Source organism: Lepisosteus oculatus, chromosome 6 (assembly GCF_040954835.1).
Source record: "Lepisosteus oculatus isolate fLepOcu1 chromosome 6, fLepOcu1.hap2, whole genome shotgun sequence".
Lineage (NCBI taxonomy): Eukaryota > Metazoa > Chordata > Actinopteri > Semionotiformes > Lepisosteidae > Lepisosteus > Lepisosteus oculatus.
Window position 1 is genome coordinate 57,676,663 of NC_090701.1, and position 238,013 is coordinate 57,914,675.

Below are 238,013 nucleotides of genomic sequence, written 5' to 3' on the forward strand. Positions count from 1 at the left end.
ATGCAAAGCCCACGAAGGCAGACTGAAGAGCGACACACTATAAGAAATCATGTGAGAGTGGAGTAACGGATGACACAGGTCGTTAAGAACTTGGGAAAGTCTGTCATGGTCATCTTTCATAGCATAGAATAGCGTGGTTTTAGATTAAGACACATCAAATCACATTTCAAACAGTGTAGGAATTTCGAACGAACTATAGTCTTGCCTCTATTATTCCACTTTACAGATGGTGATATAGCACTCCGTGGTTCAGTGCAGTCTGCTTCAAAAGGGCGGCCGCTGACTTGTGGACCCACAGTTAAAAGGAAGATAAAATCATCCGAAAATAGAACAACAGGAATCTTAATTGGATCAAGTGCCAGACCACGACAGTTCTGGCTGATTTCTGAAAACAACAAACTGAGAAACACACTTTCTCCACTTTAGGCAGGATTTCTGTTTGTTTCCTTTTCTAAGAAACGGAGTGCTGGAGACTTCCCTTTGAAATGTAATCAAATTCCTTAAGTTAACATGCAAAGAAACACACTGAGGTGACACAGCTTTTTCATTGCCCACAGGATAGATTTCAAATAGATGACCACAGAAGGCGTTTTACACAGACTTATACATGAACAAAAATATTGTATTCATATTTACATTTTATGTGTGTATATAGCAGAAATAATATTCAATTACCAATAATACTTGAAGATGAGTATCGGGTTTTACAAACCAGCAGCTGCGATTTCTACAGGTAAAGCCCAGAAGGTGCTCTATTTTACTGCACAGCCATAGCTGAAACAGAATATCCCTTTAATCACGAGCAATACAACCCAGAAACTGGGCCACTGCCGCTGCACTGATAGGAAGTTTCACACAAACAGAGGAAGTGGGGCTTTTATACAGAAGAGAAATTAGTGGCTGAACTCCTAGCCTTCAGCAGCTGATGCCCAGGCCAGATTAAACCTGGGAAAGACCTGGAGTTCCGATACTTCATTGTTACCCGTGAAGATTTAGCCTCAGACTTCAACAATTTTACAATTGGGATCAGCAATTTACACTGAACTGCTCAGAACTAGTAATGGGAAGGAATGTGTTTATGGGAGCTTTTTTCTTCTTCCTTTAATTTATGTCTTGCTTTAAAGATTTTTTTTTTGGAGAATAATGGTCACGTCAGTGTTTTGTCTGCACATTTTGAAAAGGTCAGGAAGCTAGGAAACAAATACGTTGCTTTCAATGAAGGGATATTAAGCATGTAATAAATCATCATCTATGAGTCTGGGATTGCTGAAAAATGTTGGGCATCGCATACAAGAAAAGCTTAACTACCCTGAAGAATGTGAAAGACTACGTTTTTCACTGATTTAATAGATTTTAATAAGTGAAAGGCTATCTGCTGTATCTATTTCTGAAATTGACATGGGTATTTGAATAGGTCTTGAAAATATCTAATACATTTAAAGAAATGCTTTTATTAGTCTTTCTGAATATTTGAATTACACCGTAGCACGCTACTGTACGTCCAAATGATCACATAGCTGCGCTAGGAGGAGCAAAATCTGTTCCCATCTCTTTTTTTGCCATTATACACAATATGTATATAGATTTTTTCCTATTTATCTTTATTAAACCCTGAATAATAGCTTATGCCAAGCAGGAAAACTAAAATGGCTTGTATCAATTAATACATTTTTTAAATTTATACAGTCATACACATACTTCACGTACTATGCCAGTAATGTTTGACATAACTATCTTAAGGAAATCCACCAATTTTCACATTTCTACTACTGAAATAATAGGTAATTTGAGTATTCTTCATTCCCATATAGGCTTCAATTCATACCTGTTGATTGCTGCGTGATTTTCTTTGTCATTAGAATACAACACAAATACACATAGTTACAAAAGTACAAATGCTCTGTTAAAAAATTACAGTTACACGGAAGAAGTATCTTCTTAGCCTGCACCAGCAGTGTTACAATATCTTGACTTGTGAGCGGTATCTCAAGAGGATAATCTGGACAGAACAGAATGAGTAATGAGATTCCCAAGCTGATATCCGATGTGAACAATCGCTCCCAGCAGCGCAGTTTCAGCCTCTTTTCCGCTACTTCAATACTGCTAACAAAATTGATTCCTTGCAAAACCCTGACATTATCTACATTATTAACACAAGGGGTGTTACTGTATATATGTGTTAAAATATAATAAATTTGCTGATTTTTCTACTTCCTTCAAGCAATTTCTTTAAGATGATTTTCAAGCCTTTCTTTCTCTTCTTAAATTCTGGCAATATATAAAAAATGTTACATTTATTTTAATAAAATATAGAATGTGAGGTCTATCTTTAACAATTAGAAGAATCTAATTGGACTTGGAAGTGGTATTTTATATACATATATCATCTCCAGCCCCGGAGTCAGACCCCTGTCCGCGAAGGGTATTAATATTAAAAACGGAATTCCCCCAGCCTTCCAACAAAGCAAATGCGTAACACATGCAACATGTATCGTTGATTTATAAACTCGAGTGACCCCTAGTGGACAATCCATACATCCCGGTGCGAAAAAGCAGCTACGTTTCTTCACGTTTCGTGACTTTTTCCTGTACAATACCAAAACAAATTCGGGACATATTAAGTTAATAAAATGTGTTTAAATTTTTTCTTATTGTCCAACATAAGTTATATACAATCTTAGTATTACATACAGGTATTTTCTGTAATATAGGTTAAAAAAGCAATGCTCAAATTAAGATTTGGCACAGTTCGCAAATCATTTTTTCAGCACGTTCTGTATTCCTGTCTAAACGCCTTTGTTTTATGTTTGCTAACCCAAGGTATCTTATGTTAAACTGCGTCAGACTGACACTTAAAAAGCACTTTGTAAGACCAAAACTCAAATACAAGCAAATGCAACAAGAATATTGAAGGGACGTTTATGAACGTTTTCCACAACTCGGTAAACGTCAAGAATATTCATGACATATTGAATAAATACGCTGAATATGCAGGTTGTTCTTTTTTTGTTAAAAACATTTTCTTCACACAGTTCCTAACCACGTGCATTGTACAGGGTGTCACATTTATATCTGGTACATTTATTATAGCTTATAATCATATTTATAATCATTTGTTTATTATATTTATCAGATCTAAGAAAATTCATAAACTTGGACATGTGGATTTTGAAAAGCCTAAACATTTTCCCCTGTTTATTCTTAATAAATGTGAAGAAGACCACAACTTCTATTAATTGTGTTAAATGACACATTGTAATCAACATGAATGGTATTGGACATCATTTTAAAATAAACTGTAATTCAGAAGAATTATACCTGTAACAAGGTGTATATAGTATAGTAAAACAAAACCCCCATGTTTGTACTTCAATGTAATTTAATACATTTGTGGTTTCCTTTAACAACCTAAGTTTAATTACACAAATAAATGTGTCAGATTTAAATGGGACACCCTGTATTTGTATTTCAGGCATGTTGAAATAAATACGTGAAAAGACAATGTTATATGTTATCCTTTTCCCCTAGAAATAATCACTGTAGTACAGTATTTTCCCTAACATATTACCACCATGCCAGTGTTTAAATTGTCAGTGATAAGAGATCACAGCAACAGTTTTCTGCAGAGCAGAACTGCATGCAGCTATTTACAGACAGGGATTATATGAACTGATAGAATTTTTTTCACAGTAATATAGCCTGTGTTGCAGGCTGTTTCTGACAGAAGTGCAAATATAGCTCTTATTCCATTGACAGCATGACTTTCAAAGTGTATGGTTCCTTTGGAAACTGTGTTTCACCCTTTCTCTCTTCAAGTGCTTAGCAGGTCTGAATGTCTACTTTTAGAAAATCAGGGGGGAAAAATATTGATATTTGTATTGTAGCGCTCTCGGGTTCATGTGGGTATGTGCCCTCTCCCTCGCCAACGCTGGGGACTCGAACCCGAGAGCGCTACATTGGTGTCAGAGTGGGATGGGATAGCCGTTCGCCGAGGATGGCAAAGTAAGCAGGGGAGAGCGTAAGGCATAAGGCCGACATTATAGCAGGGACCGCAGCCTCCGGGCTAACGGGAGATCTCCCTTTAGCTCAACTGGCTGGGTCCCTGTTGAGTGATGCCGGAGGCGCGGGTTCGAGTTCCCAGCGGTTAGGGGCCGACCTGAGGCGGCAGCGGCGAAGGCGCATACCCCCGTGAACCTGAGAGCGCTACAATATCATTTATTTTTGTTGTAATGTAGTTGTAACTGACTGCCCTTTAATACAAATACAGCAGAAATGACTGTTGGGAATGTTTTCAGCCTACAGAGTCCTCCTTTCACTTGGACTGCTAGCAAGCTGAGGGTTACATTGCCTGATGGATCACCCGAAAGTTAGAAATTATGGATGTGGCTTTCTCTGAACAGATAAAAGATAAAAGATTAGCTTGCTAGGGTATGTGAACAGTTTTAAAGAGAAGCCTGTCTCATTAATGCAATAATTTCCCAAGATATGACTCTACAAATCCAGTAATAAATCCAATTATTTCAGTCTGCTTTTCATGGAGAGTTATGGACTTGAATAAATTTGTGGTGAAAATAAAAACTATTTACTGTGCTTTCAAAAATAACTGGCTGATAAATACTGCCATTAAAAAAATGTAGTGACAAATCCAAATTTATTTGCCAGAAAACCTCACTTTGTGTTGAAATGGAGAGTGACTGCAATCAAATAAGATGTATATTTATTCATAATTAGAAAGCACTTTAATACTTTTAAGACAGAATCTGGCAAAAATAAGTCATGATTATAATCGCCATACTGTGCGAAGTAATAGTGAGGAACCCTTAAATTTGTCCCTCATTCGATACAATTCCCAGATACCTTTTATAACAACATATAGACAAATGTTGTTATCATTCCATTTATGTGACAACTTTCTCATCGGTGACTACAGTATACTTTTAAAGAGCCTCTTTCTTCTATTTGTAGATTTAGTAGCTGGGATTATTGTGAAGAGGAATGAAGAAATTGAGAAACAATTTTATTTCTTTCCGAAAACACATCTTATTGTTCCCATTTTCAGCATGAGATAAGTGGGTGGTAAGGATGTGCAGGGCTGAAACGCCTCTGCAACACCACCTGAAATAGCAGAACCGTGTCCACTGATATAATTAAAGGACTGGCATTTTGTTACAGGCTGTGAAAAACAAAATCAAATTAAAGACAAATATTCTTTTGCCGTTGGTCTTTTCATGATAATATTTGCTCTTGTCAAGATTATCCTTCCTTGTTTTTTCAAAGGCTGGGAAAGACATAGAAGGGGCCTGGACTTTGGACTTGAGTACTACTCCTACACCTCATTTCATAGCCGCCAGTAAAACACTAAATTCATTAAAGTGGATTACAGCTCCAAGTCAACACAATGGGTGTCTTGACAGGCAGTGGCAGTGCTTTACACCAGTGTTTCTCAACCTCTTTTACACCAGGAAACAGCTCCTTGGGGTTCTCCTCGTCTGAGGCTGAAGTTTAGATGGGGTGCACAGTAAGGATCCAATTTCATCAGCAACGGTACTTCAGGTCTCAGCAGAGACCCGTGCCAGTGGAGAAAAGCACAAGGCCCCGGCGCTCACCTGAGCTTCTGCTACTTGCCCTAGTATCACTTCCTCGCTTCCTGAACGAAGCTCTTACCAGAGCCGAGCATGCGGGCGGCTGGCGGTCTGGACCGGCTCCAGCTCAGCCAGTACCGCCCGGGTGCGACTCTCCCTGCCCTGTTCTTGCTTCGTCCCGCCCCGCCCTCCTCCGGGATGAAGAAATAAAGAATGAAAATGTGTGTTCGGGACTCTCGACAGTGTTCCCGGGCTGTTTGCTCAATCGGCTCGGTAAAACTAAAGAGCTCCGAGTGCAATTATACTGTATGACACTTCTCATGCGATAGGCGATTCAGTTTTTGTACCTTTACGGACAGTCACAGTTTCTTTTTATTTTTCATGTAACTAAAGTTTGAGTTTTTATTAAAATAATTATAGCTCAGGGATGCATGAATACTCCAAAGCAATTATTGCTTTACTGGCTTCTTTTTTCACGAACTTGCGTTCTGCAATGCAACTCTGCTTACACAACGGCTCCAGACAAGTTGACAAAATGACTACCACACGAGTGTGAAAGCCTCAGAAATATGCGAGTAACTGAATCATTCCTGCTTTCGTTTAGAAAACTTTTTAAATATCTTTATGCTTTTGCAGCCAATTCTGTTACAGGTCAAATTGTATATTTATTAATTTAAATTTTAAAATAACAGTTTTAACTTCAGTTATACTAAACATCTGTTGTCCTGTGTTACAGGATATGTCATTTGTTCAGTAAAAAAGGGGTTATCATATAACACGTTTCACAATCTTTGTGATCATCAAAAAGTGTCCCATGAAAAATTACGCAATTTCCTACTCTAGTCCTCAACGGCCAGAAGTATTTGACAAACCGGTTTATTTGAAACATATTGGAGGTTTGAAGACATCACATCTTTTTTAAAATTTAAAGCAACATTATTTGTTTTACTTAGTCAAATACAAAAGTTAATCTGAGACAGCAGTGTCAATATTGGGGACTATAGGGTCCAAAGACCACTGGTTGCCATGGAAACAATATTCAGGCTATATAACCACAGGTAATGTCTGAATTGCATTTGAACCCTAAGCACCTGCTTGACAATACATATTTTATTGCTAAGAAAGAACACATTGCAAAACAACCCCCACTCTGGTGTTTTTCTTACTATGTTACTTTCTGCAACCCTGATCATCACAGATGTTTTATGATTTATAGTTTATGACTTGCAAGACACAATTATGGTCAAATGTTGTTAAGGTACGAGAAAACACAGACAAGGGCAAGAACTCGGAATACACAGGGAAACACTATTTCAGGAACACCGTAAAATGCACGCTAGCCTTTAGCAGATGAAATAGAAACGTAAATATGATAAAATATTCTCGAACAAACTAGAGATCGACCTTGCATGTAATACCTATGAAAAAAGCCAATTTCAAGAAGTGATTTAAATCGGTTTTGCAATAAGATCCAGGAAAACTGAATCTTTTCATTTAATCTTATAGTACAATTTATCCCAGACGTTATATGTCATGGCCTTGTATGGCAGACATTTTGATTCCTGTAGTTACCTTTCCAGCGTAAACTGTTTCACATAAAGGTATTTGATTCCTACATCATTATGTTTTTTTTTAAATAAAACTCCCTCTCGTTTACTGTTATAAGTTTTTGTGATCTCGTGGCGTTTGAAATATTTTCAGCTAGCATTTTGTTAACTGACTTCCACCGTGTATTTATTTAATCTGCCGACGTTTTTATTGATGCTACAAGCAGTGTCTACACATACTGAACATGCATGGTAAGAAATCACACAGCCCTCCAGTCGCACACTTCGTATATCTCCAGATAAGAAAGCTTTCGTCTTTATGGTGGACTTGACGCTATCAAACCAGCTATGTCCCCTTCCTAGCGGTCTGAGACACACTGAAACGTGCGTGGGAGCTGTCGCTTTAAGGAGGACAGGAAGTGGCGGGGACTCCCAGAATGCACCGCGGAGCGCCAAGTGCAAACAGCGGTGTGTAAACAAGGTAAGAGTCTTTCTGCAGCGACATGTGTACATTTGATCGTATTTTACAGATGTGTGAAACTTGGACATATTACTTTGCGCTTTCTCTTGGTAATTCTTTGCCCTCGAGTTTGTTAATTGTGTACGGGTAGTTTGTCATTTTATTTGTCACCTCCTGCAGCGCGGTGGCGTGCGAGGAAAGGCAGTCGGACATTGGGGACGATAGGATATTTTAATGTAATTTGAGGTCCGAATCGCTTGATAGACCTGAAGATATTTACATTTTGGCGCATTCCCGAGTATTCAAGCATTCCTTCCGTGCTTTTATTTCACTTAAACGAAGAGCATTCTGTAATACAGCATGAGTGGGTCTTAACCTGCAGATTTGGCCATGAGCAGGTGATCTTACTGGTTGCACTGTACAACGTGACTGTGCTGTCGCAGGTCAGTAATTCGTGCGAACTGTTAAATCAAAGAAAATAGAAAGTAACCACGTATGTCGTTTCCCCTTCACAAATATAGACCCTTTATATTAAAGCGTGTCTGAGAGGAGGTCAGAGCCACTGGGCTATGAGGATAACTGAGTTTCACACCCTGAATATTTCCACTGTGTTCCCAGTATATGGAGAAATGTAATGATATGTAAACGTTAAAGTTTGTGAATAGCATTGCGTGGGAAAAACCCACTCGAGGAAGTGTGAGTGAGGCGGGGTGTAAATCCACTAAGAGGTTTAAAAGCCGGTGTTTGTTGTTTTTTTTCGGGTTTTACCGATAGGATCATTTAACCTGATCTACAGCATATCCTCTGGTACATCTGATGCGCTCGTTTTATGCTTCTCGACACGACAGTCGCTGCGCGTTGTTCATTTTCCAAACGCTGATCTGACGACTGTTTTAGACTACATGACTCCAGGCGAGCGTGTTGTCAGATTCGACGTCTGTCCGGGAAATAGTGTGACCCTGCTTTGTGCAGCTGGGCAGCCTGCACGTGGGGATGCAGCCGTTGCACTCGAACACAACGAACAGGACGGAGCTCGGAGTCGTGGGGTGACGATTAGGACTCTGAGCCGAAGGTTCGGGGTTCAGACCCCAAAGGGGCGACACTTTTAACAGGATACAGTGCCCAGAGCTCTATAGCAAGTCTGCTGTGTCTGGATGGAGGAGACCGGTAACACATATCAGTGTGCAGGAGGACAGCGTCGCCACCCGACCTGCTCTCTGCAGTTACGCAAGGCTCAAGCTGGTCAGTACCGGAGCCGGGTGCCTCCGTCGAAAGCAGATTGCTGCTGTAAATCGTGCAGGTGAAGTAGGCGGCGGCACTCTTCCCTGTAGAACAGAACTTCTGAACCAGTATCCCAGTAAGGCCCACCAGGGCGATGGGCATCTTTGGGATGAGATGGTGACTTGCTGAGCTACATAAGTAGTCATTCAAGATCCAGTGGCACTGTTCGTAAGAGTAGACCTGTGTTAGCCCTGGCGTTCTGTCACTGCTTTGCTTTTCGGCTTGTACAGTCTGCCCCACCTGCATTTCCCCCCTGGATTCATCCATCTGTCCATCTTCAAGACAGCGCTTATTCCAGGCAAGGGCTCCTGCAGAAAGCTCGGGGTGCGAGGCAGGGCGCCGCCCCAGACCAGCCGACCGTCTCTCGAACCCGGCCCGCATGGTTATGGAAGGCTGGAGGAAAACAGGTGCACCTGCTAGAAAGCAAGTAACATGCAGGCTCCGTAGAGAAGCTGGTAACCTGGTACCCAGGGGCTGTGAGGCCGGGCTAACTGCGCTGCAGTGATGAAGTTTCTCTCCTCTCCGCCTGGTCTGCGCTGCAGTGATGAAGTTTCTCTCCTCTCTGCCTGGTCTGCGCTGCAGTGATGAAGTTTCTCTCCTCTCCGCCTGGTCTGCGCTGCAGTGATGAAGTTTCTCTCCTCTCTGCCTGGTCTGCGCTGCAGTGATGAAGTTTCTCTCCTCTCCGCCTGGTCTGCGCTGCAGTGATGAAGTTTCTCTCCTCTCCGCCTGGTCTGCGCTGCAGTGGGGCCGCTGGTGCAGGACGGGTCCCATGCTGCAGCGCTGGGAGGAGCATGTCTTATCCTGCGTGTGCCGGGGGATTCGTTCGGGAGTTGCCGAGTCGGGAACAAGCCATCTAGCCCTGTTGTATACAGTGATGCCCTGATTTCTCTCAGGAAGCATTTGGACGAGGTCCTCAGAGGGACATACCCGTTACTACCAACCGTCTAGTCCCTAGACTGCAGTGGATCGCTTGGCCTCCTCTCCTCTGTAGCCTTTCTTATGTCCTTATGAAAAGCGCTATAAAAAAACGTTAAATAATAAAATGTATAAAAATAAAGAAACAAATATCTAATAATACTTTGATCACGGGCATGGCAAAAACTGAAAAATGGTGTCTGATTTGTTTTGACTTTTTTTGTATTTTGGGTTAGGGACACAGGTCCCAGTGTAATACTTAACTTCTTTAGAACTAAGAGCTACCCGATTCTGGTGCTGAATCCTCACACTCCCGTTGGATAGAGCCTCGGCTGAGGTGTTTGCTTGAAGACGGCCGCAAACCTTTAATGGTTAGATTGTTGAATGCAGTGCTTGGCTGGAAATCAGACCTGCTGGTGTGTGGGTCCCAGCGCGGGAGCGTTGCCTGCACACTGCTGTACCAATAGTCACCAGTAGATGGAGCTCGTTACACAGTGTTTCAGAAAAAAAGACTCCTCTTTGCTAAGGCTAGCGGCCTTGGTTCCCAAAGTGTGCCTGTATGTTCCTGCTCGTTATGAGCCGCTCTTCATCCAGTACCCGATTAAGGCCTGGAAACCAGATGATCAGAGTTTTTATCCTTTTAATTTCTGCATTAATTTAGTAAGATCTGAAATAAAATGACAACTGGACACAAATGAAGAATTCCAAGTGAAAAATTTAAGACCTCTTCTTAACCCTTGGCATATTGCCCATTTTAGGCAGTTTCTGTCAGTGTCCGATGCTGAGTCTCTGTTTCAGGCATTTAAAATATGTTTTGACTCCATAGCACTCCTCTCAGTAAGGTGCAATATGTCCCAAACTCTGCAGGTAAACTTCTATCTTATTCCAGTCCTTGGTAACATATCACTCCTGCACTCAAATCTCTACATTGGTCGCCTGTAAAGTCATGTATTCAATATAACAACTTGCTTCTGGCTTTCAGGGCTATAAACAGTCTGGGTCCATCTTTCATCTCTGAGCTCATCCTCCATGTTTACACCCCCTCCTGCAGACTGCGCTCAGCTGAGGCAGGTCCTCTGCTCACTGTCCCCAGGACGAAATCTCGGACTTTTTAATGACTGTGCCTTTTCTGTCACTGCTCCATCGTTATGGACTGCCCTCCCTCCGACTCTTCGAGAGGCAAATTCTTTGACCCTTTTCAAATCTAAACTTAAAAACCCACCTTTTTGTTAGGACCTATGTCGACTGTCTTACAGCTTGTCCTGTATGTTCTTGTTTCATTTTATTTGCTTTATCGCTCTTTACAGCATCCTTGGGTTTGGAAAGGCACTTTATAAATAAAAGCAAATGTAAGGATCTGGATCTGTAAGGATCAAGTGGCAAGCATTCCACAATATTGATACCTTGCCCTATATTTAGAATTTCAGAAAATTGTTATTAATTGATGCGGCTGACACCTTTATACGGAGGCATGGTGGCGCAGTGGTCAGCACTGCTGCCTCACAATGCTGGGGTCCTGGATTCAATTCCAGACTTGGACTGTCTGCGTGGAGTTTGCATGTTCTCCCCGTGTTTGTCTGGGCTTCCTCCAGGTGCTCTGGTTTCCTCCCACAGTCCAGAGACATGTTGGCGGGTTAATTGGCTTCTGGGAAAACTCTCCCTGGTGTGAGTGTGTGTGTGTGTCTGTCTGTGTTTGTGATGGACTGGTGTCCTGTCCAGAGCGTACCCTGCCTTGTGCCCGTTGCTTGCTGGGATAGACTCCATCTCCCCCTCAACCCTGAATTGGATGAAGTGGCTAGAAGATGGGTGGGTGGGCGACTGATCAACATCAGTCTCTGCTTTTACCCATCTGTACGATCAGGTGTTTTTGCCCGAGGGGTTGGCCGCAGGGCCCCGCCCGGGGCGTGCGCCCGCAGGAGCCCTGACCGCCGCCCCACGCCGCTGCCCTGCGCGAGCTGAGCTCGACTGCCTTAAGTGCTTTTCATGGCTTTGGAAAAAGGAAAAAAAACATTTAAATTCGGCTCAGATGCTCTTAATTAGATAGGAAAAGGTGGTATTCCTTACTGGTTTGCCTTGTATTTTCAAGTCTAACGATACCCTTAATGAAAGAGGGAAATGGAGTAGCCCGGCGCGATGCTTGAGACCGCAGGGGGGCGCCTGAAGGGGGGCGGGAGGCTTGAGCGCCTGGGTCCAGCCGGGCGGTGATCAGGTGATGAAAGGGGCAGTGTCGCCTGGCAGTGAGGTACCGGAGGAGGGTTTACTCGGCAGACTCCATAATTACCTTTTTCAATTACACCAGCGCGCTTGGCAGGTGGCCCTAGACCGAAGGATGTCTTTCAGACGGCCTTTGTTCGAGCTCTTACATCCTGTGCGCTGAGGAATGCGCCCTGCTGGTGCAGGCTTGTTGCTCGTGTTTTTTGAGATCATGTATGAGGCAGTGTCCTTCGTGTCTTTACTCGTCGGGCTTGTTAAATAAAAAAGGTCTGTCACCGGGAACGTCTTTGTATCTGATTGGATTTGCTTTCCAATTTATATTTATTGCACTTTATATAACGTAAAGGCTTTGCTTTAGTCCAAGTTTAAGCATTTAAACATGGCCATTTCTATGTATATTCAGAAATCCACATCTAGTTTTGTCCTGCCGCCTGGATTTTGTCTCTGCAGCTTATAGGAGGTGCTCTTCTGTCTTTGGGGATCCAGTTCAGCACCCCTCCGGTCCAGCGGTGACCCCATTTTCATGCTGTGTGTTTTTGGAACATGGTTGTTTTAGTCCGTTCTTCTTACAGTAAAGTGAAGCACTGATTTTATGTTGAAGGAACGAATACCCGTTTGTATATATTTGTAGAGACACGTATGTACTGTTTATACATACACAGAAAGGATTTTTGTTCATTTAACACACCAGTCATCTCACTGAAATGTCTGCTTTTGCCCTAATGAACTACAATTCCTCTGCGTTTTCAGTTAAGTTTATTCTGAGGAAGAACATCTTCTGTAAGTTAAAGAGGTTTTATGTAAGTTTCAGTTTAACCTTTATTCCACATCCGTATTTTTATTCCAGTATTTAATAAAAAGTTACCTTAACGTTTGAAGTACCTGTGAGCTAAGCTCCATGACTTGGAGCCCAGTAAACCCAAGAATGTTTTCAATGTAATATTTAAAAGCAGTTAAACAGTATAGAGGTGGTCGATACCTACAGTACACTTTAGATTCTGAACAGAATTATTATTCTGTTGGAGAGGCTGTGAATCCCCTTAGTTTTCTTTGCCTTTCAATATAATGTAGGGTTAGATTATTAGTTTTTTATAAACAAATATGGATGTTTCATTGTTTTAGTGAATTCCTGAATATAAAGGAACATATAAATTCCTCAATACATTGTAGAAACAGAAGTCAGCACACAAAGAGTACTGGCATATTAAATATATGCGGTAATGACATAATCACTGATGTACTGTTTCTCAGCCTTGTCAGATTGGTACGCTAGGACAACAGTACAAAAATACACCGTAAGGCCTGTACCTTAGCATTTCTCTAAAGACGTTAAACAATGCTTTTTTACTGCAGCCTTTCACTTATTGTCAGATTTTGAAGCTTTGACTAAACGCAGGAGGTTTTGTCAACTAGATCTCCAGGTTGAAGACGTTTGCGTAATGAGCTGCATCAGAATGCTGCAGTTGAACAGGTAAAGGTTTTTTCCTTGCTGAAAGGAAAAGAAAAGAGGCAACTTTTCTGCTTCGGCTTCTTCAGGTGTGAAGAAGGCTCTGTGGCCTGAAGCGTTGTGTCTCTTTTCCTTTCTGCATGGACTGAACCTATACCAGCTCCTTTGCAGGTCTCAGGGCTGTCCAGGTGAAGCACTCATGTCCCGTGTGCTCTTCCCTCTGCTCTCCAGCTGCAGACGCTGGAGTTTCCCGGTTCGAAACGGCGCTGGGAGGTGGCGCATTTAATCAAAGCCGAGAAGGAGGCTCCCCATACATAACACGTGCCCTTCTCTTCCAGGTTGTTGACAGAAGGTGAAAAGCTGGGCTTTTCATTCATCGTGTGTGAGTTCCTCCCTGTAGGCAAACACGAGAGCAATGTGCGGCGCAGGCCTGCCTGACAGGCTCTCGAGCCAACACTTGTCGCCGATGAAGACCCTGCTATAAGTATTTTGACAGTGACGAGCATTGCGGGGGTCAGGCCAGTTGCTTGTAAGCTGGTGGGAAGCGCAGGCTGCAGCTGGCTGGAGAGCCCACCTAATATGCAGCGGAAGCTCGATGCATTGCGCACTCGTTCTCGAGCTGAAAAGTGATCTCATGGGTTACAGTAACCCAAAGAGAAAGCGTCTGTTTTTGCCAGCCTCGGGCACTTTCTGCTTTTCCAGTTGCGTGATTAGACAGAAGGTGAACCGTAAGAACGTGTTTGCTGACATTTGATTCATTGGATGAAGTCATTAGTTTTTATTTCATGGAGAGGGTGGAAACAACCGAACAGTTACATCAGACACGCACTGTAACTGATCAAGACTTGACTGCAGTCTTCGGGAGACCATGATGTGTAGCTCAGGCCTAACAAACACTTCAGTCGATTAAAACACGGTCAAATTATCAACATTAGCAGTGAAGAACAAGTGATTTTATGTTTACTGCGTGTTTTTTTGCTTTACAGCAGCATATATTAGTCTGTTTCTCTGTTAAAAGCTGAGACGAATATAGCTCCAGGTGTACCACATTTATGCAGTGCATTGTATCAGATTGTGTTAATGATTAGAAAGTGATGATGTGAGGTATGTGGTGCACAGTACAACTTGTTCTGTACTTTAACTTGGCCTCAGGATGAGAATAAAGTGTATGGCTTCTGAAATTTCTCACCTGTTTCTTTCAAGAGGAGACCAAACTAAATTACACTCTGTTATAACTTCGGAATGACTGAGCACTTGTAGTATTATTACCTTTTACGTTGGTTTCTTTATTTTAGCACTAAATGTACTAATTGGGGATGGGATGGTGGTGCAGTGGTTAGCAATGCGCTGGGGCCCTGGGTTCAATTCACTGGGAGCTGTCTGTGTGGAGTTTGTATGTTCTCCCCATGTTTGCATCAGTTTGCTTCAGCTGCTCGAATTTCCTCCCACACTCCACAGAAGTACTGTTGGGTTAATTGGCTCCTGGGGAAAATTGGCCGTGGTGTAAGTGTCTGTGTGGGTTTGTATCTGTGCACTGTGATGGTCTGGTGTCCCTTCCAGGGTGTATCCTGCCTTGAACCCCTTGCTTGCCGGGGTAGGCTCCAGCGACCCTGAATCGGATGAAACGTCCTGTATCTGTACAGTACTCACACATGAATTATTCAAGACTCATATAGTTATTATACTGTACATATAATTATTATATAAAATAACTTGTGTGTAATTCAGTGCTTAAAATGTGAGCAAAGAGTTAATCATTCTTTGTAAATATACATGCCAGTACATAGTTCAGTTTCCTTGGTATGGAGGCATGCCCAGGGTGCGGACTTTTATCTTTTCCTTTAGAGCAGCTGCCATGAGCAAACAGACCTGTCGGTCTTCAGAGATTTCGGTTTCCCACCTATTATTGAGTCCAGATATATCTTGAAGCATCGTCATGTGTCGGGTTCTATGAATCCACTTTTTGTACTGTTCTAGACACTGTGTTCTTTAAAAGAAGTTTCCTGCCATCATCGCCTCTCTAATGCACATCAGATGATGTGATCCTGAATGTTACTGGGTGAATTGATGAAACATCTGCAATTTGTGTACTTCTCTTAACTAGTTCCATTACTGTTAGTATAATGGCTAATGGGTTAGAGCATCTGCTACAACTAAGATGTTTTTATGCAGTAAAAAAGGAGAAAAACTTAATCAATTTAAAGTGAGTTCTGTAATTTAGAACCGTTCTCTTGAAATACAACAGTAAATTATTATGTGCATACAGAAAGTGAACAATTAAACACTACTTTCATACTTTGATAAAATGTATTTGGGTAATTGACAAATGTGTTTTTAAACTCGTTACTATGATTGGAAGCTGTACAGTCTTTATAATCCATTTGTATTTATGATCATAAGATTAAAATGAATGATAAGCATACACAGTATACATTTTATTTTTTGGTTGTTCCATTCATACATTTGGTCATATTAGAACAAAAGCCTACTTTCTGTTGAACTAGGTTACCATAAGAACAATTAACACCAGAAGAAGCAATTACTTTAAGGAAGTTAGGTACCAGACTAGACAACATGGTTAAGTGACTTGGTCCACATTCCTACAACCCTTTGGATAAGGAAGTGCCTCCTGTGTAAGTTTTAAATGTACTTCCATTCTTTTTCCACTTGTGTCCTATGGATCACATTCCTTTGGTTATTCTGAGCGGTTCTCTGGGGTTGACTGTCAGTGCACTTGAGGGTTTTGAACACTTGAATCAAGTGATTCGCAATCTTTTCTGTTCAAGCCTAAAAAAGGATCTGTGCCATCCTATAAGTGCGGAACTTTCCCTTAAATCCTGGAATGTATGTAGTGTTCTCCACCTTCTCTGATTCCAGAGCACCATTGTCTTTTCTAGAACTTGGAGACCAAAAGTGTAAACAGTATTCCAAATTATACCTTTAAAGAACGTTATACAATTTTAGCATAATATCCTCTTTTTAAATTCTACACTGTCCGTATATGCTAACATTTTGTTAGCCTTTTAAGTGTTTAGAAGGTATAAACAGTGTGTCGACAAGAACACCCAGGTCTTTCTCATTTATATTTATATGTATTTATATCGTAACACTTTGGGGTTCACGTGGGCGCCCTCGCCTCTGCCGAATCAGGGACTCGAACCCGGGCCTCCGGCGTCACTCAGCAGGGACCCAGCCTCTTGAGCCAAAGGGAGATCTCCCCTCAGCCCGCCGGCTGCGGTCCCTGCTCTTCACAGGGAAGGGCGGTGACGTCACCGCGCTGGTGAGCCGGCTCTCGCAACCTGTAATGTCGGCCGCATGCGTTACACTGTGTTGTTTTGTGATGTGCAGGAAAAGCCCTGCCCTTGTCAACAGTTTCTGCCAGGTGTTTGTGAATTTTATCTTGAATATTTTTGTATTTCATTCCTGCTCCTACAGTGTTTCCCAGTCTCTCTAATTGGGTGTTATTTGCAAATTTTACTGGTTTACTAACCCAGCATTTACAGCATTTAATTTAATTGGGAAGGGCAGTGGCCCTACTGTAGATCCCTGTGGGTCTCCACTAATTACATCAGTGTGAGCATTCATGCCTTTTAATAAACGTATTGAGGACTGACAAACATTCACTTCTAATACATTTCCTGTGTAAACATCAGTATTTATTTATGTCTTTGAGTCAGTAACAGCATGAAGTCTGCAAGCTTTTGGAATGAACAAACTCTTTTTAATCATTTAAGATGATATGCTACAGCTGTGTTGCCTTCTTTCCTCTATTGCTAGGTGATCCAAACGTTTTTTTTTACATTTTTACTTCAGCATGTAAATGAGCTGTTCATTTCTGGAGATTGGATCTCCTCATGAACTCCTTCGTTGCATTGGATGTATGTCCTGGCTCATTATGTTGTTAGTCTTGGTATCTGCATTGTAATTGCACATAAAAAGGAGATTTTATCACTCATATTACAGAATTGCTTTCATTGATTGTATTATGAAACACCAACCCCACTTACATTTGTACCCATTTGTCCAATTTTTCTTAAGTTCTTAAGTACCTTTAGATAATATAAAATACATTTTTCCATAGCGAAATATTTTCAAACCTTTTAGAATAAAAAATGGAAACATCACAGATAGGTTGTCATAATCAACCTCACAAGATGATACCGTGGCCTTAGATGTGATTTTATTTTCAGCGATCTAAAATTAAGTGCCTCAGAAATGCATTCCTGGGCATTCAGTTTTAAACGTTTTCGCAGCGGGACTTGCAGGAGGGTGAACCCCCACCTTGACCCCCGTTTTTAGCTGTTTCTATTGTCATCCTTCCCTCTTGGAAATTCTTCTAAATCCACTGCGTCAAAACGGACACTTCAGCACCACAGCTCGACTCGGGGACACCTGGGTGCCTCCGAGATTCATGCTTTGGCCCCTTCTTGCCTTGTCACAGCAGCGTTGGTGCTGACACTGCCGTTCCCTGCCACTGTTAGCTAAGCGGAGAACCTGAAGTGACACTTGTGACCACTAGGTAGTAGGCGACTGTACTACAGACAGAGTTTGAAAAGAAAATCAGCTCTGCAAGGCGGAGAAATTGTTTTAAGCCGATTCCACCGTATTCCAAAATGAAGCTGAAACTCAGCGGAGGATTATTTTTAATGTCTCAGATTTCTAAACATACCATTAAAGTTTAGACATGTACTGTACATAAGCGATGAAGGTGTTATAGCTTAAATTCCTCTGCTCTCATGACATGTCGGTTCATGAATTTCGATTCTCTGAAGTTGGCTTTTTCCACAATATTGTCTGTTGATTGAGGAAAAGAAGCAGAGCATGAATGCAGATTTACGGGCAAAAATAAAAAGTTAAAAACAATACGTAAAGCACACAGTGCAATGTTCTTAACCTTGTTAACCCTGTTACAGTTTACATTTCTTTTCTGCAAACTACGTTATGTACCCTGATTGCTTCTAAAGGACTTTAGGATTCCCAGCAGCCAGTACTCTTCTTGGCAGGATACAGCTGGGCTGGATGTACAGTAAATGTTTAATGTTGCCTCAGGATTTAGTTAATTAATGGTTTATTTGTGTAAAACACCCATTTATCTCTTTGAAGAGAAAATGTGGGTAAAACCATTGATCCAAAAAATGTATTGAAGCTAAGCTTAATTATACCTCGTAAAAAACTGAGTTAAGATACTGTAGAATAAAAATTTTAAATTTTTATCTAAAATGATCACTTAACAGCTCATATATATAGTCCTGATACACAAAAGAAATACTACTCTGGTAAAATAAGTTGAATAAATATTTTATACAAATTTGTCAAACACGATCACAAAAATTGGGAAATAAATTTCAAAATTACACATTACTACCAATGTGGCAAGACGTGTTAAATGGCCTCCTCTCGTTTTTAACTGTTTTATGTTCTGATGTATCTCTTCTTTGGTCGAAGTATCGTTAAGGTTCTGAGGCTACATTGTTTTCGTGGAATGATGAACATCATTTTCTGATTGTTGTTTTATTAGTGCATTGTAATACTTGCATAACTTCCTTGGTGTGAAATTTGACACACTTTCCTACAGTATGTACCCAAGTGTTCCTCACGTGCTTCCTCACATGCTCCTGGACGGGACATAAAAGAATTTCTGTAAACACCCAGATCAATTTCACGCCTACAGTAGTTTCCTCTAGCTCAGAATCACCCATGATATATGGTGTATTTTCCTACTACCAGTGTGGATCACTTTGCTCTTATCAGTGTTAACTGTCGGTTACCAAGTCTCAGCCCAGTGCATGATTGTAAGTTATTTATTTGTTTCTTGTCCATCTTGTAAAGGACAGTGATTTCTGTTCCATCTGTTGAGGTTGAGGCCGAAGCAACAGAAAACAAGTCAAGTTTCAGCTTTGTTAGGCTTGCAGTCTCTATCATTTTGATATTCAAATGGGCGACACTTAAAACATCTGAAGCTCTTCTGTGCACATCTGTAATAATTGCTGCACAATGTTTACAACTGTATGGCTTTTTCCTCTCAAGCTCGAATGGGAAATTGCACTCCTGTGGAGTTGAGTTGCACAGTGGGACGACCAGTATGAATGTCCATGCCGTACAGTGTGTTATGAAGTTAAGCATTTCTCACCTTGGCAGCTGTTTCTTTGTCTGCATTGCTGTCCTTTGCCTTTAGAAAGGAACTGGCCATCAGTTGTTTCTTGGCTTTAATTCAGTCTTGGCAAAACAACCATTGCTTAAACATGAGAGGTTCCTGAGACCTGGAATTTTTCTCGAAGCACAACATGGATACAGTATCCTGACAGAAGCAAGCATTATACAGGCCCACAGGATGAAAGGAGAAGCTGATCTGCTTATTACATTGAAAAGAGGGAACTTCCTGTGCGCTACAGGAATAGTTTTGCCGTGCCTGCCTGTGTTGGAGGATGAGGAAAGAGAGCCCATGGTGCTCAGCAGAAGAAGGTGGTTGTGAAACGGGGGTGACGTGGGGGCGGTGGGGTGGGAGCCCCCTTGCAGTGCAGGACTTTTTTCCTTTGTCTGATGTGCAGTCCTCTTAAAACGGCTTCATACCCTCCAATAATCGGTGGGGAGCTCCCTTCACTCTTTTTACATGACCTCACTGTTCCTCGGCGGGGGTTGAGCCGAAGCCTCTCAAGGTGTTCGTGCTTTTTTAGCTGCAGGCTACAACTTTTCTTCCTGAGAGCTCGCGCTGGGATGCTGCCAGAGGTGTGAAGCCCGGCGCTGCGAGGCCCAGCCTCTCTCTGCCGGGCTGCGACATGTTGTGGCTGTCTTTGATGCGGGCTGGTGAGACCGGTTTGCGTTTGATCGAGGAACCGGTTTGTCCAGCCTCCTATGCCAACAAATTCAGGTATGATCCAAGGTCCCAGGGAATGTAAAAACCTGCCCAGCCAGTTAGATGAAAGGCATATTAGGTTATCCGTTGCACATTATATAGACGCTAGCAAGGGAGCAGAGCTGCCTAGTCAAGGAGGTGTTCTGTTCCAGCTGCCTCTCTGATGGCCAAAGGAGCTGTCTCCTTAAGTGGACAGAGAATCTTTTAGCTTGAGAGGAAGCGAACGCTTGAAGATTTCTGTGCAGTCCAGGGATGCTTATGTGAGATGGTGAGTGCAGTTCACTTTTTTGGGGGGGATTTCATCAGTTCTGCACTGTGAAAGTGTAGTGTTTTTAATATAACCCTTTGTTTATTTAATTTTTTTTCTAGCCTGATTTTATTTTATTTGTATTTTAAGAATCCACATCCACTTTAGCTTTTTTTCACGTTGTTTAAGAAAAACTGAATATTGGGGGGCATTGTTAAAAAAAACTTTTTCTTTAAAAAAAAATAGTGACTGATTAACCAGTGTTTGCCCGGTGGTACCAGCACTGGGAGAGAAAGGAATGAAGACATGCTTCATCACGCCCCTGACTCCTGTGAGTTCGTTTCCACCTGAAGCCTGTGTGGCTGTGAAACCTTAGCTCACTAACATCTAGAGCTATACACAATTTAAGAATATGGGTTTGTCTTTAAGTAATTGTAGTGTGACATACATTTTGGCTATAATGCATTCACCTGCAATAAATAAGCATGTGGCTGTCCTCTGCAAACTATTTTAATTGATATATCTGGAATACTTAATTTGGGAAGAACCCCCTGATAGTTCAGGTCGAAGATGCAGAGTTAGTGGAGTCGCCATGTGGTTGGGATCAGAAAACGACTTCATTGTGAAGCTCCGCAAAGACTTACTGTACATGTGCACTGCGCATGGCTTCTCTAACCACAGCGAGAGGGACAGACGTGCCACAGTGTCTTCCCACTCCATTTTCCTTGTCCAGTGTTCAGAGAAACAGTAGAAAACGGGATGCAGTGATTCTGTAAAAGAACTGAAGGAGAAATATGAGATATGCCAGGAATTTTTGGCTGACCTTCTACTCTCTTCCACTTGCAGAGTAGAGATTGTAGAGTGAGAGTCTCTGTTGTCCGTGGAAGATAAGACAGGGCTAATGAGGCTCAAGAGCCGAGGGGAGAGTTTTTACGCTGTGTAACGTTAATTCCTCTTTTGGATGCAGGGTTTTAATTGCAGTATCGCGTTGCAGGACTTGCACTGTAACTTCTGTACACTGTATAATTCTGTCATTTGTGGCTTTGCAGTAGTTTCCCACAGAGAGCTGATTGGCAATCTTCCAGAAACAAACTGCTTTGTGTTTTAATGACCTCAAGGAAAAAAGTTACCCTGTGAAAACGTAATGTATTTTCAGTTCCTTTCAAAACCTTATTTTTGTTTGAACTGTATTGGAGCAGTAACACATCACTGCAGAGCTCTTGTGTCGTGGGAGCTGAAGAGCAGTTGAAATGAAAACTGCTGTTTGTCTCGGTTCTGTACTGTGACCTGGCTTTTTGCTGCTGCTCTTATTCAAGTTTGATTTTGTTTGTTGTTTATACTCTTAGGAACATTGTGCTTTAGGAATGAAGTGATTGTCTTGAACAGAAACATTTGAAAATTTTGTCTTCAGATAATCATTTGAGGGCAAATAAAGTTCAGTTACAATTCAGTGGGATTTTCCAATTAGTGTGGATGGCTGTTAGGTCTGATTATTCTTTGGTTCACTGATATAAGTATTTTTTTAAATATTTATTTTTATGTATTTTATATTTTGTGTTTTGTGCTTGCTACTGAGCTTTAAGTTGTAGAGTTATGTTGTTTTTAAAACCTCTGCTTTTTTCCTGTATTTTTTATGACAGGCATCTCTGAAAACAGGTTTCAGCTAAATGGATTTGTATTGTGCTGCTGTGTATGAATTCTAATAAGCAGAAGTATAATAAGTTGTAACAGTTGCCTACCATCGTAAACTGGATTGATAAGTTAAAATGGTTATTTGCATTCATTTGTGGAACTGCTTCACTCAGTTTGGCACAACTATGTGCTTTTAAACAGTTGTTTAACGTGGAGGGCTTTTTCTTTTCCAGAACATAAGAGTAAGGTGTAATTTCCTAAAACTTGAATGTGGCACGTTTTAAGCCTTGCATTATTGAGTAAACCAGCAGCACAGCTTTAGATTCATTTCCTGTTTTTTTTTATTTTTGAAGCTTATGAGTTCTTGGCAAAATGTACATGTCCTGTGTTTTAAGCTTTAAAGGGATCGGGATTTTTGCTGAATGTCCTTAAAGGTTTGCTAAAACTGCAGCCTGGTGCTGAAAATCCTCTGTCCAAACACCCTTTAGGAGGGATTCTGACTTCGACTTGAGTCGATGATGGCACAGACGGTCACTTCGCACCACTGGCTCCGTAGTCAAGCACAGACACCGCGTGTCTGAGCCCTCGGCAGGGTTACTGCTGCAGCAAGAATGAAGCAACTGGGAATCGTTGGCTGTATTTGTAACTGGTCTTCCCTCAGGTTGCTCCACTTGCCCATTAAGCCATGAAGAAATAAGCTGCGATGCATCATCAGTGTGACAAACTAACCTGTCTCAAATGGGTCACTGCTCACCAGCTCACCGCTGTTTACAAAGCCAATGATAGAATAGTCACACAGCACCCGGCTTTAGTTATGACATTTTTTTAATTAAAAAAACATGATGAGAACAATTTGTTTTTTGTGCGGAAAAAAAGCTACGTTAAGCTATGCAAAGCTTTCTGGGGAGAGAAAGTGCTTGTTCCCCTCAGAAAACCGGTCTGCTTTCTGACTTTGCAAACGTTCAGCTTCAGTGAGATCATTACACAGAGCCTTTAGATAATAAACGTGTGTGGACGACAGGAATTTATTTGTTTAAATTTAACTGCATTAGAACTTTTTTTTTTGATTGGGTGAATCTGTGCCAGAGGAGTACTTTCTCACAGTTGTCCTTTATGGGTGTGACTGTTTAATTAACCTGAGATCCCTTTGCTCTACCAGTCTGACCGCTGAGGCAGCTTCAGTTTGACGTCACCCAGTCAGCACTGTGGTGTGCAGAGCAGATTGACTCTGTGGCTCAGGATCTGCGCCTGTAGCTGGACGGTTGCCTGTTCGAATCCCACGGCCGGCAGAGGAATCCTATTCCGCTGGGCCCCTGAGCAAGGCCCTCCACCCCAGCTGCTCCAGGGGTGCCGTATAAATGGCTGACCCTGCGCTCTGACCCCAAGCTTCTCTCTCCCTGTCTGTGTGTCTCATGTAGAGCAAGCCGGGGTGTGCGAAAAGACAAGTTCCTAATATAAGAAATTGTATACAGCCAATAAAGTGATCTTATCTTATAACTGACTGAAGTAATCAGAAGTAAGGAAGTGTTCTCTGATCATTTGTGCTCCGCAAGTGAAAATGAACTGCAGTTAGAATTGAACAGCTGCCCATTACCCCATGCCAAGATAAGCTGGTGGATTTTGGGGAGAGTTCAGAGCAGCGATGTCTTGAACACACTTATGCGTTTTCCAATCACATGTGGGTCTGCGTTTATTTTACCACACAGTTATTACATTTCCTGGTGTCCTGTTCCCTCAGGCCTAGCTCTCAGCCTCCGGGTCAGCGGTGCTGGGCTGGGCTGCTCGCAGGGGAGCTGGCGAGTTCCTGGCTGGTCATGTGAGAGCAGCGGAGATCCGGACAGCCAGAGAAGATGAACAACGCTGCCGGTGGGAGCCCGGGCTCGGGCCTGTCCTCCGAGTCTTCCTCCGACACCTTCAGTGAGCTGCTGGTCAGAATGAAAGACTGCCACGACAGCGAAGTCCAAGGTACCCTGCACCAGTGTGAGCCACATCTTGCACGGTTACTCAGCCTCATTATTCACCTGCTCTTAGCAAATGAGCATTTCTCAGCTGTCTTCACACCTTTTCAGGAAGTGCACTTATTAATCTCGCAGTATATCCGGATGTATATTTGTGAGATTTCCCTCCTGCATGTGTGCTTTGTTCACAGGGTGTGTGTGGGTGTGGTACTGTTAGCCATAAGGCAGAAATTTTTTGTAGCTATCTTAATGGCTGTATAAATATACAGTAGGCCTACTTTGTAATCTCTTCAAGCCATTCATCATGGAAAAGGGAAATTTTTGTCAATATATTTGGCAGGCTCTGATGTTAAAAGTTATAATTCATTACCATTTTAGACTACACAGGAAGAGGAAAGTTTCCGACAACTAAAGGCATTCCCTTGCGCTTGCTATGTTTCAACATATGTGCAGAAAGTGGAGTGCAGCACACAAGGAGAAGGGAAACTTGCGCAGAGCAGCTTCTATGTTGGGATCAGCAAAAACACAAACAGATTTATACAATGAATATTTTGTGCGTAGACCGCAAAATAGACTGTTTTCTCATAGAATTGTTCTTGAATTATTGTAACATAATCAACGCAGTATTTTACTGTTCCCCCCTTGTGCTAACTGGCTGATACCTAAGAGGTTACAAAAGAGAGGAGACCACTCAGCCCATCCAGTTCCTTTGTCTTTTTAAAGTTGCTGATTTATTCAGGTGGTTTCATCCACCAGTTTCTTGAAGGCAGCATGGATATCGGCTTCACGTGGTTTCCTCTGTTTAGTGTTTTAGGGACGATTCTGGAAAAAAATCCATTGGGACTTTTGATCCAAGGTCCCAGGTCCATGTTTGACTTTCTGATTTTATCAGTGCATTTGAGTATTTTGATCAGTTATGTCCCCTTGAACTCATCTCTATTCTAGACCTAAAACTCTCAATTAATTTAGCCTAGTTAGTGTAGGACATTTCTTTCAACACTGAAATGTATCTGGTTTCTCTGTTAGCATTAGCAGAGCAGCAGTGTCTTTCCTGTGTTTTGTTGACCTAAAGTGTACACAGTACTCTATATTTTGGCATAACATTCCTTGCTTTAAATTCTACACTTTTAACTGTATATCATAACATTATGTTTGGCTTTTTATTGCTTCTTCACAAGAGAAAGGTCTGTGTCAACATAAACATGTAAAGTTTTTCTTATAAGTACCCTCTTCAAAAGCACTATTCTAATATTTATACTATGTTTTTGATTAGTGTGTGTAAAGTTTTCCATTGAGAAAGTGTCTGTTAAATGTCTGCTAAAGTTTTGCCCCACTATTGTCTTGAAAGTGGAATAAGTAATTTAAAATGTGCACTTCTGAAGTACTTGCAAATCCTTCTCTTTTGATGTCATCTGTAAACTAGGCTACTTTTCTTACTCTAACAGAATCTGGACCATTGATCTAAAATAGGACAAACTGTGGTCCTAGTACAGGTCCATGTGGTACTCCACTTACCATTTCCCATTTCTCTATTTCCAATCCATTACCTTGAATGCCTGCTGCCTGCATTCATAAATAATTCTTTTTTTTTTCATTTTATATCATTTTATAAACCTACTGTTTCTAAATCCATGTGAACTGTCCTTTAGGTCTGCTTCTGCAACTCATAACTGGAGTTTGTTGTTTCAAATCCCTGTTGGGGGTCCATTAAAATGCCCACCTCTGTAAATGGGTGCAGATGTAAATTTCTTACGGTAAAAGTGTCAGTTACTTTAGTAATGGTATGGTACCCGTAACCTTGCAGTTAAGAGTGGGAAAACCTACTGGTTTACAATTTCTTGCTTTAGTTTTCTTACCCTTTTTCTGGATGGTAAATACAATGTTAGTTTTCTAGCCAGTGGGTATACCCCTGTGTTTCATCACTTTTGCTGACAGGTTTGAAAGTCCTGTACCATCTATCCAAGGCATTCTGCTCGAAAGAATAGTCATTTACACTGCTAGTACTTAAGAAACCTCATGTAGGAGTTGATTTGATTGTAGCACTGAGTGTGCTCGTGTTGTTCAATAGGTGGTGTTTAACAGGAAGCTTCAGATTTCTTATTGAGACAAGTGCTTTATTGGTTTTTATAAACATCTGTCTTAAGTCCTTTTATAAGCCCCTTTGTAAATGGAGGTTATGCACTAGAAAATAAATCTTTTCTGAGCTTGTATGTATCCAATATTTAACTTTTTTAAAGACTGGTATGCACTTTTTCCAGTTAATCTTTAATGGTTTTTCAATCGGTGGATATTATTAGCGTTGGTAATCAAAGAAAAGGATTTTTAGGAAGTTAGACCGAACACTGCCCTTTTGTTCCATCGTTCATCTTGGCACGCAGGTGATAGAGTTACAGGCAGCACAGAGTAGCCAACCTCCCCAGCCCAGGCTGTGCTCCCTGTGGTTCGTATTGCTGATGTTACAATTTCAAACTCTTTCATGAACAAAGTGCCTGTTCATACAGGAACAGCATTGTTTTGCAGCCTCATACCTTTGTGTGGGTGTGGAGCAGGATTAAAGTGCTCTTCATGGGGGTTTTAATTGCAGGTGCTTAATTGATTTGATGAAAGGCAAACCTTTTTTCTCTTATTCTGTTACCTTTCGGATCTGCCTGATAGGGCACAAATGTCTCACAGGTGCTGAGTATCCCTAGGATAAAAAGATTGCTTTTCTATCACTATCAAAAGGCATTTTGATAATGCACCAAAATCATCCTTTCATGTGATCTGACTCTTTTAATTTTGTTCCCTTCCAAACTCGAGTTATGCTCAATCAGGATCATTCTGTATGAAATCTGCAGTTGCAATACTAATCTTCAGTTAACTTTGTTTTTCTGAAATGTTTCTTGAATGTTAATTATGTTGGTTTTGTAATCACAATTACAACACAATTATTTATTACATATCAACCAATGTAGAAAAAGGCAGCTGAAAAGATCAGTTCTTTTGTGTATATCAAGATCTTCAAAAACATTAGATTAGACATGGTATGCATTTATTTTTGGCACATTTCTTATAATTGTCAATCTTGATGTTAAAAAAAGTTAAAACAGATCATAATGGACTTCCACATTACTGTTAATATGCATAACTCTGTGAACAATATGTATCAAAGGATTGTTAATATATTTGTTGTTCTGATGTCCATTTCCCCAAATTTCTGCATAATTAATATTTCTGCGTTTATCCAATTTAGGACTGCAAATTAAAATAAGCAAGCTGAAGAAGGAACGATGTTTGTAAGTACAATGTATTTGATTTTGTATCTAAACATTCATATTGCACATCACTATCATCTACGTTAAATATTTTAAGTAATAATTTTTAGATTTCTTGCACAGTGTTCAAGTCCCTGGTCTTACCATTGGACTCATCATTTATACCTGTTGTGACCTACTCTGTTTTAAAAAAGTAATATGACAGTGTTCATTAAGATATCTTTTTACTTTTCATGAAAGCTAACAGTGTTGATGTCAATGTAATTTTTCCATTTGTCATAAAAAAAGGTGAATAATTTCACCTGTCAGCCCTTTTTGCACAATGCCATTTACTCATTATAAATTTCCCCAGTTTGGGGAAAGACTTTAATTAAAAAAAACATGTTATCCATATCACTAAGGTAGTTTGTATATCAGTTTGAGATCATGGTAGGAAAATCAAAATAACATCATAGTTTTGGAATATAAAATAGTATGAATCTTGGTCAGGATTAAAAAAGAACAGTTACATTTTTGTAAATGATGTTGATGGTAAGCTGAATGCATTGACGAATGCATCTGTTGTGACATCTTCTTTAGCTTCCAAATAGCTTACTGTTTGCTGCAGTCATTACACAGGTACAGTATTTCATTGTATATAAAATAAGGTTATATAAGCTTGACTGTTCCCCACTGACCCTTCTTCAGCGCTGTAGGTTTAATGTTTCAGTGCCCATGTCCAGTCATACAATGGAGTCTTTCATGGTAGACCTTAGAAGAATAAGAGAGTAACACAGGTAATGACTGTGATAGCACTGAGTCACAGGCCCTCACTGTATTATGGTCTTGAGCCTCTGCACTCGGGGTGGTTTTCAAGTTTCTTTATTAAATCGTTAATATTTCCTGCTGAAAGCTTTGTGTTGAATTGTGTAGAATATGGTATTAATTATTCTGTTGATTTATCTTATTTGAACAGAATTAAACAGTTAGTTATTCAGGCACCACAATACCCTGTTTAAAAATAATTTAAGAGGTGTAATTTAAAATGTCACAGCTTTTGTGTACCAAGTCAAGGAAGGTAGTGGTAGTTTCTATAGACTGCGTTCAAAAGTACAAGATCAGTAACAGAAGAAAAAATGTCAACCATTGGGCCAGTATTCTCTAAAACCGGTGGATGAATGGAAGTGCTTTAGGAAAGAAGATTTCTATTCAATCAAATTAAAGTTTTATTTTTAATTTAGATTTTAGATTGTCTTCTATATAAATAAAAATAAAACAAATGGCAAAGAAATTTCGGCAAAGGTTAAAAGAGAAAGGCTTCTGACAGTGTAGCCCATTTGTTGAGACTACTAGCTAATTGATCTCGGGATCCAGGCATCTCTTGAAAGCAACCAGGGACTGGTTTCAGCAACATGCCTGGGTAGAGTGTTCCACACTCCCACAAAGCTCTGGCAAAGAAGTACTTCCTGTGCTCAGTTTTAAGAGAACCTCCATGTTTTTTCTACTTGTGTTCTATGGTATGCTTTTCAGTGTTCATTCTAACTTTATCACTGCCTTTGAAGTTGTTGAATGTTTAGATCAGACCCTTATTAGCCCTGAACAGAGAAGTGAACTACAAGTGGACCCACAGACACAGCACTCAGTTGCCACTGTCCACCTAGATTCCATATTTCTCATTCATCACAGCGCTTAATTGTGCTGTATTGCATGATCTGATCATACCTGCCCCAAGTATCAGCAAGCAACATCTTTGTCAGGACTGTTGTTCACTGTAAAAATGTGGTCAACCTTTAAGAACTCCTTGTTCTGGATTTTTTCTTTCTTCCACCCAAGTGAAGCTGTGTCTGCCAGTTCTGGTAGGAGAGATTCTTGTTTTGGGTGTTGTGTGCCTCACTGTCCCTCTCAACTCTAGAGATGCCCAAAGACTGGAAGAGTTCTATACCAAGAACCAGCAGCTCAGGGAGCAGCAGAAAGCACTCCAGGACAATGTGAAAGTGTTGGAGGACAGGTGTGTAGCTACACTGTATTTCTGTTTTTTGTGTGGGACAAAAACAAACGTGAGACATCTGGGTTTTGGCAGTAAGAGCAAACCAGTTATTTTCTTGTATTTGTCATGTCCTTGAAAAGAAGGGTATTCACTTGAAACTTGTGGTAAGTCTTCACTGGAAGTATTAGTTTTTTGTTCTGATTTTTGTATCATACTGTACTGCATAATTACATTAAATGACTTTTTAAACAGTTTGTTAATCCTTGCATTTTAATTTTATATTCTCGTTTATTGGAAAAGCGTATCCCGTTGGTAGAAATACATTGCATTTGAATTTCATATTTAAATGCTTGTGCGTTAAGCTGAGTTTGTTTTTACGAGAAGCATTACAGCCAAAATTATAAAGTAAAGTATACATAAAAATCTTAAATGACATGTTTCAGACTGAGAGCGGGATTGTGTGACAGATGTGCTGTAACCGAAGAGCACATGAAAAAGAAGCAGGTGGAATTTGAAAATGTCCGGCAGCAGAATCTCAGACTAATCACTGAGCTTAGTAAGTACTCAAGCCTTTGCACTCAATGAGCTGTTCATTGCAAAAAAAAGTTAAATGCTATGCTTTCTACGTTTTTCCTGCACCTTTAAATTGACCTTTGTGAGAAAATGTTTTCGTGTGTCCCTATAACCTGCCAGGATTGAAGAATTTGTTTAAATCCTGAAAGCCCCAGCCACATTTTTTTATGGCATAGCCTAGTGAAGCGAATTAAAAATGTTATCAGTGTCTGCATCCTTCAGAGGGTACCTCAGAGACAGAGAAGCAGATCCACAGAGAAACACAGGGCCTTTCTTTGCACACAGCACAATGAGCCTTTAGAGGGATGTAGGCTGATGAAGTCAAGCAGACAGCAGAATTAAGGTATTATCTCTTGGCTGGACTCAAGGGGAAATGGCTTGTTTTGCATTCTTACAAAAAAAAAAGTCAATGATGTCTTTGTTTTCTCCCTCCTGTGTCTTTCACAAGCAAATGTTAAATAAGAAGCTAGTTTTAACTTCCATGTGTTGTGCTGCATTCACAGAGTTTTATTTATCAAGGATTGGATTCTCCTCATGATCCAGCTGGCAAAGCTGTCCACAAAATACAGCTGAAACAATAATTTCAGCAAGAGTCTGTGTGTAGTCTGTTCATGTATAGATCTTTCTTTGCTTAAACATTTTAAAAGCTAGCGTAAGCTGAAGAGATGAACTCTAACATTAGTATACCTATGACCAAATACTATGTCATATTGACTAATATTGGTAGTTAATCATTTTAATTATAATATATACTATTGATAAAATATGTGTCAAAAATGAGTAAATTAGTGGGTGTCTTTTGTGCTATTTGAAGGTAACTTGGTATCCTACAACATTTACAATAACTCAATTTACATTAAAGTTCATTGCATCTGTGAGTGTCACAGCTGTTACTACGTGTACTGAGTTTCTTACAGTCTTACTGTAAATTAGCAGTTACAGTTCAAGTGGCTGTATTGTACAGGATGCTATAGTGGTTTTTGCCTGACATTGAAAAAGCATTATAATGAGAATGAGAAGAGAACAATGGAGTCATATCACAGTGGCCCTTAACACTAAACCAAGATGTTTTTTCTAAGAATGTTTTATTGTTAGTAGTAAGAAGTACCGGAATGATTGTTTGTGGTAATTTTAATGTTTCTGCTTTTTTGCAAAGTGAATGAAAGAAACAGTCTCCAAGATGAAAACAAGAAGCTTTCTCAACAGCTGGATCAGCTGAAGAAGACCGCGTAAGTCCGATCCTGCTCTTGGTGCTGTGAGCGCTCGTGTGGGCAGTGACGGAGCTAGGCCCTTTGTCGTGCCAGGGAGAAGATGCTGCAGGCCGCCGAGTCGGACCAGGAGGAGGGGGTTATCCCAGACTCGCCGGTCCCGCAGGTCTCGCAGTCCGTGGTGAACAGAATGAGGAGGAAGAGGGACAACAGGAGCTGTCGGTTCTCGGAGAAACCCTCCGAAGCCCGTAAGTCACCACCACCTGATGGTAAGCCTGTGTTGGTTTGCATGTTGATGAACAGTAGCATATGTAGTGTGTGCTGTGTGCAGGTGTGGGCGCTCCCCACATAGCTCACCGGGTACTGCACTACCACATCACTGATCCCCAGTGGCCCAGCACACCAGACCTGCTGGGCGGCATGGTGTGTCCGTAAGGAGGACTTTACCATCAACTAGTGAAGACAATGGACATATGGTCACAAAGGTGTTGTTGAAGGTGCAATTGTATTGATGCATAATAGTAGTTATAAAAAAATATGATACACGGTTGTTTCTGAATAACGTAAATAGATCAATGATCACAGTATATTGCAAGAAATTCATGTCTTGCCAAACCCCACAATAACTGTAAAAATACAACATTTTAAAATCTGCTCTGTTCTTCTCTAAAACATTTTCTTTGTCCCTTACTTGCTGAGAGCCTGCTGAGTTGCAACACATTGTATTGTGTGGTAAACTAGTCAGATCCAAGATTTAAGAAAATGTTTGTGGGACAGGATTTTAGGCACCCTGTGATAAACTGAAATCAAGAGCTATTACAACTTGTACGGTTGTTCAAACATACCGTGTACAGGCTATTGAAAGCCTAACACAAAAAGAATCAAGATAAAAGAAACATAAAAAACTCTTCAGAACGTAAAGTCGTATCTTTTAAAGCTGCTGCATTGACCCGTCATTCTAAATTTTCTTCTTGTTGCCCACAGGCTGAGAGAGGCAGATTAGCATGCCAGACAGTTTCTTGTGCTTAAAATCTGCATTTTTGACCTGGAGATAAAAGTTGCTGATCTGATTGATGTTTAGGCATTTTTCACAAGTTTTGAAACATGGCAGATAATGTTATGATTCAGCAAAACGAGGGATGTCAAGACACTTCTCTCTTTTTCTGATAAAAATAGAAACCTCATTGATAAAATATGAAGCTCCAAGAAAATAATTTAATTGGCTCCTTCCTGTGTTTGGCATTATTGCTGCCACACATATTTTCAGAAATATTTCAGAAAATCTAGGCTGAAAGAGAACTTTGAACTTCATTTTTGGAGAGTAGGAGGTCCATGGTTTGTAATTCCTAGTCATGTTCTATACCGCTTAATCCTTTATACAACTTCCTGGATATATGTGTGGGCATCAGGTACGGGCCAGGCAGTGGTCTTATTTTTTTAAGCACCTGTTAAACTTTTCAAATTACAAAACCGTACAGTTTCAGACACCTTTTCATACTTTGAGCACTTGATCAGCTTTGTATGACTGGTTTAATCATCGTGTGTTTGCACTTCTGTTCACGTTATAAATAAAAGTTGGTTTTGATTTTTTTTTTTTAGAGCACAAGCAATGCACGTCTGAACTAACTTTGCATGGTAAAGGTGTTTTGGTTCCAGAAACGTGCTCACTGGAGGAAGCACCAATTTCAAGTAAGGATTAACAGCTTCTAAATAAATAGATTTTTTCTGGAGAAATCCAGATTTGCTCAGACATAAAACTCAAGAAGGCAGCACGGTGGTGCAGTGGTTATATTGCTACTTGCAGTGCTGGGTCCCTGGGTTCGGTTCTGGGCCTGGGGTGTGCTGTCTGTGTGGAGTTTGTGTGTTCCCCCCCTGCCCCTCTTCACCTGGGTTTCCTCCAGGTCCTCTAGTGTCCTCCCACAGTCCAGATACATGATGGTGGGTTAATTGGCTTCTGGGAGAACTGGCCCTGATGTGTGTGCGGTTCTGTGTCTGTGCGTTCTCTGCCATGGACTGGCGTCCTGTCCAGGGTATATCCTGCCTTGTGCCTGTTGCTTGCCTGGTTAGGCTTCTATTCCCCTGCAACCCTGAATTGAATGAAACGGTTATAAGATGGTTATAAACGGAAGAAACAAGTCAGTCACAGGAACCCTGCAAACACAGGTTCATGTGTTCATCCAGCCATCGGTTCCTGGTGAGGGAGCATTGTTTGTCTTTATGATCTGGGTTATGAACATCAGAAGCACACAGGGATTTTCAGACTGTACCACCACTTAGAAAAATCATGACCTGTGAGACAGGTAAGAGAAAAGTCTTTCTGGGAAGCTTAATGAAAGCTTGTATCCCTGCCTAACTTTCAGAAAGCCGAGGAAGTTTTCCTGCTGAAGATCCCAGCGGGAAGTTAGCTGGTGTTGTTGCTGAAACACTTGGAACAGGAATTCCCGAGGAGTCAGTAAGTGGCTGAATTTGGTTTCTTCATGTCTTATACCCAACCAATATCACTTCTGCAAAGTGGATCCAAAGGCAGAGGCTGCACAGTCCTGATGATTCTGTATCTTTTGGGGTTTTTTTATAACTGGACTCAGTATTGCTAAACAAGCTTTGTCTTCATGAGCATGCTTCCATCTATAAAGGAAAGAAAAGGTTATTGTTCAGAATTAAAAAATACTGTGTGTTTGTAACACTCCTTGACTGTTTGCAGTGTTTTGCAAGAAGAAATACAAGAAACAATGTGCCACGTTTGTTTGTCTACATGTGTGGATCTACTTGAACCCTTTACCTGCTTGAGAACATGCGTTTGATGCAGCTTTCTGTTGTCATCAGCTGGGCCCGTCCAGTTATAGGAAACGGATGCGGGATATTTATGAACTTTTGTTCACACGAATTGTGATTGTGTTATTGTAGGAATCCCTCTGTGTTTTGGGGCCCTCTGTCAAAAGCAGTTCGGTGGCTGCTGAGAAACAAGAACACGCCTCTAGAAAACTTCAGTCTAATGAAGCTGTCCAAGCGAAGGACAGTCATCTGGGGTAAGGTGGATGCCTTATATATTATATAATACCTTATAATTTAATAGAGGTACTAGATGTGTACTACTTGTTTTTTTTTTTGTTTATCTTAATATGTTGTAACCAATTAAATTATTTGTGCAGTCATAGTAACAGAAGGGTTTGCTTCCTCTCTTTCCCAGATATGCGCATCCATCTCCAGATTCCGCACAAAACAGAGACTGGCTTCTGCGCCAGAGGAGCTCTCCAGTGTTTGGCAGCTCTGGGAGACTCGTTAAAAAACCGGACCTTGCGGACGAAAGATCCCCTTCTCTCTTGGGACAGCACGTGAAAGCCCCCCCCCTTGCGAGTCGACTGAAGGCGCTGAGCGAAGACATCCCTCGCATCGCACCTCTTAAAACTGGCCTTTCCACTGGCCTCTCTTTACAACACAGGGAAGAGCCTGGAGAAGCCGGAGGTGATAGACCAGTGTGTGTCAATGGCAAAGCAAGGGTTGCCAGCCCCTGTTCAGCGCTGGTAGAAAGCAGTCAGGACGTGGCCGCTTCAAAGCTGGAAAGCGGAGTGAAGAGGAGAAGTGAGGCAGGCAGTGCCTCCGACAGAAACAACAGTGCTGTCAGCAGCCGGGAGAATGTCGCAGACGACCCAACAGACAAGCCTCTCGACCTGTCCGATAGGCCACACAATGACCGATCACAGGGCCGGGAAAGGAAACCTACTCCCAAAGACAGGTTAAAACAGACCACTTTGTTTGACTTGCAGCAAGCATCCCAGAATTCCCTGCTGAAGCTGTACAATGGAAGGTCTGTCCCTTCTAAAGACTCCCGGGAGGACCCTTATCTACAAGAAGCCATAAGGAGATCAATCAGTAACAAAGACCAAGACAGGACGCCAGAGAAAAAAATCAACCCACACGTTTTCCGGATACCGGCAACTCCTCCTGGGAACAAGATGGACACAGAGCAGCTGCTTGATATCAAGGTATGCATCCTTCCTGCTGAGATTGTGAGGCAGCCATTTTCCCTCCAGATTTTGCATGAGCTTAACCCTATAGTGCAATAACTCAGTAGAAGTTAGTATCTACTTGTCTCATTGCTTATTGCAATTAAGTATTGCAAAAATAAACTGTTTATCCATGTAGAGTTAACTTCACTAGTGATCTTAACCCTAATTTGCAAAGACAAAGCAGTGTTCAACAAGAACAGTCTCATAAAAATACAACACTAAATACATTTGCGAATATCATTGTTGGAAATGTAGTATGTATAAGATATGTTTAAGAAGAGATAAGAAATCCCTTTAAGTACCCTGCATCAAGATGACCTTTAAACTTTATTTGAAACTTACATCCAGTTTCATTAGACCACTTACATGTTGTGCCAGAATAAGAACAGAAGACATGCCAACCAAGAGAAAGTAAAATCATATACTGTAGCACTTGTTGGTTCCATTTTGAAATTTACTTAGTGGAAATGGACTCATTTTGCAGTGCGAGAGTGCTCTCCAGTGTGCATTAGGTGGTGCTGTAGAAGCAGAGTAAGAATAAAAAATCTTTATTGCATTAGCATAGCGCTTATGTGCTTGGAACAGTTAGAAATGAAAGGGTGTGTGTTAAATGTGTGAAGTGTGTGCGAACACATGAAGTACTCTGTGCTGTTTTGCTTGCAGACCCCCGATGCCCAGGAGCCGATCAGAAAGAAGAGCAGAGTAGCCAGTAAAGACTGCGAGCAGACCTCCGTGCTGCAGCCCAACCCGTGTGCCGTCACAAAGAGGAGTCCCTCGGAGAGAGACGATGGTAACGGAGCTGAAACCTGCTGTCCGTCTTTTTACAACACGCATCCGGGAAAAAAAAAAGGTGTAGAGCAGCCTTCCATCACAGTAATGAAATCTCGAGCCTGCCGCCGTGCACGAATGCACGTGAACAACGAGTCGATGCTGCCGAGTATTTACAGCGCCATGGCCAGACTGCAGTGGAGAATAAGGGGGCAACGATTTACACTCATTCTGACTTTCCTGTGGTTTGGTGGAAAAAAAGAGCAAACATGAATCGTGTCTCAGCCTGACGAAGGAGAGCTGACGCCCTGTTTACAAAGGAACGCCTTTTTTTTTGGAATAGTGGAGCTCAGGTGAAATACGAGCAGGGGTTCGGACCTGGAGGTGGCCCTGTAGTCTCAGTTGCATTTACACACAGCCTGTGCGATTGGTGTCGTTGCAGCCCTCTGCTCCACAGGCTTATACAACCGGTGGACGGGGGTGTGAAGAGATTCATTCTTACCAATTGATTTGCTTAGCTCATACCCTTAATTCAGGGCTCCTCTTCATGAAATCAATAGCTAAAGTCTGGATTACGGTCTAGTTGGGATGCTTTCACCCTTCTGTCATAAGGTACCTATTTGTTTCTACTGAATCCCCCAAATGGGTATATGTGGATTTTTCAATTAGCTTGTGTTCGGTCACAAAGAACAATTGCTTCCATGCCACAGAAATGATATGAATATCCCTTTGTTGTTTTTTTTAAATAAGAAAGTTTCTGTCCATCTCCTCAAAGTTTCCAGTTGTTTTGTAAGAGGTAGAGTGTGCTGTCTTGAGCCTGGTCTTTGTGTCCTCTTTCTGAAGGCAAACCCCCTGCCACAGACATGACGTGGAGCCTGGATCCTGGAGCAGACCTCTCTCAGTACAAGACCGACAGCTGCTTAAACCCAGAGGTATTCTGCAGTTTTCTTCTGATGTCTCTCTCATATGAAACCTGGAGCAAATAAATGTTGCATCTCGGTTTTTGTTTTAAAGTGTTTCCACAGTCGTGGTTTATATTGCATCTGGGAACTGATATTTGTTGGCGATATAAGTTTTTCTCTAAATATTTTTCTATAGAGGAACAAGTAAGGGTTTATTCCATGCTGAAAAGAGTCACACATCTGAAGAAAGCCCCACAGCCAAAACGTTGTGTTTCTTGTCTTCTCTTTTCAGAAGGAAATAAACCTTTACTTGTTCCTCTGCAGCCTACGCATGCTGACACAGCTGCCTACTACTCCCATTGGTCTTTTTTACATTTTATTGTGTTAAAATATGGAATCATAATGTTTTTTACTCAGAGTTTCTGCCATTGATTGACAGAAAATATCAAAATGTCAAAGTGAAAACTAAATTCTACAGATCCCTCTTTTGTACTTGTAAATACAAAACAGAAAATAACTGATTACATGAGTAATTAAGTATTCACCCCCTTTAGGTCAGTATTTGGTAGAGGTGCGTTTGGCAGAAATTACAGCCATGTGTCTGCTTGAATAGTTTCTACCAGCTTTGCACATTTGGACACAGCAATTTGTGCTCATTCTACTTTGCAAAATTGCTCAACCTCCTGCAGGTTGAATGGGAACAGTTGGTGACCAGCAGTTTTCAACTACTACCACAGTAAAGTAGTAGAATTGAGATCAGGCTTTGACTGGGCCACTCCAGAACATTAACTTTTTTTTAACCACTCCAGTGTGGGTGTATGTTTGGGTCTTTGTTCTTCTGGAACATGAATCTTCTCCCAGGTCCCAAGTCTCTTGCAAACTGCAGCAGGTTTTCCTGCAGGGAAAAACTAAGGATGCTGCTGGAAACGTTATTAGTGGGGCCAGTAGGGGGCGCTCACCCTGCGGTCTGTGTGGGTCCTAAAGCCCCAGTTTAGTGACGGGGACACTATAAGGTAAAAAGGCCTTCGGATGAGACATAAAACAGAGGTCCTGACTCTCTGTGGTCATTGAGAATCCCAAGGCATTTCTCAAAAAGAGTAGGGGTGTAACCTCGGTGTCTTTGCCAAATTTCCCCATGGCCTTCTAGCAATCATGGCCTCCTAATAATCCCAATCTATGAATTGGCTTCATCACTCTGTTCTCCTCCCCACTGAGAGCTGCTGTGAGGTGAGCGTTCTGGTGCATCATCCAATTTGGGCTGCACATGACCTACTGGATAAAGAGCTTTCAGTGGAGTGTCCAGAGAAACACTACATAAGTTTAAGGAGTTGTAAAGACTTCTTAAGACATTCGGTTGCACCAGAGCCTGTTTGGGTTTATCTTAGTAAAGGGTGTGAATAATTATGCAGTCACTCATTTTTCTGTTTATAATTTATTTAAGAGGATCTGTAGAAATGCTTCATTTTTACATTCTGGCAAAAAATACAAAAAAACATTGTGATTGTATATTGTAACAGTTAAATGCCCGGGGGGGGAATACTTTTGATAGCCACTGTATGTGTATTTAAAAGATGTCTTGGACAGTTCATATTTTTCCGAGTTTCAGAGATTCTCCAACTGATTTCCACTACACTCGGTGCTTCAAGTCCGTGCAGAGAAATTGTTTAAGGTTTACTCTTGCTCCCCCTGCTGTCGCTTCTGTCATGGTGCGGATATTCTGAAAAGACCTTTACGGTACTTGTAGTTTACTTGTGTCTAAGTCTGATCAATGACGTGTAACTAGTGGTGAGAGAGTGGGAGTAACCATATCTTTATGCTTCTTAACTGTGATGTTGCAGGCACATTAATACTTTGTGGAGTTCGCAATTTCCCTTCTGTTTGTGTTTGTACATTTCTTATACCTCGAGTATATTGGCTGTCCTGCAAGGAGCTGGCCCACGTGAGCTGTGTACAGTTGTGTCTGCGTCTCCCTCTGCAGGCCGGGGATCAGGGGGCTGACGGAGACAGCGTGGACGCAGACTGCACTTTCGTCAGCAGCAGCGTGCTCCTGAGGGGGCTGAAACAAGACGAGGATGAGAGCGCCCATTCTGGTAATTGAGTGGGGCGGTGGTGCTGTTCACGGGCCCTTCACTGCAACGGGTACATGGGGCCTTGCAAAGGCGTTCCGAGTTGCAAAACGCCGCATACACGTTTTTTTAAACTTTGTGTTTTAGTCAAAAACGTGACTCATTCAGCTGAATTAAAGACAAATAAGCAAACACTGGAGATAAAAGCTGGAGTACGTTGCTTGCATAAGTATTCAGACCCATTAAATCACTATTTGGCAGAAACACTTTTGGCTATCATTACAGCCAGAAGTCTTCCTTGGTGTGTCTCTACCAGCTTTGAACCCCGGGTTGGTGCAATTTTCCGCCCCTTCTTCTTAACAGTTGGGTTTGCATCACTTGGCACTTGCTCCAATTTTGTGCCTTTTTTGACCACAAGACTTTCTGCCACAGGCTTGTAGTATTACTCAGTCGCTTTCTCATAAACCCCAAATGCAATCTGAGATGGGTTTGCCTCAGTCCCCTGCACTGCTCCTTTGCAGAGTGACTGGAATATTGCTGGCCCTTGGACAATTTCTCCCATCTCAGCCGCTGAGTTCTAACGCTTTCATCACTGCTGTTGGCCTCACAGTGGTGTCTCCAACCAGTATCGGCTGTTTCTGCCACACTGGTGCCCTGAAAGCTCAGTGTGCAAGATCACACTGTCTCATCTTGAGACTTGGGTTCACCATTGGGATTCTGAGACTAACTTTGATGAATCAGTGTAGCGGAAGCGCCTTTCCTCTTCACCCATAACAGTTTCTTGCTCCGTGCTCCTCTGCTCCTCAGATGGCCGGATTGTAGGATTCATGCCAAAACTTCAACTGCTGACAAATAGTATGCTGACGGTAGCCCCAAATGACTGTTGTTTATTCCAGCCCTCGAAGTCTGTTGTGCAATTTGTTGATGAAGGACTCCTTGAAATCTGCCATTAAATAATTAAGTGAGAACTCGGAAGAGTTAAAACGCGAAGGAAAAATGAACTAGTGCATTGCTCACCCTCGACAAAGTTGGTCAAACCTGGTTTCCCATAAGATCAGATCACTTTATTGGCCATATACAATTTCTTGCATTAGGAATTTGTCTTTCCACATACCCCAGCTTGCTCTCCATGAGACACACAGACAGGGAGAGAAGCTGGGGGTCAGAGCGCAGGGTCAGCCATTTATATGGCACCCCTGGAGCAGTTGGGGTTAAGGGCCTTGCTCAGGGGCCCAACGGAGTAGGATTCTTCTGCTGGCCGCAGGATACGAACCAGCAACCTCCCAGCCACAGGCTCAGATCCTGAGCCATGGTGCCACTGTTTCACCCCGTGTTCTTGGTCCCTTTCCTTATATGCAGTATCTGTGTTACTAATGGGTCTGTGTTAACAGTTTTCATTTGCTGTTGACAATTCTGTCTGCACGGCTTTCTACATTAACGAAGAACAAACATGATATTAAATGATGTTATGCTTCTTAACCGCTTGCTGGTACAGTATATACATGCATGTTTTTAAGAAGTTGTGTTGTTTTCAGAATTCAGCTGCTCTGATTGTAAATAAAACTAAAGCATGAGCATATCTCTCCTTCTTTAGCTTTCCTGTATAGTTCAGAAAAAAAATCAAAATACTGTTCCTCAGCTAAAAAAGCTTGAATGATGTGGCTCCTGGCTGTACCTGTAGACTAACTATGATTCTGATCATCACACAGAGATGAGGGATACTCAGACTACTGTTTTCTTGTATCTTATGTGTCTGTTTCTTTTATTCTGAAACAGAGAATCACATTTCACCAGTTTTCTGCTAAAAAGTTTATACGACTGTGCTGAAGGGAACAAATGTCAAGACACTTGCTTATGAAGATAAGCCGTTGGTTTTGTTGTTGCTTTGTTTCTTTTCTGGCTCTTATACAAATGCTTAGGGCAGTCAGAGTGAATCAGATGTAAAACTTCTCTTGCTTGTCACAGCTTTCAGTGACGACCTTGTCTGTGTGTCCACAGCGGGTGGTGGACAGCGAGGAAATGACAGCCTCGCAGAAATCTTTGACCGGACAGTCTATGGGGAGTACGAGTCCTGTCCGAGGGGCGACAGTCTGCAGCATGAAGGGGACCTCGAGGAAGGGGAGAAGTCTATCAACAGTAAGCCTTTTTTAGGCCTGTAAGGGGCTGGAAAGGGTTCAAGAATTAAGATAGTAGCTGAGGTAGATTCAGATGTGGACTATATGCTTTCTTGCACAACACTAATGTTAGACTGCACATGGTGGAAAGTGCATTTGTGATTTTGGAGTATTTTGCCTTTAGAAAGACATCCCACTGAAACTTTTCTACACAAGACTCAGCTGTAATATCTACTATGGAGATATGCATGTTGACAGTACTCTACAATAGTTCAGGTGGGTAGCTGCGTCAGCATGCGTAGGCTGCAAAGGAACAAGTAATAGGTTTATTCCATGCTGAAAAAAAGAAGAAAGAGAACACGTTTCGGCCGTGGAGCCTTCTTCAGGTGTCACACCTTCTTCTTTTTTTCAGCATGGAATAAACCTATTACTTGTTCCTTTGCAGTACTCTACAATGCCTAGGGTGATTCTATAGAACGGTAATGATTACTGCCAGTTAATGTAGCCAATATAAGAGGAATCAGGCCAGCTCCAATCCTTTCTAACTTTTATAGTGCTTTCTTCTTACCTTTTCCCAATAGCATCTGACGAAAAAAACAATATCCAGAGCCACACTTTTGTAGAACCTTGTTTAATAACCAAAGGAAGGTAAGACGTTGATTTAAAATAATGCTCATTATTTTACTGATGGTTGTGTCTATTTAATTACCTCTTGCGTTATTTTGTTAAAACTGTACATTGTGCTCTTTAGACATAGAGAATATTGTGCATTTACTGTACATCACTGTGTGTACCGTGAATAGAATACTGTGTACTTTGTGATCACTGTGATCCAGAGAGCGCAGCCATATACATTCCTGGGGTTCAAAGGAGTTAACTTCTTAAGAATCCAAACTGAAACACGAGCCAGAAGACAGACAGCGCTTCTGTATGGAAACGGCTGTGGGAGTCTGGAAAGAGCTGCCCAGCCATGCTGGTGAAACTGCTGCTCACGGAGGAAGCTTGATAAATAGCCTTGGTGGATCAGTGGGTGAGCTCCCCAGGATGACTTCCATGGCCCAGATGGGTAGTGTTTATCTTGTTGTGTGGCGATTGTGAAGGAGCCACGACAGTGTTCTGTAGCCTCACCAGAATGAAACCTTGCCCAAAATATTTCATCCTGAAATTATTGGCATGTACGAAATCGGGCGGTCTCTCACATTACATGAACCTACTGTGTACATCAGTCTAGGAACCTCAACGCACAGTGTAAAGATCCTTTGTTTCGTAAAGATAAACGGGAAGAATGTGGTGTAGAGAAAGGTATCGCGTCACACCTCTCCTCCGGTTCCTTAGAGCGAACACCACCCTGAACTTTCCTCATGTGGACGTGGTGCGCAGGAGAGAGGAGAGGAAGAAACTGCAAGGACACACGTGTAAGGAGTGTGAAATTGTGAGTAAAAAAACGAGCTTTTGAGCACCTTAAACGACTTTTCATTTTAAAAGGAAAGGAACTAAGTCCCTGGAAGGAGTTAGGATGCCTGTTACAGAAAGGACATCCGCCCCTCTGAACTCGAGACAGTGTAAAACTGGCAGGGGACCTGGTCTCTTGGCGTGGCAGAATGATCCGCAGTCTGGGGGGGGGGCGCTGTGTGGCCAGAATCGAACCCCAGCAGGGGCAGGGAGAGCTGCAGGTTTCGTGTGCCGTGTCTTCTGAAGCTAGAAGCACAAAGCCTTCCTATCTCAGTCATAGATCAGAATGAAAAACAAGCACTTTATTTTATCACGGATCCTCTGCCCGCTGTTTAAAACGCATCGAGTTCCTGCTCGATGACAATGAGAGATTGGCACTTGGGCCAGAGTCCGTGAAGAGTGTCAATGTGGTGTTTGCGGCCCTTCAGTATTACGCAGATCTGCCGGAAGAGGAGCGCAAGAAGAAGCTGTCGTCCTGCTCCAGGCACAGGTTCAGATACATCCCTCCAAGCACTCCGGAGAACTTCTGGGAGGTGGGCTTTCCCTCCACACAGACCTGCGTGGACAGAGGTGGGAGCCATCACTGTTCTTTGATAACCCTGGCACTGTTGTTTCTGCAGGTGTTTTCCCGGAGCCCGGAAACCATTCAGCTTTAATTCTCTATCGTTATGAAGCAGAGATTTCCTATTGTTTGGCCGCACTCAGTTTTGTAAGCTCACATTTCGATGCAAAGCTGTGCGAGCTGTGTACTGCGTAGTGGTCAGACGTTGCCTCTCATTTCCAGTAGGTGTTACATTTGTCCTATGCTGCCAGTTGGATTAAACGCAAAGAGCTTTTTTTTTGTTCTTCAGGGTACATCAAAGATGATATCGAACCACCCCAGCGTACGAGGAGGCGCCGACCTTATAACGCAATATTTTCACCTAAAGGCAAAGAACAAAAGACATAAAACCTGATTCTAAGGCTGCACAAGGAGAACAAGTAAAGGCCAGATTTTTTTAGGTGTAAAACATGATTATTGGGGAAAAAGGAGTGAAAAAAAAACTAAAGGTGCAGGAAAAATTGCAATTGCAGTCTAAATCTCAAGTTACTTCAGAATCGGAAATGCTGCAAAGACTAAACTTTGGCACTCGTATCGCAACTTTTCCCTAAGCTGGAAAGGCTACAAACCGAACAGAAGCTTGTAAGAAATGCCATCACTGACTAAACGTCAAGCTAAGCATATGCTCAATGGCGGTGAACTTGGAGAAGCTTATTCAAATGTCTTTTAACAACATACATTTTAGCTGCATCACAGTGCTCATAGGAACTTCATGATTGTGAAGTAGCAACTGTAATGTCTGTCATTATAAGGAGTGTACAGTGCTTTGTCTTTTTGTTTTCAGTCCTTTACGTACACATCTTCACTCAGACATATGGTACAATGAGTCTCTTGTCTGTAACGTGGAAATAGTGTTTAGCATCGCTCTGAATTCTTTGTGTAATACAGAAAGGGCTTACAATTTGTACAAAAACTTAGTTATCAAGCTCTGTTTTGTATCGCGTTTTGTATTAAACAAATGCCAGAAAGCATTTTAGACTTCAGAGGGCAGTGGCTGCTTGTGCAGGGACTGAGATGATGGGTCACTCAGATTCCCCTCTCTAGATTGCCTGTTCCTGCAGGATGCCAGACACTATGGTTTTGCTCACTTAAGTTTAATTTAGGCCTCCAGAGGTGACAGTCTCATGGGTGTAGTACACAAACATATTTATTTTAGAAGGTTTCTTCTTTATTTTTATCATTTGTTTTCTAGAGGCAGGCTTTTCAGCTGTATCTGCTGTTTCTCCTTCTAGCTGAGCTCTGTTACTTAACCAGAACCTTCAAACCTCACAGTAACACTCTGAACCAGGCTTCAGGTTGTTATCTGTGGATAATAATCAAGCCTGGTTTCAAGGCACCTGTTTAAGAGCTGTGAACTGGGGTGTATTGGAAACCAGCACCAAGGGGACATTCAGGACAAGGGAGTTAGAGGCCCTGACTTGAACCATATGCTGACCATTTAAAATTAAGTAAGGCTTAAGGCTGTAAGGAAAAATATCTATTTTTGCAGAAGTCCTGGTCAGTTATTTTTTTCTTCCATCTGTTCTTATGTGTGAAATCTGTAAATATTTCAGCTGTCCGTGTTTGTTTATTGTGTCTGTTTTGTAAAGTTTTTTCAAATTAATAAAAGATCGAAATGCCTTTGTCTGCGCCTTCCTTGTGTATAATTGGAGGGTTGCCTGTAAAGCAGGTTTGACCTGATTGAAAAAACAGAAAGGGCAGTTTCTCAAACTCTGAGACATCTGTGCTAAGACCTTTTAATATTTTAGATAATAATTAGGATGCTAAAATGTTTAACAGAAGATGACTTGAATTGATTTGTATTTATTGTAGTGTTGCAATTAAATAACAGACATGCTGTGTATATCTTAAAAAAGCCAAAACTAGTTGGCAAGAAAATAAATTATTTGCACAAGCTAGCATTTGTTGCTATAGTTCCAAGCCTTTAAAAACATTATTAATGGGTTATGTTTTGATGATATATTATAATTTTTGTAACACAAACTATAGGTAGTATACATGCACTAAAGTTACTAAAGTTACTTTCTTGTTATATATACTGCCATTTTATACATTTGATCCTGCATCTCAATCGATGTTTTGTTCTTCATTGTCAGAAAACTTCACTTCAACAGTATTTCAAGGTAATCTGGTAGCAAAATATTTCCTTTGTTTTCCACCAGAGGGCAATAGAGAGACGCACCATATATTTCAAAGTGAGGTCCGTTTTGTTTCCAGTTGACATTTTAAATTTAACATTTTCAAAGTGAGTTAATGCAATGATTGGAAGCAAAATATAGGAATGACAAATCCTAAAAACGAATGGTTTTATGTACAGGTCATTTATTAATGTGATGGGTGGCTGTCAACTGACTCGTATAAGTAAGTTGGTGCACTGTTTCGTACTTTCCCCACAGACTGCGAACTGAGCCTCACCCTGTAATCAAAGTGACTGCAGTCAGCAGAATATCATAATTCACAGTATATTAGGTACAAATAAACAGGAACTTTTGCTTCAGGGCTTCCCTGAGAAAAATTAAATGTATATTTTGGGTTTTTGGCAAAAAAAAAGAGAATCCCATAAAGTCAAATAAATCAATAGCTTCTAAGGGCTTCTAACACTATTTGTGTGGTTGTGGTTTGAATCCTCTGAGAAGAGGAATTAGAGGCCCCACTAGGATGAAGGACAGTGGCAGGCGATCTCTCTGGATCCTGTTCTTCATTGTCATATTCTCAAAAAAAAAACCTAAAAATGTACTGATGCTGCGAAAGATTCTGCTTTGAGGCTGCACAAGCTCACAAAAACTAGGTTATCAGCTGTTCACACATACTGCTAATTTATGCTGTGCATATTGAGCAAGGTCCTCAATATTTGGAACATGGTGAGTAAAGTGTTTTTATTCCCTGGCTCCTTGCCATGGGTGGAGATGGTGTGCACATAGCGAATTGTGAGTTTCCCAGCAAGAAATTCTCCAACTTGGGAAAGGATGAGGTTTGGCTTCCTGAGATGCGCTTGGAGCTGGGTCTCCGCTGACAGCTCCACCAGCCCTGCACCGCGTTCCTCTGCCTGTGTCCTGTCCCACTCCCTGACACCCCCTTCTCTCCTCGTCTCTCCTGGCTCCCCGTACTCTCTCTCCACACTCTGTTAGCACCTTTGAGTTTAAAGCTATTGAAACAAATCTCTTCCTTCTTAACTTATTATGATTCCCTACTGCTATCATCCTGTGATGAACTAGTTCTTCCCTTCTTCTGTCCCTTCCTCCTCCCCCCACCTCTACCTCAGTAATCTCACTAGGTGACTTCAGCTCCTCAGTAATTGGCTCCTTTCTCTTTCAGTTTCTCCCCCAGCTCACTCAGCTGGCCATCAGCTGGATCGTGCTTTCTCTCTCCCTCTCACCCTTCACCCCCTTCACTGTTTCCACCCATTCTCTCCCCCCCATGTCATCTTCCTCCACCAGCTCCCTCTCCAGTTTCTTCTGCCCTAAACTCTGCTTTCTTTCTTCTTTCACATAAACACTCGTTTCCGAGACGTAGCACAGACTGTCCTCGGCTCTGAGTCTCCGACTGCCTGTGTTCACTCCCTTCTCTCCCTGCCAGCTCCTCCCCACACAGTTTTCTACCTGTGATCCTCATGAGCTCTTCTCCACCTTCTCTTCCCTGCTCGGCAGTCATCCTGCTCCTGCCTCCTCCAATTCCACCTGTTGTCCCCACTTTTCTCTGCCAAAATCTCCAACATCCACAAGGTCTTTAACATGTCACCTCCTCCTGCAGCCATGACCCCCACCAGTTCTCTCTCTCCCCGTCTCCCTCTGTCACATTGGAGGCCACGACTGGAGTCCAGCTTCCCTCTATTTTTTATAGCTCGCTGTGTCAGGAAGGCTGGAAACAGTCATCCTGGTTTCTCCCCCCTTTCCACTGGTCAGCGTTACAGGAGCATAAAGGCACAAACTTTCAGCTTCAGAGACAGCTTCTTCCCGCAAGCTGTCTGATCACTGAACACCACTGACTGAACTCATCTACATCACTACGCACACTGATGGTTTTTTTTTTTCCCTCTTCTCACACTGCTTGTCTGACTTGGTTTTTTAGTTGTATGTTATGTAACTCGTTGCTGCTCCTGCTGCTGCTGCTGCTGGTGATTCTTTAATGTCTTTGTATTGGAGCATACATGCAAATAAGCGTTTCATTGCACTTGTGCATATGACAAATAAACTGAACTGAACATGACCCACAGACTCAAGACTCAAGACAGCCTGCTCAGGGGCCAGCAATCTTGCACTTGCATTAGTGCAACAAGTCCTCATTGAAGGATGTGGATGAGAGGTGAGAGGTCACAGTGTTTTCTAAACAGAAGAGTCTTGAGCAGGTGTTGAAAGGTGGCCAAGAGGTTCGAGGCTTTGCAAGCAGGAGACTGGAAAGGCACAGAATTTCTTCAAGAATGGAGAGAGTCAGTGAGGGTGCAGGGAGAGATCGGAGACTGCTGCTAGGCTGGAGCAGAGCGATCTGCACAAGGGTAAGTGACAGATAGTCTTTTGCATCGGATGTGCTCACAGCAATAGGCAATGTCATGAAAAGAGTGAGGAAGACAGACAAGCTGCAGAATTCTGGACAGGCTGAGCTGGATGAGATGATGTTGACTGGAAGCCCAGCTTCCTCAGGGAGAGTGAGTTAAAAGAGTTCACATGTTGGGACAGTTCTCTGTGGGGATGTTGTTCAAGAAGAAGCAGGAGGAGCATGCCAGACAAGAATATTCTGAGAGTATGAGGGGGAGGTCAAGAGTGGCACTGGGGTTCGTGGCAGAGGAGGAAAAGGTGAAAGGGTGGTAGTGGAGACTACGGGGAAAGATGGAGAGGTGCGTTGAGCAGAAGGAAGATGAAGGGGAAAAGGAGGAGCAGAGCAGACTTAGAGTGAGCTTAATGAGAGATGAGGGGGTATTCCAGAAGGAGACTTCTATGAAACATCTCCATTAACGTGAGGATCAGTGGGAGGGGAAAAGAGGAATATTTGAGTATCATCAGCACAAACATGATGGAAAAAAACGGTTCTGACTCCCATGAGGCGTGTTGTTAAAGACCGAGACCGGGAACACAATGAACTAAAAGCATGACAGAACTGGAACTGGGAGAGCCCGGGGGATAGGCAAGACTTGTGGCGTCCATCTTCCAATACTGAGCCAGGAACTGCAGAGACGCTAGGTTTTTAACCAAAAACCAGAGTGACGCAACAGGAAATCATAAAAACGAATCATAACAGAAAAGAGTAGGAGGTGGAACGTAACACATAGAATGAGAGGACAATAGACTGGAGAGGGTCAAACAGAATCTTTTTTATATAGTGCCTTTAAAAGTTGCTTTTAAAAGGGCTTTACAGTAGGAAAAAAACTCATGATATGAGATGACAGAGTCAGGACAATTAAGAACAAGGGTTTAGAATATTGCCCTCAAGGGAGTTTGTCAAGAGCTCATAAATACATGTATATAACATACAGTAAATGACAATAATACAATACAACAACAGTACAATAACATGATACAAAGGGACATTCAACATTGCTGATTGCTTTAAAATAAAAAAATAGAGAATTAGCTTATACTCCAAAAACAGCAGTAATAATAAGATAATTATTAACTTCCAGCAAACAATTGAATGCTTTAAGGTATAAAGGAAGTAGACGCTGTCTTAGTATTAATACAGGGGATGCAGTACCTCCTTCCAGCAGGTAGGAGAGTAAACTCTAAAGAGTAGATGAGATTTGTGCAAGATTATTAATATGTTACTCCATTGGACATTATTGTGTCCAAGGAGCCGCCAGTAATTTTGCCACCAGTCCTGATCACTTTGTTCAACTTATTTTTGTTCTGCAAGGACGAGGCACCTCCGCAGCTCAGAATAAAACTCTTGTAAAAAGTATCAACATTGTGCTTTTTCTGAAAACTCCTTAACTACATTCAAAACTTCAACCTTCATGATGGTATAATTCAAATAAGTAAAAGTATTTAATGTCATTTAATTTTAATTTAATACTCTGCAACTTAGATGGTTTATTGTTTTGAAGTGGAATACTTTTTCAGTATCTGTGAAATATGGGCCTACAATGCATGTCTGGCAGTGAGGAACTCTGAGTCTATTGTACTCTGATGAGGAGTAAAGCTGATCATTAACAATATTAAACCTACGCATCAGTGCAATTTGATAAAGATTAATCCTAAAAATTAAATTGTTAAAAATATATAGAATATTAGCTAGATAAATCATTAACTGCCTACAAGATGGAAAGTTCATAGAAATAGACATCAAAAGTGAAAGGTTAACATTTGGTACTTCAGGAAGTGGAACAGAGACCACTGCTTTACAAATCCCTATGAATGACATGGACCACAACATAATGAGTAAACTACACAAATTTGCTGTGTATTGGAAAGGCTTCCAATACCTACATGGCAACACTATCAACACAAAGAGGTATACAGAAGATTGCAAATTTGTTGACACACACCATAAGAAATGGTAACCTTGTACATGTACTGTAAGATGCAATAATATTAGTGAAAGGCACAAACTGAACATTAAAGAAAAGGAATACTGTTTAGAGAAAGGACGTGTGGTGATAGTATTATAATATTAATAGTTCCTTGCTTTATATATCACTTTCCATTCCAAAGGATTCCAAACTCTTTCCACAAAGAAGATGATCTTTTTCATTCACCTCTCTGCTCTCTTGTGCAACTCCCCACCTGGTGACACACAACCACACAGGCAGAGTCAAGAGAAGGTCATTACCAACAAATTAGAGGGGATTTAAAGGAACAAGTAATAGGTTTATTCCATACTGAAAAGAGAAGAAAGAAAACACAACGTTTCGGTCGTGGAGCCTTCTTCAGGTGTGAGTGGGGATTTAGATACTTCATTAATGCCAGGACCCACAGAAGTCATGCCATGAAGACAGTATGGGAAAAAAAAACGGTAGTTACTATAGTTACTACTTTTTAAGAGGTATGAATAATGTAAATACAGGGAATTCTGCTGATCTGTATCACGGATGTCTGAAGGGACAAACCGTGGAATGGCAGGAGAGCGAAATAGACCCTATGCGTAGCGGCGAGACGATGGTTAGCCCAGCCTCAGCTGTTCAGGAAATGCCATATACTGTATAAACCTGTGCCCTCAGGCCATGGACGGGAGTAACCTGGTGCTCGGCGGGTCTCAGGACATCCGAACCTCAATGCTGAGTGAGGAGCAGAGCAGACACAGGAAGTAAATAGGCTCCACAACAAGACACACTAGAAAGACATGAATAATCACAGGGAACTAGGAACAGGAGAGAAGTAGAGCGCCCTCTAGGTGTACTGGGCATGACAATCTGAGTCAAAGGGTAAATGGCGGCGTGGTGTCTCTGTGGCTAAGGATCTGCGCCTGTGGCTGGAGGGTTGCTGGTTCGTATCCTGCAGCCGGCAGAGGAATCCTACTCCGTTGGGCCCCTGAGCAAGGCCCTCAACCCCAACTGTTCTAGGGGGTGCCGTATAAATGGCTGACCCTGCGCTCTGACCCCCAGCTTCTCTCCCTGTCTGTGTGTCTCATGGAGAGCAAGCTGGGGTATGTTATAAACTGCTAATCTGCCCAGAGGAAAGAATTACCTGCCTAGCCCTCTCTAAATCCTCCTAACCCTTAATTAAGACCTGTAAGGCATAACAGGCTTCTTCTTGAAGAATTGGGGATTTGGTTAGACAAGATGGCAGCCCTTGTCTGGACCGGGAGGGGGCCGCTGCCCTCAGTCACCTGACCAGTTGCTGGAGGACAACTGGTCAGGTGACAGTTTAAAAGCAGGAAGCAAGGCCTTCCAATGGTCAGCTTATCTGCTTTCCAACCCCTGCTGTGTCACAGTGCTTTCAGAAGTCATGTCTGTCTGGGACAATTCATTATGACTTGTCTTCATATTAATACAGTTGTGGTCCACCACTAATTACATCTTGTTTTTTTAAAAAAAAAATGTTTAGATCTTTTCACTCTCCCGATGTTAGAAGATGTAAGTTCAAGACACTGATCACCGCTAGATGTGCAGTGTTTTACAGGCAAATTAATGCCTATGTGTACGTTTTATCACCTATTATATGAAAACACTTAGAAATTACTTAAAAGGAAGACTAAAAATCCAGGTGAGGAGCATTTTTCTGTTTGTTAGCAGTTATTGCAGCCAGTAACTAACCTTTGTTTCCAAAGAGGGATATGATGCAGTAGGGGAGCCAGTCACATTTGCTGTTGATCAGTGACTAGTCTACAGGTTAAAGTATTTCAAGAGCTGCTGAGAAGTTGATAATTGTAAACAGGAAGGCAGGCTGCATTTAAGCAACTGTAGAGAAACATCTCATCTCCAAAGGAAAAAAGAAATTACTTCTTTGCATCAGGTATACAAAGCATTCATTTTAAAAAAAAAATGGTCTTTAACTTAGTGATCTGCAACTTGTACAACATGGAGGAACTTCAATAGCAAGTCTATGTCTGTGGTGGCAGCTAGACAACCCAGATTAAAAAACCCTAAATAAAAAAGTTAGGACCTCTGGAATAAGTAGTTAGCAAGCAGTCTCTTCTTGAGGTACAAAACAGATTTGACCCAAGAGAGTGAATCAAAAGCTAAAAAATGGCACCTCGAATGGTTAAACAAATTGATTAGGACAAATGTAAGAGGAAAGAAAGTACTTTGTGAAATAATTAAAAACAACAGCATCCAGTTAGAGAAAAGGAATATACTTAATTACAAGCATAGATAAGAAAGGATATTAGAAAGGCCAAGCAAAAAGCGGTACCAAGCGGTAATGCGATGCACACCCATAACACTGGTGACAAAACTAAAACATCATACCCAGTTCGTATGACTTTTCTTATGGAAATAATAATTGGAACTAAACTGGTTGATCAATGAATGGAGACACTCAACATGGATTTAGAAAATGTTTTTCATCCTTCCAACAAGACAAGAAGGACAGAGACACAGAGCATGCAATACAGTAGACTTTATTTACAATATATTTTCAGAAGGCTTTTGGTAAAGTTCTTCATAAATAATTCTCACAGGCTGCAGTCTGAAGCGTGTGTTTGGACTGAGAAATAGTTCTTATAAAACAGAGTACAAATAAGGGATGCATGTCCAAACTGAAATGATATAATTAGTGGAGTACAATAGGGACCTGTATTAGGACCCATGCTTGTCCTATTTTATGTCAATAACCTACATTCTGGTATAGTTAGGAAACTAGTCATGTTTCAACTAGACACCTCCAACACCGAAGGATTAACAAACTATATTTAAATAAAATAACTTATCATCAAATTAAATACAAAAAGATTTAGATGAAATTCGAGACTTTTAACTCCTGGCTGATATTTAATGTAGACAAACGCAGAGTATTGTGCGTAGATACAAAATAAATTACCTGTTAATAGAGAAAGGGAAACACTTAGTTCAAAGAGGCTATTCAACTATTACAGGTGTTTAGTTGACACCTTATTTTCTAGATCATGTGGGAAAGTAATACATTGATGTTAAAATGGTACAATTCACTGGTACGACCTCATTTAGAATATTGTGTACGATTTTGACTTCCATGTTATAGAAAAGATATTGCCCTCTAGACTCTGTCCAGAGAAGAGCAGCCAGATATACATCATGTTTGATCTTAAGAGAATGCCCTTAGGTATACTTAAGGTTATACTGAATTACAGTACAAATTCAAATAGTTCAGCAAGGGAAATATCTTCGTTTGTTTTATTACTAAAAATAGTCCTTCGTGGGGTTTGTAAACTGCAGTTGCTATTATGAAACCAAATTCGTAACGCTACAGTTCGGAAATGTTGATCTTAATTACATTCCTGCCTTCCTCGCCCTGTGCGGTTATGTCCCTCCAGAGAGGCCGAGAGCCGTGTGAAACCCGTGTCTCAGCCCTCAGACAGAATCACACGCCCGCATGCGCTCGGCTGTCGTCTCCACGCTGGTCTACTTCCAAGTGGCGGAATGTCTTGATCCCAACCCAACAATAAAGAGGTGTTTTGTTTTTTTCCCCTTGTACAGCATGAACGGCTGCGCATTCTTGGTGCGTCGCGTTGTAAGCCCAACGGAAGGGCTCTATCTGGGCTCAACATTCATGCAAGAGTTACATAACTTTGCTTAAGACACTTTCGCTGCCTTGCCAGAGCCCACCCCCCCCCTCCTCGATATTATGTAATGCTTGAGGGGCCATGTGGCTGAAAAATGGAAGGAAAAACGGGGGCCCGTCCTCCTCCGGCTGCTCAGGGTGGTTATTGGCTGGGGAAGTGTTGCTTTTCTGTGCAATGTGTGAGTACCAACCCCACACGTGATCGGCCCCCCCTTGCACGGGCACGCAGGCATAAGCCCGGCCAGTTGCTGCTCGGGGAGCGCTTGTCGGCGCTAGCTCTCTGCCACTGTGCGCGTATAAATACTCATGCCTTCCCGCTGAGGAGGCAAGCGCAGCTCAGCCTCCCCGTTGTCTCGGATTCGCGCTGGTGCGGACCATGGCGGCTGCCCTGCCGATCAGGCACCCCGGCATCGAGCACTCGCGGAAACGCATAGACCCCCGCCGGAGGCAGGCGGCTCTCTCCTTCCTCAACAACATCTCCCTGGACGGCCGGCCGGTGCAGGACGACGACGGCGACAATCAACCGGGCGAGGGCTCGGTCGGGGCGCTGGAGGCACGGACTAGACAGAGCCTGGTGTCGGCGGAGAGGGCGATGTATCCGGCCGCCGCGGCTCCGGGCCAGCCGCTGGCTGCCGCTGCGGCGAGCCCGGCGGTGGTGTGCAATGCCCGGGCCGCCTTCGGGGTGAACTCGCTGCCGTCCCAGGTGTGCGCGGATCCGGAAGGGGATGCCTTCGCCTGCGGGGTGCACGCCGGCCAGCCCGTCTTCAGCTCCCCGTATCCCGCACTGCCGGCCCCGGCTGCGAGGGGCAGGCTGCAGACTTTCACTCAGGGAATCCTACCTGCCCCCTTCTCCAGGCAGGCATCCCAGACTTACTGCTGCATGGAAGCTGGGCAGATCGGCACTGCCGCCTTTGAGCTGCAGAGATCCAGGTAACTCTCCCTGGGTCGGGCTGCTGTGCATTTTCGTCCATTTCGCGCATGCACTGCCGTGCCAAAACAGGACCGTGTATTTTGGCAGGTCGCCTGCACAGCGCGTAAACACACAGGGAAGCTTGTCCCTACAGACTTCGAGGTGTTCATTCGCTACCCTTCGCCGTTCGCACATGTAACAGTGTTGTGTTTTTTTTTCCCCTCCTGCCTCTGGAGGACAGATGTTTCCCAGCCTGGCAACGCCACGCGTCTGCCCCGTCAGTAAAGATACAGAATTGCAAGCGATGGTGGCGAGAGCCTTGTCAAACTGCGGGGTGGCGGGTTTCGGCCGGGCGGCGCTGGGAGGGTGTCTGCAGCCCAGTGTCGGAGCCCAGAGCCCGGCTTGGTCCCTCGCCTCCTCCCGCCCCCCCCGGCAGGCGCATTCCTCCACAGACGGGCGACCGAGCTAGTGGCTCTGGGAACAGTCTGCTTGGTCTCTAGGCCAGTGCCCGTCGTTTCCCGATGGCGATTTGGGCTCGGAAGAAGCGAGTGGCCTCCCGTGTGTGTGCCGTAACAAAGAGAGGGAGCCGGTGCTCGGCTCAGCCCAGCCCGATAGCGTGGCTTTGTTATTGTCGTGAGAGCACGGCGATCGACGCTGTCTGGGGAAAACACTGGTCACCTCAGTCTATTTATTGGCGAGGAAAATGGTGTAGGATCTTATCCATTAAATCTCTCTTTTTTTAAGTATCTTAAATATCTGTAAATATATTTGCTGTACCAAACACTAAAGCGCCGTGCACTTGGCAAACTCACCGTTTTTGCATGAGGAGGACTCGTGAAGGTTAATTTGAGTTCAACCCTGTGGAGACACCCCCGCCTCCTGACAACCATTGCAAAGGCTTCTTTCGGTGTTGCGTGTGAAACGCCGAACCGGAGTGTCATTATTTTGTTCAGAGTGAAACAAGATGACGGTAAACAGGATTTTAAAAATCGCCGTCATGTTTTGGAGGCTATGCACAGCTCTTCCCTTCAGAAGATTCTAGATCTGGGTTGCCTGTTTATCAGAGCTCAACCTGGTCACCCAGATAAACGAGCGAGCAAGAGCGTGCTCATCTCATTAATTAACGAACGGTTAATTTGGACCCAGAAGCTTCGGAGAATTGTTGCTGGGAGGGTGGGACTAGTTTTGCGGTTGCTTTCGATCAGAAATGTCTTCTCACGTAGAGAAAGGTTACTTAAATCCCCAAAGTATTGGTAGTTACCAAGCACCAGGTATAGCTGGGTTTGTGTTTGTGGGTTTGATTTCACGGGACAGAATTGTTATTTTCTGTATCAATATTTTAGATGTTGTAAGTCTTAATTACAGGTGGTTACAGTGACAGGAGTAAGTTTCTCCTCATTTCCTAATAATAATTTAATTTGCAGACTGCTCTAGAGGCATTTAAATCGCATTCTAATTTGATTCGAGTCATGCTGCCACAGTAATATTTAACTTCAGGATAGTATGGTTGTATTTCTAAGCGCACACGCATTCAGTGTTACTAAGTAAATAGCTGCACAATAACCGTTTTTGCCAGCATGTGCCCCACAATGGAAAAAGAGCACGACTCTCTCAAGTTGCTTTGTGAATATTTTGGATGGTGCCGCTGCAGTTCCCACGGAAGACACTAGAAGCAGCAGAATCTGTGTGCAGGAGAGACCTGTCATTCAACCCCAGTGTGAAAGTAACTGAGCATTCAACACTGAGTTACTGTGTAATCCTCTGCCTGGAACTGATTCTGAGTACATGTCCATACTCATTGTGGAATCCAGCCATCCAGTACGTTGACAAAAGACAAATCCTTTAGCAGGAGGCTCTCTGTAATTGTATACCACCAACACAATGCATAATAATAATAATAATAATAATTGCTTACACTTGTATAGTGCTTTTCTGGACACTCTGCTCAAAGCGCTTTACAGGTAATGGGGATCCCCTCCAGCACCACCAATGTGCGCCCCACCTGGATGATGCGACGGCAGCCATAGTGCGCCAGAACGCTCCCCACACATCAGCTCTCAGTGGGGAGGAGAGCAGAGTGATGAAACCAGTTCAGAGAGGGGGATTATTAGGAGGCCATGATTAGTAAAGGCCAGGGGGAAATTTGGCCAGAACACCAGGGTTACACCCCTACTCTTTTCGCGAAACACCCTGGGATTTTTAATGACCACTGAGAGTCAGGACTTCGGTTTTACATCTCATCCGAAGGACGGCGCCTCCTTACAGTATAGTGTCATCACTATACTGGGGCATTAGGACCCACATGGACCACAGGGTGAGCACCCCCTGCTGGCCCCACTAACACCTCTTCCAGCAGCGGCCTTAGTTTTTCCCAGGAGGTCTCCCATCCAGGTACTGACCAGGCTCGCACCTGCTGAGCTTCAGTGGGCTGCCAGTTGTGAGTTGCAGGGTCAAATGGCTGCTGGTATTGATACATGTGATACAGTCTATTGGCTTGACAGCTTTACGTGTTCCAGGAGGACTGCATTCATGCAAATCCCGCTGAGCGTTAGTGTGAAGTGTGGAGTGGTCTGTCGCTCACATTTCATCGAGCCACAGTTCTCACCTGCCTGCAAATCATCTTGCGAGTGCAGCTTTTAAGCGCAGTATTTTGTTTAGCCCTTTTTGTCTCTCTCACTGGCACGGGGAGTCTGTAATGGTCGATCTCCTCAGTGGGAGCTGATACGCGAGATAAGATTTTAGTGCCGGCCTTCACATCGCTGGTAGCTTTACTGAGACGAATTTGTTTCAGTTGGCATCGCATCTGTGCGAAGCAGTTCTGATAAGTGGGGCCAGATAGAGATGAATGGCTGGCTTGAGTCTGCAATGACGTCTCTAACAAGCAGGTTTGACACCAGCTCTGGTGCTTGTAGAACTGCAGATCTGCCGTTTTAAAGCAATGATTAGTTGGTGACTAAATACTTGTAAAATATGCTACTTTGCACTTATTAAAAAATGCAACTCAGAGCTAATCTGAAATACAGTGGAAGCCATTGTGTCAGTCTAGGATTTCGGTTGCAAAGCCCTACTTTAGACCAAAGTGTTACTCATAGGACAGAAGAAGGATCTTTTGTAATTTTACAGACTTTGAAGATCAAAAACATACAGTGACAGGGTGCAAGGTTACTACAATGATGTGGTCATGTAGAGAGAAGGATTTTTATGTTGTTATCAATTGTTTCTCCTTTTTTCTTTCTATTTTCTTGATCACGTTAGTGCACCTAGCTAACGGATCATGACATTAGAATTGAATGCCAGAAGACAATCTGATGCCAGTAACTAAAACTCCTGGGGAGTGTGCAACAGGGTTATACAGGATGACTGAGCTGGCTTCAAAGATACCCAAACAAAAGGTTTCATCAAGCACCTGAGAGTTGAAAGAAAATGTGGGGTTTTGCTCGGTTTCTGTGGGGTCTTTCATGTGGTAAAGAATCCAGATTCTCCTCAATGTGTTCAGGGTCCTTCAGTTTCAGACGCGAATGTGGCACTTCATGCTGGCTATTTGTTTGAGAGTTGTTGTTGTTGTTGTTGTTATTTGCTCTTGTGCTCAGAGGAAATGGCCAGCACGTGTGGGGTTTGGTGTTCATGGGTAGTTTGGGGGATAGTCAGAGATTTCACTCCAGAAAACCACTGAAGCACTTACTAGAAGAAAGACCTGACTGCTCAAAATGATTCCTTCCATGTGTTTTGCAATGTTGGCTGAAGGAGGGGGGTTGGACACTGGCTATCCTGGCCCAGGACAGAGCAGGACAGGAGTGGACTGTGCACACCTGGGCAGGATTGAGATCCAGTTTTTTCTTCCTCCTTGTTTCCCTCACCATCATCACACACCAGCGATTGTGTGGCAAGCTCTGGTGTCTGACTTTTCTAGTTCTAGGCTATCAGGTGGGTTTCTCAGTTTTAAAAGGAACCTAATGAATGTTTATACAACTTTCCTCTTTTGTTAAGACAGCTTTTTTATTTTTCTGGTTTGCAGACTTTGAATGAGGCTTTAAGGAGTCCTAAAGAGGAAGACACATAAGCCACCTGACAGGATGAAAGTTCATTAAGTATGAACCAAGGGAACACTGCTTTAATTTTCCACATTACACACTGTTACTGTCCATGCTTCCCGTTCAAGATTATGTATTACTGATTTATCCTAAATTTAAAGTGTAAGAAAATTTAAGGCAATATTTTAATTATCAGGTGCTTTTTATAGGTAATACACACTGATAAATTATAGATACGTTGTTTTCTATTTTCTCATATGGGAAATCAAATGTATTCTTTAATTCTTGATAGGAAAGCACACACTGTCCCTTTAACAAGTACAGTAAGTGGATGTTCAGATGTGTGCATTTTCTGAATAATCTCCATTAACATGATTTTAGATGAAAGCTCTTACTTAAACAGCAATGAACCTTGCTTTTCCTTGATATTCTCACTAATCTGTGTTTTCCAGTACTAGTCAGTGATAAAAATATTTCTGGAATGAATTAATTAGATTTCTAGCCATTTTCTGGACGCAACTGGCTCTACTGTGTATAAGATGATCCACATACTCTGGCATGAAGCTGACAAATCATTTTTGTGAATATGAATTCAATTATAAGTTGTCTTTCTGAAAAATCTAAAATGCGTATAGCCAACAAAGAGGGCTCGGTTAAACATGCATGGGCAACGTCTTGTTCAGGGTGACTGGAATTAAAAATGATAATCTCATCCTGTAGTCACCAAGCCTTAACTGGCTCCTGTTTTTTTTATGTTTGCCTGTTTAAACGTGTTAAAGGGGATTATTTGCTAAATATAAATATAGTTGAATCCCTAATAATGACCTAGTGGTGATTGTTGTTAGCATACAACAAAGGAAATCTGGGAGAGTGCATATACACCCATCAGTTTTGTTATACTGTTTTGCAGCTTCCTGCAGCTCTCTTTCCAGAGCGAACCTTTTAATATGCTGACACTGCAGATCCATTGTCTTTGCTATAAGACAATGCTAATGAGGATTTCAATGGCTTTGTCTTTATAAAGCAAATATCATATCAAGCCTCAAGTTCCTACATTAAATAGTGTTTGACTGACTGCATTGTGCTGTTGCTTTCAAAAGGGGAAATTCTGTGCTGGCCAGAACTTTAGCTGTATATGGTAACCGGTCTGGACTCTGGAGCAGAAAGGATGCAGGGCCTGTTGATGGAACCCCAGCTGTAGTGTGGCAGGGACTTTCAACACTACATTGCAAACTTGCAACTTAAAGTCTGTTGAGACCTGAACAAAAAAAAAAGTATCTGAGAGAAAGTGTTCCATTGCAAATGAGGTGTTTCGCAAGTATGCGTTTTTAGAATGCTTGCCATGTGACAAGTTTAATATTTAATGGAATACTGAGTCTTAGGTTAGGGGAACACCTTTCCTGTGTTCTTGTTTTTCTTTGGCGGATCGTATCTCATTTTGATTGGACGGTTGTACTATTTGTGTTTTAAAAGTAAAAGCTGATGATTTAGTGATCATGAGGAAAACAAGTTGAACAGGCCTGATAGAAAAGTAGAAACTGAAGGGATATAATTATGACAGAAAATACAAGCTTTCAAAGCTTCAACTCAGTTCTTTGTTTTTACAGTCCATGGTTATTTTCTAAAGTGACATTAGCAGCCACTAGCAAAAGTTCTAACTGCTACGTGTCTTTACATGGCCGTAGGTGGGTAAGACATGCAGATTTTACCTGTGTGGTTTGCTTTTTTTCAAAATGTCTTCTCAAACTGAGTTGTTTTGTAAGAGTTGGAAACGTGCTTGTGAACAGAGATAAAAGTGCACATTTCAATGCAAAATTCCCGAAGAAGTGTGGGTGAGAGGAAATTAACACTTAGAGCACCGTCAGGACCAAAAGCGTAGTGAATCCCCTGTTGTTGGTAACAGTGAGTGACAATGGTATTGAAAAATAAGGATAAACATTGAAATAAATACTGAATTCATCTACCCATCCATCTATTTTCTAACCACTTTGTCTAGTTCAGGTGGAGCCTGTTCAGCAATACTAAATTATCTGCACTAAGTCTTTTAAAAATTCTATTGTCTGCAAGGTAGCATTTTATGCATTTATTAGAAGTATATATAATAAATATTGCAAAGCAATTTCCTGCCAAATTATTGCCTTTCCTCTTTGAGAAAAAGACTAGGAAATGCATCTCATGCAGGTCCCCTTAACGACTAACATACTGCAGTGGCTTTAATTGTTTGTCCTGTTTTCATAAATGCTTATTGGTTTAACCTGGCTCTCTGTTTCGAAAGCATGAGATGCTGAAAACCGCTGGAGTATGGAGCAATAGAAGGGAAACAGAAGGTGCGGTTTGTTGCTCAAAGGCCTTATTATTTTTACAAAAGCACAGCTGCAGATCTTAGTGTGAAAAATTAAAAATCCACAACACATTAATTAGGGAGTAATTTTTATTGCAGCTGTGATCTAAATATTTTAATGTTCCTATTCAATAAAAATATTAATCATTTGTCCAGTTTAATTTAATTTATCAGTGAAAGCTATCAACATTTGTGGAAACTTGTCCTGCAGTATTGTCCATTTTTTGTGTTTGTATTTTTAAGTTAGATTTTTCTTTTTGCTGTCAGAAATCTTTAATGCATTTGCACTGCATGATCACCCATACATCCAATTGAAGAGTCCTCATGGTGTCTTTCTAAAGAAAGATGTTTAAATTTAATGGTGGAACCTGCTTTTCTGAGCAGGTGACTGGAAGACATTTCAGATTTGTTCTCACAAAGCTGCAATTAAAATGTCCAGCATTCACAGTTAATGAAGTGCCTACTTTCTGTACAAGTTTCGCTGCTGTGCAATTTAATGAGCACCTAGAGTGAGCCTTTTTAGTTTAACCAAACTGCTCCCCACAGGGCGCAAACTACTAATGTTTATGTGTAGCATGGGTTACATGGGAGCCCAGCTCTTAACTCTGACTTTGAAGGCTTTTGAATCTTTTATTCCCCTATGAATGTCAAGCAGAGCATGTGCATCATTCTGTAAATGTGATAAAAATAGTTTTGTTTCGCTTAATGTGAAGACTTGATGATCTTCTAACATAAGCGCTGCATATCAAGGTTTGGGATTGGATGAGCAGACAAGGAGAAATAGGAGAAAGCAACACAAAAATTTCTCCAGCATCAATAGGAACAGACGCCTTCTAACAAATGCAGCTCATGCACAAAAAACTATGTTGCCATGAAGTTTAAACTAAGCAAAGTGGGCACTTTCCTTACTTCTTGATGTGAAACAAGCTAGCTGCCGTATTGCTGAAGCCAACACCACCTGGCTTCTTCTAGGAGCAGCTGGGTGAGATCCTTGGACCAATTAACTACCTAACAAGCTAGATGGTCCAAAGGACCCTCTCTCACTTGTCAGCTTGTTTGATTTCTGAAGCTTAGTCTCCATCGTCTTTTCTCAGGAATGCAAGTCAGAAATGGGATGTAATGGTTTTGTTTTCTGCTCTATATGTAATTTTCGGGACAGAAAAGGAGTACAGACCTTGGGTCTACCTGCCAGATACACATGGGCTAAGTACTGGAGTTATTGCTCAGCCTGTGTCTGCCTTTGACAAAGCGTGACACTGTCTCAGGGGCACATGTGTGAACACAAAGGTTTGCTGGCAGGTGTGTCTGAGAGTAATTGTTTGGTAGAGTTTTTTCAATTCAGTAGGGGATCGGTGGTGTGTGCAGGCCGTTTTGTTGTTGCCTTAGTTGAGGATGTCGGCTTTTGTTGTGATTTCTCTAGACGAAAATTCCCAGCTAAATCAAACTGGACTGCTGTAAAAATGAGGCCCTTAGGTGTTCTGTGAATGAGTTCTTTTCGGTTGGCTGCAAAAGGATTACAGAAGAATGAAACAATTCTGGGGCAGCAGGGTGACGCAGTGGTTAGCATTGTTGCCTCACAGTGCTGGGGGCCTGGGTTCAGTTCTGGACCTGGGGAGCTTGAATGTATTCTGCGTGGAGTTTGCATGTTCTCACAGTGTTTGTGTGGGTTACCTCCAGGTGCTCCGGTTTCCTCCCGCAGTCCAAAGACATGCTTCTGGGAAAACTGGCCCTGGTGTGAGTGTGTGTGTGTGTTTATATCTGTGCGTGCCCTGCGATGGACTGGTGTCCCTTCCAGGGTGTATCCTGCCTTGTGCCCATTGCCTGCTGGGAGAGGCTCCAGCTCCCCTGTGACCCTGAGTTGGATGAAGTGGTTAGAAAATGGGTAGATAAAACAGTGATCCTTTGCAGTATTTTCAAGACTTTTTTTAAAAAGTACTTTTTCCATTTAGCAAGTAAGAATTCTGAAGAATGAGAATGTATTGGTTGCTGGGTGGGATTTTATATGTGATCTGCATGAGCAAATATGCTCCCATGTCTGTTGTAAGAATAAATATTGATTTATGTTAAACAAGAAGTTTATGAGGGATCTTTTCCCAAATGTACACATAAGGTATTTTCTAAACTTGAAAGTGTGGTTTTAAGTTGTATGATACATACAAGAGATGAATTCCAAAGCTTTACACCCTGTAGGATGTTCTTGACTAAGGTTTTAATAAAAATAAGTCACATTGGACAGAATTCAGCACGGGCCAATCAGCCAGAGTTTTGCTGTTGAACTGTTCTGTACAGGATGTTTGTTGCAGGAAAAAACGGTAGAAAATTATGTTAAAAGCCCCTGAACTGCACCCTCAGCAAATTTCTTTTGTGTTATTTGAAAACTGAAAACCCATTGGCACTATGGAGCCAAGTACAGAAAACCCAAAATTCGCATATTCTGTTTAATGAATATTATTTTGGACAAAAAGAGCCCGTAAAAGTGGGTCAAAACAATCTGCAGACAGTAGAACAGTTTTATCTAGGTGAGTGACCTTGAGCTATATTTACCCACCCTGTCCAATTTACTGTGTCTCACTAGTACTGTGTGAATCGTGTTTTAGTTGCGGGTTGAAAAATGTAAACTGTAGATGCTTAATCTCTAGTTGTTGCGTGCAATTTCTTGATGCTGTCTGCTGTTTGTGTTGGCCAGGCCACGGCCTGGTGGCACATGTGAAATAACCAGCAATTGAGAGAGTCCGTGGGTCTGCAGAGCCCAGGGGATCAGCAGGTATTATTTCAGGCAGCTCCACCCTGCCGAGCTGTGCAGTCAGCGGTTTCAGTATTGATTCAGGCTCAGACCGACTGTAAGAAAACACAGTCACACTGGAAAGAAAACAAGGAAACCAACAGACAGGGGGCTCCCCTGAGCAGCCAGTTTAGCCACAACACTGTTTTTATTTTGGGTTAAGTGGGGTTTTTCTTTTGTGAATTCCCTGAGCAAACACCCAGTGATTGGACAAACCTCGTGCAGTAAGAGGACACAGTTACAAATGTCTGTATTTAAATTGCTCTTGTTAGAGGTTCCCTTTTTTTTTGGACTGTAGTTTTGCGAGTTGTTTCCTATGTTTCTGTCCTGACGCGTGAGTCTGAATCTCTGTGGTGCGAGAGAGGTGGCCTTTAAGAGGACAAGATTCCATTTCTAGTTTTCTAGGAAACTCTCAAGTATTTAAAAATAATGACTTTCTCAATTGCCTGGAGTGAACTTTCATGAAATTCCATGAATGGAGTATAGTTAAGCCCAGTAAAACAGGATGTTCTGTTAAATAGAAAGATGTTTTTGATGGACCAATTTTTTAAAAGCATTTGCATACGTAGGCTGCCATTACTGATTATATATATTATATACATTCATCTTTGTTTGAAGCAAACATTCGGTTCACCCCAGGCTACAGTTAGATACTGCTGTATGCCCTGTGTGCTCACAATGTATAATTAATGTACACAATGTACAAAATTAATTTAGTGGATATAGCTGTTTTGCAGTAATGTCTAGAATGTCATGATATCTATGTAGTATAGCAAAGTCCTATAGATTTGAGTATTTCTTTTATTGGGATATGAAATTTAGTTTACACGGTTGTGCAGGTTGGATATAATGAACTTAAATAGGAAACTGTCAGGAATGAAAAACATCAGACCCAATATGCAGTATAAAATAAGGCAATAAATTGGATGGGAATTAAGTTAATACCGTATGTAGGCATATACGGAAAAAAAACAGGAGATTATGTCAGTGCCAAAAAAGCTCTTAAAACCACTTGGAACACGACATTTACTGCTCAAATATTTTGCCTCGTTGCTGGAAGTTGAAAGCTCTGTTAATGTTGCAGCACAAATACAGATTCGCATCTCCCCTGAAATCCCAGGCTGTGCCTTTGCATGTGTTCATGTAGACTCCAGGTATGACAGCAGGTGTGCCTGAAACCCCCCAGGTCTTCCAAGCAGTGACTCTGCACAGTTGTTCATAAAGTGGACACACAACAGGGCTGTATCACTTCTGAGTGAGGCAGTGCCTGGGACCCAGAGATCCAGCACCGTAGTAGCTGTAACAGCACAAACGTCTGTTAAGAAATCTTACTTAATTGTTCAAAATGACCTTCATTTGTTGACTGTTTATCAAAGGGATTAGATCCATAGTATCAGTCCAAGCAGACTGATTGCTGAATTGATCACGTGCTTTTATTACTGTTTTGAGGCTTGCAGCAGGATATCTTTGAGCCGTGATGTTCCTCGAGCACCATTCTGAAAGCAGTGTTAGCTCAACAAAGTCCACAAGAGGGACATTTGACATTGCTCCTCTGTTGTGAGCACCAGGGACAAAAAGGCACTGAGGTTCTGCCCTGCAATCCTGCAGGTCTTTCCACTTGAGGAGCTGCAGTCGTAACACGGCATCATAGACATCCATTACAAGCTTAAAGAAACATGAAACATTCAGCTGTCTGCTAGACACAGGGACAAAACAGCAGACAAGTCTTGAATTTCAGAGGCAGAGATTGAAATTCACATCTTGAGGGAAGTGAACTGCACTGATCAATTAAGGAATTAATTCCTCAGAGGCAAATCTGCCTTCCCTTCTTCATTAAGGTAAAAAAGCTTTTAGGCTTTCCTGCTTACTTTAAGTCCCATAATGTTGCTACTTGATTCACGGTTTTGTTCAGCGTATTTTTCTTCCTAACATTGAGACCGCCAAGACAGGAATAAAATACTGTTGTAAATGCCAGGGCACTATAAAAGATTTATATTTTGCCAGCTCTTTCAGCCCTCTAACCATAAATAACTAGGTCAACCATGTTTTACTCTCACAAAATCAGTTGCCAAATTCCTGGTCTTCTGCTCATCTAAATATGAAGAAACTATCACTTCACTACAATGCAAGCCTACCCACTGGCCTTTAAAATGGACTCCCAGTGTTTAATGTGTCTACAATAGCTGTGTCATCAGAGTGTTTTACGATAAGACCGTCAGGACTAGTATTTCTGCGGACCAGTGTTTAGCGAGTCAGCAGAACTCAGGGAATGACTGACCTGTGAGAAGCTCTTGGAGAGCTGACTTCAGCCTTAGATGATGCCTTTTAGCCAACAGATTGGGGTGTGTTTGACTTAATGGGCATGACCCACTGAATCGAGTTTTGCTGAAGACAGAAAGAAGTAAATCAATTTTCAGCCCCTTCTGTGAGGCTGTATTTAAAGGCCCTGGGAAGGTTTAGAGATGTAGCCTAGCACACGACTTGACTTTCATGAATGAGAATACAATTTCTTCAGTAATGAAAGAACATGATCAGCTGCACTGCTGATGTTTTTCCTATATGCAAGCTGAAGAGGGTGAGGGGGCAACAGATCTCTGAGTCTGGAGCTGGTGAAGAGCCGGCTGCTATAATCATTTCCACATAATGTTAAAGCTACTGGAGGAAAATTATTAGGAGTAATTGGATGGTTTTCTGTAAATAAATGGAAGATAACAAGTGAAGAGAGAAGTCACTTGGAATGGGCTGCTCCAGAGGTGATGGAGTGGATTGCTCTCAAAGTCATATATTAAAACTTTCACCAAGTGTTCACAGGGTTATTCTGTTAGTTCTCTGATTGTATTATCTGGGCCAGAGGCTGTGTTTGTCTTGGCTCTCCTGAAAACTCATTGAACATCAGTAGTCTGTAAGTAGGGGTGCTTCCTGCCAGCATCTGTAGTTCACAACACTCCTTCTCTCCTCAACAAACAGCTAGAGAGTCCTATTAGACCTTTCAGGTGTTTCCAGACATCTGTTTTCCCCCAAAAGAGATTTTCTATTTATAAGCCACCTTAGCTTCTTTAATCCATCTATTCTGTTTTACCTGTAATTTTTATTTTTCTTCTAAACAGGGCATTTTGTTTCTATTTTTTTGTGTTGAGTCACGGGGTACATCACGTTCATTATCGTGCCTTTCACACCTTATCTCCTTTGCATTTCATTCTCCATGTCTCCACGACTGTCTAAGTTTAGAAATTGCATGTGTGTGCATATATACACACTGACGAAACATTTTCATAACTTAGCTTTCAACGCCTGCAGCTCTGCTAATTGTGCTTCTCTTTCTCAGTGACTAGCCCCGATCCTGCACACATTCCAGACTCTAGAACTGGGACAAGGTGTCGTGCCGTGTGGTCTTCCAGATTGTGGCCTGTCATTGACGGACTGGGCAAGACTGTAGTGTCCTGTGAGGCTCAAAGTTGTTGGCTTTGATTTGTGGTCGGATGGCCAGTGATGGTAAATGACTTGCTCCAGTCTCCAGCAAACCATTGCGTAAATACAGCATGTTATTCCTAAATGAGTTCTTTTCTGTGTTTTTCCTGATTAAATGTTAACCATGTTTAACGTTCAAAAGGGTAACTTCACTGATCACCTATGTTTTAATCGGGTCTCTCCAGGTGAATTAGTGCTTTACACAGCGGTCACTTGAGTATGTCAGTCATATATCATTGATTAATACAAATGGGGCTAAAACATATAGTCTAAACCCAGAATCCACATACAGTAGTTTGTTTTCCCAGAAACATAAATAATGCGAAGTTCCTTTGATGCTCAGGAAACGCGTGCTGTAATATGAAGGTTTGCTGGTCTCTCCTCAGAGGTGCAGTGCGCCAGTGTTTGACATGGCAGGTCGGTGTGGTTTGTGGTGGGGCTGTGGTACCTGCAGCACACTTAGAAGTTAGAAGAGCAAGTTGTGCTTTAGGTGGGGCGGTGTTAAAATGACACCTAATAACCCATGGTAAGCCACTGTACGTTTCACCGTTTTCATGTAGTTAATCATAAATAAGCCCCAACATTTTTTAGAGAAAAACTGCAGGATGATATAGGTGCCAGTTATCATTTTTTTACTTAAGCTGCACACTTAATGTGCATTTTGAAAATGGAATGTAAGCTAACAAATGCGTGATTTTTTAAGTCTCCTTGCAAAAGCTAAAAATAAATTCCAGATTTTTTTCAAATATCACAGGGAAATATATTTAGCGGACCTTCTTTCAAAGCACAGCTATTTGTACAGTGTAAAAATAAGAACAAATAGCTCTTTTTTCTCCCCTCATGTTTGTTCAGCTTGAGGCAGCCCAGTGGTTTCTAAGCTGAGCACCACAGTCAGGTGCCCTTCTCCAGGAGCTGAGGGAGACATCTGTGTGGTCTGCTCAGGCCTTCAGTTCCATGTATACGTAGGCGTTTCTTGGCTTGAGGGCTGAGTAAATGTGCGCTTCTCAACAGTTCTAAAGGAGCTCACCCTTGTTCGCTGGTGTGAGCGGGATTTTGTAGATTGAGCGAATGCATGGTGTTTAGCTATCTTGACGAGCTTATGAAGCAGAGTACAGAGAGAGCTGTGTCTGCGACAGAGCCAAGAGATTCTACGAACTTTCCCCAGCTCTGCCTCTTAACCACAATGTCATTAGGACTTTTGGGAATCTTGGCATTTAGCTAGACCATACTTTTCTGCAGAAAACCGCCAAAGGGTGGATATCAGGGCCGCAGAGACAGGACTGTTTAGAACAGACAATCAGGCCTGCCCAGCGTGTCTTTGGGAGGGGAGAAGAGTCAGACAAAAACACATGTCAGCTTGAGGAAGAACATGCAAGCTCAACAAACCCAGAAACCAGGAGCTGTGAGGCAGCACCACTAACACCCATGCAGCTGTGTCAGCCGTTTGCATCAGTAATCAATGGAATTTACCCCCCCAGTTTTGAACTGATGTAATCCTTCATTATAATCTGAAGAGTGTAAGGGAAAAGCTGTTAAACATACATCAGTATGATGATTTGTGGGTAGTTCTGAAGAAAATATGTTCAGCATCAAAAGAAACAACGCACTGTTTTGATAGTGTCTTTAGAAAGAATTAAGTGTATGTATTTTTGATATTGATTAAATGTTTGACTGTAAATGGTGTAAATGCAAAACTAGATCACGCAAATGGTAGTTATGGCTACAGTTACAGCACTCTTTAAAAGCCTGTTCAGTGAGAGAGTTGACTGGCCAGAGATGATGAAGTAATTTAACTGGATGGATTATGACTGGTCAGAAATCCACTGAAGAAACTACTGTGCCCTTGATGACGTAAGAGGCAGGAGTAAGTCAGCCAATACACGGCATTACAGATTTTCAATGATAGGCAGTGACCCAGGAGACCATGAGATCGATACAGAGGTTTGTGTGAGATAGTTTGGACTGGAGTTTCTAATCACTACAGAGCTGCACTTGTACTTATTGGTAGAAACCTGCTGCATGGCAATGCATCAGTCAGGGCTTGACAGGTTCTGGAGTCTGCTCTGGAGGTGTATTTTGATGTGACAACATCCTAGTGATACATAGATGCCATAGATCTCCCTGCTTGCCATACCTGAGCCCTCTTGAACCTCTGTAAGATGAACTGGAAAGACAAGCGATATTTAAAGTGCCTAGTGGCTAAACACTGCCAGCCTCTGAATTCTTCAGCAGACCCCCTGTGGATGACAAAAGTTAATCAGCATCGTTGAGCAAGGCCCTTAACCCCAGCTGCTCCAGGGGCACCGTATAAATGGCTGACCTGCGCTCTGACCCCAAGCTTCTCTCCCTGTCTGTGTGTCTCAGGGAGAGCAAGCTGAGGTATGCGAAAAGATTACTTCCTAATACAAAAAAATTGTATATGGCCAATACAGTGATTTCTCTCTAATTTACCTGTGACAAGTCTGTTAATTAAAAATGTCAGTGCACCTCCTACAGAAAACATTTCACTAAGCATGTATTCATTTCAGCAGTAGATGTCTGTTAAATCTGCTTAGATTGCCTGGACATTAAGAACACCAGTGTAATGGTTCCCACAGCTTCCACCAGGGACGCAATTAAAGGCTTAAGAAATGAGTAAACGCCTACTTGGAAGCCATTATAAATCAATACCGCTTCTCTGCCTGCCAGCTCCGAGGATCTGCTTTCCCGTTTGAAGCTGTGGTATACTCGCAGGTTGGAAAGCTGCATATCCTGGCACTCTGTCCCCTGCACATATGAACATGCAACTGTAAACACACCAGGTAGCACAAATATAAAGCTTTGTTAAGCCACAACTGTCTCACACAGAATTACTAATAACTGTCTTGCTTGGAATTCACTTGACACCAGGAGCTCAGTGTCATTAGGTTGTGACCGACCTACGGGTCTCTCATGGGTGAGCAATTACCTTTTTTTTCCCTTTAAACAGAAGTATATGGATTTAGAAGAGCCTGTAAATATGGCTAAATTGCATAACCTGATTGTGGCTTAATGAGCATTAGGGATAAAAAAGATTAGCTGTCTGGCAAGATGGCACCAGGTTTTTACTTAGAAAGAGGCATGTTAGGCTGTTAAATGACTTATAATTTATTATGCTTTCTATCATTTATGCTCTACTTTATTTCTGTCAGATTAAGCGACATATATACATTGCTCAGCCCGGGGTGTTTTTGTTAATATTGGAAAGTCATAAGTTGTAAACCTCTCATTGGGATGTATAGCTAACTGGTACATATGTATTGTTAAAATCGCTGTTCTTTAGAATAGATGTCTCACATATGTATAGATAGTAGACAGGGAAATGGAAACAGCAATGTGACAGGGAGCTGGACCGCCGTGTCCTGCCAGCAGGGCCTGAAGTGTTGTGGCAAGGAGTTCATGAGCAGCACCATGTCTGCAGGCAGAATCCAGCTACCTTCTGCCACCAGAGAGTCAGTCAGCGCACGCCTGGGTGATGAACGTGTCTCAGGCATCATTCCAGAATATCCCAGAAATGCCCATTTAGGTTCAGATCTGGTGACTGAACATCAGTGTCAAGCTCTTCAAATGCTTGGCCAAAAACACGTGCTCCGCAGGGACGCGAGGTGTACAATCACTCGGTACCATTGAGCGGCAATGAGCATTGACCTTGTCTTCTAAGGGCATGAGTGTGCCCAGACCATGAGTCATGAGCACGTGAAATTGCACCCGCAACATTACAGACCCACTGGAACCCTTCGCTGTTGGAGCCAAGCAGTCAGGGCTGCAGAGTTCTTCAGGTTAGCACCACATGTGCGCTTGTCTGCTGCTCAAGAGTGGTGAGTGGTGATTCACCTGACTGTATTGCATTTCTCCACTGCTCTTTGGTACCTTGCATGTGCTCTTTGCAGGCATGGCTGGTGTAAGAGCAGTCTGTGCACTGCCACTCAGCTACCTTACCCCACGCTGTGGAGTCCTCTTTTTCAAGTCGGGGTTTTGTCTTGAGCCTTATTTTCAAGTTAATTCTAATGAAAACGGTAATATTTGCTGATGCGGCTGATATTTTACTACATTCTAATTTAAAAATTCAATTATTTCACTCCCATGATAATCTATTCCAAAGAGAATTGTCCACATCTGGTATGTGTACTGAGTTACTTCTCTTTAACAGAATATTAGTGTAGACATTCTGTGCCATAGTTTGTGTCAGCAGAATTGCAGGCGGAACTAGAGTAGCTTCAGAAACGGTATATAAGTATTTTCATCCCGAATGTTTATTATGAAAGCGCTCTGTTCACAAAGTCTTTTTTACATTTGTGAACTTGCACGTCACTTTCAGAAAACAGTAGTTGCTGCACAAGGACAGCATATGCTATTTGTTTACTGTGGCTCTTTATTGCCTTGTGTTGTGCTAGAGTAGTGCTATCAGATTCTTGCAGATTAAATTGTATGAATTTATTTGCTCAAAGCACAAATTCCAAGACAAAACAACATTGTCAGCTATGCTTGATTGCAGGTGTAACCACAAAGAAGAGATGCCGGGGACAAAGGAAAAATCTATTAGGATTCCCTGAGATGTGCATAGACCATCTCGTAGGTCTATAGAAAAGAATGAGAAATTGTCTGAAATGGCTGAGGTACTTTGTCTTTATGATTGCCATTGAAAATTGCAGGCAGAGAGATTTAGAAATGAAGTGTTAATGAACTGAAATTCCTTTCATTTCTGCAGTAAATTGAGGATAAATGATCTCTCTCACTCAGTGGCGACACAAAAGACCCTGTTTCAGTCTGCAGCAGAACAGCTCTAATTTCTCTGGTCAGCCATTGACTCTAATCAAGACGTCTGCTGCCAGTGGGAGCTTTATGCCATTCAGTTAAGTCTTAATTCATTTTTATTTAAGTGTTTGGAAAGTCCAGGCTATTGACTGCTTTAGTTTTGACTCCTGATTTTTCCAGAAACTTGAATCTTGTTATATTTCGCGTACCTATTTCTGAGAAACCCAAAAAGGTCAAGGTAATTTTGGACTACGTTAATGCCAAAATTACACCTGTTAATTGCTGTTTTCTCCTGAGGATTGATGCCTGTGTTATTTGAAGATGGTGAAGTAGTACATAAAGAGAATGAGATATATTGATGATAGGCGGAATAGTTTGGTCATTTGTATTGATTTAAACAGCAGATTGCTCCTAAGAATCTCAGATGACAATTTGGAAGTGAAAGCTATTCAATAGTTTCATTTTATGCACTGCAGAGCTCTTCATGCAGTGACCCTGTTAGCATTTAGATTATATGAAAACCCTGTGAGCAAAGAGGATTTCAATTCCCAATTGAAGATGCTGGAAATAGGAGAACTGTGTTATGTAATTTAGCCATGATTACTTGAGCCCAAACTATTTCTGATATTCTGATTTTTATCTCGCTCCAGGATTGACATCTGTCAGCGTGTTTGGAACATTTTTTTGCCAGTCACGACTTCTCTGTAGGACACGAAAATAAAGCAAAGTGAAGATGTTATTACCCCTTCGGCGAAGATGGGCGGAGAAAGTGAATATTTCTGTCTCCGTGCTTTTGTCTGGTTTCCCAGTTATACAGCCTGTGTTGTGATGTGTACTGAGAGCACAGGTTAATATTTCTTGAGCAAATATCAGCATAACCTTCTCGAGCAGAATGGAAAATCAGCTTAATTTGTGTTTCCTCTTTGGGCTACAGGTCTTCAAAAGGGGTTGATTGAGTGAAGCCGTTTGATTTCAGCAGCAGTAGTTACATATGTCATTCCTAGATTGTGATAGACCCAGCTGTTTATTTTTGAGGAGAGCAGTGTGTGACAAAAAAAATGAGTAAAATAAATCCTAACAAGTGAAATGATGATATGCTAAGGCAACAGTAAATGCGCAACACAGACAGAAAATCCAAGCATGGCCGTGACATTTTGCTAGCCACCGTTTCACCTGTTGATTCACTCCTTTGACATGGTCGTTATTGCTGTTCGTTCGTGGCGACTCTCTCAAATCCAGGGCCGTTGTGTACGGTCACTGTTGTTGATTACAGGCTTAGATCTCGTGTAGTGTGTCTTGTTTAGGTGCCCCTCCTGACACCTGTGCCAGCCGACAGATTCAGAGTAGTCAAGCTCTTGACTGGAAGAGGCGGTCAGAGGGAGGTTAATGGCTGGGTAGTGCGGTAGCTGAGTACGGAAACAAGCTGTGAAAGAGGTACGCATCAGGTAGTGTCAAACTTGCGGCAAACCAGCGCATTAACAGTGCTTTAGGCTGTACTTCTGCATTTTAGTATACCCCTGTGTTGCCCTTATGAAAGCTTAAACCATTATTTTTCCAGACTGCAGGAAATTTCAGAGCAAAGCACATAGTGTCATTACTACATAAATCAAGTACTTCACTGGCTGCCTTCTTCATTTCTTTATGAAAAAACAAAATAAGCGTGTCTTATTTAGTTAGCAAGTGTTAATGCCCATTTACCAAATTAGAGAATGCGTTATTCACGGCTACACTCTCCAAATTCACGGCTTTATTTCTTTCTCTTGCTCTTTAATTTTTTCATTTGGGCAACTTGTTTGCAGTGATCAGAATGAGACTGAACTGGCTTTATAATGAAAATTATCCTTAAATTTGTCGATTTTAAGCACTGCAGCGGAATGAACAGCCAGGATTTATGTGGTGCTGGATGACCAGTAGGTGCCGTTTTCTCTCTGTCACGCCCTCTGCAGCCAGAGGGCGCTCCTGCTCTGTCCTGTCCCTTGTTTCCCGTGCTTTGCTGTTCCTCCGGTGCTTCTCTCTCTCTGGGACTATATATTTCCGGGTCGCTCATTCACCTTCGCTCAGCATTGACGTTCGGATGTCCTGAGACCCGCCTAGCCTCCAGGTCACCCCACGTCCGCTGCCTGAGGGCTTTGGTTTCTATACGACTCCTGAACTGCTGAGCCCGTGCTAAACCCCCGTCCTGCCACTATGCATGTGGGTCTTTTTCCGCTCTCCTGCCTCTCCACGGTTCATTCCTTCCGACATCCGTGACACTCTTGACTACATTTTCTACATCAGTGTCCCTTACAGTGTTCAAAAGTATACTAAACAAGACAAAAGTGGGAACTAAGAGAGAGTGAATATATGAACAGTCATTAATTCTAATGTTTTGCAGTTTTAATACAATTTTACTATTAAACTAATTTTTTAGAACGAGGTCTATTCAGTTTCATTCTGAGGACTCATTTGCTAGCTTTATTGCCCAAGTGCTCTTTCTCATAATAACAATTATCCATTTAGCTGTAAGAGCTTCATTGACATTTAGTCGTCAATTAACAGCCTTTGAAAACCTTGAATTCACGGTGTGTGTGGGTTTTGGTGAAGCAGGTGTGTGTCTTAGAGGCTTTCTACGGGAAACACTTTGGATAATGAAAGAGAACGAGTTGAAAGAGACAAGACCTGAGAGGCAGTGTTTTGTGAAGCTGGGCAAGACGAATGAGGCCCTTTTGATTGTGTTGAATTTGTGATCCATGGATTCCGTTGCCTGGCCATCTCAGGCAATATAAAAGAGAGGGCTAGCTCAGAGCAATAGAAATGAAAATGTTACATGGCCAGCTAGGCTTTCAAGCAGTTGGGATATAAAATGACATGAGCCCTTGCTCATATCTGCCCTGCGCTATGTGTTTTGGTTTGTTTTCATTTATCGTTGCAGCTTATAATGATGATGGTTTGGAGCATAAACAAATCCAGTTCTCTGCTTTCAGTGTGGTTGTAGCTTCTCAGACCCGTCCCCAGACAATTCATTTAGAATCTGAACAATTAAGGATACAAGCTACATGTGTAAGTGATGCCCCTTCCTGCACAAAGATCACAAGATATTTTGATATTTTATCTATATAAATGTGGATGTGGTATGTTAGGGGGAATTATAGTGCAATCCATATTTTCTTACATTGAAACATATTGAAACTGTCAGCCAGGTATGTATCAGGTGCTGTTCATAGGCATTCCTTCATGTGTTTAACAGGGATTAACACACAATTCGCCCGCAGAAGAAGGTGAATTTCCCAGGTGGTCAGTGTTTTATTTTGTTACGCTGGAAAGACCATTTGCATTTCCTCATTATCTTTTGAATGCCTAGAACTGATTGGTATCATAACCGTGTTACTACAGTGCTACCCACCTCACTGTCTTGAATGCCATTTGATTTTTTTCTATCCAAATATTTGCAAATGATGGAAAAAACTATTGATTCGAGCACTTAGCTTTCATTGTGCTTAAAAACGAGAGGCAGGGAAGACTTCTTTTCCCATTTTATATCTGTTATATTTTTAAAATCGATGGGTGGGAAGCACAGTGGTCAGTATCTCTGCCTCGCAGCGCCGGAGCCCTGGGCTCCCATCCAGTCCCTTGGTGCTGTCTGTCTGTAGGTCGTGTGGAGTTCGTATGCTCTCCCTGTGTTTGTGTTGGTCACCTCTGGGTGCTCTGGTTTCCTCCCACGTCCAAAGACATGCTGCTCTTTTGGCTTCTGGGAAAACTGGCCCTGGTCTGAGTGTGTGAGTGTGTCTGTGTGTGTCCTGGCACGGACTGGTGTCCCATCCAGGGTGTACCCTGCCTGTTGCTTGCTGGGAGAGGTTCCGGCTCCCCCGTGACCCTGTACTGGATAAATCGGTCAGAAAGTGACTGGGTACCATTACTGGGTACCATGTCAAACAGTTCCATCTGTCAGTGATGTGTGCAAAATTAAACCTGCGCTACTTTCAGTGCCTTGATCACCCTGTTTGTACTAGTAGACAACTGATTACTTGGTATCTTAAGAAACATTATGAGTAAATTTAAAAGGTAGATGTGAACATTTCAAGACATGTTTAATCAGGTCAGGATGGACTGAAAAAAACACTTATCCTTATTTATACAGTACACTGCATTCTGCTTGTCATATTAAATGTGCCTGATAAGGTGACATTATACCAAAACACTTCCTTTATTAATTTATGGTATTTAGAAACTCTTATGCCTGATCATTGCCATTGAATTCTGCAATAATGAGTTAAAAAATAACCCTGAAGAACAACTGCTTGGCTGCACATTGGTAATTGTGTGATAAATTGTGCTACAAATCCCTTTCCTTGCAGGCTCCCCTTTAATCATATTTCATCATATTTTCCAGTTTTGCATTTTTATGTTTTCTGCAGACCTTCTCAAGTTGCAACCTTGCGGCACTGAATTTCGTCCTGCGAATGAGAAGGAACATGGCAGAAAACTCTAGTCCTGTTCCTTTAAACCATGTTTTGGTGCGTGTTATCAAATACTGGGGAAGAAATCCACTTCGCGTGTGCAGCGTGATGAATTTGAAATGTGTTTTTGTTTGAGAGAATAATGAGACTGTTGTCTGAACTTTCCTCCGGAGCAAAAGTTCCAAACCCTTGACCTTGAAAGCTCCTTTCAGCTTGTTTTGTGAGTGCCCAGCGCTGTCTGCACCCTCTCTGTAGACTTTGCCCTGGCAGTTTGTTTTCAATAAAGTGACAGCTGTTGTTCATTGTTCAGCAGTATAACTGCTGCGGCACTTGCATAATGCCCAAGTGATTAATACTTGGCTGCCCCAAGGAAAGACGTTGTGCTTCTTAAGCTCTCTTCATGTCTTTTCTGCAGTTCAGTACAGTCTCCCCCCAGGGGCTCGTCCGTACACTGTTAATGGCTGTTAGATCGAATTAGTAACGTTTGCTCCAGATTCACAGCACAATAATCCAAAGGCAAAAGCCGCAAGGATGTTTAAAAAGAAAATCAAAAAGATCAGCAGTCACATGTATCTCAGACTTCAATCTGTCCGAAACAGAAATAAACATTGCAGACAACTGTGTTTGACTTTGTTTTGGCAAATTTCACAACACTGAATTTCTTGTGGAAAAGTGGATTTTGCTCGAGTTGTTATCCGAGGCTTGAATTGGTCGCGTTTTCGGTGTTCATCACAGGCAGCACTCTTGATGTGTTTAATTGCTTTTTTGTTATTTTAATAAATTGTTGGTATATGAGTTTTCTATGGACATGATTTGTTGGTGGCAGGTTGTTGTACAGTCCTAATTATTGTGCTCAGCGCTTTCAAATAAGCCACGTGAAAGTGGGCCAAATGACTTTCTCTTGTTTGTTTTTTATGTGCATGTGAATCATAGCGGGTTCTGGTGACATTTTCCATCATCAGCTTTTTTCAGATGAAGAAATCAGAAATTCATAGTTTAACCTAAATGCCCTTTAAATATCTTCTCCACTCACCCGGTGATGTACCTCACTGAGCCTCATCGAGATGTCTTATTTTCCTTGTGATTTCAGTTTACAAACTGCTGTATGACTGGATTACATTTCACATATTCAGCAGGATCCTGAATTGTTTAGTCTGATAAACATACTGTAGCTGATATCCACATCTGGCTCTGCAAAGGCTTAGCAAGGTGGATAATTAACCTCCTGATGAAACTTGTCAGTAGTGACTGGGTTTTGGGCGCATCTTTCCAACAGTCTGGGTCTGACTTTTTCTATACTCCCTGCTTTTTTCATTTTGACTTAATGCCCACAACATAACTCTCACCAATTTCCTGTTCTGCAGCTGCTGCACGGAGGATTTGACTCGACACCATTTGCTTTCCAGTGGTAAATCGCTGCCTCTTGACCATCCAAAAATAATAAATGTTATCCTTCAGATGTGTAGTGCTGGAATCCACATTTTGCCCTGGTAGTCCTTATTGTTCCTAATGCATTGTTTTGTTATAAAAGGCACAGCTCTTATGCTCAATCTTCATCACATCTTATATCCATTGATGTACTTCAGTGTGGTCCATGGTTTTAGTCAAAGATTTGTAACACATTCTGCTTTTTTGAGATATGTCCTCATTATTAAGCTTGTCTTTTGTACCTCAGAGACCACTGCCATCCACTCGTCTTTTTGTAAAAGTGTTGCATTTTAGCACTCACTGCTAAAGTACTTAAAATGCATCAAACACATTTATAAAAGTACATTATTATTGTTTGATACCCAAAATGGAAAACCATCAAGCTAAATTCTAACAATCTTATTTCCCACTGACAGTCTTGACTGCAGCTGTATGTTTGCTTCTCGGATTCAGGAGTAATACCAGTTTCTGAGAATATAGCAGGGCTGAATTCTGTGAAATATTAGTATAATTGGTAGAACTGTCAAATCCTTTAGGCCAGAAGCATTCATTGTAGTGGATTAATGAACCACATTATCTCAACATGACTTAATTGACTTCACCTGATCAGACAATTATTTGGTGATGCTGTAACCACTGTTTGTTTTCATATTAAGGTAAGAAGGTCATCTGTTAGAGATGTATAAGGCAGCTCTTTTTTTTAGGAATCAGGCCAAAAAATGTGACAGAAGTTGAGATTGTCATTCAGTGTTAGGAAAGTGAGGCATGCGTTCTTGATCAAAGGGGCAAGTTCAGTTCTTGCCTTGAAGACTTGAAAAGAGGAATAGAGCTGTATATCGAGGGTTAATACCATGTAAGATTTAATAGGATTTGCTTTGTTTTTTGTTCCTGCCAAAATAAAACAACAAAAGGCTAGTCTGTCATGAAAAGGCACTTATTTTAAAGTGGGACTGAAATTTGCAAATGTTTTGCATGCTGAGACCATTCCCTTATCCTCTTATTAGAACACATTCTTATGAAACCAGCAGCACAAGGTTAAAAAAGCGAGAATCTGGTCAAAAATTAGGCCAGTCATGAAACAACAGGGACCTTTATCCAGAGTGTGTGCCAAACCTCCTCCATGGCCACACAGAATCAAACTTAGATTATAGATTATAGAGGAGAGAACGTTTATGCAAGAAGTTCATTTACTTCACTTAGTTGGAATCTTGGTGCTGAACCTTTGTTGCTTATTAATAGAATTGTTACACAATGGGGACGAAACTGGCAGACACATTTATAAGATGGTAACCACAAGAATGTCGAGTTGTTTTAAGTTTCACCGCAGTCTAGTGGAGTAATGAGGGCTTTCATAAACAGGCCCTGTGATTGATTGGTTCGGTGGGAGTCCATACAGGACAGTTTGTGGCTGCCTTGTTGTGGTATTGACAGTAAGTTAGTGTGGAATGATTCTGCGTACTATATACCTGGTGTGGCAAATATCTTTGTTTCAATAACATGAGTTTAGTCCATGGGTTTAGCACAGAGGCCAGCACAGGCTATGAGAAACTTGGCTTGTGAAACATTTTAATGCAACAGAGAGTAAAAAGCTCTGTTCTGATGGGACTCAAGTCACCAGCGCAGATTAAACCTCCAGCAATGCTGATTCCCTCTTCCTCCCCTGCAGATCCTCTTCAGTTAAAGCTCGTCGTTAATTTAGACCAGAATAAAAAGCTAACGAGACTGACTGACCCTGAGCAGTTACAGCACGTCCTGATTGGTATCGCCTGTGATTTTGAGGTGGACTGACATGTCAGAAGTTTCAAAACTAATTGTACAGAGTAGTCATTACTGAATGTCTGATCTGTGTTAGAGCAACGAATGTGTTTTCATTGCTGTTAACACACTGGCAGTGTTCTGTCACATAGAAGATCTGAATTGATTTCAAGGTTTCCTGCAAGGAAAGGCTCAGGTCTCCACCACCACCTGCCTCACAGCTGGATTACTGTACGGGCCTGTGAACTAACTAGCTGTCTTATAGTTGTAACAAAGCAATATTATTCTGACAAAGACATCACTGTACCACAACACCTAGTGTGTTTATATACAGGATTCATCAGAGATGAAGAGCTTCATGACTGAAATGTGTTGTTATTTGCTGTATTCTGTCTGCATCAGGCCAGCATCATGTTGTTCTTTTTGCTTTTGAGCTGCTGTTCTTCATCATCGTTGTTGTCATCATCATCATCATTATTATTATTAGATTTTAAATTGGAAGGCATTCTCTGTCTCAAGAGTTTTGATTTGGAAAACCAAACCTACATCAGATGACTTTTATACTCTTCTATCCAGCTATATTGAGCAACCTGGTTTTCTCACTTACTGTTGGAGTCCTGTGTCTGTAGCAGACGAGCAGCTTTACTCAGAGTGAACAATGATCTTGTAATACAACATCAAACACGAGTGGCACTGTGGTTAGTATTGCTGCCTCACAGCGCTGGGGCCCTTTGGGGAGTTTGTATGCTCTCCCTCTGTGTGTGTGTGGGGGTTTCCTCCAGGTGCTCCAGTTTCCTCCCACAGTCCAAAGACATTCTGGTAGGTTAGCTGGCTTCTGGGAGAATTGGCCCACAGTGTGTGCTTATTTGTATTTGTGTGCCCTGCGATGGACTGGCGTCTCGCCCAGGGTGTACCCAGCCTGGCGCCCATTGCTTTCTGGGATAGACTCCGGCTGCCCTGCAGCCCTGAACTGGAGGCAGTTAGAAGATGACTGAGCTGAGTTCATATATAATGAGTGTGATTAAAGCGTTATGAACTGCTGAATATGTCAAAAGGATAGATGCGAATCTCGCTGGATTAAGTATTATTTTAAATAATACTTAAATTGATGTATGTTTCAGGAATGAGTCTAAAGCTTTAAAGATACCCACTTAGAGAACCACGCTCTGTGAAACAAACTGAATTTTTTCATCAGACCTCTGCTACTTACTGCCTTTTAAAGTCATTGCTATAAAACCGACTGTTGCTCTTTGTTTGCATTATTCCTCCAGCAGTGTTCTCCTCCAAGAGCAAAGGTTACAGTGTCTCTCTGGTGAAAACGGTGAACCAGTGGTCAGTTCTGGTCAGCACTCCCACTGCGCCTGGAGCTCTGATAGCAGGCTTGAACAATTTAAAGCCTTTGTCGTGTTTTGCTGTCTTGAGTACAGACAGCTATTTGTTATTGCTGTTACACAGTCGGAAAAGAGATCTTCAGGAGCTAAAAGCTTTTTTCCTTTGTATTCAAGCATGTCTAAGTACCTCTGCCCTTCGTTAACCTAACATTACTCCTGTTGATGTGGCTCACCATGGAAATTAATTACACTCTTTTTCACATTGTCCTGCAAATACAAAGGGAAGTATTTTCTTTGACAGTAGAAGAGGAGGAAAGGGTTTTTCTTCAGTCCGCTGTTACTGTAGTTAACTTCTTCCTCCAGGCCAGCTCTCCTCGACACGCCGAATCAGAATTGAGACCTGCCTGTCCTGCTTTTAAACACCGCAGGGGGGTTTAAACACCTTGTACCCCAGGGAAGCTTGTAGAATAAAGAATTTCGGTCCCTCTATGGTAAGTTTAGATAAATGGAAGAGAAAGGAGAAGGAATAGGCCTTCTGTGTTTATTGGTTTTCAGGTGAGGTTTCCTCAGAAACTATTCAGAAAGTGAATAACCAGTTTTGTTGGTTGTTTTTTATTTATTTTGTTTAGTGAATTGGAAGCAGGAGCTTCTCCTGACCTCTGTGTTTCTGATCAAAGAGCTCTGTACTCCTAAAGTAGTATCTTAAAATTGTCCCACCCACTCTGCACGGTACATACATTTAAAACTCCATTTTCAAAGCCATCGCCTCTAATGTCAACCATTAGTTGTTGTTTATTTGTCCCCACAGGTCAGCCTTTTTAAAACACAAATCATTTTGGTGGTACATGAGAAAACTGCCAGCAGTGTGTTCATCCACTGTCTGATAGAGGTGTACTCTGTCCACGTCCCATGTTTTTCACACGCTGTCCTCCATGCAGCCTCGCTCTTGATCCTTGGGGGGCCGTAGTGTAGTCGGTCCCCAGCGTCCTCGTGCCCTGACCCTGTGTCTCTCTGCGCAGGCGGAGACTGATCTCCCAGCGCTCCTCCCTGGAGACCCTTGAAGATATAGAGGAGAATGCGCCCCTGCGCAGGTAAGCTGTCGATGGTGGACCCTACGGTTACATCCTCCCCACCTGTGCACAGAAACGGCAGAAGTTTACTTGTCTTTCAGTGTCGGATTGAGCTCGCATTGGGAAGTCCCAAGTGAGTCTAGACGTTAGTACCCTGTAACCTGAGTGTTTTCTTTTTCTTGCTTCCTTACTCTTTTGCGTATTCAAAAAGGGCTGCTGCCTGCTATATAACACAAATTAAAATAGAGTAGAGTAGTTTAGTGCCATATGTACACGTACATTGGAATTCTTAATCGCACTGATCTCTCGGGACGTACACAGTACAACAGACAACACTACACAATGTAGACAACAGGAACCATAAATGTGTTGTTGGAACAATAAATATGTAGTAGTATGACCAAAAAAAAAATGGTAGCCCATGTAAAAAGTGCAGAGTGCCGATGTGTATTAGGGCCCTGCAGTTATTTGTTGAGGATGTGCACTGCAGTGGGATAGAAGCTGTTCTTGAGTCTAGTGGTCCAGCTTTAACAGTGTGGTACCGCTTGCCAGAGCGCAGGGGGGAGAACAGTCTGCGTCCAGGATGGTTGGGATCCTGAATGATGGGTCGGGCTTCATTGCGGCGGCGGATGGTGTGAATCTCACCGCTTGATGGTCAATCACATCCTATAATCCTCTGTGCCGTTGCCCTACAACCCTTTGCAGTGCGTATCTGTCACTGCAGTACTAGTGTTGCCACTAGTGAGGACACTTTCTGTGGTGCTGCGGTAAACGTTAATGAGGAGCTGCCTCCCCAAACCGCATTTCTTTAAGCACCGCGGAAAGTGCAGGCGCTGTTGTGCCTTTTCCAGACTGGCTACAGTGTCTCCAAGCCAAGTCAGTGGAGATCTGCAGGCCGAGGAAGCTGAAGCAGCTGACAGTTCTCCCTGCTGTGCCATCGATGCTGATTGGAGTGATTGGTGTGCCTAATTATAAGTTATACGCTCAAATAACTTTTGAAATTGGGCACACCAGTCACACTATTTCTTTATTAGAAGTAATATAGTGAGACGCTTGCTTTATCACTTTGTGGAGGTCAGTTTTAAATTAAAATCTGAGGCTGGCCGAAGTTTCTCATAGAGATGGTGGTGTTGGGGTGGGTGGCGGTTGTGAAGTAATGTGAATTGTTTATTTGTCGTTGCTAGAAAATATTTGCATAGACAAGCGTTTTTTTTCATTTAGAGTCGGTTCCAGAAAGGAGGATGTGTTGTTTTGTTTTTTTGTGCGAGTATGGGTGTGGAAACGTGCCTTCATGAAAGATCAACTGTTTTTTTTAGTTGTGCGAGATTTCATAAATCTCTTTTAAATCAACTGATTTAAGTCTCTTCAGTATCTTGTGTGACTTCCTGAAGTGTGTTCTTCATGACGCGGGTTCGAGGGTGGTTCACGTCATTAGCTGCTCCAGCACTGGGGTGCAATCGGCTGAGCGCCCCCTGGGGGGCGGGGTGGGTCTCAGTCGCCCAGAGCTCTCCTGGCTCTCTGTGAGACAGCAGCTCCAGTGACTGGCTGGGCTCCTGCAGGCGTGCAAGACATGCAGCTCAGCAAGTTGGTGCTAATTAACTTTAATATATTGTATTAATTTATTATACCGTCTTAAATATTACACACTGGTAATTTCAGACATTTTTATGGTCCGTTTACTGTTTTTATCTGTGTTTTTGTTCTCAGCGATGTGGTTTTGTTTGGTATGTGTTGTATGTTGCACTGCTTGCTGCTTAAATTGCCCCCACCGGGGATGAATCAAGTATTTTGACTTGAATTTAATTAATTGTGGACTCTGCATTCTGGCAAGAGGCAGATTGGAGGAGAGGGGCAGCATAGCGTTCATGGCTGCCAGATGAATCTTAAACAGCTGGCGGGCTCAGATTGGGTGGGTGTGTAATAAAAATAATGGCCGATTGCATGTGTCTTTCCGGAGTTGGGTGTGGTTCTTTGTGAGTATGTCTGACACACGTTGTCTTTTCTTTTTTCTGTTTTTTGTTTAGGTGTCGCACGCTATCAGGTTCACCCAGACCAAAGAGCTTTAAGAAGGTTCACTTTATCAAGAACATGAGACAGCATGACACACGCAATGGAAGGTACCAAACAAAATGAAATAGGCTGTTGCTTCAATTACGCCATAAAATAAGGCAGAAAATAAATTGTAAGTTGACACTGGGACACTACATGCAGATAAATTTTTCAGCATTTTTAAGGCCAGTTCCTTGTTTCGAAATTCCTAAAAAATAGCTGTACAGAATAAAAAAACAATTTACTGTGATTCATGCATGAAGGAGATTTTGGGTTACATCAAAATTGAATTAGGAACTAACCAAATAATTGGGGTCCCCGAGGTATTGCTGCTGTCTTCGTATTCAAACTCGATGACGGGCTCGGGCCCATAGAATTCAAAGCTAATATAAATTGTTTGTAATTTAATCAATTTCTGTGCAATTATATGATGTTTTTAAAACATGCTGTGTTAATTTAATCCATTTGCTAGCTGTATGTTGTATGGAGGTGTATCACTCTGAAATTCTAAAATCTCAGACTAATATGATTTTCTGCCTTGGTTAGTATACTGGTAGACACAAGTATGTCTGTGCTGTTTGACCCCAGCTTTCAGCTGCAGAACTTTGGTTCCCTATTTTCCGGACTCAGCTACTTCATCAAGGAAGAGCTGCAAACATAATAGGGTTCAAAAACATTTTTCTCGATAAAATCTCAAGTTAACACATAGTTGGACTGCGGGAAGAACAGTCAGTCATGAAAGTATTGCAGGCTCTTAACTCAAGTGTCTGCTGAGGAAGAGGCATTAACATTTTCTAGCAGAATGTTTGTCGTTAATAAATTCTTCAGACGTGACTCACCTACAAAGTCATTGGAAACCTGAGTTTTCTGTTCAGAGTGGTTTTTCCCATACTGGTGGACGGGAAATGCTTTTCTGGAGTACCAGTATGTGATGCAGACAGTAAAATCTGTACATGGTTACAACTTCACAAAGAATGTGGATCATTTCCATTTCGGGTTGCTGTTTTCCTGCTACAGCATATCTACCAGATGGATTCATTCCCAGTCTCAGTGCATTTCTGAACCATTGTCTTCCATGGTTTTCTCCTAGACCCATTGATGTTTCCCAGTAATGAAACAATCAGGCTGACTGTTCATATCAAAACTACCAGGTTGGGCCTTCCTTTGGGACTGTTCTGAGATGGGAAAGCTTTTACTAGTATTAGGACATAAGCAGCTTACAGTGCATTGTTTTAAATGTCATTAATTTGAATGCACAGATATTGCCCAGAAAGCAAATAAGAATAAGCAAGAGTATGTCAGACAATCTGACTATGGATGCTCTAAAGACTCATATGGTCATCCAGGTAACTTGATTTTAGAAATTGTTTTAGTCCTGTGTGGCAAATGATGTCTGCTTATATTTAAAACAAAATGTTTAGATGAGACAAATTTAAAAAGGTATGGTATTTATGTAGTTTATCATCATTTTGTTTTATAGGATAGTCCTAATCAGTGGCAGAAGATCCTTCTGTAGTGTATTTTCTGTGCTGCCGTATCGAGATTGTAGCCAAGCAGGGTATGTATTCTAAAGCATGCCAAGTTTGATAATTCAGCGGGATTTTCTTTTTCGTTGTAAGCAGCTGACTGAAACAGAAAAACTGTTATGTCATATACTGTTTTGTACATTCACAAAGTTAAAAAGAACAGCTGAGAGTTAAGCATTGCTTGTCACAAAGTCTTAGATGAAAGTGGATGTCCTAAAGAGCTCTGCACTATATCTGTCCTGTTCAAATTTAATGTAACCAGTTTAAAAGTGTTTAGAATCCAGTTATTTGTAACTCTTTAATATTTACAGTACGTGTTCCTTAGAAAACATTTCCATTGTAAAACTAGCAGACTCTATATTTTCGTTTTTTTGTTTAAAATATCCACTTTCTTTGCTTGTCAATGCTTTGCCATAGTTCTGTTGTAGTTTTACTATACCTTAGTATTTCTTTGTTCTGCTGTATTTAATATCATGGGAATTGAGGATTATCCAATGTAATGTGACTTTTTATTTAGTAATTGCCATTTAGGAATATTGACCTTTTTCCTCAAAAACGTTGTATTCAGTAGCTTCATGTTGATGACTCTTTGAGGTCTAGGAAGTTTCTTGCTCTTAACTTATTAGCCTGTGTGCGCTCAAAGTAGAGCATATTGACCCCTTTGTCTAGACAGAGTTTGTGTATGTTTATATGACACTGTATCTTTTTTCCAATGAGCTGACTTTATGGCTAAGTCGTTTTTAATAACCCATTGTTGTGCAATACCAGAGGAAGTGTAGGTAGTGAAACGAGCTACGGTTTAAAGATTCTTTTATGGAATAGAGCTGTCAAGTTTATATATGTATTATTGCAAAAGGGTATTTTTATGGTTTTATAAGTGTTTTGGCTGCAGTGTGATTAAGGGTCCAGATTTCACCCGAAGGTTGTGGGTACAGATTCTGTATTAGGACAATGCTGTTGTGCCCTTGAGCAAGGCACTTCACTCAGACTGCTTCAGTAAAGCACCCAGCTGTAGGAATGGGTACAGATATAAGCGGCTTTAAATAAAAGCACCAGCTAAATAGAAAAATGCCATATTAGCGAAATGCCAAGATTGAAATGGAGACAGATTTATATGGTGAGTGAACAGGATTGACAAAGTACAGTGGTGGCTTTTGAACACAGTGAAACTCTTCACATAGCTTGAAAAAAAAGAAAAACTGAGTGTTTTTTCAGTCTTATCTCATGACTCATGAGCACAAACAGATTTTATGCGTTAATATAACAAGTGATGCGCTACAGACCAAACTGGAAAATCAACCTGATAAAAGATCACATTTCTCCTCTCGCCCTAGTTCTTTGCCTAAAACAATGTTTCTTTTTAGACATTTATACACAGCATGCTTTATATAACTTACAAAGATGGGAACTGGCATTGCTGAAAGTCTTAAAAGTGCTAATGCTGTAGACTCATAATCCCTCAGTTCCCGTGTTAATATATTATGGGTAATGCATTTTGAGAGATTATATATTGTGTATATAAATCATATATAAATTATATGTTCTAGGAATCATACTTGATATATCAGTTATAAGCAGATATTAGCAGAAAGCATGTGGTCCTCTTAACTTTACCTGAACATTAAGAACAAAGTCATATAATGTCCTTGTACTGTACATCAGATGCTGGAACAACTGCTCAGAAAAGCAAAGTATGCCGAAGTCAAGTTCTTGAGTCGAGAGGTTCTAGAGTAATTCTCTCTTCAGAATCTGTGAGAATCTTTTCAGTTCTGGTAATAGGGAAAGATAGTATTGCAATTAATCCGCCAATCGGTCTGTTTCCAAGACATATTATCCCTTGCAAGAAAAATTAAGCAGTGATTCATAGTTCTGCTACCCTCTTGTCAATGTGTCAGTAATAAGAAATAAAATATTTGCTGAGCATTTTGTAGCCCATGTACAGTATATGTATTGTAGGATTGTCGTTACTAACAAACACAGCAGTCACCGAAACTCAGTTACATTACGTTTTGGCAATAGAATGTCAGTGATCTCCAGAAGAGATGTAGTGTAAAATATATCAGATGACTGCGTACTGGAGATCTGTGATCCTTATAAAGATACATGTACTCCTGTTACATGTATCTGTAAATGTAAAGATACATTTTACTCACGTAAGCTCTGTCACTGGGGAAAGCTGAAGCAGGCTTTGTAAAGCATAATCCACAAAAAAGAAAGTTCTAATTTTGTATTTGAGATTTTTACTAAGCAATAATGAGTGTGGAATCTGTATGTTATTGTTCAAGCAGCTTTGAATGTGGGAGAGCTGTGTTAGTCAAATTCCCCATGAGCCCAAGGTTTTTAATCTCTTCTGAATCAGTGCAGTTTGTTCTGTACTTCTTAAAAGCTAACACCTAGCCCTTTTCATTTAAATGGAACATAAAAGTATAATATTTTTATCACAATTAAAGCTTCGTTTTAGTTTATTCAAAATGTCTTGTTAAGAAATTTGTGTTCTGCAATTGAGATAACTGATATATGTTTCAGTCTTTTGACCGGAGCTAAAAACTGATTAAAAATTGTGTGTGTTGCACCACTGAGGTTGATCATGAGGTTAGTGTCGAAAATCAGACCAAAAACCCCCTTGTTCAATACTTTGTTCTGATTTTCTCCAACGTGTGCTATTAACTGGCTGAGTCAATTATACTCTTAATTGCTTAATCCCCCTGGAGCATTAAATGTGCCTTCACACTGAATTAACAGCACCTGACTATCTAGAGATGCCAATTTGTTAGAGAAGCAGAGAGACAGCCATAACAGAAGAATAGTGTTGCGCATAACAAAAGAATATACTGTTTAACACTCTTCCCTTCATCTTATAGCAAGATTCCAAACTGTGTTCTCAGAAACAATTGCTCTGCCTTAGGTGTGTTGTACCTATATGATTCATAGGTAGGTCCTTATACTCACCTAATGCAAACTTAATACAGATTGTCATGGTTTGCCGTTATTGTACTGTGTAGCAATTGACATTTCCTAAATGCTGCTTTGCAATCAGGTAAAAAAATAAGACCATTCCCTTTGTGGTTTCCAGTAATTGTAGCACTTGTCTTCGGTAATTTAATTGTCCAGTCTCAAGAGATGATAAAAACAAAAGGTGACAAAGGGAGTTCATTGATCTTGCGAAGTTCATTCCCACTCCTTTCCAGGGTGACATCACACACTCTCTGTAGGACTGTCTCCACAGGACACACAGGGCTAGGCTGGGCTTCTGCTGGTCCTGGGAGCAGGGCAGCACGGACATCTAATGTGTCTCCTAGGTAACCCCTAGAGATAAAAACAGCTTGTCACCACCGTCTGATCGACAAGACAGCATTCAGTGTCTGCAGCCCATGGTTTTGTTTTTCCTTCCATTACAACGGATAATTTCCTACGTGTACAGCAAGAATTGCGAACAGAAAAATCCTTTTCCAGAATTTTTTTATTTCAGACGCAGCCTTATGAGCTTTTCAGCTGTGTAGCTTGTGTTTGATTTTATCAGACTCTGTCAAAAACAAAATCACGCTTTCAATACAGATCACAGTATTGCTCTTCATTATTGAAATCTCAATAAACAGGCAGGTCTGATATCCAGCAAAGCGAGAGAAATCGCCTGTGATCTGTCAGTTATTAAAATAAGTGTTTTTCTAGATCAGACAGTTTACATAAAACCACTTTGTACTACAAAACTAAAATACTTCAGTTCTCTTCTGTTTTGTGTAGAATAATTGATTCACCACCTGTGTTTATCTTGCTAAAATTATTTCAGAATGATGTTCTCACTTATATAAATCTGAATCAAGGGTGTTTTGAGAACTTTATAGTTGAGAACTGAAAAAAAGTGATAATAAATTATCATTCTGATTTCTTCTGTATTTTGCTATTTTAAAAAATCAGTTGGCATTTTTCAAAGATAAAATTGGAAGGGTTTTAGAAAGTTGAAATGTTGACTAGAGGAGGGTTTGGAAATATTGGTGCTTTACGAAACTCTTGCTTATGGATTAAGGTAATTGTTTTTTATCAGCTTTTGCTTCATCGTAAGTGATTTAGATGTGTTATTGAGGGGGCCTTTACTCCAGGGGTCTTCCTAAATTTCCTACATACAGTAATTCAACTAGTGAAGTCGTTTCTCATTTCTGATCTGCAGTACAGCGTCGCCAGCCAGCAGAGATCAGCCCACAAAAGAGCAAACCAGCGCCAGCAGCGGGTTGATAATAACGAGCACGGCCGCACGTGTTAATCCATCAGCACACGCCCTGCCATGCGCCAGGCAGCGCTATTTAAACCGTCCAGACCAGCTTCCCGCTGCTCGGTATTGAGTCTTCTCATAGAGAGCTCTACCTCGCTTGTGATACTTCTTCCCTTTTGCCCTTCGACCTTGAACCTCGCCTGGCGTTTCGGGTGATACGCCTGTTTCGATATCTACCCGCTCCTGCGTCGGCATAGGAACCTCATCATTGGGAATTCGTTACAGCTGCTGGTGCACAATCGCTGCTGCACGTCTGTGGTGGGTGAGGTGTGTCCTCCCTGCTTTAGGACCCTTTGGGATTGGAAAGCACTATACAGATGCAAGGAATTATTATCAATATGCATTAGAGAGTTAACAGGCATTCGCTAGTAAAGGAAACCGCTACTGTAGTCCTTGTTAAAAGAATCGGCACACTTACAGACTCATTTAATACGAGCTCAGTTTGACGGTTTCTTTGGCTTTGCTTGATTATGTGAATATCTCATACTGTAGGTGCGCACAGTCAGGAGTTCAGGTTATCTTTGGACTTTTGATTACCGAAGACTTGAACGGTCATCGAAGTCCCAGGCAGGTCCCCGAGTTAGTAAGGGTCGGTTCTAGGTTCTAGTGGCTGCTGTCGTATATTAGTCTCAAGATGGCAGAAGCTGAATCATTCGTCGTGACGGTTTTCCAGTGTTTTCACTAGTGTAGTGCTGTGAACGAAACCACAAAGGGAAGAGTGGCAGCCATGTGGTCTGAAATTTCCCAAGTGTATGTGAGAAGGTACAATCAGCGACTCTTGCACTGTGTGACTGTGCGCCCATGTTCCTGGCTGCTGTGGTGGGCATGTTGTCAAGCACAGAAAGCGTGCCCCACAGATGTCTGTCTTTTGTGAGGTTGCATGTTTGATACGGAACACAACTAACCTTACTCATCCAGACGGGAGAGTGGGAGATTGGAAACGTGCGAAGGCTGTAGCTGCTCTGGAAACTGTGCAGGGTGTTGGGGGGCGAGGATGGATCTGTGAGGAACTCAAACAGCCTTCTGCCCGGCAGGGAGCTGAAGCTGGACGGCGGGCGCCAGCGCCACCCGTCCGGAGGCGTCAGTGCCAAGGAGATGGTGATCGGACTGGAGGGCGTGGAGCTGGGGGCCGACGGCAAGGTGAGGGGCTCCCGAGGGGCACGGCCGGGGTGGGAGTGAGGGGGGAGCTTGGGGAAGCTCCAGCGGCCATGAGCCGGACATGGGGGCCCGGCGTGTGGACGCTTCTCTTCAGCAGCGGTTCTTGTTTCCCCAGACTGTGTCCTACACCCAGTTCCTCTACCCCACCAACGCGCTGAGCGGCCGGAGGAACACCATCGACTCCACCTCCTCCTTCACCCAGTTCCGGAACGCCAGCCACCGCAGCCTCAGCCTGGCCAGGACCAGCAGCACGCAGGGCAGCATCGACGCCGGTCAGTCCGCCGCCGCCGCGCCGCCGTGGGGCTGGCGGGGAGCGCCGTGTCCGTGGGCGCTGTCCTCTCCTGGAGACGGCTTTCAGAATTTACCACCTGTGCATCGGGAGCCCACACCTTCCCGAATCTGTGTGGGTGCAGCTCAGAGACGGCCACGGCACCCGCGCGGGGTCACAGGCAGGATCCCCCTGCGTCGGCTTGATGCTGATTTGTCATCCTTAAAAAAAAGAGAGATGACACCACCTATAGTCGGGGAATACTGAGCGAGACGAGTTCCTTAGCTCAGGAATAAGATAATAACTACATAGCAAGCTTAAACAGGACAAATAATTACTAATTAAGGAACAAGTAATAGGTTTATTCCATGCTGAAAAGAGAAGAAAGAAAACACAAACGTTGAATGAATGAAGCCATTAGGCACTGCAGCTGTTGGAGTAGACAAGTGTTTCCGGTGACGCAGTGCATCACAGCGTTGAGCTGGCCTGTGTCGGGGCCATACTGAGCACCAGAGCCATTGCTACTGCTGTAGAAGCTCCCCGTCTTGTGCCAGCTGGATTCGGGATCACGTGAACTCTTGTCTGCGTCTTGCTGGCCACCTTCTTTAATAGCTCTCTGCATGGTGAGCCATGGCTCCAAGATTGGTTGAGGGTGGGGTCATGACTATTGTTGTTGCAAGTGGAAGGTCGGCTTCAATGTTTCCGTTGTGCTTGTGTTGTGTTCAACGTGATACACAGTGACTTGTGTTTCTGAGAGTTTGGGTTAAACCTTCAGACCCGGATGTGTTACTCCAAGATGTTCAGTCCCTGTTCAGGGCGAATTTGATGAGATGTTGCTGCTTCTACAGCAAGAGCAAAGTCATCCTTGTTCACAAATGTAGATACTGAAAGGTGGTGCTGTGAGTACTGGGCAGCACTCAGTGGTCAGCTGACTGTGAGGTGGACACACAGCTCCTTGTTCCACATCACGGCTCTTATGAGCATAGTCTTGGGAGACAGGGTATGATCCTTGCTGTTGCCTCATCCTCCCTGAGAATCAGGCCTTGCATTTAGCCGTCGGTCCCTGGAGGAAAAAGTTCAGCCTAACCATCGCTGTAAAGGTAGCTGTCCCAGCTGCCAAAGCTTAAATTGAGGCTGGGTTCTGGATGAAGCACAAGACCAGTGCTATGTTTTTTTTTGGTTGACTTGTCATCTGCCATCGTCTGCCTCACTATACACAAGTCCGTTTTCAATTGCATCTCTGATACACATCAGAATATATATGTTATGTAATAGTTAAATAAACAATTAAAATGCCTCCTAAGTGTATGAGAGAGAATCTGGTGTTGCTGAGCATGGAAGTTTGGTGATATCTCTAAAGGATAAAATAAAAGGCTTCACTTAAAGCTGCATGCATGAATTTTCACCAGAACATTGAAAATTGGAAAAGGCTTTGAACTTTTGGGTGGAAGAAGAGACACAGAAAAGACGCCTTCGAGTTTATATATAATACATCTGATAAAGATAAGAGCTGTTACAGGCGTCTTGTGGAAAGTTCAGGAGAGGGAGACTGAAAAGCTACAGCCTGTATGATGTGAAGTTAGCAGGGGAGGCAGCATCCACGTTTCCTGAAGAGCCGAAGGTGCTGACTGATAAAAAGGTTAATTACCTGATCAGGTCTTCAGCACCGATGAGACAGGACTATTTTAGTGCTGGGGTCTTGGGTCCCGGGGTGCTGTCTGTGTGGAGTTCACATGTTCTCATGACCACATGGGTTTCCTCCAGGTGCTCTGGTTTCCTCCCACAGTGCAAAGACATGCTGGTGGGTTTGTTGGCTTTTAGGAAATCAGGCCCTGGTGTGAGTGTGTCTGTATGTCCCCCCATGGACTGGCGTCCCGGCCAGGGTGTGTCCTGCCTGGTGCTTGCTGGGATGGGCTCCAGCTCCGCCGCAACTCTGAGCTGCATGAAGTGGTTAGAAAATGAATGGATGGCACTGGTGGTGTGTTGTTTTTTGTTGAGACATGTTTCATTTCACTTTAATCTGGTGATTTTGTGTTAAATTGGGGGTGAAAAAAGAATGTTTAAGGGTTTTTATTAGCAACGTCAGTTTATCAACTTCAGATTTACCTACAATGAGGGTTTTCAGGCAGGCAAGGTTTTAACTGTAACTGTAAAATAGGTTGTCCAACATTTCTAAACTGCAGGTCAGTTGATTTCGAAGTTTGGTTCAAAATTAATACGGTCCAGTGCGCATAAGGACTTAAAATGTTAATAAGAGAATGATTCAGTCTTGGGGTATTTTTAATCCAAAGTGAAATCCAAGCACTGGCCAGAGACGGGAGAAGAAGGAAACAGCAGTGCTCTTTGGGACACGCACCTCGGCAAGCTTTCTGAAGCTGTCTCGCACGTTCTGGAACGTGAACAGCAGGGCCTCAGTGTCACCTGCTGGATGCGCGCTGGACAGTTATCAGCGCTGTGAGCCACGGGCTGGGCCTGTCAGCCTGGATACCGGCTGCTGAGCCACCTTGTGTTCCTTCTGCTGTTGGAAGAGAAGCGCACTGGCCAGGCAACAGGGTTTTCTCTCCCTGCAAGCATGTTTCTCCGTTCAGAACCAATATAAGTGTCATGTTTTGTATGCATGTTCATTGAAAGTATTTTAAAAGAGTCTTTTTCAATGAAGCTTATAATTTGCTGATGGCCCTAATGGCTTTCTTTTATCTGTAACCTCCCTTGTGTGTGTTTTGACGGCTCCACCTTCATGTTTTATGATAGTGATGTTCCCCGTTTTTTAAGCACTTTGTGAATGAGCGCTGTGATTCGGAGCGCTAAATGACGAGATTGAGAAGTTCTCTGGTACAGAGAAGGGGACATTGGGGAGGACCAGGGCACATTTTAGCACCTATGTTTAAGGTTGCCAGTAACACAAATACAAAGACTGGAAAATGTTAAGCTGTAAATAGTCTCACATATAGACATAATGAGTTACTGTGAAGGTTTATTTAAAGTTAAAACGGGTAAAAGATTAACATTTATGCCTTGCGGTAAATACAAACGTGTAAGTGTTGAATTGATTGTGGTGGTAGGTCAGGTTTTGCATAGATTTCCATGAGAAATGTCCTGTTGTTGTTCTGTCCTTGAAGAGAGATCTTTATTCAACCATGGGTAAAATGCAGGAACCTCGAGGGCCCTCCCACAAGGTGATGTTTTTTGAGTGGTGTGTTTCTCGTTGCCCTCGCAGGGAATGACCTCGGTGACCTCCTGGAGTACGACCCCAACCTCCTGGACGACCCCCAGTGGCCGTGTGGAAAGCACAAGAGAGTACTGATCTTCCCCTCGTACATGGTAGGTGGAGCCTGCTTCACATCGCGAGGAGCCGAGAGAGCCTGTACGCGTAGAAAGACTCGCAGATCTGAAAATCTCATTTTATTTGTCTGAGATCCCATTTAAGATTTGCAGTGCAGACTTCACTAGCATTTGGGTTTCAAGGGTCAGTTAGATTGAATGTGTATCTGATCTGAAAATTTTCACTAGAACCTGTGCCTGTACGCTGTAAAGTGCTGGCAAGGCAAGGAATCTGTAATCTGCTTTCACATTTTATCTCCAGATTTGTGGCTCCCTGCTACATAGTTAAAACGTTTACCCTGATATATAAATTCTGGGTTTTGGTGCAGTTTCCTACAGAATATTTAACAATTACTAAAACCATCTACAGCAAAACTGTGTAAGAAGTTCTGGATGTCGTTGAAATCAAAGCAAGTTTCAGGAATATAAAGTGTCAGTAATAAAAACAGCTTTTGTCAAATTGAAGCAGTATACCTTAGGTAGTGATTTTTTCTTTGCCGTTTTATAAGTACATCGAAGTAATCAGTGATTTTTAAGTATCTTACAGTTGAATTTGTATCACATATCAAAGTATTTCCCATCTGGTGTGGTTTGTTAGTGGCCTTTTTTCAAAAACTCTTTAATGAAACTTAGCAGAGATGGGCTAACCTTGACAATGACTTTTATCAAATTACTGTGCTGTTTTTTTGTTTGTGCATAGCTTTCACTTTTTTTCAGAATTTACTTAAGCATGAAGAACATACTGTACTGTTTGAGGAAGGTGGGGATTAGAAGTTTTATATTAGGGTTGTTACTTATTCCTTTGTCGAGTCTCGTAGGCTTGTAATTTCCCAATAAAAATGTATTTCACAAAGCTAAAGAATGTAGTCACCACAGTATGAGACTGCTTAAGGAAAAACACCCTCATCTCATTTTTATTGCTGCTATTTGTGTCAAGATCCATTGTGAACCACACTGCATGAATTTAATGATATTGAGACTCCGCACTAATTCGATAAACCTATTCTGACTGGCTTTGAAATCTTACTCAATAGGTCTTTTGAGAGCTGTAAGCTTAGTAACCAGCATGGAACAAATGTAGAAATCGTACACATGCACTTGTTACCTGAAGCAGCTTGAACACGAGTGATTAAAAGTGCACCAGATAGCACATAAACACAGCAAATATATATTTTTCACATAATGAAATTTCTCAGTTAACTGCAGTTGTTCCGGTGCTTTAGTCTTCTTATTGTGCCAGAAGAGACTTGGATCCTCTAAGACTGATAGGAAACTAGCAGTGAAGCAGGAGGAGAGCTCTGATACAGAAGGCACATTTGTTTGCCAAAGGCCTAACGATGTTCCGCTGAAAACATGTCGCTCATGTCACATGTGCTCACAGAGTTAGAGTTGCCATGAAATCGCTCCAGGAAAATGGTTAAAGGTCGAACAGGTTTTTTGAACTAAGAAGCAGAACAACATGATACAGGCCAAAGGATGTCACCAAGCAACCGCGATCTGCATCTCCTTTATACTCAGAAGCGGTATTTACAGGAGTGCTGACCAAACACGGCATTCTGAAGGGACGAGACAGGTCGGGGCTTTGAGAAGATGTTTTACAGATCAGCCTGATACCCAACTCTTGAAGCATAAATCTGATGGGCCCATGTGTGCCCATGCCTTCCCTTCACAACCGAGATTCACTGTTAATGCACCACCTCCCAGTGTAACGAGGCACTGGGAGTGCTGGAAAGCCAGGCTTCTGGTCGTGGTGTCATGACCTATCCCTCACCGACAGGTCAGTGTGCCAGGCAGGCGCCCGGGAGGCCAGCCGCAGTGTTTCAGCAGAGCCAGGAGAGCTCTCCCCCTGACCGTGCTCGGACTCCTGCACGCTGCCAACTCTCTCCCTGGCTGGGCTGCAGATGTCCAGGCTTGATAAAGAATTCAGTTCAATTCAATTTAATTCAAGCTTTATTGTCCCCTAGGGGAAATTTGTGTTACGGCACAGTCAAACACAACACAATGACAATACACATGATCAAAAGGGAAGAGAATACAGCAGTGTTACAGGAGAAAGAAGCAAGAGACAGGGTAGTTAGTTTGCATTGTTTAAGAGTGTGATTGCAGTGGGAATGAAAGATTTCCTGAGTCTGTTGGTTTTACACCTGGTCTCCCAGATGGGAGAAGTGTGAATTCACAATGGAGGGGGTGAGACACACACTCCCTGATGCTTCTGGCTTTCTTAGTCACCCTCTCAGTTTCAAGTGGGGAGCTGCGTCAGCGTGCTCTGGCTGCAGAGGAACAGGTAAGGGTTAATTTCACACTGCGGAAGCAGAAAGGAGAAACAGAAAGGTGACATCTTGTCTGTCAAGTCTTTCCTCAGGTGTGAGGGAGAACGCTCAACAGTGCTGTTTCCGCTTCCTGATTATTTGAGGATATTTGTTGGGCCTAAGGGTAGGGACACTTGGGTTAGGACATTTGCAAATATTATTATATAAATAATAATAACAATAATAATAATAATAATATAATGGAAATCTGTGACTTTTTATTATATTAATGGATTGTTGTAGAAGGGTGAAATATGTTTGCTAAGGTGATGGATGATATATAATTTGATGTGCTATTTCTGCCTCTGATTTATATCAGGAACAAAATGAGAATTTGTGAGGGCTTGTCTGTTGCAGAGAGAGCGACGTTCTTTGTCACACATACTCAAGAATTCTGTGCTGCTGTGTTAGTGCAGTTAGTTTGGTCATTATGCTTTTTCGGAAGGTTTTAAGCCCTACACATACAAAAATGTTAACGCCTATTTTGCGTAATTTGGAAGGAAATGAGAAATCACAAAGCAATTTATACATAAATAATGTAGTCAGGCCACCGCAGTACTAACAAGAATTCCAGATTTGCATAATTAAATCTCTGCATTGCTCCCCTAGTACATTACTCAGCCCACCCCCCTCACACACACCACTTGTCCTTCATGTAGGAACATGACATGAGAGCTTCCCACCTGAGTGGACATCTCCTGTCAGATTGATAAAGACCATTCCCAGCGGCGGGCGGGGAGCCGGGCTATAATTATGGATATATCCCTCTGCAGCAAGGCCTCAGGTGGCAGTGTTCATCACTGCGCTGCAAATGGAGGTCCCGGGCTTGTAATTAAACCTTCATTATTCCATTCCTTTCCTTACATATCGTTAGAGAGGGAAGGGCAGCTAATGTACAGTTAATGAGGACGGCACAAGGCGTGATGAAGCACAGCAGCACGACTTTCAGTTTTACTGCTTGAGAGCATTTAGAAATTGCGTTGAACAGAGATCTTCATTTCTGCCTTGTTGCCCTTTTCTCTCTTGCCTGAAGATACATTTCCATGGAGAGGAAGAGGCAGTGAAAGTGGTCCAGGTGCAGAGCTTCATCTGTTGCTCGTCCCCACAGCACGGGCGGTCCTCTCTCTTCTTTCACTGCCTCGCTGTGCTGAATCCCTCCTTCTGAAGGGGCCCAGCCGGCCTCTCGTGATCCACAGAACGGGGGAAATCTTGATAGAAACTGCTGAAATCTCAATGGGAGAATATCGTGTTAAAGCACAAACTGAAGCACATATTTATTCCCCTACTGCACTGCAGAAGGGAAAGGAAAATGTGGGGAACGTGGTGAAACGGTGCTGCATTTCACTCGCTTTTCAAGCCTTACAACACGGCGCTATTGACTTGAACCCTGTCCAGGGTCGCCAGCAGATCAGCTAAAGTCAGACAGAAGACAATAGAATACAAGAAGCATGACTTAAAAAAAAAAGGTAGGAGAAAATCCCTTGGGACAGAACAGATGGGCAATCTGATGTCATGTTTAACCTGTCAAAAGAGTGGGGTGGTGCTGGCTGAAAGAGCTCAGTGTCGAGTTTCAGCGTCTCCACCTCAGACACAAGAGAAAAAAAGCTTCTGTTTGCGCTATTGGCATGCCATGTTTGCCCCCATTCCTTGTGTAGTGAAGCCGGTTTTCCAATAACATGTTTAAATTCAAGAAATCTGAAGTCCTGATGTGTTTTATGTGGAATACGGTTCTTGAACCCAAATGTGAAGCAGAATCGTAACTCAGTAGAATGGCTGATAGAATTACTCTTTGATTTGTTAAGTTGTGGAATTTGCTGGGATGGATTTTAGAACACAGATAGGTATTTTGCTAGAGGCCAGTTTACCTAATTATGATGCAAAAAAAAGCATTTATTATTTAACAGTTGATTACATGTTTTATTTTTTGCCCTGAAAAAGCGTTCATTACCTTTTGAGTTCCAGATTGTTTGTAAACAGTTACAGTGCTTGATACAGCTGCACTGCAGGCTATTTGATGAATAGCAAACATGTGCATTTGTGGTTAATGCAGCTTAAAATGTAAATTAAACCCAGAGCAGTGACATGCAGCACATCTGTAAAAAAGGACTTTGCTTGTTAATTGATTCTTATTTTAACCAATCAGGGTTCCAGTCTGCATTGATGCCTTTGTGGTTCAAAGGAGTGGCAGACCCTTTCAGAACAGTATTTTGTATGGCGGTACTGTGGTCAGTCTAGGTTTTTAAAAAAAACAAATTTATCCCCCGAAAGGTCTGTATGAAACTTGGCTGCAGCTTCCACACAGACATGGGCTCTGCAGACTGCAGGCCACTGCCCCACCGGCAGGAGGATCCTTAACCCAGGGAGTTAGACAGTAGCCTTAGAGAGCGGGCCCAGCTGTAGGGGTGTGTCACCCATTCCCACGAAGTCACCCTCCTCTTCCTGCTACTGCAGTGTCAGCAGTTAGGGCGTTTGTCTTCGCACTGTTACGGGTCCTTCTAAGAGCAATCAAGAGGGATCTTGCCTGCTGCCAACTGTCCTGCGTTAAATAAATCCTCAGCTTACAGTAGCTGGTTTAAATCTCAGACAGTACGTGGAGGGGAAGCCTGTTCTGCTGTGTTGCCACCACAAACGATCTCTTTCTTGTGTTTCTCAATTTTCGATCCCCCCTTAGCAGTACATAATACAGCGTAGAAATCTTGCCAACTGGTTAAGTTTCAGTGCTTTTTTTCTGAAAAGTGCTGGTTGACTGTATTGCAATACATTTTGTTCAGTCGGAGTTTCAGGATTCCAGAATTCTGCATGAAACAAGGCCTAATATTGTGCATCAGGCTTCTAGTGTGGCGTTTGTTATTTCTCCTGGGGTATATCCCACATTTATATGAATTCAAGTTGCAGATGCTATTAGATATTGAATTTCTTTCATTTTACATTGGAGGTAACATTGATGTCAATGACAATATATTAAGAGGTGAGACAAGGAGTCGTATATCTTAAGACTAAAATGAAAAATGCCATAAACCATTTGACTGAGATACTGTAAATCAATAAGCTATTTTGTGCGGTGTAGGTCTGTTACTGCGTTTCGTAAATTAGAACGATTAAATTGAAAAAGAAATCTATATACCAGTTTGTGACTCATCAATCAGTGCTAGAGTTTCTGATTGCCTCAACATAACATGATATTGAGGAACTTTTACAAGTTTACCCAAAGAAAAAAAACTGATTTTGCTTTTCTTTGTAAAAAAAAAATATCTCGACAAAAGATGGGAAGATCTTGGTGATAATATTGGTCAGTTTGGGTTAACTGGATGTTTTCATTGAGTGTTGTTGTCGTTGATGGTCATCTTCGCCATCATGAAGTGGATATGAAAAAAATACGTGTTGAATCGGCTTAAATGAACATCAGTACATACAGCAGTTCCATCCTCGGGCTCCCATTCCACTCAGATCCCTGTTCTGGTTGGCTGAGTTGCCATAGAAACTAACTGGAGAGACTGAACCTGGCTTTTTCATGTGCAAAGAACTTTCATTTCACACATCCACTTTCTGCCAGAAAACAATTTGATATTTGAATAATAATCTGTAGTCAGTTCAATGCAGTATTTGTATGTAAATGGTATGCATTTGTTCTTGTTTTTATCAGATAAGGAAATGGGGAAACATCCCTTTGACAGTTTTTGTTGTTTTAATACTTGAGGAAACAGCTATGAAATGAAATTATGTTAATGATAATGTGAAATAATGGAAAGTCACCTTACAAGGTTGAGTTCAGTAATACTGTGCGTATGTGTTTGTAGCAGCACCCACTAGTCATTCAGAAGTTTGATCAAATCCTAACTCAGATGGACAAGAGGTGTAATGGGAATAGCAAGCTTTATTGGGGTCACTCACCCGTCACCCCCTCATACCCTCCTTAACAAAGGCTGAGTTGGGGAACGTGGGTGAAGATGGTGTGGATGGAGGGATGTGAAAGGGTAATGGACAAGCAGGTCAGCAGGAAGCGTGACGTTTATACTCAGGCAGGTGGACATGGGTGAGATGAGGGCATGACCTCCTCCCACCCACACTCCATGTATTGAGATGCAAGAAGAAATATGTTAGCTTCGAGTATAAAAAAGTTGTCTTAGTTGTCATACCACACTTTTAGGAGACTATATGCCCTACTCCACTGTGCTGTTTGATGTTAGCATGTCCAACAGCAGCAGTAGGAATGGGATGAGTGTGGACGAATGGATAATACTGGGTTCTCCTTCTAGCCTTTACTGGGCAGTGCTCGGCAGACTTCAAGGTCGAGCAGGATCTGTTCTTGTTTGCGTGGAAGTGACCTGCTTGGGCTGGAGCCTCCGGTGTTAAGTACTTTTCTCATTGGCGCGGCAGCCTTCAGCAGAGAATTGAATCTGTACCCTGTGTGTTCTGTGTACAGAGGCTTACTCTATGCTGTCCCCATGTTTCCTGCTTTATCCCATACTTGAGCACTGTTCCTCCTCTTTCAGCACTCAGATGTGGAACAGGTTCACTTAAAACAAAAGGAGACACAAGCCAGAACTTATCAGACTCAAGAGACTTGTTTTCATGAGCAGGTTTGGCGTTGGTATTGTGAAGCCCCTTAAGGTATTGTGTTGTTGTAAATGCACTTTTATTGGCATACTGCTCTGTCTTTTTCAGACCACAGTAATTGAGTATGTGAAACCCTCAGACCTCAAAAAGGACATGAACGAGACTTTCAAGGAAAAGTTCCCTCACATCAGACTCACCCTCAGTAAGATAAGGAGGTATGATGACCTGTTGCATTGACCTTTTTAATTCATAGGCCTTCTAAATGGTACATCTCATCAATATGTGGCATCTAAACAACACATTTATTAGTTATTTCATATTAGTTGTGTTAGAAGTGAGGCATGAGTGCAATGGTACATTGTCGGCACCATAAACATAAACATTTTTTCTATATTTTTTTATACTCGTCAGTTTTCCACACTGAATCTGTCACTCATATCATAATAACCAAGTAGTTTGTCACAAAGCAGTACAGTAGAAAGTTTCGCCACTGTATAGTGAAATACTCTGTGTCAGTTTTCGAGATGTTTAAGTGTTCAGTTTCTTCTATATTCTGATTTTTTTTATTTTAAAAAAGCATCAACCTATAATCCCTCTTGACTGTTCTACTTTCCATTAGTAAATTGATTAGTTATGAATTTTAAAGATCTCTTAAGTGCTCAAAAGTTAGTTTACTGATAACATTCCCTTGAACAATGAAGCATCGCAGGTCCAGCTGCTTGTGTTTGTTCAGTATGGTAGTTAAACAGCACAGCTCTTTGGCCACATTGTACCGACTGGCTTTGTCCTCGTTGCCCGTGTCCAGCCTGAAGAGGGAAATGCGCAAGCTGGCGCAGGAGGAGTGCGGCTTCGAAGAGCCCACAGTGGCCATGGCCTTCGTGTACTTCGAGAAGCTGGCTCTCCGGGGAAAGCTGAACAAGCAGAACCGCAAGCTGTGCGCCGGGGCCTGCGTGCTGCTGGCAGCGAAGATCGGGAGCGACCTCCGGAAGCATGAGGTGAAACATCTGATCGACGTGAGTACGCCGCTGCCAGAGCTCTCTTCCGTCCTGCGATACGGCTTCCTTTTGTGTCGAAATAAGGCCTAACCTGAAGAAGGCCACACAGTCAACACGCTGTTATCTTTCTTTCTGCTCCCCAGTGTGGCACTGGCCTCAGTCTATTCTGTAATAAGACACATCTCTTTCAGGATTTGTGCATCTTTGGTACAAGAAAGAGGTTTCAGATTCACGTGCAAAGCTGCTTTCTACAGACACATTTAGTTACTCTTGAAAGATGAACATTTTCCATGATATTGTCTTCTGTTCATTATGCCTTGGCCTTAAGATTTTATACAAAGTTGGACGTTTGGTGCCTAACAGCTCATGTTTCTCCCAGAATGTATCTGGAGAGGCAAAGAGTTGAGGCAGCTGCTTTTCATAAAGCAAACTGATTTTTCCTCAGAGGGGACAAATCGTCTCTCACATTACATTAAGCCCCAGAGCCCCACATGGGAACAGGATGGGAGAATTTGTTTTCTAGCTCTTTATTTTACAGCCCTTTGTAAAACATTCATTTGGCCAGCGAGGCATGACAAAAAAAAAACATAACATGCCACCTGGCTCAGAGCTGGGTTCGCCTTTTAACTGCCTGTTTGGAAATTGTCTTTCAGAAACTGGAGGAGAAGTTTCGTCTGAATCGCCGTGAGCTTATAGCTTTTGAATTCCCGGTACTGGTTGCTCTCGAGTTCAGTCTCCACCTCCCCGAACATGAGGTGATGCCTCACTACAGACGGCTGCTCCAAAACTCCTAGCGCTGGCTGCTCGTCAGGAGGGTGCCGCCGGCACGCTCCTGATCTGTCTGTCCCTCAATCCTCAATCCTCGAGGACTCTCCTCCGTTCTGGAAATGGCAAAACAATCATGAGCTTCAGATTCTTATCTGTACACAACTCTGGACAGCAAACAGAGCCTACAGTGGGTGGCTGTGACCTACATGGGACTCCTTGCTTCACTTTTTTATTTTCGGTTTCAGAATCGACTTGCATTTTTAATCCTCTTGCAGCTCCTACTCATTTTATTTTTTTGGATCCATCTCGTTGCTAAGGGTGAAATACACAGCTTCTTTAAAAAAAAAATTCCAGTTGGCGTCTGAACTGTTGTATGAAGAAAATTAAAGAAGAAACCCTTCTTTTCAATGGACAGCTGCACATTTCTTACAGAATTTTTATCTGCCTGAGAAAGGACATAAAGAATTCAGTTTTGTTTGGCCAAAGTTAGACAGATAGCCTGGGGTTTGGGCTAGGAAGATTTTAAGCTTTTGTTTTGTCTTGGTGTGTTGTTTTGCCTTCAAGTTTTTTTTTACAAAATGAGAACAAAACCTGGCTAAAGGCCACAAATCTCTGGCTCTCATGCATTGAAAGGATTTTTAACCACAGTGATTTTGTTCTTGTGTATTTTGTATTCAATTACTTATCATCAGAAGTGCACTTTTTCTGGGTACTATGGAGACAAATTGATGTCTGCAGACTCTTTCTGGGTAAATTTATGTTTTCTAATGATTAATGAAACGGCTTTGAAATGTGAGAGTAGTTTCCAAAGTTCACTGAACATTTTGATAAATGTTTTTGTCATATTGATTCCATTTTATGGGGTCCATTTCAATTGCTTTGATTTCATCTTCAAACATTCTGCCTTGTCTTACTGTTACATATTTTACAGCCAGCATTTTCTTCTTTCAGTATTATAACTAGTTTAAACCCTATTTTGAAAAAATACCGCATTTTATTAGAAGGGGTTCATACAATGCAGTAAAATTCAGTACTTTTTTTATACTTTTCTTGTAAATCATTTCCACATGTGGAGATTAGAACTGCACTCTTTAGTGTCTGATTTCCTGTGCTCTATGTTAGAGTGTATTAATTAGCACATTAATTGTGCTATACCTTAGGAGGGGCAAAAAAGTATCGTATGTCCTGTTGAAAGAGTTGTAGGATTGTGTAGAGGACAGGACTGCCAGCAGGAACAACTCTGTACTGCTGGCAGTGATGTACTGTTTAGGACCACACTGTTGTTTGCCTCTTCTGTTTTACATCCTACATTACTCTAAGGAATATATAAAACCATATCATAAGACTAAATGCCACGGCTCTCCATATAAACAGAACTCTTGTCTACTTCTTTGTGTAGCATTAATACCTTGGCTAAGTCACTTCTTTGCTGTTTGAGTATGAATATTAGTCATTCAACTGTTTAAACAAAAATCAAAAAGTGTTCTTTTTGGAAAGTCGGACTGATTGAATGTAAAATCCTGCTTTTCTGAGCAGTAAATATACCTGTCATTAATCTGCATACGTGTGTATTTTTTCATTAATCGTTAATCCTCTCCTTTGCCTACGTGCTTTGACTCAAACCTTGTCCTTGGGGGAGTTAACATTTTAGGGCCTGGAGCTCCATTTTCTCTCTTTTCAGCACCTTCATCTTTGCTGTGAAGACACGATCAGAGGAGGGAGGACTTGCCAAGACTAGGGATGCACAGAGCTTTACTATGTAGAGCTGTAGATGTCCAACTAAACAGATCAGTTCATGCCGTTAAATATATTTTTTCTCTCGTTTGTATTGTTGCTTCCTCTGTTATTTTGTGTTCTATACTATTGTTACTGTTTCTTCTTCGGTCTTGGGATATGCTGATCAACCTCCTCACCCTAAAGAGCTCAAGACTGAGAAGGGAAATGATCTGAGGAAGTATTGCCATGTTGCAAAGCAGTGCTATACTAATGGATCACGTGCAGCATTGATTTATTTTCCTGTGCATGTGAACACAGTACACTAATCATATTTTTCACAATCTTCTGGAACGGTTGCAGAAGGAGGGAGAAGGAACAGAATGTCAGCAGACTCAAGGGCACTGGGGAGGCGCTTGCAGAATGCCTGACTAAACCAGTGCTCTGACATATGTGTGCAAGCTTTATGTCGTTAGGGTCCGTGGTTTGCCGAAGGTTGTTTTTTGTCAACTTGCATGCTGACAAATTTGGAATGATGTTGAAAGTCAAGGGCCCCTTGATTTAAGTCTTTTCCTCCATCATGAACTTCGAACAAAGCTGTTCTTCCATATTTTCCTGCTGTAATGTGCCTTAATGCCAAACCCCAACTTAAGAATGAGGACGTAAAAATAAAGGTCTAGGCTGAATTGTTAAACACTTTAATGTCCAAATTAAACAACTCAATATGACATCACTTTCAGAATTTTCAAAAGGAGAATTAAGAACTTGACACATGACTGAAAGTGCCAAACAGGAAGTCTGCAATGTTTGGTCAAAATTTGGACAACCATAAACAATTTGTTAAACTCGTCAGTTTTCCGCACTGAATCTGTCACTCATACCATAACAACCAAGTAGTTTGTCACAAAGCAGTACAGTAGAAAGTTTCGCCATTGTATAGTGAAATACTCTGTGTCAGTTTTCTAGATATTTTTGTGTTCAGTTTCTTCTATATTCCAACTGATTTTTTTAATTTAAAAAAAATATCTATAATCCCTCTTGACTGTTCTACTTTCCATTTGTAAATTGACTAGTTATGAATTTTAAAGATCTCTCAAGTGCTCAAAAGGTAGTTTACGTTTTGCAGCTTACATGTACTTTATTTTTTTCTTCAGGAAGTGGGGATTTGAGGGGAGGGTGGGAAGATATAGATGCCTGCACTCTAACTTCAAACCTCACAGTTAAAGGCGATGTTTAGGTTTCAAACAAAGCGATGGCAAAATGTATTCCATTGCCCAATATGAAGGTCAAGATTGGAGACTTATTTTTATTTTTGCTCGGTAATCACACTATTTTCCTCAGTTCTTAATGAGAAGGATTACTAGCACTCCCCATTCTAAAATGTTGCAAAATCAGTTTGGTCCGCTTTGTTCCTCATCCGTTCGGCAAAAAATGAGACAAACTTGGCACAGCGTTAGCTTTCATGCGTTATTTGTCTACATGTGGACTGTGCTCCAGTTTCCAAAAATGGACGAAAAAAATATCAAGATCTCACATTTTATATCGTGCGTAACTCAGCACGTGGACTTTATTTCTTATGGTTGAAAAAAACAAAAATGAACAAACTTAACAACCAAAAAGAAAGAAGGAAAAGGAGAACTTCTTATGTGTATTTCTGCGTGACTTCTCAATCTGAACAAACCAGACAACCTCAGATGGAAGAGAAAAGAAACTGTGGTGTCCTTTTTTAAATAAAAAACATTCCTCTTCACTATGGATCTCCACACCTACTGTTTCAACAGAAAACGTCCGGAATCGAGCAAGAATCTCCAGCTTGTCCAGATCAGCCTGCTGTTTCACCTTCCTCTGCTCCCCCATCGCTCCCCCTGCATCTCTCATTGCTGCAATCCCTGACATCACAGCCTGGACACTTGCACTCTAGATAGGTTGCTAGGGATTCTCTACAATCACAGTATTCCCTTCGGAAAGCAATGCTCCATTGGTTTTTTTTCTCTCTCCATCTCTCCGAGGTCTGTCCACCTCATGAGCTCTGTAATCCAGCCCCCTGCCATGTTGTCACCTAGAGCGGAGCAGCCTGTCATCAGATGGACCCCTTGCCCCCTGCTGCCACCCCAGGACCCTCCATTCTGCCTTGTTCCCCTCCTTCTGTTCCTCTTGACATTCCCTCTTCACAGTCTGTCTCTGTTTTCTCCTGCTATTTTCAGACACTAGGAGTTTCGAGCAGTGGTTATTCCCCAACTGCAGTACACAGTTTATGAAGACTTTTGATTATGCTAGGTTTTGTTTTTTTACAGCAGAGTATAATTATGCACATTATACTAATATGCCCTAGATACAGACATTTGTAGCGGGGAGTGTTTTTATTATTGCTAGGTTTGACATTTGCAAACCAAGCAAATTTGAAGTATTTTTGAATATTACTGTATGTCACTCCCAGAACTCTGAAAGCAATATAATTGCTTGCTTGCACCAAGTATGAGGTATCTTAAATATATTCTGAAAATCTAACACCACCATTCTGTAAAATAATCTTCAGGTCTGATGCTTTGTTGTGTATTTTGCGTTTTCTGCATATGGAGCTCATGTTATAAGCTTGGGATCTCACAAGCCTTACGAGACCCATCTAAGGGCTTCTTGGTGGGCCCCATGTATGATTTATTCATAAACCTTTAGAAAAATTACTTATTCGTTTGTTATGAATAAGTCTGGTGGGGGGCTATTTCTAAATATATTTCCAGTAATATGTGTCGCGTGTCAATGTGGGCATCCATTCCTACACATCTTGGCAAAACACACTACTGGTTTCTTATGAGTCCAATATCAAGAGCAGTCATCAGTAGGCTAGTTCTATGCAATGGCCAAAGCACAAATGTTGACAAGAGACTTAGCTGTCGTGAGGCCTTTTAAATCCCCTACAATCTAGCACAATGGGATGCATTCATCAAACACTGGGTCCGGTCATGCATTCACTCTGTTCATTGAAAACCTGTGCCTCATTTGTCAGCTTGGGATCAGCTGGCAACTTGTTCCTTTGAAATGAGCATTGGGCTGAAGTGGCACTTTTCCCTTACCTGACTCAGGGTTTCTCCATATTATAATAGTTTGCAAACAAGGAAGTGGGCAACACTAGCTCAGATATCGCCAAATAGATGTTTGGTCTAATGTTTATTGTGTAGCTATTTATTCATGAATGCAATCTGTCATTCAATCGATCTGTGATTCAGTCTCAGGACATGTATTATGTAGAATCAGACAGTGGAGATGGTTGCACTGTATATGTGATCCTGCTTTGTATACGGCCAGTCATCTTATCCTCTCATTCTACCCTGAATGTCTATTTTGGAATAGACACTGGACCCGTCTTCACCAGGAATTCACTAAGGTCATTGTGTACTTTAGTATTGATGAATTTAGTGGTCTGGATGGTAATTGTAGGGGAAGTGAAAAACGGCGTGAGCTAACCGATTGAAGAACAGCCTGTATCTGTTGGGTACTGAAGTCCAAGTTGGTTGAAAGCGCGTGTATGCGGGCTGTATCAGAGACAAGTAAAGCTGCTACAGTGACTTCATTTACTTCAGTGATATTCCACCCTGCTTCTAGAGTTGCACAGGAGCTTATGCTTTTCTGTAACCCGAACTCTTAATTACGTCAGTGCATCAGCTTCCATTGCCTTCATAATTCTGGAGGACGTACATGTGCCTATAAGACCTGCTGTACTGCTGAGCCTAGCAGTGATTCCAGTATATTCCATCACCTTCTGTAAATACAACTTTTAAACAAAAAGAAAGTATAAAAAATCAATAAAGACTACCAATCCCACTAAGGTTTCATCCAGTGGATTTGTTCACTTCATCACCACCCAAGTCCTAAAATCTTCTTCTCATCAGTGAAAATAGTGCTTCACCTCTGAGCACGAAGAGGGACGGTACAAGTGAGCAGGAGACTCTGTCATCATTGGGGGTCAAAGAGACTGTTGATGATAAAGACAAGCATTACACCTTTAATGTACATTGCTAATGACCTGAACATTTTAGATGAGGTAAGAATTTCACCACTGACTCGAGGAATTTTCCTACAGTTCTGGACTCTGTTCCTATTCCCGTCCTTGAGAAACCTTTTAACTGTTGATGATTAAAGAAAACCCGTGTGTTGGCTACCTCTCTCCTGCCCTGGCCTCAGGTACAAGGCCAATGCACGACTCCCACAATATCTGTACTTCACAGGAAATAACGCTTTTTGTTTTTTAACTTTGTTTTGTGGACTTATACTAAATATGAAATGCCATGGGTGGTTTAGTGACACATTGGTTAATGCGGGTGCTATCTGCATGGTGAATATATATATTCTCTCCTTGTTTGCATGGTTTTCCACCAGGTGCTCTGGTTTCCTCCCACCGTCCAGAGACATGCTGGTGGGTTAACTGGCTTCTGTAGAAAAGTGGACCCTGGTGTGACCTTGCAATTGACTGGCGTCCTGTCCCGAGTGTGTCCTGCCTTGAGCCTGTTGTTTACCAGCATACGGTCCAGCTCCCCCTGCGACCATGGATAAGAGGATCCTGGATAAGAGGATTAGAAAGTGGATGAATGGGTGAAATACCATTCACATCTATACCTCAACATCACTAGTACATGCAATGGATAATTTCTAAAAGAGACCATGGAGAATACATAATGTTTTTCCCCACATCCAATGCTGATATAACACAAGTGGGAACTGTGTATTTGGTTATAATAAAACATGCCTGAAGGCTTATGATGAACCCTAAAAAAAAAAAAAAAAAAACGGTGGCAGAGGTCATGAAAAAATCCCACAGTAAAATAGGATAGTTATTAGTTTATAAAGGTCACTTCACCTGGGAGTCAAAAATCACAGTAATGGAAAAAAAGGCTCTGTTCAAATTTGCGGTGCCAAACTTTCACTTTCTTTTCTCCCCGATTTGCTATCAGCAATAAGACAGTGGATAGGAAACAGAATAGGAAGGTGACTCATGAACTACAAACCGCAAACATTAGTAGTGTGATGGCAAAATTCAAACAGAGCCACCTCTTCACCAACATTAAAGTCCATAAGGGCCATGCAGATAAACGCCAGATGTAATCCGTGGTCACAGACACACCTTGGAGCACTTAAACCAGCACACAGTCCAAAAAAGAACCCCAAACGGCAACTGTGACAAGAGACTTGTATCCTGATGCAGTCAAGGGGAACGGTCTTGGGAAGGCCGTGTCAAAACAAAAGCGTCATTGTACACTGCGAGAGCTGAGGCACACAGGCCAAGGCTGCAGAAGAAAATGAATGATATGAAAAAATACTACAAATTCAAAAGAAAGCAATGCAAAGATGAGACATTTTAATAGAAAGGTAGAAATATTTTATTTTGCTTTGTACTACATACAATGCCATTTTGAGACAGGAATTTCAGGTAATTCATTTTATAGCTCAGTTTCCCCCACTCCCACCTTAAAATCGAATGTTTTAAAATTTACAGCACAGTCAGATTTCCTACTGAATTAATACAAAGAGAAATGTAGAACAGACCTTTGCAGCCTATGTAAAAAACCGTTGTGCCACATTCACAGTTAAGTTGGTCCCTGATTAGGAAGCTACAGTATATAAAAATCCAGAACCCAAAGACTGAGATACTGACACTTAATTTTATTTGGTTAAGAAAAAGCTGGGAGCACTCCAATGTCCCAATTCAACTAGCCCCTTTCACTCTGGATATTATCAAGAGAAAGATCACAGATACACTGTTTGATACAAGGTTGAACCAAGCAGACTCACTTATCTGCTCTTAACCTTCTACAAAAAGTCTCATGTATATTACCTCCATATCAATGGATATTTGAAGCCTGATATAATGAGTTTTTAACTCCAATGTGAAAGGGGTTTAAAGATAAATCCCCCAGATACAGTATTGGTTGTGACTCAATTACAGTAAGCATGGGTTATAGAAAACACTTCCTAAGGTCAGCTTAATCAATACCCACTCTGTTTTTGGTTACTTACCGGAGCACTGTTTTTTGTGCTGTGGATTGAATGGAAACGTTACAGTTTCCTTTCAATGTGTGTGTGAGAGGATAAAGTGCTTCATTTGAGATTAAATTGTAAGGATATGGTATGAAACTGAGTATCTAAACCTGTCCCGCATACACCAAGGGAAGAAAGGAACAGCAATAAATAATGAAGGGTGACAGGCAGTGAGGCACTCAGCACGGTGAAGGATGTCCGCCTAGGATTCTAGGGCATCTGAAGCCCCTCAGCCTGGGAACAGACCCACCCTCAGCTGTCCAGACAGGCTGGCAGGAGCCGTAGGAACACAGCAGTCTGGTCTGCAACAGGCTTCCTGCTCCACTGACGGGCGAGTGGCTGGCAGGCTTCTTCCTCCCGGCCCGCAGCTATTGTTTGTGGAAACCCGAGTCCTTCCCCACCAGTCCTGGGGGTGAGAGCAGCGCAAAGCTTCCTGTGGCCAGACTCCACGCTGGGGGGCAGCCTGCGCTGTGCGAGAGGCGACAGGACAAGGAGTCTGGCCACTCTCCCTCGTACCCTCTTCTCCTCTCTCCCCTGAGCACGCCGCATGGCTTGCTCGCAGGCCGTGAACTGGGATACAACACTCCCTTACAACTCAATGGAAGGTGATGAATAAAAGGTCGATCAGATGCTATTTTTGTCTCATAGCACAGCTCTTGGCTTTGAAAAACTCGCCTTGAAAAGGGCCGCCAATCAAGCTCCCCTGCCAGCCACCTCAGTCTCATCCCGGGATCAGGCACAAGACTGACTTATCTGGTGTCTGTCTGGGCTTAACAGACGCTTTATTTCGCCACACAGCTGTATGTATACCTCCTGAAGTGTGCCCCAGAAGATCTTGGCCAGATCACTGTATTGATGCTGTGATGGCTCAGACCCATGGCAGCTACCCAGGATCAGCTATGCCTCTGTGAGAGAGTTACAAGACATCCACTTCCTATCCAAGGTTGGACTTCCTGTCCTGTCTGAGTTCATCTTTAACAAAAAATATAAAACGGATTAAATAGCGATTGGTTGAAAGATAACGCGTCTAAGCAGAATTACACTATAAACAGTCTTATAAGTTATCTTTTGAATGTATAAATTACATTTCTTATATTCACTGTGTCTCTTTTTCCTTCACGGAGATTCAGAACGGAAAGAAGAGATCCAGCCCACAACAGTCCTTCCTGCCTTGAATCAGTATCCCCTTCACAGGACGAACTGCTTCAGGACAGCCTGGCAGAAAGCCTCCTGGTGGACTTCGTCCTGCCCCGTCTCGCCGTCATCTCATGGAGGCGCTGCGCTCTGAATACACAAGCAGGGCTTCACCAAGGCCACTTAGCAGGAAGCTGAGCAAAACATGAAGTGGAATATGGTCAGACACAAGTAAACATGGAAACAGGGAGAGGGCCGGCTGGTAGCCATTAGAAAAACAGCCAGCCAGATTACTGTGAGAAAAGATCATATCATTCTCTGCTCTGTCTCCGCCTTTGTCTGGTTCTCCACCAAGTTTCCACAATGGCTCTCTCTCTTTTTCTCTCTTCTCCCCCCCTGCAGGTGTCCCCCCAACATCAAGTGAGGGGACCCCTCCTTCTCCTTTTCCCCTCTAAGTATTCTGCCTGTGTTCTTTTATCCTTCCCAGCTCTCACCGACAGTACCCTTCGCCTGTATTTGAGCGTATTTGGGTGACCCTAGCAATAAATGTGTTTGCACAAGAAATACAGGATTATTTTTCTAATTGAACACTCCAGACATTCCAGTACGATGAACTCTATATTTCTATTTATTTTTTTTTTATGTTCTGTGGACAACTGGAAGAAAAAAGTCCAGGTCCAATTAAACTTTGACACAAATTCCAAACAAGGGGACAAAACATTTTTTTCTCATTGTTTGAATTTAGAAATTGCCAATGACTTCTGTCATGCCTACTCCTTCTGGAACAGCCAGCTGTGTGTTCATCCCTACCAGGCTGTGCTCTGCAAATCCCACCACCGCGCGCGAGACAAAACGAGCAGGCGCACACATACACACCCGCCAGCGACAGCCATCTTGAAACATGTCGCAGCCTGCAAGTGCCCATTCAGCCACAGGGGGTGCCATGCTGCTGAGAACTCTCTCCACCCTGCCCAAGGAAGCACTCAACCAAACGGGCTTCTCCACCTGGAGAACCTTCGTCGTAGTTGGCTAGTGACATGACCCAGGCTCAAACCCACGATGCCTCGATCACAGAGCTCAGCCTGCCCTGAAACGAGTGCCTTTACGTTTCCAAAGGTGGACAAAACATTTTGTCTGATTGAAGTAGTATTCGTAATGCTATGGGCTGCTGAAAATAAGACATTTAACAACAGAGCGTGACTTTAAAATGTACTGTCGGCCTACTAAACAAGTGAGGGAGTGATCACTTCTGCAGAAGTAAAAACCATGTAAAAAGTCATTATATACGTGCTATTGTGTATGCAAACCCAGTCAGCACTCTGCAGCACAAAACATGCACTCTGTATGCACTTAAACAAGTAATCGATCCAAAAACACTTTGAGTAGCACTGTAGTTTGTTAACAAGAAATATCCTGTTTACATGTTCACTTTTGGTTTTAATACTGGCATATAATTTGCCAGTAACAGGCGGGTCACAGCTGAAGAGCTTCTCAAAATGAACATTGAGATTTATCTCTCCAAAGCTTACACCAAAAGTTTGTAAACCTTGTATAATAACCAATTAGTTCCCAAATCCTTACTAAATCAGAGGGACTAATTTTGTGTCTAAGATTTGGCCCTGAGCCATTTCCTGTTCGCGGTAAAAGAAGCTGCATTAATGAAGCAGCTTAGTTCCGTTTATGAAACAGTAATTCTCATCATTAATGGGAGAAAGCCTGCAGCTCACTGGGCAAATTCCACACACCCTTATCAGGGTAAACAGACTTTTAAAATTAATCTCATTAGAAAAGATTACATTAAGAAATACTGTTCAAATAAAATATTGCAAAGAACTAGAAATTCAGAAATAGAATAGAACTTTCATTATGAAACTAAAACACAAAAAGGCAAGTTAATAAGAGATTTTTGTGGCTGGCTACCAAAAATACACAGCCAAATTACCGTGAGAAAAGATCATATCCTCTGATCTGTCTCCGCCTGGCCTTTTGAGGTACTGCGCTTTACCTGGTTCTCTAGATTCTCCTTCAAGTTTCCTCTGTGACTCTTTTCCTATGATCTCCCCCTGATGGGACCCCTGATCTCTCTCCTTCTCCTCTTACCTCTTAGTCTTCCATCTTAGAGTTCTCTTATTCTTCCCAGCTCTCACTGATTCTCAGGTCAGGTTCCCCTCCGCTGGGGAGCCTACAATCCATCCTCCAGACTCTCACCCGTGTCCCCAGCACGGTGCACCTGGACGCCTCCCGCTGCATGCTCTCGGACTCATTACTGCCGGCCCACCATTTTGTTTTCCTTGCACCGGGCAGACCATGCTATTATGCCTTATACTGCATCTCATACCACTCGCCTATGAGGTGAGTAATTGAAAACACTCGTGTGTATGTACTGTAATACATGGAGCACAACATGTGTTGGTTGGTGTTGCTCGCTCTTTCAGGGCCTGAGCTCCATTTTAGCTTGGCGTGCCTGCTGTGCGGGATCTGCCTGTTAATGGACTTTTCTCTCTTTGTCTGACTGCTCCTGTTTCCTTCCACAGACCAAAGAGCTGCTATTTAGGTCATCTGGCAGCTCTAAACTGTCTCCCATGTGCATGTACAGTACTGGTGGGTGTGGAGGTGTGCCCTGTGAGAGATGGCTGTTCCCACCCCTGTCTGCTGGGCTAGGTTCACCACAAACCTGTATCAGACGGAGCGGTTGGATGCTGAAGGGGCAGATGGCCCCTTACATTAAAAAAAACACACAGATAATCATGGAAGGAACAATCGGAACATCTCATGGCTCAGCTGTACAAGAGTGTCTGGTGTTGAAGGACCTGAAACGCCCGCCAACCCCAGGTCACGTCACCAACGATGTGTCTGGGAGAACTGAGAGATGCAGGCGGTTGCTTTCAATACAAAAGACTAAGAATAACACAACACTGAGAAATCTCAGGTCAGACCAGACCTTGTTAATACCCTGATCTCAGGAGCCCAAGGGAATGTTGTCTCTAACCAGGAAAACTCTGAATCTCAAACACGGTGCACAAATTCCAACAGGTGTGCCAAATTCAAAGCTGTATATTCTAATCTGGAAACAAAATATAGATTTTCAGTTAATAACTCTGTCCATTCAGAACAGACTGTCACTATAAAACTGGTGAAGCTTAAATCTGTATTATGTCACTAGCTGAATGTGACTGGTGTTCCTCAAATGGCCAGGTGCCACCTATCTATCCATTTTCTAACCACTTCTGCAATTCAGAGTTGCAGGAGAGCTGGAACAAGCGCTGGGCACAAGGCAGGATACATCCTGGACAGGACTCGAGTCCATCACCAGGCGCACACAGACACACACTCACACCAGGGCCAATTCTCACTGAAGCCAATTAACCCACCAGCAGTCTTTGGACTGTGGGAGGAAGCCAGAGCTCCCAGAGGAAACCCACACAAACACAGGGAGAACCCCAGGTCTACAACTGAACCCGGGCCCCAGTGCTATAGGGTAGTAACGCTGACCGCTGTATATAAAGAAAAGCTACTAAATGCAAGAGCGTCTAGTGCGCATGAAAGCAGGACACTAGAGCAGTTGCTTTCTGAAAAGTCAGTCTAGGTCACTCAGGAAGGACCACATATGCCTTATATGGTCCCCAGTTTCAGGGACACTGTGTACTTTGTATTGTCCATCTCAAAAAGCATGGAAGAGCAATATGTTTTCAGTCCGGCCCCTCCTGGAGCTGAGTGGCAAGGTCAGGCTCTACCAAGCACATTTCTGGTGTCTGACCCGACTGGTCCTGCCCGTGGAATGCGATTCTGTCTACAGTCAGCTGACCAGCACCACAGGGGGCCCAGTAGCCTGCCTGGAACACCAATCCCCCACTTCAGTACACCTCTACGGGACAGCGGCCCGATTCCAGACCGGTCCTGCTGTCGCAGTAATAAGATTACTGTTCCCCACAGTGCCCTGACCTGAATAAAACCGAAGTACACGCCCCCGATAGCAGCACCACTCAGCTACTCTGGTGCCGACGGCCACCAACTACAATCTCAATTTGCCCCTGCCTAACAGAAAAAGTAGAGAAAACACAACCTGAATTGCTACACCAGAGAGGGATAAGCCTTTCATACAATCCAAATATTCCTCCTACGGTGTCCCGCTGCAGCTCTGAAATGTCTCACGCACATGTGTTCAATTCCACAGCAGAATGAGGGACGCGGGCGTCGTCCTGATGGTCACAGAAAGTTACTGTGAAAACACTGGTACATGCATACAGGAGCACGCCTGTAGAAAGTAAGGACAACATGGCTCCTTGAAATTCTAAGGAACTTGACAAAATAGCTTTAGCAGAAAAAAGATGATAACTCCTGGTACGACTGTAATGTTCAATAAAAAACAAAAAGCTACATACAAAAAATGTTTTGGCATCTCATTTTTTTTTTACTGAAGCGTGGTACATTTCTGACCACATATCCATCTTTGCACCCGGAGAACTACAAGGCCTGGATTTTGACCAATCTGGCAGTTATTCGAATGAAACAAAAATCAGCTTAAAAGGATCACTTGGAGTTATCCAAGGGTATAGCCTTGATCAGGAGGTCACTGCAAAATGGCAAAGCCACTTCATATTTATATGGAGAGCAAGTGGAACATATCATTCAAAAATGTTTTAATTCTCACAGGGCTGATCTGCCCGGAGCTCGATCCCTCCAAGCCTGCAGCTGGTTCACTGATCAATCTTCAGCTTTTAGCAAACTTTTTTTTATAATGTATAATCCTCCCTTAATCATGAAACAAAAAAAGAGAAAAAATAAATCTCTTTAAAAAAGGAAGCCATTACACATGTGTAGAAGATTATCACATTTATCACATTTATACACAGGTGATTCAAAGTGTCTGCCACTAAGTGATCTGTCAGAATGGTTGACTGTGTACTATTGAAGTTCTCCAACTCTAAATAGTGGTGCTTTTTCAAAACGAGATTGAAAACCTTGTGACAATACGGCCATCCTACAATGATAAGATATTTTTGATTGTCATGGAATGTCAGCAGTTAGGAGGACAAAAGCTAAATCTTTTTGTTTTTGGAACTCCTAAAAATCCTTCTGAAAATATTAGTTAGACATATTCCAAATGCAAAGTATTTTAAAATACATAACTATTCTTCTGCAAACTAACAATATTTGTAGTAAAGTTTTAAAACAACTTTTTTGTACTAAAGTAACTAACAGAAATGAGATAACAGGAACATTAAAAAGCTCAATATTCTGTCAACTAGACTTTATCTTGCAAAACATGCTATACAGTATGTAAAACGTAATTGCACTAAATAGCTCACATGAACAGTATTCTCAATGTCACTTAAGACATTACAGCTCAATACTTTATTGCTATGGCACCTAGATGCATGGAATGTGGTTTGGTGAGCTCATACTCATATTAGAATACAATACAGCAAATACAACATAAAGCCAATAACAGATGGCATCTTCTCAATACATCTTCACATACCATTCTAGACACACACCAGTAATAAGATACATAACGGTGAGAGCCGACAGAATACCAATGAGCCGTGCATAAACGTCCAAATGAAACTGCAGTCTCCGAGGAGGTGCTGGTAGATGTGCCGAGATGAATTATGTGGGAATTAATAACATGCTACTAGACTGGAATTTTAATATCAGATCTACTGAAACAGGCCTCAGTGGGTGCTGTCTGCGTGGAGTTTGTATGTTCTCCCTGTGTTCATGTGGGTTTCCTCCCACAGCGGTGGGTTCATGGCTGCTGGGAAAACTGCAAGCGTGTGCCCTGTGATAGACTGGAGTCCAGGGTGTACTGCACCTACTAGGCCAGACTCCAGCTCCCCGAGACCCCGAACTGGATGAAGCCGTTAGAAGAGGGATGGGTGGAACAAGATTCACCAGGGCCGTTTGCAAAGGACCGGAACACGTCCAGTTTTGCACTCATCAATAATTATTCTTTTCTCGGAATCCTCTTTCCACAGCACAGTACCTTTTAAATATTTTGATCTACAGCTGGTTCTTATTCACACTGAGCTAGCAGGACACTTACATAAGCAGACTTAGTTGTTTGCTTTGCATTTGTTTCAAAACTGCTTTTTAACGGTTTGCGCTACTGCCCTTGAAAAACTAGACAGTGAGGAAACAAAGAGAGCAATATAGACAGTATTACTGATAAGACTTTCCCTTTCATTGTTGGCTGGTTCTGGCGAATTCAGCCCTGACTGCATGAGAAGTGGAGGGCCGCAATGATCGAATCAGAATCCAAAAGGCCCTTTTTTCACCTGATACCTCAAAGTTCACATGAAGGCCTTGGCAACGTCCGTCACTCCTGGTCTTCTGCCAAGCACAAATGCTGCATTGCAACAAATTTAAACAAATTCCAGCTATGTTGTTCTCCAGTGGTTGAGGCTATAATTAACTCCTTTCCCTTGCTACTTGAGCTTAATATGAACCCTCCCAAAAAGAAGGGGAATGATGTCTGCCCCCTGTACTACCCTAACACTTTTTTCATTTTTTTAATTTTTAATTTGTATTAATTCCAGTCCACAGCACTGGCTGAGGATTAACACCCTGCGGTCTGTGTGGCTCCTAATGCCCCAGTATAGTGACGGGGACACTATACTGTAAACAGGCGCCGTCCTTCGGATGAGACGTAAAACCGAGGTCCTGACTCTCTGTGATCATTAAAAGAGTAGGGGTGCAACCCCGGTGTCCTGGCCAGATTTCCCATTGGCTCTTACCAATCATGGCCTCCTAATAATCCCCATCTCTGAACTGGCTTCATCACTCTGCTCTCCTCCCCACTGAGAGCTGGTGTGTGGTGACTGTACTGGTACACTATGGCTGCCATCACATCATCCAGGTGGGGCTGCACACTGGTGGTGGTGGAGGGGAGCCCACATTACCTGTAAAGCGCTTTGAGTGTCCAGAAAAGCACTATATAAGTGTAAGCAATTGATAATAATATCTTATAGCTAGGTATGTAGACATCCCTGAGTTCTGCCTGTGGACTGCTTACAAATTAAAGATACTGCTTGTGATCCTCTTGTGAAAACAGGCTCTTCAGGCAGTCACTACCTGTACTTATTTGTGGCTTCACAGAAGGTCTGCCCTGCTGAGTCAAGGACAGGCACACACACAGGAAGTGGCAACATATGTGCTGTCAGATAAGAGCAGAAAATAAAGGGAAGCCCCTAATCCACAACGCTGATCAGGGTTCGTTGTTATTTATCACCTTTGTGCATTTTCTCTGCAATTCACAGAACCCAAGTCACATGTCATGAAAATGCAGGATTTTGCTGAGCCAATGAGAGAAGACAAAGAAGCTAGGCTGACCTTTTCTTGCAATTAACTGTGACATGGGCAGCAGGAGGCTAATTCCATGAAAATCCACCTTTGCAAGGCAATAAATGAAGTATTACCTGTCTGCCACTACACAAATTAAATATCGTCACAACACTGGTTCTAAAATAACCCTATTGATTGGATAATCACATTTTCAAAATAGTTTAAATCTATTTTAATGTTCACAATACCTTAAAAAACACCCCTAAAATGCAATAAATATTGATCAATTAACCATACTAAAACAACTTTGTGGGTGATGAATTTGAGTCCAATAAAGGCCAGCTCCCATGTTCTGATGAAAGAGAAATCATTTTAAAAAGAAGTATAAAGTCTTCCTCTGGGACGTTCACCATCCTGTCCTAGCAGGTCCTTGCTTGCAAATACTGGCTACAGTCATGAGAAACATGAATTGAGGCTGATCCTCCCTTGCTAGTTTGTGGGAAGTCTGGCTGACACACATGGCTCACATTACCCATCACGTGAGCTCATCGGTTAGGTCCAGGGCACACTCTTCTCTGTGGGCAGAAGCCAGCTCCGGCCATCCAGTACACAGCTGGTTTGTAGTAAAAATATCATCTTCTGAAAAGAACTTAAATTTCTGTCCGCCAGCTGAGCAAATGTGAAACACTCTGAGCCTCTGAAAGGGCAACAGGAAACGTTTACCCAAGGAAGTGGCAAACATTCTCTGTCTTACTCTTAAAGCAGGCTCATGGTGGCACCTGACCAGCACTTTAACACACAAAAAATAATGCAGGCACATTTAATCTTAACCCCCTTACGTTCTAGCTCTGAACAAGGTAAACACCTCCTCTCCAGAAGGGGCTTCAGTGACGGATGTTGTTCAAGAATTTAACTGGGGTCAGCTTTCCCCCCTCACCCCCGTCAGACCTGGAGGTGAATTCTCTCTCCAGCAAAACAATCTCACCTGAACACTGGCAGTAAGGAGGTCAAAACAGTGTAGCGGAGGTCAAGCCATTGTTTCCTGGATGTTTCCCTTCTAAAACAAAATCTTGTGGCACTCCATCTAGACTGAAGGTTCCTACATACCTTTGTTTCAAAGAAAAAGCCATGGACAATTTCAAGGTCTCATGGTGTCATAATTTGTCAATTATAACAAATGTCAGAAATGACTAATTATTTCTTTACAATATCGAGTTGTTTTTCCCTTTCCTTCCAATCTAGAGCCACCTTGAGCTTGGCTCAAGGCTATAAAGGCCTCCCCAGCACCAGGGGGCGATGTCTGCGTCTGCGCACGTTTTTCTAAGCCGTGCATCCCACTGTGAGCACTTACACAGGGAAGGCAGGACCAGCTAGAAAAGCGACGCGGTTGTGTTGCACACCACACGGCAGGGCCATGGGCCCTTCACCAAGTCCAAGGGCTACTGGGCGACTGAAAAGCCTGGTGACCCAAACCCGGAGATGCTGACCTAGGGTGCTGCTCAGTCAATCCCATGCACGTAACGCAGACCTGAACCACCAACGCCTAGAACACAGGGCTCGCCCCAATCCCCACGTGAGCACCATTACCGGGGGGAGACACTTTGAAGCCCTAGCCTCATTACACCTAGTACCAAATAAACGATGTATCAGCTGCCTGTGCCCCTTTCATTAAATATGCAAGGTTGTGTGGAAACAGACTGTAGTTTCAGTATCTCCTTGAGATACAAAATACATATTTGCCATGTGAAAAACTAGCTTGAAGACTGGACTAGTGGAGAGTTCCTGATTCTGGTGTGTATGTGAGAGGCAGAGCAGATGTGAAAATGAAATTCAGAAAAGCTATCCTGCCTTGAAAAAAAAAGCTTGCAGAGCTACTGTATATACAGTACACCTCAGCCTGTCTTCATACATCGTCAGTGTTTCTCAGCAGCACACCGCACACATTCTCTTGTGAAAGTGCTTATTTATGATGTGGGCATACCTATTTGGCAACATTAGATCATCTCTGTAAACACTTTGCTAAATTTTATTACAGAAGTGCTGACAAACTGTGAACTGGAATACCGGGTGTGAAGTGTTTTTCTTTGGACTATGAACGAAAGCCAAGAGACGCAAATGCAGCATTAAACACGGACTTGCTGAGAAGACAAATAAAGATGAAACAAAATATACTCACCAACAGACTGTTGGTATGTTGACAACAATGTCAAAGACAAATGGGGACAAGCTAGCTGCCAGGACCTAAATGTAGAAGGGACATGTGTAAAATTACACATCTTCAAAAGTGAGAAAAAATTAAGCAAAAAAATCTCATTTAATGTCCAGGGGAACACATGAGCTGCTTCCACAAGACACTACATACGCTGCAGATTCTTTGACATTTACGATACTAACCATCATACTTCAAAGAAACACAAGAGGTTTACCAAGTACTCAAATTTTACTTTATTCATTTAGAAGCATTACATAATTACATTTAAAAGAAACAATAGAAATATTATTTATTCTTGAATGCCTATGTAAAAATATCACTTCAGGCCACTGCATCTGGGAATTCAACCGGCATGCCTATTGTTCTGAAGGTAATGATGCATTTCCTTCAAGTGGTTGAGTGGCTATATAAATAAATGCCCTGAGAGTCATGAAACCCTCATGAAAGTGAGATGCTACAGTAAATATCATAAATCTATCCTAGCATAAAGCTTTTACAAATACTGGCTTCTTTGCAGTTTTGCTCATCATTCTGCACCACTCAAGAAAAATGCCATCAACAGCAATGTTAACCTAAAACCCAAAATACACATTATTATCCCAAGAAACAACATTTTACACATCATGACAGATCTTAGGAAACCAAAAATGAAATATATTGCATAATGTTCAAGTCTTGCAAAATACCCAGCAGGGTTAATATTATACTGGCTTATGTGTTGTTTTGAATAAATAATCATTTTACACCGTTATCTTAATTACAACATTTTGCAAGTCGAAGAACATCACATTGCATTTTTGTACCATTCTGGTGCACAGTGTGCAGTTTGCATGTGATGTTGTTGAAGAGGTCTTTCCTGATGTATGCAATTTCAATTTTGCATCATTTAAAATTTCAGAGAATACAGTGCTCTGTGGTGACATCTAAGGAGCACCAAAAGAACAATTTAGCTTATTATTACAGCACCACTTTAAGAAAAATAAAATATATTGATTAAATGTGCTGTCAATTAGAAAAGCACTACATCACCTGGAGCTGGTTTTGAACAAGAAATGAGGCCATTTAGCTTGTTGAACCTCCCACCTGGTGAACATCGTGAATGTAAAAACACAGAAAGGACAGCCACGTGTTTGTTCATCAAAGGAACCATGCCCTGCAGCCAACGGAGCACCGAGCCCAGGACTGAGACGGCACTGCTGCCCTCCATGGAGTCACATCCTCCATACCGGTGGGCCCAGGACTGAGAGGGCACTGCTGCCCTCCCTGAGCCACACCCTCCATACCAGTGAGCCCAGGACTGAGACGGCACTGCTGCCCTCCATGGAGTCACATCCTCCATACCGGTGGGCCCAGGACTGAGAGGGCACTGCTGCCCTCCCTGGAGTCACATCCTCCATACCAGTGAGCCCAGGACTGAGACGGCACTGCTGCCCTTCCTGAGCCACACCCTCCATACCAGTGAGCCCAGGACCGAGACGGCACTGCTGCCCTTCCTGAGCCACACCCTCCATACCAGTGAGCCCAGGACTGAGGCAGTGCTGCCCTTCCTGAGCCACACCCTCCATACCAGTGAGCCCAGGTTCTGGTAAGGCCGCCCTGCTGGAGGCCAGCAAGCGTGGCGCAGACATATGCGATACGCTATTTGTTTTGTACAGATGTGTTTAGTTCCTGGAGAGCCTGTTGCATTCTGCTTTTTGTTCCACCTGTGTTCTCGGATACATAGTGTGTCTCATTATTTAACACAATACATCATGTACAGCTTCTTAAATATAATCCTTCTGACAAAGCTCAGAGGTAATTTATAGGTAACTGAACCTTTAAGGAAGTAAATAGCTATGGCATCTAAGACCTTCAAAATCCTATTTTTGTCGAACATTGATTTTTTTTTTCCATTGTATGTACAGATACATTATCACACTTATCTATATGACTAAACTTTACTTAGAAAAGGATTCAAAGGATAGGAAAGTCTGTTCTGCAGTATAATATACAGCTGAACCTATTTTAAATGTTTCCCAGCTAACAACATGTTGTTATTCTTTCTCCAACAGAAGTTTATTGACCGCCTTGTCATGACATTTCTACACACAAATCCATCCCAAGAACATTACTGCAGTCTTTCACAACCAAACAGTGTCACGCGCTGGAGAACAAACCAGTCCCTGCACACGCCTGCAGAGATCCTGAGCCGCATGTGCCTTCAGGCACTAATTTCTCTTCTTGTAGCCGATTTAATCAAATCATACCTCTAAGTCACCAGTTGAAAAATAATTGCTGAGTCTATTTTTGGAATGGTGATCACGATGAGTTACACTTAGAATTCTCCCAAGACTGTTACCACGGCGCGGGTTTGTGTGTCTCTGAATAACCCACTTCCTCCTCAGGAAAGTGCTCGTGTGAAAACAAACAGCCCCCAGTCAGCTGGCAGTGTTGGGAACGCTGGAGCTCAACCTTTTCCAGCAGAGACACCGGAGACAGGTCTGAGAAATTCACTGCTCCGATTTGTGTCATGTTTTTCCCATCTGAAGGGTGATGTCATGGGAAAAAAAAAAATCACACTTTAAATCGTTAGAAAAACACAGTTTCTTGTGTCTTTTTTTATTTTCCATGGAAGAAAAAAGGAGACATCTTTTATCATTCTAGCAGAATATTTAGCTAAATGCTCCCCATTTGAAAGGTGAAGATTTTTCTCATCCAAAGCTCAAAGTTTTGCATGAAATCTATTGCAGTGGGGGTCATTTTTATGTTTTTCACAGCTGATTGGAATTGCTCTAATTACTGTTAAGGAAGCACAGGGTCCAACACAAATTGTGCACTGTTCATTTTATGCCCTCATAACTGGTTTCAGTGATAAAAAGGCACATAAGCACAGAGGGACCGCTTGCTTGTATGGTCACCATTTACATTTCAATATATCCCTTCTCAGTACCAGAACAGCAAACAGATTTTGCCTATGCCTCTGTAACACACGGCTTGTCCAGAAAAAATGAAAACACTGCTCTTATGTGCCAGTCATTAATGACCCTGAACGGCACACACACACACTAGTAACAGATCCAACTCGGACACCTGCAGCTCAATCAGTAACAGCACTCGCTAAGCTGGTAATTGTGCCTGGGATCCACTAGGTGGCAGCGGCACACCAGCCAAGCTGCTGCGGTAGGTTTGGGGTTCGTCAGCTGGAGTCCTCTCACCTCCTGGCCAAACAGCACCCCCTGTGGGGTCCAGGGTACCTGCAGACTCACAACAGGGGACCTCAATGAGGGGCAGGGCTCTTCTGCACCTCGCGGCACAATTTGGACTTGTAGGTTGACCAAGACAATGATGTCGCAAGGGGCAGGGGATCACATTAATGAGGCCATCGCTCGGGCCCAAAAGTACAGACAGGCCTTGCAGTGCGGTTTCAAGTTAAAGACGGCGTCTCCTCATTTTGCATGTTGGGAGAAAAGAAACCATTTAAACTCAGGAGAGGTAACCGGAAACCAGTTTTTCAACAACCTAATTGCGTTAAGTAGGCAAAGTTATCCTCACCTCACAGCCTCAAGAGACACAATACAGAGCTTTAGTCCACCTGGTCCCACTATATTATGATTCGCAATCATATGGAGTTTGAAAAAAGGCTCTTAATGAGCTAAACCAATTGGTAAGTGGCTTAATTGGACTGTTTTTTCAGGTTCACCCAGCTCTTCAGGTGCTATCTGAAACTATTCACTATCTCTCAGCAAATACAGGAAGTGACAAATTCATTTCTTCTTCCCTTGTCATGACCACCAGTCATCAGAGATCCATCTACAGACAAGCTAACCAGTTTCAGCAGCTGACCAATGCGCCGCCTCACGTGTTCACCATCACCACCCGCTGTGCTGTCTTCATCACACATCATATTTAAACCCTCAGAGATCTCTGCTCTTCGCTCGGTAGTGATGACTCTCCTCGAGAGCTCCTCGCTCTCCCTCTTGGAAAACCTCTTTCCAACGACCCTTTTGGCTTCTGGACTCAGTCAGCTCTCTGACCACGAACTCGTCTGACGATTTGGATAGGAAACCTGTGTTTTTGCTGCCTCTACTCTCTCTCGTCTGCATAGGATCCTTCTACACCCTCACTTGGATTCCTTTGGACACCCTCCATCTCCTCTTTAGGAACCTCCTGACACCACGCTACACACGATTGTCAGTATTCGGAAGTAGGCTGGACAGTTATTTTTGTTACTCAGTCATATTATTCCTGACACTCAATGTGCTGCATTTGCAGCACCTAGAAAATACTGAACAGAAAATCACAGGATTGACTCTCTCATCCTTCTTTATATTGTCCTCGATACTCCCCATGCTGGAATAGGAGTCATTACTGTGAGCTTTGATGTAAAGACAGATTAGGTCACTACAGATAGGGGTGCTTTTATATTAAATAGCAATTAGTGAATTAGCAAAGATGTTTCAGGCATCGAACTGTTATAATTATAAATAACTATTAAAATATTTAATTGTGATTTTTATAAAGTCTAAAGTTACTAAACACAAAAATCATGTGGTAGCAGATTTTACAGGTTGAGCCTGATATTTTCAAATACCTTGTTTAAGCCACCTTAACACAGCCTTTTAATTTGATATTACTTTGCTCTGTTTGGTCATTTATTATTCTTAGAATTTAAACTGTACACATAAGAAAAAGAGCATCACATCACACAGAATAGTTTGCTTTTCATTAATTCCTGCAATGTACTTTAGGACAACATAAAGTTCAGTACTTCGGTAAGATGCTTTGGTAGCAGTAGGTACCAGTACTAAACACTAACTGCAATACTGCTACCTACAGCAGTATTAGTATTGAGATGTACTGAACCAAAAGCCAAAGCACAAAAGCTAAAACTATCTCTTCTCTGACAATGGCTGAAGTCCCTTTCCAATCTGTAAGCACGGAACCTGACAAAGGAAGAAATGTAAAAACCACAAGCGTGCCTTTATGCTTTGCAAAGTCACACAGCTCAGTAAACAAGACAGAAAAAAACGGATCAGTGGACATACATTATTTTCTGATGACAGTCTAATAAAAGGTTTGAAAGGCTTTACTGAAGAATTCAACTGGGATTATTCTTTGCTTTAAAGATGTCTCTCTACGCATTCCCGGTTAAAACCGGTTTAACCAAACTGGTTCAAATGGAATGAAAGAATGACAAGAGGCTACTCTGCGCTTATATGCATCATCGTTATTTCTGCCTGTCAGAAGGTCTTCCAATCCTACTGAATAATATGCGTTTGTTACACGTTGTGAAGCTTTACCCCGTCATGCTATGAAAGGAATCCTTTGCCGTGTCTAACCCTCCGCGTGTGGAGAGCCTGAGCGCGTGTTTCCGCATGCTGGGAGCCGAGAGACTGGCAGTGAACAGACAGGCCCGCCCGACGCATTCACGTCCTCGTCCCTCGGCCTGCTGCATCACCCTCAACACCACCTCGCCCGCGACGCAGTGTTCCAGAGCGAGGTTCAGATGTTGAAAACAAGATCCTCAATCGTTATTTTTCTGAAGAGATTGGCAGAATGAAAGAAACTAGCAGTCGCCCATCTGCATTTAAAAAAAAAGCTGGCATTCAGGGCTGCTCGTTGGAACTTGTTACTTTGTTAATGAGGCTGGATTCCATTAACAGAGCTCTAGAGTGTGTTCATTAAAAAACACCATCGCGGTCCTGAGCAATATTAATGGGTACACTAATAGATGCACACAGATCTATGAAAACTGTGATGTCAAGTCTCTTTCACAACATAGCAGGCATTAAACAAACACAAATGTGAATCCATTGAAATACAAAAACCTGATTTGCAACGAACAAGAGCTTCTAAAACATTATTATTCATTCGTTAGCCTGCAATACAACAAACGCAATCCGGCTTTCATTCTGATGACAGCATTTAAAAACTAGAAAAGAAAATGCAATATTAATTTGGGGATACGGTGTTCAAGTTGTCCGCAGGTTCCTCTCTGCTAAGTCGGTAGACAGTATACTGAATGCGAGTTTATAGATACGAACACACATATGTTCAGGACAGCTGCCGAGGTCAGGCGGTTGCCATGGCGCCACGACACATGGTCTCTGTCCAGCTGCTCCTGGCGTCCGACAGATTAGCCTCCTGTGTCTGCCCGGGCAGCGGGGCAGCGGGTCAGCGGCCCACGGACCCCCGAGCAGATGGCGAAGAGGCTGAGGCAGCCCCCAGCTTGACCAACTGCTACTACTGCCTACTGCACATGCGCAGGTGGGCTCCCCTGTAACAGGGGCTGAGCACTCTTCTCAAGCCTGCTGCACAAAAGCTGACCCTGCACATCTGCGGAACTTTTTACAAAGTTTAAAGCCGTCCCAGGACAGTAAGTCTACGCACAATACAGTACGTGTCGCTGAAACACAGCGAAACCGTTCCTTACCACTCAGTATTAGTCTTATCACCAATGGCCAGGACTGGCCATTTTTCACAATGAAAGGAGGAGCACTAAAGCCCTTTATAAACCACCGTGCAAACAGCTTACCTTCGCCAGGAACACCCAGGTCCCACAGTGCTCCAAGGACAGGTGGCTTTTCAGCCTCACTGTGACGAGCAGCAGAAAAAATCCCAAAAGCGCGCTGGGGAAAACAACGCACAGCAGTGTCACGTCAGAACTGAAAGGATGACTGGTGTCTTTTAACATACTTTTCCCATCTAAAGTTCACAGTTCTGTTTTCTCTTTTCAATGAAAGCAACGAGTCCTTATTTCCTAAGCAACAAGTCCTTGATTAAAACAACAGTCAAGTAAAAGTTTCAACTTTCTCTAGATTCAACACACCATTTTTGAGCTCTTTTAAAACTTCAAACTCTCTTAATTAACAGCCTCCTAATCTTTAGGATATGCAGGATTATCACTTTGAGGTTGCCCCTTCTTTGATTTGCCCACAATCTGCATTAAAAAAATACAGAAAACAAGAAGCAACATGAAAGTGTTTTTGCATTGAATTTAGGTTTATATATATATATTTATTCTAAAGCTGAATTACTGTCCTCAAGATAACGCTCAAGGAAACTCCCTTTTTTTATAAGCTAGCCCAAGATGACACTGTATAACTGCAGAGGTGCATTCAGAACCACAATTACTCCAGCTTCTCTTTACTGGAGACTCATGCAGTGCCAATTGCATTTCCCAGCACACATTTCTCTTGTCTATCTCCCGTAAGCTCCTGAAGCCAGTTTGTTCCATTTATCTATGACTCCACCTGGGTGTTTCAGCAGACGGGCAAGACACTCAAAAAAAAAACAGAAAAGTAGAGAAAGGTTCCTGAGGATAGAGGAGATATAAGATGGAATACCTTGCGCAACAGCCACTGTGAAACTTGTAAGACTGAAGAAACGGGAACTCCAAGGCAGACAGCAAATCACCTGAGAGGGAAGATTCAGTTTAATGTCATATGCACAAGTGCAATGAAACACTTATTTGCACGTGTGCTCCAATACAAGGACATCAAGGAAACACCAAAAACATAAACACAGAGCAGCAGCAGCAGCAGCAACTAGTTAAATAATATACAGCTTAAAAAAAACCAACACCAGTGTGAGCCAGTGGTGGGGGTAGAGCTCAGTCATCTGACAGCGTGTAGGAAGAAACAGTCTCTGAACCTGGAGCAGGATGACACGTTGACTGTGATTCTTAGCTCCTACCACCTGAAACTCAAAACCAAACTCTGAAACTGGAAAAAAATCCCCAGTTCTGAAGCTTGAAGAAAATCGTTTTAAATGTCAAAAGGTCCGTCACATACAACACACTGTAAGCACAGAAACACATATATAGCTCACGCCCCAGACAGAAAATTATGTAAATGTGTTATGAATGCTTGACTAAATTAGCTGTTAATATAAATTTACCTGTGGGATGAGCAGCACAGGCTAACAGCAGCACACTGAATAAAAAAAATACAAAATTATAGGTCATCACACTCCAAATTTATACACAAGCACACTTTTCAGCGAAGAACTGCTTTCAAATTTCATGACATAAAAATAAACATGTTAAACACTGAGGAATTAATGAAATAGACATTAAGAAATCAACTCAGGTCCCACTGTGCTTATTGTATTTTGTGAGGCTTGTCTTAGTTTTACAAGCCACATTTTAAAAGACTGATCAGAATTGACCCAAAATTGAAGCAGAAATTATACTGGTGGAAGGGTGTCCCCAAAACTATCACTACCGGCTATAAGACTAAAGAGAAACTGAACCAAATGCCCACCACGGGATAGAAGGCCTGTTTGTGATTATGGATTCATTACACCTTTTTATTAAAGTATTTTTGTCAGCTTTCAGGAGATGGGAAAATTATATCACTAACTGAACTAAGGGAGAGATACAGAGAGGCCAGAGTGTGCAAGCCAAAAGTGGAATTCAGCCAGGACATCGTGTTTAAATCAGTTCATGCTTTCACTAGATAAGGAAATCTGATCAAACACGACCTGACTGGCATCTATAATATTTTGACAGACTCATCAAAAACTCTCTGAGCTGCTTCTCTCGAGATTTTCTCAGTGAAGAAGTACATCAAAACAAAAATCAATTTCTCCATCCCAAGGGGTTTGGCGATAACTTCAAAAGATGTGGCAAAACACAACAGACACCACAGATTACATTCTGCTGTCTTAAACCTATTACAACAGAGATGGCAGAGACATGATGAAAGATCTCCTATCACTCTGCTACATCTTTTCATCTCCATGCCTGTCTGCGTTCAGACACCTCTGCATTTCCTAGTTTTAGTTATGGAGGGCACAAAATGCTTACCTGAAAATATAGTTGATGTACTGCTGTTCAAGGTCACTGTGGGAAGTGAAAACAGTGAAGATTATTAAAGTAACTGTGCTTAAGGTCTACCATGACTATTTTTTGTCCTTCTTTTTTAACTACAAAAATGTCTGTAAAATTAAACTACATGTGGTTGTCAGTCGCAGGAAAGTGGCCATCAGTGTGTCTGTACAGCCTGAGCTTCACGTGGTCTTAACCAAGGCGGTTGCAGTTTAGGAGGCAAACGATTGATGGATAAGTTCCCATCTCTATAACTAACCAGTATCAACTGTCAATAACATGCTCCACTGATCTTGAACAGATAACGCCTTAGAACTCATCCGATACATCAAGCAATGTGCTGGTTTAGACAGGGCAGTAGTGGTGTTCCTTTGTCCTTTCCTATTTTTCTGTAATGCTCTGCTGGGATGGCACGGTCATGCAGCTGAAATCTATCAGTGACAAACAAGCACTTAATATCCATTACTGATGAACAGTAAGAGTTCTGAACTTGGGTTTGCTCTCCTTTACACTCTGAGCTCCACAGGAACAGCCTAAAGCACATTCAGCTGCATTCTCCAGAAGATCATGATGCATGAAAATGAAATACTGAACATCCTTCTGAATTTTACACATGCTGGGACCTAGACAAGGGGGTGGGAAGAGGTGCCATTCTGCAATGCTGAACAGCTCAATTCCCACAGTGATTCCCTACAAAGCTCCAGCCATCCGTAAGTTCCTTAATAAAATAAAGACAGTGGCACGTTATTGAATTCTTGTTTTAAAGGCCATCACATTTAGCAAGTTCCCAAAAAAAAGCATGCTCTGGATCGGCATTTGTGAGTGTTTTTAATACAATAACAAAAAAACCTCCCTTCTTATGTGTGACTTAACAAGAAATACTTCACTAAAACAAAAAAAAAGCTTCACAAAGACAGGAAGGCAAGCCTTTTTAAAGGCTGTGTCATGTGTGGAAGGACATGCTGGTGTGCTTCACTCAGAATGAAAAATTAGGGACCAAGACGAGGCCAGCCAGAACCTGTTACACAACTAAGAGAACACAATCCATATGGAGCACTCCTGCTGCACCTGCCAAGCCAAATTAATATTTGAAGTCTTTTCCACAGTGGAATCCGATAGTATCAGCTGAGAGCAAAGCTGGGCATGCTGGTCAATAAATGACAAACTGCTTGAATGACACAAAGCTGAATAGCCACGCAAGAGTTTTACAGCACAGCAACTCCAAAACAGAACATAATTTTATCCCAATCAGAATCAGGGAAATCTACTGGTTTTATATCTTGTTTCTGGATGGTACTACACTTGATCATTTAAGGTGCCATAATGCGATGTAGGGAATGCCAATTTTGCATGTGCTGCGCAGAAAACACATTCCCCATGCTCTACTGATCTCACTGACAGATCAAGCAAGATCTAGTCAGCCTGTTGAACAGGTATTTATAAAACACAATGTCAGAATAACAATCTTCATGGAGGATGCAGTCATTTATTTCTGCTTATTTTGCTACAGAGCTCCCAGGATGACCCAGTTGCTGCAGGTCATGGGCCCTGACCGGCCTGGGAAGTCTTCACACATCTCCTGCTATAAACGGCATCGAATCATTTCAGTACTCTGCCCCAGATGTGGGTTGGTCTTCTCCTTCAGGGTGGATGCTGCTCATACGGTACATACTGAACTACCTACAAATATATCCAACAACTGGCGATGCGTGAGGATTGCCCATTCTTTGCTGTACCAGCAAACGTAAAATGATACCTTAATAAACTGGATTTCGGAAGCTTCTGGAACACTTTGTACCCTCCTTGACCAAAAAAAAAAAAAAAAAAATCAGGCACATGCAATCAGAAAGAAAGACACTGACCAAATCATACTATGGCAAACCTATTCACGTGACCCCTTTTTACAGCCTGAATCTGCCAAAAACTAACATTGTGCCACAGACATTCACATACATTACTCTATTTCACAGATAACTGATTTACAGATTGCGCTGTTTTGTACCAAATCCTAGAACTACGGCAGACAATTACAAAACTAAAAGTATTACATTATCATTTTTACAAATACTAAGTATTTAAAAATAAATCCTGGAGCCAACATTTCAAATTAACAAAAAAATATTTCAAACAATATATCTTACCCACACAAGAGAAATGGATCAGTGCCCAGAAATAACCACCTGGATCAAACTGAAACAAAGCAATAAAATAAACACAGTACATCACCATGTAATGGTCTCTGGCTCCATCAAGTGGCTAAAATCGAGAAAGCACATTTAAATCTATTCAAAGCTGAACAGCACTGCGAGAAGGGATTTGTATTTCATTTAGGGCAAAACCTTCGTATTCATTTTTCAATTCTATGGAGAGAAATTGCTCACTTGCTTTCAAAGAGTGAGATCACAAAGTTTGAAACTATTCAGTTTCACAATAATTGCACAACCCCTGGAAACCACATGCAGGGTTTTATCAGTATTAATCTGCAAAATACTGGCAGACAAGACAGATAAATACATTTTAGACTGCTTTGGAAATATAGTCCTCTTTTCACCCAAGGCTGGCAGAGCACTCTTATAAATGAAAAAAAAACAACAACATTTATCTTATTCACATAATCACAATTTGTAACTGCGTACATTTTGAGCTTTGCTGTTTTAGGGGGAGGTCGCTTTTACATTTGCCATTATTCCTATATAATTACAGTAATTAACCATAAATGCATGTACCGTAAACACATGATAGTATAAGAAGAAAAATTAACCAAATAAATGAAAAAACATCTCTCTGATGAACTTTTTTAAAGAATGCTAGGCAACTGTCCAGTTTCTTAATTCTCTGTTAGAATGTTTTTTCGATTTTTTTAGTATTTCCGATTTTTAGATACACTCGTTCCTTTATTCCGATCAGGATTTTTGAACATTTACTTCAGTTCTGAACAATCTGCTATTACCCACTAGACATGTTAAATCTTACAAATCTGTTTTCATCATGAAAAATGTTTCCCTAAAAGGGACATTGAACAAGTTATGTGAAAACATTGTCTAGTGTTCTTGAACTTTTAGACTGCACTGTACTATCTCACTGCTTTTAGAAAGCTCACTCTGAAATCCACAAAGAAGGCTATTACTTAGAGGAGCTCTTAATATCTTCTTATCAGCACACCATCACCCAGCTGCCTAGTGCAAGGATACCTATTGTATGTTATATACCAAACAACACATAAAACAATAAAAATACTATGACAGAATAACCTTATTTCACAGTTTTACTCAAAACTGCAAATGTCACATGAATAAAAAGAGACAGAATCCCCCAAAAAACATGGATTATCTGTAACTTGCTATCACGCAGTTCATATCCTGAGATCTACATGTGACTTTCTGATTAGATTAATTTGTCATGCTTGCTAACAATTCCAACACCACCTTGTTACTGTGACAGGGTGCCTATTATTACTGTGTGGAACCAGGTGGTGAGGTTGCTGTCATCTGGTTACATGTGCCTGAGGCACAGTGCAACAAATAATATATTTCACATCTTGGTCCTCTTCCTCACAAATTGCCTTACGATAGTTTTCAAAAGCTAGAGTGGTATTCAGAGCAGAAACAATAAACACATATCCTGTGAGGAACTGAACTACTGGCATTTAAGGATTCTGACTGGTCCCTTAATTGTATATTCTGTTGGCATTTTAAATAACTTCAGTAACTTCGATGCCAAAATATTTCATTTAAAATAACCCAGTGCAATACTTAACCTGAGATTCATACCAGCTCAAAAAAATGTGTAGCTTTGTTTGGGATTAAAAATGTAATTTCCTTTGCATGAAAGATCACATGTCTGTAAAAACTGCCAAACCCTCTGGCAACACAGGCTTCGTGTAACCCGTCTGACTGTTACATGTATTTTTAAAACTGGATTAAAATTTGACAGGTAAAATATCTTGGCAATACACAGATCTCAGACAAGAATAAAGACCATAAAGAGTTCTGACAGACAACTGCGCACTATCAGGGCTTTGAGAAAAACACAGCTTGAACAACTCACCTGGGTGTCATGGAGAGGGAGGCATGCAGCAGCTATTAGCAGGAGTAATAAACTGAATAAAACAGGACAGTTTAAGCCACTATGTTTACAAGCTAAGCATTTACCTAGAATTCAAAACTGAAAACAGGATATTTTATAAAACACTGGCAAACTTTAATTAGAGAGGAAATGCTGCACTATTGTGAAAGGCACAGTAACTGCACATGAGCTGTAAACAGTTCACTGGCCAACTTGCAGTACGATCAATAAACTTCAAAGGGTTCAGCTGACACCCACAACACTTGCAAGATACAGAGTACCAGAATACCCACCCCCCCTTGACCAATCTTCTTTCCCAAGGAGTTTGAAAATGACTTGGATTCTGGAATGCAGCGTGAGGTTTGCTAATGTGCAATAGTGTATCAAAAACATGTTTCTGAGAAGCATCACTACACTACTTAACCATACAGGTTTGGCTCTGAGCACTCTCCAAATGTGACTCCAGCCTTCCCACTAAAGCAATGCATGTCGCAGCAGGACATTTCCCCCCCCCAAATACTTTTTCTATTTATTTTATCTAAACCCCCCATCCAAACCAAACTTCTGTTCTGTAAAGAAAACATACAAAGACACAAGAAGCCATACCTGACTGTTTTTGTCCAAGATGAACGCTGGTTAAAAGAACAAAAAAAAGTTACGTTTTGATCATTGTACAACAAAGAGGTTAACAACCACCAGTGAATGAAAATCCTTACTTAAGGAAACCCTACGTAACCTACTGCCTTTAACTGTACAGCACTCTTTATCCCAGAGGATCCCAGAGAACTGCAAGTGTATGAGGGGCTCGCTCCCTGTCCCACTGCAGGACGGCCCCCGCCCGGGTGACACGCAGCAGCCATTCTGCACCAGCCACCAGTGCACAGTGCAGAAGTGAAAAAACACATGACCAGTTACAGCAAGATAGCCAAGCCTGCCACCCCACAGTGGAATTCACCCAGGACTCCAGGGATAACAGCCATACTCCTAACAACAGTGTCACGGGACCTGTAATGACCCACTAGACAGGGCTTCGGTTGAGGTTTATCTCATCCAAGGTAGAGTATGATGCCCTTCACAGCACACTGTCCCCCGTCGCCATACTGGGATTTGGGAATTCCAGTCCAGAGGGCAGAGAGTCACCCATTGACTAACCAACACTACTAACAGCACAACCCGGCTTTCCTCCGGGGCCTCCAGCCACAGCACGGATCGGGCCCCGTCTTCCCTCTCTTCCCAGATCGGATGAGATCGGGCACTGCTTCTTTTAAGGGGGTCAATTTTATTTCACAGCAGAAAACGTTCACTACCCTACGGCATTTTATAAAGGGTTCACTGCATGGTATCGTTAAGACTCTCAAAAGCGGCCGAGATCGAGCTAATTTTAACTTTCCGTGAGTACATACCTCCCTCTGAGTTAGCTTCCGAACGATGCAGATGACAACCTCTGAGGCATTATGAAGTGTGAAAAAGACGGGGATTGGCTGGAACAGACAGGGTTATATCAAAACGTAAGTTAAAGAAACGATAAATGCAATAAAGGATTAATACACACGTATGAAAGTCAATCAATAGTATCAGATACTAATCCAATGAAATACCAGTTCCAAAACTAGTGTACTGTACTCTAGCTTTTGTTCATTATGGAGAATATACTGGATGTAGTATGTGGCAAATTTGAAATAACATGTCTTGCAGGTAAGAACATCAAGGCAGCAATTGAAGAAGCTGGCGAGAGATGCAGGCAAGTCCCTGCTCAAGACACACACGGGCAGAGATCACTGGCGTGCTTCTGATCCTGGTCTGCGAGATCACCGACAGCGGGGATTGAGATGTGGTCTTGTGACGCACTGGCCTCATGCTTGGCTCCGGAATGACGCCTAATTTTGTGTGCCTGGGGCAAGACTGCTCCTCCTGCTAATTCTGGGGCAGCCTTTTAAAGTCCCTGCTGAGATTAACCTTATAATTATTTGAAAATGGGGACAGATCTTATACTGCCCGGCTAGACTTTAACTTTCTCATCGACGTCTACTCACACTCTCTGACGTTCTTGTTTTGTTTTTCTTCTTCCTTCCTAATTCTTAATGTAAAGGTGAGCACTCGCTCAAGTCCTCCCAAACCAACTAGTGCAATTATTGCCCAAAACTCTTCATTGTCCTAAATGAAATAACCAGATTATACAGGAAGATGTTTAAAGTGAATATGACAGATATCGCAAAGGAATGATTGCAGAAGAGTCTCACTCACCAGCCGGGACAAGGCTCTGGACCCTGCGTAGATATTGCCAACAAAGAGCACGGAGCCAGGGAGCCAGGCGAAAGCTGCAGACCTGTTGACAGACATGTGCTTCAGAAAACACAGCCTGGAACAGCACTGCTGAGCTACTGCATGATCAGTGCAAGAGAAAATTCGAAAAAGGATTCTGCTGTAATACTGCATTTCGGTTGCCCTGAGCCCATTCTGTACACTACTGGCCACGACTCAGGGGGCAAAAACATATTCAGCGTCTGGGTCCCCAGGTAGGAAACGTTCGCGGGCTTCATGCATGACACAATACCGTCAAAAGCTCAAACATGGGCGGTGCGGTGGCTCTGTGGCTGGACGGTTGCCGGTTCAAATCTCACAGCCGGCAGAGGAATCCTACTCCGTTGGGCCCCTGAGCAAGGCCCTTCACCCCAACTGTTCCAGGGGTGCCGTATAAATGGCTGACCCTGCACTCTGACCCCAAGCTTCTCTCCCTGTCTGTGTGCCTGTGTGTCTCATGGAGAGCAAATTGGGGTATGCAAAAAGAAATTCTTAATGCAAGAAAAATTGTATATGGCCAATAAAATGATCTTATCTCTTACCTTATATTATAAGAAAACATGGACCGATAAATGACCTTCGAATGGGTTTTAAGAATGGCGAAGAAGCGCCACTGGGGCATCACTTTTCCCAGTATAAAAACAAGACGGCGGGAACAGTTTAAAATAGTTACCATGAAAAGCTGCTGATCTCCACCCATCCCAGCTTCCTGGAGAGCAGGAGCAGCAGGCCACCAACAAAGGTCTGCCACCTTCAAAACAAGCCAGCAGAGGCGTGAGACAGCAGAGCCTCTCCACATCTGGAAGGACACCCAGTCCCATCCAGCTGCCTCTCTGTGTCCTCTGTGTGCTTCACCATGCCAAAGGCAGCATGGAGCCTCATCACATTCCTGCCTCAATCTGTTTTTCAATAAAGCTGCTTGATCCTTGAGGAAGTTAAAAGTAATAACACAACCGGGTCAGCTGACAGACAGATGTTTTTACAGAAAACAGAAAAGCAGAGAACTGTGCTGTCTAAATAATATTTATCTTGATCACACAAACCTCTAAAGTCTTGCCACATACAATCATGCTGAACAAACAGCATAATATACAGATGCCAAAACCTAGATTCAGTCCAGACAGACAAAAACCTAGAACCTAATATTAGATTTTGATTCCTTAAATATAAATAAGATATATGAAGGAATGTAGAGTATGCAACTCAAATCTTCAGGCCTTCAATCTTTACTTTTTTAACTGTTACTTTCAGCAATAATAATGCCCATCACATTTTCCATACACAAAAACACACAAGGTGGAAGCATGCGCTACATTTAGTTGTGACAGTCACAACGTCTGCCTGTTAATGTGCAGCTTACTGCAATTCAGACTAACATTGAGCCTGTTTAATTTCTAAAACAACGCTTGTTTGCTCATAGTCATCAACGAATCCTAAAAGAAACAAAAACGCAAAACAATGCTTCAGATAATGATCAAAAAGGCTGGTGACAAGGTTGCAAGGTGTTATTATTTTAAGATTATCAGGGCTCCATAACAAAGCATGAGTGACAGTGCACATGGTGAAACACATACTGTACAGCACTTCATGCAGTATGTTATACTGACTAACCTGGGCAGTAGAAGAAACAGAGTTACCATTTGGTACTACCTGAAAGGAATAAGGTTAAAAGGAATCCTGGTTATAAGGCACAAAGTAGAATACTGATTACTTACCCTTGAAACAGAGTGGGATATGTGAATTTCAAGACAGACAGGACATACTGCAAAACAAACAACACACAACACGTTAACTGTAACTCTATTAGGACATTTGGTTAGATGGGATTTTCTAAGGGTGTACGATTAATATATGCAAACGACAAAAAGGTAAAGAAACTATTTGACATCAGAACTAAAATAAACATTGTACAAACCACAGAAATAAACAGTATACATCTTTCTAAAGCTTTCAGATTCATGGATATAATGGGATTGAACAACAATCTATACTGAGATACAGTTTCACTTTCCTTTAGTGTCCTTTATTTCTTTGAAAGTACTGTCAAATGGTCGTTTGCTTTCCTTTTAATACGAATTCCAAAGGTCTTACTGTCTGGTAGAACCTCAGCATCAATTATAATAAACTCTGTATCAGGCTTACCATTCATTTAACCCCCACCCTCTTCAGATACTGAAGATTCAAAATGTACTTTTTTAATGAACAGGTGCTGATTCTGTCTCAATCTTCAGCACAACACGTATCTGCTGGTGCCACCAGCTTATATCTATCAGAGTTTATTTACGCATAGGGGGTATTTCTGATGACACATCTTCCTTCAATTTTGCCAGCAGCAGCAGGAATCATTTTTAAGTCTTTGCTGGATTCCCAGGTCCACAATAGCAGTAGATTGGAGCTATAGCATTGCAGACAAACCCAACTGCAGTCCAGAGGACAACACTGTGCCGAAGTATCAAGAGACATTGAAATAAAGAGAAAGTCTGATATACAACATTTAATATACAGTACTGTGCGCAAAAAGTTTGATCTGGTGAAAAACATCCAAAGTTTCCAGCACCGGCTTGGTTTGTCTGCTCTGGATCAGCAGGCAGAAGGAAAAATAGATTTTCAACACATCTCTCTGGAAAAGTGCAAGACTGACCAACAAAGGCTACATTTCAATATATAAAACACTATCCACTTTTATTGTTTTTAACTATAGATAAAATACAAAATTCTGCGTTTGACTAGGTATTCATGAACAGAAGACATACGGCGCATTGTATAAAAACACACAAAAACAAATTGAGGAAGAGTTAATGAGAAATGGACTACACATTATAACGAGGTTCTCATCTTGAAGACAAATATATATATAAGAAAAACTACATTGTCGAAACAATTCACACAATTTCAAGGTTTTACCTCAACACACAAATTCGTGTGGCGAGGTGCATGTGCCAGATAACTGCTAACACTACAATAATATGCTTACTACTAACAGTGCATGATTTTCCTGGGCCATTATAGAATTAAACCAAAAACAACAGACCCTCAGTCTGTATGAAACAGAGATCAACACACCCTCTGAACGACATGGGCAAACACCAGGACATTCAAACGCGGATCTCTGGGGGAAGCAACTAGTACAACTACACATTTTGAACACTAACGCCGTTAGTAACGGAAGATCTGATTTCAAGTTAAAAAAAAGTTAACGTCTTAAATGCCAAAGGAACGCTTCAGCGGGTATGACAGGTCTTTTAAATTATTTCAAGACGGAAGCAATAGGTAAAACAAAACAATAGTCTCTCACCTTGTTTGTGAAGCACGACACCAAGTAGAAAAGGCAAAAGCTAAGACCGAGTGCAATGCTCTTCCACATTTGCCAAGATAAAACTATTGCTTCAGTCCAGCGATGTCTGTCATCCTGTTTCTACCAAATCTTTTTCGCCTGAGTACCTCGCAGCCATGTCTGACACGTTGCTCAGAGATTGCTCCAATCCAACACCAGCTACTCCTGAAGGAACTGACCCCTTAAAGAGACAGGCACCCCTCTCACACGGAGCACCAAAATGCTGTAACACATACAATCAAAGTCAATCAAAGTTTATTTATCAAATGCACAACAATACAACTTGCAGCAGTAGTTGCTGGCAATGAATTGTCTTTACAGCAGGTAAAGACATACAGCAGGTTAATTGGGCTCACACAACTATTGAAATACTAGAAAGCACAGTACGACATGATAGGGTTGATTAAATGATAAAATTGAATTTGAATTCCAAATTAAAATCTAAGCTTAATTGAGTGTTGAAGAAAAGTGATTGGACATTTTCTGTTTTCCAAGACCACATAGGTGAAGAGTTTGTATTGTATCTGATATCTCTGTCACTTAGCTGAACCCACAGCTAAAAGGAAGAAAATTATGTTGAAGAAAATCATCATTTCACAAATATGACACATTATAAATTTTTACCATGGATGATGTGTAGCCGTGTGAATAGCAGAAAATCTGCATTGGCTTTCATAGATTTAACCTAAAGCATTGCGTGCTCAGTTCTAAAATGATTTGTTAAGAATTAAGAAGTCCTTTATACAAACAGAAAAGTACTGGTGCAATTAAGGCATTTTTCTGACTCAAGGGGAATTGTCAAAAAAAGTTTCCCAAGAATACAGACAAAGCCCCAGTGACAAATCTGACAACAAGGCTTCGTCAGATTCATCACCCCCACATCATTTTACATTGAGTAGCCTTTGTCAGATGCATGTCACAGGAGGAACTATAGATAACTTTGAGGAGACAGTGGAACACACTGGGTTGTTGGTCATCAGCACTTTCTTTAAATTGAGATTACTCTTGAGAAGATCAAAGTCCATTTCTGCTATGAAATTGCTTGACAGATCCAAGAGTTCTAAATCCTCCATGTGACTTATAAAGACCTCAGCTGGCCAGAGGTGTATTTTACAGCAGCAAATCTTTAACTCCTGCACGTTCTGCAGCCCCAGAAGCATGGGCATCTTCGAGAAGTCATTTCTGTCCAAATACAAGTATTCCAGTGCAGTGTTATTCTGAAAAACATCTCTCGGCAGCCAAAATATAGAGTTGCCTGACAGGTCTAGCACTGTGAGTTGGTATAAACCTGTCAAGAATCCATCCGGAAGCTTCGATAAAGAATTATTGGACAGAGTGAGCTTTGTGAGATGAGACAGATTAATGAAGGGAAATGGTGGCAATGATGAAATGCTATTCCCTGACAGATACAGAAACCTTAGGTTCCTTAAACCTCTTAGGGCTGGCAATACAGACTGAGTAAATCTATTGTTATTGAGGATCAGATCAGACAGGTTATGTTGGTGGTATAATAACCTAGTAGGTAAATGTGTCAGGGCATTATTGGACAAATCCAGTATCTGAAGTTTGGGTGTTGGATCAAATAATTGTGATGGTATAGTTGTTAATCTGTTACCAGATAGAATCAGTGTGTTTAAACGTGCAAGACCTTCAAATATATTGTTGTGTAGCAGCATGGAGTTGTCTGAAAGATCAAGGTAAGTGAGGCTTTGTAGTTTTGCAAAGGTTCCATCGGGGAGGGTCTTCAGCTGATTTTTTGCCAGGTTTATCCAGACCATTTTAAACGGTGCTTGAAGAAAACCAATGGGTATCGACTGGAGGTCATTTTCAGACACATCTAAGGAGAGGAGGTTGATGAGACTCTCCAAAGTATCATTCTCAGGGCAGATCTTATTCCTGGATAAGCCTAGAAAGGTCAGGGCTGTCAGGTTTCTGAAAGCCCCCTTCAGGATGCTGGTTAACTGATTGTCAGACAGGAACAGAGTCTCTGTTTGGGGTGCAATGTCCCAGGGAAGGTTCCTGAGGCCAGCTCTGCTGCAGTCGGTCACAGCGGGGGAACAGACGCAGCCCGCAGGGCACCCTTCTGCCGCCACTCCCATCCACAGCGAGATAAGGAGTAGAATCAGGGTGGCCATCTTCCTTCCACTCTGAAGAAGGAAAACCACAACAACAACAACAACAACAAAAAACAAACAGTTACCCACTGGTGCAAGCAAAACCAAAATAAAATCCCCTTTATTTAAATATAAATGATGTCTTCAACTCATTGAACTTCAACTTCAACTGCACCACATCCTTTAATATTCTGGGTAAAAAACTCTGATTACAGATGTAACGTATCAGTTCGTGAGCCTTTGAATTCTGCAGCAAGAGCAACTTCTCTTCCATCTAATTTCCCTATTCAGTCACATTCCTTAGGTCACATTCCTTAGGGCGGAGCGGTGGCTCTGTGGCTCAGGATCTGCGTCTGTGACCGGAAGGTTGCCGGTTCAAATCCCGCGGCCGGCAGAGGAATCCTACTCCGTTGGGCCCCTGAGCAAGGCCCTTAACCCCAACTGCTCCAGGGGCGCCGTACAATGGCTGACCCTGCGCTCTGACCCCAAGCTTCTCTCCCTGTCTCTGTGTCTGTGTCTCCCTGGAGAAAAAGCTGGGGTATGCGAAAAGACGCATTCCTAATGCAAGAAATTGTATAGGGCTAATAAAGAAACATTATTATCATTATCATTTATGTGGGCATTAGCATGTCCCCTATTAATGATCAAATTTGCAGAGAGAATATGCTGTAGATTACAGGCCAATCTCCATTACAGGACTTAAATGATAAAATTGAATACACCGCATACAGAAAATAAACTGGTAGAAAGCCCTGACTGGGATATAGTTCGGGGAGGTACTTTTTCTTCTTCTAAAAATGTAGGACACTAGCTGCTCTGTGCTGAAGTTGTACATGCGGTACTTGCAACACCAAACAGCTCAACGTGTAGATTGCTCATGGCCCTCTCTTCTTTAGGTGAACTCAGGGTGTGAGCACCTGTTCACATGTTGTGAAAACAGCGCTTTTAAGGGATATTTGACTGTATGAAAAAGTTCTGGTATTGGATCTTACTGGTATGTCCACACCTACAGTATGATCCCCTGACAACTCCTACTCACTGACATCTCCCAGACAGGTAAGATGTCTTTTGCTGGTGCATTGTTGCAGCCAAAAAAAAAAAATGTTTGGTTGGGAGAAGACTGGGATTCCATTAAAAATGGTCTCTGCCTGGACAAAAGCTTATCTTAAATGATAAATTCTGTTAAAATAGTATACTATCTCTTTACGTTTCTTTCGTTTCAGTTTGTATTTGTGTTGTACATTATGTTTTAGAAATATGATAAAAATGTATTTAAAACAGGTAACAAAATATATATTTTTTGTGTTTCTAAAAAACTATATAATCACTGCAATTAGAGCCAGACTGGAATGCTGTAAGCTTTAAGAGCAAAGTTAATGGGATCTATTATGATATCATAAAACATCTCATCATTAACAAGTGAACTGCTCTCAGGGGAACACTAGCTAAATGCAAACTGATGCAATCATAGGAACTGAAATACAAGATACACTGAGTAATGTACTCTCAGTAATACACTCTAGAAAACAGTTTTTTTATATTTTCAAAGTGTGCATCACATTAAATACACATATTCTGTATCTTCAGTAAAACAGGTAATTAAAGGTTGAAAAATAAGTAAATGTACCTCACCTAAAAGCAGTGAGAATTTTTTGAACAATCCCAAGCCAAATCATAGCCAATACAGCTGATAACTTAATAATCATACTAAATCGACCCCTCTAGAAGCGGACATTGCAATTTATTTACGCAGATATTAATAGCTGTTCGTTAGGACTGGAAGCTGCACTAAATAGCCATAGCTTATACTACACACTCCTTGAGCAGAATCAGTAGTGGTTGGGCCAGTCTGACAGTCTTAGTATTTAAGATACAGTATTTACGGCTACCCTGACACTTTTTACAGGAAGATGAAACTCAGAATACTCACATTTTAAACAGTTTTTAAACTTTCTTCCCTTGCCAAAAAGCTCTAAGGGACTGCCACATCAATACTGTCCCGTTTCAAATAAAGTAAACTGCATTCTTGGTAGGTCCAGAAGTCTGTTTGCCTGTGGCAATACACGGTTGCACAATCCTTTAAAAAATAAACAGAATAACAGACGTTCAGAAAACAGATCACACGCTGCTTAAGAAACTGAATTGGAAGCGGATAACTTGTGTCAAAACACTGTGGCCCTCGTATTTCAATTCTGATGGCAATACAGCGCACACATTTTAAATGTTTTAGATTTGATACTCAAATATCCTTCGCTTATTGGGCGTTTGTAAGAAATCACTAGCGAACCCCAGCTAAATCGTGAAGAGATGCACGATCAAGATGACTTCTTGCTCAAAGAAAAGGGTCGCCTACCTACACACTGCAAGTAGGAAGGCTTTAGGGAAAGTGTCTTTGTGAGAGGATAATAAAAAAACGAGCTGCGTCTTTAAGAGAGTGTCCCTGCAGTATCAGCTGGTGCCGAGCGCCTCTGCACAGGCGAGGCAGTTCAGCCATTTAGCTCCGCCGTATCGGTGGTACTCGAACACTTCTGCTTATTTGCCAATTTTGGCAGGTCATCTCTATTTTTATTATAATTTTCTACCACGTGTCGTGGTATATATTTTTGTACAGCGACCACCGTTTAGTCGAAGTCAAGAATTATATTTTTTATAATACCTTGTTTTTCTTTCTGGTGACGCGAACTCGGTTCACAGAGCTGCTGTTTGGTGTTCAACTTGCCCAGACTTGTCATTGACTCGTGTTTACTACAGTACTGGGCATATTTATTAACTATTTATTTATCCGAGAACAAACTGCGCACTTCGCTGGTTGGGGAAAAATGGATCAAATAGGAGTAGCTGCCAAAGAAAACGAGACTGATTCCGTGTGGAAACCCAAGGTCAGTATTTTTTAAAATTATTTTATTCAGCATACAAGTCTGAATTGCGGGGCCTAGCCTAGTGCAGAAGACGAGCCACTGACGTCAGCGCTGTTAGGAGTTTCACACTATACCGGCTTCTGTTAATATTCTTGCTTGACACTAAAATGTCATTAGAAAATGTTATCGATATATAATGATAAAAACTACTACAGAAATTATCCCTCCCGGAATATACATGTCCAGTCCTATATAAGAAACACACGCGAGATCTGGTCGTTAAAAACCGAACTCCGTTCAGCTTAATTCCTTCAAGGACCTGAGGCTTCATACAGATTTTTTTTATTTCTATTTTTCTATTTACAAATTGTGTCCCTAGTCGGGAAACATGAGAGAATCGGGAAAGCAGCGGAGTGGCCCAGCGACTAGTTTCGATGACGTCATAGTGGAGCAGGGTGATGTAATGTAAGCCCTTCAGAGCAGATCCGCTGTCTCTTCACTTAAATTCACAAAACTGCCTGCGAGTTATATTACTGGTGTAACCCTTGCAATGCCTTAAACTGTAAAACGCTGCTTGTGTAATGTTATAGACTTTCGTAAGTGTCCATATTGCTCAATACTTATTTTCCCCAGAAAAGATATCTTAACATGATTCTTTTATTTTAAAACGTAGCACCAACATTTGCACAAGAACGTTCAAACCTCAGTCTTCTTAATCATATTTCTGAGTAACTATTTCATTCGTAAAAGCTAAATACTTCTTATTGTATAAAATGCTTCTCTTTTTTTAAAACAAGCTATAAGGTGTAGAAAACCTGTGTACTTGGCTACTATTCTAATTGAGCGCCCCACTGTGTAAGGCAAGTCGTCTTATTTTTGTATCCTTATTAGCATTGGTGAATCGCCCCCTGTTTCTGCTGTGCATGCCTGTTTCTCATGCTGATAACACCATAATAGAACAGATCTCCAATGAAGTGCTGCTTCCCTAACCTTCCTCCAGATGGCGCTGTACCACTCAGCTGCCAGCCAGTGCAGTTTTGGGAAGGAAGAAGTAAGGACTTTCCAGAAAGCAAAATGTTCAGAATCAGATCTCGTGTATCAGGCTCCGAGTGTGCTTAAATACGACTTGATAAATCTACTTCAAAAATTTTCTGTAATGATTGATTAATTAATGAGCAAGAAGTTACCAAAAACTGTTCTGTGATGAAATTAGCGGTGAACTGTTGACTGAGGACCTTTGCCTTCGGGAATGACTCACCGGTCTCTTGCAGGAAAGTACACTGTCTCCACAGAGATAAAAGCCAGTAATGACAGTGTAATGAGCACAGGCCTTCTGTAACTCTATAGACTAATGTCCGAGACCGACACGTTTGCAAACAATAAGTCATACAGAATTTCCCTTCTGGGTGTAGCTGGCAGGGACATTGGTATATAAGTACCTGCATGAATAGTTTCTTGCTGCGCGACTATGAGTCATTACATAAACGTGATTCGAGTGGGATGTTTCGGATAGGAAAATTCTAAAATGGCAGCCTGGTATGAGATCTCCAATCCCTGTTTTTCATGATTATTATCCTAAAAAAATGTAGATACCGCCTTTTAAAGTACCTTCTCAAAGCGCTTTACAGTAAGAAAAAAAAGAACACTGATATGAGATAAAAAGTTAGTACATTTAAAAACAAGGGTTTTGAGTCTGGTTGAAGATGCAAAGGGACAGACGGGGGCAGACGCAGACATCAGTTGAGTAAAAAGCCTTTCCGGAGAAGGGTTGGGTCTGGATTTGACTCTCTGATATCCTGGGGGAGAGAGTCCCAGAGCTCTGGGGTGCAGCAGGAGAAGGCCCTGTCACCCATGGTGTGAAGATGAGCTTGGGGAACAGAGGGGAGACCAGAGTCGGACAAAGACTGTGAGGTGGGGAGTAGACAGATAATGAGTCAGACAGGTACTGAGGTGCCAAGCCATGCAGAGCATTATAGGTGAGCATGAGGACTTTAAAGTCGGCGCAGAACCTAACAGGAAGCCAGTGCGGGGACTCCAGGATAGGAGTAATGTGATCCCTTGCAGCGGAACTGGTCAGGCGTCTGGCTGCTGAATTGTGGGCATGCCGGAGATTGTTCAGACTGGGCTTGGGTACTCCAGCGAGTAGGGCACTGCGGTAATCAACGCAAGAGAAGACAAATACATTGACAAGCTTTTCAGCAACAGTCAAGAGACAACAAAATACGGAGCGTGCAGATATTTCCGAGATGGAAGAATGATGTTTTTACAGTTCCTCCATTTCATTCTTTTTCTCCCCTCAGAGCCCATGGGGAGCCCCTAACAGTGTGGTAAATCCCTGCTCCCTGGCTGATGTGATGAGCGAGCAGCTGGCGATACAGCTCAATGAGGAGTTCTCGACCTACCCCAGCTGCCCGGAGTGAGTCCACCGAACAAGATCGATCAGATTCCTTCTCATGTTCTGTTCTTCCTACTGAAAGGGAGGATTTCTTTTCTTCCCACTTGTGTTTTGAAGCCGTGAGCAATGTCATGCTAGGCAGGTGTAGTGGGATGGAAATGCGATTAAATAAGCAGCCTTAATTGGAGATCCTGCATCAGACAAGATAGTGGCCTGGACTGTATGTTCAAAAACTCTTTTAAAATCCACTTATGAACCACTGCTCAGACCAAACCAAAAGCTTCTACAACCAAAGCCTTTTCAAAATTGCAGCTGAAAAGGGTTATTACAAAGGTATAAGGAAGACTGAAGTCTTCTTTGTAAAGGGTGGGCTGATCCAAATATATTCATTACGCCTGTTGTTGGAAGCCATTCAGGCTGTACATCTGTGATATGGACTTTGCAGCAGGTTGCAAATCCTATCTTGAGGTCCTGTGTCCCATTCCTCTTGCACAGCCTGGATCGCTGCTCCCTGACCTCATTCCTCAAATGTGGAATGGGCTCATGTCTAGCAACTAGGGCATCGCGGGCATAACTGTCAGTTTCCCATCCTGGAGGAAAGCTGTTGTGCAAATTACAGTCGGCACAAAGTTAACATCCGACGCTCTAGTGTTCCTGTATAAACCAGGATGGCTCCCACATTTCCCTTTTCATTTTCCTCTCAAAGTTGCCTGCCTGTCTTGGGATTCCCTATAGGGATCAGATCAACACATGGCAATTCTCATGATTTTCCTGGAAAAGATCATGTTTTGTGATCCGGATCTGTTATGTGTCTTGTGTATGAATGTAGAGTTCCCGAATCCCTCATCACTGGCGATAATATCGAGACCTCCAGTGACCTGATGCTGGCCCAGATGCTGCAGATGGAGTTTGACCGCGAGTTCGACACGCAGCTGCGGAGAGAAGAGAAGAAGTTCAACGGCGACAGCAAGGGTAACTTGTCATGCATTTATTTAGTCATTTTTAATAGAGTTATGTCTCCCTGCAGTAAATCGTCTTCATGGCATCTTTTTTTACCCTGCAGTGTCCATTTCCTTTGAGAACTATCGGATGGTGCATCCATACGAAGACAGCGACAGTTCAGAAGATGAAGTTGATTGGCAGGACACTCGCCACGACCCTTACGGACCTGGTAAAACGACTGCCTCCTGGTTCTCAGCCCGAGCCCTAGAGAGCACTTGTGTCTTCCGCATTTTATTCCTGAGAATTTCACTACTGAGGCTGATCAGTTCCTTTCATTGAACTGGTTGATTAGCCAGACCTTCGTGACTGTTTCTGCACTCAGTCGTGGGCTCCAGGATTTTGATGTTGCTTCTCATCCATCTGTTCCTCAGCGTAGTTACTCAGACGGTTCATTATGTGATTGATTAGTGATGTACAGACACAGAAAACCTAGCCTTTATCGAAAGATGTTTTGAAGCAAGAGTCTCCAACCCCAGTCGTAGAGCACAGTTTTAATTCTAGCCACACCCTGAATGACTCAGTTGATTTTGTTCATGTGATTTCCAGGTCTTTGCTCATTGATGGCTGTAACACCAGCAGAAAAAAACATGTTTCATCAGGACCAGGGTTGCAGATCTAGAGGAACTTCTATATTATATCTGTTTTATTGCAAAGTGTGTTCTTTATATGAACATAGTATGGAGTTCACTGTATAGTACACACTATTCTACAGTTACTGCACGATAGATATTCTGCTCCTGCTTGCTCTTACAGATAAACCTTCAACAAATCCCAGGAAAGGGTTTGCAGGAAAAGGCAAAAACATTACGACAAAGCATGATGAGGTTGTGTGTGGCAGAAAGAACACTGCGCGGATGGAAAACGTGAGTACTGCTCAGGCAGGTGTTGTAGAAGACGTGAGTGTAGTGAAGTCTGGGGCAGTAATATTACTAGATGATGTGCCGTGAGTCAGGGCAGCCTTAAGTACAACAATTTACATTACATGCAAATACAGGGAACACTCACGTCAGTGCAATAAGGTAAAATTGATTAAATTAATAAAATGACTAGGAGGCTAGAACAATCTGAGCGAGCCGTATGAGTTCCATACAGACAAGAATCCAGAAAATATGGATTTTAATTTCTGTTTGTATGAGCTGTTTGTCTCCCTGAAAGTGCAGTGGAACCTGAATTCCCCTTAGAGGTGTGGCATTTGTCATATCTGTGACCTCCCAGGTGACGTATAATACGAGAACTCCTACGACCACTTTGTTTAAAACGTTTCCTGACCCCATCCTGTTATAACTATCGTTTAGGAGGAATTTGCTGGTCTACAGAGATCTGCATGGAGTACTGACATACAGAAAACATGATGGATGGACTAATTCATTTATTTCCTTTTTTTTTAATTATATAATGTTAGCATGCCCAGAGGGGTTGGGCAGCCAGTTGACCTTGGACCCCCAGAGGTTTTTTTTCTCCTTACTAAGGAGTGTTTGGTTGCTCTCCTCTGTTGTCTTCTGGTCTTTTCTGTTCTGTATTGACAAAATGTACGGTCACTTGCATTGTTAAGCGCCCTGGGGCAACCTTGTTGTGAAAGGTGCTATATACAAATAAACTGAATTGAACTGAGTCCTCCACACCCGTCTTTTCAGAGTAGCTTGCTTTGCTTTTCAGTTCGCACCGGAGGTCCAGGTTGGGGACGGGATAGGCATGGATCTGAAGCTCTCGAACCACGTCTTCAACGCCTTGAAGCAGCACTGCTACTCTGAGCAGCGCCGCAGTGCCAGGCTGCACGAGAAGAAGGAGCACTCCACTGCAGTAAGCAGCCCGGTGTCGTTTCTGTTCACGGATTGGACCTGTATCTCTCTGGGTTTCTTTCTGTTGTTCAGAAACCGCTTTCCCCAACTTACCGTTTTTTCAGTTTTCATGAGAAATTTTGTTAAAACTGGAGATAAACATCTTCAGATATCAAGAGAATGGACTGGTTCATTTGACGGACTGCCTTTATTAATAGGAATGCTGGTATCTGAAACGCCGTACATTTAGATAAGAACCACTACCGAATGCTCTGGGAGAGCTTTGTTTTTCATGTTGTTCTCAAATTGTTCGTTTCTGTGTGGAATTGGACTGAAGGGTGATTATTTTTTGTGAATCTAGTGTGAACTATCAGTTAAGGTTGTTGGGGAGGGAATCACTTAAGTACTCAAATGCTGTTATAGACTTTTATTTTTTTTAATTAATTGTACTGATACTGTCTGATTGGCTGATAGGAACAAGCAGTGGATCCCAAGACACGTTTGCTGATGTTCAAGATGGTTAATGCTGGAATCCTGGAAAACATCAATGGATGCATCAGCACTGGAAAAGAGTCTGTTGTTTTCCATGCCAGTGGAGGGAGGTGAGACTGAAATATTTTCACAGATTCTTTTTAGTTATAAAGTTCTAATACGCTTGGATTCTCTAATCTAATTCCTTGAGATGTTTACAGAATCATATGGTGTATTGGGATCCAGTTTTTCTCTGTACTGTCCCCCAAAAATATTAGTCGTAATCCCATCTCAACAATGGTCCAGCCATTGTTAAATATTGGCAAAATTGTTTGGCTACCTGGGCATTGACTAAGATGGAGTGACAAATCTAATTACACATGTGCATTAAATAGGACTGCCTCTTAAGAATTAATAGCAATAATGAATCTGCTAGAAAGAATAAACTAGTCATAGGGGGTCAGAAGGTGGGAAATACCATCTTAACAGTTGAAGGTAGACAGACTGACTGCATTCATTATTTACTTACATGAAAATTCAGGTCTGTGTCTGGGTTGGAAAAATGTATAGCACTGCACGCCCTGTAAAATGTAAAGTAAACTTTGCTGTGTTTAATTTCTCAGCACTTTATCCTTGTTCTGTTTCTGCCTATCTGGCAGTTTTTTCCTAAATTCTCATTCTCAGCTTATTCTGGATCACAAGTTCATTTAGTATATTTGTAAAAAGAAAAAATGATGAGTCAGTGATTAGGAGAATAATAAAGAGCAATTTGTACAGCATCTGTGATATATCATAATTTCATTTTTTTTAACCTTTTAAACTTAAAATTAAATAAGTATGAACTCTCTGTTGTCTCTAATTTGATTGTTTTTGTATGTTTTGAAGTATGGATGACAAGCCTGTGCCCGCGGAATGCGCACTGAAAGTTTACAAGACTACACTGAATGAGTTCAGAAACCGGGACAAGTATATTAAGGACGATTATCGATTCAAAGATCGGTTCAGCAAACTGAACCCACGCAAAATCATCCGCATGTGGGCAGAAAAGGAAATGCATAATCTTACTAGGTGAGAGAAATCACAAGTGTGCGAACTACAGAGCTGGACTGTCATCCCATTTCTTGATGCTTCATGTGTGTTCCACAATGGATGAATTTGCCGAACCATTCAGTCTTCTAACAAACTGAAATACGGCACCTGAAAGAGCAAGGTTATCAGACTGTTTGTTTTATTGAAGGAAATAATGGAGTTCATGTTGCTTTAATGTTGTTTTAAGTTCAACATTGTGGTAACACCGGCCTTCAGCAGGTTGTATGACAGATTTCATTGCATGTTGTAATTCGTATAGAGTAGCTACATATATGCTTTAATTGTTAAAGAAAGTACGGAAGCTGTAGAATGATCTTAAATTAACAAAAAAAACCAAAGGCTTCCTTTAATTTCAGTAGTATAAACATGCTGTTTTCACCTTTCTAAGTAACATGCTGTTACTTTCACCAGTTATGCCCCCTCCTTCTTTATTCCCACACCGTTCCATTAATTCAGTTCAGTAAAGTCCACAGTCTTTTCAGTCGCTGCTGGAAAGCAGTTTTCTGCTCTGAGCTGGAGCGCGCCATGTAAACCTCTGAACTAACATGCGTCACTCCCTTCCTTCACAGAATGCAAAAGGTAGGAATTCCTTGTCCTGAAGTTGTTATCCTGAAGAAGCACATTTTGGTCATGTCTTTCATTGGAGAGAACCAGGTCCCTGCCCCCAAGCTGAAGGACGTCAAGCTGAACAGCGAGGACATGAAAGGGGCCTATTTCCAGGTCCTGCATGTAAGTGACGGGTGATGTCCTGTTCTGTTCTGGGTAGCAGGTGCTGTTTTGTGGGAAAAGCCTTTGAGCTCTTAGGTGTTGAATAGAAAGGCTAATCAAGCCCTGTTATACTTTTTGTACTGTTTGTTTGAATGGAGCAGGTAAATGTTTATTCCATGCTGAAAGGAAAATAAAAGAGGCACAAAGTTTCGGCCATGGAGCTTTTTCAGGTGTCTTTTCCTCTCAGCGTGGAGCAAGCCCTTACCTGTTCCTTTGTAGCACACAAATGCTGACGCAGCTGCCTATTATACATTTTAATGTCGGGCTTTTAGATTTTAACTTCATTCAGGATAAATATGAAACTGTAAAGTATCTTTTAAATATTCTAGCAAAACAAAAAATATCAGATTTTGTGTAATATGATGTGTAAAAGATCCTTGACTGTTTTTCATGATTCACATGGATGTCTGTCCTTTGCAGATGATGCAACAGCTGTATCAGGAATGTAACCTTGTTCACTCCGATCTGAGTGAATACAATATGCTTTGGCACGATGGCAAGGTAGGGTTTGTTTTGTTGCTGCTCCAGGTGTTTTTTACGAAGGCCGTTCTTCACCCCAGCTGTCTGACCCGAGGTCCTGTGCTTTGCTGCAGGTGTGGATCATCGATGTGAGCCAGTCTGTGGAGCCCACACACCCCCACGGGCTGGAGTTCCTCTTCAGAGACTGCAGGAACGTGGCCTTGGTAAGGCAGCCTGTGGCATGGTCAGTGCCGGTCAAGAAGCATATATATTCCATGGTTTGTAAAGCTATTGATTTGAAAGTGTTGTACAAGTTATTTAAAAGGAATAAGCCAAGGTTAATCTCTCGCTGGAAAATTACATTAAAACTACGTTTCCACTGAGAAAGCTGCTTCAGGAGTTTGGCGACACCTGAGGAGGGTTTTCGCAGCTGAAACTGTGTGTGAGCCCTCTTTATTGTTCAACGTGCGGCTAAGATTGCTACTTTGCAGCAACACTTCCCCGCAACTCCCCGCTCTTGAAAGGATTAAATATGAATAATTCTCTGGTGAATCTCAGTCCAATCCGTTATAGAAGTACCTTTCAAGAGATTTTGTCCAGCTGTGGCCTAGCTTACACTGAAACTGAACTTCTGTTTTTTTAGAAACAGCTTTCCTTAACATGCTGAGTTTGTTCAGGATAACTAACTTTAACTTCTAAGAAAGCGTATCCATGACATTCAGTCTGTGTTCCTGAACCTCGGGATTTTTGCACTCTCCTGTGCTGTGCGGTTAACTACGGTTTCCCATGGGCAGTTTTTCCAGAAAGCTGGAGTGACTGAAGCGATGAATGTGTACGACCTTTTCAACGCCGTCTCTGGCCTTCAGATTAAAGCGGACAGTGAGGCTGAGTTCGTTGCTCAGGTGAGACCATTCGTTCGTGGCTTTCAGCTGTACAGGCTTCACCTGAATCTCCCATAACCTGTGTCTTCTGGGTTGGGCTGCAGCTCACGATCATCCCCTACAAGTTGCAGTGGGTATGAATTGGTGAGATGAATAGTCTCTGACCATTAATGGCCAATTTAGGACCCACCTGCTGGCGTCAAACATTTTAAAACGGTTTTAAGAAGGAGAAGTGGTCAGTCGCTGCGGCGGATTAGAACCCCTCTTCAGCGTGGGATAGAAATATGCTGCAGTGTGAAGTCTCATGTGTGCTCTTTTCGCACACTGATGAAGTCAGTTTTCAGGGGTGCCTGTCCTGCCTTTGTACAACATTGCAACTGATATTCATAACAGTTTTATGTTGAGTCATGTGCAAGAGTTGGATTTTCTACTTAAAATAAGAGTTGCAGACAACAAGAGGCGAATGACTCCACAATCCACATAGTTACCCAGCCGTGCTGTTGAAGCTGATAGCCTGGTTTTCTTCAGGAAACAGCTGGATGAGTTTCCTAGGAGCTACTAGCTACCAGAAAAAACAGAAATTTGTATTGTTCTTAGTTCTCTTATGCCTCTTTTGATCCCTTGATCATGTTCGGTTGCTAGTAGACAGAATACCAGTCTCTTTAGGTTTCTTAGAAAAATGATTTAGAAGGATGGTTGAAACCGTTTTTAAATGGGCAGTTCTAGCTTTGATAGTTCGGTATCTGCTAATTTGAATAACTTTTTTTTAAATTCGTCTCTATTTCAGATTGAAGCTCTGGAGAAGATGAATGAAGATCATGTGCAGAAACATGGCAGAAAAGCTCCCTATTTCAGTGATGATGGGGGTCCTCCAATATTAAATGATGATTAGCAGTTGTGATTCGAACACAACGACACTGGAAAAAGTCGTGTTTGGTATGATGTGTGTGTTGTTTGAAGACTAATTACGTTACAGCCGCCACAGTAATCAAGATGAGAAATTGCAATAGTTGGGGGGGATAATAGTCGAGTAAGATCGTGTGGCAAAATCAATTGCAAAAAAGGCAACAGAAACAGTCTGAATCCTGCTGTCGCGACATCGTGTTTAATTGCAGTCATGGAATGATGACAAGTGGTCTGTGGTGACAGTTGGGGATTTAATGATGTGTTCTAAACAAAATATATTTTTATTCCAATAAGGCATTAAGATACGCAAGGGAAAGATGTTAGGGTGTGCCGATATTTTTGATTTTCATAACCCATACTGATAGCCAGTAATATATCGGCAAATATTGAATACTGATATTAAGGAGCAATGGGCCATGGTGCTTCATATCTGTTCAGGCTGATCATAACTTCGTGCCAGGCTCATGGAAGCCAACGTACAGTATCAGTGTGTCCCTAACAGATGCCTTAATATGTGATCAGCGTGTTCCATCTCTTGGCCCTTTATTGTGGTTTCCAAGGAACTGATGTTAATGATGCCTTTTTAAATAACTTCTTCTGCTCTTCGGTGAATGAAAAAGCATTGGCGTGGCTGAATTGCTGCGGTTTACAGTTTACAGTTTGACATGATGTCAACACTGAAATAAAACGAAACGGCGTTAATAAAGTTCACTGCAAGAGCCAAAAACAGTGTCTGTGAGCATTTTCTGTGGCGTGTTTACGGTCCCGAGTTTCCGCTGCACACAGTATTCGTCTTGTGAGAGGACAGCAGGTTCCTACAAGATGGCAGCTCTTGTGTGAAATATATTCCCCAGGAAGCCGCCCCTCAGTCACCTGACACAAGGTATGGTTGAGTGTGTGAGGAGGTTATTCACAGGACCCCCCTCTTCCCGAGATCCCAGATCTTTGCCTGCAGTCTTGCGCTCGTTCCCAGTGTGATCCAGATTATGATTCTTACCTGGACTATTGACATACTGGAAACTGGCGAGGCTATATTGCTCCTTACTGTACCAGTCTTGAATTACAGAATTCTGTCTGTTTTTTGGCATCTTTGAACAGACCCAAGACATTTGACCTTTTCCGCGTGGTTACTTGGTGATTGCTTTTTTTGGATTGGTGTACATCTGCTTTCGTGGTGAGGAAGCAGTCACCAGCATCGAGTCGTTTTAGTTCAAGGAAACCAAATGTGAGAAAAATAGAAATGCTTTGCTAGCACTTCAGTCCACTGGACTGTTCTGTGGAGCAATTGTTGCCTTAATGTGCGTTAGTGAGATCTTACTGAGTGTCGATGGTTGTCGTAGCAAAAGAAAATTAGTTATTAGTATTCGAATCGTCTGAACCACTATGGAAAATATCATAATAATTCCTTACATTTATATAGCACTTTTCTGGACACTCCACTCAAAGCGCTTTACAGGTAATGGGGATCCCCTCCACCACCACCAGTGTGCAGCTCTCAGTGGGGAGGAGAACAAAGTGATGAAGCCAGTTCAGGGATGGGGATTATTAGGAGGCCATGATTGGTAAGGGCCATTGGGAAATTTGGCCAGTACACCAGGGTAACACCCCTGCTCTTTTTGAGAAACGCCCTGGGATTTCTAATGACCGCAGAGAGTCAGGACCTCGGTTTTACGTCTCATCCGAAGGACGGCGCCTTTTTACAATTCAATGTCCCTGTCACTATACTGTGGCATTAGGACCCACACAGACCGCAGGGTGAGCGCCCCCTACTGGCCCCACTGACACCTCTTCCAGCAGCAGCCTCAGCTTTCCCAGGAGGTCTCCCCTCCAGGTACTGGCCAGGCTCACACCTGCCGAGCTTCAGTGGGCTGCCAGCTGTGAGCCGCAGGGTGACATGGTGGCTAATCCTGAAACACCTTCCCCACACCATATTGTGGCACCACAGCCATATTGATTTCTCGGACAGTGATGACATTTTGCACAGGAAAAGGCGACGCCGCGTCTTTAAGACGCTGGCTGACGCTGGTCACGTGACGGTAAAAGCAGGAAGCGGAGTGTGATGGAGACGCTGGTGCTGTAAAGCAGAGCTGGAGCAGCGCTGTACCATTTCCACCATGAGTGAGGAACACTACCTGGAGCTGTGCGATAACCCGGTCCAGTTTGAAAATGCTTCTAGCGTCAACAACGTCTTTTTCGACGAAGCCAACAAACAGGTGAGGCGTGTCAGGGGGCAGAAACTATCGGGGCGCGAAAGAGGCGTCATCCACAAAATTAGATTTTTCTTTGGAAACTAACCTCAGTTATTTGCTTTTATCTCTTTTAAGGAGCGACAACACGTACTTGGTTGTTTTTAAAGACCTTAATCTGATAACCTAATTCAGTTGGTGCATTGTTTGCGAATATGCTGAATATGTAACCCGTACTGTAAATAATTATGGAAGATTAATCTCAGTGTAAACATGTATCTTCAAGTTTTAAGTCAGGCGGGGACTGTATCGGAGTTACAGCTCTGGTTCCAATAGCGACGATTTGTGATTTTTAACCCTGCTCCTGGGAGGACCTCTGTCTCTTCTGGTTTTTGCTTTAGATAAATTCGTGCTTTAGATAATCGTGCGGAAATTGATTTCAGTTTCTCTTTTAACTGTCTGAATTGTTTTAAGATCTTAAAAACGCGTACGTTTATGTAATGAGTATCAACCCTGTGCCGCTTCGTAAATTTATGAACCCGACTCATTCGCCTGCGCTATGGGACACGTGACCACAAGCAGTTAAGCTGCACGAAAATAAAAAACAAATGTTCCATACATTATCGTCTCTTCATCACGTTTTGAAAACTTAGTTAAACAAATTTAGTAATATGCAACAAATTCTTAATTATCAGCTTATAGGAGACTGTGCAAAACTTTATTTAGTAATATGCAACAAATTCTTAATTATCAGCTTATGAGAGACCGTGTGAAGCTTTGCATGCAGAAGGTATTGGACATTATATACTTAAGAAGATTTTTGAAACCAAGGACTGGTTAGAGAAAACGTCCATATACAATGAGGAAAAATAACAAGTCTCAGTTAATACAGGTGGTCAATGGAGCAGAGACCGTGATCTCTCAGGAGCAGTGTTGAGGAATATTGGTGTAAACGATGACAAGCCAGTTGTGCATCGCTGATTTGCAACATATGTACTGTACATCTATTATTAGGGCAGATAATCAGTATTTGGGTCTGTATTTCTTTCTAGAAAGAGAACAGACTAAACTGTTTCGATATGCATCAGCCCTTCTTTCGTGCAGTTGTTATTTGTGCCAGTGTTCATCTTTAGCTCTGGAACTCTCTCCCCAAGGATATCAGAGAGTCACCTTCCCTAAACTCTTTCAAATCCATACTCACAACCTTCTTTAGAAGAGCCTTTACTGAACTGGTTCTGTTCTTTACCCCTCTGCTCCTGCTAAGTTCAGTACCCCCATTTACTGTCTCCTCTCATTGTGTGTTCTCATTGTTTACCTTGTGTATTTTTTGTTGCTGTCATTCTGTAAACAAAATAAATCGTTTTTGATGCTAGAGCAGTTGGTGATCACTCACACAAATTTATCACTCAGGTTGATTCATATAAGTTCTTAGGTGTACACATAGACGGTAACCTGTGCTGGTCTACTCATGTTGAGAGTGTTTGCTCGCTTATATTTCCTGCGAAGACTAAGAGTGTTTGGGGTTCAACAGGAAATAATGCTGCTCTTTTACCATGCTGTAATCGAGAGCATTGTCAGATATGGTATTACAGTGTGGTTTTGCAATCAGTTCATTTTAAATCGCAAATTACCTGCCTTATCCAGACAGCTTTGAAAGTCATGGGAGTGAAACAGCATCCCTCCCTGCAAACAATCTTTGAAAAATCCCTAATGAAACAGGCAGGAAAAATTATATCAGAGCCTTCCCACATCCTCAACTCTGAATATCAACTTCTTCCTTCTGGCAAACGTTTTAGGGTTCCCAACTGTAAGTCAAACAGATACAAACATTCCTTTGTTCCACTATCCATTAAAGCTGTCAACGTAAATGTCAAGGATAAACACAATTTTGACTCTTACAACCCACTTCAGTGCAGTGTGTTTTGTGATGTGTTAGAGATGTTACATGTTGTTATGTGGTATACTGTACATGTGCAATAGAGTGATGTGCAATGTTTTTCTTATTTTTTGTAATAGAATAATGTGCAATGTTTTTCTTTTTTTGTTTGCATTCTATTTAAATGTACAGGAGTGCTGGGTGTCCATAAAACAATTCCCTCAGTGGACAATAAAATCTTATCTTAAAGTGTTTTGAGAACCCACCTTTAAATGTGCTATATAAAATAAAGTGTATTATTATATTACTCCTCAAGGTGTTTGCGGTGCGGTCTGGTGGTGCTACTGGGGTGGTGGTGAAAGGACCAGATGATAAAAACTCCATTGCTTTCAGGTAAATTATAATTTCTAAAACATCATGGATAATTTCACATTCGTGCAAAGTTTAGTAGAGAGTAGTAGTTTATTGCAATATGTACACGTACATTGGAATTCTTAATTGTGCTGATCTCCCGGGACGTACACAGTACAACAGACAACAGGAACAATAAATATATTATGGAAAAATAAATATTTACGGCCAGAGGACTTGGTTGTGCTACGATATATGTGTTTTTTCTTTGCAGAATGGATGATAAAGGAGAAGTAAAATGCATCAAGTTTTCTTTTGGAAACAAGATTTTAGCTGTCCAGAGAACATCAAAGTCTGTGGTAAGAATGGTTTCAATGTCAGCTTTCTTTTTTAAACCTTCGTTCGTTAACACACTGAATGTTTTTAAGAACGAATTTCATTCTGACGGTTAATAAAAAGTTAATTTTGTATGAGATTAAAATTCTCACAGTAGGAATAATATTTATTAAATGTAGATCCTCTATATAAATTAGATAAAAGCAACATTATAAAGATGAAGAGAACATCTTATTAATGTGGACAAAATAATATTTACAGTCATCCTCCCTGTCTTCTGTAGAAGGGTTATCTTTCAGATATGAAGAAGCTGCACAAACACAGCTTTCTAAATTGATTTTCTTTCTTACCTGGAGATATGGGTATAATTTGTTTTTTGCATCTAACAGTTATCTAAATATAACACTAATCTCTTGTCTGTCATTCAGTATTTGTAGCTTTTGCTCAATACAACTGACCATGATGAAAATGACTCTTGTCTTCTGTGTCGTTTTTTGTTCTTTAGGAGTTCATCAATTTCATTCCAGATATGCCTACTATGGAATATTCTCAGGAATGTAAGGTAATGTCAGTCTCCAGGAGTCTTTCTTGAAGAATGTGATGAGCTTGGGGGTTGTTGAGTGTCTAAAATCTGTTTTCTTTACACCTCTAGACCAAGAATGCCAGTGTCCTTGGATTCTGCTGGACCAGCTGGAATGAGATTGTGTTCATTACTGACCAGGGGATTGAGTTCTACCAGGTATGAGCGATATTTCCACATGTGTGAACATTTTCAGACCCTGTAATTGCGCTGGTCACTTATTCTAATCTCAGGTGGGCTGTAGATGAGTTGTATATCAAAATGAAATCTTGAGTGCAGTTTGAAGAATTTTAAAAAGGCTGAAAGAAACTTCAGGTAAATTGGACGTCGGAGTCAGTGTCGCGGCTTGGATTGGGGCAGACTGTAGGCTGCAAGACTCACACCATACTGTAAGTGCTGGCTGTAACTGGGTGAACAGTGGGGCTGCCCATTTCACTTTTTTAATTAAGCCATTTGTGGTTGAAAGTGAAGCATGGCTGTTCTGTGTTTTTAGTGCAGTACTCTGAAAAAACTGTTTGTTTCAGGTGATCCCGGACAAGAGGAGTCTAAAACTGCAGAAGAATCAGAGTATTAATGTGAACTGGTACATGTACTGCCCTGAGACTTCCGTCATCCTTCTGTCCACCACTGTGCAGGGGAACGTGCTCCAGCCCTTTGTGTTCAGGGTGAGATCCTGGAGGAAAGTTCCTTCAAGCACACACACAGTAGGCAAAAGGCATTTGTACAGACGAGGTTCAGGGTACCTGGAGCACTAACGTTTATTTTTTTTAAGTTGTAATGTCCACATATTCTAAAGCATAATTTGTGTTTATGTTGACACTAGTTTAATCCTGTTGGATTTATACTGGAGGTTTGACTCTGGTTACCCAGGGACCCCAGTAAGAACTTTTCTTTCACTCACGCTGGGTATGTGAAGTGGAGTTACAGCCAGTACATGGAAGAGTTAAAAGGGTGAGATAGAAAACGTTGAAATACCAAATGTATGTTTTGTAGCCAACATGAGGCCATATCTCGGAAGCTTAACATAGCTGGCTCTGGTCAGTACTGTGATGGGAGACCTCCAAGTAAATCCAGCTTCCTGCTACGAGTGGCGTGTTGGACTAGCAGGTGGCCCTCTGTACCAGAGTATCCTAATGATTTCATTGCAGTGATCGTAAGAGTAGGGGTGTCAACCCCGATGTTCAGGCTAAATTTCAAAGTCTTGGCTTGCATAACTTTCCCTCTAAATTCCCCCTTCTCTGCCTGATCTTGTCCACAGTGTCATTACTGCAGGCACATGATAACAGCTGTTTGTCACTCGGCTGGGTGCTGCACTGCAGCAGGGAAGGAAGAGAGTCCCTTCTCTATGTCAAAAGTGTATAAGTACTACAAATTATTGGTTTCTCGGTGAAAGAGAGACTGATATTTTTGTTTTGTTACCAGAATGGGACAATGTCCAAGATGTCAAAATTCGAAATCGAGCTGCCAGCAGTCCCTAAGCCAGCCAAGCTCAGTCTGTCAGAGAGAGACATAGCAGTGGCCACCATGTGAGTATGATGTGACGTTCTCAATCTTTCTGCTATTCTCTGTCCTGAAAAAGATGGAGCCCACCTCCCCATTCCAGAAAAATGTTAGACTTGTATTTATGTTGATTTGCTTGATTTTAGATCATCTAGTTATGTTTATTATTCCTATCTGTGGTTATAATGCCCGACACTGGGGGTTCAGTGCCGACTGGAGGAGAGACAAATCCCTCATTAGCTGCACTCCATATCTGTGAGCACCCAGCAGCCTGCAGAGGGCGCTGTGTCTCTTAGAATCAAAAGATCCCATCAGTGATCGTCGGTGAATTGTTGCTTGGAGAATCCCAGTCTGTTCAGGACATGACTCAGGACTCGGGCTCAAACCTGTGATCATGAAGGCACTTGCTTGACTGCAGCAGCTGAGTCTCTAGACTAGAGGAGTCAAATAGTAACAAGCTCATGCATTCAGTGGTGTAAGAAAGTTGGTATTGGTTCCATACTTGTTAGAGTGAACACCTTCTGAAGCTTGTTTCATTACCAAACTGAGAACTAAAAACCACAAAAGCCTATTGGAAGAAGAGTACTCTTCTTTATTCAACATCTCCACTCCATTTAAATTGGTGGCCCAAAGCTTCTTACTAAAAAATGAACTTGAATTATTTTTTATTTCTGCTCCCAGAGTCTTTCTACACTCATGTCGAAATGTAATGTAGCTCTATTTGTAAGAAGCTCGGCTAACTGCAATTCTTATTTATTCGACACACGCTTGACCTCATCCCTTTTGTGTTTGTTTTTTTTCCTTCTGCCAGATACGGACAGCTTTATGTGATGTACCTGAAACACCACTCGCGAACAGTCAACAGTCCAGGGGCAGAGGTGGTGCTGTATCATCTGACAAGGTAGCCTCCGTTCGTGTGGGGAGTGGCGTTCGGACGGAGGACGTGTCACTGGAGTGTGGCCTAACAGTTCCTGTTTGTACCACAGGGAGGGGGCCTGTAAGAAGACACATGTGCTCAAGCTCAACACCACAGGGAAGTTTGCTCTGAATGTGGTGGATAATTTAGTGGTGGTGCATCACCAGAGTTCTCAGGTAAGTTTGTGTGCTCATACGTGTTGAGGTTTCAGTAACTGCGGGTCACGACCAAACCACCGACTTGAAGTGGAGACCTGTGGACAGATTGGCCGTGTTGTAGTCCATTCTCTGAGGAGCTGGAGGAGGGGAGACTTTAATCAATAAGGAACCAGGAATTGAATCTTAATTTCACTGTGGACCTCCTTTTCTCTTGTCTGAGGTTGAAGATTGAAGTGCTGTGCTCATAAAAAACAAACAGCTCATCTGTTTTCACTTTCTTTTGAAATACTGCATACCTGTATTTGTAATTGCCCCCATCTTTAATTAATTTACCTACTAATTTTCAAGCACCTGACATCACATTGGTGTGGTTGAAAGGAATCCTAACTCATCAGTAAGCCATGTACCAACTGCAGAAGATCTGCCTCTTCTTGAAAGCTGCTCTCAGTGCACTGTTTTCCACCTGGTTGTGTTTCTTGAAGGGCTCCGGAGTGGAGCTGTGTCAGGGTGGAAGGCAACAAGTACAGGTTAATTCCACAGAGAGGTCAAATCAGGTGTGACAGCGAAAAAAGACTCCGCTGTCAAAGTGCTGTGCTTTTTTCCATCTTTCTAATTCTCAACCTCAAATCAACGTCTGCATTTTTCTCTAGGTCCTATTTTTTACTGGACCCAGTGTACCCTCTCAATGATGCACAGTACACACAATTTAGGAAGATAAGGGTACCTACACATGTGTACCAGCACGCATCTGTACAGTATATGGCATGTGTGTTTAAGTTGAATCCAAATGATATGGTCTTTATCGGGTCCCTTTATGTATTCACAGACATCCATAATATTTGACATTAAGGTCAAGGACCCAGACAGCACTCTGAATGTCCATCAGCCAGTGCTTCCTGCTCGCTCAATCCATCCCTACAAGATCCCCTTGAGAGGTAGGCTGATACCTCTTTGGCCACAAGTCTTAAGCCCTTGAGTGCAAAGGCAGTCTAGAAGTTGCTCACTTGCTGCTCCTGTCTCTCCAGGTCCTACGGCTGTAGGCTCACAGACTCCAGTACCTTGTGAACTCTGTATCCTTACTCTGCACCATTGTAAAAGCAATCCGACCACTTTAATTATGCCTTTAGCACAAGCTGCAAAGGATTGTGGGAGCGCAGAACAGGCTACCTCAGACATGTTGTCAAAGACAATATCCTGGTTTCATGCAAGAAATGAGGATGAGATCCTTAGGTTAATTACCAGTTAACTACAAAAGGGTATAGTTGGAATGAATGGTCTCCTTTGATTTGTTTCCTTTATGATCGTGATGTTTAGGATGATATTAGATTAACCAGTCAGAACTCTTTTCCTTTGGGAAATTGAGGTGTGCTTTGCTTTCTACTGCTGCAGTCGACAGTTACCTGATTCTTAATAATGTGGTGAGACAGATACAGATTTCAGTGTAAAACTTTGATCTTTCACTTGCGAGTTGTTATTCTGGTTGTGTGAGCTACATATTTCCTTTAACATCCAGACTCTTCCACTTGGAGCGTTTTTCAACCAGACATTATCATCAGTGCTAGTGAAGGTAATCTTTGGAAAGGAATGTGATTATGATGTGATTTTCTTTTGCTTTGTTTAAAAACGGGTTACCCAGTAGACCTCTGCAACATGCATAAACTGAACCCGAATTGAAACTTACTCTCTTTATATTAGTGGTAGAAATTAAAGGGGTGAAAGTAAGATTTGATAGTTTGAAGATTTTTATTTATAATCCTCAGAGTCAGTATAAACCCCGAACGGTGACTTCTTTTACTCAAACATGTTTCGCATGTCTTGCATATTTTATGCTTTTGTGTACTGAAGACTGTGCTCCTTCATTTGTCTTGTAATTGCAGTGTCTTTCTTTATTGATGTCTCTGATGTTAGGATACCTGTGGTATCTCCAGGTGAAGTTACAACCAGCAGTCATCCTTCTGAAGGATAAAGGAAAGCTAATGGACTTTCTACTGAGAAGAAGAGACTGCAAAATGGTGATACTGTCAGTCTGTTCCCAGAGTATGTTCTAACTTTCTCTTCCCTTTACTTTTCATTTTTCAGATATACGGTGATTTTATCACTGCCTAGATAGGTGCGGTGTAAAACATGTAGATATAACTCTTAGGATTGGTAAAATGTACTTGATGCAATACGTTCTGAAAATGAAAATGACAGCTGTACAATCATACCTGGAATAGCTACATCTGTTGTGCCACAGTTCCGGTTACACAAGAACAAAGAGCTTGTGTTGGTAGAATAACATTCTGTTGTCACTCCTCTGGAAGCGAGTCCTAAGCCATGTGACGTAGGACTCACACCATGTCCCCTCCCTGCTGCAGTGCTGATTGGAGGAGAGAGGGGCAGCCTGCCTGTCATCGCCACTGTTTTTGACAAGCTGAACCAGGTCTACAAGGAGTACCTGGAGGCAGAGCAGAGCTACACCATGGTGAGCACGCCTGTCGTTCCTCACATTGCTGAGGGGACATGAACACAGCTGTGGCGTCGGGCACATTGCACTGCTACAGGAGAACTGGCAGCGTAAACACTGGAGGACATGATGACATTTGTGGAAAGGAATGAAATCTATCAGCCAGACACATCACTATTAAGGAACAAGTAATAGATTTATTCCGTGCTGAAAAGAGAAGAAAGAAAACACAACATTTTGGCTGTGGAGCCTTCTTTGGGCATGGCACAGCCAAAACGTTGTTTTCTTCTGTTTTCAATATGGAATAAACCTATTACTTGTTCCTTTGTAGCCTGACGCAGCTACCCAGTGTAAACAATGTAAACAGCTCTTAACAGACGATCAGTTTATGATGAACAGAGACAGGAGGGAATGACAATGCAGCCGACACTCTCTCAGCAGAAGTTTGATTTTTTTCCCCACAGCAGAGGTGCAGTTGGTTAAATTGCAGCTGACACTAGAACGAGGACAAGCACAGAGCTGATACCAATCACAAATCCCATTTAGGTTTTTCGGCACTTTAGGCAAATTTAAGAACATGCCTCAAAAAGAAAACTGTGCGATTAAGAGCTCAAGTGGAGCAAAAACCATGAGAAATCCCAGGGACCCCCAGTGCTCTGGAGTGGAGCTGTGATGGTTGCTGTTAGTCTCGACTGTACTGTTTAAGGACCGTCATCATTGTCTTAACATGGTGGCGTCCCAGTACGTTTCTAGTATTTGGCTAGAAGTGTTGTGAAAACGCTTGTTCTGAATTCTTCGAGTGCGAGTGTGGTGTGAGCAGTCGTGTCTGTCGCTGCTCTCTCAGGCTGTGGAGTCGGGTCAGAGCCGAGGGAACCCGTCACTGAAGAGGCCAGTGCGCACGCAGGCAGTGATTGACCAGTCGGACATGTACACTCACGTCCTCTCCATATTCACGGAGAAGAAGGTGAGGCGCAGGGGTGCTGGACCAGACATGCTGAGAAACCCAGCTGAATCACCGTTCAAGGGGAACTGCAACGCTCTTTTTATATTTCTGGATTAGAAGGAAACAGCCTTGATGAGTGCCTTTCAAACAACGATTACAGTATAAGCATGTGAAACCTCCTATTTACATCACAAAATAGACAAAATTCGCAGGTATGCACAGCACCACGTTCTGACATTCATAATTTGGCCATCAAACTTCTGGAGAAGTGAAGCGGCTCATTACATCATAAACAAGCAGACCTGTGAATACATCTCTTTTCATCCGTCTCGATTTTGAGACGGTTTTTGGTGACAAACATAACCTTCTCGTTGACTCTGCATGCAGATCACGCTGGGACATTTCTGCGATGAAATGTCTGCTGGACAACCTGTACTCATTTGCTCATACATCACATCACGTTAGTCATCACAGCAACTAGTGAGCAGGAAGGGCTGCTTTATGCAAACTCCCAGGGGGGGCAGGGGTTTGCAATGACAATGGCAACTCTACAGTACTCTCCCAAAGTTCACAGTTTTGTGCTTGATTTGGAATTTGTAAAACTTTGTGATACCGTCGATTCATTTTTTATTACTGAGACTTAATAACTGGACTGAAAAATTGGTTCTGCAGTTCCCCTTTAAGACGGCATGCAAAAAGAAAGTTGTATTTCATTTAGCAAAACTACTAATGCACTCATCGTGCATTGTATTGAGCAGTGTAATATTACATTTATGCTGTGTTATCATAAGAAAATGGATGCATATAACTAAAAAGCTCAAATTACATCATTATTATATTCTTAAATTGTTTTCCCTGCCATAGATGAATCATGCATAGATTCTGCTAGTAGTATTGTGAGCATTGTAGGTTGAAGACCTTATATGTAATGAACTATGCAAACAAAACCCTTTCTTGTTTAACAGGATGTATCCCACAAGTTTATCATTGCAGTGCTGATGGAATACATTCGATCTCTCAACCTGTTCCAGATCACTGTGCAGGTATTGTGGCACTTCCAGGAACATTTCCATTGGAGCTCACGTTCTCTCTACAGTTGCACAGTATTCACCATCTGTGTTGTCTTACAGCATTACCTGTATGAGTTGGTCATAAAGACCCTCGTTCATCACAACCTGTTCTACATGCTTCACCAGTTTTTGCAGTACCATGTTCTCAGTGACTCCAAGCCACTGGTAAGTTACCTCTTAATTTTTATGATTATGCACGTAAGGAATCTGGGATAGCGTGTTCTGCTTCTTGACATTTCCTAACAGCATCCTCTGTTGAAAAAAAGTTTAACAGTCACAAAAATGACTGTAGCCTTCATATTTCTGTCTGTATTCTGGTTCTAGTGCATTCACCTGAGACTTGTTGTTTGCTCACCAAGATAGTCAGGGGAAAAAGATTCACTTACTTAATATAGGAAAGGAATTAAACCCAAGTGCTCCTGTAACGGAAACTGGGGTTTGTTTCATGCCTTAGTTTTACTGTGTTACAGTTATGGAGTCCACAATGGATTAAATGTGCACATTTTAATAGTGAGGCTTTAAAGGCAGTGGAAAGCAATTCACTAGAACGGTAATGAATCTGCTCTTTTGAATTATTGTGCATGATTCCCGAGAGTGTCTTTTCTGCTCTGAAGGCCTGTCTGTTGCTGTCGTTGGAGAGCACCTATCCGCCTGCTCATCAGCTCTCCCTGGACATGCTGAAGGTAGGTGTCTACCTCCCTTCTTCTGCTGAAACTGGCTGGTCTACAGTGTGTGAAACTTACTTTAGGGGAGTTATCGTTTCCTCTAGCCTTCAGTGCAGGTTAAGTGTAATACAGGTTTACTAGCATAAAAGTAATCTAAATGTTTCCTCGATTAAAAAAAATAATCAATGCAACTGATTACCATGTGTCTATTACAGTTTTTACGAAGGTTCCTCCCCCGTTGGTCTGTTAACCAACAAAGAGCCCCAGTGACACATGTAACCCTTCGTATTTCAAGATTGTTAGAACAGCAATGTCAGATCTTCCACAGACCTGTGTGGCAGGTGTTGGAGACCAGTCTGTAGACTTCTTACCGTGACTGCCTTCAGACCGACTACTCATTGTCGGAAAACATTCCTGCAACACTTGTTCTTCCTGAATGTGTGATACTTTCATTTTTATTCTTCACATTTCGGGTCAGGCTGAGACTCGATGCACATTCTTACCCTTCTGCTGTGTGTGCGGGGGGTGATTATAGAGAGGGGAAGTGGCAGGTCAGAGTGTCGCTGTATTTCGGGGACACTGTACAGTAAAAAAGGCGCCGTCGTTCAGATGAGAAGTAAAACCGAGATCCTGACTCTCTGTGGTCATTAAAAATCCCAGGGTGTTTCTCGAAAAGAATAGGGGTGTAACCCTGGTGTACTGGCCAAACTTCCCATTGGCCCTTACCAATCATGGCCTCCTAATAATCCCCATCTCTGAACTGGCCTCATCACTTTGTTCTCCTCCCCACTGAGAGCTGCACACTGGTGGTGGTGGAGGGGTTTCCCCATTACCTGTAAAGGGCTTTGAGTGGAGTGTCCAGAAAAGTGCTATATAAGTGTAAGCAATTATCATATTTTCCATAGCGGTTCAGACGATTCGAATACTAATAACTAATTTTCTTTTGCTATGACAACCAACGACACTCAGAAAGATCTCACTAACGCACATGAAGGCAACAATTGCTCCACAGAACAGTCCAGTGGACTGAAGTGCTAGTAAAGCATTTCTATTTTTCTCACATTTGGTTTCCTTGAACTATTAAGACTCGATGCTGGTTACTGCTTCCTCACAACGAAAGCAGACGTACACCAATTAAAAATTGCAATCACCATGTACCCACGCGGAAAAGGTCAAATGTCTTGGGTCTGTTCAAAGATGACAAAAAACGGACAGAATTCTGTAATTCAAGACTGGTACAGTAAGGAGCAATATAGCCTCGCCAGTTTCCAGTATGTCAATAATCCAGATCACACTGGGAACGAGCGTAAGACTGCAGGCAGCAGGGCCCGACCGTTTGAAGAGGAACTGGGAAAGACGGGGGTGTACTAAGGGACTGTATGTAACAGGCTTTCATTGAATAGTTTATTGCAGCTCTTGCAAGACCAATAGCTACCAATATTCCTCGGATGACGGAGGTGTTTCCTCAGTATGAGAGTTTTCATCAAACTCTTCTCTTCAACATACTGTAGCGCCCCCATCAGGCAGTGATGCTGCACTGAGCAGACAAGCAATGAGGCAGGTGATGTCACCCCCTGGTGCATGATGGGATAGATGGGAACCTGTCTGGGATAGTGGGGAGACATCAGGGACATCGTTAACTGTTGATAACCCCTGACAGGGGTTTATGTACATGTAGTACTAGTGTACGTGTGTGACTGTCCCATGTTTGTGGTCTCGGGTTCCCACCTTGAGCTGCCTGGCCTGTATTACTCAGGAGTAATTGTAAGCTATTATTATTATTCGCAGAGACTGTCCACGGCCAACGACGAGATTGTGGAGGTGCTGCTGTCCAAGCACCAGGTGCTGGGGGCCCTACGCTTCATCAGGAGTGTGGGGGGTCACGACAACGTCTCTGCACGCAAATTCCTCGATGCAGCCAGGCAGGCGGGGGATGAAATGCTGTTTTATACCATCTTCAGGTTTTTTGAGCAGAGAAATCAGAGGTTGCGTGGAAGTCCCAACTTCACACCAGGTAATTTTTAAAAATCGAGAAAAAGACATCAAAATGGCACAGCACCTTAACTGCGTTAGCAGAGGACAAAAGGGGAGTGATTCTGCACAAGAGGTTATGTTCTTCATCCTGGAGTATTTTCATCTCTCTGCCGATTTAATAATTTATTTTCATTTACATGGTCTTCCGATCTCAAAGCACTTCCCACAATAAGAGGGGACCCACTTCACCCACCACTATTAAGTGCAACACCTGCTTGGGTGACACGTGGCAGCAGTTTCTCGACAGCAGACCACACAGAGAACTAAATGAAGGCAGTACCTTCGGGTAGTGGTGTACTGCAAGCCCAGAGGGGCCTTAAGAAGAATACTGGGTACTCCTGACTTGCGAAAAGAGCCTTGGATCTCTAATGACCAAGCAGTCAGGACCTCTCTGTCCAGACGGGGGGATCTTTTCCAATTCTGGGGCAGTGGGATGAGTGGCACCAGCTGGTCCGAACACCCGTTGCCGCAGCAATCAGTCTTTCCTTGGGGGGGGGTCTCCCATCCTTGGAAGGCTCCGGCTCGGACCTGCTGATGAGATCGGACTCCAGCGGGCGACGCTGCTGCTACTGTTTCGTGTGAAGCCCCTTTAAGCAATCCTTCCCCCTCCTTTACCGTTTATCAAGACCAAGGGCGGGCGGCTAGCGTCAATCAGAATCCAGAAAAATGCGGTCATTAGTACAGTTCCTTTTATTTAAAAAGCCTTATAAACAGGTTGGGAGCATCCAGAGGGGAATACGAAAACCTATCTAACCAACATGCCACTCAGTCCTTTCAGTAATAAAATCTGTTATCTCAAAATGGTTTTTGCACTGTACCCTTTTTATAATCGCACTTGAATCTACAGTATTAAAAACTTTTCTTGTAGAAAGTAATTCTGCAGATGACAATGATTTGATTAACTGCTGTTACAGGCAGTTAAAGGAATGGACTCTGCTAGGATGCCATGCTGTTAGTCTACATTTAGCAACACTCTACGTGTCTGACGCATGACAACCGTAAAAGACACGTTTTCATGTCCTGGACCGTCATCAACTGAGCCTAATGCCAAAAACCTGTACCCCTCGACACCACTGACTGTTTCCAAAAGCACACTCTAGTTTTAAGGGAACTGAATGTTGGGTACATATCCTGGGTCAGAGTTTTACATAATGTAAGCACAATCCACACTCACTTTGTACAGAGAACAAAGGGTTAAGATCCCACATCAACCTTGTGATTTTTATTTCCACCAGGAGAACACTGCGAGGAACATGTGGCTTACTTCAAGCAGGTTTTTGGGGAACAGGCACTAATGAAGCCCGCCACGCTGTGAACTGGCTTTCTCACCTCCTTTGCCATTTTACAGTATAACCTGTACAAAGCTAATTTATTGTATCTGATCAAAGATGTTTTACAAAAATGCATTACTGCTTAATAAAGTTATATCTATTTACATTTTGTTTTGGCAAGTAATAAAAATATTACATTTTGGTATCCCCTAAAAAAGGCTGAGTGGAGGAAGTAGCAAAGGAACTTGCATTGATTGTTGCATATTGGAAGACTTTAGTGCATTTTCTTCTACTTGCACCCAAGCTGCTTCATTCTGTGACATCCCCTTGTTCAAGCACTGGCCTGTGCTTCATAATCCCCAGATGAGCAAAAAATCACTGAAAATCTTTTACTTTGTGCTCCTTGCATTCTTTTCCCCGGAGTCAGCTATTTAAAATAACAGCTGTGGAGATCATTCAGCTCTTGTGCCAGATAATTCACATCGTGAAGCTCAACCGTCCAGTGTGACTTGGTTTTACATCCTCGAGTACTAGAAGTTCAAGAGTCGCTCTCTTTCTGTGCCCAGGTAACGGGTATTAGCTGCCAGCACCTTCGCCTTATTTACTGACGGACCTGAAAAAAATAAATCTATAATTACTGATGTACATACTTAGTCATCACATTGCAGTATAGTAGAAGCTGTTAACTTTGTTTGAATTCTGCCTTATCCTACAGACAAAAAGTTGCTCATACCTGATGAGATTTGACGACCCACACAGGAATCAGTGAATTATATTTTTTCGCAGTATGTTGATGGTGCCTGTGCTCAGCTCAGCCATTGTGCTCCATAAAGATGAGTGTTCTGAGCAAAAATAGTGTAGCAGGCATAGGAACCCTGCTTTCATCCAGTAGTGTTACACCATGCAGATACAACTGCATTTTAAAATGATCAGGAAAATAAGGTTCTTTGAAAATATTTTATTTAAAATATTTCACTTAACAGAGCTCATTGCTTGTGCTCTAAGGTCTACTTAACATGTGCAACTGCTTGAGAGATCTCTGCTTAAAAAGTTCCTCTTCCTGATGGGTTGCAGGCCCACACACCCAATTACAGAGCAGGTCTTACAAAAAGTTTGTGTTTTCACCAAGTGCAGACCCTTGAAGTTCATGGTATTGTTGTAGTTCCTGTTTAGAATGAAGAACTCTTATTAATAACTTTATTATTTTAAGAGAATGTGTACTCTATCAGAGAGGAAGTGTCTAGTTTCTTTGAAGCAATGAGCAATGCAAACTTCTAGTCATGAACTGTAACTATTACATGACTCAAGACACCGATTAACCTTTTAACAAGTTTGCCTAACAGACAAAAAAAGTGATTAAAGCTTTATGGTAATGAAGCATAAAGTAAACTTTAACATGCTGACAGTATCTTGCACAATAGGGTTGATCAAACACAGTGAACAAAACTGGGCAAACCTGAAGACATGAGAAAGGAGTGAAATTAAATGAATGTAAATGAATGTAAAAGCTGCTACCTGTTTGCCTTTTCAGATTGCACAACTAAATGAAAATGTTGGTTGCATGGAGGTCTAGTTTCATAAACCAAATAAACAGAGTACAAAGGTTGTACTAATAACCCGAATCTCAGCTTAAAGACATTTTCCTTCACTTGCACTTCTGCTTGTAATCAAGTTCAACCTAAGTGTCCGGTTTTAGAGGAAATTGTAGACCAGGCCTGCGTGCAGTTATAAATGATGATACTATCATAAATAATTTTTTAACTTCTCATTACAGTTAAAGAAATATTGAACAATGCGTGTGCTTTCATGTGTTGTGTCACGCCCACATCTGTCTCCAGCCAGAATGCCGGCTGCATGGAGACAACTGCTGATCTCCCCCCATGGGACATTTCTCACCTTCGACTGTGCCAAATGGGACATAATTCCATGGGGTGGGGGGGTGAGAAATGTACTGCAAGGTTTGCTATTTACTCCCGAGGAGAGAGAGAGTGGGATGTAGACAAGGGCTCAGATCCTTCAGAAACTCTCACTTCGCCTGTCTGCGAGACACCTCTGCGCCCGCAGGTGAAGGACCGATAGACACAGGCAATCTTTCACCCCCCCAGCAATATCTCTTTCAAACAGTGGTTCATCAGGATCTTCTCCCTGACCTTGCCGTCACATTGTTGCACTGACCCCTTGGTCGGTAACATTTTGTCTGTCATTGTGCGGTTAGTTGGGAGTGTGCTGTAAAACCGATTTCCCCAACGGGACGTTAAAGCTCTACTGGAATTCTAAATGGGGGGGGAAAACACAACCAAGGGGCTCACTGGCACTAAAAGCTGAGAATTTGTGTTTTGCATAAGATTAACTCTAACACCTATGTGCTTTCAAAGTTTATATTTTCAGACATGCATCTGAGGTAGTGTCTGTTTGTTAGAATTAAATTATAAAACAATTAATGATAATCATATTTACAATTGATACATGCAGTAAAGCGGCTATCTGACTGCTCATGTACCTAGGTGCTGTAGAATTCTAATTGTCTTTTGGCATTGACCCAGAATCATTGGTTCTCTCACATTGCTTTGCTGCTTGTTTTTACCCCTGCCTCCTATGAACAGGGCTATATCTGCTTAATTTAACAATGATCCAAAGGTCAGCAAATGAAAACTGAATTACTTTCGACTCTGATTCTCCACCTTTGACCACTGGCTTTAATGTGATACACTGAACTCAGGCAGGCGTGATCACATCCCTCGTTAAGTCTTACCTATATAACTGAGAAGCACTGGGAGAAATATCAATCCATGCGTGGCGCCCAGAAGCACAATGGCCAGGTACATTCTAAAATAGAAGATCTTGAAGATCTGAGACTTGGAAAGAGCCAGGATCAGGATTCCACCAAACTTTGTCAATGTGATGCCACTGAACACCTGAAAAAAATATCCCAGATTAGTTCTTGCATTTCTTCTAAAGCTTCTCAAAATAATCTACTTTTAAAAATAAGTTGCCATACTTCAGAGCCAACAGACTGAAATGAATGCAATTCTGCTTTCTCTACTTTCCTGCTGAGGTCAGGTATACATCTAACTTAATGTAAAGTTAGAAACGTACTAAAGTAAAAGATTAAAAGGTTAACTGGATTCAGGAGTGGTTCATAAAAGAAGTCTGATATGACAAAGGCATACTGAAACAAGCTCCGAGGGGAATGTTTACTAATGAAGGTCAGCAAGAAAATTCTATTTTTAATACTATGCTGTAAAATGTGTAATTAAAAGAAAAATAAAGGAATAAAACAATAAGTTCATTTAACAACTATTCCCTCAATATGCACTCTGGTACATGTTTTTTTGCAAAGCAGAGAAGCTGCCTGTACACTCTTCTGAAACAGCAAAGAGCTCAGCTCATTTCACGTGTTCTCCTGAGCGCTGCCCCGCCGTCAGTCGCCAGGCTTACCGAGCTGCCCATGTGCGCCAGGGCCTCCTCCGCCCGCTCCACCCGTGTCTTTTTCGTGCTGACCGAGAAGGCGCGCACCACGTGGCTGCAGAACTCCACCGAGATCCCGCAGCTCTGCGGGACAAAACACAGCTCGTCTGCATGGCCCTGGAGGTCTCCTGCATCGACTGGTCACAAAGCCACTTCGCCACCGCTCTTTTCATCTACAGGATCGCCAGCTCAATCCGTTATGGGCAAAATCCAAAACGTTTTGGAATCCTAAAGCTCCTAAACCATGCACTGCTTATTGGTCAAACCGAAAGAGTGAGGAGACTAATTCAGAGACACCGACAATCACAGACATTAATCGTATCTTATATAATGTTATCGGCAGTGGCATCAGCAGGAAGCCTTCGGCAAGCAGCGAGAGCAGCGGTTGCTCACCATGACGAGGTTGACGAGGGAGACGGCGTTCAGGCTGATGCCCCACAGCCACATCACTCCGAACATGTTGAGGAGGATCATGGTGATAGTCAGGCTCACCAGGGCAGCTGCCCACACCTCGAACCCCAGCAGGACGGCCGTCACCACGAAGATGGCCACCAGCGACAGGCCCAGGTTGAAGGCCGTGTCGTGCGCGATGGTGAGGTACTGCTCGTAGAAGACGTAGAAGATGCTGCGTGGATGACGGAGGAGAAGACCATGACTACTCCACCCTCGCGGTCTTCCACTAACACAGGCCTACTGTCTACTAGGTCTTAAACAATTACCCCAGTGTTTCCAAGAAGTTTTCTTTACAGCTGGTTACACAAACACTCACTTGGTCTCAGAACCCAATTATTACCGTTAATTCATTAGACCAACTGAGAGCTCAGGCAGAAAAAAAGCCCAAGAGATACCAGGCCCACTAGGAACAGAGTATCAGTGCATGAAATCAAGAGCCTTGGGTGAAAGTTTGTTCAGCTTTGTGTGTCTTTTTCCACACAGAGGGGAAACTTCCATTCTAGGAACCAAAATATGAAAAAAAAATGACTGCGCATTTAAAGCTCAGGCTACTTCATCATGCAAAGGGCTGTGGGAGTGCCGAATGAACTGAAGCCAGTAGAAACAGCTGGATGAGATCCGTCATTATCTACAGGCTAGGTGGACCAAGTGGACTCTGGGCATTTGTAACCCTGTATTCTAGTGAAATACTCCTGTACTTCTGCATTTAACAGATTGCATTGATATTCTAGAAAATATGGCATACAAAAAGCTTTCATTAAGTTTTAACTACTAAATTCTTCTTTCTACTTCAAAGACCGCACGGTTTAATTGTATGCGTGTAACTTATTTATGCAGTGCTCTTCCTTGTTTTTTCACAAGAGGCCTTTAAGACAGAGCCTCCTGCTTGGCTCTTAAGTCAGTGACGCACAACATTATAACTTCCCCAACCTGTCAGCCTCAGAAGCCACCATATAGCTGGTTTCATTCTGACCTGTCGTTCTGTGGTTACAAAGACAGAAACGTTGCATTCTCATGATAAGCTCAGCTGACTGCTTTCTATGTTGAATCCAGCTGGAGGCAAATTCCCTATGAGCCTATAGTCAAGGTCTAGACCAAGTGGTGATAATTGGAATATGCTTTTCCAATCAAAAGTGTGAAATTAATCAGATACAACACATCTCCGCTTGGAATTTCAGAGCTGACGTATCTGAAGGTAGGTTGTTATAAAAGACCTTGTACAGTGTCCAAATTGAGTGGAAGTGGATGTGTGTGTGGGGGGCATTTCCCTGATATAAAATATTTTACAAATTCACAACAGTGTACAAGGCCTTCCCTTCCTGGATGGATGCCATTATTCAAGGCCCATCTACTGAAGGACAGATACAATCATTCCCAGGTGTCCTTCAGTGGGAAATATTAATTCAGTCCTGTTCCCCTTGTCATACTTTTAACAACCGGACTACTGCCTTTACAGCAGTCAGGGGAGGAATCGGTGAGGAAGAGAAGATTACAAACTTGAATCACACCCACAGGACAAAAGCAAGAACAATCTAAAGAGTCCCATCAAGATCTTGAATGAAACCCTTCCTTGTTTACATGTGATGTCATCATTCCTTTTATGACAAGAGGCATTCATCCAGAATTTTTATGACAAGTAGAAGTCATCATCTTGTTCTGAATCTTCACTCCCTGTGAAGGACATTTCTTTACACACAGACAAATGCTTCAAACCAAAGCATGTGAGCTGTTTATCAAACGATTCCGAGCACAGGCACACTTGCATCCACAGACAGTAAACGATACTGAGTGAGCAAAGAAAATAAACCGGGACAGCAAGAAGTGCCCAACATCTAATGACACACTTTCAAATCCTGAAAAGTTAGAAATATTTACACCTTGTTGAGCAAAACGGCAAAAGATTCTGAGCAAGCTCCTTTCCTCTGTCATAATGCAGTTACAGCACAATGAAGTCACAGCCCTTATATAGTACTCTGACCGCTGCGTGAACACGCGTCCATCTCTTCCCGCGGCGCATGCAGGAGAGAAGGGTTGAAGGATTTACCTGTAAGGAAAGACGCGGTAGCTTTTGTCCTGCAGTCCCATCGACTGAGTGATGTTGTCTGCCAAGGCGCGAGCCTTCTTCATGGCGTCGATGAAGTCCGGCGAAGTCTTCAGGATGGTGTGATACGTCATGAAGTAGCTGGCGCCCACGTCTGTGTCGTTGCGAATCAAGTCGATTGCAGAGCTGTAAGCCGCATGGCCCCTGGAATAAAAGATTAAGATGAAATTAGTTTGCTGGAGACAGGCTAAAACTGGCTCCGTGGTCTGGGTTCACAGTGACGCACACTTTCAGTCAGGGGTTCAAGGACCTCCTGCAGGCACAGTGCTCCTGGAGTATTTATATCACGTTTTACTTTGTTAAAATACATGTTTTGTATGCTTGTGGCTTTAACATGTTGTGTTTATGAAAAGAGTTCTGACTGTTCTCCAGCCTCGTTGAAGTAAAGCATTACTGAAACATTTTCATACTTGTGCTAATGGCACGTAGGGAATTGGGCGATCTCTTCCATTACATCGACCTAAGAACCAGATTGACGCAGCACACCTCAACACGCACTGTACAGAACTTTTATTTTGCAAAGATAAACAGGAAGAATTTGGTGGAGAGGAAGGTATCGCGTCACATTTCTGGAGCAACGGCCTCCCTCTCCTCCCTCCTCCTGTGGACAGGCAGGCGGAGAGCAAAGTGAAGGATGCTGCGTGCACACGGCCATATCGGGTTGTGTAGCGCTTGTGAAAAGTGTTGAGTGTTTTTTAGGCTCGACAAATTAAAGCATTACCATTATTTATTCTTGGTATGGTCTGGTTTACCGTCATGCAATATACGTCTTGCAGCTCAGACACCATAACGCAGGGCATGTGATGCAATAACAGATATCGACTTCTGCAGGTTTACCTCCTTCCCAAAAGACAGTGCTCCTTACCCATACTGTATTTAGAAGATGTTTTGTCATATCAACGAGTTATACAATCGCACTGTAAAATGCGGTACACTCTGCATTGCAGCAGTCAGTTTTTAGATGGACAACACAAAACGTACCCTTTCCCACACTTTGGGTTGGGATTGTCCGACAAGAACATGGGCAAAAACGTCATGAAGTCCTCCCCCGTCGGTCTCTTCTTACCCTCGGTGGTCAGAGGACGGCAACGGAGACACGACTTGTCCACCACTTAAGGGGGAATAAAAAATAACATTTTCTGTAAACCTTTTTACCTTCAAAACATTCTCTAGAGCCAAAACCTCAGTTCAATGGCCCAGCTCATTCAGTCTGAAAGCTCAGTGGAGAAATTAAAAACGCTCCAGATAGTGTCTTACCTGAAGCATTGCAAAATTGACCTGTCGAGTTGTTAATTCTGCAGCACGTGGACTGGGGCTTAACCCAGTCGAAGTAATCATCAAGCCAAGAAGAAGGAGAAAAGCCGATTCTTGTGCTAAAAGGAAAGCCACGAAGTCAGGAGAATTACCTCCACATCAAACCTTTAAATATATCATATATTTTAATTTGTTCAAGAAGCACACGATGCCTTGGAAAATTATTCAACTCCTACAAAGCTTCCACATTGTCATGATTGCAAGCTCAGACTTCAAATGAGTACATTTCACTCATTACAAAGTGAGTACATTTCACTTTTTATATCTGTGACATTGAACACATTCTTTGTGAAGAGTTTGAATTTGATTGTTCTGAATAAAACAGCTCTTTTGAAAAACTGAATTTGTTCCACGTAGTTATAAAAGATTCGATATTATTGGTTAAGCAGTGAATTAATTGTGCAAGGCACTATATATGATAATATCTCATTCAGGTTAAACAAGAGCAACTAATAAAGACCAGTGAAAAAAAGAGTCGGCGTGATTGAGCTGCACTTGCTTGGCGTTTTCTTCACATGGCCCTCTGTGGCGTGTGAAGCTCAATGCAAACAGTCCCAAGGGAAACAGGCGAACTCACTAGTTATCAATCTGGGAAGCGGTGAAGATCTGCTGCACGAGAGAGTTGTTGTTGCAGCCCACCCCTCCACACACCATGTTCTGGCCCTCCAGGGTCCTGAAGTCGTGCCCCTCCTCCACCACGAAGTACACGGGAGGGCCCGTGTGGAGGTACGTGCTCAAATTGACGAAGTACTCCAGCACGTAGGAGTCCTGCGACAAACAGGAGGACACGAGGAAGGTTACAATCGAGAGGAGGTCCTGCCAGCCCCCGTTTGGAAGATCTACAGAACTGAAGCGATCAAAATATTGAAAGGCAGCAAATATGTAAAACAATCGTGGGGTTTCACAGTTTCTGCTGTTTCTTACTGTTGTAAAAACAATAAAGCAGTTTATGATTTGACTGATGACCGTTTTAGAAATTTAGAAGTCCAGAACAATGAGGCTCCCCTGTGACAGTATACCAATTCTGTCACAGCTGCTGAAGAACTACACTGAAACAGCTACAGAAAAGGCTGTTTGAGGCCTCAGAGACCTTTTTTTCTTTGGAAGAATATCTCCTTTCGGGAGTCAAAATGATTAAGTTTGTCTATTGCGACACTGCAGGGCATCATGAAGTCTGTTCTCTGAAAGTATAATATCTGCCAACTACAGCTGACATAGAAACATCTAAGGCTAAAATCCAGTCAGCTGCACATTGGTGTTATTTGGTATTGATGCGCCAACAATAAAGATAACAAAAATAGGATAATACTAGAAAGCCAAACAAATACCGTACATATCGTTACTGAAGACCTCAGGGGAGAGTTTTAGATTTCTAATTAAATGATTTCTATGGACAACCAGTTTACTTCCAACAGCGTTAAAGCGTCGGGGGGGGGGGGGGGGGTTTGACATACATCAGGCATCGAGAGCTTCTGGTCCAATCCAATCTCCACTTTATTCACGACAGCGATACTGAAGGACAGGATTCCCACAAACACTGCGACCTGCAAAAGGGGAAGATGGAAATCTCAGCACTGCACGACACACAGGTAAAGCTAGATGTTGTGATAACTTTCATTTGTTTCTGTAAATAACTTCCCCAGTTCTTCTCCCTCCTTTCACTTCCTGACTGGTTGAGAACAATCAGCCGTTATACGACACTGTGACGCCACTTCGAAACAGACAAGTATCTGTTTTTCTTACTAGAAAGCTTTCCATGCCCTCGGGCGTCATGCTGTCGATTCCAAGTACTCACCACAATGGGCCGCACCCACTCCTTCAGGATGAAGGGGGCGTAGATCTTCTTGAAAAAATGGAACAGAATTCCGTCCGATTTCACTTCGTCGCCCTTGTCCAGCTTGACGCAGCACAAGATGTCGAGCCGATTGCTCTGTTGGAACAGCACCCGGACATGTTGTTTTTCAGTGTGTAGGGGACGTGTAACAGCAGGACTGTCCGAGTCAAATGGTGAGGAGTTCAAAACATTTAAAGCTCTCGAAGCACAAGGAAAGATGCCATGCCCTTTACTTACAGCACATTGAAGAGGCTCCAAATGGAATACACAGCCCAATCCCTTAAGCTTCACATCTTGTGATAATCAATTTTTGGACACACAGATAGCACAATCAACACCTGTTCCTGCAGTGGGGCTACACGCACATCTTACTAGTGACTCGAGCATTTGGATTAGAACGTTAGGTCTCCGGAACACCTTGTCTGTATGTTCTGCAAATAGAGTAACTTGTGTGTTGTTTGTTTTGTAGTGTGTAGTAGTGTATTGTTTGCATTGTCATTGTTAATACAAATTTAACTAAGTGTGCCTGGATTATTGGCTTGATAATAGGATCAATCTGAACTGTTTCAGCTCTGAGTCATGTTCAAACTACTGCATTTCGCAACGACAACAAAATCCCAAACTTCGGAATATTTGCATGTTCATTTTTACCTAAATCAAGTAATTTATTAAGGCTTCAATGAGGTAATGAATCTGGAATGAATTATGTCCATGGTGTGTAGACCTGCAGGACGAGGACGGGTGATCCTTCATTTAAAGAAAGTTACTGTGTTGAGGAAATAAGATAACCGCATCTAGCCAGAGGAGAAAAACTGAAGAAGCATGAGCCTGAAAACCAAAGAAAATGTAGGGCCTCTCTCACTGCAGGGTGAGTTCTGCCACATGAGAAACAGAAGTCTTATTTTTCCTTTAACAGAACATTCCCATCATATACTGGCTAAGAAAAAAAAATGAATTTCCAGTTAGATAACTGCTGTCATCCTGCTCCAATTACCATATTTTCCAAAAACAGGCCACTTAAAATGGAATCCTTTCAAAAGTATTCACCCCCCTGGACTTTTTCCCATTTTATTGTCACAATAAGGAATCATCATGTATTTAACTGTGGCATTCTGCCACTGATCGACACAAACCACTCTGTAACATCAAAGTGAAAACAAAAGTCTACAGATTCTCCTAAATTATCAATTTAAAAACGCTCAGAGAAGCATCCGGCCTCTCGGCAATGAAGGCTTTCACTATCAGAGAGGTGCATGCCCAATGAGAAAACTCACCTCCTGCCTCCTGACGTCCAGGCCCAGCAGGCTGACGAAGCAGGAGATCTGCAGGAGGAAGTCGATGAAGACGGCCAGGCCGGCGAACAGCGAGAAGGTCCGCACGGCAGGCATGGTCGACAGGGCACCTGGGGAGGAAGAGGAGCAGTTGTCAGCTGTAGCTCACACAAGCAGCTCGCAGCTTCCTCAGGGGAGAAAGAGGAGGAGTCGTCAGCTGCAGCTCGCAGCTTCCTCAGGGGAGGAAGAGGAGGAGTCGCCAAGTGTGGCCCGCACTCGTAGCTCGCAGGAGGTGTTGAACTGCATGTGCTGGACAGCCCACTCCCCACGCAGGTTTACAGGACTTTCAGATTCTGTCCGAGGTCAGTTCAATTACCAGCCTGTGGTCTTTCCACCTCAGAGGCATTGGTTGTATTAGTCGTTTCCAGCAATTATTGGTTTTTGAACGCCGTCAGGGAATACAGATCCCCCCACCCAGAACCTCCTGAGATTCCCTCCTGTCTTTGCTTTGAAAGTTGTGAAACCCTAATGGCCACCGCACTGCGGAGAGTCCGGAGAGCCCTCACCCAGGAAGAAGGCCACGGTCTCGGAGAAGGAGGAGAGGAACATGCTGGGTGCCACATCTCCCAGGATCCGGCCGATCTGTTGGTGCAGCTCCTCCTGGAGCCCACGCTGGTCTCTCTGAGGGGAACAAGGGCGCATCAGTCCCTGGCCGCGCCCCAGACCACCCCCGCCCCCCACCAGGGCCAACCCACAGCACCCCCTTTTCACAGCGACTTTCAGGAGCATCAGAGGTGGCCTCCTCTGGTTCATGCTCTTGTTAAGGCCAGAGGTCAGCCGCCCTCTCTGGGGCAGAACCGATACCCCAGGCGATACTCTGCTGTAGGCAGTCACTAAGAAGCAGGTTCTTAAATTGTAAATATCTGGACAAGTGAGCATAAAAAACACCTGAAACCTCAGCTGGATTGAACAGTGCATACGCAGCTGGAAAACCCCACAGTGCAGACTGCTTTCAACCCTTCATGCCAGCACACCTCAATAAAACCCCATGTTACACAGGCAACACCCTGGAATTTAATTTTCTGTCCCTGAATCAAGCAGCAGCCTAGCAATGGAAAACCACCTTTGGGTGGTTCTGTTGATACTGATCCCAGCCCAGGGACACCACTGAAGTTCACACAATTCCAGCTAGATTTTAAAGAGGTTTCTGCAAGGGTGGCGGCATGGTGGTTTCGGGCACGGGTTAGAGTGGGTCTGGCTTCATTCCTCGCTACACTACTCTGTGGAATGTGGAGGGATCAGTTCCTGGTACAACCAGCTACAGGTTCTGCAATCACTGCACACAGAAGCAGAACCACGGGACCTCCAGGGGCCCGTCAGCGGCCCTGACACTTGGAGTACATCTGGCAGGCAGGACAGGCACCTGGTAGGTCTGGACGATAATGAAGATGTTGTCCACCCCGACTGCCAGCACCAGGAAGGGGATGACTTCGATGACGATGAGAGTCAGGGGGATGCCGATGAAGCTGAAGATGCCAAGGGAACAGGCCACGGAGCTCAGCACGATCAGAATGCCCGCGATCCCCAGGGAGACTTTGGAATCCACCTGACAGGATTACACAACAGGGCTGGGTCGCGTCCCCGTCTTCTTCCCACGTGACTAAGAGCACTGCACTGAATGTTACCTTGCATACTTTTATTCCAACGTCGCTACTTTAAGGGCATGCCACACGTGTTTTATTTTCATCACATTATTAATCATATCTTCTGTTAATCTTAAAAACAGACACCAGCGACCTTCATCACACAAGATATCTTGACTTTCTTTAAAGAAACGGATGATAGAAACAGCTACCAAACGGATTGGATAAATGGTTAAATGGCCTCAGGTTTGTAACCTTTCTTCCGTTTCTTGAAGATGTAATATTTCACTCTTAGTCGGGTGAGAAAGGGTGGACATACCAGCAGCCTGCGGCAGCTCTGAATGTGCCCCAGGGCCAGGGAGATGTAGACGAACATGATGACGTAGCTGATGACGATAGTTGTGATGTCACTGTTGCTTTCTCGGTTTATTTCATCCTCAATGCTCCGCTCAGCAGAGAAGGAAATGGAAAGGTTGGAATTGCTGTAATTCTTCACAAACTCAATAAACCTGTGAAAGGAATGAAAAAAAGCCAGAAGGATTACTCTTTTAGAATATTTTCAGCACCTAGGAGGCAAATTCTCGAGACTGTACTACGTGAGATTTCTTTCGGTCAGCACATACATGCTGCATAAGAAACGTGTTCATACAGAGGAACCACCAATTTTTTACAATAAGTAAACTGCAAGTTTAAATGGGAGGTTATGAATTAAGCACTAGCAACTGGCATCTTTTGAAAATTAAGCTAAAAACTGAAAATGTAACTTTAGTACAGTACACAAAAAACAACAAAGCAGAAGAAAGGTGACAAACAATAGGAGGCCATTTGGCCTGTAAATCCTGTTATGTGATTAGTAGCTAACTGATCCCCGAAGCTCATCTCATTTCTTGGAAGGAGCCAGGGCATCAGCTTTGAAGAGCACAACATGAGCAGCTTGTTCCCCACTCCCACAGGCTTCCTGTTCTTGCCCTCTCTGGTTCGTGTTTCACTGTTGAGTAGACACCAATCTTTGCGGTGGGACATTTACCCACTAGCAACTAGATAAGCAAAATGGGCCCTGATGACCTCTTATTGTTTGTCACCTTTCTTACGTTGTAAGTACATGTTTTGGAGCACCGCCTATCTATCCGACATCATCCCTGGAAACACAGGGGTCTCCTTGAATGCTTACTTTTCCTCCCACGCCAAGGCCTTGTTCAGCTTCTCCGTGTCGTTGTGGTAGTTGTTCACGGGAAAGGTGATCACAAGGGCCGTGGCATTGTTGTAATTGGTAGCTGTGGAAGCCAAATGGGATTACTCACTTCAAGTCAAGTATTTAAAGGAACATACAGATAAAGAGCAAAAGTACTCAAACTACAAAATTGCCTGTACTGCTACAACAAGCCTACGACACAGAGACCCTTCAATGTGACAAAAACATTAATGAAAGTGGTTTTAGTGGTGCTTTGAACACAAGGGCCCCAGTCAGTATCGGCATGTGGTCTCCATGTGAACTCGGTCTCACCATCATAGCCTCCGAGCACCAGCCAGGGGAAGACGGGCCCCCCGAAGGTCCCCAGGCAGGGGTCATGGAGCATGCTGGTGTCGTTCAGAGATGCCGGAGCGCTGAAAATGGGAAATACACTCAGTGAGCCTGAAGCAAAATGAAAGCCAACAGCTCTGACTACCCCGACACTCACTTCCTTCAGAGGTGGAAATCCACAAGGCGGAAACACCACACCAATCTAACAACTCGCTCATTTCAGAAAGAGTTTTCTTCACCAGTGCAAAGGTTTTCAACTAGGAGAAGCAAACAGGTTCCTGCTAATTGCCAATCTGATGCAGTGACTAGAAGACAAGCCGCCCTCTAGGCTAATTACAAATCACACCAGCTGACACCTAAACCGGTATAATTTCCCCTTCCTTAGCAGTTATTAATGAAAACGACAACTTCTTCCATACAGGTATACCGACAGCACAAAGACGCATCACCCAGCTATAGAAATTTATAGTGAGCATAACCGCCCCAACAAGAAATAAAAGAGGTAGTTTATGTTATTCAAGGAAATCAGATTCGCTAGGCTAAAAATTATTTTTAACAGTGACACTGGAGACTGTGATCTTCATGGCCAGAGAAATGTTTTTAGCGCAAATTAACAGCAGGTAACTCGGGGACAACTGTAATTCTGGGGTGAACTCACTTGACGCAGTACAGGAAGTGGGTGTGGTAATCTGCGTAGGTGAAGAACTCGTCTCCAGCTCTGTGCTCGAGCACGGCGTGGCTGTTCTGGAAGTAGTTCAGCACACTCAGAATTGTGCAGTTGTTATTGTAGGGGGCGAGAGGTGCCAAACAGATGTCTTTCAGCATCACCGTCTCGTTCTTGTACGAGGCCTTAATATTCTCAATGTTATCCTGAAGATCCAGCACCTACAGCACAAAGTGAATGACAAAAAAGAACTTGATCAGGTCTCGATCAGTTAACGTCCAACAGACAAAAAGTCTTAAGAAAACTATAGTCATCTCCATGTTCTTGAAACATAATTCTTTCTAATAATAATACTCATCCCCTGTAGATAACAGACAGCATTTCTCATGCTACGTTTTCCCCCGTAGCAAAAGTGACAAATAATTCTTTATTTTTCAAATCTTGGCTTTAGCTCAGAGAATATAAAATGAAAAGACATCCTTAATTCACAGACAAATAACTGAAGTGTACACCTAGTTTTTCTTCAGAAGGACAAGAAGGTAACTCAAAAAAGGGTGTTCCATACCAAATCAGGAATTAGTAAAGACAAGACAACAATTTTATATTCTTGCAGAGCTTCCCACTTTTCTAATGTAAGCCCAGTCAGACATGAAGCCCACTCGTTGCCCCTGAGCTATGCCCTCCTGGCCCACCTGGTGCAGGACGTCCTTGTCCAGTGGCGCCCCGAATGGCACGTCCGGGCCCCCGAAGTAAGGGCTGTAGATGGAGCTGGAGTTCAGCGTGGTGGTGATGATGAGCTGCTCGGTGCGGAAGAAGGGGCCGAAGTGGGAATCGAAGTACTCCTTCTCCCTGCGCGCCTGGCTGTCCGGGGCGGACCACAGCTCCACGGGGTCGGTGGTGATCCTCATGTACACCAGGCCGGAGGAGCAGGCAGCGATGAAGACCACGCTGACCAGCAGCACGGTCAGGGGGTAGCGCACGCACAGGGAGCCCCAGGCCGAGAAGAGACCGCGCAGGCCCCTCTCGAACCGCTCCCCGACTGTCTCGCAGCAAGACGCCTCCTCTGCCGAAAAGAGTCAGGGTCACGCCTCTGAGCGCCAACAGCAGAGCAGCGGAAAGCCTCTTGAGGAGGCGTCGGAGGGTCCCGGGCCCCCCAGCAGACTGACTGCTGAAGGCGCCTTCTCCGAGCGCAAGCGTGGTCAGAGTACTGTCCAGCTGCGGTCAGAGCTGCCCAAGTCGACAAACATACTGGTCTGGTGCTGCCAGGTGGGCGGTTTCTTGGCGAAACCTCCTGTGCTTCATGGTGGAGCCCGGAACTTGTCAAGAGATTAACGGGTTTTGGGTGCCCAAGACGAGCACAGGAATCAATCGTTCTGAGCCGAGACTAACCATTCCAGACTAAAAAAAATATCATGCTGAAGAGAGAAAACTTCTATTACATCAGTTTAATTTCTCCATTGTCTCTCAAGAGTACTGTTCGTTCACCTCTATCTCAGTTTAATTACCAAAGATTCAAAGATGAATTTCAATTACCCAAAAAGCTACAGAAACAAGGTAGCAATACCTACTTTTGGAAACACTGGTTGTAAAAACTTAAAACGGAGAACACTGCATTTCGTTACAATGAACGCTGGCAGAAAGCATCTCCACTTCCCATTGAGAAGATCAGTTTAAATACTTCTGTGACTTAACCATCTCGCTAGAAGCTGCTCTTCAAGAGGGCACTCTTGTAATCTGTAGTCAGCTTTGAAGGTAAACACGATGTGTAAATTTAACGTGGTAAAAGACTAATTTCACTCATACATAGATAAATGCAATCTAAAAATGAGCATTCAGTTCAGGATTTCAACGCTGCAGGGTGATGCATTCTGTTTTACCAGACTACTAAGCTCTGCTAACCACTGGCTTTGTTGAAAATACTGAAACTGTTCTTGAGGTATTTGTGGTTTACAGATACAGTGTTCCTGTTACAGATTAACACAAAAGCCCAGCAACTAGATGACATTTACACTCCCAGTTAAAGATCCAGATTTAAGCAGTAAAGGAGAAACAGAAAACTCAGAGGAAGTGAAAAATGACAACTAAGCCAGTGAAAACCTCTGTGCTCGAATACAAAATAAAGAACACCTGTGGCCCTGAGCCACTAACAGATATTCCTTCTTTCTCTTCCCTCTAAGACACGCTTGGCAAACACAACAAATCAGGTCAACTCCTGTCTTCAGGAGCGGTGGGTGCTGTCGTTTTTTCGAGCTTTCATCAAATTACCTTATTGTTCCAAATGATCACTGTTGTAATATTTTTACTGAAAGATTGAAGAATGACGTATATTAGGGATGTGGCACCCCAAGACCACTGTAACAGATGGCTGCCTTTAGCAACACAATTGGCACAGAAAGTCTTCCCACCTTGTTGATCACTGCTTCTGTTTATGGAGTGAATATTGTTGCTGTCCAGTATTGGCCCATATTCAGACAGGATCCTCTGTTTTCTGTAAGAAACATTGCAAGAATAGACAGGAAAATATTGTCAGGCATTAATTTCTTTTTTAGTACTGGTACAAGCTTGTTTTTTCTTCTGAACAATTTGCCTCATCTAATTCTTTCACCACTGGACCAAAAGATTAGAGGCCAAGGTGCCTCTAATCTTACTTCTTCTACTTCTTACTAATCTTCTTAATCTACTTCTTACTGAAAGGGAACTGCCTGCTTACCAACAATTTCTACACTGTTATTCCAAAACCACGACACCTGTTTCAAAACCTCTGTAAAGCTTTAAGGCAACATTTCGTCTTGCAGTCTCTATTCAGAGTGATAAAAAGTGAGCTGTAGGACAGACAGGACAGGAAGAGCTCCAAAACCGAGTATTTCAATTTCAGGACATTTCCTGCTGAACTAAGGGCCCAGCTTGAAGTTCAGGTTTTAATTCTCTGGAGGGCTGCCTAAAACGGCACAGGAGTGCCACACCCTCACCTGTAGCACCAGGCTCCCAGAACACCTCCGATGAAGAGCAAGAGGAAGGCCACGTAGGATATCCACATGATGACGGCCATGGCGTCGAGGCCCAGGAGAGTCCAAGGCGGGGGCAGCGGAGGGGGCTGAGGCTTGGGCCCACAGACCAGTGAGCAGTCCTGGCACGAGCAGGGCCCCGATCCGTCGTCCAGGGACTCGTTGCAGCCTTTGGTAGCGTTGTTCATGGGCACCTTGCCTCCCACGGGCACATCTGCAAGCAAGCACCTCGATAGCCTCACGCTCACGCCTTGTTCTGTCCTGAGGTGACCAAAGCTCAGCCCAATTCCTTTAGAGAAGGGGGAAAGCTACCCATGCCTGCTGTCGAAGCCAGCGCCCCCACGTCTTTCAAGGAACCAGAACCAGAGCCGGCCCCTGGCAGGGAAAAGAGCTATAGGCAGAATGGCCAGCGGGCAGCGCCAACTGTCCGACAGCGTTTATACACTGCTTGGGCTGAAAGTGGCTGTTTTTATCATAATGTCATTTCAGCTCTTACCTGTAAATATAGGCACAATGGAGAAGGGAGTCTGGCCGTTGTTTACGTTGAACATATACTGGATCCAGTTTGTGGCATTGCAGTCCTTGACATCCTTCCCACAGAGTAACCCCAGTGCTTTCTCATTGCTAGAAGGAGCCTCTACATCTTTGCAGGCGTTGTACATAGCTGGAACAGAGACGAGGACAAAGAACTCAGCTCTGCTGTCGCAGCTCACAGGTCAAACACTTTCATTTACGACAGAGAGAGAATCAGTCAGAGTGCGTGTGAAAGCTGAGATTTCTTATAGACTCCTGATACTTTTACAGAGAAAAACATTTCAGAGGACAACGCTCCTCACACAAAAACAGCTACATTTGATCCTTTGGGCACAAACATGACACATGATGTTTTTTTTTTTTATTTTGAACGGTATTTGAAATTTCCTGCTCATCATTACTTTGAAATTAGTGCAGTAATAACGGTTCTTATTATAAATTATTATTGCAACACGACATACAGTACATGGCAGATACCTCTGACTCTATGATGTCTTTCACTTGATTCAAGGACTTCCTCATCTCACAAAGCCAGTAAGGAAGGCAAAATATAATAAAGAAATGTCTGTCTTCATAAAAGAAACGCATATTCTGGAAATAAAATGCCACTATACTTCTATGTTCTCTTCAGTATGATAACTTTATAGTACTGTGTCCTGTGTACTTGTATTAAGTTAATTAACTTTTTTATTTTAAAAGTTAAAGGGACTCATACAAGCATACATGTAAAGACCAATTTATATTCAAGGTTAATATTAAACTTATTCATGTTAAATGTTATTTTATCACTCAAATATATCCTTTAACATGGATTTCAGGATTCTTAACAGGATATTGACAATTAGCCTCTTATCAAATGGATTTCAACAAATAGTGTTCTTCCACTATAATTCAAAAACTTCTAATTTCTGCAGCTGAAGCTGCTTCGTAAGGTAAATTGATAGTTTAACTAGCCATCATGTGTACAAATACTGTATTCTACTTTCTTCCCATTAACAAAGGAAAATGACTGTGAACTCATGCAAAGCAGAGACAGAATCTCTCCCTGTGTCCTCCAAGTGCTCCAACAAATACACACTATTCAGCCAAGAGGACATGTGTTCATGTCATTATGTCTGACTAACAGAAAAATAAATAAAATAAATTTCTTTCTTAGCCAAAAACAACAGCAGTGTGTAGAGTGTTGTTTACTAATTCGAATGGCCCACTAGATGTCAACAGTAGTGCACTAAGAACCCACAATCTCCTATATAATCATCTCCTGGGAGCAGATATTGCTGCTCTACTTCAAATTTGCTTTTACCAGATCTTTGAAATACTTCTTCTGGTCTCCATCTGACTGCACCTATTTATTTTAACATTTTACTATAGTTCATAGAATTAAAAAAAAATGCTATAAATGGCAGTTACGCTGCGTTTTCACTTCAAAGTCTCCTCAACTGTAAACCACAGAGGCACATAAGTAATAACATACACATAATAATATGTTCTAAAACATAATTACCACCTGGCGTTCACTGGGATACTGACTACACTTTGCTTGGCATTCATATAAGACTGTTTTTGTTAGTGATTTTTTTCCTTATAGGAAAAACAAACTTTCCTGTTCCTTCATACTTAACCGACACCTTGTCAAAGCTACAGCTCTGAAAGTGCTCCTAGTGAACCCTTAAACCTTCCGCACAACCTGAATTTCCTGACAGTGCAACACAAGCACCCCTGCCAGTCACTCCACCTCAAACCAGACAAGTGTTTGTCCAGAGCTTCCCACGTCTGAGGCGGCCTCACCATTTACAAAGGTCTCGCCGATGTAGTACTGCACTTCCACAACGTTCGTCTTGTTCTCCTGCGTCACTGGGTCCACGTACGGGGAGAAGGAGGTGGCGCTGAGGAAGTCGCTCTGCCGGGGACTGCAGGTCAGCTCGCAGAACAGATTCATCAGGTTGACGAAACAAGAGGGGCACCTGACGGCAGAGAACAGGCGCCGATCCTCACTTCAACGTCAGAACAGATCTTAAGAAGACACCCTCTCCTTCCGGCTCATATGTTAAAAGTATGAACACGACAAGAAGGAACCTTTCTCTTGGCAAGTATTTACTTGCAATATGGTAATGCTTCAGCCTGCAAATGCTTCTTAGTGTCAATATCAACTGTTTGGAACAGCTGGCAGAGTGAACACAAGGAGAATCCTCCTGTGAAATGTTGAGAATTACAAAAATGTACAAACTTTATTAACATTTAAAATTTAAAGCACTAAAGGTAACTACATAACTATGCTTTTTCCGTCACAAAGAAATTGAACTAGCTCATTCAAAATAAGCAATTTAAAAATGACAGATATGTATTAGCACAAGGAGGAATTCATATTATCAGTACTCCTATTATATGTGCAAAATTCAAAACCCTTAAAAATAAGTCTTTTAATGAAAACTCTCCAGTCCTGAAGTTCAAATATTTACAGAACTTACATCCATTGAGATTCATCTAAGAAAACAACCATACTTCTAATACTTTAAAACGCTATGTCTATATAGTAAAAGCAAACTCAGACTAAAAAGCCAAACACTTTGTTCAAAGCTTGAAACAGTAACAGGAATGTTTTGCTTCCCCAAAAATGCATTTATTTGGATGAGCTGCATCGTTGAAAAGAAATGGGCTTTGTAACATCCTGAAACCGAAAGAATAAATCTGTATCCATCCAATATTTCCAATCTAAAAATAATACATTTCAGTTTTCGCAAGGCCTCTCAGCTCTGTGCTGGCCGGCCGACGAGAGCGAGGCCGAAAGGACGTACCGGGACAGGAACTGGAGAGGGAGCTGCAGGTTCCCCTTGAGGGTCTGGAGCTGCTGCATATCACAGCACAGGCTAACGTTGCCGTAGTCATACCCTGGGCACAGCTCCTGCGAGAGAGGGCAGGGGGTCAGAGCAAGCTGTGAAGCAGCTGTGAAGGCAGAAGATGACTGCACGATTCAACAATACACCACAGAATTAAGTTTAAGAAAACTGATTCATATCGCGCTGGCAGAGAAGTCCAGTTGTAGAGAAATCGAACTAAGACCAGCATGCTTTTCAAGATTTACACACGCATTGAAGCCACCGTAAAAAAAGCACCAAATAGCACAATGGAGATAATGGAGTTTCTAAATCATGACTGCCTGACGTGCTCGACAGTAAAGCAAACACACAGGTGTACTCATACAGTCCTTACTAAAGTCTGGGGCTTCTCACTTCTTAACCATTTCCAATAGCCTCTCTGATGTAATACTGCTCCTCTGCAACATGAGTCTTGTTTGACTTGGTTTGCATGGATACTCTGTGCTTCAGAATCCGTGGTGGAAAACACATTCCTTGCAGCCACTCCACCTGTTCTTCAAACAGTTAACTGAGAGCACCTCCCTTTTACTGCATCTCTGTGGTCCACCATTTGCACAACTGTTACCAATGATGTTTTTACAGTACGAGCTCCTCTGCGCTTCTTCCAGCGCCTTTACTTACCACCACCAGGTCGTACCCCTCATGGGGCAATGGCTGAGGGGGTCCTGTGTAGTTGCAGTTATACCTCTTGCCCTCTCTGTCTGGCACATCCTGGCACTCTCCATACCACACACAGTGCTGGGCCTGGACCTGGAGGCAGATAGCGGCGCAGAGTTAGGGCTGCGATTTCAAACAAGGACTTCACCCGTTCTTGCGCCTTGGTTAGAAAAGAGGGGTAAAGTAAACTTCAAGGTGTCATGCTCCCTGCACAAGGAAAACAAAAACCTCAACTCTTATCAAAGTGTCATTGGCGAGCAGGGCTGGGCAATATACCAAATGTTCACCGATACCGACGTTAAGAATCTCTCACTGACCTAATTTTGCTTATGTCGGTATGCTCGGTAAGCTTTCCCCACTGTGTGCTTTCATGAGCGGTCCCCTTAAAAAACTACAACACCCAGTCGTCATATCCAGTCAGATGCTTCTGCCTCGTCCACCCTTCGTTCTTCATTCCAAACACAGAGAAGCGTGCCGGGTGCCAGACAACACGAGCACTCATGCTGAACCCCAGTCAAGCAGGGACGACGTGAGTACAAATGAAGACGAACTGGTATCTAAAAAAGATGCAGTATCGATCGTTTGGTCATATTTTGGCTTCGGCAAACAGGATACTGAACAAAGAGAAGTAAGATGTAAACTCTGTAGGAAAACCGTTTCTGCACCCAAATGTAGCACGAGCAATGTGTTTCATCACTTGAAACACAACCATGTCGTGGAATACGAAGAGTGCATGGCCAGAAAAAGAGAGACACTGACAAGTGCACTAGTGGCCGAAGTGATTCACCCAAACAGCTGTCTCTAACACAAGCATTTACTAATGCCACTCAATATGCAAAGGATTCACGCAGCTGGAATGAGATAATTAACGCCATTACATATTACATAGCGAAGGACATGGTCCACAGCTACAGTGGAACATAGTGGTTTCAAAAGACTCGTTTAAACCCTTGACAAGAGATACCCGATTTATAAGATGCGAGACACTTAGATTTAGCATGCATTTGATAAATATTCAAAGTTCTATATATTCAAATAAATTTTCATTGTGCAATATGTTAAAATTTTCAAGAAATGTTCATTAAAAGTTATTCTGTTTGTGTTTCCATGAATTATGTCCTTAAATTATTTGTAAGACATGGAGATAAGATGAGGTGTGTGCAGCTTTAATAGTTTTGCATATTTAAAACATGATCTTAATCATATAATTTCAAGGGTTTCAAAAAAATAGTTAATTTATCATTATTTAGATAAATGTATTAACTTATCTTGATATTGATGTGAGGTCATATCTCCCAGCCCTACTGGAGAGATTTTCAAGGACACCTGTTTGTGTGTGAGAACAATGGGGACTGTTGTGCAATGATTTCTCAAGCTCATAGGAAAATCAGCCAAAAGCACAAGTAAACATGTAGCGCAAACATGAGCTGTTCTTGTGGTTGACTGTTCCCCGTGTGGGAGCTAAAGGAGAACTTGCAATCTGAACTTTACAAACACAAAGGAATTTAAAACAACGCCAGTATATCAGTATTGTTTAAGATGCACCCACAATGGCCTTCATCAAGCTGCACTCTTGCACAACTTGAAAAGACCAACTTGACAGCACGCAACTTTAAACAGGCTCGTGAAGCCTGAAAAACCTGTTAACCTCCCTGACCAACCTAACTAAACGCATGGGTCCGAGCCCCAGTCTTGTCCCCGTGCACAGTGCTTAGGCTCACATCGTTACCCTGCAGATCTAACCTGCCACCATGTTCGGAACAAGGGCCGGCGCTGAGAGCGTTAAGTTCACCACACCTTTAAAGCACTGAGGCACTAACAGTTATGATGAAATTTACGATCTATCAAATATGGGGTCTGATAAAAAAAAATCAGAGCATGTGAAGGTCAGGAGGATCGGTCAATATATCGGACCACATCAGTGACCTAAAGCCACCCTGAAGTATTCCGCGATGTACTGCTCCAATGCCAAAGGTGTTTTTACAGTCTTGGAAGTGAAGGGGCCTAATAATATCTTTCACCTGCTTTCTTTAGAGTGACCCCAGAGACACCCTGAAGACTCCTGTTCTGGATCTTGTGCTTTTGCTTTAGATTTTTACCATGTGACAATCAAGCTCTTTAAACTGTAAATCACAGTATGGTCGGTCACCAGAGATCTCAGCCACTAAACAGGGTTCCCTGGGAAAAAAAGTGCTTTTTTATGATACCCTCTTAGGACCTTTAACGTTTTAAAATAAAAACTATTTTAACATTCCTGTTTAACTGGGGTATTTGTTTTGTTTTCTTTCCCGTGACACCCCCAGATCCATTTCCAGCATTGTGGAGGTATTGCAGCATTTGAAAACAATCATTCTGGGTCTTTCAGTTTCCTTGCACCTCCCCTCAATGGTGAACCTCCAGTTTCCAGACTGGGAATTGTTCTCCTGGGTCGTGCCGATAAAAAGAACACCCCTCTGCAGTCATGATGACCTCATTAATTCTTGGACAAAGGTGACCAGGGGTTGAAAAGTGAAGTCCGTAAATCTGTGCAGCATGCGACGAGTCAGATGACACTTGCAGCTTGCACTTCCTATGAATTCTGCCCTTTATGCTGACAGATCACGTTCAGCCTCTTGAATGCCATTAAATCACAAGTATGTCAAAACAGTTATTTGGCTTCCTGCAGACTGAATGCTAAAACTGAATTCTACACCGTCAGAATTCAAGGACTACCACAGTTTTGTTTTGGGATTTATATTACGTGAAACTAAAATGGTAAATACATTGACATACGTCAAGAAGAGGGAAGCCTAAAAAAGCCCTAAATCATAATGTATCCATATGGAAAGAAAGAGATGTTGGATGAAATCACCCTGCTGGAACTCTATTTGACTTTTTGGAAATAGAAGTATTTCTATTTGATGATCTGAAGGTTGAATCCTAAATGCTAGACAAGGCCAATTGCCTTTTCTTGACTAATGTAGCACAGAAGCCAAACACATAGAGCTGAAACAAGTTGGCGTTACTGATGAATAACTGTGGACAGCAAACACTGGTGTTTCCTCCATTCCTGTCCTGCTGGACCTCAGTGATGCCTTTGATACTGCTGATCGAACACCTTGCTGAAGAGATTACAAAGGGTTGCTGGTATGAGTGGAAGTGCTTTGTCACCGTTTAAATCTTATATAATTCATAGAACACAATGTGCTCAAATAGAGCACTGCTCTTCTGTGGCAAACCTGGTCTCAGTTGGAATCCCACAGGGCTCTCTTCTTGGTATACAGTATATGCATATATGTTAGCACTGGATCTGAGGCTTTATAGTTATCGTGGCAGTTTTCATGTTTGCACAAAACCAGTTATTAATAAAGCACTACCTTGTTGTTCTGCCTAAATGAAAAAAAAATGGATGCAACCTTCTTTTTTACCTTTGAGTTCTGACTAAACCGAAGTTACGCTGACTAACTCATGACCTACAAAACCCGTTTAAACTTTAGTTTGACGATCAATAACGTTGATATCAGTCCAGACACTCAGGTCAGGAACCTCTGTGTCATGTTCGATTCCAAGGACTCATGATGTCGTGAAGGCGGCCTGCTTCACATTTAAAGCACAGCCAGTGCCCCCACATGGCTCTCCCAGTCTGGAGAAAAGCTACTGCCTGCAGTCTCTCTCCCAGGCTTGACTGTACAGTAAAGCACTGCGGGCTTGCTGGCGTCTCTACACATGCTCTAGGCAAGTTACAATACTTTAGGAGTTCAGCTGCATGGGTCTGAATACTCACATCACTCCGTTTTAGCTTTCTCGCGCTGGATTCCAATGGATTTCAAGATAAATGTAAAGCACTGCTGCTCATCTGCAAGGACTGGAATGGCTTGGGTAACGCCTACATCAGCAAACTATTATCATCCCGTAGACCCCCACATTGTCTGCACTGTGGACTTTGGATTTCTTTCAGTTCCCAAAACAAGGCTCTGCATCCTGGGAGACAGTGCTCCTGTCCTGTTGCTTCAGGATGTGGATTGATCTCTTAGCCCAAATTAACTACTGACTGGTGATGATGTGTCACAAAACTCAGTCAACAGAGATCCCATGACACCGTACAGAAGTGCAGCGGAGTTAACTCCACTGATACTCATTGCTTACACTTGTATAGTGCTTTTCTGGACACTCCACTCGAAGCGCTTGGATAAATCCCCTGGATTTATACAGCACCCCTGGTGCAGTTGGGGTGAAGGGCCTTGCTCAGGGGCCCAATGGAGTAGGATTCCTCTGCCAGCTGTGGGATTTGAACTGGCAACCTTCCAGCCACAGAGCCACCACTCCGCCAATTAAAGGGCCAATTAAGTGTAGGGTGTAAAACTACAATATATGTGAAGAATTTTAGCTAATACTGAAAGATGTACTGTATACAGTAGACGGGGGTTTACCACGTGTGCTGTAGTTACTTTCAATACATCAAACTGTTGAATTATTTAATGAACATGGAAGAGGAACTGAATTCCTTCACATGAACTCTCACTAAGGATTAAAGTTAACATATAAAATGGAGAAGTTATCCTCTGAATGCCACAAGCCACAACAAAAAAGTCATTAGTAACACTGGGAATAATAACAGGTCAATCGAAATCATTCACATTTGAAGATGCACTGTTTTTTAACGGAACTCTGCTGCCTCTTCCTTGACACGCGTCTGATCTTTTGACAGAAAATTCTGTATTACACACACACAGTGGATTGGAATCTGCAAGATATGCAAAAAAGACCACTTTACTGCCACACCTGAAAACTCAAGTCTCTCAATTCACAGAGCTTAAAACATCTTTGGCACAGATACACAGCACTTGGTGCCTCTCGTTGTCCCTCAATACCCAGGTGTTTCTATCACTACCTGTAGGTCATTCAAAATACATATACAGTAGGCACCTTCTCCTTCAAATTGCCAAAATTGCTTATTTTTCAACAGATTTGTCCATCTCCGCCATGAGCTACCTCAAGCTGCTGAGATAGCAGATACACTAGACACAGGCCTAAGTAAATTCATTATGTTGATAAGCACTTGACATCAACATGAGGTTTACTGTGAAAAGCAGTGACCTGAAGGCACCCTGAAATATTTTGCAACATACTTCTCTAGGACAGTACAAGTTTCAGACTTGTGTAAAACCCAATCTAACAGCTTGTGAGGAATGTGTCTGTAATATTCCACAGGTTAAATCATCACTGGTGCCCAATCAACTCGCTCATTAATGAAGCGACTTAGTCCTGGTGCAACTCTCAAAGTCTAAAGCATACTTTCTCTTTTTCTAAAAATATAAACGCAAAACCAAGATGTTTCTTCTGAACCTCAGTATAAACAACCCTGAACCTTATCCTAATAATATCTGAAAAGACACAATGCTCCAGAAGAAATCAGATGTTTAGACACGACTAGGCTCCGGAGAAGTCTTGTTGTAGTTGCTATTTAAGCAGCATTCAGGGATATAGGGTTACACGGTTTCGGTTCACTGACAGGAATAACCTATGACAGACTTCAGTACTGCTGAAAATCACTAGCATTTCTTCAAATTAATCCCCCAAATTAGTTGGTTTAGCTAGCATCTCTGTCCAGGTATTTTTCGGGTATTTTCCATGACACTGCAGTTGTGTATAACAGCCTTGCTGTCGTTCAAGCAATAAGCAAACCAACCAGTTGTTTTTTTTCAGTCTTATAAGACTCATGTGTGCCTTTTCCTGCAAATATTGGTGTTCAGCAGAGAAAAGAGCATTTCAGGTTCACCTTGGTTTTAAATGAGCAGCGGTAAAGCCCACGTCTATACTTCTGTTGACTAGAAATGTGACTGTCACGCAAGGGTAAGGGTACAGTGAGAAGGAAGGATTCTTTTTTAATGTAGTCCCCTTCCTCTCCTCTCTTCAGTGAACATCTTTGCATTGTTTCCATAATAAAAGTCTTGCTTCTCTAGAATGATAATTAGAGAAAGAGAACACAAAGGCAGCAGTTATTCTGTTTCATGTTTTTAGACAAAGCCTCCATTCTACTTTGAGGCCCTGCAAGAAAAACAAACATTATTTTTATGCCAGTACCCCCGCTCCAAAAATAAGGGTCCATTGTATTTAACCAATCCACATTGTATTTTCTATTGTAATAGCAGCTTTGTCCTCAAAATGCCAAAACCATTATTTCAGCATTTCTCTCTAAAACTCATTACTCTTGTTTGATGTAGGAGGACTATTACACAGGCCAATATCGCATTTCCAGATCACACCAGCAACACAAACGTATGTTTCTACACACTTTGGTTAGGAAGATGTGCTTTTTATACGGAGTCGTTGAAGAGGGCGGCTCGATTTTAAATTCAAAACCAGTATATCTTAAAGAACATTATCTGTGGAACTTATTGGTTACGAAGGGAGGTACATTTTATCTGTAAAGAAGCAGGCGAAAGTCTTGAATCTCTCAGCTTCATTACCGTTACTCTTGAAATGTACTGTGTTAAATACGGCCTCGACTATTTTTGACGCCTCTTTACCACGGAGGTTACCACGCAACGTGCTGATTCAGTCTACCAAACAACGACGAATGGATATCGGAACAATTCAAGACAGGAGCAATTATGTCTTTTTCCCCCACAGTTTTCAGGGGATTTGCAGAAGGCCTTGGAGGTAGAGGATACCCACAGCTGCTTTTACGACGACACACATGCACACATTTCACAGCGCGATGGGTTTCCGCCTTAACAACAAGTTTCCAGAGCCGCTACAAGTTAACTCAACATTTTTAACAGAGCCTCTATCCGGCATGTGTCATGAGCTAGCCCTCGCCTCATCCAGTGCAGCTGTTTAATTCATTAAACAACGTTCTTGGAACACAATAAAATATATCCATATTAAATAAATATATAAAATGTATTTACGTAATAAAAAAAACTGAATCCCACAAGCACCAGAACTCCCTTTCATTAATTGAACATATGAGCTGTTTAAATTGATCAACAATCGGCTAGGGCTCATTATTCTTACAATACGAGTTAGTACTAAATAGCATTAATGAATACGTAATAGCAGGGTGGCCTAGCCAAGGACTAATCGGATCTCAAGCCTGGTCGTGTTGTGTGAGCCACACGGTACCTCAGACCCACACTGAGACGTGTGGGCGCTCGCCAGTACACGTCTCCCGGCGCCTGGAAAGCGGCACCGTGTGCGTGAGGTGGCTCTGACAGTTTGAGCGAGTATCATCTCCGCTGTTGCCAGTTTAGTCACTCGCTCACATGATGTGACAGAGCAAGCAAGCTATTCTCTTTTCCCATTTTGCAACAAGCAGATGACTGTCAACACGGTGACTTGGACCCTCGCACAAGACAGGACGGGAGTTGTTTCCTTTCTTCGAAGGTAAAAATCCAGCGCATATCGTCAGAAAGCAATGCACAGCGGAATCCCCAACCCCAACCCCAACCCCCAAACCCCAAACCCCAAACCCGAATTAATGATTTCCTCTGTGCGATGACCGGACTGGGGAGTAAACAACGAGACGGACTTACCCAGTGGGAGAATGCCCCTATGAAAATGATGCAGAGAGGCACCCAGGCCACTCGGTTTCCCCTCTGTGTCCAGCCCATCCCTGCTAGAGAAACTGCCTCGCAGAAACGAGCTCTGTTTGATGTGTTTTTCGGGAGAAACCCTCTCGGCAGGGACCGGCCGGCTGCGTGTCCTCGGATCCGCTTCCTGGCGTGGAGTGAGCCCGGCCCCGCCGCCCCTCCTCTCTGCCCCGGTGACTCAGCCGGCCCGGCCCCGCCGCCGCCCCCCCTCCTCTCTGCCCCGGTGACACGCAGGCGGTGCTTAGCAGCCGACAACTTTTTTCTTACTTTCCCCGTATTTTATTTATTTTAAATAAATCCGAGAGCTCTTAACTAACGAACCCGCCCCCCGAGAACTCCAGAGCTGCTTCCTCTCAGCGGACAGCCCGACGGCGGCCAATGGCGAGCCGGGCAGGTTATTCATCAGCGCTGCCGACGCCTCTGCCGCCGAGTGACGGACGTGCCAGTAGCCAATGACCGGCAGCTAACAATGTGAAGCACCTGCTGTGTGCAGAAGACAGCAGACTGGTAGCCTGGAGAACCACACGCCGCCGGGGCTTGAATTTCTGGGCGTTTCGGTGTGTGCTTTCGGCTGAGTCGGGCTTGGGGGCGATGCACGGGCACTGGCCTTCTAATTTCACCGTGCCGCTATGTGTGTGTACAGGGGAGGGGGTGCTTGCAGGGTTTATTTTCCCTTACAGTGCCAGGGAGCCGCTGGTAAGGGGAGACTACCCTCTCCCTTCCGGGGGGGCGGACTACCAACCGCCGCTCTGGTCGCCAGGGTCACGAGCATGACGCGCCGTGAACGCCGGCGGCGATGACGTCGGATGGCGCGATGGGAGGGGCGGGGGGCGTGGCGTGGCGTGGCGTACAGCGTCACAGCCGCGGTTGGAGTGTGCCGTCCCTCGCCGCCCGGGTGGGGCTACGAGGAGGGGTGACGTCATGAAAAGTGGTTCGTCGGGTGAACGTAGGAGAGTGAACTACACATTATTAATAATAATTGCTTACACTTATATAGCGCTTTTCTGGACACTCCACTCAAAGCGCTTTACAGGTAATGGGGATCCCCTTCACCACCACCAATGTGCAGCTCCACCTGAGAAAAAGGTAGATTTTTCTACCTTTTTTTCAAAGGGAAAACCTCGATCAAAGTTATAAATCATATGGACAAAGCATTCTTTTTCTTATCATTTTCTTAATACTCTCTGTCTTGTTAAAGTTATTTTTGGGCTAATTGTTATTGTTTGGGCAATATAGTAATTTATCCGTTATGACAACAAACAAATTATTTAACTGCTCCAGGGGTGCCGTATAAATGGCTGACCCTATGCTCTGACCCCAAGCTTCTCTCCCTGTCTGCGTGTCTCATGGAGAGCAAGCTGGGGTCTGTGGAAAGACAAATTCCTAATGCAAGAAATTGTATATGGCCAATAAAGTGATCTTAATTTATCTTATTAATCTTGTCGCTTGGATGTAGTTCAGTTGGCTATTCCTTTATGTTTGTATTGGAGAATTTATGGAGTGAGGTCTTGTATGTGTTTAGCCCAGGAGTATTGCCTGCTGGACTGTCTTCAAGTCTTTTTTTATCGTCTGTCTTACACTGACACCTTGGGGATGAATAAAGTATTTTGAATTTCATTTAGTTTTTTGTCTTGTTGGAAGGTTAAATCTACGTTCTTTTTCATCACTCTTGAGAAAAGAATCCTCGATATTTTTTCTGTCATTTTTAAAAAATCAATGTATATATTTTATTTTCAAATTTGCCGTTTAATCTGCCTCCACCGGTGGCACGGGGGCTAAGTGTTTCGTGAGACGGTCCCCCTTGGTCACTGCAACGTCGTCTCAATAAGTTTGATCAGGTATTTTAATTTGGTGATACACCTTAACTTTAAGTCCGATCAAATTTGCCTTATTCGTAATAATCGTAAATGTACTCTGTTCAACGTTTAAAGAGTCGGTAAAACCCATGTACAGGACACGTTTATGCAGTTTCACATCAAGAATAGCATATTCCTTTAAATTATTATTTTTTATCCAACAAGAGGAGCTTAACGATATTGTTCTGTTGTTAAGGCTAATGCTACTTTGCACGGGACATTATTATTGCATATATAAAGCAAGATATTAAAATCGTACGCAATGTTGTTGACAAATAAGCTATTGCGTTTAAACGCAATAATTTCCTCGTATAAACTAGATTTTCTTTCTCCTTGGCTAATAAGCTCCCGTCTGATCTCGCAGACTCGTCAGGGGTCTGTGAATCCGGCCCGCAGCTCTGACCGAAAGCGTGGCCCACCAGCCAGCACCTAGCCTCACTAGGAGATCACAGCGCGAATGTCCCTGGCGAGGCGAACTCTGGACGAACCGGGATAAACGGGTCTGAGTTCCAGGGGACATGTTTTTCAGGAATGCGTGTTTGCGGAAGTTTCCAATTTGATTGTGATTATTGTCAGGGAAAAGGCTGTGTGTGGAAACCAATTGCGTGATGCAGTACATACTACGGTTTGCACGGTGCAATAACACCTTGTGACAGGACTGATACAGGGCATCAGAGAGTAGAATTCCTTCTTTGGGTGGTTTGGGTGTTTATTCAAAATGTCCAGCAATGGAATGACTTTTACTCGTCTACAATGGAAAAAACAGATAAATGTGCAACATAATGTATGGCTGCAGTGCGGTACTACACGATATCTCTGAGTGCCCGCGAAGCATATATACAGAAAAATACTGACCTCTGGTGGGGGGTTTGTAACTTACACCGCTGCTACTGCTAGCTGAAGAAGTAAATGGTGCTTTTTGAAAGCAGATCATCTTTAGTAACATCAGTCAAAGCACAGTACATTTTGTTTCCCAAGGTTAACGTTTCAAGACGTTTGGAAGCTCATATTTTCACGAGCATTTGTAATTGCATAAACTATTCTATTTCACACAGCATTTTTTTAGCAGTACTTTTCTATGAGTGCAGAAATCAAATGTAAAATAAATATTTGGGACTGCAACGAAACCCGGAACTAAATAGAAGCTTCTGAAGGTTTCCTGTTTCCCTGGGGAATAGAAGGCGGTAACACACAGCTGACATTCATGTACAGTAGTACCATGTGTTGTCAGGGTTAAGCTCCCCAAAGCCTGCAGGCAAATGCTCTCTTAGCTCCAAAAGTTGGCGGGGTGACTATAAAAGAGTCCACCAAAAAAGCCATACCCACCACTTTCCACAGTAGTGCCCATTGTTGAGAAATTCAAGGCTTGTGGCAGGCCTGTCAGATAGTGGATAACCTGCCGCCACGTGTGTGAGATGAGTGGTAAAGAACAGGCATTCAAAGTCGGCTCCATGCATGTAGCGCTCGTGGCCAAATTGCAAGGGAGAAGCAACTAGTGCGGGTGACCCACAAAAAGAGGACACTGACTTGCCACACGTCGGAATGGCAGTAGGAAAACCCAGGAAGCTGAGGTTTTTGCACATGTTCATGAGTGTTATAGTTGGCCTGTACAAGGAGAGAACGCATGGCCCCTCTGAAACAGGGCGAGAGCTTGCGTGGTTATTTTGCGCCTCCGGGCACCAGGGCCCCTGGGGGGATCAGGGAAATCACAAACTCCATCCACCCAAGTAGTACCAGGCAATGGCCAGCACCTTCTGGACAAAGCCCTGGTCCTGTCCTGTCCTCAAGCTTATCTGGACATCCGACACTCCAGCATGACAGTCAATCAAAGCCTATATTGAGTTTGACCAAGAACTGGTTAACTCACCACAGCACGGTCCTCTCCATTTCCAGAGCACCATTTCAATGTTTCTGAACTAATTTGTAAATATCGTATCTTAAGCTATACACTCCTTACCACAGCTCGGTGCCATATGTTTCCCACGTTTCCAAATGGCACGTAAACAGATGCCCTTAGCCGTTTACCAAGTGTATCAAACATCTTTATAATCACAGCTCTTTGAAATATCTTTGGTCATTTTTTTAAAGTATTTTACTCCACAAACATACAGTTGAATACTTTTATTACAAACAATGCACTTGAGTTTGCAAAATATTTCTGAATATACAGCACCAGGGGAAAAGGTTTTTGAGATTTGTGTAGCATACTGTAGATAGCATCTCCTCTGGAAAGGGGTGTGCAGAAATCCCGACTTGCAGAAAGCTGATGTTTCTCATCTCATTCCACATGTTTCACATCTCTTTCCTTGGCTTTTAATGTTATGGCTATTAATACAAGCTTCCTTAAGCTGTTCTGAAAGCAAGCACCAAAATCTGATGACTGACATCGCCCTTTGCGTGATCCTTGCTTTTGCGTGTTTAAGAGACTTTCAATGACAGGACTTCAGCGTTCCTTTTCTTCCAAAGTCCCTGGTCAAGGCCAAGCGTCATCAGCTGGGTCTGTGTGGGACTTTTGTCCGTAACAACCTCAGAATGCGCTCGTTTTTTGTGAGGTCAGCGGGCAGCTCATTATTCTAAAACACACAGAACAGAAGAGCAAATTCTTATTTAGAAAAGATACCAGCAATTACACTAGGCAGTGCATGAAATTGAAAGCACATGATTTGAGTAATCACTTTGTTTTGTGTCTTCCCTGTATATACATTCATGGCAAAGCTTTTGTTCTTCCAGACTTAAGTGACTTAAAAATAATATTTATAGTAACAGGCAGGTTTCAGTTGATGAGAACAAAGGAAAATGCTTTCCACTCTAAATTCCAGTGATTAGCAGATTCCGAGGCAGGCCTGTGCCGTCACTGAAGAGTCATCTAACATCCTTCATCTGCCTTTTGAACTTTTACTTCAGGAAGATGTTTTCTCTGTCCACAGCGTAGGACAAATAAAATGGAATTTAGCTTCATTCCAGAGTCCGTCAGGCTTGCAAACAATAATGGTAAAGAGGTCCATCAACATGACGTCTATTGGAGAGAGTCCCTCCCACATGTGCAAGTACTTTAATACCTACACACTGTTACTTTCAGTCACTTCTGTGGTCTGTTTGCAGTTATATCTACAGTATGTATACCTTTTTCTTAGGAACAAGTAATAGGTTTATTCCATGCTGAAAAAAAAGAAGAAAGAGAACACAACGTTTCGGCCGTGGAGCCTTCTTCAGGTGTGAGAGAGACAAGGCAGGAGGCAAAGGTAATGTAGCGGGAGAACAAAGGCTGGGAGAGAGGAGGAGTGAGGGGCAGGAGCAGGGGACAGAAAGAGAGGCCAATAAGGAGGTGTGAAGTCAGAATGGGTGTAGAGAGGTGTGAAATGAAACTTCCAATGAATGGAGAGAATTGAGAAGAAAATTAGTCTGCTGTTGAGAGAAGGGGAAAGCTGTGATCCTAACTGCAGAATAATTTGAGTTTCGGTGGTCTTTCTGATGTAGGAGTTCGGAAAACTACCTTTTTCTTAGCCGTGTTTTTTGTGTTTTTTGTCTTTGTTTTTGTCTTGTGCTGCATGTTGCACTGCTTGCCCCTCTGCTGATCAATAACGTATTTTGAATTGAATTGAAAGATATACATTCATACTGTACATTTGTCTGCATGTGCCTGTGTATCAGCCTGTATATGCTTTCACTTGTGCTGCGAAAGGACAGTAATATCTACCTACCAGTCGAAAGGGAATATTTATAAATTTGTCAGCGTTACACTGAAGCTTTTATAGTTGCGAACAGATAATTTAAATGAACGTTCATATAAAGTTTGACGTGAAAGTTTAGGAGCTCTGTGCAAAGCACAAAGTGGTTTTCCGTTTTTTAAATCACAGGATTGTGTTCTTACCGGTGTCTTTTGCAAATCAGCAATGTTATTTCTCACAAGTGTGCAATTTCTTCTTTACTAGCGAAGGATGCACTGCGCATGCTTCACGTGTGAATCTATTTTTGTGACACAAATAGATGTACATGAGGGTGAAAAGACCAGGACATTTCTGTATACCTTATTTTGTAGTGAAGGGTCTGCATTAGCACCGAGCAATAGCACCACAGTTCTTACATTTCCTCCCATTACAGCTGCATGGAGGGCTGTTGATCCATTCTGGTGATGAAAAAGAAATATAGCAAAACACTACACGGTTCTGGAGACATGGGCACACACTCAGTTGTGGGTGTTGACATGGGGTAACTTAAAGAATGTTACCCCATGTCAACCCAATAAACACACCCCAGCCTCTTGTACTGTAGTACAAACTATATCAGCAGGAAATACGGAAATTACAAACAAAATAACTATCATTCATATATTTAAAATATTTACAGTGCCTCACATAAGCATTCAGAACCTTCACAGTTCTCACCTTTTGTTACTTTGACGCTTGCTGTCGTGACTCTTTGAAGTAGCAATTGATATTATATAGACAACCTACCTGATGTATTCAAAGTAAAAAATAAAAAATAATCAGATGATGAGTAAAAAATGGAAAAGCCATGATTGTGTAGGTTTTAAAGTCGTTTGCACCCAGACACTGCCTAGATGAGGCTGTTCCTATTGAGTGAGAAGCCAGGCAAAGAGGAAACTGGTTATGGGTGCCCAGTGTGAGGCCAAATGCAACTTGTACAGTCCTTGAGTGGCCCAGTCAAGTCAAAGTCCTGACTTGAATCCTACCGAGAACTGATGGGAAGTCTTGAACACTGCTGCCCATGGGGGATCCCAAAGTAATCTGAAAGCTTGAGCAATTCAGCCAAGAAGAATGGCTAAAAATTGATCTACACTGGTTTGCAACATTGGTAGAGATTTTCCTAAAAAGACTTGTGGCTGTACCTGCTGCCCAAGGTGTTTCCATCAATTACTGACGGGTCATTATTTGAGGGTCTGAATAATTATGCAATCCACATTTTCAGTTTTTTCCTTTTAGTTTCTGCTGACAATTACAGTAACTTATCTTATTCCTTCAAGTCTTCAGATTGAGTATTCAGAGTTTGATTAAATTCTTAACGTAAATATTTATTTTGGCAATATTTTGTCATTATTTCTTAATTTGTCAAAATTGGACACCATAAGAAGGCTGCACTGTATGTGTCTTAAGTAATTATTGTTTGTAAAAATCAAAGTTTCAAAATGAACTGACTAGTCGGAAATATAAGAACGTGAAAAATCACACAAAGTGTGGTACCAGGAAGTCGCAGAACCCCAGGACTGCACAGAGAGCGGGATCTGTCCTCTCCCACACTTTCAAACACTACACCCAGAGGAGCCGAAGTCAACACTCAGGGTCAGTCAGCCCACACATGCCTATTGTTCCCAGGGAAGAGAAGAAACAGGAAAACGGAATACAGTATCGTCCTGCGCCTCACCTTCAGAAGGCGGAGAGAGGGGGAGAATTTGAGAAGTTCCTCAATGACATCATTATACCCTTTGTAAGCCGCCTTAAATAGAGCTGTGGATCCATCCTTTAAAGCACATAGAAAACAGTTACTGTGTAATGGTTTGTAGAACATACTGTATACTGCAGGTATATGTAACCTAAAATAACATAAAACAGCATTTTGACAGTGGTTTGGAAAGTGCATCTGAGATAAATGAGTGGTAAATCCAATGTACAGTAATTAAGAACACCAGAGAAGATCTCAAAGGAAATGAACAGATAACCCTCCTTCTATAAGACTGATCCACGGCACAAAGAGTCTCGAGAAACACTCTCCCACTGCGCCAACGGAGAGGCGTACTTTCCTGTCTGCGTCCCGATCTGCTCCTCGCAACAGCAGGACCTTCACCACTTCGCTGTGTCCCATCTGCGCTGCCATCCAGAGTGGAGCCGTTCCATCCTGCAGGAGAGACAAGGTTAGGAACAGGGACCTGGGACTGTCCGGGCACTGAGAGAACAGGGACTGGGCACTGAGAGAACAGGGGCACTGGGCACTGAGAGAACAGGAGCACTGGGCACTGAGAGAACAGGAGCACTGAGCACTGAGAGAACAGGAGTACCATCTGAACACTGAGAGAACAGGGGCACTGGGCACTGAAAGAACAGGAGCACTGGGCACTGAGAGAACAGGAGCACTGGGCACTGAGAGAACAGGGACTGGGCACTAAGAGAACAGGGACTGAGCACTGTCTAGGCAGTGAGAGAACAGGGACACTGCCCGGGCACTGGGAGAACAGGGGCACTGGCACTCAGAGAACAGGGACACTGTCTGGGCAATGAGAGAACAGGGACACTATCTGGACACTGAGAGAACAGGGGCACTGTTCCAGACACCTGAAGAAGGCCCCACAGCCAAAAAGCCAAAATAAACCTTCACCTGTTCCTTTATAACCCAACTTGCCCCTTTATTTGTGAAAGCATAGTATAAGATAAGGCCTTAAAGTAAGCAAGTATAATTTTAAAAATATTCTGCAGTCTGTGACAGTCCTGCATACTCTGCAGCAGAACAAATGGTACTGTTACCTTAAAAGGAGTGTAGGAAGGCATGTAGTACACTATTATTTCTATCAGAAGCAGTGTTTTAATTCTGGAGATGTTCTTACCTCTCGCGGCTGGTTGACCTTGGCTCCAGAAGAAAGGAGCTGACGGATGACAGTGACGTGCCCTTCTTGGGCAGCAAGGAAGAGGGGAGTGGCTCCATCCTGGTAAACCAATACCGAAATACAACGTCAACCTCTTTTATATAATGGTAAATATTCTTTCATTAGAGAAGTTGGCCATATCATCAGCTATATCACCCTGCAACTCACAGCTGGCAGCCCACTGAAGCTCATCAGTGTGAGCCTGGCCAGTACCTGGATGGTAGACCTCCTGGGAAAGCTGAGGCTGCTGCTGGAAGAGGTTTAGTGGGGCCAATAGGGGGCGCTCACCCTGTGGTCTGTGTGGGTCCTAATGCCCCAGTATAGTGATGGGGACACTGTACTGTAAAAAGGCCCCTTATATCGCATGAGATGTAAAACTGAGGTCCTGACTCTCTGTGACCATTAAAAACTCCAAAGCATTTCTCGAAAAGTGTAGGGGTGTCCTGGCCAAATTTCTCTTTGGCCTCCTAATAATCCCCATCTCTGAACTGGCTTCATCACTCTGCTCTCCTCCCCACTGAGAGCTGGTGTGTGGGGAGCGTACTGGCGCATCATCCAGGTGGGGCTGCACACTGGTGGTGGTGGAGGGGAGTCCCCATTACCTGTAAAGCGCTTTGAGTGGAGTGTCCAGAAAAGTGCTATATAAGTGTAAGCAATTATTATTATTAAGTTCAGAGCAGGATACTGGTATTTTTGGTAGACTCACCGTTTTGTGCCCCCTCTAGTGGTGACAATTAAAATTGGCTAAAGACAGCACCCTTGCAGTTAGGAAGGCTAATACAACACTTTCCTTTCTCTGTCCTCCTCTGCCTAGTCAAAGGAGTGACTTGATTAACACGTAAACAAACTGCATCTTTCTGGAAACATTTCCAATGCCTGTTTTTAATGAACTGAAGCACCACTAGCTGTTAGGCCTGGGAGAGGATGTGTCCTCGTATGGCACAGAGGAAATCCTACTTCCAAAATTACAGACAGTAGTGGGACTCACGTTTAGCTGGTCATGGACATTAGCGCCGTGTTTTAGCAGGGATTCTACCACGCTTGTGTGACCATATTGACAGGCTGCTGATAAGGCAGTGCCTCCGTCCTGTAAGCATATCACCGAATTAGTCAAGCCTTTTATATAAGAGCTTTTTATTTTCAGCATATATGTACATGCACATATGATACATGTGACATAAAGAGGAAAAATATTAAGCACAAAAATTAATAACTGTACCTGTCACCAACAGTTACGGTTTGTATGAGGGGAAGATAATTCCAGATATAACACATTTGAAACATAATTTCACCTACATGGTCTGTGCTGGAGAAAATGAAATCTGAGACATCAACACTCAAAATAATTGTAGAAAAGATACAAGGCATTCCAGATACTCTGAAACCCATTCCAGATACTCTGAAACTTGTTCCAGATACTCTGAAATCCATTCCTCCTATCCTGCAAAGATGCAGCAGGTCTTTCAAGAGATGTGTGTTCAGTTGTTAGGTGAAGCTGTTGGCTGTTGGCTAACGGGCGTGTTTGGCCTGTGCTTCCAATTCAGTAAGATCATGTTCTTTCCCCTTTGTGACTGACAGAAGTAGAAGCTGAGAAGAGTTGAAGGATGAACTGGTAAATTAAAGATCACCACATAAATAAACAGCTTGGGTAATTGGAATACTACAAGTAAAGATCATATGTTATCTAATACATTGTTCCAAAACTTAATGACAAGAAGGCATTAGGGTAGATATGAACCGCACTGTGAGCACTGTATCGTAACAATTCATATTGAATAAGATGTATTTTAGTATTACAAGAAAATAAAAATGTACTATATTGAAATATTCAAATCAAATATTAGTCATGCTGTCACACTAGAACACAAGCATTACTGATTAATTTTGTTAATGGAAAACAGACTCATTAAAACAGTTGTTTCAGGTCCATCAACTTGTTATTAAGAATGACTAAATGTCCACTACAGAAGCTGTTCGTATCTTTTAGGAGTAATATATATTTTCCTCTTAGCAAGTCATGACACAGTTATACGGTGTATGTGATGGTGTAATTCTAGGCAGATGGCGTTCAAACCTTGGTCTGAAATTCGGTGGAGGCTCCAAACTCAAAGAGAAGCTTCACAATGTCATTGTGCCCCTGCTGTGCAGCGAAGAACAGCGCAGTGGACCCTGTCTGCAGAACAGAATGGACATGAAGGACACATTCAGCACCCAGGCTGTGTTTATTCTCACAGAAGAACTCAGAAAACACCAGATCTTGAATTTGGTTTGTTTTTCTTCTTGGCATTTCTGTAATAAAAGTGGGAATCAAAATGGCATTTGTACTGCACATTCATTTGAAAGGTTAAAAATGAGAGGAGGCCATTTGGAAGAACCCTGGGTACTGGCTTTACCCTCATGGCTGGGTAGCTTGTTACACACTCCCACCACCCTTTGTGTAATCTCTCGGCAAGAATCTCTGCATTTGCAAATTGGAAGAAAGTGTCTTTACTACTTTCCAAAAAAAAAAAAATTTCTTAAACATGATTCCTACCAGTTGTAGTTTATTAAATTATATTTACCATCTTTGAGCCAAAGTTTTTAAGTACGGTGTGTATATATACTGAACATCTTAAGGCACTTTTCACTTTATTTATGCATATATTATGGGTACGTATTCTGAATATTGATTAAATGTTTGTGCTCTCATTTTGATAAACTGATCTTTCATGATTGACCATGGGTGATTTTCATAAGCACGAAATTGTCTCATTAGTCACGGAGGTGACTGGGCTCAGGTGTTGAGCTGATATACAATCTGTTGAATACCCAGCCTGGTGAAAACCAAGAGCACAAAATGCAGAAAGGAATAAGTATGAACCACTTATCGGGAGAACAACGTATTTGTGCCTTTGATGTGTTGAAGCCACACCCTAGGCGGTCTTGCAAGCAATGGAGCCCAATCGTCTTCAGTTACAAATCGAGGTCTTGTGACGATCACCACAGTGGATGTCAGTGAGTGATGATCTGGGCAGGAGTGTCCTGCTGCTGCAGAGCTCCACATGTAGAGATTGCTGGCAGCCCGACTACACAGTGCTACATGGGTCAAGCCCTGGAAACTCATCTGCTGTGCTTCCTGTGGGCTCATCCTGACATGACACCATTCCAGCGGGATCGCACACACCCTCGCTGGTGGCGTGAGAGCTCTCCCGGGCGGTGAGCATGGAACAGTTGTGCCATGGATACGTTATTCACCAGCCGGGATGAGTTGGGAGGAGGTGTGGAATTCATGGCTCAGAGCCCAGTGAACAATCACCTGCAGGCTCTACAAGAGGAATCTATGCTGCTTCCAACAGAGGAAGGGGACATACACTAACACCTGTCATGATACAAACTTCCTGAACTTGTTGCAGTTCCATGTTTCTTTCTGCCCAGTATACTGTATATTTTCAACTCATATTCATTGTAACAAACTCAGTTATACCCATTAAAGGAGAGGAAATTCAATGGACAGTTGCCATAGAACATACCGTTTTATCTATTTGAAACAGTTCTTTCTCAGTTATAGACAACCCTAAACTTTTCGTAATTAACTGTGTCCTGACCATGTACAGTACATTAGACTATCTCCAGCTAGAGGTACTGCAAGTAGGATTTATTTTTCCTGCTGTTAACGATACCATTCCATTAGCTGTGAAAACAACATGCAGCATGAAAACCATTGATCCAAAAAGCCAACACTTTTGCGTTACTATTATGATTTATAATAAGAGCTCTGTTACATAAATTAAAGAGTATCCAGAGAGCCACATCGTACCTATTTACCACTGAACCTATGAAGAATTCAAATAAACAAAGATTCCTTTTAAAACATTTTGCTGCTAATAGTAAAGTGATGGATACAGATAATACTCACAAAGCCATTAGCCAGTATTTGGTCTCTTAGGCAATACCTTTTCAAAAGTAACTCTTCTACAGAGAGGCCTCTCATCTATAATGCATAATGTTTAATGTTTCTGCCCACTGTCTGTGATCTATTAAAATTATTGCTGTCTGCATTCAAGGTTTCAAATGCATTTCTATCTTTCAGATTTAAAAAGAACTTACACAGCACGTATTTTAAAGTAGCCAGATAATAAAAGCAATATAATTAGCCAGACAAAACTGGATACTCACCCTCTGTAATAAGTGTTGAGCACAAACTATAATTTGAAGTAACTGCTAAAGACCAGGGGGTGGGAACCACCTTAATCACTGGACCACCTAACAGCCTTTGAAGAGTGATCTGGGTTTCAAGAAAGTGAGACTCATCAAACACAGACAATGTTGACTCAGGCTCTGAACTGCCTGAGTCTAACCCGAATTGTCTTGGTTGCTGCTAGCATGCAAACAAGTTGAGATTATGAGTGGTGTTCTACCTGTAATTATGGTTAGCATAATGAATACACATCCTTTGCAGGCGGGCAGTGTTTACAGAAGCAAGGAGCACACAGAAGGAAAATCTACCGAAGTCCTGGCAGGACACAGTCACTGGAGGTTTAGCTAATCTCACTGCTGTGTAATCCACAGCTCCTAATCTTTCAGCAACACTGAACTTCAGCGATACCAGAGAAGATGCTACCGATTATCTGTGGTTGTGACTTGATGTTAGATAAACAGCAACAAAATCTCCCTCAACAACACCAGCTTCTGTTCCACATGCGCAAGCACATCGTCTTTGGGATATTCCCTTCAGAGGTGCATGATTTGTAACATGTAACATGATTTGAATCACTGCTGTAACTGCTGTGGCCCTTATAACTGAAGTTATCAGTTAACCTCACAACTACCTTTGGGGATGCACTTTGGATTAAAAGTAATAATAGGGGTTTTTGTTCTAGAAATAAGAGCACATTTTAAGAACAGTAGCTTTACCTTTCTAATGCAATGGATGACCCTGTTTTTGTGAGCAAAGTTCAGTGAATTCAAATATGATGCTTCTTAGCATTAGTTTTAGGTCGGGCTTAATTTTAAACCTAACGTGCATAAAAATAAAATAACCTTTTTGCTCTTTAGCGCTGCTATCCTTGTCAAAATGATCATGGTCTCTGCCATCGGAAAACAAATTCGATCAAGTTCCAGCTCTAGCACAGTTCTCAATCTACAAGTACTGCGGTTCGGCCACCTCTGGTCTAGAGTTTAAGAATAAAAGGTGGCGCGGAAGTCGAGACAGCCTATAGCCCCTCGCCGGGCTCACATGTTACCTCTCTCTGCAGGTTGATGTCTGCGCCCTGCATGATCAGCTCCCTGACGCTCTCGTAGTGACCGCTGTAGGACGCCACCATCAGGGCCGTCGTTCCTAGCTGAACACAGAACGCAGAACACACTCCAATCAGCGGTGCGCAGCAGCTCCGGCTCTCTGAGGAAAACTCTCAGTGATGCGAAAGAAGTGCGAACACCTCCACAACACAGCCTCGCCGGTTTCTCCACGTGCTGCATACAACGCTAATTTACTGCAGTCCGCCCTTCACACTCTCTCCCACACTGCAGCTTCTTCCTGCCATTCTCCACGTGCTCTATTTCAGATGCAAATGCCTGTGTTCTTACAGCTTCTTTCAACTGTCCTGCATACACATCCCCTGGTTGCCCAAAATGCGCTGTATAGAAGCACTGGAGAGGATTTCAAATCCAGCTCAAATGATATTTAATTTTATCCAATCTCATCAAGCCAAAGGAACTCTGTTTAAACCAAGAATCCATGCAGTAATAAAGATACAGATACGTATATTACCCATATCGTGGGCAAATCTACTGAAGAGTGATGTGAGGGCTAGAAGGAGCAAAGGAAGAGCACTATTATTATTATTATAGGGGACACATTTCATCTACCCCTGCAGTGCAGCTCCCACCTGAAAGTGACAGGCTGTAGCCAAGAGGAAAAGGCGGCCCCTCTACACTAATGATTTAACAATCATTGTAACAGAACACATAAAAAATAACAACCAGTTCATTTTATTCTAGATATGTATTGGCGCTGTGGCATAACATGGGGGCTTGTTCAGTGTGGAGGCAGAGCCCTAGATTAAGGGTGATGCGTTGCCTTAGTAACCCCAGCTGTCCTGGCTGATTAAGGACGAGCCGCAGCTGAGGGGCCCTTTTAGACACATGGAGCTCCTCCTGGATGGACGAGCAGACCCCCGCAAGGGGACAACCTTCCACCGACAACCCCGGAAGGGGATTGTGACGAGAGTGTTGAGGCCATGTTTTTTCTTCTTTTTTTTTTCCACCTCGCCCTCCTTTTCTTCCAGTGTGGACCCCACTGAATAGGGATGATTCCGCTGTGCAAAGTAGTGTTTCTTATTCTGTTTCTTTATTTCTTTTTTTTTTGGGGTTTCTGCTAGCCTCACGTCAGTGCCTCCACCCCCTCAGACGGGGCGTTGACAGTAACCGGCGTTCGCCGCGGCTCCTCCTGCTCCCGCACTGTTACAGCAGCACATGCACAGCGGAAGCCTGCGTCTGATTAATGGTGCAGTCAGCTGGTGTGCTTCTTCAGAAGGGTGAAATGCTGCGCTAGCTAGCTTGGTCGACGAGCAGCCTGCTGGCCACAGGGCGATGCGACTCGAACCCCATTCAGAGCTGCAGGGTGGAGATGGGATGGAGGAGGGATGCAGGAGATGAATGTGAAGGGAGGGGTTTGAGTCTGATGTACAGGGCTAATTTCTGTAATGATGGTGATTAGGAACAGCTGTGTGTTCCAGCAGGCAGTGTCTGGACAGCGGGGTCAGGCAGTGTGTGGGCAGTTGGGTCAGGCAGGGTGTGGACACTGGGGTCAGGCAGGATGTGGACAGGGGGGTCAGGCAGTGTGTGGACAGGGAGGTCAGGCATTATGTGGAAAGTAGGGTCAGGCAGGGTGTGGACAGCAGGGTCAGGCAGTGTGTGGACAGAGGGCTGGGCAGTGTGTGGACAGTGAGGGGTGGGCAGTGTGTGGACAGTGTGTGGGCAGGGTGTGGACAGAGGGGTCAGGCAGTGTGTGGACAGTGAAGGTCAGGCAGGGTGTGGACAGAGGGGTGGGCAATGTGTGGACAGAGGGGTCAGGCAGGCTGTGGGCAGTGGGTGGGCAGGGTGTGGACAGTGAGGGGTGGGCAGTGTGTGAACAGTGTGTGGGCAGGGTGTGGACAGAGGGGTCAGGCAGTGTGTGGACAGTGAAGGTCAGGCAGGGTGTGGACAGAGGGGTGGGCAATGTGTGGATAGAGGGGCTAGGCAGGCTGTGGGCAGTGGGTGGGCAGGGTGTGGACAGTGAGGAGTCAGGCAGGGTGTAGACAGTGTGTGGACAGTGGGGTCAGGCAGTGTGTGGACAGTGTGTGGGCAGGGTGTGGACAGTGGGTGGGCAGTGTGTGGACAGAAGGCGTAGTTCAGGTTCATGCACACCCATACACTGTCTCTGCAGTCCACATCTACTCGACCACTGTTCAGCAGCAGCTGCAGGAGAGCCAGGTTCCCCTTCCTCGCTGCCCAAAACACAGCATTGGCAAGCGGCGTTTCCTTCTGCCCAGACACAGGAGAAACAAAGACAGCAAGTGAATAAGAGCACGCACACACCAGGTGAGAATACAAGCCCCTTACTTCATGACCAAGACAATAACAAAACAAAACAAGGAAACACGGAGAAGAACCAAGTCAACAAAGGGATATACAGTTTAGTAGAGGTAAAAAACAAATCAATTCTTAACCTGCACCAATCTAGTCAAGAAGCTGCCGCAGTTTACTGGATGTGGGAGTTTGGCTGCTTTAACTCTCTTGGCAAAACACAAAAATGTCTATGCTGCACATACCTGTAAATGGATGTTGTAAACAGGGCTATCAAGAAATACATAAAAGGGCTTTTCAATAGCTAAGGGACGAAGAATTTCCATTGTAAGACATACGTTTGTCCACTGCAAAATGATATTAAGGCCGTGGTACATGCAGTCTGGCAGCTCCACACAGTCTCCAGATCTGTTCAGCAAGAATCGCCGTGGCAGCAGCACGTCAGATCTGACACAGCAGAAATCGGGGACACACGCCTAGTCATGCTCACACGGACACTCAGCTTCACCCAGGGCAGGCCTGTGTACTCACGAACAAGCACAGTAATGGTGGTAGTGCTGTACCTACTAAATTATTATTTGAGAGGCTCTTATATAACTTTCATATGCATTCATTGGAATCTTCTACTGCAAATGCAAACTGAGCCAAAGATCCTGGAATGAATAGCACATCTTTACATTTTTTTAAGTACGGGGCAGTTGAGAACTGGTTTTAAATTGTTAGCCCCACTGTGCGGATTTAACTAAAAAGGTTATTTTCCCTTGTAAGTGATTTGAGATTTGTTGATTAAAAATTGCATCTAGTGTAACTGAAAGACTAAGCTTTTGTTTAAATAAGTCTGCGACGCAAATAAACGATTGGTGTCGAACAGCTACAGACAATTGTTATGAAGCACTGGACGTAAATATTCGCAAGAGCAATCCTGACTTCTTGTCTAATTACAAGAAGGTATGAGCTTAATCTTAATCAGTCCAGGTCAATTGTACCACCTTTCCATGCTGTACTCCAAGCTGTAGAACAGGCCACAGTACAACAGCAGGACATTGAAAGAACACTAGAAAGGGAATACAGGCTGAAGCTAGATTATTGTTCTAGCTTCTCTGTAGCGTTTTTAGGTTTATAGTTATCAACGGGGCAAAACAACCACAGATACTGTAGGTAAACACATGGATTTATATATCCTAGAAACTGTTTTGACTGTCAGATGATTGCCTGAATCTTATTGCCTTGAAACATGTCTATTTAAACTAATGATTGTCTATAATGTATTTTACAGCTTCCTTTCAATCAGACGGTCTGACATCTTCAGCTCCCGTACTGTATGTTATGGAACTGAGAAAAGAGCCTATTTCACCACATCTTTTTATTAAACAATTCATAATGTTAGAATAATACTGACATCGTATTTGTAAGTGCTGATTGACATCTTTACATGATTAGTCGTGAAAGATACGTTCACGTACTTTGGTAATATAATGTAACATAATTTCCTATGCGACTATACAGTACGCGACTATTCTTTTTTCTTTCCCTGGTCTTGCGCTTTTTTTACATGACGTCAGGCATTAATCTGCAAAGTAACCTCCTGAGTTTATCGTGGTCACACCAGGCGGTTACAATATCTCTCTGCGAAATGAGCACATAAAACTAAGCCCCACTTCAAAATCCGTTTATTTCACAAATACCTAACCTTCGGCTTTAAGGGCATCCCGGCACGATTCACGCGTGGCTCCGTGCAAGCACTGAAGGGCAGCGGGCAGATCCCATTAACAGGAAGGAGTTTACTGCGCAGTGATCCAGCGGCAGTTAAAAATACACATCAGCATCCCAAAACGAACGAAATAAGAAGTGTCTGGGTCCACAAAGTTAGGCGCACGGAGTGTAAACATGTTGTTAATTACTGTAATTATAACGACGCACATACAGTACACACATACAGTATAATGTGTCTATACATGATTTACACCATCCATAATTTAAAAGATAAAAACCGTGAAAACCGCAGTTTACCTTGAAGGACATGCTGCAGAGATCTCATTCGACAATCATCTGAGATTAATGCACGACCAGCGACCAGGCTAGGGTGGGTCTCGCCCTGCAGACTTCCCGGCTGTTTTCGGCTGGGAAGCCAGCCCCGAGCTCTGCTCGTGTCGTTGCAGGCGCTGGAGGAGATAACCGTGACCCCCGCAGCCAGGCAGGCACTGCAGTGCCGCTCACAGCAGCATCCCGACGTCTCAGCTGCGCCGCCGACTTGGCTCCGGCGCCCTGACGCGCCGCACGGTGGGGACCAGGCAGGTGCCACAGGCTCGGCCAGGACACCGAGGCGCTGCCCCGCTCTCGGTCCGGCTGCGTGGGTAGCCTGAAACACTGAGCATGCCGGCTGCCGTGTATTATTCACGGGCTTGGCTTGTCGTCATTGGCATTGTTTCGTTATTAGAGCGTTTCTTTCTGAGAGGACGTGAGGAGATGGGAGACACCGGGCAGGTACAAAACTAAAAGTTTGACGTCCTTAGTTGTCTGGTGAAGGACATTTATCTACAGTTCCGTGACAGCGTAAAGCGATGTGATGAGCTACTGTATCATTCACCGCATTGAATGTGTTACTAATGTCATACTTTACAGCAGCTCCCTTGTGCAGAAAAGAAGTCGTAATTAGGGGGAAAAGAAACTCCTACCTATGACTTTTTGAGGGCACATTTTGTTTCTTTCCTGGTGGCATCAGCACGCTGCCCTACACACTGGCCCTCGGTCTCCATAGGGGGGGCGAGGGGGAGAGACGGGATGAGAAGAAGGCAGTTCAGGCTCATGGCCGGGGTAATTGCCCTCGCTATCACAGAAGGGCAACTGGGCACGGCGCAGGAGAATAGCTGGGGAGGGCGGAGAGAGACACAGGCGTCCGCGGGAAGCTCACCAGGAGACCGAGGGAGCGCAAGAGCGCCCCCCTGCTGGCACTATTGAGCCTAGCAGCAGCAGAAAGGGGAGAGGTTAGAGGACAGTCCAACACCCGGGGGGTGGGGGGTGAGGAACACGACGCCCCCCAGTTCCCTCTCCCCTGAGAGGGACCTCGAGATCCCCAGAGTAGCGGGGATGTTGTCTGGCGGGGGGGCTGGAGTGCACGGGGGGCAGCTGGTCTTGCAGAGACGAGGGAGGCCCTGCCGTCATCAACTGGCACGGGGACCATCGAGCTCGGGGCTGCTGCCCCTGTCCCAGACTCCCTCCCCACTCGGCCAGCTGCACAGTGGGGCCCTGGCTCCGGAGGAGGCTCGCGGGGCCGGTGCTGGACACTGCCCTGGGGTTGTCCCGGGGCTCTGCATCACCTTTGCCTTCTGCGGGAGGAGAACGGGGGGCGAAATAAGGGGAAAGGGGAGAGGGAAGAGGTGATGGGACAGTCACCGTTAAAAATCTCCAAATCTTTTAAATAAAATACTTTAAAAGAGTGAGAGGAGTGTAAATTGGTAGCTTTGACTCTTTTTCATATATCCCTTGAAAGTGCATAAGAAAAATCCCTGTATTTGTTCTAACATGCCCTAGTAAAGAAAATATTTACTGGAACATAATGTGTTAATAAGCTTAAAGTAAACTTAACCTTTAGGACAGCAACTGATACTGTTGAACACCGAAAGTATCTGTGCTTTTTACACGTCAGTTTGAAAATCTCGAGTTACAGCCAAGCTCATTCTCCCGTAGACATCAAATCGTATTTTTATAGTAGTGAAGGAAACATCCTAACTCAAAATACTGTGCTGTGTCCAGATAAGGTATGGCAAGTTAGTACAGGTATCTTACTATTGCTCTGCAATATCACGTGAAGCGCCATCTGGTACACTGGTCTATGAAACATATGGCTTGTGTTTTAAACCCTTCACACGATCTCGATGTGATCTGACTGCCACAAACCAAATAGAAAGGACTGAGTGCTATTCTGGACAATGCAGCTTGAGAACTTACAGTAAGGTTCAAGTGCACACATGGCACACTTTGACAACTGCTGCATCACCTCGGTGTGACATGTTTGCATGTGATGTGCTATAAAATTAGCGGGTAACAAAGTACGAGTAATGGAGGGTAATGGAGTACGAGTCTTGCATGCAATGCTAATCTTACCTCAACAGTTGTGCAGTCCTTCACTGTAATGACTGTTTTCATGAGGAAGGCAGAAGTATTAACTGTAATGCAAAAAATATTAAGCCCAAGACGGAAAAAAATATATGCTAATTCTCTAGACTAATAATTCTATTATAAGGCCTGAACTTCTATGTATGTCTGTTTCTCCGGAACATTTTTAGGTGACTTCAACCAGCTCATTACTACCTAGCAGTAAAATAAGGGATATGAAAAATGTACCATTTTGCTGATTCACAATGTGAATTAGGAAGCACTTCTTGCCTGGGAGTTTCAGACATGAACACAGGCATATTTTTAATACAAGGTAACTGCAATTGTGAATATTTCCTGACAGACTTGACATTATTCGTCAGATGCTTTAGTTAATTTTGGGTAGAGTTTGGGACAGAGGGCACTGCGGCAGTTGTTAATTATGTGTACAATAACCACAAGCGCCCACACTGTCAGTGCTTGCTCTGACAGCAGAGCAGATCATTTTCTGCAAAAGCAGCTTAGCTTGATTCGCCAAACGTGGAGTATTTCTTAAAGTGCAACACTAGAGGAAAATAGACGCGTATAGGAGAGGAAACCCGAGAAAAAACATGCTCTTCGCCTTTTTTTTGCAATTAAGCTAAATATGTGAACTTTAAGTTTTTGACTTAAGTGTAGTGTAAGTGTGCTATGTGGCGCATGAACATTTTTGGGGAGGGGATAACTTTGGAGAATACTGGAGGAAGAATTTTAGTGTATTACTGAAATGATGTGTCTGTAACACACTGTGGAGAGGGGTATCATAGACAGGAACATCAACAGTCAAAAGTAAAACAGATGTAGGGTAAAGAGAAAGTGCTTTTATTTACAGTGTGACGCAAAAATAAGAAATTCAGCACATCCAAACAAATGCATAAGTATCTTTTTGACCTTTTAACTAGCTTTCTTGAAAGCCCCCTCTATAAATTCAGCCAGACAACTAAGCAGCTTACCAGCTCCAAAACAAAAGACTCTGTATTTGAAACTTTAATCACCTTTGTTCACTTGCTCTCTCCTTCTAGTGTTGCTTGCATGGCAGAGAGTCTGTTCTCTGTCACCCAAACAGCAGATAACAGACTGAACCTGGAAGACTCCACTTCCTGGTTTTTAAACTGTTCTCTGACCAATCACCTTCTCAGAATTGGTCAGATGACCACATTTCCCAGGGAGCGATGAGGGATGACCTGCCATCTTCTGCCATCTGACCAGTAGGAGCAAGATAATTAGTTAAGTGACTTGTAAACCAGGAAACTGAGACTTTTAGGTGGGCTGTTGATCTCTGCTGCAGAAGTAAGCAGAACCTCTGTCCTGTGCTGCACCAGAGGAGAAGGCACCAGAAGGAAGTGACTGAAGAGTCTTGGACAGAGACTGACTTTAGTGAAAACGTTTAGTTGCCCAGTGTGTGTGGAATCATACAGAGCCCTAAAACAACAATAAGGCATTTTGTGATTTAAATGTATCTCCTTGTACAATGTGCCATGTACTGTATAGTGGAGAGCATGGCTCAGTTTGAGGCCTTTTGGGGAAAAAAAACAGTTGAGGGTATAATTAAACAGAGGGTTCAGTCTAGCAGTAAACAGATGATCCAGTCTAGCAGTAAACAGTTCCATGTTACAGAAACAGCATCAAAGCAGTGCCTTGTTGCAAGGAAAATAGAAGCAATTGAAGGCAGGAAGCCTGACAAACAGAATGAAGAAAAGAGGAGAACTGTGGATCTGATGATTTCAATGCGCGAGTTCCTGGAACTCCCTCCACAGGCGACGAGGTAAAGAAGGTGGGACACTGAACTCTCCACCTTAATTTATGTTCCAGTTCAGAATATGAGAAGGAAAAAGAAGTTCTGTCCTCAAAGAACTGTGGAACGGGGAGAATTACAAACTTTTGCAGAACTCAGAAAACTGCATCAAGGGCGCAACAAACTGGTTAGTGGGGTGACTTTTGGCAGACAACATCGGAAACGGAGCTGTTCCGGCCCCAAGAGCTCCCGGAGGTGAGGGTGGAGGAGCTCCTATCACCAGCGGAGGATGAGGAGCCATGGACTGAAGGACGAGTTGCCCTTCCCATCATGATCAGAGTCGGAGAGAAGACTGCAGGGTAGAAAAGCCCGTCCCCCAGCCCGTCTACACTCTGTGGGTGACAGGGCCTTCTCTTGCTACGCCTCAAAGCTCTGGAACTCTCTCCCCAAGGATATCAGAGAGTCACCTTCCCTATACGCCTTCAGATCGAGAGTTAAAACCTTCTTCTTTAGAAGAGCCTTTACTGAACTGGTTCTGTTCTTTACCCTCACTGCTCCTGTTGTATTTAGTACTGCCATCTACTGTCTCCTCTCATTGTGCATATCTTGTGTATTTTTCTTATTGTTGTTGTTCTGTAAAGTGCTTTGAGAAGCCACTTTTAAAGGCGCAATCTTAAACAAAGTTTATTATTATTATTATTATTATTATAGAAGAACAGCCAAAAAGTCTAGTGATGGAGAGGCTTCAGCAGGAAGATCAGGAAGAACGGTCACTGCCACCCTTGGCAAGCGACTGGAACTGGACTGTCAATAGTGGAAAAAAAGGTGGATCTTCCAGATCTCCCCAAACAGGTAAAAAGGAGAGGGCGGGTTTGCTAGAGGTCCAGGCAACTGAGGAAAAGGGGCACACCCTGCCTGATCAGTGTCAGAGACCCTATAGGTAGAACAGGAGGATCCTTATGCGTGACCGGAATCCCACAGAATGCAGAGTAGCAGAGGGACGATCCAAAAGACGAGATCCAAAGACAAGGTCGATAAGGGAGGCAAAGGGTCCGGTAACGAGAGATATCCAAAACAATCCAAAAGTCAGAATCCAGAAGGCGAGGTCACAAGGCGGAAGCAGAAGGTTAGCAACAGGAGATCGGTCAAAAGACTGGGAAACGCGCACTGGAGAATACTGCAAGAGACTTCTCAATAGTGAGCGTGGGAAGGTGTGTGAGGGGAGTTTAAGTACTGAAAGGAAAGGGGTATGATTGGATGATTGGTTAGGGGAGTGAGAATTTGAGGAATCTGGTGCATGTGGTAGGTTCAATCAGGGATGAGATTGTGAACCAGTGGTTCTGGGAGTGCAACGGCGTTTGCGAGGGAGAGTGTGGGGTGTGACAATCAGACCTTGTATTGAGAGAAGAGGGGCAGGATGGCAGGACGTTACTACATCAGGAAGAGCAGGTGTTGCTGCAGCCTTCTGAGTGCGCAGAGGGGAGAACACGAAGTGGTGCCACAGAGCGAAAGGTGGCAGCTCTTATAGCCAGTGGTGCGGAAGAGGGGCTGGCTTGCACCAGAAGTCAAAGATGTAGGAATGTGATGGGTTCATGGCACAGGGCTTCCTTCCAGTTTGTCTACTCCTAATATCACCCGGGAAGGGGGTGTGGCGATGGAATGTCATGGCCTCTTCCGTGAGGTGAAAGAGAACGGTAGCTTCAGACAAGGGTCTCCATTCCCCAGAGAGCAGTGCGGTGGCCTGCCGTCCTCTGTCAACTGACCAATAAGAGGAAGACAACAGGTCAGGTGACACGCAAGAGCAGGAAGCCGGGGCTTCCATGTGTGCCGTCTTCCTCTGCTGGCTGGGAAGTTAGCCGAACCCATGTCACGCTCTGCGCCAGAGGACAAGGGGGTGGAAGGAAGCATCTGACAAGTCGGGGGGCAAGAACGGAGTTTTTGTAAGATTCGAACCAGAGAGGAAAACGTGTTGTTTGAGGGCAAGTAGCTTAACTACCCCCACTGTAATTTAGAGAGGGGCCAAAGAAGTTAGCTAGAGCTCAGACAGAGCCAGGATTTTGTTTTGGAACGTATTCCTGCACTGTAAATAAAAATGACTGGTTTTGTACCTAATGGTTGCGTCTGTGTGTCTGTTTTGCCTAGACCAGCCTATTTTAAGATCCCCGAGTCCTGGATGTGTCACAATATCTTATGTATTATAATTATCCACAGATTTGCATGTCATGCAGTATGTTTTCATTTTGAGCTCTACAGGACAATTATGTTTTCATTCACTGGGAAAACAAAATATACTGGGACACAACTGCTACTCACCATAAAACCCTGGATACTGAATATGGATGGATAACAATTTCAATATTAGTCTTCCGTAGGGGGAACGCATTTATTTTTGTTGTTAATATGAAGAAGGCTACAGAAACGTTTTTTAAGGTGCTCTTTTAAACATTTGTAATGAGAATTATGAAAAACTATGAAAACTATGTCAAAGAGAAAATTAGAGATTTGATTTGTAATTTCTTTCAGCCATTTTAGCTGGCTTTCAGTCACCTTGTTTGTTTTACATTGTAAATTACCTTAATTGGTGAAATAATTAGGGGTTACTCTTGCAGGAGGTAGTTAGTGCCCCGACTGCATCCCTGCCCTTGGAATACGCCATCCCACCGTTGAATGCAAACATCCAAATAGTAAATGGACTCATTTAATACCAAAATGAGCAGCCAAGAAAATAGTACCTTCAGACTAACATCATCTACACACTTGTATCCTGATATTGGTTTAACCACAACCTCCAGAAGACGGTTTCATCATTTCGCAGACTGTAATTTTATAATCTTCAGGCCTTAATACCAATCATGGTTTATCCCTCTGCTGCCAGGTTATATAAACAAGGGTTTTTAAAAAGAGCAGACGACAGAACCTTGTCTTGTTTTGCTGGTAAAGTAGCACACTTACTCATATGCTGAATAATTGGATATTTATAGTTTAATTATTATATCTCATTGAATGGTGGACTAACTTAGCAGAGCCCGAGCTAAAGACAGATCTTGTCTAGATGTTACAATATTCCCAAAACAGAGATGTTGGGTCAACACTTTACTGAAAGGTCTGCTATTAACAAGAACCACTTTGAATTTTCAGATAGAGGGATGAGTATAATGAAAATGTATGGTTGAGTAATGGTAATGGCTTTTCAGATGTCCTCTGAAGCTATGAAAAACAAAAGGTAATTTAATCAACAACACGTTGTGCATTTTAATACTTTTTAATATCTGCTCATGGGAGTCAGTGTATGAAGATGTAAAGGTCGTACAAAAGGCAAGAAAAAGACCTAAAGGTGAGATTTGATTATTTGTGTAGTAAATGTAGAGACAGTGGTGCAATGGTCAGCATCTCTGCCTTGTGATGCTGGGGTCCTGGGTTCAATTCTCAATTCCAGACCTGGGGTGCTGTCTGTGTACATTTGTATGGGTTTCCTCTGGGTGCTCCAGTTTCCTGGGTTAATTGTGTTTATTGGTTCTGGGAAAATTGGCCCTGGTGTGAGTGTGTTTGTGTCTCTGTGTGTGCACTGTGATAGACTGGCATCCCATCCAGGGTGTACCCTGCCTTGTGCCTGTTGCTTGCTGGGATAGGCTCTGGCTCCCCCACAGCCCTGTATTGGATATAGTGATTAAAAATGGAGGGTGGATTACAATATATACATGTTATGAGCTTCAGGTGTCCGCCAGTGTTCTCTACCATGATACTTATAAAAACTTATAATTTACCAGTTATTAATACTGGTGGCTAGCTACGTCAGCATGCGTAGGCTGCAAAGGAAGAAGTAACAGGTTTATTCCACGCTGAAAAGAGAAGAAAAGAAACACAATGTTTCGGCTGTGGAGCCTTTTTCGGGTGTAGCCAAAATGTTGAAAAATTGTTGAATAAGCCTATTACTTGTTCCTGTTGTTAATACTGCTCATTTTGAGGGAGAAGATACCAGCTTTTAGCAATGGACTGGAGTGCTGTCCAGGGTGTATTCTGCCTTGTGCCCATGGCTGGGATAGGCTCCGGCTCCCCTACAACAGGGAATTGGTGGAAGTGTTTAGAAAATGGAAAAGCTTAGTAAGAACAAATGGGCTTAGTAGATGCCCTTGGCCAGGGAGACGTACAATGTAAAAAGTCTGCATTCAGTGCAAGTACAAGGAGCAGTTCTACAGGTCCAGTAAAGTAAAAAATAAAATGTGTGAAAGAACAGAAGGCTAGCACAGGTGCTGTGCAAAAAAAAGAAATACTGTAGAAGATCACAACCAGCATATGGGTGGAACTGCAATGTAGCAGTAATGTAAACACCCTGTTATGTATTCTATGTTTACAGTGAATTCAACACAAGCAACAAGTCACATCGCCGCTTTGTGAATTAAAAACATGAACAATGATCAACTCCCTTTTACATCACAGATCATAATCCATTGTATCAAGGCACAGCAAAAGGAAAAAAAAACATTAGACCAAATAATCCATTTAATACCACAAAAGAAGCAGAACCAAAAGCTAGATTATTAGAGTAAGTTCTAAGGCAGGACATGAAATAGCTGACTGACTTGAAATAGGGGCTGGGAAACCACTGGAGCAACAGAAGAGAAATCCTAGCTTCCCGGGTTTCAAGCCGTGTTTTGTGAACTACTAGACGCCCAGGGTTCAGAATGACATGTAGCCAATGCAAAGAAGCTAAAACAGGCAAGATTCTAGTTTTAATTAAGACTGGAGTAGCTGAGCTCTGTAGATATTTTGTTGGGAATATGCTTTGATACACCACAAAGCAATGCATTACAGTAATGAAGACTAAAAAACTACAAATGCGTGCTTGCAAGTACTCTGCATTTGACTGGGAGGGATGGACACAAGCAATGTTCCAAAGATGAAAAAGACACCTTCACACCATTATGAACATCATCTTCAAGTGTAAGACTTGTCATCAAGAGTACATGGACTGATTCCAAGACCATCAGTAATTACACAAAATTTGACTCTGTAACAAAGCTGAAAAGGAGAGCCAGTTCCTTTAGTGTGGCCAGCATAACTGTAGTCTTTTCAGAATTCAGATGTAAAAACATCTTGTTGGGTCCATTTTTTAACATCATGTAAACATGATGAGGCATGTTATGAGGCAGATAATGCTTGATTAATTCCAGGCTTTGGTGAACCTACTGTAAATGCAGCAGTTATCGGTGTAAAAAAAAAAGCGACACCATAAATACAATCTGATTATACAAATGCTAAAAATGGGACAAAGAACCAAGCCCTATGGGACATCAGATGTGATCAACATTATTGTGGTCCAACGGTAGAATTTATTGTTGTGTAACAGTGACCAGCAGGTGAAGGTGTGGACCAGTACACAGATGAGCTGCAGTACAGTGTACAGAGCGAGAGTACAGTGACAGGAGGTGACAGTCTCACATGGAGATGCACACCTTACGCCCTGTGTGAGGGAAACTCTTCCAGGCACAGTTGAAATAAAGCTGTAAATTCTAAATCTGTTGTGCCTCACCTTTTAAATACTGTTTATGCAGTATTATTTTGGATGAGATATAAAAATGAGTTCCTGATAAAATATATACTGTAGATTTACATTACTACATATGGAGATCTGAGACTACATTCATGCAAGCTCCTGAGGCTGTCATTTTTGTGAAATGTTTCCTGTGTTTCTTTGGAGGGATTTTTTTGGGGCTACAGACCCAAATTCTGCACATGTACTCTGTTGATAGATAGATACTTTATTGATCCCGTGAGGGAAATTGCAGTGCAACAGCAGCTTAACACACACAACAGAGCCACAGTGTAACGAATTATATAATAATAGTACAATACGTACAATACAATACAAGAGTTACTCACAGTCCGGACACACAAAGAACAAACTAGAACAGAACAGTACACAGAAAAATCGTATCACACATATGAATATAAATATAGATGTAAATATAGATATAAATATAAATGTATTGCACAGGTCCCTGGCATATATTACAACATCTCACGATTGACACCACATTTAAACCCCCCCACTGTCTGTACAGGTGTGGCAGCGAGGAGAGGTAAGCGAGGACACTTTTTCACTGGCCATTTCAAATTGGAGTGTTGTAAATGAAAATTAACATTCAGAATTGAAAGAAAGCAGTAATTCCTTAAGGAGCCAACATTAAAGGTTAATAATTATCTATGGTAACACAGCAATAAAGAATCACACAAAATATCTTAGGCCTTATCTAAAACATCAAAATAATAAAAAAGTGAGGATAATTCACAATGTTTTTAAACATAATCACAGACATGATGTGATATAATATAATCAAAGCATAAAAGAATGATATTATATCTTTATAATCTGAGTTTTTAATAACATTTTGATTTTAAACTCTATAACCTACAGGTGAATATTCTTGCATTAGGACAGATTAAAACTCTTTTCTCCAAGAGGCTAAATCAAATAATCTCTATAGTTAATGTACCAGATTTCCAGGTTATATCATTGGTCTGTGAATGACAGACTGTTTTTTCAGAATGTTTTTCCAGATCCCTAAATTAAAACTACAGTAAATGCACAAGAGTTTTTTGAGGCATATTGGGCATGTCGAAACACACCCACTAACTGGAAGAATAAAAGATGGGCTCAAGACACCTTATTATCAGTCTGCTGCAGTACTGAGCTGCAGACGGGCTATCCTTGCCTACTGTACTACAGAGATTACAGACACCGGAGATTCTCTGCCTGAAGCAACTTTGAAGGATCAGGTGAGAATCTGACTCTGTTTTTATTAATTCTTTATCGGCTCAACAATTATTTGGGCAAAGTTATGATAATGTTATAGGTTTCATCATTTTCAGAAATAATGAAACTCTGGCTGCACTTAAAACCCCTGTGTGCAGTCTTTTCCATATATTCTTGGTGTCATACAGTATATGTCAAAATGTATAGTATTAAAATATATACTTTAACTTTTGTAGCCATCTGTGTAACGGGGCAAATTGGGCTTGAGTTAAAACTCTTCAAACAACATAGAAACACAGACTCAAACAGACTCATTGCTACAAAATTATTTGCAATGCATCCATCTACGAGTGGCAAGAATCGAGGATATCTGCATGACACAATTCTTTCCTAGCCTCAGGGTATACAACTGCTCTTTAGAGACGAGAATATGAGTGTGTGACCAAGAACTTTGTCAACTGGTGAGCGGCTGACCTATGTCTGGATGGTCCTCATGCCCCTCACCACGTTCCCCCACTCTTCTTCAGCAGGATCACCATGAAGCCCCTTATTTTGCTGGCTCTTCTGTGCCACTCCACCCAGCGTGCGCTGAGCTCAGAAGAAGACATAGATTTGGAATGGCAGGCGTGGAAGAGAAGCTTTGGAGTTTCCTACGTCGAGAAGGTGAGAAAGCACAGTGTAATCAGACATGCAGGTGCATCCCAGAAGCCTGGAAAATGGATCGCTGTAAATACGTCAGCAAACATGTTTTTTTTGTGCTTCAATGTAAACGGTATAATTTAAACAAGAAAAACCATGGCATTAAATCTAATTATACGCTGAAAATAAAGCTGTATGCTTGCATTCATCACACACTTCCGCTAAAAGTGATGACGCAGTTAAACCTTTTGGCTGGTCTTCTGACATCCATTTACCCTGAGCCATTAGAGGAACAGCAAACAAACAACATGCGAATGGATATTTTTGTTCTGTAAAGCTTATGTAAACAATTTTACAATATTAAAGTGTGATGGTACTTATATAATGCCAGGTTGAGTTTAAAGTGTAAAGGGAATGTAATATTTCTTGGACACACTCCAAGACATATCTGACTATGCCTGAAATCAGAGCTGAAAGACTAAGATAAGAAACGGGACAGTTTTTTTTAAATTATGTAACATACTGTATATATATTCTATATGAGGCATGATTTAAATTAATGATATAACTGTCACAAATAGCTATTTAATATACAGTATTGAGAGATTAGGCCCCTTTTCACATGGCAGGTTCTCATTTAATTACAGCAATGTTAGGTGATGTAGGATCTGTGTTGAGCCACATGTACACATTCAGGTGAATAGTTTGGGTTAGCTTTTATATCCCGAAACATGGACAGCTGAGAAGAAACCAATATGGATTAAATACAGTAGTTTGTTTACCGTTCATTTTATGTAATTTTATTTTATAGAGTCAAAGTATACCATGGGTGTGTACAGACAATGCTTCATATTGGGCTACTGTTTAGACTCATTAGCCAAAACATCACTGTCTGGTAAAGGCAACTTCCCTGGCCACAGGTATCCTCAGATCTCAGATCCGTGGCTGTATATATTTACATTGATTTTGATTTAGCAGCTCTTTGTACAGTGATTTAACAATTCTGGTGAGAGATGATTCTCAAGGTGTGTTCTTGTGTGATTTTAGAGTGATGAAGGTCAGAGGAAAGCCATTTGGGAAGATAACATGAAGCTAATTGAAGAGCACAACCAGAACTACCTGAAAGGCGATAAGAAATTTAAACTGGCCATGAACAAATATGGAGACCTTGTGAGTATTGAGATTTGTTTTCTGTTTTAATTGTTGGTTCAAGTTCCCACCTTTTCCCATAGTTTTCAAAATGTGGCAGAAATTACTGTACTTGCAAACACTTTGTGACCTTTTTTTCCAAATCCTAGAAAAACTGTCAATCTAACACTAAGGAGAGGGCAGTCTGGCCACAGTGGAAAATACATATTCACAGTTTCATCTCATCTATATGGAGCACTGTTGCTACTCTAGCGTGTTCTTTACTGACTTGTCTTATCTTTAGACCAAAGAAGAGTACAAGATCCTGCAGGGCACAAACATTTACAACAAACCAAGGAAGGTTGGTAAGAAGGATTCTGCCCTCAAGCTCCGTGTTGCAGCTAAGAGACTCAATGCTGTTAGAGTCGACTACAGAACCATGGGCTACGTCACTCGTGTAAAGGACCAGGTAATAACCCCACTCATTTTCTTTGAACCTTCTTAGAGCTGGAACAAAAGTCTGAAAACAGAAATGCAATGTAATATAACTAAATTAAAATAAATTCCACTGCATGTTATGGAATGTCGGACTCTTACAACATGAAACAGAAGTGGGAAAGCAGGTGGAAATGTGTAAAACTGCAGCGCAGTATGGCTCTAGTAGGGAGCTGCAATGGAAAAACTTACTTCATAAGCAAGAAGAAAGGAGATGTTTCTGTGGTGGATTCTCCTTCAGGCATAAGGCCACTGAAACAGGATACATTTTTCTTGTTATTTTCAATGTTAAATTAACCTCTTCTTCTAAGATATCTCAGATATTAAAAAATAATGGATTATAATTTGGTTTTATAGTAGTTTGACTGGTTGGAGCTTGTACAGTTGCTGTTCATCACTCAAGGATGAATTATTTAGGTCCAATTAAACCAGTAGTAGCACAATTAACTTCTGGTGTGAAGTCAGGATTGTCATCTGTGACGTGTTTCACTTGTTAAGAGACAAAAGACAATTTGACCACAAAACAGACAAAAGAAAAAACATTTGACAACAATGCCTCAAATTGCGCCATAGTAAAACGTTATCTACTTGATTGATTGATTGATTGAACATGAGCCAACTACATAAAAGCAGTGACAGCATTGTTTGCAGGTCCACACATAATGAGGATCAGAAGGTTTCTAGCTGACTATGATCTCTTATCTTACTAACCACACTGAGAAAACTGAGACAGAGTCCAAGGCAGGTTTCTTCTCGTGTTCATGTATATAAATTGCAAATGCACTGTGATCTGTCCTGCACAGGGTTTCTGTGGCTCCTGCTGGGCCTTCAGCACCACAGGGGCTATCGAGGGCCAGCTGTTCAAGAGGACCGGCCAGCTGGTGTCCCTGAGTGAGCAGAACCTGCTGGACTGCTCGCGCTCCTATGGCACCTACGGCTGCAACGGAGCCTGGATGGCCAATGCCTACGACTACGTAGTGAAACACGGGCTGCAGTCTGAAGCCACCTACCCCTACACATCGCTGGTGCGGAGCAGAGTGACTGCGGAGCGCGGCCTGAGCACAAGGGGGGGCGTGCGGGGCAGGGACACTGTCTCAGGGATGTCACTCGCCGGGCTCTTCAGAGTGATCAGCTGTTCTAAAACAGTTACAAAGTGATTAAGCAGTTTGAAACAGTAGAGTAGAGTAGTTTATTGGCATACGTACACTGACATTGGAATTCTTAATCACGCTGATCTCTTGGGACGTAAAACAGTACAGCAGACAACACTCCACAATGTAGACAGTGGATTACAAGCATAATAAATAATAACAGGAACAATAAACAAATATGTTGTGGAACAATAAATATGTAGTAGTGAGACCAAAATAAAAAGGTAGCCCATATAAAAAGTGCAGAGTGCTGATGTACAGTATATTGGGGCCCTGCAGTCAGCTGTTGAGGATGTGTACTACAGTGGGATAGAAGCTGTTCTTGAGTCTAGTGGTCCGTGCTTTAACAGTGCGGAACCGCTTGAACGATGGATCGGGCTTCATTGTAATGGCGGATGGTGTGAATCTCACCGATTGTTGGTCAATCACATCCTATAATCCTCTGTGCCGTTGCCCTACAGCCCTTTGTAGCGCGTATCTGTCACTGCAGTACTAGTGTTGCCACTAGTGAGGACAGTTTCTGTGGTGCTGTAGTAAACGTTAATGAGGAGCTGCCTCCCCAAACCGCATTTCTTTAAGCACCGCGGAAAGTGCAGGTGCTGTTGTGCCTTTTTCGGTCTGAAAAACTTCCCAAAGCCAGAGCAGGATCTTGATTACTGTAGGTTCAGAGCTTGTTTGGGACTTCAGATGCACGTCTAGTGCATTTAATCGATCTGCATTCAGTCACTTGCAGGACGTGTATGCAGCAAGATCCACATGGCACTGTGCCTGTCCCGGAAAGTGATGTCAACTATGACATGATACGATATAATTCAGTATTTAATCTTAAAGTCAAAGAAAATCTGCTGATTTACAATAGTTAAATTATAAATAATTGAACAAATACATTTAATTGTTGTTCTTATGGGCGATCTTGTTTTTAACACAACTTCACATATTCTAAGCCTTTTTGCTGGTGTGGAGCTTGTTTGCTCAGTTTGGTTGGAAAGAAGAGAATCTTACACAAGTGTGAGTGGTATAGGTTCATGCGAATTAGCTGTGGATACAGGTGGGGAAAAAAACTGTAAACAATATTTACATTTTCATTCTCTGTCTGCTTCCAGGATAACCAGCCTTGTTCCTATGACAAAAGAAAGTCAGTTGTTAAAATCAAGGACTACAAATTTATTCCTGCTGGAGACGAACAGGCTCTGGCTGATGCCGTAGCAACCATTGGGCCAATCACAGTCGCTGTGGACGCAGACAATCCCAGTTTCATGTTCTACAACTCAGGTATGGTTCCACACATTAAATGCAATGTGTGTTATACCAGGACTAAAACACTTCGGTGTGATGGAGCACTTTTAAAATGAATAATTTCATGTAAAGCAGCCATTCAATGTTATTATTTAAATAGCAAAAGTGTACCTTGACAGACAAGCAAAAGCTTTAGGTCTTACTGTCAGTAAACATTTTTTATAATGTGGATTAGTAAGCGATGTTTCTTCTAGTTTAAAAATCCACATAATTTCTGAAAAAAAAACGAAACAATGCTGTGACACGCGTGTTGACATCCTCGATGAATTCGTCAGTTATTCACGCATGTAACCCTCAGGAATGTCTTGCTCTCTGTGTAGAGCGAGTCCTGGAGGAAGTTCCCCTTTGACATTCCGATGGGGAATTCCGGTTCCAGTTAGCTTCTTGCGATCACGTGAGCTACTCGGGTCAAAGGCCTCCTCTCACCGGTGACGGTTCTGGAGCTTGTCAGTGTGTCAGGCAGCAGGAAGTCATCAGTCAGTCGACAGTTCCCAGGGGTCGGTGCAGTGTGGTGATCCAGAAGTGCCGGCACAGTCAGCTAATGACACAGAGCAGGCCTGAACCTGAGCTTGCAGCATCTAGAGTACAAGCCTCATCCTCCATTCTGAACAAGTGCTTTTACTCCTGCTTTAGTTGTGTGGGAGCCTCTGTAATGTTCGTTTCAGACACCATAGGTTTAGATGCATAAGTTAAGGTGGTATAGAAAGCACTGAGAGTGCAGCTGCATTCCCAATGATGCAAATGTATTTTATCATGAAAGGGCCTTATACTGGATTTTAGTTACTGGACTTGCAATCCATTTTTATCTTTAAGAATACTCAGCATATGCTTCTGTTTGAACTTTTTATAGTCTCTGCTACTAACTTTATTAATCTAGTTGATCTTCCCAGTTACATACAGGGAACACGACTACTAGGAGAGGTTCCTAGTTGGATGTAATCAGGAAATGATTCATCCATTCATTTTTAACTGCCACTTCGCCCAAAACAGAGATGTGGAGGTCAAAGCCTAATGCAAAGCAGTGTGTGCAAAGGAGGATACATCCTGGATATATGCCCATTATATGGATGCCAGCCCATTGTACGGCACATTCGCTCAAAAACACTCAAGAGACAATTTAGGGAGGCCATTTAACTAAGATGGCAGATCTCTGGGTTGTGGATGGCCATGACAAGAATATACGGTACAAACTAGACATAGAAAGTGCCCTGGAATTAAACTCAAGTTCAAGAGCTGTAAGGCAGCAACAGTAACAGCCACTCCAATATACCTACCCCTAGATACAGTACAATGCTGAGAACAACAGGAATCATTCACTGTTCTTCCTGTAGGAATTTATGAAGAACCCAACTGTGACGCAAATAACCTGAGCCATGCAGTGCTGCTGGTTGGTTATGGATCTGAGGGAGGTAAAGACTACTGGATCATTAAAAACAGGTGGGCCATATAATGTTTATTTTCACACTGTACAAGAAAGGATGCATTATATTCAGTTATTAAACACCAGGAAGCTTGAATATATAGAGTAGCAAACTTTTGTGTCAGACAAGAAAGACAAAGTGGCTCATTCGCTAGTTTGGGCTTCCCTGTTATCTTCACCAAGTGTCGGGGATTTTTACACCAGCCCATGCGTTTGATGCTACAGTGCGACTCACCCGACTGATTGGCAGATACTCGGGCAATCACAACAGGGAGCCAGTGGGAGGACTGGAGTAGTGCATGAGGGAGATGTGGAAGAGAAAAGGAGGGAAAGGGGATGAGGTGAAGAGGGCAGACTCTGTGTTCAGGGAGGCCAGATATACCAGTCAAGGCAGGAGGGTCCAGGGTCTGGGGCAGAAATACTGTTGGTCAGTCACCAGGGAAGCAGGAGCTTGCAGGAGCAGAAATGTGTTGGGAGTAGGAGGGGGAGGATTAAGGGAGACACTGAATGTCTTGGCAAAGGAGGAGTGGAGCAGGTGGTGGTGAAGACAGGAGAAAAAGAAATGGGGAGATTTCTGATGGGCGGGGGGAGGAAGGGGAGACTTAGAGTGTGAGATGGTGGGAGGGCAGGATCAGCCCGTGAGGACCCAGAGCCATGAGGACCCAGAGAGTAGGTGTATGGAGAGGAGGGCAGGAGAGCTCTGAGGGACAGAACCTCAGCAGTATGGAGGAGAGAGCCTTCCCAGCAGTACCGGGACGTGAAATCAGAGACACAGCAGGAGAACCTGGTATGAACAGTGCAGAAACGTCAAATAGTGCCTCAGAGATCAAAGTGTTTTATCTGGTTTTATGAGAGATGTAAGAAAAATTGAAAATACCATAGTTTGTCATACAAGACATCTTGTTTGGTATTTATCCATGTGCTGAGTACAGGGAGGCAAAATAAAGCAGCCATATATCATGGTTAATTATTTCCATTGTTTTGACACCACAGAGATTAGAGTGTATTGCATTGAAGAGTAAATGAAGCTACAGAGGTGTTTTGAATTACAAGAACTTAGTGGTGATGGCAATTCCCTGAACATGGTTAGCTAGTGTATTATTTTGTTTTTTGTAGAACAGAAGAGTTAGAGTTTACGGACCCCTGACAGACTTCCTGTAGATCAGTTGCTGGCTTTATCACCCAGTTTGTACTCCTAAATGACTAGTTCCACTAAATGCAGCACGATTGTCACTCTTTCTGAGGGCACAAGGGAAGATGAGGCGGAGCAGGAGGGTTCGACAAGGCTTTCCGTTGCTGTTGACCTGCAGCAGCACGAGCTCCGGCCGGTCTTGACTCTTGGGTCCCTCTGTTGTTCTGCAGCTGGGGCACTGGCTGGGGAGAGAATGGCTACATGAGGATGATCAGGAATAACAACAACGCCTGTGGGATCTCAAGCTACGCTCTCTACCCGGTACTATGATACTCACACCACCGCAGGAGTCGATACAGCAGCGGCATTAATGAAGCATTTATTTATTAAAGTGTTGAAAAAACAAGACATTTCAGACAAGGTTCTTTTAAAAAAATACTTGAAGATGTATTTTTTTATTAAACTATCATGCCACTATTATTAGGCATTTTTAGGATTGAAACTTTTGATTTGAGTAATATATTACTAGATCTGTATAGCTGCAGTAGGTTAAACATAAATAATCTTATGTTGCAAAGAAGGAGAGTGAAGTCTTGGTTCATGCAGAAATAAAAGGCCGGCAACTTGATATTTCTTTTAGTTAAGAGTCTGGTACACAAAATTCTGTGATCTTGGCGAGGCTATTTTTGTAAGTCGGCAAAGCAGAAAATGAAATTTGTGAAAACGATACTAAATTATCCACTGCAGATTTTTCAGATTCAGCTTGTTTCCCCGACCACAGAGATCAGGACACATCCTTTGGCTGACACGCACCACTTCCGTCAATATCAGTGATCCAAATCCGGACTCCAGGGCAGCTCATTATTCATTCTGCAAACACTGGGTTTCACATGCTGTAATATGTATTATGTTATGTTGTATTTACAGACTTTGTCAGGGAGACCAAGGCAGGTTTAAAATGAACAGTTGCCAGTTCTTTTTCAACCTCCTGTACACATTTTCTATAACACTGTGCATACTTTTGCATTAATCATCATGATTCATTCTTTTGTCTCCCACTTTAAATTGCTAAAATATTGTTTTCCTCTCTAATACAATGATCAACTGTAAAACAAACATGACTATGTCTGTTTGCCAAAATGCTCTAGAGCTGCATGCAGTAGTGAAAAGAAAGCACAGATATTTTATGACCAACTGGTTTTGTAGTATTACATTTTAATTGTTATAGGGGTAATTACAGTTCTTTCACATTTTGATAGGGAACATCTAAATTTATAGTTATTTAAAATAGCAAATTAATGCAAAAATTATAGCATAAAACAAAGTGAGAGGATGTAGTAAGGTATTGTATTGTTAACTGAACTCATTAGGAGTAGGGTTGTCTCCACCCATAAATGATAACTAAAATTTTGTTTGTGTCCATCAATGCACGATCAGTACAAGCTATGTCTTCCTGCAACCTGGAGCATCTCAAACGCACAGGGCAGAAGCTGGGACTATATCTTAGCACACACAATACAGAACAAACAACATCCAACCTCCATTCAGGTGGCACCTCATCCTAGAATCACCACAAGAACTGTGCAGCAGCAGCACTAATCCGTTAAGGTTACAACCAACTCCACATTTATAGCAAGATCAAAAGTGAGCATTGTTCTGAATTGTACCTTTTTAAATGAAACGATATCTTCGAAGACACTGAGCAGAATTAATGGCTTCTCTGTGCTCTGTATTAAAGATCTTTTTTTGAAGCACCAGGGTGAAATTCCCCCTTTGCTTGATAGAGGGTGCTCTTTGATATATTGCAAAAGTCGTGCATTGGAATTATTATAATTTATTGCTGGACACTGCTGTTTCAGTTTCTTATAACAGTGCCCTTAAAACATAAACGCACACTAGAAATAAAGACATGCATTTCAAAATGCAGCATATTAAGCCAAATTATATTGAACTCCAAAGTGAAAGGTGTCACTGGGAAGACGACAAAATGTATCAACATCAAAATAACCTTTAAGGTCTGAATAAAATTATGTTATGAACCAAATTGAGCCTTCTTTTATTCTCTTCTTCTCTAATCAATATATTTTAGAAATTGCTTTTGCCTGAAATTGATTGTATTTGCGCTGTATCTGAAGTGCAGCCCGTAGACCCAGGGTTTCTGAAACTTTAAACCTACGAGAAGTACTAACGCTTAATGCAAGGAAACATGAGAACATGTTACTTCTGTCGAGATTAGATTTTAATAGTTGGCATGGTTTCAGTACAGTTTAACTGAATAAGCCATCCAAAGGCTTATCTTGTTCACAGAATTCGAGGGAAAGGAAATAAAAGCAATTTGACTAATCTCTCGTGTTTGTGAAGGAGAACCTTTAAAGGAAAAAGCCTAGTATAATTTCTGATATTTTATTTGCATTTAAGGACTTGTTACATACAGTACGTTTTTTTTTACAGAAAACAAGTCTAAAAAAATTTGATAATGAAAATAATTTTAGCAATAAATAACAGTACGACTAAAATGTGACTAATTTACTAATTAAATTACAGTATAGTTGTCAAAATGGTTAC

At 42.5% G+C, this 238,013-nt stretch overlaps 9 protein-coding genes across 31 annotated transcripts; 5 read left to right on the plus strand and 4 right to left on the minus strand.

The window, feature by feature from the left end:
• The first annotated feature begins 7,556 nt into the window (after positions 1 to 7,556).
• Positions 7,557 to 44,671, plus strand: rbbp8 (retinoblastoma binding protein 8). Of its 5 annotated transcripts, none has more exons than XM_015353755.2 (19): positions 7,557 to 7,610; positions 23,917 to 24,143; positions 27,369 to 27,411; positions 29,282 to 29,377; positions 29,800 to 29,912; positions 31,086 to 31,158; positions 31,234 to 31,406; positions 32,737 to 32,826; positions 33,498 to 33,589; positions 34,042 to 34,163; positions 34,325 to 35,120; positions 35,808 to 35,934; positions 36,756 to 36,844; positions 38,793 to 38,904; positions 40,879 to 41,016; positions 41,576 to 41,642; positions 42,330 to 42,426; positions 42,875 to 43,016; positions 43,298 to 44,671. In XM_015353755.2, the coding sequence occupies exons 2-19, from the start codon at positions 24,029 to 24,031 to the stop codon at positions 43,393 to 43,395; spliced, it is 2,583 nt and encodes an 860-aa protein (XP_015209241.2). In that variant the 5' UTR covers positions 7,557 to 7,610; positions 23,917 to 24,028; the 3' UTR covers positions 43,396 to 44,671. The 5 variants fall into 5 exon arrangements, with proteins under 5 accessions (XP_015209241.2, XP_015209243.2, XP_015209244.2 ...); XM_015353757.2 differs by lacking the exon at positions 7,557 to 7,610 and adding an exon at positions 20,349 to 20,567 and having other exon boundaries at positions 31,234 to 31,385; XM_015353754.2 differs by lacking the exon at positions 7,557 to 7,610 and adding an exon at positions 20,351 to 20,567.
• An 8,712-nt stretch (positions 44,672 to 53,383) lies between these two features.
• cables1 (Cdk5 and Abl enzyme substrate 1) lies at positions 53,384 to 104,278 on the plus strand. 5 transcript variants are annotated; one of them, XM_006633859.3, is made up of 10 exons: positions 53,384 to 54,104; positions 81,449 to 81,520; positions 83,524 to 83,616; positions 85,029 to 85,106; positions 90,376 to 90,481; positions 90,615 to 90,771; positions 93,985 to 94,088; positions 101,063 to 101,169; positions 101,760 to 101,967; positions 102,603 to 104,278. In XM_006633859.3, the coding sequence occupies exons 1-10, from the start codon at positions 53,551 to 53,553 to the stop codon at positions 102,741 to 102,743; spliced, it is 1,620 nt and encodes a 539-aa protein (XP_006633922.1). In that variant the 5' UTR covers positions 53,384 to 53,550; the 3' UTR covers positions 102,744 to 104,278. The 5 variants fall into 5 exon arrangements, with proteins under 5 accessions (XP_006633922.1, XP_015208970.1, XP_015208969.1 ...); XM_015353484.2 differs by lacking the exon at positions 85,029 to 85,106; XM_015353483.2 differs by lacking the exon at positions 81,449 to 81,520.
• An 883-nt stretch (positions 104,279 to 105,161) lies between these two features.
• Positions 105,162 to 139,754, minus strand: LOC102697695 (UDP-N-acetylglucosamine transporter TMEM241 homolog). 8 transcript variants are annotated; one of them, XM_069191640.1, is made up of 16 exons: positions 139,561 to 139,754; positions 137,981 to 138,027; positions 136,939 to 137,016; positions 136,209 to 136,290; positions 135,368 to 135,445; positions 134,571 to 134,596; positions 133,947 to 133,998; positions 132,041 to 132,089; positions 131,656 to 131,701; positions 129,879 to 129,914; positions 128,969 to 129,003; positions 128,416 to 128,485; positions 127,605 to 127,698; positions 121,055 to 121,119; positions 108,885 to 108,985; positions 105,162 to 108,400 (listed from the first exon to the last, which is right to left on the minus strand). In XM_069191640.1, exons 1-16 carry the CDS (start codon positions 139,627 to 139,629, stop codon positions 108,297 to 108,299), a joined length of 1,032 nt encoding a protein of 343 aa, XP_069047741.1. In that variant the 5' UTR covers positions 139,630 to 139,754; the 3' UTR covers positions 105,162 to 108,296. The 8 variants fall into 8 exon arrangements, 5 of the variants coding, with proteins under 5 accessions (XP_069047741.1, XP_069047742.1, XP_069047743.1 ...); XR_011189959.1 differs by lacking the exon at positions 105,162 to 108,400 and adding an exon at positions 111,546 to 111,788 and having other exon boundaries at positions 108,933 to 108,985; XR_011189958.1 differs by lacking the exons at positions 105,162 to 108,400; positions 108,885 to 108,985 and adding exons at positions 109,779 to 111,432; positions 111,546 to 111,788.
• Positions 139,755 to 139,837: 83 nt separating this feature from the next.
• LOC102697501 (leucine-rich repeat-containing protein 15-like) lies at positions 139,838 to 145,620 on the minus strand. 4 transcript variants are annotated; one of them, XM_015353492.2, is made up of 3 exons: positions 145,562 to 145,620; positions 143,644 to 143,790; positions 139,838 to 141,746 (listed from the first exon to the last, which is right to left on the minus strand). In XM_015353492.2, exon 3 carries the CDS (start codon positions 141,732 to 141,734, stop codon positions 140,505 to 140,507), a length of 1,230 nt encoding a protein of 409 aa, XP_015208978.2. In that variant the 5' UTR covers positions 141,735 to 141,746; positions 143,644 to 143,790; positions 145,562 to 145,620; the 3' UTR covers positions 139,838 to 140,504. The 4 variants fall into 4 exon arrangements, with proteins under 4 accessions (XP_015208978.2, XP_015208977.2, XP_015208976.2 ...); XM_015353491.2 differs by lacking the exon at positions 145,562 to 145,620 and adding an exon at positions 144,370 to 144,459; XM_015353490.2 differs by lacking the exon at positions 145,562 to 145,620 and adding an exon at positions 144,071 to 144,156.
• Positions 144,189 to 155,047, plus strand: riok3 (RIO kinase 3 (yeast)). The gene is made up of 13 exons (XM_015353488.2): positions 144,189 to 144,592; positions 146,872 to 146,987; positions 147,796 to 147,938; positions 148,030 to 148,137; positions 148,722 to 148,831; positions 149,625 to 149,768; positions 150,221 to 150,348; positions 151,103 to 151,285; positions 151,876 to 152,035; positions 152,495 to 152,575; positions 152,668 to 152,757; positions 153,328 to 153,435; positions 154,202 to 155,047. The coding sequence occupies exons 1-13, from the start codon at positions 144,533 to 144,535 to the stop codon at positions 154,304 to 154,306; spliced, it is 1,536 nt and encodes a 511-aa protein (XP_015208974.1). The 5' UTR covers positions 144,189 to 144,532; the 3' UTR covers positions 154,307 to 155,047.
• A 1,294-nt stretch (positions 155,048 to 156,341) lies between these two features.
• rmc1 (regulator of MON1-CCZ1) lies at positions 156,342 to 170,816 on the plus strand. The gene is made up of 20 exons (XM_006633858.3): positions 156,342 to 156,533; positions 158,699 to 158,775; positions 159,008 to 159,092; positions 159,575 to 159,631; positions 159,722 to 159,808; positions 160,174 to 160,314; positions 161,072 to 161,175; positions 161,961 to 162,050; positions 162,136 to 162,241; positions 163,050 to 163,158; positions 163,249 to 163,293; positions 163,737 to 163,790; positions 164,132 to 164,260; positions 164,581 to 164,687; positions 165,514 to 165,633; positions 166,578 to 166,655; positions 166,743 to 166,847; positions 167,297 to 167,365; positions 169,136 to 169,361; positions 170,617 to 170,816. Exons 1-20 carry the CDS (start codon positions 156,435 to 156,437, stop codon positions 170,694 to 170,696), a joined length of 1,968 nt encoding a protein of 655 aa, XP_006633921.1. The 5' UTR covers positions 156,342 to 156,434; the 3' UTR covers positions 170,697 to 170,816.
• Positions 170,054 to 200,248, minus strand: npc1 (Niemann-Pick disease, type C1). Of its 2 annotated transcripts, none has more exons than XM_015353636.2 (25): positions 199,512 to 200,248; positions 191,959 to 192,087; positions 191,257 to 191,363; positions 190,250 to 190,425; positions 188,424 to 188,591; positions 187,892 to 188,141; positions 187,328 to 187,410; positions 185,615 to 185,985; positions 184,917 to 185,143; positions 184,241 to 184,341; positions 183,908 to 184,010; positions 183,056 to 183,245; positions 182,517 to 182,699; positions 181,660 to 181,774; positions 181,097 to 181,224; positions 179,784 to 179,918; positions 179,443 to 179,532; positions 178,566 to 178,756; positions 177,932 to 178,047; positions 177,656 to 177,785; positions 176,618 to 176,818; positions 174,514 to 174,745; positions 174,091 to 174,204; positions 173,405 to 173,567; positions 170,054 to 171,265 (listed from the first exon to the last, which is right to left on the minus strand). In XM_015353636.2, exons 1-25 carry the CDS (start codon positions 199,587 to 199,589, stop codon positions 171,183 to 171,185), a joined length of 3,864 nt encoding a protein of 1,287 aa, XP_015209122.1. In that variant the 5' UTR covers positions 199,590 to 200,248; the 3' UTR covers positions 170,054 to 171,182. The 2 variants fall into 2 exon arrangements, with proteins under 2 accessions (XP_015209122.1, XP_015209123.1); XM_015353637.2 differs by lacking the exon at positions 170,054 to 171,265 and adding an exon at positions 171,596 to 171,817.
• Positions 200,249 to 203,530: 3,282 nt separating this feature from the next.
• Positions 203,531 to 218,080, minus strand: ankrd29 (ankyrin repeat domain 29). Of its 3 annotated transcripts, none has more exons than XM_069191643.1 (10): positions 217,575 to 218,079; positions 215,406 to 215,522; positions 213,242 to 213,340; positions 210,094 to 210,192; positions 209,008 to 209,106; positions 207,981 to 208,079; positions 207,179 to 207,277; positions 206,807 to 206,902; positions 205,452 to 205,550; positions 203,531 to 203,997 (listed from the first exon to the last, which is right to left on the minus strand). In XM_069191643.1, the coding sequence occupies exons 1-10, from the start codon at positions 217,584 to 217,586 to the stop codon at positions 203,914 to 203,916; spliced, it is 903 nt and encodes a 300-aa protein (XP_069047744.1). In that variant the 5' UTR covers positions 217,587 to 218,079; the 3' UTR covers positions 203,531 to 203,913. The 3 variants fall into 3 exon arrangements, with proteins under 3 accessions (XP_069047744.1, XP_006634006.1, XP_069047745.1); XM_006633943.3 differs by having other exon boundaries at positions 215,412 to 215,522; positions 217,575 to 218,077; XM_069191644.1 differs by lacking the exon at positions 209,008 to 209,106 and having other exon boundaries at positions 217,575 to 218,080.
• A 10,044-nt stretch (positions 218,081 to 228,124) lies between these two features.
• On the plus strand, positions 228,125 to 237,486 carry cts12 (cathepsin 12). 2 transcript variants are annotated; one of them, XM_069191646.1, is made up of 8 exons: positions 228,125 to 228,210; positions 228,715 to 228,850; positions 229,874 to 229,996; positions 230,259 to 230,423; positions 231,253 to 231,474; positions 232,704 to 232,872; positions 234,228 to 234,333; positions 235,679 to 237,486. In XM_069191646.1, the coding sequence occupies exons 2-8, from the start codon at positions 228,725 to 228,727 to the stop codon at positions 235,776 to 235,778; spliced, it is 1,011 nt and encodes a 336-aa protein (XP_069047747.1). In that variant the 5' UTR covers positions 228,125 to 228,210; positions 228,715 to 228,724; the 3' UTR covers positions 235,779 to 237,486. The 2 variants fall into 2 exon arrangements, with proteins under 2 accessions (XP_069047747.1, XP_069047746.1); XM_069191645.1 differs by having other exon boundaries at positions 228,718 to 228,850.
• The last annotated feature ends 527 nt before the right edge of the window (positions 237,487 to 238,013 follow it).

Coding starts and splice junctions, on each gene's coding strand:
- rbbp8 (XM_015353755.2), top strand. CDS start 24,029: ATGAACAACGCTGCCGGTGGGAGCCCGGGCTCGGGCCTGTCCTCCGAG. Junction 24,144..27,368: donor CCACGACAGCGAAGTCCAAG/GTACCCTGCACC, acceptor TATCCAATTTAG/GACTGCAAATTAAAATAAGC. Junction 31,407..32,736: donor TAAGTCACCACCACCTGATG/GTAAGCCTGTGT, acceptor TTTTTTTTTTAG/AGCACAAGCAATGCACGTCT.
- cables1 (XM_006633859.3), top strand. CDS start 53,551: ATGGCGGCTGCCCTGCCGATCAGGCACCCCGGCATCGAGCACTCGCGG. Junction 101,170..101,759: donor ACCCTCAGTAAGATAAGGAG/GTATGATGACCT, acceptor GCCCGTGTCCAG/CCTGAAGAGGGAAATGCGCA. Junction 101,968..102,602: donor AGGTGAAACATCTGATCGAC/GTGAGTACGCCG, acceptor ATTGTCTTTCAG/AAACTGGAGGAGAAGTTTCG.
- LOC102697695 (XM_069191640.1), bottom strand. CDS start 139,629: ATGTGGAAGAGCATTGCACTCGGTCTTAGCTTTTGCCTTTTCTACTTG. Junction 132,090..133,946: donor TCCCTCTCCATGACACCCAG/GTGAGTTGTTCA, acceptor GCTTTGTTTCAG/TTTGATCCAGGTGGTTATTT. Junction 129,004..129,878: donor TACATCAACTATATTTTCAG/GTAAGCATTTTG, acceptor TTTTTTATTCAG/TGTGCTGCTGTTAGCCTGTG.
- LOC102697501 (XM_015353492.2), bottom strand. CDS start 141,734: ATGGCCACCCTGATTCTACTCCTTATCTCGCTGTGGATGGGAGTGGCG.
- riok3 (XM_015353488.2), top strand. CDS start 144,533: ATGGATCAAATAGGAGTAGCTGCCAAAGAAAACGAGACTGATTCCGTG. Junction 144,593..146,871: donor ATTCCGTGTGGAAACCCAAG/GTCAGTATTTTT, acceptor TTCTCCCCTCAG/AGCCCATGGGGAGCCCCTAA. Junction 151,286..151,875: donor GAAATGCATAATCTTACTAG/GTGAGAGAAATC, acceptor CTTCCTTCACAG/AATGCAAAAGGTAGGAATTC.
- rmc1 (XM_006633858.3), top strand. CDS start 156,435: ATGAGTGAGGAACACTACCTGGAGCTGTGCGATAACCCGGTCCAGTTT. Junction 162,242..163,049: donor TGCATCACCAGAGTTCTCAG/GTAAGTTTGTGT, acceptor ATGTATTCACAG/ACATCCATAATATTTGACAT. Junction 167,366..169,135: donor TCTCCCTGGACATGCTGAAG/GTAGGTGTCTAC, acceptor TATTATTCGCAG/AGACTGTCCACGGCCAACGA.
- npc1 (XM_015353636.2), bottom strand. CDS start 199,589: ATGGGCTGGACACAGAGGGGAAACCGAGTGGCCTGGGTGCCTCTCTGC. Junction 187,411..187,891: donor CTGGGAGCCTGGTGCTACAG/GTGAGGGTGTGG, acceptor TGTTTCTTACAG/AAAACAGAGGATCCTGTCTG. Junction 176,819..177,655: donor AACCCAAAGTGTGGGAAAGG/GTACGTTTTGTG, acceptor CTTTTATTCCAG/GGGCCATGCGGCTTACAGCT.
- ankrd29 (XM_069191643.1), bottom strand. Junction 213,341..215,405: donor ACTGCAGAGACAGTGTATGG/GTGTGCATGAAC, acceptor TTCTGTGTTCAG/CTAGGAACGACGGCCCTGAT. Junction 208,080..209,007: donor ATGTCCATGACCAGCTAAAC/GTGAGTCCCACT, acceptor TTGGTTTACCAG/GATGGAGCCACTCCCCTCTT.
- cts12 (XM_069191646.1), top strand. CDS start 228,725: ATGAAGCCCCTTATTTTGCTGGCTCTTCTGTGCCACTCCACCCAGCGT. Junction 231,475..232,703: donor CCTACCCCTACACATCGCTG/GTGCGGAGCAGA, acceptor GTCTGCTTCCAG/GATAACCAGCCTTGTTCCTA. Junction 232,873..234,227: donor TTTCATGTTCTACAACTCAG/GTATGGTTCCAC, acceptor TTCTTCCTGTAG/GAATTTATGAAGAACCCAAC.